Source organism: Crocodylus siamensis, chromosome 2 (genome assembly GCF_052110815.1).
Source record: "Crocodylus siamensis isolate JL-2025a chromosome 2, ASM5211081v1, whole genome shotgun sequence".
In the NCBI taxonomy this organism is placed as follows: Eukaryota; Metazoa; Chordata; order Crocodylia; family Crocodylidae; genus Crocodylus; species Crocodylus siamensis.
In genome coordinates, this window is record NC_143396.1 from 173,183,443 (window position 1) to 173,464,537 (window position 281,095).

The window sequence follows — 281,095 nt, forward strand, 5'->3', positions numbered from 1 at the left end:
GTGGTCCCGAACAACTGGAGAGGGCTAACGTGGTTCCCATCTTTAAGAAAGGGAAGAGAAACTACCCTGCCAACTATAGACTAGTCAGTCTGACTTTGGTCCTGGTACAAATCTTCAAAAAAACATTGTAAAGGAGGCCAAGCTTGTAACTGATGGGGTATTAAGAAACAACCAGGATGGCTTTGTCAAGGGGAGGTTATGTTTAACCAACCTGGTGTCCGTCTATGATCCAGCCGGTATGGGACATGTGATTAACATTGCCTACCTAGACTTCAGCAAGGCTTTTGATATTGTTTCCCATTAGCTTCACTCAAGTTGGAGGGTACTGGTCTAGACTGGTCTACAGTGTGCTAGGTTGGGACCTGGCTCAGAGGCTGATCCCAACAAGTTGTACTTGATAGGATGGCCTTATCCTGGAGGGCCGTCTTGAGTGGTGCTCCCCAGGGATCAGTGCTTGGGCCCATGGTTTTTAATATCTTTATCAATGACTTGGATGAGGGGGTGGAAAGCTCAATGATTAAGTCTGTGGATGACACAGACTTGATTAAGCTGTGGGGAAATGTGGGCACATCTGAGGACAGGGTAAGGATCCAGAATGGCCTTGACAAGCTGATCTTGTGAGTGCAACACAATCAGATGAGGTTCAATAGGGACAAGTGCCGGGTCCTTCATCTGGGAAGGAAGAACTCTCATCATAACTATGTGATGAGTGGTGGTCCCCTGGCTGACACTGTATCTGAAAGGGACTTGGGAGTGAAAAATCAACCAGAGGATGAACCTGAGCCATCAGTGCAATGAAGTCACCAGCAGGACCCAAGGGAAGTGATGCTCTCTCCTTCCTTGGGGGTCTTCAGGAGGAGACTGGATAGATATTTGGCTGGCGTGGTATGACCCCAGCACTTGTTCCTGCCCAGGGCAGGTGGTCAGACCTGATGATCTGTTTAGATCCCTCTGACCCTAAGCACTATGAAACTATGAAACTCTGGTGTGCACCAGCTGATGCGTTGCCAATAGATCCAAAGAGGTGCTCCTCCCCCTCTATTCAGTGTTGGTGGGACCACACCTGGAGTACTGTGTCCAGTTCTGGGCACTGCACTTCAAGAAGGATGTGGATAAGCTCAAAAGGGTACAGAGAAGGGCCACCCATATGATCAGAAGCCTGGAGGATAGGCCCTATGAGGATAGACTCCAGGAACTGGGTTTGTTCAGTCTGAGTAAGAGAAGACAGAGGTGACTTAGCCACCTACAAGTATGTCAGGGTGAACACTAAGATCTAGGGGACAACTTTTCAGAAAGGCACCTCTTGGGAGGATAAGGTCCAATGGTCACAAGCTTGTTGACGAAAAATTTAGCCTGGACATAAGGAAAAATGTCTTTTCTGTAAAGGTAACTAGAATCTGGAACACACTCCCAGCAGAGGTGGTGCAGTCACCATCCCTGGAGGTGTTCAAGAGGAGGCTGGACAAGCACCTTATTGAGTTTGTTTGAGCCCCATTACCTCCTGCCCATGACAGGAGACCAGACTGGATGATCTTACAGGTCCCTTCTGGTCCTACTATTCTATGATTCTATGATGAGTTGGCACAGTTGAGTAGGGAGTAAGGACACAGTTGGTTGTTCGATAGACAGCGCTGAACAAGCAGTGCAAGGCAGCTCATCAATAGAAAAATGCTGACACAAGGAAATAAAGGGGCGGCAGTAGAGTTTTGGTTAAGTAAGGAAGAATTTCTTTACTGTCCGAGCCCTCAAGGGCTGGAACAGTCTGTCATCAGAGGTGGTTCAAGCACCTACACTGAACACTTTCAAGAGCAAATTGGATGCTTATCTTGCTGGGATGCTATGATCCCCGCTGACTTCCTGCCCTTTGGGCGGGGGGCTGGACTCGATGATCTTCTGAGGTCCTGTCCAGCCATAATGTCTATGAAATCTATGAAAGTACCAGAGCAGCCAGTTGTACCAGGAGGAGGTTGAGGGGGGAGGATGAGGAACAATGCAGGTTTGGATGCCTGGAGAACCAACAAACCCATGTCACTGAACACTTAGTGTCCACACATAAGACAAATTGGTTTGCTGTGAAAACCAGTTCAAAAAAGACTCCTTGACTTTCCAGGACATTGAGACACGCAGGGATTCTTGCCCTCCAGCCCCCAAGTCTGAGAGCAATGCTGTCGCCTGCCTTTGTAGCCATTTTGAAACACCTCTTGGGGGGCATCCTTATGTCTGCACAGCGCCAAATTTGAAATGCTCTGAGATTCAGATCACTTCAAATGCTTGCCTGTCCGCACCCAAAGGGCTTCTCTGTCTGGCTGGGAGAGCCAGTGAAAAGACTGGAACACCAGAGGACTAGATTTGGCTGGGAAATACAGCCAAATACAGCCTTTTTTGGTTGTAACTTGTCCACAATTGATAGTTTATAACCTCTGGGACTACCAGTTCTTAGTTAGGATTCATCAGCAGGACTTTTAAATTTTTTAAATGTGGTTCTGCTCCAAAAAGTAGCTTTCACCTTCCTCATAGAGCCAATATTCTCCTTATTTGTTTCCAGGCTCTCCAGTCACCCGGGTTCAATGACAAAAGCAGGTCTCCCCTGTGCTTTAGCTCCTGATAACCTTGCAGAGCCAACAAGGCTGGGGGAGGTGCGGGGGGGGGGGACGAGCTGGATTCTACACCTTCTTATGCAGTACCACCCATGGAGGAGACTCTAAGGAGACAATATTTAAAGCTGCCTAAAATGATTTAGGTGTCTAAGTCCTGGTTTAAAAATCAATACGCAAACATTCATGTGGAACAGTTTCAAAAGGGGAGGGGGAGCTGCTGCTGCTCCAGACTGCACAGTAGCCCTTGTATTCGACATGTGCATGAGCCTGGAGCAATACACATGAGTTAAATCATCCCAATTTTAATCCTGAATGAAGCAGAATTAAGAGAGAAACAGCTCTGCTACAGGCTTATGCATGGTGCTTAGAGCATAACTACTGCTGTGTGGTCCGCCTCCCCTTTTGAAACTGCTCCAGGTGAATGTTTGTCCATGCAATTTGGGCATGAGATTTATGTTCCTAAGGGCACAATGCTTCTGGACATGGTACTTGGGTGACTAAGTCACTTAGATACTTTGGGAGAATACTACCCTTCCCTCTTATGAAAATGATGGGTAAGCATCACCCCAGCAGCTAAAAATATACATTTGTTTACAATTAGTGAAGAGGGCGAACCAGTCTCTGCTGCTGTATGAGAGCCTCCAATTCTCTGCTGCCTCTGTAATATTGGTATCTGACAGTTCCTTTAATAACAAGGATGTCACCTGCTGTGAGCAGTCTCATGCCCCAGCAGAAAGATGGAGTGTGCTAGGTGTGGGAAGAGGAGGGACTACTCTGCATAGGGTTAGGAGCCTGAAGGAAACCTCTCTGCCTCAGCAGTGCATGCACATAGTTTAAATCTTTGCTTTAGTGCAGCAGCTGGTAACCTTCTTGGATCTGGCTTCTCCATATATTCATTAGGAAAATGTAAATGACAGAATTAATATCAAGGGCCTTGCTGGGCAGGAAGCCCAGGGGAAACGTTATCCACTTGGCTGCAAGTTTGTCCATCTTATGGGCCTGGCATATTTCATCTTTATGGAGTAACTAACTATGTGTTGGAGAAATGAATGTTCTCCATGGATTTATTGTGTTGCATTGTAGTCTCACTACGGATCTTCTGTAGTCTGAGAATAGGAGGCTTGTAGTATAGCACCTTCATACTTGAAATATTCTAGAGTGCTTTGCTTAGTAATAGATTATATGTTAGCAGTGTAAGAGGCGAAGAGAAGTTGTTATCTACTCAGCAAAAGTTCAGACAACTTAGCTCCTAACACCTGGTATGAGAAGAAAGGAAAAGTTGGTCTGAATAGGAAAGCCATCTCCTATTCTTTCCAAAATGCCATGGGCTATTAGCCTTCCAGCTGGACAACTGTTATGGCTGGTAAGGTCCCACTTGCAGGGAACCCACAAGCAGTATCTTCCCTATCGCTGCACTGTAGCAGCAGCAGTCTCTACCTAAGCCAGGGGTGGGCAATTATTTTGGCTTGAGAGCCACTGTAGGAATATGGGTGAACTATTGTGTGCTCGGGGAGAGGGGGTGCTGACCCGGCCTGGCACTGGGAATGGATTGCAGCTCTGCCCTGGGTTGTCACCGCCCCACAATCCTGGGCCAGAGCCTGCCTGCCTGCTATCCACAGCCCCATCTCATCTGCCTGGCCAAGCATGCCCGGCCCACAGGGGCCATGGCCAGTCTCTGTGGAAACCCCATCCCAGTCCAGCAACTGGTGGGTGCAGGGTGGACAAGCCAGGGTTGCCCCGGCAGTGGGGCCAGGTCTGGTGGCGGCAGAGATGCTAGTGGCAGCAGCATGAAGGAGCTGCTGCTGAGGCTGTCGGGAAGCAGAGTCTGCCCCTGCCCCACCACATGCCCAGTGGTGGCGGGACCAGCCACACATTTCATGGCCACACCTGGGCCAGGCTGGGCTGAGTAGGGTTATCAGATGTCTGGGTTTTCCTGGACATGTCCTCTTTTTTGGCCCCCTGTGCTGCATCCAGGTGGGTTTTTTTAAATGCAGGCAAAATGTCTGGGATTTGCTCCCCAGTCTGTTTTCACGATGGCCACCTCTAGGTAGAACTACAGCTCTCGGAATACCTGGCGCCCACGATTGGGACCTGAGTTCCCCTTCAAGAGCCGAGTTTTCAGTTTATCATGGAAAAACATGGAAAATGCAATACCACTTCAGCGGATAGGGGCAGGAGGCGGGAGTTACCATGTTTTTCTGGGTGCTGGGGCTGCAGCAGGGCATGGGGCTGGAGGGAGGGGGTGGTGGGGAGCTGTGTAGCCCGGCCGGCTGGGAAACGCTGCCCAGGGTGGAGGGTGCACAGGCCTCCCTGCCCCACCACCACCACCCACAGGAGCCAGAGCTGCTGATGCAGCCACCGCACTCGCTCCAGCCGGGACAGGACAGGGGGTGAAGGGGAGGGGCACCCAGAGGGGAGTGGGGAATTTGGATCAGGACAGGGGGCCTGGCAGGGTCTTTTGAGGGGCAGGAGGCCATGGGCAGGGCCATCCCTAGGGGGGTGCAAATCAGGGCAACCACCCTGGGCCCTGCCATACAGGCCCCGCCGTGGCCGCCACATGGTGCCAGCTCTGCCACTGCCGTTCAGTGCCACTGGCTCTGGCTGCTTGCCACCCCCCTCCTCCCTCCCCAGCCCCTCACAGGTTGATATATCCCAGGCCTCGCACACCCCTAGGGATGGCTCTGGCTGTTGGTGGCATCTTAGGGGCACCAGCAGACCCCAGAGGGGAGTGAGGAATATGGATTGGGACTGAGGGGGACCGCCATGGCCAGGGGCAGAGCACTGGTATATCACTCAGGGCTGCTCGGTGTTAAAAAGCAGCGTGGGGGGAGGGGGACAGCCACAGCTGGACCCACATCCTGTTGAGCAAAGGGGGTGGAGGAGCTCTGATTTTCTCTTTAAAAAGAGTTTTTAAAATATAAGTATTTCAAATTTGTTTTATGATAATAATTGAGGCACTGGTAGGCTTCCAAACGTCTTTAAAATTATAAATAATTCAATAAAACATTATGTAAAATTGACAACAATATATATGTAGTGGCATTTCAATTTAATCACGGAAAAATATAGGTTTGGGATTTTTTAAATCAGTGAATTAAGGTTTTTTATCAGACAATTTGCAATTTTTAAATTGAACAAGAAAACCCGGCACTTATTGTAGTGATGGAGGAGATATTGCATAAGGCAGGAGCGCAGTCTGTCATCTGAGTGCAACTTCAGCATTTACTTAATGCTTTTGTTTCTCGTTAAATTTCTGAGGCAATAACACTTGTTATTTACTGTAACGGTTAGAAACGCCCCTGTCCCACAATCACCCCCTCTCCCTTCCCACCCCACTTCCCCCTGCTCCCTCCCTGGACAGGTGTCCTTTTTTTTTGGAACTGGAAATATGGTAACCCTAGGGCTGAAGGACCCACTGCAGGCCAGATAAAATCCCTTGGCAGGCTGGATCTGGCCTGCAGCCTGTATTTTGCCCACCCTTGATCTAAGTCCATACCTTGGAGTTGGGTCATAAAGCAAGCCCCTGAAGTGTAAGCTGCTGTGTCGTCACTGACTTCAGCGGTACTGTGCTAGCTTATACAATCTCAGAATCTGGACCAGAGCTTTCAGGCCTTCAGAGAAGCAGCCTGACCCCCTGCCCCACCTCGATAAAACATTACCAAGTCAGAACGGCAGCATCTTATGCGCAGCATTGAAAAAAAAACAGGAAAACGGGAACATGAGACCAGTAGGGCCCTCCCAAGCCAGCACATCCAATCCCCTGCATTCACAAGCCACCAAAATCACCACTTCAACCCCTCATGCATAACGCCAAGGCAGAAGACCAGGAACACAAAGAACACCCCGTAACATGCATTAGATAAAGGTGAGGGAGATGAGGACCAGTGCCCTGCCACAGCAACAACAGGGAGGCAGCTGGTTAATGGACGCTCAGAGGATCCTAGGAAAAAGACAGCGTACCACACTACAGAGGAAGGCAAAATCCCCCAGAGGTAAAATTATTTCCTGCCCCTAAATTTGACCGGCAATATATACCTCAGTGGAAAAAACAAACTCTCAGTAGAAACCTTTGAGTATTTATCAATAGTGGCAGGACCATCAGCACACGGCAAGTAAAACACCTGTCTCAGGCATGGCCAGTGCTCCAGAAGAAGGTGATCCCCACCCAGAAGCCAACAGTATTCATTCAGGGGAAAAATGTACCTACCTGGTCCCCACAACCTGGTAATCCCTTGCCTCAGGGATTACCAGGTTGTGGGGACCAGGTAGGTACATTACACCGGCCACAAATTCAAGAGAGGTCTCATCTGAGCTGAACTGCAGACCTACATGGGCCACAGCTTTAAACATTTTCTGAACAGGGTGGCAGCGGGCTGGACAACACAGAAACATTCCCTCTCCCCTGAACATCTAGCAGCATCTAGGAAGAATTTATTTCCTCCCTTACCTTTATACCCCTGGTTTATTTAGTCATCAGGAAAACCTCAGAAAGATTGAGCCAAAGAACCACAGGGTATATCTTATCCTCCCCCCTGACTTGCATTCACTCTGCAGGTTACAAGTAGGCACTGAACAGCAGAGCAAAACCAGCCTGCTCTTAGGTGTATTCCACTCTCTCTGGGTGTATCTACATGAGATGTTTATTGTGGAGCTGCCTAATTAGCTCCGCAGTAAAGTCTCAATGTCTATGCATGTGACCCTATTAGGCTACAGGAGACAAATTACCTGCCACAGATTAGTACTTGTAAATATAAGTACTATTGAATGGCAGAGTTCTTTAGCATGTGGCAAAGCATGTCTGGATGCTGACAGGGCTGGCTGGGGCATGAGGGCATTCCAGTGCGGGGGCTGCCTTCTACTTAGCCCCACACTGGAGCACCCTCATTTTCCAGCCAGCCCCTCTGCAGCACGTGCAGTAGAGGAGAGCAGCCTTGGGCTCGCAAGCTGGCCCCTCGGGCCCCCTGCCAGCCAGGACTGCTTTGACCCAGCTCAACTTGCTGCAGTCCCAGGCCCACATTCAAAGTTGGTGCCTGGGAGCAATAAACTGTGCCCCAATATGTGCTGGTGTTTATTGCTCCATGCTAATAGTCAGGGATCCTGGTTTTCTCTGATAAAAAAAATCCCCAATTTTCAGTTAAAAAAGTAACCCCAAATCCACATTTTATCATGATTAAAATGAAACACCATTATATATATATCTCAGTGTTTCATTTTAATCATAGAAAAATGTGGATTTGGGGTTAGTTTTTTAAAACTGAAAATTAGGGATTTTTTTTTTATCAGAGAAAACCAGGATCCCTGCTAATAGCACATATAGATGCACCCCCTGTCATTCACAGCAGCACTAACTATGCTGCAATTTCCATGCAGAGGCAGAAGCAATATCAGGTAAACTAGACTCGCAACCAGGAAGCAAGAATCTTTGGATAAGTCATATATGTACCTCTCTCTCATGTCCCAATGCTTTGCCACAATCTCAGACTTTTATTACTAGTGCCTCATTGTGCCAGGTGCTGCACAAACCTGTTAGCTTCTCAGGGGGTTGGAGAACAGATGAGTTGGATTTACAGATTTCTGGAGAGTGTTGGGGAGTGCTGGGTTATCCCAGAGTGCTGGGTTGCATGTTTAGTCACTGTATCACTGCATGTAGCAATAAAGGAGCCTTCATCTTCCTTCATCAAATAACAGTTAGACTCTATACAAATAGCTGTCAAGAAGAAGTCACTGTCACCTTCTTTTTATGTTCTGCCACTACAACTGGAGTTTTTTCAGGCATTGTGCATATAATTCAGCCTGGTCCACAGCTCGGGCAAGGTCTCCATATAAGTGCATGGTTCAGCCAGGAGCTGGAAGACCCAACGGCTGTTTCATGGCCTGCGTTTTACTGCAGCCATACGCATATAATTTCTTAGAGCAGTTCCACTTACACGTTAGCTTTTAACTAGTTGACTCTTATTCAAATGCAATTTCAATGCCTCCATATTGATCAAGCCTTCTCCAAGCCTGTGGGGAAGCATTTAGTGATGTCTATGTGCATTTTGATGTCCTCATTAAGTGTGCTGAGCTGTGTGTAGCATACTGATATTTCAGTCATGACACCATTGGTGATTTTTTTAAAGCAGTCTTGTTGGGGCTAGGAAGCCTTCTTGTGATCTCAGGTGGTTCATAGCTGCACTGCAGACCGAGAGCATGTGCCCGGTGTCTTCAACCTGCCATGATTGCCCCGTTTTGCTTGGGACCACCCTTGTGATTCCAGCAAACGTACTGATCACTCACATTTGTTGTGGGTAATCAAGATAAAGTGATTATCCTACAAACCAGTGACACTCATGACATTTTTCTATTTCTATTTCTGCTGCTATTGGAACCCACAGTTGGTTCCAGTCCAGTAATGGAGGAAGGTATCCAGCTTTTTCTGTCTGACCCAAGCTTGCCTGCTATTGAGGAACTTAGTACCAACTTTCATAATGTGGAAACTGGCTGGGCAAAAAGTGATTTTTGAAGGACAAGCCAGGAATAGCTCAGCTTGGATTCACTCTGCTGCTCAAAACAGAGTTCTAACATGCTGGACATCACTCGATGGAGATTCTGAATAGCCAGCTCATCTGCTGTCCACAGCTCATGTGGTGCTCCCAGTCTGGAAAGTGACCATACTGGGAGCAGCCAGGAGACCACTGCAGCAAAACTTGCAGCATCTTAAGCCTCTGGGTTGGAAGAGCTGTGGAGCTAGGCGTGAATATATGCATGTGTCTCAGCCATACAGAGAAATGCCTCATTTATTAAATGACTGTTATCTAGGACACTCAGTCCCCAGTGACACCCATGCTAGTGCTTGGGTGAATTTTCTATTAGCCCCAAAGTGGATTTCTTATTTTTTCCTTATTAAGTATGAGCCTTCTACACACATCCCAATGGCAGGGAGAAGTCAGCAGCTTTCCTTAAGCTTAGTAATCACATGCATTATACAGAGGCCTCTTTGCTCCATAGTTTAACTACCAGCATCAAAATACTTGGCTGGCCAACAGAATAAATCTCTGCTACCTGTCTAATTTAGGGAACCTTAACAACCTATCCCCCCTCCCTCCAAATGGTATCACGTGCCAGTGAATGTACTTTAAGCACATAACAGGAGAGATCATTTTGCATGTATACTGCATGTATCAGAGCTTGGAAGTCCCCAGGGCAAGAGCTGTCTCTTACTATGGGTTTGTATAGTGCCTAGCACAATGGGGCCCTGATCTTGTTTACTTCCAGAACCCCCTCCATATTAATTGATCATTATATCAGGTACTATCAGCTGTGAAGTGAGGCTGGGCCATTCTCTTTAGCATGGACATCATGAGAAAACTTATATACAACTGTCTCTAACTCTGAGAAGGTAACAAATCAACTGAAAACCACATTAATAAACCAAGCAGCCCGATGAACTAGGGGGGATGGTGGGATGCTCAGGCCTGTACATGCCTTTAACATGTCTTTCTCTCTCCTTGCTGCTGTGTAGAATGGGCCAGTCCCTCTGAGGTGCACATCAGAGCCCTGCTGGCTGAGAAAATGATGCCATCCTTGGATGACAACATTTGAAGATGGCCCGTGGTCCAGATGCTCTTCCCAAGTCTGCATGTGGGCGGCAAGCTGCTTATACATGACCATGGACCATCACACCCCTCCATGCTCCTGAGGTTGGCACCATGGGCGATTTGAGGTAGTAACCTGGAAGATAATTGCCTGCTCTAGTGAGCCTTGCTTGTCCTAAGGACAGCAGCGGCAGCAGCAGTGGCGCCAGTAAGCAGTGTGTGTGTGTGGGCAGCTGAATAAATGATTCACAGAGGCATTGGGGGGAGGGGGAAGAGGTGAATGTCTAGCCAGCCTGGCTGCTCACTCTTTCCTGTGTAATTGCAAAAGAGAAATACCCCTTCTTTGGACACTTTGGAATAATGATGCTATTTCCACAGTGCCTAGTACTCGACAATAAAAACAAACACAGACTGAAGGACCAACTGATCTCCCAGGGTAACCCAGGGTTAGACCAGCCTGACAACTGTATCTGGCCCCAAAGGATTTCAAACAGACAAGCCTAAAAAAAGGGTCAATTCAAATCATTTCGAAAATCAATGTGCTCATCCCAAAGGCTTTATGAATAAAAAGGCTTCAAGGGAACTAAATGCAGCTGTTAATATAGGAGGGAGCTACAAGCAGTGTCTTCACAGCTGCTGCAAGTCTCAGGTTCCAGCGGTCTCATCCCCTTAGTACAGGCAACAGGAAAGGGAGCAGTGTACTCACAAAAGCAACTAGGATCCAGCCCAGCTTGGTGTTTCACAATGAGACTTCTCACCCCCCCGTGGCAGGAACCAGTGACACAGACACAACCATCTGTGGGTTGAGGCCCTTCTGCTCACTCCTGCTTGCTGCTGCTCACACTGAAGGGTAAAAAATCTTAAGAGATACGTCATCAAACGGCATCCTGATCTATCAGAACCTGAAATACTGTTTATCTTCATGTTCCCTCAAAGATTTATAGGTTTCAAGGCCAGAAGGGACTGTTATCACCCACTGAACCTGGGTATCAGAAGTCAGAGTTTTTCATCCACTAATTCTTGCATTCAGTCCAGTAAGTTATGACAAAGCTACACCTTATCTTCAAGGAAGATACCTACCGTTTGAAAGGGGAAATTGTTTTTCAGCCTCCCTGTATATGCTTTCTTCCGCAGGCTCTACAAAGCATCCCATAAAATTACTGATGCTTATCCACTTGCACAGCGTGCCCTTGTTGCTCAGGAAATCACTTCAAGACATCAGTATGAATCATATAAAATTCCTTAGGCTTAATTTCCTCTCAGGCTTCTTGCTCTATTTTAGCATCTTTCAGTGCAATGCTTCCACCAAGGACTTCACTGAAAAATGATTAGACTGCACTAAGACCCTATCATAATACCTGGCTCTGAGTTTGGCTGCTGGGAAGTGACTCACCTCCATAGAGACAAGGTATTCTCTTGGGTGAAAGTGGCTATGCCTACAGAAGATGCTTACTGCACAGTAGCTCGTTACTACTGTGAAGTAGCATTGCAGGGTATGAATGGAAAGGAAAAAGTAGTGACCTGCATGCCAGAAGCAGCCAAAATAGCACAAACAGTGAGCTGGTTGTGATGGCTACTTGTCCCTGGGCTTCCAAAGGCCGGCTCAAAGGGAAAAGGCTCAGCAAAGTAGATGAGCCCTGCTACTGGCAGATCCCTGCAACCCCTTGGCTAGTTCCAGACCCCAAATAACCCCATGTTCCCTTTGGCAGTCTACAGCCCTTTTACAGCCAAGATATTTTGGGGGGAAGTTTCTTTAATCTTTATCCCACCTGCTCTATCAATATTCTAGCAGTATAGCAATCATGTCCATATGTGACAGACTGCTTTCATTGTCTTACCCTGCTACCCTTCAGGGAGTTTGCTTCTAAATCTTGTCTCTGTTAACAGTGGGCGCATGTACACAAATGCTCTGGGGTGGGTTTACTTTAGAGTAATTTACTCTAGAATAAATGTACCCTGTGCAGGCATCTACATGTACAGGGATGTGGGAGCAGATTTGCTGCTCATGGTAGCAGTCTGCTCCTGGCTCTGCCAGCCCTGCACCGCCCCCCCTGCAGCAGCCAGGAGGAACTCTAAGCTCCGCCTGGGTGGTAGCACAGGGTCTGGCAGGGAAGATAGGGTCAGGATAGAGCTGTCCCCTGGCGAGGTTCTGGGACATTGCTCCCTGCCCCCAGGAACTGCGTGCTGCAGGGAAGGCCCTGCCACTAGAGCCCAGGTGGGGACAATGTCCCTTTGCCCGCAGTCTGTGATTGCAATTGCAGGGCCAGTGATGGGAAATTCTCATCTCTCAGCCTGAGCTCTGGGGTCACAGGGCCTGGGATGGGAGAAGCTCAAACTGGGAGGTAAGAATCTCCCAGCCCCAGCTCAATTGCAGTTGTAATGCGGAGGCTGGGAGCTTCCTGCTGCCAGAACAGGGGGATATTGTCCCCACCCAGGCTCCAGTGGCAAAGCCGGGCAGCAGGCAGCTCCTATTTGCCTGGCAGCACATTTCCTCCTGGTCAGCTGTCTACATGTGCTGTACTGTGCAGTAAGTAATCAGGAGTAAATTTGCTACTTGTATTTACAGGTAGAAAATTTACTTGTGATTAGAACAAATTGCTGCACAGTAAGCATCTGCATATGTCGATGGTGACACTTACTGTGCAGTAATTAGCTCTAATCTTGAGTAAAGTGTCTTGTATAGATGTGCCCAGTTTCATGCTGCTGTACAGAATTCTGCCACAGGCAATCAGTAAGAGGCTCAGTACCTCTTGCAGTAGGGAAGGAAAAGGGGTGGCTCTTTAATGTTGGAGTAAATTAGAACTTAAAACTGCAACTTAAAATGCTCTGGTTGCATCTCAAATAGTTTATATTTTGTGCATGTGATTGCATGGTTCAGGAGAAGGCACCTACCTAACTCATGGTGAGACAAAGCAATTTTTGCAGTTTGGTCATAGCATAAAGAGTCGGTTTTGCAGTCTTTCTGTGGTGGCCCTGCCCCTTGGTGTTGATTGATGGAAAGGCCCCAGGAGGAGGAGGCAGCTGCCATCTTGACTGATGGCTACCTTTCATGTGGTTCCACCCTTAAGTGCTGATTGGCTGAGAGGCACAAGGAGGCAGCTGCCATCTTGACGGCTGCCTTTCAAGCTGCCCTGCCTCCTGGTCCCTTCCCCTCCTGGGTGCACTGCAAAGGTAAGCTGCAGGAACAGCGAGGACTGCTGGCTCCCGCTGGGGAGCCAGGATTTTATTTTTATTACGGTTGTTTTTTTGGTTGCTTTCCTGGGAAATCGTGGTCAATGCCATTTTTTGCAATGATTGGGGAGACTGCTGTTTTTCATAGTTTGCACAAAAATTGTAAAACTGCAATTTAAGTAGATGCTTATTTTTGATTACTTTCAATAGAGAAAGCAAGCATTTCCCTTCAGACTGCCTTCCCAATACCACCAGAATTCATGAATGCCGGGAATGTTTTAATGTGGTTGTGCACAGGATGATGAGAGCTGAGTGTCTCAGTACGTGGATAGTACACTCTATTCTGTCCCTAGGCTCTGTAAAGAAAACAAGTGCTTAACTTGATCCATGTATATTAATCTGAAATATCCCTCCTTGAATTCATTGCGCTCTAAGCCAAATTTGTTGTTTTCTAAGTTTTTAAAGTATCATCTCCCTGTTTGAATACGTGAGGTGCATTTTAATAGCAAACCAGCTTTTATGCTTGTGTCCCAGATCCTGATGATCTTCAGGGTCCTATGGATTTAACTGGTTATAGAAACTGGTTACCATTTTATGGGATAAAGCTCTGAAAAAAACCGCCCTCCTGCCTCTGCACAGTAGCCTTGGTATGATGCCATCTTGTCTTCTTTCACCTGACTTACATTTAAGCGAATACAATGGCTTCCTTAGTCTCAACCACATTCCAGCCCATTTAAAGTGGTTTGCAAATGGGTATTTGCAGCAGTTAAACACTCTCAGAGTGGGAAGACTTCTGATCTGTCTGCCTTCTCACATTGTTAGCAGATATGCCTCAGTTGGGTGACTTGGAAAATTTCATTTTCTTCCAACAAAAAAAAAATCTTCCTTGCTCTTCAGTATACAAAGGTGATTTCTGGGCTGGAGAACTGAAGCAGTTATACTATTTTTATTCTGCTGTTTTCTTAATGCTTTGAGTCACCTGGGGCTTTAAAATTACTCCCACACCATTGGTTACAAGGCTCTCATTCTATATCCTACAGACACTTATCATATTATTGTTGTATCACAATGGAACGTCACATTGAGAGCTTATTGCTTTAGGTGCTTTCATACCACTCTTTATTGCAATATACTGTGTATCCTCTCAGTATACATTTATTGCCCTGTCAATAAAGATAATTACTCCAAACAAAATGGTTCACCTTCCCCCTCTGCACCTAACAGTACTGCTTTTTCAGATGGTCTTGACAGATACTTATTTTCCAGCAGTCTACACATACAAAGCCATTGACACCTCCAAAAAAATATGTACGCCTCACTCAGGAAGAACCGAGTTTATAAAAGATAGTACATCAAAAATCTTCTATGGTTTCTCCAGTCCCATCCTGTGTTTTCAATGTTAATATCAATCCCCAAAGGGAAACAGGTTGGGATACATTACAACAAAGCCCTCATTTCTCCTGGTCTTTCTTTTTGCTCTTTCTCTGGTTGCTTAACTCATTCAGCTTTTTATCGAGGCGTCTCTGCAGGTGAGCTCTTTTGGTTGGGTCCAGAGACTTGTCTTTTGATCCACTCCCAGCGTAGAGAACCCCTTCTTTGCTGATCCTCTGCCGTGCATGCACTTTGGCTTTCTCCCCACACCCATGAACCTGTAGGAGACAGAACAATAATTTTGGCAACAGATACAGAAAAGACTTGGGATGTTATGGTACCTCGTGAAGGAACAGCATGGTTAGAGCCTGATGCTCTTCATTAAAGAATTTAAAAGCCTAACTTATTTCACAGACCATAAACATGCTCACCATTTATTTATAGTTCTTTTAGTACTGAAACAAAAAAAATACCAAGATCATTTTTTCCTGCTAAGATGCATGCAGCTAAATCACCCATGCAGACATCTTAAGTATTTCCTCTGCAGAGTCTAAACCTTGGAGAGATCTTCACTCCATCAGCTGAGCAGTTTTATATATATATATATATATAAAAAATATGGTTTCTCTCCTGGTAAATGATTAATCTGTTTTCTGTCTAGAACCTTTCAGTGTAGCAGAGAAAGGCAGAACAAGAGCTAATGCCTGGAAGATGAAGCCAAACAAATTAAAATTAGAAATAAAGGCACAAATATTCAGTACCATGAGTGATTATCCATTGAAACAGGCTCCCAAGAGAAGCAGTGGATTCTCCACTCCTGGTGTTTTCAACATAGGGCTGGGTGCCTCTTTGGAAGGCATGCTTCAAACAAATGCAAATTCTTGGCTCAGTACAGAGGAAACTGTATGAAATTTTACAGCCTATGATATACTGTCCTGAATGGCACCAGTGATCAACTCCAGTCTAAACAAATCTATGAAATGATGAAATCTAAGAGACAAGGTACCACAAGAACAAGTACTAAAACCATCCTCACAAGGAATCATAGAAAAACAAGACTGTACGCATGGGTGACTGGTGCCTTCTGAGTCTGGGGGGGGACACCAGATTACCAACAGGGGGGTGGGGTGGAGGAGCCCCCAGTGGCCAATCACCAAGCCCGGAACCGCCAGCAGCAAAACAGGAAGTGTACTTCCGTTGGCACTTCCAGTTTTGTGGCTGGTGCTCCCAAGGGGTGCACGTGCACCCCCTACACATCACCAATGGCTGTGAAAAACCTCAAGAGATCATCTAATTGAACGATGTTAGGGCAGAACCATCCCTGTCTAAACCATCACACCCAAGTGTTTGTCTAACCCACTCTTGAAAGTCCATACAACTGCTCTAGGTAGCTTGCTCCAATGCTTAACTACCCTCATAGTTAGAAAGCGCCTCATACTACGTTACCTAAATCTCTATGGTTGCAATTTTACCCCATTACTTCTTGACCTGTTACCCACAGACACAGAGAACAGTTGATCACCATCTTCTTCACGACAACCCTATTTTTGTATATGGAGATTTATCAAATCCCCCTGCCCCTTAATCTTCTCTTCCCTAGAATAAATCCTGCCTATTACTCCAACCTATTATTAATTCTAGCAGTCAGGATAATTAGAGTAAAAAATTATGGCTGGAATTTCCACAGGTGTTAGGCACCCATATCCAGATGACTTTCAAAGTTCCTAAATTCCTTGGGTCCATTACACTATGCTTGACAATTGTTACAAACCACTGTCAAGGATCCAGGCCCAGACAGTCACTAAGACCTGACGCACTAGGCCCAAATCGTCACTACGGCTGAGGTGCCAGGCCCCGACTGTCACTAATGGCAGAGGTGTCAGGCGCAGACCACTGCCAAGGCCTGAAGGGCTTAGTTCAGACTGCACCTTGGATCAAGATACCAGGACCAGGACACTGCAAAGGGCACTAGGGGGTAGTGTAATCCCCACGGGAGGTCAGACTGGATGATTCTTGTCTTCCCACCATTTGTTCTTTATACCATGGTTCTACCTTTGGATCTCTGCCTTGGTTTGTTGGAAACTCAATTTCTTTTGCTGGGAGTTAATGTCATGTTACCAAGCACCTTGTGCTTGCAATCAATTAACTCTCAGATCTCCTGGTCATTCCCATCTAACCAGTCTTGATACCCCTGGTAGAAGATTCAAGTGACTCTTATCAGGCACTGACGACAGTGGCCTTGAGGCCACCACATACGCTGCTGACATTCTCCGATTGTTGCTGACTGGAATTCACCAGTTTTTTGCTGATGCACTGGTGAAAGAGGTCTTGCTTGCTTGGGTCCTTGAGCCCTTCAGCATTGATCTTCCATCAGTATTGCTTCTCCTGCAACTGTTGTTTGGGAACCAGTGTGGTGGTGAGTCAGTGATCAGCCCAGCAATCATCATCTCCTAGCATAGTTCATGTAACGTGGACATCTTTGCAATCCCAGGCACAGATGATGACCCAGACAATCAGGTGCCAGTGCTCAGATTGTGGGTGTTGCCATGTCTTGTGCCTGTTTTTCTGCAGGACAGGGTGTTGGCGATGGTGAGTCCAGGTTCCGTGCATTTGGGCAAGAGGAGGATGATCCTGGAGTTGACCTTTCCTATTCCTTCTTTGCCGATGGTTCTGTTCCTGAGGTTAGAGTCCCTTCTGACTCCAGCACTGAAATTACTGAGAAGAATAAGTCTGTCTCCCTCTGAACGTCAGAAAGGACCTGCTCAATGTTGGTGTAGAATTCCTCATGGTTTCATTAGCAGTGCCAACGAGACATGCACTGATGACAGTGGCATATTGGCTCCCTGCCAGTTTAAGACAGAGAGTCATGAGGCACTCATTAATTCTGATAGGGAACTCACTGAGTTGGTTTATAAGTATATTTTTAATGACAAAACCAACCCAGTGAAGTCAGCATTTTCCTTCCTGTTTACCCTTCCAGAAAAAGGTATAGTTGTCCCCATGTTCTTTGCACTGCCCATCTCCTGCTTGCCAAATCTCATTCAGCGCAGCTACATCAATGTTGTGTCACCTGAGTTCTCAGGTGACTGCAGCGTGACGCTCTGGGTATTCACTATTAGGGATGTCCATGAGGGGCCTGATGTCCCAGATGCTGAAAATGATGAAGCGTCTTCACTGGTATTTTCAACTGTGGTAAAGGTGATCCCACTGGATGAGGTTACCCAGTCAGGAAGAAGCGGCAGCACAGGGTCTTGTAACAGTGCTGACTGACACTGACTGTTCCTTAGTCTACTGCAAAGTCAGAATCAATGCCAGTGACTGCCCTGATATCAGTTTATATCTCCACTGGAAATGATATCCAGGGGGAAAAGAAGCAGCCATTGCAACTTCCTGTTCAAAGATCTGAGATAGCAAGATGGGAGGTGATAATACAAGGACACATGGTCAGTTAAAGATTTCAAGGAAAAATAAAGGCAGCAAAATAAATGAGCTAATACTAGCTTCATAGGTGGAAGTATAGGAAGGGATTTCATAAATGTATCAGGGAGGAAAAAGTGCTTGGGAAAAAGTAGTTCCATGAGACAAAGTACTGCACTGGGACTCAGGAGACCTCCGTTCTATTTCTGAATCTGCTACTGGCCTTCTCCACACTTCAACCACTGTTAATTCCCATTTAATGGGACTGAGATTGTGCCATGTTACAAGAGATTTGAATTAAAGCATGTGCTTAACATTGGGCATGTGTTTGCTGAACTGAGGTCTTTATCAGGAATCAGATTGAACCCCTTAAGTAGACTGCTTGATCTCCACATGGATTTCAGCTAATGAGAGTCAAGGCTGCAAAATAGTATCAAAGGCAAGCCCTGACTATTTCAATTTAAAGTCTGACCTGATTGGAAAAAAAAACCAAACCCCTGCAATTACAGAAGCAATAAAAACAAACTGAAACAGCTTCTAGCCTTACAATTATTTCTTGTTTAATCCTTCATTACAATTCACCAGAGAGAGATGATTTTGCATGAAATAAAACACTGTCCGAACTAGGTTCTGAATGAGCATAAATACAAATATCCTTTGCCATGGAAACAGATATTACTTTCTCAGTAGAAAACCTACACTGACCATTTATAGAACTAAGTAGGTTTTTAAGAGGATATGAGAGAAGCCACTGGGTGAAGTTTTACAGCTAGCCCAGTCTAGACTAGACAATCATACTGTTCCCTCCTGGCCTTCAAAATCTATGCAATGAATAGCAGAAGCAGTTCATATACACCACAGTTCTTCAGCTCTGAAAAGACAACTTCAAATCCTGGTTCTTGCATGTGTGCAAAACCAAAGCGTATCAAACTGTCAGCCAATCTGGTCCAACTGGCAATCTACTCAGGAGAAGTCTCCTGACTTAGGGATGTTGGGACCGAAGAACGTTGGCACAACAACGTGGAAGACACCTAGAGAGAGACTGGCTGCTAACTGCTACAGCCAAATGCATCTCAGACACAACTTTGCATACAACAAGGCAAAATCTCCAACAAAAGAGAAGCCACCCTGCATCTGCCTACTGGAAGAAAGGAGCTGATTGCATGCATGGGAATAGGGAACAAGTAAGCATGAGCTTCTTGATGTTGGCCAATTCAGAACCTCAAGCAGATGTGTGGCCCAGGGTTAGGTGTTAAATCTCAAGATGAGGGTTTCACCTACCTCTAACATAAGGGATCAGTTTGACACCTACCTATAGGGTTAAATTACCCCACAGCTGCCTATTATGGGCTACTTGCACCTTCTTGTGAAACATTTGGGGTACCTATACACGAAATAGGAAGCTGCTCGGACATGGTGCAATTACAGTGTGTCAGAGCCGAGTCAATTGAGTCTGCTGGAGTATAGCAATTACTGCACTCCAGCCAGCCTCCATGTCTCGGGTATCAGTGTCCCCACACTTCAAAATGGCAGTGGGGGCGCTTTAATGAAAACTTGTTTGACAAGTTTTAGATAAACCTCTCCTGTCGCCACTTTGAAGTGTGGGGATTCTGATACAGGAGACGCTTTGGGTGCTTTAATTGGAGAAGCACTTGGAGCCAGACTGGGAGCCCAGACTGGGAATTCCTAGCTCAAAAAGGGATGGGCCCATAGAATGCAGCAGCATATGAGGAGCCATGAAAGCAAATTTGAGGAAGCCTGCTTGAAAAAAAAAACACCGTACAATGTCCATAAAACATATGCAAATGGGTTAAGAATTGTCTCACTGACAGATCTCAAAAAGTAGGACTGTATTTACTTGAATCCAAGACAACTTTGCATTTAAGATAACCACCATAATTAGATTGCATTCATAGAAAATTATACATTTGTTATAATTTTTCCATGAATAGAATCTAATTTTTGGAGGACTGTCTTAAATTAGTCTCCCGCCGCCCCTGCCCCATCCACCATAGTTATGTCAGGGAAAGCAGCAACATGGGACAAGACCCCAACCCCTTGTTTTCCTACCTGCCCCTCCACCCTTTCTCCCTACCATGTCTGACCCCTTACCACCTGTTCCCCCTGCCACTCATCCCCCGCTCTCCTACCACGTTCCCCATGCTGCCTGTCCCACCCTCAGTGCTGTCTGGTCTCCCTACTCCCTGCTTGCCCACTGCCTGTACTCCCTGCCACTTACCTTCTAGGATGCTCTGGCTTTGGGATAGACAGTGGCAGCAGTGGCCTTGGCCTAGCCCAGTCCAGCCAGGCAGTCAGAACAGCAGCAGCTCTGAGCCAGGCCAAGTTAGGGCTAGAGCTGGAACTGGAGCTGCAGATAATCAGGGCTGGTGTGTGTGTGGGAGGCAGGGAGCAGAAGGGGGGGCTCCAGGCCAGTAGTCAAATCTAAGATGAAGCTTTTTTACCCCATGCTGATGGGGGTGGGGAAGGGCAGTACCTTATCTTGGATTCAAGTAAATATGGTAATTACTGGAGAATCCCCATCACAGGGAGGCTGCTGTCAGTGCAGCTAGGCAATAATCAGCACTATACCTAACGTTGCAATGTTTCTAGGCATCATCCCAAAGTAGATATAAAATCACTACTGATATATTTTGCATATGACCAAGGATCAGCAGAGGGGCTAGCTAGGATGAGGACAAGGCAATCATATGGAGAGATCCAATTGCTTTCGTAAACTGGGCCCATCCTAATAAAACATGTTGTTGTTATAAAGCAAAGTCCAAGTTCATCTACACAGAACTATGACACACTGCCCAGATTTACAGAACAGGGAGGTGTTACTCAGGAAAGCGCTGAGTCCATAGGGATATGAGGGTTTATAATGGCAAAGAAGCTCAATGTGCACTCCTGCTGCAAAGCTGTGGCAAAAAGGGTTAATGTGATTCTTCAATACAGGAGAAAGAAGGAAGCCAAAACATTCATGTTCTACTGAAAAGACTGATGGATGACATAAGGCTGGTGACTTCATTGGAAGTCATGCCTACCTTGATATCATGAGAAATGGCACAGTGGCCAGATGAGTGTGGTGGCAGGGCTACAAAATAAAGTAGTTGCCAGAGCCTCAAAATAACATAGCTGCTTCGGCAGGATTTGCATGTGGAGAAATCAAGTAGACTTGCAGTAGCCTGCCCATGTGATAGAGGGGTTTCAAAAAGCATGCCCTCCACAAGCACTGTCAACTGACACGTTATGGATGCCTCATTCTTATTTCAGACAAGGTTCTTTGGGTGAATCTGGTATCTTTTATTAGATCAACTTAAACAGTTGGAAAAAAAATTTTAAAGCAAGCTTTTGGGTTTAAAAAAATCCTTTGTCAGGCTGAGGAAGTCTCTGCAGTTGGTGGGTGCTCTTCCTGGATGGAATAAAAAGTAAAGAAGCCAGAGGCTGGGCTGGAATGCATGCAAGACAGGCAGTCAGGGAAGGTGTAAGTTGAAGAGTCAGTGGGTAAGAGACAGGCTGGGTGGGATGAATGTAGCAGTTAAAAAGTGGAGAGGTACCCGGGAAGTCAGATGTCAGGCAGGTTAAAATGTGTCATAAATCCAATGTCTATATTTAGCCCATGATGTTTAGTATCCAGGAGGTTGATGAAGTGAAGTTCATAGGCTCGTCTCTGAGAAGTGTTTTGTAAGTTCTGTTTGAGGACTCAAGCTGAGAGACTGGAGAGTGGTTTTCTTGTGAGAAATGTACCCCCACAGGTAGTTGGGTGTTCTTGTCTTTGATAGATTTCTGGTGTGCATTCAGTCTCACACCAGAACCCCCTCTAACTTCTGTACATCCTTTTTAAACTGTGGAGCCCAAAAATGCACACACTACTCTACATGAGGCCTAACCAGTGCCAGAGTAGAGAAGCACTATTACCTCCTGTCTCTATCATCTATTGCTTTTGTTGATGCAGCCTAAAACCCCATTTGCCTTTTGTGCAGCTGTATCACACTGTAGACTCCTACTGAGTCTACGATCCTTTTCTGCAGAGCTTCCACCCAGCTATGTCTCACCTGTTTTCTTCTGGTTTTGATTCTTCTGCCCAAGAGGCAGCATCTTGCATTTGTTAGTACTGACCTTCAATCCTGTTGGCTCTAACCTAGCTTTTCAGTCTACCAGGATCCTTCTGGATTGTGCTCCTGTCCTCCAGTGTGTTTTCAATCCTTCCCAGCTTTGTGTCTTCTTCAGATTTGCTCAGGAAGCAATCTATTCCAACATCCAAGTCAGGAACAAACATGTTGAGCAGCTCCAGCCCCAAGGCAGACCCCTGCAGGGCTCCTGCCATTTTCACATAGCTACATTTATTATTGCCCCTTGCTTGCAGCTATTAAGCCAGTGCCTCTTCACCCTGTAGTTTTTTTCTAGCCTACATTTCTTCAACTTATTTTTTTTCTTTCTTCATTACAGCCAATGCCAAAAAGCATAAAGTATAACATTGGGTTTGGAGTGAAGGAACTGCACCACATTTTGTGGGAACCGAAGAGACTCCTGTTGCCCTAAACGACACATTGAGACAAGAAGACAGAAGGGAGAATGCATTTGTCCCAAAATTTCCGTAGGACAATTTCACAACTCAATGACCTGGTACAAGTTGGGACAATAGTATCAACAACCAACAAGTGAACCCCTGACCATGAGATGCATGCCACCCTCCCTCAGCTCCTCACAAGGGATGGCACCTATAACACAGGGAGTCTAGTCTGGCCTAGATGGTGGTTAGCAAATGGCCATCCGCTCCATCTGACTGGAGGGCCTCTGGTGGGGCTACTCATGGTGGGGTAGCACCTATACAATACCACAATGTTGCAACCTTTTGAATAGGGCAAGTATAGAGCACCTCGAAACCCTAGCCCCCACTCCTTGTAGTAAAGCTAAGGGACATCACTGTGCCAGAAACACACCTTTGCTGAGGTGTTAAGCAGTCAGCAGGCGCTCTAATCTGGTGCCCCCTGAGAGAAGCTACAACCATTGAGGCACTAAACATATGAATTCAATCTGGCCTTTGGACTCTGTCTCAATGGTCTAAAAGAGGGACGGTAGGTCAAGGGTGGCCTCCACTCCTCCATACTCTTGCCTAGGAGTACACGTCAAAGGTCTTGTGATGGTCACAGGACTCTATAAGTGTCATAAGGAACTGGGAGCAGCTACCAAGGTGTCCAAGCAGCTCTATTCAGGGGTGGCCTGCTTGCTTTTTTTGAGGAAGGCCCTAGAATAGGTGGAATCAAAACAGCCATGCCCCAACCCAATCTATCTTGGCCAAAATAAAATAAAGGACTTGTGTATTGGAATGTCCAGACTCTGACCCCTGGATTGAGTTTGGACTTATGGATAACAGCATTAAAAAACTGTGAGTTGGTTAGACTAGGAATCAATATTAGTGCGTCGTCAGAAACTTGGCTCTCAGATATGGGTTCTATCCGAGAGAATGATTACATTGTCATCTGGCATGGGAAACCAGTAGGAGAAAAGAGAGAGCAGGGAGTAGGCTTTGCTGTTAGAAACAGCTTACTGTGTTCCTATGAAAGCCCCATTGCTGTACCTATTCAATTCATGATGCTCAGAGTGCACACACAGAACGGCTTCATCACGTTGTTTCGTGTTTATGCGCCTATCCTTCAAGCCAGTGATGAACATTTTCTATCAACAACTTGAAGAAGACATTGTGAAAATTGACAGAAATCAGACCATTATAATACTCGGTGACTTCAGTGCAAGAGTTGGATATAGTTTTGAGAACTAGCCTGGTATTCCGGGCAAACACAGAATTGGTAGTATGAATGAAAATGCCCAGTGAGTGTTAGGACTCTGTGCAAGTCCAAAGCTTTGCATTACCAATACCTACTTTGCTGGGAAAAACCACAACAAAGGCATAATGGAAACTTCCAATATCAGGGCACTGGCACCAATGAGATCTAGTACTGACCAGGACTACCACCTGAAAGAAATCCTGTGTATGAGGTCTTATCACAGTGCTGACTGTGACACTAACCATGCCTTAGTCTGATTCAAAGTTAGTATCAATGCTAAGTTAGTGACTGCCCAGATATAAGTCTCTCTCTCCACTGGAAATAATGTCCAGGGGGAAAAGCAGCAGCTGAGATAGAAAAGTGGGACTCAATAATTCAAGGACACATGGGCAGTTAAAGATTTCAGGGAAAAGATAAAGGCAGCAAAATAAAATAGCTAATTCCAGCCTCATAGGTAGAGGCATAGGAAGAGATTTAATAAACATATCAGGGAAGAAAAAGTAGTTTCATGAGGCAAAGCACTGTGTTGAGACTCAGGAGATCTAAGTCCTATTTCAGAATCTGCTACTGGCCTTCACATGAACCTTGGCAAGTCACGGCTCTCCTTTCTGCCTCAGCTTCAGTACCTGTATCATGAAGACAGAGACATTCCTTCCTATATAAAGCACTACATAAGAGCTAGGTATTAATGAGAACAATAATGGATGAGTATGGAAATGAATTAATGTCTCAAAAGTAATTGAGATGGGATCAACAGCTCTGCTCATATGCCTAATGTTAGGCCCTTGCTTAATTATCTTGCTGGACTGAAGACTTTGGCACAACTGTACTATGCCTGGCTCTAGCTCTATGCTATCCCATTAACCTCAGGATTTTGAAAACAACCATCTGAAAAGCAATGAAAATGCTAAAAATGACTTCTGCAGCTGCCACATGGTTAGTTTCTACTTGCTCAGCTAATGTTAGCTATGTTATTACTTGGAGATAAAACACATTTTTTTTTGTAAATTAGATTAGACCATATTTTCACAACTTCCTTGATTCTCTAATAGATTTCCTCAGACTTGCTGAAAATGACAGTCTTTGTCCTGTTAGCCAGAACTCTGTGTGTTATTTGCAACATATAGCTGGGTGTTTTTATAGACCATCTTCTCCTGAAAGCATCACAAAATGCCCTGGCATGAGAGCGTGAGTGTTAACTGCTACGTGAAAATTAGAAGACTTTGAAGGTGAGGGCTTCAGAGAGGAAGTGATTCAGACACCCAGGGGGAGAAAAAGGTCTCCAAAGACTTGCCTTATTTAAGCAATGACACACTGTTAAGCTAACAGGTTTTGGACCAAGATGTTTTCAAAGGTCACCGTTTATTAATTCAACCCAAGGACAGGCACAGTCTTGCAGCCTGTTCACCTCTTATTTATAAAAGAATAAAAGTAATAAAACCAGAGATTATGAAAATTCCCTTTCCTTTCATATTTGAAAACAAAAATGATATTACAACTAAACCCTGACAGCAAACCAAAGCCTTTCTTGATTTGCGGCCTGGAGCATAAGATGAAAGGAGATATTTTCCCCGCAATCCTGGATTGAAAACAATTCAATCAACTTGAGACAGTCCAGAGGAGAGCCACGCACATGATCAGAGGTCAGGAAAACAGGTCTTATGATGATGGGCTGAGAGACATGGGACTCTTTAGCCTGGAAAAGCGTAGGCTCAGGGGTGATTTGATGGCCACCTATAAGTTTATCAGGGGTGACCACCAGGATCTGGGGGAATGTTTGTTCACCAGAGCGCCCCAAGGGATGACGAGGTCGAACGGTCACAAACTCCTGCAAGACCGTTTCAGGCTGGACATAAGGAAGAATTTCTTTACTGTCCGAGCCCCCAAGGTCTGGAACAGCCTGCCATCGGAGGTGGTTCAAGCACCTACATTGAACACCTTCAAGAGCAAATTGGATGCTTATCTTGCTGGGATCCTATGACCCCAGCTGACTTCCTGCCCTTTGGGCAGGGGGCTGGACTCGATGATCTCCCGAGGTCCCTTCCAGCCCTGATGTCTATGAAATCTATGAAACTCTATTCTAGTCAAACAGTTACAGATATAAAAAATGACAGACCCCCGCCAAAGCATTGTTTTAAGAAAAACAAGCATATTAGAAATAAGTGCTCTGTTCCTCCAGCTCTAGGGGCAATCCAGCCCCTCTGACCTCACTGCCAGCCCTGGATCATGGTTATGATTATGATCAATATGGTAGTTGTGCTAGAACAACCAAGCTGAGAGCACTGTTTGTTGAACCGTATGTAAGATACAGGATGCCTTATATCTTAGCCTGAGAAGCTTGCACTCTACATCAGTGATGCTCGACCAAGTTGCCACAAAATCCTTTTAGGGGTGCTGCATGATATTAACACCATTAGATGTTCAAACACCTACACATGAGTCAGAAGATAGGCCCCAAGATTTCAAATACAAATCCATCATATCAAACTATTCTGGCCTGTCACAGTCTAAGTTTTCGGTAACTGAAGATTTGTGCTTTTAATTTTCTCTACATAAGAAACAAGTGAAAGTTAAGGGCTGCTGTTTTCCAAGGAGTGCCTTGAGTCTAACAAGGGGTCTCTTGAATCTAAAAAGGTTGAGAACCACTGAATACACAAAACCAGATCAAGGGAAGGAAGAAAAGATGTGGTATTCACCCCTCGTGCAGATGGGGAACTGAAGCAGATTTGAAGGCTTTGATCCTATCAGGTGCTGAGTTTGGTGGTCCCAATCCAGAGACACATTAAAGAACAAGCATTTCTCTTTTGGGTCCAGAATGCTCAACCGCTGTGCAGAATCAAATCCCACTTGGCAAGCCCAAGGATACAGTAGGCCAACTGGGAACTGAACCAGCATTTCCAGATGCCTAAGTCTTAGGCACAAGACTGCTCTTTCCTGCTTTGCTCTGCTTGTGATCCAAGGGAAATCCAGAAATGCATGTCAGAGATCCGTAAAAGCCAAAAGCAAAGGGGAAAGTGATCGTCAGGAGGACTCTCACTTGGGTCCTAACAGATAAGGGCTGTTAGCAAAGCTTTTATTCTCTTTGCAATTCTTTGGAGCAAAAGGCCCCACAATGGAGCGGGCTGAGAGAAGGGGCTCATCTCAGGATTGGAGGTTTCCAGAAGCTGATAGTGCTGCTAGGGAAACCCTCCTCTGAATGCCCAATAGGAAAAGTCAGTTCCACGTTCCCGTACTACTGGAACTCAGCTTGAGTTAAGCTAGGTCAGGAGACCAAGCAGATGGTAAGCTCCCACAAATAGCCTTCCTGCACTCAGGCAACCCCTCCAGCTGCCCTGAAAGTGCACACAGAGCCCATACCTCTGGGATGTGATGGCTGAGGCAGTAGCGTTTGTTACAATGCAGGCAAAGCTGTCCCAAGGTGGTAATGCTGGCTTTACACTGGGGGAAACCACAGGTGTTGTCGGCTTTAACCACAGTAGAAATCAAGGTGTTGATGTCTTCTTCGGCTGTAGTGCTGTCTGCTTTTGCAGCAGTCTTACCTGGAAGATGAAGGGAAAAAAGTTTAACTTAGTAGTGCTCAATCTTTTTTCCTTGGCAGGCCACATGGGTAGTTCTTGGTCCGTCCATGGGCTGGATGCGGCCGCTGGCCCCAATCTGGTGCCTGGGATGGGTGTGGTGGGACACAATCTGGTGGGTACCTCCTCTGCCCTATGCTGTGCATTTGTCTGCTATGCATCACTGATCCCTGCCTCCGTAGCACCCAAGCCACCTGCTGCCACCCCCAGCCCTGCCTGCTCTGGGCCGAGGGCTGTTCTTTCACCCCACTACTGCAGCCCCCACGCTGCTGGCCACAAGCATCAGCAGCACTTGGTGGTGAAGGTAAGCAGAGGCTGAAGTAGGAGGCGGGGACTCTGTACCCTCAGTACAGAGCCATGTAACAAACGGTGGCCTGCCATTTGTAAAAGGCTGCCAAATTGAAATTTGGGGTCAAAGAATGAAGCCAACAGGTCTTAGCCACTTACACTCCGCTCACCAGCTAGGATCAGCAACAACAGAGGTTGAGGATGAAGTCTCCCTCAGTTCTAGCTTCTTGCCAACATTTTTCAAATATGTTTTAGTACCCCTTGCAGCAGAGGGATGCTAACAGTGCCCTCATCCCCTGCTTTGTCTGTTTCAGGTTAAGATGTCCCTGGAACAATCTTCAAGAGGTATGATAAAAGACCACCACCAACATGACAGGCTTTTCCAATAGAAATACTGAAGCTTCCTGTAGATAGGGCTGGGCAAATCTTAAGTGACAGTGAAGAGAAAGTCAGGATGGAGCCTACCTTTGGCTTCATTTTTGGGCTTCTTTCCTGCTGTCCCTGCCAGATTCACACTTGACTCCTGGGTTCTTCTTGCCCTCTCTTCCCACTTGGCTTTTTCCCGTTGCATCCTCTCCAGGTGCAGCATTTTCAGATCGACTTTCCCTGAGCTCATGCTGCTCCCTCCTGTCTGACCAGGGCTGGGGGCTTCTCTTGGGGGCTCTTCTGACTCAGAGGATGGAGCCTGCTCGTTGGCTTTGTTAGTCACTGTAGCAGAGACAGTGGCAGGGGGTCTCTTGCGGATACTGAGGTACCGCTGTCTCCCTTCGCCAGTGCTGGCATGCTGTAGCCCGTATTCTTCAGCCATCTGGTGGAGCAGCATCCTGTCGTGAGAATTTAAAGAAGGAGGGAAATCCAGCTGGGCCTTGCTGCTCTCCAGGAAATCCACTAGCATGGCCTTGAACTTGGCTGAATTGTCCTTTACCTCCATCCTCTTGTTCCCAGTGCCATTCACATTCTGTGCAGGACCTACGCTTGGTTTTGGGAGAATGGGTTTTCCTGGAGCTGGTTTGGCTTTCTGGCCATGGGAGTGAGGTTTTGGAGTGGACGATGGAACAGTTTTGGGTCCCTCCCCTTGCTCGGGGTGACCCTGAGAGTTCTCATGAGAGTAGTTTTCTGGAACAATGTCATCAAGGTACTCAAAGGCTGTCCGTGCTTCCCCATGCTCACTGAGGTAATCCACTAGTCGCTTCAGAAAGACCTGGTTGCTGACGGTTCGAGAGTCACAGACAACTGCCACGTGGCGTCGTGCACGGGTGATGGCCACGTTTATTCTCCGATCTTCAGCGAGGAAGCCCACCTCCCCTGCAAAACACAAAAGAAGGCAAAGGACCATCAGAGACAGCACTACTGTGCTGAACCAAAGGGTCCAAGCTACAGGCCAGAACCATAGATGATGTAAATCAGTTCAGCTCACTGGAACTACAGTCAATTGCTACAGCTGCTGATTTGGCCTCGGATAATGTATTGGCTTTGGAGTGAGGTAACAGAGAAAAGTGCTACTGTCACCTGTACATCGGACTAGGATTTACCAACTCCCAAGTTCCAGTTCTGGTTCTATGGCTGATTCACACTATAACCTCAGTCCAGTCCTTTCCCTTCTCTGCTTCAGTTTCAGCAACTGCAAAATGTGGTGAATAGGTTTATTGAGAGGACAAGTGCAGACAGAAGTTGAAGATAAGATGCATTATAAAAGGGCTACCACCTGGAGGCATGTCTATATTCCCCCAGCGCAGCCAGGGTAAAGATACAGGGAGGAGGGACATGGTAGGATGTCATTTCCTCAGACAGTAGTACATTCCTAGGCTTGGCAGGATTCAGTTTTTATTGGTAAACACTGATAAACATTGTTTTCACCTTACAGTCAGACTGACAAAAAAAAAATTCCATCATTAATAACAGAAATTTACAGAAAGGGGACATAAGAAAAATGATGGCTGATGGAGTGTGTGCCGACAGGGGGAGCAGTCCTACAGAACCATGCTAACTATAGCTTGAACTGCAATTCTCAGGAACCCCAGGGGACTGGGAACAAAGGAAGAAGAAGTAACAAAGCGGATGAGGGAGCTACAGGTGAGCAGAGCCAGGACTGATAGCAGCTCTGCCACTCAGCTGGTGGCAGTACTACAGTAGTTATGATTCAATTTAAATCGATAAAAATTGAAATAAAGGCTTAAAAATAAATAATCAGTATTATCCATCAACATTATTAAAAAATAAAAATCAAATTCTGCCAAGTCTACACATGACTTATTGTGGGGCTCACTCCACCAGCAGTAAGAGGTGCCAAATACAGAAGGGTCCATTTCAAGACTTTGTCCTATGTCTGTAAAAACCTATCTAGGACCTACGAGGTGTTCCTAGAAGTGCCACAGTGGGACTGTAGAGAGCACAGAGATGCTGGGGCTGCTCTACACTCACTGCCTTCCCAACCAGCTGCAGTGCAGCTCTGGGCACACGCCTAGCACCCCATCATGCCAGCTACACTCCTTCCATTGGGGAAGTAATATATAGGGAGGTGTGTAGCATCAGGGCTACACTCCCTACTACAGGGGCAGGCAGTTATTTCAGGCAAAGGGACACTTATTAAGTTTTGACAAGCCATCGAGGGCTGCATGACAGGCAGCCAGGGGCAGATAAATATTAATTTTCTAAATTTTAGGGGCCCTGTGGGCTGGATAGAATGGTCAGGTGGGCCACATCTGGCCCATGGGCTGCATTTTGCTCACCCCTGCCCTACTACCATACTGGGGCAGGCTTATGATGGGAGTGCTCAGGAGTGGGACATCACATAGCACCAGGCCAGGGCTCAGGTGAAGTGGCTGAACCCTGGAGACAGCTGTCAGCCACAGAAGTGGGAGCTGCAACTCCACATGCCAGCATACAGAGAAGAATCAAGCTCTCCCAGCAGCTGAGCAGCCTGAGCCAATAGGTACTAGACCAAGTTTCTCAAGCAGAGAAACATCCCCATCCCAACCTCCCAACAATCCCAATCTGAGTGTAGGCCAAGGGTTAAAAATAACCACCATGTAGGCAATCTGACAGGGTCTATTTCTGCTCTCCAGCTATTTTCTCAAGGAAGAATAATAACAGATAGCAAACACCAAGATGACTCAGCTCAGCAAGAGAAAAGGCTTGTGTGGGCGGGTACTGAGTTTCCAGCTTCTGGGCTAAATAAGAGATAACTGGAAAAATAAACAGTTAAAAGAAATCCAGGTGACAAGCTTCACCCAGCTTGTCCCAAAACAGTGATACAGAAGGGTTCAGACAGGGTCAGACTTGAATGAGTAAGCATGTGTGATCTCCTCTCTGTGGTCTTGGAGCCTAGGGGTTAATTCCCAATTCACAGAAGCTGGTAGAATGTAATGAGAGTCCAATCCAATCTCTCCTAACCACTGGACAAACTCTACACAATGGTACACAACTCTACACAGTTGGTTTGCCAATTGGATCTGAATGCATTTTTAGGATTTATAAAAGCAAGGGGCCACAGAACTGGGTGGAACCTCTGGAGTTTGGCTGGCCTTTGGCCTCTCTTGTGCAGATAAAAAGGTCTGTAATTTACAGAAGTAGGGCAAGTCTTTGTTCAATTAAACTTGGTTACCCATTGTGATGCAACTCTGCTTAAATTGCCAACAAGGCTGTCAATGGGGGAGGAGTGGGATGGGGAATTTTGGGATGCAGACACCTATCCTGAGAGCACCACTCATCTTGTGTCAGCCACTGAACAGATGTCAGAAGGCAGTGAGTCACCAGTTATTAATGGCTTTCAATCACTGTGCTATTCTTATTACCCAAGTCCCACCTTCCCTTCATCAAACTCTTTGTAAAGCTCACTTCTTATGTGAACTCTTCCCAATTTCTCCTCTTCACTGCTAATATTCCCAAACCATTGTGTGCAGTCTCGTCTTTTGTCATCTCAGCCTGCAAATCTCACATAGCAAGTGACAGGTCCTGTTTTGTGTTTGAAAGGTGTGATGTACATTAACAGTGCTGCAGAAACTCAGAAAGATGTTCCTTCTGGTTCTGCATGTGCCCTTCACTTGGTTTGGATAACACAAAACGTGAAACTTCCAATGCCTCCAAAATAGTGAAATACTTTATAATGAGCCTTCATTATGTGGATCAGCAGAAAGAGTCTGAGAAATCTCTGGCCTCAGGAAATTAACTTCATTCCAGTTGTTATGTCCCTCTGTGTTCAGTGACAGAAAAAACCATGATTTTCTGCCCTAGATTCTGTTCTGAAAACAACCATCTTTATGCATTACTTATAGGACTTGCTTTGGTTTCCATTTTCTCTGGGGATGTATCCAAAAGTAGCTCACTACAAACTCCTTGCTCTGTGGGGAATACTTGGGACTTCCACTAGTGGGGAAGATGCTGCTGGTATAAGTGCAATGGTACTAATCCCACATGGGTCAAGCCAAGCTCAGCTTTGTGAGGGCTTGAAGATGACGTACTAATCCCACATGGGTCAAGCCAAGCTCAGCTTTGTGAGGGCTTGAAGATGACCAACTTTTAAAAACAGTGCCAATTCTTTCTATTGGCCTTCTGGCATTTGAAGCTTCAGCATTCATGTTTTCAAGCTTTTTCTCTGAAAGTGAGAGGCCAACTAACCTACTTCTTTTAACTCAAATGAAAGCTTGGATACTCATATCATTACATGACTCCAATAAAATCACCAATGTTGAATGTTGGCAACACCCTGGGTGACATTTTACTTTGTTAAATGATTCCCTTTTCCTTACATGCCAAAACATCCTATTTCTCCAAAATTCTGTCTCACTAGAAATACATACCTTTCCTGTTGGATCTTACAAAGGACAGTATGACAGCCTCCTTCTCCCTTCCCTGGAAACCATCAACTGATTTAATTTCTAGCTCTGGATACTTGTGACACAGGTGCTCTCTTAGCATGTCTACCTGAAAAACAACGGCAAACATGTTATTAAGGTCACTTTCAAGATAAAAAGAATTGAAATGATATCTTCCTAAAAGACTACCTTCCCCTTAAATTCCTGCATGTCAGGACACACAACTGAGAAGGGAAGGATGATCACCCCATGGATTAGTTATAAAGAGTGCCCGAGCTCCAAGGGTCTAAAATACCATGGTGGTTAAGGAAATGGAGAGGATTAATTATTGCCCCCTGAAGATCTCGCATTTGAGATAGATTTGCCATTGTGTATCCACCCTACGCTCGGCTTAAGATGCCACGTCGGAGGAAGCTGAGATCTCACCTGAAGGTTGTAAGGAGCAATGACAGCGATGTCTTTTGCTTTAACACCAGCGTTCACCAGTGCTTGGACATGCAAGCCAACAAGGCGCATCTCCCCTAGAGTGAAAACAAAGTCAGCTGTGAATCAAGGGAAGGTGATTTCTGTCCAGAGAAGGCTGACAGGTAAAAGCCAAAAAATAAAAGGAAGTCAAATGAGAAAAGCCACATTTTCCATGCTGACTAAACTGGGGTCTTAAAGGGACACTCTGGATTTTGGACATTTTCCCTCAAGTGAGTTTTATAAGTGATGACACTACAGTGGACAGGAAACTCCAAGGTGTACTGAAAATGTCAGCCAAAAGGACATGCACATATTAAAACCAAGCTTTCCAGCTGCATAAATGGGCTAGTGCCATATTTAAATGTTAGAACCATCTAACAAATCATGGATAATATATGCCCCTTGTCTGAGGTCCAGGGTTTATTATAGCAACCCCAAACTGGTGCTTACAAAGAAGAGGTAGACTGAAAGAACCAGAGACAATTTTAATGAGCTCTATCCCATGATCCTCCTGGACATAGCTAAATGCTTTGTACAGCCAGAAAGCTCAGAATCCCCAGTGTCAAATGCTGGGCAGCATTTATTTCTAGATTTTCCAGCTCAGAAGCTATCTAACCATTAAAACTAATGATCACAGGATTTGGAATGTCATTTTGTTTTTTCTTGTCCTTCCACTCATTTCAAGACATAATCTTAAATGTTAGTGCTTTAGGTCTAACTAGAAGCAGGCCCCGTGTACCTCATCACTGTTAAATTGGCTAACTCTGCTCCTCTCCTCACTGTGACCTAGAATTTCAACTTTTGTTAAAAAAAGAAAAACAAAACAAAACCTCAAAGAACACTTCTAGCCCTCCGTTTCCTAAAGCTAGTCCATGAGCCACTTTTTTCCTGAGACTGTAGGCAGCCTGAGGAGAAAAATCACTCCATTCAGGTCAATTGCTTGTTGGCTTTGAAACCTCAAGATGCCAGTATATGAACACTTTCACTGCTATTTTAGCCAACATTCAACTAACGTGATAGTCCCACAGTACTTTCTCATGCCTTCTCCAGTGCTAGAAACATCAAAATAGAATCCTTTGATCACTTCTAGCACTGAATACGGATGTATTCTGCAGAACCCTGAAAATTATACATATAGGGACAGCAGAAAACAAAATAAATATCAAAGGAAACAAATCCAGGGATGCTGCACTGATTGTACTACCCACTCCAGAGGCAACCTTTATTTGTTTGCACCAAGCAGCTGGAGGATTTACATCCTAATGCACCAGAAAGCTATCTGAGATCTAGGCCCATGTTACTATGCAGTGCACTGGGCTTGTGCCTTAACGTGCATCCACAGCACATCCTTGGCACTGCCAGAGGAGTTTGCTCCCAGGTAAGTCCTGTCTGTCCACTCTTGCCAAACCTTCTCTAGGTATGCCCCACACAGACCTTCTCAAGCATGTTGGAGACCAAGGACCTAAAACTAGCACCAGGAAATGCAATGCAGTTGCAGGCTGGGAGCCTGAAATCTTGATTTTCAATATAATCAAAGTTTTAATTTGTTCTAGAAGTTTGCCAGATCCTGCAACAGCTTACACACATTTTTCACTTTTTGCACATCAGTTGCTACACATGTATGTAAGTGCTTGCAGGATCAGAGAGGAAAGTGGCAGGAGGCTAAAAGTGGAGAGACCACAGCCCAGTGATTGTGGTCCCCTAAGACTCTGGTTCAATGTCCCTGGATGCTATGGTAGGGAAAGAGCTAACTGCCTCCAGTTAGCTCTCTCTCTACTTCTAAAGTGGGGAAAAAAGCACCTCGCAGGAGTGCTTTACGGACAACTGCATTCAGGATTGTGAGGCACTTGCCTACTGAAGGAATGGGGGCCCTATCAGGAGGTGTCAGCTGGAAGAAGATAAAAAGCAGCTAAGCTGGTACAGTTCATGTTTTTGAGGTCTAGTATCTCCCAACCTTAGTGGAGAACCACTCCAGGACTCAGAGAGTATTTCCAAGCATTGGATCTGCACTGGTGAGCAGAAAGAAAACAGAATTCATCCCTGAAGTAAGCAGTCTAGTTGCTGAGTAGGCTGTGTTACCTTGTGGAAGATGCCAGGTAGAAAGGAAATCCAGGGAGACTTGTCGGGGTGATAGTGGGTGCATGGCAAGGAATCCACAGCATTGCTGGTCTCAGAGGAGAGACTGAAGGCCAACCAATTGCAGCACACCCTCTACTGACCAATAATAAAACTGACCAATAATAAAGGTAATTTTGGTCTTAAACAGCTTAAAATCTATTAGAGGATGCACCGTTATATTGACAGCCATAAAAGCATGTGATGTGGGAGGAAGGATCCTGGGTTTTGGTCTCTAGCTGGTTACTGTGCTCAGGTATCTTCACCCTGATACTATGCAGAAAAAGCTGGGAAGAGGAAGCCCCCCCCACATACAATGGTGCTCCCTTCTAGCCTCTCCTCCCTATTATTTATGCACCTTCTCGGCTTATCAAAAGAACCTGGCTGTCTTAACGTCCATGGTCTGATGAGCCCTACTGCACACAGGTAGACATAAAATTCACAGCCAGTATAATGCAGAGGGGTAACATTTCACAATTGATGCAAAACTAATCTGCAAACCTCCTTAGTGCTGTGGTCATTCTCCCTGATTACAGCTTGCCCACATCACTGTGGTGAGGTACTTGTCATCTCCCTAACCGCAGAGCTTTAGACATCTAATGTGTTACAGTAAAGAGCTGACAAAGAACCCCTGAGGCAACTGCAGCGACAACCCTTTCAACTAACAAGCAACACAAGGCATATAGAAGTTTGCTGTCTGAGATCTTCCATATCGAGAACTCGCTGTGTCGCTCATTGCTGCCAGGCGTGTTACAGTCTGCATGATAATATGCTTCCATTATCTGAGATGAGAGGCAGAAGCCTCCTTTAGCTCTAAAGAAAAGTAGCTGGTTGATCCAACATGGTCCCAATCCTTAGCACTGCCACCCCACAACACCTGTGTGTGTCAAACCCTGGGCCAGCAACATTGATCGACAGGGCACAGAGAAAGTGCTCACTCTTCCTGTTTCCAAATTCTTGCCATCTGACTGATCTACAGAGCTACACTACCACCACAGAGTTACAGCTGTCTCTTCAAGGGCTGCACTCATTGCAAATGCTGTAATCGAGAATGAGAAAGTAATTCAAATTATAGTTACTCTTTGGCTGTCAGGGCTGTGTGAAGCTTTGGGTGCTGATTCGATTCGGAGATCCAGTCCGATTCAGCAGCCGAATCTCTGAATCTGAATCAAATCAGGTCCAAATCGATTCGAAGCTCTCCAAATTGATTCAGAAAAGATTTGGAGAGCATCAAAGATTCAGGAAGTCCCCGCTCACTGCCGCAGGGAGCTGGACCTGAACTCTGTGCCAGTAAGTTGGGGGGGGGGAGACGACGATCACACACACGCGACCCCCCTGTCAAGCCCCATCCCCTGCTAAGACCCCAGCCCACCTGAGCACCCCCTGACCTCCGCTTGCTTTCCCAGCCCTCCCTCCCCCCCATGGCTGCCCTGACTGGCCCCAGCTCCTGGCTCTTTAAAAAAAAAAAAAAAAAAAAAGAAAAAAAAAGCTGCACACTCACTGGATGCTGCAGTGGCCATCAGGTCTTCTGGGGGCTTGTCGCAGAGCCCCCCACACAGTGGGGGACAACAGGGATTTCCCCCCCCAAGCCAGTGAATGTGGGGCTTTTTTGCTTTTTTTTTTTTTTTTTAAGAGCTGGGGTGGGTGGGGAAGCCATGGGAGGGAGGGGGGGAGCTGGGAGATGAGGCAGGGGATGGGGACTTGTGGCAGAGGCCCCCACACAGAACGAGGCAGTGGGGTTCAGCAGGGATTGCCCCCCCCCCCACTGGGCAGCAGCTTGGAAGTGGGGGCTTTTTTTTTTCTTCAAAGAGCTGGGACACTGGGGCTGGGAGAGCGGGTGGGGGATGGGGGCTTGTGACAGAGCCCCCCACACAGTGCGGGGCAGTGGGGATCACCCCCACTCCTGGCAGCATCCAGTGAATGCTGGGCTTTTTTTTAAGAGCTGGGCCAGGTGGGGCAGTCGTTGACAGGGCTGGGAGAGCGGGCAGGGGATGGGGCCTGTCTGATTTGGAGGTTTTGCTGATTTGGTGGCAGCTGAATCTTTGAATCAGATTTGACCAAATCCATTCAGGAATGTGATTTGAATCACCAACTCCGTGAATCAGCTGAATCCAAATTCCAAGTGAATACTAGCTGTTTCACACAGGCCTATTGACTGTAAGATCTTTGCAGTAGAGCCTGTCTCTTTGTTGCAGTTACCTACAGTGGTAGCCACAACAGGGCCCCAATCTCTGATTGGCAGAGGGATGAAGAAATGGATTCGGTATTCTGGAGTTGGGCTTGGGACAAAGAGCATGAAGCAGCAGCTGGAAACCTTTCCAGCTGTAGGCTGGACTGACCTACCTTGGGTCAGAGATGAGCAGCCACTAGTAGGACCTGCCGCAGCCAGTGCTTCTTGCACAGGTCCCTTTGTGGTCCCTATCTTGAAGAAGGGGAGGAAGGAGGACCCGGGTAATTATAGGCCAGTCAGTCTCACCTCTATTCTCAGCAACACCTTAGAAAAAATCATAAAGGACTGCATTTGCAGGGGGCCAGCAGGTAACACAATGTTAAGAGGCAACCAGCATGGGTTTACAGCAGGCAGATCCTGCCCGACAAAGCTGGTCTTTTTTTATGACCATGTCACAAAGTGCTTAGATGCAGGAGTGGAAGTAAATATTATTTACTTGGATTTTAACAAGGCTTTTGACACAGTGTCACACCCAATTCTTACAAGCAAACTGAGTAGCTGTGATGTGGATTTTTTCACAGGTGGGTGAAAAACTGGCTTATGGGATGCACCCAGAGAGTGGTGGTGAATGGGTTGGTTTCTCTCTGGAGGGATGTGGGCAGTGGTGTCCCCCAAGCCTCTGTCCTTGGACCAGTACTGTTTAATATCTTCATCAGCGATTTGGACGAAGGTGTTGAAAGTACCTTGCCCAAATTCACAGATGACACTAAACTATGGGGTATAGTAAACACACTGGAGGGCAGGGAGCGAATTCAGGCAGATTCGGACAGACTGGGGAAGTGGGCAGATGAGAATAGGATGCAATTTAACAAGGATAAATGCAAGGTGCTGCACCTGGAGAGAAAGAATCTCCAACACACCTGTAGAGTGGGGGGTACCATTCTGAGCATCACAACAGTGAAAGGAGATCTTGGAGTCCTGGTTGATGCAAAATGAACATGAGTCACCAGTGTGACGAGGTAATAAGCAAGGCTAACCACACTCTTTCTTGCATCAGCAGGTGCATCATGAGCAGGTCTAGGGAAGTGATAATTCCCCTCTATGCGGCATTGGTGAGGCCGCAGATGGAGTTCTGCATCCCGTTTTGAGTGCTGCATTTCAAGAGGGATGTGGATAACCTTGAGAGGGTTCAGAAGAGGGTTACACGTATGGTTGAGGGCCTGCAGGTAAGACTCTATGAAGATACACTGAGGGACCTGAATCTCTTCAGCCTCCGCAAGAGAAGGGTGAGCGGTGATCTTGTGGCTGCCTACAAACACATTGCGGGGGGGAGGTCCCCAGGGAATAGGCGATACTCTTCACCAGGGTGCCCCTCAGGTTTACCAGAAATAATGGACACAAACTGAAGGAGAATAGATTTAGACTGGACACAAGGAAGAAATTCTGTATGCTAAGGGTTGCCAAAATATGGAATGGGCTTCCAGGGGAGGTGGTGCTTTCCCTTACCTTGGAGGTGTTCAAAAGGAGATTAGACAGGCATCTAGCTAGGGTTACCTAACCCCAGCACTTTTTCCTGCCTGGAGCAGGGGGTCAGACCCAGTCATCTGCCAGGTCCCTTCTGACTGTAGAAATCTATGAATCACAGCATCATAGGGAGACAACCTGCAAGTGCAGACCCTGCCACAGGCTAGAGACAGAAGTTACACATTAAATGGTTTAAGTGACCAGAAACTGGTTTAAACCTCTAAAACAACATTAGTTCAGTGCACATAAACCAATTTCAAAATGGCCAAAACCAGTCTGAGATAAACCTGGTTGACTGTTGCATCAGACTTCACTGATTGAGCTCAAACCAGTTTTGCAACTTCTGTTCCGGATCCCTTCATGGTTTAACTTAAATCAGAGTCCCCCAGCATCCCAGCATGCTCTGCAGCCCTAGGCCAGGCTTTGCTCTCTGCTTCAGCAGAGCAGGGATGGCCTCGCCCCTCTGCTCTCTAGCTGGAGCAGGAGCAGGCAGGGGCCTGGCCAGATGCATGCCCCCCTCAGGTGAAGGGAGCAGGGAAGAGGTTTATTTCCCTTCCCTCCCCTATCCCACCAGCATCGACCTGCCAGGCATTTCTCTACTGACTGCTCTAGTGGTGGAGGTGTGGCTGGCTCTGGCACTAGCCTGGAGTGAACTGACCAGGGAGGGTGTTTAATTCTCCACTCCACTCCTTGTTGCTGCAGCAGCAGGGGCAGGGGTGTGGCCAGATGCTGGCCAGCATGGTCTCCTGAGGCAGAGGGGGCAGGGAGGGGGTTTATTCCCCACTCTGCCCCGGGGGACTGCAGCCAGGGCCTGCCAGCTCTGCCTGCTGTCGATTGCTCCCTGGGCAGGGTGGAATAAGCTCCTTCCCTGAACCCTCCACCAGATGCTGGAGGGAGGGGGGAAATAACCCCCCTCCCTGCCCCCTTGCCTAAGAGGGCTATGCCCCTGCCCCTGGAGTGGCGAGGGACTGTGGTGGGGCAGGAGCCCCTCTCATGGTTTCCCGGAGAGTGCAAGTCTCTTCCCAGTGGGGCAGTCAGAGCTGCTGCAGACTGTGTGGGGTGAGCAGCAGCGGTGCTAGGAAGGATTTGGGGGGCTATGACCACCCCTCTGAGCCCTGAAGCCATCGCTCGCCCCACGCAGCCTGTGGCAGCTCTGCCTGCTCTGCTCTACCCCGCCCCTGCCTACAGTGCAGTGCCCCACTGAGAAGAGGCTTGACCTCCCAGAAAACCACGAGAGGGGCTGCTGCCCCATCAGGGTTGTACCCCGCTTGCCACTCCAGCAGCAGGGCAGAGGCACAGCCAGAGGCCGGCTGGCATGGCCACTTTAGGTGAGGGGACAGAGAGGGGGGTTATTTTCCCCCTCCCTCCAGCATCTGGCACAGGGGGCAGGGAAGGAGCTTATCCCACTGCTCACCCTGTGCATGGAGCCATCAGAGGCAGCAGCAGTTGGGGCTGGCAGAGCCCAGCTGTGGTCCCCCAGAAGCAGAGGGGAGAATAAACTTCTTCCCTGCCCTCCTTGCCTCAGTGGGCCATACTGGCCTGCCTCTGGCTGTGCCCCCACTCCTGCTGCTGCAGCAGTGAGCGGGAAGTGCCAGGTGGACCCAGCCTGTATGGTGCTACTGGGACAGGAAGCGGAGAATTAAGCCCCCTCTCTGGCCAATTCACTTGAGGTTACTGCTGGGGCTGGGCATGGCCCCCAGCACCACTTCCCGGAAACTGAGGGCTACTCTAGTGGCCCTTCTGAGCCACTGCAGACATGTGCCTGAATTTCTCGAATGTCTGTTCACTTGCAAATTGGTTCAATCTAGGCAGGCTACACTAACCTGCAAAGACTGAATCAATTCAGGCTCCAGCTTTTTGAATGTCGGTCCCTAGCCTGAATGTCCTTGAAGCCCCATGGCCACAGGCTGGTTCCAGAATTCATAGGTTGCTGACCCCGGTCACAAGGCACTGTATGCTGGCAAGAGGGGGAGAGAAAAGAGGAACAAATAAACCGTTGGGAAGGCACACATACAGGGCTCTTCTCTTGTGGACTGGGTCTTGCAGCACTGACTCACTTAAAAGGCTAGCTACTGACAGGTGGTCATGGAAGTGAATCTCTCAGTACTGGCAAAAACAGTGCGATCCATTTCAGCTAGTGACCAGAAAATTGAGAGGTTGGCTACCACTGCTGTCTAGAAAAGCCCTTGCAGAAACACAGAAGGGAGGAAGCCTTGGTCTTTCTGCCTTTTACCGCTGGCCTTGAGCTACTTCACATACAAAAGGCAGAGGGAATGGTGGGGGGAGGAGAGGGGAGTAACTCCTTTTTAAGTAAATAGTATTAAAAGCTCTTCTAAAGCTCTTAGCAGTGCAGAATGAATTGATGCTCCCTAACAGGGCAATTGATGCCCTTACAGGGCAATTCAAGAATGTCTTTGAGGCCCAAACCCCACCCACAATACAAAAGAACTGCCCAGGCAAAAAGGCCAGACTAGGACTCTGTGGACCCAGCTCCTCACTAGGCAGGTTTGTCAGCACTGGAAAATAGTGGCCAGACCCATCTCTGAGTAACACACGCCTGCCTAACCATGTGCTGCAAGCTGAGCATGCAGCTTGCATCTCTGATCCACAGCATTTACTCTCTACAGGTTCAATCCTACATCTAGTTCCTGGGGCTCAGGCCCCTGGTGCCTAGTCCATGTGGGCACTAACGATGCCGCCAGGAGGAGCCCTGATCGCCTGATGGAGGACTACCATGCTCTGGGGTGCATGCTGAAGGAGATGGGCGCACAGGTGGTTTTCTCTTCTATCCTGCCATTGAGTGGACGAGGTAGACAGCATGAAACGTGCATCGCGGAGACCAACTGGCAGCTACAGGAATGGTGCTTCAAAGAGGGCTTTGGCTTCCTCAGCCACGACCGGCACATCACGACGAAAGACATGCTGGGATGGGACGGGCTCCACCTTTCCCCTAAAGTTAAGCGTGTGTTCTCTTCTAGGTTGGCAGACCTCCTCCGGTGGGCTTTCAACTAGGCTCGTCGGGGGAAGGGGAAGATGAGGGCAGAGGAAACATCAAACTGCCAGACCAAACAGCACCCACAACTACAGCCCAGCCCAGACCAATGAGCGAAGCAAACAAACAGGTAAGAGAGAGGGGCCAGGTTAATGCTGGGACTAGGGGGTCAGTACACACATCCACAGGAGGCCTCAAATGCCTCTAGACAAACGCTCGTAGTATGGGCAACAAGCAGGAGGAACTCACCCTCCTGCTGGCTGACACCAGCCCGGACATAGTGGGGACTGCGGAAACGTGGTGAGATGCAACGCATGATTGGGCGGTGAATGTCAAGGGCTATAGGCTGTACAGGAGGGACAGGATAGGAAAGAGAGGTGGGGGCGTGGCACTCTATATTAGGGAGGAATACACATCCTCGTTAATTAGCAAGGAGTCAGGGGAGGGGCACTCTTTGGGTTAGAGTACAAGGCAGTTGAGGGGAAAGAGACTTAACAGTGGGAGTCTACTACAGTCCTCCCAACCAGGGAGAAAAGCTTGACCAGGAATTCTTGGGTCAGCTCACAGAGGTAGTGAAGGCTAAGGATGTGGTAGTCATGGGGGACCTGAACTTCCCAGACATTTGCTGGGAAGAACAGTCAGCCAGGTATTAACGCTCACGTAGGCTCTTGGCCAGAGTGCAGGACCTCCATCTAACCCAGGAGGTGCACAGCCCCACCAGGGGAGACGTCTTGCTGGACCTGGTGCTGGCCACAGGTGATTACCTGGTGAGGGCGCTGCGGGTGCTCAACCACCTGGGCGACAGCGATCATCGCCTGCTGGAATTCACCATCCAGCGCAAGGTGGCAAAGGCATGCAGTAAGGCAGCGGCCCTAGATTTTAGGAGGGCAGACTTCAATGAGCTAAGGAGGATAGTTGGAGAATCGCTGAGGTCCCAGAGGGGAGGGGAGCCAGGTGTCCAAGGAGAGTGGTTGCTCCTTAAGGAGACGATCCTCCAAGCCCAAAGGAAGGTAATCCCAACGAGGATCAAAGGGAGCAGGAGAGCACACAAGCCTCCGTGGCTCACCAAAAGCATCTGGGAGTGTTTCCTTGCTAAAAAGGAGGCTTACACCCAATGGAAAGAAGGGGTCATCACCAGGGAGGACTATTCTGTAGTTGCTCGGGGATACAGGGGGGTAGTTAGGAAGGCCAAGGCAGAGATGGAACTGGGGCTAGCTTCCCAGATTAAGGACAATAAGTCCTTTTTTAAATACGTAGGGGGTAAAAAGAAGGTCCCGGGTAATGTGGGGCCCTTGCAGGACGCCATGGGAAACTTGGTCATCACACCAGACAGCAAAGCTAACATGTTTAACGATTTCTTTGCCTCCGTCTTCCTAAGTAGGGACCAGAACAGCCACCTCCCTGCTGGGCCCCCCTCAGGCCCCGGGGGAGGCACACCTGGGCCACGGGTTAGCGAGGATTTAGTTAGGGAGCTTCTGGAGGGGTTGGACATATTCAAGTCAGCCGGCCTGGATGATCTCCACCCTAGAGTTCTAAAGGAACTGGCCGAGGTCATTGCAAGTCCCCTGGCACAACTTTACGAGCACTCATGGTGCTCTGGTGAGGTACCAGAGGACTGGAAGAGGGCCAACGTGGTCCCCATCTTCAAAAAAGGCAGGAAGGAGGACCCGGGAAACTATAGGCCAGTTAGTCTTACCTCGATCCTAGGCAAGCTGTTTGAGAAAATTATGCTGGCACACATCCAGGAGGGGCCAGCAGGGGACTGCATGCTTAGGGGCAACCAACATGGGTTCATCAGTGGCAGGTCCTGTCAGACCAACCTAGTGGCCTTTTACGATCAGATCACCAAATCATTAGGTGCTGGGGTAGCAGTGGATATAGTCTTCCTGGACTTCCGGAAGGCTTTTGACACTGTCTCTCACCCCGTTCTCATTAAGAAACTGGGGGGCTGTGGTGTAGACACCCACACAGTCAAATGGGTCGCCAACTGGCTGGAGGGCCGCACCCAGAGGGTGGTGGTGGATGGGTCCTTCTCAGCCTGGAAGGACGTGGGCAGTAGGGTTCTGCAGGGCTCGGTCCTCGGGCCCGCACTGTTCAACATCTTCATCAGCAATTTGGATGAGGGGGTAAAAAGCACCCTGTTCAAATTTGCTGATGACACTAAGATGTGGGGGGACGTGGGCACACTGGAAGGATGCAACAGGCTACAATCAGACCTAGACAGGTTACAAGGGTGGGCGGACGAGAATAGGATGGGTTTCAACACAGACAAGTGCAAGGTGATGCACCTCGGGAGGAACAACCGGCACCATACCTACAGGTTAGGGAACTCCCCTCTTGTCAGCACGGAGGCGGAAAGGGATCTGGGGGTCATCACTGACTCCAAGATGAACATGGGCCGGCAGTGTGGAGAGGCAGTCAGGAAGGCCAACCGCACCTTGGCATGCATCCACAGATGCATCTTGAGCAGGTCCAAGGAGGTGATCCTCCCCCTCTATGCGACATTGGTCAGGTTGCAGCTGCAGTACTGCATCCAGTTCTGGGCGCTGCACTTCAAGAGGGATGTCGACAGCATGGAGAGGGTCCAGAGGAGGGCCACTCGTATGATCACGGGACAACAGGGCAGGCCCTATGAGGAGAGGCTACAGGACCTGAACCTGTTCAGCCTCCAAAAGAGAAGGCTGAGGGGGGATCTAGTGGCCTGTTATAAATTAGTCAGGGGGGATCTGCAGGCATTGGGGGAGTCCCTGTTCCCCTTAGCACTACCAGGAGTGACCAGGAATAACGGTCACAAGCTGGCAGAGGGTAGGTTTAGGCTAGATATCAGGAGGCGCTACTTCACGGTCAGGGTGGCTAGGGTCTGGAACCAGCTTCCAAGAGAAGTGGTGCAGGCTCCTACCCTGGGGGTGTTTAAGAGGAGGTTACATGAACATCTTGCTGGGGTCGTTTGACCCCAGCACTCTTTCCTGCCATGGCAGGGGATCGGACTAGGTGATCTGCTCAGGTCCCTTCCGACCCTAGAAAATATGAAACTATGAAACTATGAAATTCTACTGAGGTCAAAGGAACGACACTTGGGCGCACAGGTCTCCTTCCCTACAGGGATTCCTAATGGTAGGCCTGAGAGATGGGAGGGTCTAATGGCATATACTTCAAAGGAGAGCATGGGGAATGAAGGCAGGGCTAAGGGTGTTGCTTAGCTGATAGTTTCAGTGCAGTGGGTTATTTTTTTTAAATAAAGTTTTTCTTTTTTTTAATGACTCATTTTTTGGAAAATGACCCAAAACGATGCACAGTTTTTGAAGATGACCCAAGAGGGGAAGGAGGTAAAGCAAACTCATTTGTTAAGGAAATAATCATTTACTGGGCAACAATTACAGATCTGATGCCCCCTACACAGGAAGACTGACGAACACCTCCCATGCTCGGATACTATCTTTCATAGATTTCATAGACATCAGGGCTGGAATGGACCTCGGGAGATCACTGAGTCCAGCCCCCTGCCCAAAGGGCAGGAAGTCAGCTGGGGTCATAGGATCCCAGCAAGATAAGCATCCAATTTACTCTTGAAGGTGTTCAATGTAGGTGCTTGAACCACCTCCGCTGGCAGACTGTTCCAGACCTTGGGGGCTCGGACAGTAAAGAAATTCTTCCTTATGTCCAGCCTGAAACGGTCTTGCAGGAGTTTGTGACCGTTCGACCTCGTCATCCCTTGGGGCGCTCTGGTGAACAAATGTTCCCCCAGATCCTGGTGGTCACCCCGATAAACTTATAGGTGGCCATCAGATCACCCCTGAGCCTGCGCTTTTCCAGGCTAAAGAGTCCCATGGCTCTCAGCCTCTCATCGTAAGATCTGTTTTCCTGACTTCTGATCATGTGCGTGGCTCTCCTCTGGACTCTCTCAAGCTTCTCCACATCCTTTTTGAATTGTGGAGCCCAAAACTGGATGCAGTACTCCAGCTGCGGCCTCACCAAGGCCGAGTACAAGGGGAGAATGACATCCTGGATTTGCTCGAGAAGCATCTATGGATGCAAGCCAGCATTTTGGTCGCTTTATTAGCCGCAGCATTGCATTGCAGGCTCATGTTCATCTTGTGGTCAATGATGACCCCCAAGTCTCTTTCTTCTGTAGTGCTAACCAACGTAGCACTGCCGAGCCTATAAGGATGCTGCAGGTTTTTCCTCCCAAGGTGGAGAACCTTGCATTTTTCGGTGTTAAACACCATCAGGTTCTCGTCTGCCCATTTGCTGAGCTTGTCCAGGTCAGCCTGGATCACCCGCCTATCTTCTGGCGTGGATGCTTTGCCCCAAAGTTTGGTGTCATCGGCGAACTTGGCCAGTCCACTCCTGACTCCAATGTCCACATAATTAATGAAGATGTTGAACAGGATGGGTCCAAGGACAGAGCCTTGAGGGACCCCACTGGTCACAGGGCACCACGATGCCATCAATTACAACCCTCTAGGTCCAACCATGGAGCCAGTTTCCCAGCCAGCGGATCGTGGTGGAACCAAGGCCACAACTGGCCAGTTTGGCCAAGAGGTGATCATGGGATACCAGATCAAAAGCTTTTTTAAAGTCAAGATATATGACATCAATCTCTTCTCCCTTGTCCAGGTGATAGGTTACCTGGTCATAGAAGGACATGAGATTGGTCAAACAAGACCTACCCGCAACAAACCCGTGCTGGCTATCCCTTAGGATGTTAGCCTGGGCCAGTCCCTCAAGGATGGCCTCCTTAATAAACTTTTCTAAGATCTTCCCCAGGATAGAAGTCAGGCTAATGGGCCTGTAGTTAGCCGGATCCACTCTCCTCCCTTTCTTGAAGATCGGCACCACATTGGCCTTCTTCCAGTCTTCGGGCACTACACCAGAGTGCCAGGAGTTTTCAAAGATCCGTGCCAGGGGCTGGGCTATGACGCTCGCCAGCTGCTTGAGTACCCTGGGGTGCAGATTGTCAGGGCCGGCTGACTTGAAGGTATCCAGCTTCTCAAGGTGTTCCTTCATGAGGTCAGCATTGATGGAGGGTAGGGGATCCCCCTCACCCAGATTTCCCTGTCCCATAGCAGGCACGGGCATCCTGTGTGACTGATGAAAGACTGACGCAAAGTACCTATTTAATAGGTTGGCTTTTTCCTGGGCGTCAGTTGTCAGTTGCCCCATCTGGTTTAGCAGGGGTCCAACATTGCCCTTGCTTTTCCTCCGGCTCCCCACATATCTGAAAAAGGACTTTTTGTTGTCCTTGATGCCTGAAGCTAGTTGGAGTTCAGTTGCAGCCTTGGCTTTCCTGGTTTGCTCCCTGCAGCACTGGACCAGTGCAGAATAATTCTCCTTCGAGGTGAATCCCGTCCTCCATCCTTTGTAGGCTTTCCTTTTTAGCCACAGAAGGTCCGCTAGGTCCCTGGAGAGCCAGGAGGGCTGCTGTGCCTTCTTGCTGCCTTTCCTCCGTGTTGGAATAGATTTAGCTTGTGCATTGAGGATCGCTTCCTTGAGAAGCAGCCACTCTTCTCGAACTCCCATCTCCCCGGGGTCATGGTCCCTGAGGGCCTGACCGACAAGCCTCTTGAGCTTGTCAAAGTCGGCTTTTCTGAAGTCAAGGACTTCTGTGTTGCTGACTGACTTGCCAGCTTTACGGCGGATGGTGAAGGTGATCAGCTCGTGGTCGCTGTCACCCAACTTCCCATCGATCACTAGGTCGCCGATTAGGTCGTCCCCCATAGCCAGTACCAGGTCGAGCAGCGCTTTGCCTCTCATTGGCCCATAGACTTCTTGAGTCAGGTAGAGGTCATCCACACACGAGAGAAAGCTTTGCGCCTGCTCAGATTTTGCTGAGTGATCTTCCCACGAGATGTCCGGGTAATTGAAGTCACCCATGACAACCAAGGTCCTGGAGCAAGCGGCCTCAGTCAGTTCCCGGGCGAACTCCTGGTCAAGCTCAGGACTTTGAGTGGGAGGTCTGTAGTAGATTCCCACCGTTGTGTCCCCTGTGCCGTATTCCCCATGAATTTTTACCCAGAGGGTCTCTAACTGTCGATGGCGGTCGCCAACATCAGCTTGCAGGGACATGTAGCTTTCCTTCACATAGAGAGCTACACCCCCGCCCCTTTTGTCAACACAATCCCTCCTGTACAGGGTATAGCCCTCTATACCCGTGGTCCAGTCATGGGTGGAGTCCCACCAGGTCTCCGTTATCCCAATGACGTCATAATTCTTTGCACTGAGCAGGAGGACAAGCTCCTCCTGCTTGTTGCCCAGGCTCCTGGCATTAGTGTACAGGCAGGCAAGTGTGCCCTTGGGGGCTCTTGCCTTGCCCACAGATTGTGCCAGGGCTGGGGCAGGGGTGGGCTCCCTTAAGTGCCTTGGTCTGCTGGCTTTGCAAGGGTCGCTCAGCGGGCCAGCAGTGACAGTAGTCCCCCCATCCCCCAGCGGGCTTAGTTTAAAGCCCGGTGGAGCAGGTCAGCCAGCCTGGCTGAAAAGAGCCTCCTCCCCAGGGGGGAGAGGTGGAGGCCATCTCTTCCCAGCAGCTCGCTGCCTCTCTCGCCAAAGAGCGGGCTGTGGTCATGGAAGCCAAAGCCTTCCCGATGACACCAGCGCCGCAGTCTTTGGTTCACTGCGTGGATCCTCCTCTCCCTCCTAGGCCCATAGCCCGAGACTGGGAGGATCGATGAAAACACCACCTGAGCTCCCAGACCCCTAAGCCCCACTCCCAAATCCCTGTAGTGCCTCATGACCTGGCTGGGGGTGCTCCGAGCCGTGTCATTGGTGCCCACGTGAATAAGGAGCATGGGGTAGTAGTCTGTGGGCCGGAGGAGGTCTGGGATCCTCTCTGCAATGTCTCCGATGCGGCCCCCCCGGGAAGCAGCAGACTTCCCGGGCTAAGGGGTCGGGGCGGCAGATTGCCCCCTCAGTGCCCCGCAGGATGGAGTCTCCCACAACAAACACCTTTCGCTTTGTCTTGGGGAGAGCGGGGCCAGTAGCTGCAGTCGAGCCTGGGTTGCCTGCGGGAGCTGGCAACTGAGCAGGCTCTGCTGGGGCTGCAAGAGGTGCGAACCTGTTGCTAAGCTCCGGCAAGAGAGGGGCCTTGGTGCGGCGGGCCTTAGGGCCCTTGACCACCTTGGTCCATGCCCCTGACTGGGCAGAGCGGGAGGTCCCAGAGTCCTCCTTAGTCCTGGAGGGAGACGGTGCTCTACCCTGCGGCTCCCGGGGGAGAAGGGCCTGGCAGTAGGAGTCTATCTCCTGCTCGCAGTCCCTGATGGCACGCAGTCTCTGGACTGTGGCCTGGAGCTCCTCCAGCTGGCGCGCCAGAGACCCCAGTAGGGAGCAAACCCCGCAAGGGGAGGTGGCCATGCTCCCGGGCCCCAGAGCCTGAAAAAGGGACAGGCAGCCCCCGCAGCCAAGAGCCAGGGGCTCCGTCTGCGTGGAGCCCGGAACCATGGGCTCCATCTGGGTGGCCGTCTCTGAGGTGCCCAGTGGGGGGGCCGCAGAGCCCGAGGGGACCCTCGGGGTGCGGTGCGTGCCCATCCGTGTCATGCCTCTGGTAGGCTGGCTACGGCTGGGGCTGACTACTCTGGGGGGGTCGCAGGCAGGGTCTCGTGCCCTCCCACACCCTCTCCTGCGCGAACTCCGCGCTAACTCGAGCGCCTGTTTGCGGGGCTCCCTGGGGGGCTGGGCCAAGTAGGGGCCTGGGCGGGGGCTTGACCCGGCCCGGCTCCAGGCAGCCGCCTCCTCCCAGGGAAGGGGGAGTTAACCCCTTCCCACCACGAGCCCGCTTACCTCCGGCTGTGCTGGGAGTTGGCAGGGGGCTCTGCGGCTGCTGAGGGGCTGCTTGATATGCTTTGTCCAATATGAACCAGTATGGGCTACACTTTCTTTACCAAGCATCTGAGTATTTTTTGTTTCGGGTATGCTTAAGGTGTTTAATGAGTGAGAAGGAATGGCTGGGACGGAAGTAATGATTTCATGGATGAGGCACCTGAATGCTGCTCTGGAGAACTGGATTCTATCCCTGTCTCTGCCACAGAGCTTGTGTGTAATGCTGGCCAAATTCCTTAATTTCCCTAGTTTGTCTTTAGCTGCACATTTCTTATTTTCTAGGTGGCAAATGTGAAACAGATTTCCAGAAGTGTGGAGCACATACCACTCCAGATGTAGTCATCAGAAGTTGTGCTTCGGGCATGTAAAGTGTTACAAAGATGGTTGGCCTCAGTTTTCTCAAGCTGGGCACTGAAAATCAGCAGACACTGGAGAATTTTGGCCTTAATCTTTCTCTGCCTCAGTTCTTCGGGTGTAAGCTGAAGATAATACCAACCCCCGTCACCTTCCATAGCTGTTGTGAAGCTAAACTCATGGACATGTCCAAAGCACTCCGATATCACGGAGAGTGTTCTACAGCAAAGCCCAGGGGCAAATGAATAATTCAATGTTCAGTGCAGGGTTTGGACAGCAGGCAGTAAATAAGATTGGGATGCAGGTGTTGAATGAAGAGGGTTAAAAAAAAGAAAAAGAAAGAAACATCGAATAGCATTCAGTAAGCACCGTCTATTCTATGCCTGAAATGAGGTAAGGGGCTTTGGGAAAAAAAATTAACATGTGCTTATAAATATTGTGTCATCATATGCACAGGAGGTTGAATTCACACCACACAGAAACCATAATTCTGGCATTTCTTAACTCATGAATGCCTGACTTTACATAATCGTAATACTCCCATAATATCTTTCTTCCCATAAGATATCCAGAGAAAAAAGGATTTCCAACACAGATTTTAGACACATCTGTCACTGCCTCAGTCTCCATAACTATAAACATACTTTCACAGTTGTTCTTCTAGTGACATGTCTAATGTTGTGTACTTAGGCACTTCTGAACATTAAACCCCAAGGGATCTTAGAGTCTAACTCATTTTCAAAAGTGGCTTTGGCACTTGGGAGACAACGTATTACTGAAAATCAGGAAGATTTAGTTTTAACTTCTGTTACTTTTCTTCACCAGAGTTATATCAGCTAGAAGTGTATGTGTGGGCAGTGGTGGTGGGGGGGGGGGAACGACAGACAGAATCAAATGACACCGTTATGCCAGCAAAACCTCTGGTGCAGACACAGCTTTGTTTAGTTTCTGCCGCACAGTGGCAAAGGCTCTTGGTATAAAAAGCCATGGGGATCTTAAAATATAAGGCTACAGTTCAAAACATTACCCTGGGACTTTGGGAACTGATCTCTAAATGAAGACAACTGAATTAGAAAAGTTATCATCAAGTTCTAGGGGTGCACCAATAGAGATTTTGGGGGCTGATACCTCTAGTAAGTTCTGCTTTGTCTTGCAAACTGGTTGCCCAGCTATGAAAATGGCAACAGATGTTATCTTATGGCTGTTATAAGTGAGCACTTTCTTGTGCATCAAAGGGCCTACTTAAGCCTTATTCCATCAAAGTCAGCACGAATCTTTTCAGTAGTGCATCACACCCTATAGGGAAAAACAGCTTGTAGGCTAGGAGCAGAACTGGGGGGGCAAGAGACCATCATTTGGTTCCTGCTTCTGTCAGACTCCCGACATGACCTTGGGCAAGTTTAGTCCTCTGCTTTCCATCTAAAAAACGGGGCTAAAAAACATCCCCCTCAAACGCAGTGCATGTCCTTGTCTATGGAAGGGCTGCCTCTTACTGTGTCCTACCACAATGGGATGAATGGTTCAGCCTAGGACCTTCTAGGAGCTACCATAATAAAAATTATTATGTAACATCACTCCTATCAGATGGCTGCCAAGCTGGCAGTCCTGCTTGTCACTTCACTGAAGTTAACGTATTTTTATACATCAGCGTGTTTTGCAAACCGCTCCCAGTTATAAAACTCCCCCTGATGTACTGGGGCAGGTATACTTCAGAGGAAGCTTCGCATCTCATAGAACACAAAGACTATACACTAGCAAACCCTCCCAATTTCAAAGCACTCCAGCAAATGCAGAGAAACTAGAACAAATTAAGACCTAGTTAACTGGCATCCTTGAGCTGCATTATCCTGACTATCCATTCTCCCTCTAGTTACAAGAGCACAGAGAAGGTAGCTTCATCATTTTTAAATTCCGTTCTTTAGCTCATGGTTTATTACAACCGCTGTGAAGCCTGACATTAAACTCAATTTCCATAATGAAACCTATTTTTTAAAAGAGAACAAACAGCAGTAAAGTATTTGGTCTGAGGAAGGGAAAAAGATTCATGGACAAAATCTAAGGACTTCAGAAACTGATTCAGCATATGAAATAAATGAGGCTAACATTCTGTGATAGCCAACCATAATGGTATCTCTTTAAAATAAGGACTCGATCTATTCTACCTGCTTCAAAAGTCATCACCAACAACATTCATTCTGACTTGGACAATGTAGCTGCTAGAGTGGTCACATCTCCCAGGAAGCAGAAAGGGGCCCCCATGGACAGCGTGTCTTGACTGAAATCCTCTGTCTTAGAGAGTAAGGTACCCACAGAAGCCAATCTCCACGATATGCTACAAAGTGCCTTTCCTCTTGGCCTCCAAAAGGCAGTGAGCTACTGGATTTCTCAAGGAAATGCCCTCCAGACAGGTTTCCTGTATGCCCTGGGTAGGCTGCCAGAGATGTGTTATGGAACATGCCCCCATTCCCCACACATATGCATTGTGAAGCTGATGCCTTAATTTATGATCCAGGGGTAGGCAGTAGTACACTTGCAAAAATGCAGGAACCTCCTTTCTAAACACTTAGCTATACCTGTCAGGACACCTGCAGGGCAGAGGAGGAGACAACACCTGCCATTCTTTGCTCTGAAGGCATTACATGAATATGAGACCACCACCCCCACAAATTCTTATCTGTATTGGTGATGCATACCCACACCCTGGCCTTGAAGAGCCTTCCTCAGATGTAATTACCACTCTCTGACTGCTGCAACTACAATTTCCTTATTATTTTTCCTCCATCATCTACTCAGCGACTTTCCCTTGGCCTCCCATATCATCCTCTGATAACGAGATACCTGGTATTATTGCAGCTGGCCTCTAATCTGCTCTATGACTTAACAAGGTGAATGGCCAACAGGACTACAAGTTATGGGACTGGGGATCTGGGAAAACTTATTCCTATCTGCAAATCTAACATCCTATGAAGCCACAGTACCTTGGTTCCCTTTAGACTGCTCGTCTTCCACTTCAAGCTCAAATAAACCACAGCCAGCGGTATCTATGAGCAGTAATGGCATCCTAGTCTCTTCAGTAGAAGCAACTCCCGGCAGGTCCCTAATAGGTTGTTTGAAAAAAAGCAAGTTAACAGCACTGAAGCAACAAGGAACATTCTGCTTCTGCCCCCACCCCCAACACAGTGAATAAATTCAGTCCCAGGTGTAAGAGAGAGGAGCTGTTAATAGCACTTCCTATGGACAAGAGTGCAAAAGCAACAGCAAGGCCCACTCAGTGGGCTGAAGTCTCAGAGGCACTGTATGACGGCTAGTGCAAAAGAGCAATCACAGACTGGTACTCCAGATCTCCTATACTATAATCTCTACTCTGCTACTGACCTGCTATGTGGCCCTAGATAATACAGTTTATTCCCTGCTTTACTTTCTCCATCTTTGTTATAAAATGTCTCCCTGATGCCCCGCTTCTTACCTTAACACTGGGCCTCTTACATGTGTAATCACACGCCTGAATTGTTTGTTGCTTGCAGGCTCACGTTAAGAGTTTGTCGGTCTCAGCAGCTCCTGAATGAACCTATCTAACTCCTTGGCCAGAGTGTGTTGCATGTATTTGGACAGTGCCTGATCTACAGAAGATAGGGTGCTGTTACAACACGCAGTTTAAGAGCTGAGGCTGTATCGCATGCCACTGCCTGGATTTAATCCCTGGCATTGACCAAGACAGTGGCTGCCTTGCCTGCTTTGTAAAGGGAAAATGTCAACAATTTCCAAGATAGTGATTGTCCTGCAGGGTCAGAAATGTATGCCTGATATGAGCAGACACAAATACTGTGTGTAGGATCTACATTATAACATCCTGTTAAACCACCCCGACAGCCCCATAGAGGGCATAATGGCCATTTGATGGCTGGTCCTTCCCAGCCTTCAAAACTTTCTGATTCTGCAATACGACACACCATTTCCCCCCCTTTTTTAATGAATGGCAATCACTTTTAATGCTAGTCAAAGTATGGTGTGTGGGAGTTCATGTCTCACTTAAATAGATTCAGACAGTAACGACATACAGATCTAGGATTGTACCTGCAGCAGCTTTCAGTTTGTAGTGCTGCGAAGAGAAAGAAGTGTCCCTAAAAGCACTCTATCACAGTTATCAAATCATTGTGTCCTATTAGTTAAGGCAGAACACATGGTACAGGTAACCAAAGAGGAATTCAGTTCTCACAACATTTCTACATCTAAGGCAGCTACATCAGAAATTGCATTTTGATATCAAAGAAACTTGCTTGTTGCAGTCACAGGCTGCGAACAGACTGCAAGATAGATGCACTGCAGCTGGAAATCAATAGAAGGCTGGGCAGCTCTAAGGCAATTATATAGCAAGTCCGAATGCAGTGGCACTGCAGTGACATCTGATGGTGCAGTCACCACAAGAGCAAAATCAAGGTTATTCTGATGGCTGCTTGTTCCAGATGCCCCAAACCCAGATATTTCTGCTGGGTGGTGTGCCTGCATATAGGAGCAAGAAACCACTACTGTCCCAAAAGTTTACAACCCAAACAGAAGGGACAGACAATAGAGAATAGAAAGGAGGGGTTATCCCCATCTTATGGACAAGCGAACTGCCACTGGAGCCAGGATTTTGCTTAGAGAAGTAACGTGGCTTTCTCAGCATGTCTGAGGAAATCCATGCAAAGCTAGGAACTGAACTCAGGTTTTCCTGAGTCCCCAGACAAGGCCTTAAATCCCAGCCCCCTGCAGGCCAGCAGCTCCCCAGCTCTATAAGTGTGTTCTTGTACATTTATATTCCACCAGTTCACTTTACCTTCAGTAGAGTCTTTAAGGAGATTACTCACTTCATCAACAAAAGAAATCTCCACTCCTGACAAACTCATTCATCTCCTATCTGGAGACAATCCCTTTGTAGCATAAGCCTCTGGACGTACATAAACACAGACACAAGAGTCTACTCAGAAAAATCCTAGCTAAGGTTTTTCCTGGCTCATGAGTCAAACCCAGGCAGAAACACTAAGTAGGAGGACAGCCTGGTGGAAAACCTAATGCACAACCCTCATCCTGGTTTAAGTTTTTCTGCTGAAGGAAGCGGTTGGCAGGATCTGGCAGAGATTGTCTGCACACCCAACATGGCTCTGAAAGTGCTTGTTTCTTGCAAACATGCAAGAGGTTTGGGGCAATGGGAGAGGGTTTAGGGCCATCCTTGAGGGACTGGCCCAGGCTAACATTCTAAGGGATAGCCAGCACGGGTTTGTTGCGGGTCGGTCTTGTTTGACCAATCTCATTTCCTTCTATGACCAGGTGACCTATCATCTGGACAAGGGAGAAGAGATTGATGTCATATATCTTGACTTCAAAAAAGCTTTTGATCTGGTATCCCATGATCGCCTCTTGGCCAAACTGCCCAGTTGTGGCCTTGGCTCCACCACGATCCGCTGGCTGGGAAATTGGCTTCGTGGTCGGACCCAGAGGGTTGTGATTGATGGCAGTCACTCATCGTGGTGCCCTGTGACCAGTGGGGTCCCTCAAGGCTCTGTCCTTGGACCCATACTGTTCAACATCTTCATTAACGAAGTCAGGAGTGGACTGGCCAAGTTCGCCGATGACACCAAACTTTGGGGCAAAGCATCCACGCCAGAAGATAGGCGGGTGATCCAGGCTGACCTGGACAAGCTCAGCAAATGGGCAGACAAGAACCTCATGGTGTTTAACACCGAAAAATGCAAGGTTCTCCACCTTGGGAGGAAAAACCTGCAGCACCCTTATAGGCTCGGCAGTGCTACGTTGGTTAGCACTACAGAAGAAAGAGACTTGGGGGTCATCATTGACCACAAGATGAACATGAGCCTGCAACGCGATGCTGCGGCTAATAAAGCGACCAAAATGCTGGCTTGCATCCATAGATGCTTCTCGAGCAAATCCCGGGACATCACTCTCCCCTTGTACTCGGCCTTGGTGAGGCCGCAGCTGGAGTACTGCGTCCAGTTTTGGGCTCCACAATTCAAAAAGGATGTGGAGAAGCTTGAGAGAGTCCAGAGGAGAGCCACGCGCATGATCAGACGTCAGGAAAACAGATCTTACGATGACAGGCTGAGAGCCATGGGACTCTTTAGCCTGAAAAAGCGTAGGCTCAGGGATGATCTGATGGCCACCTATAAGTTTATCAGGGGTGACCACCAGGATCTGGGGGAATGTTTGTTCACCAGAGCCCCCAAGGGATGACAAGGTCGAACGGTCACAAACCCCTGCAAGACCGTTTCAGGCTGGACATAAGGAAGAATTTCTTTACTGTCCGAGCCCCCGAGGTCTGGAACAGTCTGCCAGCGGAGGTGGTTCAAGCACCTATACTGAACACCTTCAGGAGTAAATTGGATGCTTATCTTGCTGGGATCCTATGACCCCAGCTGACTTCCTGCCCTTTGGGCAGGGGGCTGGACTCAATGATCTCCCGAGGTCCCTTCCAGCCCTAATGTCTATGAAATTGCCATCCACAGTCCTTCTCCCCTCACCCCCCATCCCCTCCCAGGTTCTGAGCAAAGATACATCACCACCTCTCACTGAAATACTTCCTCTCCTCAGATCCGGAGGACAGATATATTCCTTTGCTAAACACAAACCTTAAACAGTTACCCAGCTTTTGGTGCACTCTCCATCCTTGGAAGTTTTTAAGACCCAGCTAGACAAAGCCTTGGCTGGGATGATCTAGTAGGGGATAATCCTGCTTCGAGCAGGGGGTTGGACTAGATTACCTCCTGGGGTCCCTTCCAATGCTCACTTTATATGTATTCTGTATCTGCCCTGCTCTCCCTCAAACTGGCATCTACTGAAAGGCTTGCCTCACACAGACAAGGTTATTAAAACAATTCTTTGAGTACTCCTAGCAGGCAAAGAATACACTTGCAGCCTCTTTCTGTTCCCAACAATCTCAAACTTGGGAACATTTGCTTCCGCAGAATCATCAGCTGATATATCTTTCAAGAGAGAAAAATCACCCTCTTCTGAGAGAGGAGAGGTTGCAGCAGCACATGTTGTTACCTTGGGGAAACAACCATCTGCGGTGTTTATTGAAAGGCTTACCTCTGGAGACAAAGGTGAAGTACCAGTGCTATAAGCCAGTCTGGGCTGCAATGAAAGTATCTTGCCCTGAAGTCAAGACAGTCACTGTAGCCAGCACCCCATGTCTGATGTAATCTGGTCTAATCTCCAGCATCTTGTTTACCAAAGAATTAGTGGAACATAGTAACGGTGGGCATAAAGTGCTTCTTGGGGACAGCCTGTGATTTTGATCCCACGTCTCTTGATACTTGGGACTTCCGATCTTGGAGCCATGTGATCAGGGGAGAATATTTTCAGTAAGTTTCTAGCCCATCTGATGGCAAAGAAAATCTTGATAATGTGGTCAAAATGTAGTCTTAAATCTCAGAATGCAGACGGCCAACAAAGGGAATCTAAAATGTGCTATATTTTAAAACTCTTATAGTTTTATGCCAATTTCATGCCTTCAGAGGCTGTGTCCATATGATTTCCCTCTAACCCCAGGATCATCACAAAATATGCCCCACCTACTCACACACACCAGAGACCCAGCCATTAGGTAGAGTAGACAGCTTGGAGCAGACCTGGGTGCCTGCTCCCCAGCACCACTCCTGAGCTCTTCTAAGAGACAGCCTAAGCATGACTCTTGGATGCACATCTGGAGCCACTCTGAATGACCTGTTCTGCCCAGCTGTCAATCTCTGGGGGGTTACTCTGCCTTGTCACTGTCTTCTCAGGGCCAGAAGAGTGGCTATGACATGTCAACAGGAATAGGCTTATTATTTGCAGCCAGTCAGTGGTGATGATACCACTCTCTGGCTTCAGAGACCTCTATGACAGTGGACAGGCATGGGAGCTTCCTCTTATTAGCCCAACTCTCTGGCTTTCTAAGAGTGCTATCACTTGCTGGTAAGACTCAAAAGAAGGTCTGGAAAGAACCGTTTGTTCCTTAAGAAACTCTAGGACCAAGAAGGGATGCCAGGAGTAGAGAAAGCCTATCCTTTTGATACAACCAACCCCATTTCACTAAAACTCCCCAAAATGTGCTGCATGGGTATGACTGTGAACTATCTTATTATGACAGTGCCTAACAACTCTAAGCCTGGATCAGGGCCCCATTATGATAGACACAGAACAACCCGACACAATACAACACAGTACAACTCTGGCAGTATCCTACAGGTAAGTAGTCAAACAACCAGAGAATAGGAGAAGAGTACTGATAAGTGAGCTGGCATAATTTACTGTACTTGCATAACACATCAGCCAATTTTGGAGCTCAGGTAGCTTTTAAAGGGGCTGCACTCCAAGTGGCACAGTCCCTTTCAAGAAGCTGGCATTCATTTCCCTGATCTCCAGGGTTCAGAACCTGGAGTGTGGGCACTCCTATGGCTCCCCTGCTGGGATGCCAGCCTGTCCATGCAAAGCCATCTCCCACCAAGACCTTTGCACAGGGAGGGCCACATTGAGCAGTGCTTTTGTTCTACTCTAGGCATTTCCTAACGGTTTAAGTTTCAGCCTTGCTCAGAAAGCCACTTCCATTCACTTTCCTCCACACAGAAACTGTTGCCTATGGTCTGGCTGGAAAGCTTTTCCCAGTAGCTTTCATGCATACCCACTGGTCCTATCATTTATGCTGTGTTTAAAGTAGCAACCGATAGCTAATTATTGCAGCATAAATATTTCAGGGTTCCTTTACTTTTTCTGTTTTGTTGCAACGTCTCTGACTCACAGCAGCAAGCCAAGCCTTCAGATCTTCTCCAACCTACGCCTGGCACCCAAGAAACAGTCACATCAGCTGACTTCACGTACTGCCTGCTATTGCTTGTATGTACCTGATGTGCTGGATGCAAAACAGGGAAGCCCACATGACCTCAGAATCATCTCTGCAAGCAGTCTTCAAACTGTGTGTAAAACTCCCAGCCAAAAAACTGAAGTGAGACTGAAAATTGTAAATTTGCATCAAGAAATTGAGGGAAATAGGAAATATTCCTGAAGGGAGGGGATTTGCCTATTTTTTTAATTCAATTCAATTTACTCTTAAAAAATAAGAAAAGCAAAAAAATAAAGACAAAGGATCAAGCATCCTAACAACCTAAAATCGACCTGAAGCATGAGTTTCAGTTGTTATGGAAAGACAGACTTTCTTCATGGCAAAGGTAATGGTATAGTGCAAGGGTGACCACTATCTGTCCCAAAGAGATATGTCATCCAGCTTGTGGGGCTTCCTACAGGTCCAGAAATTTGGCAGCATGGGAAGCAGTGGCAGTATTAATTGCTATATTAATTGCTAGTAATTGCAGAGCTGCAGCAAGTAATATTGCCACTACTTGCCATCCTGCCAAATTTCCAGACCTGTGTCAAGCCCTGTGGGCCAGATCCAGAGTGTGGAGGTGAGTCACCTGGCCCATGAAACTGGAAATTTGGTGGCAGGAGAAGTGGCAGTTCTGTGGCTCCAGGAGATGCAGCAATTAATGTTGCTGCCATCTAATTCCAACCCTGTGGGCCAGAGGACACAGCTCCACACTCTAGATTTGACTTATGAACCAGTCCCACGTTGCCCATCCAGCCCACAGGGCCCCATAGATTTAGTGGAACATTAACACTGTATTTTCATACTTTCAAATAGTTTGGTGTTTTTAATAAAGGGGTAGAGGCAAAGAAATGTAAGTGAGTTAAGAAGGGATGGAGACTTATTGTACATCGGCTGCTCTCTCCATGTGGCAACTCTCCATGTGTCTGTACATAATCCACAGTAAATGAAAACTACACTATAGTACCCTAAGCCTGTTTCACTGAGTCTGTGACGAGACCCTGCATTTGTCCTAGGAGAAAGAATTTTGTTCTGGGATTGTACAAGTGTATGTGTCCATTGTCCAAGTCCCCCCAGTGTATGCCAGGAAAAATGTACTAACACTTTCTCCCCAGGATATGCAGTTGTATGTCTGTACAGTTATTGAAGTTAAATCCAGTCACTGCAGGTCATTGTGCCTGTCAGGCTCTTGCTAGCCACCTCCTGGTGAAGGAGCAGCATTGCAGCTTGGTTGGGTGACACGTAAAGTAAATGTTTGTTGTGTCTGTTCTGATCTGGATCAAACCCTGGGACAATGAGTCCCTGGTCAAATGAGATGTTTGTTTTCAGACTGAGGGAAAACTACACGGTTTAGCTTCCAATTGGCAGAAGGTAAGTGCAAGCACACAAAGCAGCTCTTCCATTATAACTCACTATAATTTTTCATTTGCCCTTATCCAAAGGCACTGTCGCCATAAGGTAAAATCTGCTGCACCTGTAGCAGCTCCTACTGACTTCTAGCAGCTCCTTTTGTAGTCAATGGGACATGATATGGATACAACAGTTTTTAAAGTCAGGATACTCCCAAACACGTTGCCTGATTTGGTCCCCAAAGTCCCAGTAAATTCTATCTTTGCACACAACTGTACATGTGAAATTTCAGGGAGGGTGGTTTAGCTTTGAAAATGCTAACCAGGTAAATGGAAGGGGCATACTTTTGATGGTTAGGTTGCTTCATCTTCACCTGTGTAGCATCTCACAAGGTTTAGTCCAACTAGAAAAGTTTCCAATATCCCTCTCTATCTTGGGGGAAATGAAGGATGAAATCTTGTCCTTCCCCAGTCTTGCCAGGATGCAGGATAGCTAAATTAATCCAATCAACATTTACCTGAACTTGGAGAAAGTAAAAAGAAAAGCAAAATACCAGATTTAAGAATTTGTCATGATGCCGAGGGCCTGACTGGAGTGGCCTACAGCCCACAGCTTTCACATACTAACAGACAACAGCTTCCAAAAGCTGTTAGTCCTCTCCTGCTTCCCTGTAGGGTGCTTCTACTTAAAGACTGACACTGTCATTACTGCTTGGCCTAAAGTCTACCTAATTATCCACTAGGAAGCAGAGCTAGCCAAATCATATGGCACAGGCCACCAATAATTGTTAGATGGCCTCAAATTTCATAAAGGGACCTGGATTTGTACCAGAACCCTAAATACAAGTGTCCATAGGTCCCAAGCCATCCAGTTCCCTAGGAATACACAGAGAATATCTTGGGCTTTGGGCTGGTTATAGGGACTGCCAGTATGGCTTCCCACACCTGTTAGGGGCTCCAGCAGGACTGTTAGCAGATCTGATGGAAGGATTAGGGTTTAGGAGTTCTGCTGTACTTAAGTAAATCTAGTATGTTTATGGTAATTATAGGATGCTCTTTTTTCCATTTTTTTATTCTGTAATATTCCACTAATCATACTGCTTTTCTGCTGTCGTGTACATATTCTACACTGCGACTAACTCTGTTATTTGTAGGATCATGGCATCGCCCTTCTGTCTGATGTATGCATTCACTCCTCCTTTCAGAAAGATGTTCCCATCATTAAGATAAGAGCCACCATTTGTTATTTAGAAGTGCTACAACACTGAGGAATTTCAGGACTGCTTCATATCTGAAATAAGATATGCAGGCTCTCTCTGGGGAGTTGTGCTGACATCATCAGCACTGATGTTTTAAGGCCTGGACCCCAAAAACGCTTAATAAATAATTTTACTCACTTGAAGTTAACAGAGTTTCTCATGAAGGAGTAAAGTTACTTACATGCATTTGCAGAAGCATTGCGTGAAAGCGCTTTTGTGAGCTGATAATACAATGAGATGTAAAGCGCAATGCCTCTGCTGAAACCACAGAGAGAGAACCATTGATGTCTGTTGTGTGAACAGATACAGTGCTGGTAGCAAACCCTGTCTGTGTACTTATACAATAAGCAGCCGCATTAACTAGACAGCATGAGAAGGCAGGCCTTTTACATCTTCACCCGCAAAGATCAAAATAGTGAAATCTGACAAGTTCTTCCCATGTAAAACCACCACCTCTTTCAATTAGCTGCCTGCTTAATGGTTTTTCCTTGTTTTCATTTTTTGGAGAGGAGAGGTAGCAGTACTGTATTTTTTTGACATGCAACATGTACCTTTTTTCCCCTAAAATCAGCTAGAAAATAAGGTGAATGTTTCAAGCAAGGAAATACAGTAACAGTAGCTTCTGCACCAAAAGCCTAGAGCAGAGAAGTACACTGCACAAGCTGCACAGGGGACAGCAGAGTGAACATGTGGGGCTAGCTGCTGGCTACAGATATATTCTCTTCCCCCATGGTAGGGGCTTCTACTGTAGAAGCTGGTACTGACTTAGTAGGAGCCTCTTTTCCAGCACCTCCGGTTCAGCTCTATTGTATTTCTAAACCAGAGCCAAGCCCCAGATGCCAAGGCAGTGAGTCCTGCTGAATCAGTTGGGTAGACCCTGTGCTAAGTAAGATCAGGCCTTCAACTGATCTGGCAGGTGCTGCTAGCAGCCCACCCCGCTTGAGAAGAGAAGAGAAGAGAAGAGAAGAGAAGAGAGAAGAGAAGAGAAGAGAGAAGAGGAGAGAAGAGAAGAGAAGAGAAGAGAAGAGAAGAGAAGAGAAGAGAAGAGAAGAGAAGAGAGGGCAGTCAGTTTGGCTTATATCTGCAGCATAAGGGGCATCTTGTAGCTAAGGGGTTAACAGAGCAGCCACAATGTTTTGGTCGCCCGAGACTGTGGCTCCCTGTGTTTTCTCTCAGAAAATACCATACTTACCAGAATTTTTAAGGAAAGATTTTTTTTTCTTCATTCGGGCTTTCAAAAATAAGGTGCATATCTTATTCAGGGAGGGGGTGCATCTGAGAAAATGCAGTGTTTTGTGTGCATGTACCTGCAAACAATTTGTTAAATAAAATGGAAAAGCAAAAAGCCCAGTACACAAGAGCAATTTGAGGCACAGGACTTGCTGATAGACCTTAAAGCTCTGTTCCTGGAACCATATCCACACTCATCACAGAGTCCCTTTCATATCAGTTAAGAGCTCTGTACAAGGTCTGCCTGTGCAATCCTGGTTGAAGGACTGTAGCAGGGGATGTGCCTTTTATCTGGGATCTCTTGAGTGTATATTAACAACATTTTATAGAAACAGACACTGGCTGCCATGGTCCTCCTGCTTAACCTGTGACAGATTAGGGTGTTATGCCTTGTGTTGTGTCACGGTTAAAGGCAGTTTTGTGAAGAGTTTAGAGTACTGATTTGTACAGGATGGTTTTGTATAGGCATGCGTCAGGTAGAGGGTTGAAATAGTTGGCCTCTGGAGGCCTCTTCCAGTCCTACTTCTCTATGATTCTAGGACTGTAGCTCTAAGGTTTTTTTCTTTTGTTAGTTATTTAGGCATAGTACGTAATACACTGTGCTGGATCCTTAGCTAGCATAAGTCACTGTCATTGATGCCTGTGGAGCTATGCTGATTTATACCAGCTGATGGTGTGGCCCATGAATACAAACAATAAAGGTGAGGTGCACTTGGGTGTTCTATACAAGTAGCAAGCAGGTAAATGAGAAAGGAAAGTTACTGGTGAAAGGCCTTATCCAGAGAGTCTTTCCATAGACAGCAATGCATGCTGAATTGGACCCTTAGTGTCCTGGCATTGGTAACATTTTTCTTCATTCACAGCAACAACTCATTTTAATTGATGGCAGTTTCATACTTCATGCTATTTTTATACTATTCTCACACAGCATGTCATTGACACAAACATGAATATTATGGAGTGAGATAATCTCTCAAGTGATTTAAACCTAAAATGTGATCTACCATAAAGCTGTCATTCTCTGTTAGATATGTTTTCCAAATTCTAGATGCCACTTAAAAAAAAAAAAAGCCCGTAGTAATTTAAAGCACTCCATGTTCATGGCCCTACAGTATTTTATGCTTGCATGGCTCTGACCAAAGGAACATGAGCTACTGAGTTAACTTTATTCCCAGACATAATCTTAAAGTTTCCAGTTAGTACTGACTGTGGTGGATGTTGGTGAACACTTGATATAAATGAGGCAGTAGTCCATTCTGCTAAATTACAAAGGGAAAAGGGAAATCATCACAAACAACTGACCCAGCAGGCCTGAAATATATAAGCATAAATTGATCGTGTCACTCGGTATATCACCTTGTGAGCAGGACGATCTAGGCGTGGGGAGGTGGGGGGTGCACAGGGACTTTTCATCTTTGGAATGATTTTCAAAGCTGCTCATGTGCAAGTTTACTTTTCAGGTGACAGAGTTTGCAGTAAAGATTTTCAAAGCTGGTTCAACGTAGGTTTTATCATTCTCAAAGGAAATAAAGAAACCTCACTAACCCTACCTAACAATAACTTAGAAAAAAACCACAGGATTTCCCATTAATACCAGTGCTGAGCTCCTTCCAGGAACTCTGGCCTAATTAGACTGGAAAAAACCATTGCGGCAGTAATTGTCTCTTTTCAACATCTGTACAGCTCCTAGCACAATGGACAGCTCCCTGTGCCTGCTTCCATCCTGATGCTGATTGGACCTTCTAGATGGTAGCACAGAGTAAATATTTAGAATACTTACTACTGATTAAGTATTGGGAAAATAGTCAATCTTTCAAGTGACATCCTTACTGCATTAATGCAGAGACTGTGGTTAAGGTACTGGACTGGTGTTTAGGAGATCTCTGTTAAATTCCCTGCTCTGCGCTACAGAATTCCAGTGGGACCTTGGTTATTAAATTGTCCTCTACTTCTGTGCTCCCCCTCTGAAGGAAACAATAATACTTCCTTTTCCCAACCCTTTGTCTGTTTTGTCTGTTTAAATTGGTAGCTCTTCAGATAGAGACTGCATACTGTTATTATTTGTTGTTTAATATAAAGGGAGTACTTACAAGCCTCTATTCGGGACTAAGAATCTGGACAGGATCTGGGCCCAGCACTGGGCACTCTACAAACACAGGACAAAACGTGCTTGTATTGTATGTATACTGCCTTGCACAGTGAAGCCCCATTCTCTACTGGAGCCTAATGTGCTGTAAAGGAAACATAATAATTCACTGAGGGAGCGATCTTGCCTCTTCACTAAAATCAATCATAAAAACCTCCCTCAAGTCTGGGAAGCAGGATCAGCCCCAAAATGAAGACTCTGAAAGACTTGACAGGCAAGCTTAAAAAAACCCCCCGTTTTGAAAATCCATTTATAGATCTGTCTCAATAGGTGTGTAAGCTGGTAAATGTTCAGATCTCTCTGTTCTGAGCAGGAGTTTTGTTTCAGGTGGCTGTGCATGAGGCCTTCTCAGATTATAACGAGTTGCGGGAGGACTTCTCTCTCCCCTTTGCAAACAAAGCAGCGAACAGAACACAGTCCTATGGGCTTCCATTCCATAAGCAGCATGCGAGAAAACAAAATCAATGTTTGCAAAATGAAATCAAGACAAAATTGAATGGTTAAAACAAGAATCTACTGCAAACAAAGTAAAAATTGCAAGCTGGCATAAACATGAACTGACAAAGTCCCTTTCATACCGCAACTCTGTTAAAGGGGTGGAAGAGAATAAGGCAGATCACTTACTTCAGCAAATGATGAGCCACAGAAGGGTGAGCTGTAAGTCGGCCACCATACATTTCTGTGGAAGCCCACTGCATTATGGCTTGATGCATCCGATATTGTACAGTCAGCATCCTCACGATGCTCTCGCCATATTTCTGAATTAGACGCTCCATTAAACTGAGAGAAAGACCTTTGGCGGCAGCCCTGCATCAAAGGAACAATTAACAAGACACACTGAACAGCAGAAGAGAACAAGGCTGTATTTATTTCAAGCAAGGGTGTCAACCATACAGCCCACAAGCTGGATCTGGCCTGCGGAGGTGGACCATCTGGTCTGTGCGGCTTTTCGCTACAGCTGCCAGTAGCGAAGGAGTTAATGCTACAGCAGGGATCAGCAACATATGGCCCACAGGCCAGATCCAGCCCATGGGGCCACTGGGCCTAGTCATGCATATAACCATGCCCATGCCCACACTGGGGCTGGGCATCAAGGAGCTGCACTAAGGCTAGGAACTTTCCACTAGGAACTTTCCAGCTGTGCCTGCACCACTGCTGCTTCTCTCCATCTTCCCAATTCTGGTCTGACATAGGCTGAGTGGTTTCAGCAGTATGTCAGCAGCAGGGAGCTTTGTCAACACCATGCTAAAGCCAGGCATCTAGGGAGCTACGCCTATGAAGCTGCTGCTTCCCCCGGCCCCCTGCTTCCTGGCTACAGTACAGGTGCAGCTTCCAGTTGATGGGAAGTTACACCAGGGCTAAACAGCTGGAACCTGTGTTTGCACTGCTGCCACCTGCACTGCTGTGACATAGCCAGTGGGGGGAGAGGGAAGAAGCGGTAGCAGTGTAGCTGGAGTTTGCAGATACCTGGTCCCAGCTCAGCTTCCCACTGGCTGGAAGTTGCACCTATGCCACAGCTGGGGAGTAGGGGCACAGGGAGAAGCCCTTGTGCTGACCTACCAAAGCCACCTGGACTACACTGGGCCAAAGGCAGGTTGTTCCAGCCCATGGTTTGTAAAAGGCTGCTGGCCCCTGCACTAGACTGTGGACCTATCTTTAGATATGGTTTGGGGCCTTCTCTTTCCTACCACTTTAGGGGTATTAAGTAGAGGTGACTACTGCTGGTGAGAAGCTGAATCTGGACATGGGACATCCAGTCCACAAGAGGCCTTGCGGTTTGGATGAGGCCAATGGGGCCAAATACATTTGACAATTCTGGTTTAAAGATTGTGAAAGAGATGTCATCAGCTCAGCCACCACTTTTCCAGTCCCCCTCATTCTTAAGAGACTTCACTTCAGCTGGAGATTCACAACTCCAAACACAGTAGCATAAGTGGTAATGCCCTCCCAGCTTCCCAGGAGCACAGGCCCACACACTAGCTGTAGACAGCACTACATCTGAGTATGCCTGTTTTACACTCAGCCCCTGCTGAAAGAAAGCCCAAGTTGCTTTCATTGTTCTGATTGCTTATTCTAACTTCATTTTAAATCATCTTCACAAGATTATGCCACCTGCACCTATTTCAGTTTCTCTGATACGACAGTGGCCTCTGGGGAAAATGTATTTAGACTATAAACTCTCTGAGGTAGGAAAAGTCTATTTGTTCTGTATTAGTATTGCTCCCTGGACAGGATCCTGGTTCCTGACAGTGTTCCTAGGTATTACCCCAAAACAAAAAGGAAAAACTGTGTGGTGCTCAGTAAAGCTACCTCCCCAGTTATTAACTCCCACAACATGACTGCAATTAAATAAGGGACAGATAAGTACTGTGTTATTTCGTGAAACAGTAATATGCATTTTTGTTTGCCAGACTATCTAGTCTTTACATGTGAGAGACACAGCAAGATGGAAATTGCAGATGAATTAGCATTGAACAGTAGAAGCCTCAAGGTGGATTTAATTGGTGAGAAAAAAAGTCTGATCAGGCTCTCTTCCTTTTCTGGTCACATAATGGGGCACGAGAAGTTCTCTAAAGTTAAAGCTTCATAATTTGGAGCAAACAGAAGAAAAATATTTTTGTAGTCAACACTCAGGGGTCAGAGCTAGATCTTTAAAGAACTCACTAATTTTATGACCATTAACAATGTTTGCAGCCAAGCAACTAAGAAGTCTGGAAGGGAGAAGTGATGACATCCTAGTGACAGAACATATGTTGAGAGTTTGGAGGAGGCCAGAAGGTATCCCACCCATGTCATGGATTACACAGTTCACACTGCTTTGCTACATCCAACAAAATTAAGTCAAGGCAGATTCGTGCACTGCCCCACAATTCAAACATTGGATCTTAAAGTCTTGGATGGCCAAGCCCCAGCCAGGGGTATAACCACAGATGGGCGAGTAGGGCACAAGCCCCAGGTACTGCCTAAAGGGGATGCCAGAACAGAGCTAAGGGGGTCCCTCACACTCCCAGCCTCTGTCCCCTCCTCTTCCAACACCCTGAACCTTCCTTAAGTAGCTCTGGCAGCAGGAAGGGCAGAAAACCAGCAGTGGTGCACGGCCAGTGGTTCATTGCTGCTGGGGGAAGTGTCTTTTATTGCTGTTGAAAGATGGCAGCTTTTTGGCTGTTCAAGATGCATGTTGGTGGCAAAAAAGGTGACATCTCCCCCTGTAGCATCAAACCTCTGGCCACTACAGTATGTACTACCACAGCCCAAAGTGAAGTTCAGGCCAGTTGCACCCCTCCCCAGCAGGTATCAATCAGCTCCCTCTGTGGTCTGTCTCTTTTGGTGGGACTGCTGCTACTGACAAACATTCCAAGTGCAGCATGTCATCCTCAGCCCTCTGAAAGCTGTGATCTTAAAAGAGGTAAAAAACCAAAAAGGAACAGGAATGTCATGAACTTCAACCATTTATGAAAAACAGTAAGTGTGCATGCATGCACACAGACACACAGAGCAACCCCTTTGGACCAGTCAATAATTTTATTACCAGACCAATGTAGCTGACCGGCAAATTAAAAACAAAACTGTGGCACTAAGTATGAGTAAAGCCAAAGCCTTGTCCCGGGCAAGGAAAGCAACAGCTCTGTGATCAAGGGTTGATTTAAAAACATACTGATGTGGAGTGATTTTCCCATCCAGGATCACAACCGAATAACTCCCAGTTTGGTCCTTCATCTTTCCCTCAACAGTGCTAAAGTTGTGCAAGTTCAAAGTTTGGCCATGAAGGCAACTACGAGAAAAAGCAGTTAAGATTAAGAACAAAGAAAATTTAGGGCAGGTAAACCAGGGAAAGCAGAATCAAGTTGGACAGACTCTGGCCTAAACTGACTGTAGTTTCTGGACTCCACTCTCACGATCCAGGACCAGGCATTGAGGCACCTGCACGACGGTGAGGCCTACTGCAACCTGGGGATGCCCACTGGGCCAAGCAGACACTGGAAGAGACCATCCACGGGATCGTGCAGGACACCCACAAGCTGGACTCATCCCTGCTGGCCCCCTGGCAGAAGATAGACGCAGTGAACACCTTCCTCATTACCCATGTCGCGTTCGTCCTGAGAGGCTCGGCGGTCCCCAAGGCCACCCTCAAGAAGGTGGACACTGAGATCCGGTGACTGCTCAAGAAGTGGCTGCACCTGCCGCTATGGGCCAGCAACGAGGACCTGCACATTCCCTACCGGCAGGGAGGCGCCAACATCCCCTGCATAGGAGTCCTCTGCAACATCGCGGTGGTCACCCACGCCTTCCACCTCCTGACCTGCCCAGACACAATGGTAAGTATCATCACCACCAGTGCCCTCGAGGAGACCGCCCGCAAGAGGATCACGAGGCAGCCGACTGGACAAGACTTGGCCACTTTCCTCAGCAGCTCGCTGGAGGGCGAGTTCAACCGAGACAGCGGGGACTTTGCCTCGCTGTGGAACCAAGCCTGCAACGCCACACGCCGCCTCGGGAAACACATTGGCTGTGCCTGGACTTGGACCGAGGAGCGCCAGGAGCTGGTAGTCTCCCTGCAACCAGCCCCGCACACCGACCGCATCACCGTGACGCCCCGCACGAGGACCTTCCTGGAGAGGTTCCTGAAGGACGCTGTCTGAAACAAGTACGCTGGCGACCTGAGGGCCAAACCCAACCAGGGCAAGGTCTTTGATGTCACCTTGAAGTGGGATGCTAGCAACCACTTCATGCCCAGTGGACTGGCGCTTCCCCCACCGCACCCGCCTCAACTGCCTGCCTCTGAATGGGGCCGTGCACTTCAGCCACCGGGACAAGAGGTGTCGACGGTGCGGCTACACGGCAGAGACCCTCCCCACATGCTGTGCAGCTGCAAGCCGCACGCCAGAGCCTGACAGTTCTGCCACAATGCTGTCCAGGACCGCCTGGTGAGGGCTATCCTGGCCGCGGCAGGGGAGATCTCCGTGAACCATACCATCCCGGGCTGCGAGAGCCAGATGCGACCCGACATAGTCATCACCAGCGAAGAGGCCAACAACGTCGTGATCATGGACATCATCATCCCCTTCAAGAACCAGCGCCAAGCCTTCCCCGACGCCCAGGCTCGCAAGCGGGAGAAGTATGCCCTACAGGCCGACACCCTGAGGGGCCGCGGCTATGATGTGATGTTCAGCGTGCTCATCATGGGAACACTCGGAGCCTGGGACTCCAGCAACAAGAGAGTCCTGCATGCCACGTCTCCTGCCGCTACGCCAAGCTGATGCGCTGCCTCATGGTGTCCGACACCATCCATTGGTCCGGTGACATCTACATGGAACGCATCACGGGCCACCACCAGTACACCGACCCCACCAGACGAGCCGCTGCCGGACTGGACCTGGAGCAAACCGCCTGAACCACCGTGTCCCGTCCCCCCCCCGCCAGATGGATGTTCACTTCACTTTGAGAGGATTCTTTGACCATGGACAAACCCGCTCCACCCAAAGAGGACCCCCGCAATGAGACTCTATATGGACTGAGGCACTTCCTTCAAACCACTTCCTCCACCATTGCGGACCATTGTAACAGGTTTGTGTGCATCTATCTCCTTTCTCTCTCAGCGTCGCAAACCCCCTCCCTCCCCTTCCCCTTACCCCGGGGCTTAGTTGGCTAACACTGTACCTCCTGTAACCTAGTTGTGTTCCCCTCCTCACCCCCATCCCTCTATTGTTAGTCCCTTGCTTGGGCAATCTGTATTTCCCTATCAGCTTTGTCATTTTTTTGGATTCCCAATCCTAAACATTTATTAATTGCTTCAGGCCTGCTATTCATAGCTTCAATTAACTCCAAGAAAGAAAGTTGTTGGCATAATTATTACAAAATAAAAAAGAGATAATCCCCTCCCCGCTGCTGCAAATACAACGGTACCAAGGGACCACCTGAGACGAGACGTTTATTTGAAGAAAATGGTTTTAATTTTGATATATGAGTTATAAAAGCTTGTCTTGACTGGAAAATGTAATGGAATAAAGTTATTTCAGTATAAGCCAGGGGCAGGTAATTATTTGGGTCCATGGGCCACATAAGCAGTTCTGGGGAGCCGGTCAGAACCCCCCCCAGCCCCAACAGCCTGGAGCCCAAATGCCACCACCAACAGCAAACAGCCCCAGCCCACCCTCCCCTGCCTTTCTAGGCATTCCAGGTGGCGGTGGTGGTTCCTTCCAGCTGCCACCGCCACTGGCCCCAAACCCATGGTATTGGTGGGGGGACTCGTGCATAGCCCCGATCCTGGCCTGCCCTGTGCCCGCTCCAGTCTCGGCCCAATGGAGCGGACCTGCTGAAACCCGCATGTACAACCCTGATCCCAGCCTGCCCTGCACCTGCTCTGGACCTCCCAGCTATGCTGGGCAGTGATAGCAGCCACTGGGTCCAGGGGAAGAGTGCCCCCAACTCCCCATCACTCCTAACCCCTTCTTGCTGCAGCTGCCTGCACCCAGGCTGCCTTGCCGCTCCTCTCCACTGACATCACTGTTGCTGCCACCTCCAGACCACCCAGCAGGGCAGTGATGGCACTGGAGAGGAGCCGCAGGGCAGCCTGGGTGCAGGCTCTGAGCAGCTGCAGCAAGAAGGGCCAGGCAGCAGCCGGAAAGAGCTACGGCCTCCTGGGTCACTTAGAAAGGCAGCCCAGCTGCAGAGACACCCCAGCCCCACTGCATGCCCAGGGGGCAGCAGGATGTGCCATAGGCCAGATGGTGCCTGGGCCAGGCGGGACCAAGGGACCTCTGCAGGCCGGATGTGACCTGCAGGCCATATTTTGCCCACCCCTGGTAGAAACCTATGTGGATATCCTAATTACAGAATAAGCACCCCTAAACAAGAATATTAATATTGGAAAAAAGATTTCTTGGAATTTCCAAGGACTGATAAGCTCTCACTCACACACACACATACACACCCCAATGTTGTTGAAAGTTGCTAGTTTTAGAGTCCAGTTGACAGATGGACCTGATTCTCATTGACACTCAGATCCTTTTACTTTGCTATTGCCATGTAATAAGCTCCAATGTAAATTGGAATAAGACCCTGGAGTTATCCATGTAAAAGGCTTAGAAGCAGCAGTGTAAGATCTTTCACTCTGCCTTGCCAACCTACCATCCATCTACTCCAGTATGGTCATCTCTAGAGGTGAGAGCAGCTGTTTTTTTCCATTTGCATTCAGTCTCTGTACTCTCTGGTGGTGCTGCCAACTGGGGTAGTATAGCAGGGCACTGAGGTGCCTGCTACTTGTGGAGTAGTAATGAAGAGGTACAGGTGCAGGTTGCTATGGCAACCAGTGGGAGTCTGCTGATGGGAAGGGGCAGGGCTTGGCTCCTATATAACTCCCAGGCTAAGGCCAGGCAGGCAGTTCCCTGCCAGCAGCCATGGGGGAAGGAGCTCTCCCAGAGCAAGCAGAGGGAAGAGGCCAGAGCACCCCTGATGCAGTGGGAATAATGTTATAGCCGAGCAGCTTGAATTTATGTTACAGCCCAGGGGCTTGTGTTTTGTTTCTTGTTGTATAAAAGACCGGAGGTTTGGGAGAGGCTATTAGGGGTTGGAGGAGGCCTCATAGGTGGCCCTTGGCAGCGTGGGAAACCCAGCCCCGGAGAAGGGGGCAGCGAGAAGCCCCAGAGAAGGGGGCACAAACCCTGGCACCAGAGAGGCGTGATCTTAAAAGCTGGGGAGCTCTGGTGTGCCTGTGGTGCAGCTTTATTTTGGTATTGGTTTTTTTTGTGGCCTGGGAGGCTGCAGGCTCAGGGTCTTCCCCTGGTTTTTGGCTTGCGGCCCTCCGGCTGTGGGGTTGGTGCCTGGGCCTCTGGACCAGGCTCCAGATCGGAGTAGGAAAAGGGGCCCTGGGCCTTAAGACAATGGAAAAGGCTAGAGTCTTGGAGTCAAACCCTGTTTAGTAGGTTTAGATGGGGTGGCCTAGCTAGAGAAAATCAGAGGTTAGTCCCACATAGGGGAAAGGCCCCAACATACCCAATACAATAGGCAGCCTCCCACTTGCAAGAACATCATCCTAATTTCTATCAAGATGCAGCAGGCGAGTATAGGGTGGGACATAAGAACCCCAAAGAAAGATCCAAGGGTGCCCCACGCAAGGTGCAGAGGACTAGGAAGATGGCACTGGGAAGGGCGACCTGTTATAGTGGTGTATTGGCCAGGAAATTTCTCATGGTAATGTGTACCCTGAAACAATGGGTGACCCAAATGAAAGAAAGAACCCTTGGGTCTAAGAAGAAGACAGGAAAGACGGGACTGACTCACATCTTGGGTTTAAAGACACAACAACTGGAGTGGGAACTCATGTGCCAACTGGTCCAGGGTCTGCCGCAACAAGCAGAAAGACAGCAGGCATGGCTAGAGAATTTGGCGATGGACATACCAACAAACCAAGTTTCCTTCATAGGCATTTGTGGGTACTATGCCAGGGTTTACCCAGAGCCAGGAGAGGAACGGTCTGCACTGACTGTGGATGTTAGACTGGAGGGACAGAAAACGTGGGTGATGTTAGATTCTGGCTCATCACACACGATAGTGCAGAGAGACACCTTACCAGATCAGATCACCATCCAATGTTTGTGTGGGGAGGCACAAAGACAAGACCGAGTGTGGGTCACTCTGCAAGTGGGCGAGAAAGCACACTGAATGCTGGTCAGAGTGGTTGAACACTTACCCTACCGGATGTGACCGGCCGGAGCTTCTGACAGTCATAGCTCAGGCACACAGTTTGAGCGGGGCAAGGAAGAATGGCGGTACACTAGGGGGAAAACCTCTGAAGAAAATGCAAGGGTAGGAGAGGGCCCCAGTTGGAGACTACTTGGAATCAAGAAAAAAGAGTGCAATATAGCAAGGTCTGAGGTGATCCTTGGGGATGAGCCTACAATAGAGGCATTCACCGGGGAGTCTGAACTACAACTATCAGAGGAAGAAGCAGAATGGGAGGTGGATGTGGCGAATCTGAGGGAGAATGAACATTTCAGACTGGAACAGAGCAGAGAGGAAGGGTTTTGATATGCCTTACAGGAACACCTAGCCCAATGGAATGGGGAAGTGCTGAGACCAGAGTTGATGCGGACCACCCCGCGATTTGAGGTGAGGAATGATCTCCTATATAGAGTTGAACGAGGCAAACACAGGGAAGAGGAAGTGGTACAGTTGCTGGTGCCCCGGCGATACCAGAAGACCCTACTGAAAGTGGCACATGAGCTCCCTATGGGTGGACATTTGGGGTGAGACAAGACTAAGGCTCGCATTAGGGGAAGATTTTTTTTTGGCCCGGGTTAATACAGGAGGTAGTCAAATACTTTTTGGCACACAGGGCAGGATACGCAGTAAGCCCCAGTCATCCTCCAAGAGCACCATTAGTACCACTACCATTAATGGAAGTCCCCTTTGAGTGAGTGGCCGTGGATATTGTGGGGACACTAGTGAAAAGCACTGCCGGGCACCAGTTTATTTTGATCCTCCTGGACTATGCGACAAAGTATCCGGAGGCTGTATCTTTGTGGATGGTGTCCACACCCAACGTGGTGGAGCAATTACTGAAAATATTCTCCAGAGTGGGGCTCCCTAAAGAATTGCTGACAGACCAAGGGACTAACTTTACATCTCGGGTGTTCGAGGGAGTGAGTAAAACACTGGGAATCAAACACCTAAAGACCACAGTGTATCACGCCCAAACTGACGGACTAGTGGAGCGATTTAACAGGACCTTGAAACAGATGCCGAGAAAGTTTGTGGTAGAGAGTCCCCAGAAGTGGGACCAGATTCTACTGCCCTTGTTATCTGCAATAAGAGAGGCACCCTAGGCCTCAACTGGCATTTCCCCCTTCGAACTATTATACGGATGACAGCCAAGAGGAATTCTTGATTTGGTTAAAGAAAGCTGGGAAGAGCAACAAAGTAAAGACCAGAACCTAGTTCAACATGTGATACAACTGAGAGAACGCCTGGAATCAGCACGGAGGGAAGTCTTAGGAAATCTGAGGGAGGCCCAAGAGTGGCAAGCAACCTATTACAATCGAGGGGCTCGGGAGAGGAAGTTCGAATTGGGAGACCGCGTACTGGTTCTTTTGCCGGATCAGGAGAGGAAGTCGCTAGCATGATGGCAAGGCCCTTATGAAATAACACGCCAAATAGGCCTGTAGATTATAAGGTGTATCAGCCAGACAAGCAAAAGAAAAAACAGATATACTATGTTAACATGTTGAAGCCATGTCAAGAATGAGAGGGCCTGTATGTGGCCCTTCAACCAGATGGAGCAGAGCTAGGACCTTCTCTGAGGGAGAGGGAAGGGGGAAACGAAGTAGAAGTGGCTCCCCGACTCAGAAGAGCAGAGGCGGCAGGCAAGAGAATTAGTGAGGGAATATGGAGATGTGTTCCAAGAGGTTGCTGGGGAGGCTCCTGGTCCTGGGTACGACCTAAAACTGTACCCTGCCAGGAGTGGGTGGCCTGGTGGGGCTCCCAGTGGCGTGGGAGCCCCCAGGAAATGCCAGGCCAGTTACCACCCTGGCAAAAGGCAGGTTGGGGCACCTTAACCCCTAGCCCCCAACACTGGGTGGGTTACCCTTTTATGTGTAGGGCCCAGGGAGTGGACCCCTAGAGAGAATGAGGGGCTAGAGACTTGATACTAATCGAGAGAGTACCCTCAGCTGGCCCATGCTGGGGCCAAGACCAGACCGGTCAAAACGGCCAGGGGCCCACCGCGAGGGACGCCCAAGAGCCAAGGGCTCAGGGTTCTGACTGCCCTGGAGGTTGGCCAGGGCTGGTAGCCGAAGGTCCCAGGGGGAACACACCTGAGAGGGGAAAAATAGTATCAGGGAGCTACATAGCCTATATGAGGGTGGATGAGGCCGCCCGAGGAGAGGACTCTAGATTGGGGTTCAATCAGAAGGATTCTGGGGCCCAGTGTGGGGCCGGTGATAATGAGAACACCTAGATGCCATATGGGAGGCTTGGGCTGCAGTGTAGGGGAGGAATGGAGCAACAGATAGCGCCCCTTGGCATTGGGGCAGAAAATGGGCAGCCTCCTGCTTAATTACATCTATCAATGAATTATTAAGATCAAGGCGTGGTGGGCGAGAAACCGGGCTGTTGACCCAAGAACAGGTGAGCAGGCCACGCAGAGATCGGACCCGAGCAGGCCCTCTGTTACAGGCAGGCATCAGTGCTAATTGCAAAGCACACCCCTGTCCACTGCAAAATTGGAATCAGACCAACCAACTTTTTTCAGAGGTCATGAAAGAGTTGTCAAATGGGATTAACTACTATTTTCATTACAAACCCCTCAGGACACATTTCTAACCACAACCTTGATAAACCATAAATATCTGTTTCTGATAATGAAAAACAGGGCACTTCTTGACTTGTATGTAGCTCAGCTATGCTGAGGAAGCTTCTGGTCACTTAAGCCAAGTCAAGCAAATGAAGTCTGCGTCGCACAGGCTCATGGGATTTGCAGACCAGCTATGTAAAAATACCTCTGGATAAGTCACTGGCAGATTCAATTGGCTGCTATACACTAAGGGATTAAACTTTTCAAAGCAAAACTGGCTCTTTGCTGTAGTCAACAAATTCCTTACACATCTAATAAGTGAAATAAGGGCCGAGTCAAAAGCAGATCTCACAGAGTATCTGCAGTAAAACCTTTTGGTTTAATACTAAGCAATAAATGCTGCGAAGTATTTCTTCTAATGGTATCTCATAAAATGCAGGCAAGGCAATAAAACTTGCCATGAACATGTGAAATAAAACCCTTACATAAATTAGCAGCATAGTTTTCAAAGTACTGCATACCCACTGTTGGGACCCATAACAGATTATATGGTGAATAAATAATGAGAATATTAAGCTACTTAGAAATCTTTCACCTGTTAATGGAATCCTGTCTTATTTCATAGTCCAATTAGTTTTTCCAATTGTTGATTCCCATGCCAAAAAAAGGCATTAAATGGGGAGCTAAAATTTATGTATCAACTGCTTATCTGGACACAGTCTTGAAGACCTAGTTCTCTCAATGTACATGCAACAGATGCTAGGACAAGTTATACATTAAAATAACCAAAACAAAAATTGTCAGGTATGGAAATGCATGGCTACAAGTGCGCAAGCCACCTTAACCCAGCCCATGCTTCTTGCCGGCCTGGAATCATCTTGTTTTTCATGAGATAAGGACATTTTACAGACATTTTAAGAAAGCCTTTTTTTTTAAGATTCCACTTCACTTGTGCCTGTTCCCCGTGGAGTCACGGTTGTGGTTAGAAATGTGCAGACAATGTGGTTTCTAAAAATGAGGTTCCATTAAGTATCTCACACACTGCTGAAAGACCCTAAATTACTTAGTAACCTTGACCATGATCCTTCTGACCTCTATACATGAAGCAAAGCTTACATGAACCCTCTTGTCAGCACAGAGGCAGAAAAGGATCTTGGAGTCATCATTGACTCCAAGATGAACATTGGGCTTCACAATTCAAAAAGGATGTGGAGAAACTTGAGAGAGTCCAGAGGAGAGCCACGCGCATGATCAGAGGTCAGGAAAACAGATCTTACGATGACAGGTTGAGAGCCATGGGACTCTTTAGCCTGGAAAAGCACAGGCTCAGGGGTGATCTGATGGCCACCTATAAGTTTATCAGGGGTGACCACCAGGATCTGGGGGAACGTTTGTTCACCAGAGCGCCCCAAGGGATGACGAGGTCGAACGGTCACAAACTCCTGCAAGACCGTTTCAGGCTGGACATAAGGAAGAGTTTCTTTACTGTCCGAGCCCCCAAGGTCTGGAACAGTCTGCCAGTGGAGGTGGTTCAAGCACCTACATTGAACACCTTCAAGAGTAAATTGGATGCTTATCTTGCTGGGATCCTATGACCCCAGCTGACTTCCTGCCCTTTGGGCAGGGGGCTGGACTCGATGATCTCCCGAGGTCCCTTCCAGCCCTAATGTCTATGAAATCTATGAAATGTGGGGAGGCAGTCAGGAAAGCCAACTGTACCTTGTCATACATCCACAAATGCATCTCGAGAAGGTCCAGGGAGGTGATCCTCCCTCTCTATGCAGCACTGGTCAGGCTGCAGTTGGAGTACTGCATTCAGTTCTGGGCGCTGCACTTCAAGAGGGATGTGGACAGCGTGGAGAGGGTCCAGAGGAGGGCCACACGTATGATCAGGGGGCAGCAGGGCAGGCCCTACAAGGAGAGGCTACAGGACCTGAACCTGTTCAGCCTCCAGAAGAGAAGGCTGAGGGGGGATCTAGTGGCTTGTTATAAACTAGTCAGGGGGGATCAGCAGACATTGGGGGAGTCCCTGTTCCCCCGAGCACTACCAGGAGTGACCAGGAATAACTGTCACAAGCTGGCAGAGGGTAGATTTAGGCTAGATATCAGGAGGCGCTACTTCATGGTCAGGGCGGCTAGGATTTGGAACCAACTTCCAAGAGAAGTGGTGCAGGCTCCTACCCTGGGGTCTTTTAAGAGGAGGTTAGATGAACACCTTGCTGGGGTCGTTTGACCCCAGTACTCTTTCCTGCCATGGCAGGGGGTCAGACTAGATGATCTACTCAGGTCCCTTCCGACCCTAGAAACTATGAAAGAGAACATGAAAAATACCTTGACAGTCCATAGTCCCATCACTTCACTGACTGTAAATCCAGTTTAAATGGCATAGATTCATAGATTGTAAGGGCTGGAAGGGACCTCGCAAGATCATCTTGTCCAGCCCCGCCCCCCCACTAGGCAGGAAAGATAAGTGGGGGTCAGGTGACCCCAGCAAGGTGACCATCCAGTCTCCTCTTGAAGATTTCCAGGGTAGGCAATTGAGAATACACCACCTCTGGAGGGAGCCTATTCCACAGTCTGGACACCCTAATTGTGAAGTTTTTCCTAGTGTTAAGGCTGAAATGGCCTTCCAGGAGTTTACGGACATTACTCCTAGTTTCTCCCAAGGGTGTCCTGATGAACAGTTGTTTCCCGAGCCCCTGATGTATTCCCATGAAGTAGCAATAAACTGCTAACAAGTCCCCTCTGAGCCTTCTCTTTTTTAGGCCGAAGAGTCCCATCCCTCAGCCTTTCCTCATATGGTTTGCCATGCAAGTCTCTGATCATACGGGTGGTTCTTCTTTGGACTCTCTCAAGTTCTACCATCATGTCCTTGTTGAAGTATAGCACCCAGAACTGGATGCAGATCTGGGCATCTTTAATCTAAGAGAAAAACTAGAAAGAACAACCAGGTGTTTGGTCTTATAATATGTTGGGTTGCCTCATACAAGTAGGTCTGACTCACAAACCAAGTATCCACAGTGACAGAGATAATCCAATCATTATCTGTCATACTTTACAATGGATTGTTTCAAGTGGCAATACTTAGGCTGTAAACACCTTAGCTTTTCAGTTTATTGCCTGCAGCTCTCATACTGCATAGCATCTTCTTCTGAACCAAAGTGTGCTTGCCACAATTCACCTACAGTTTCATAGTAGCTAGAGTCGGAAGGGACCTAGGTAGATCATCTAGTCCGACCCCCTGCCTTAGCAGGAAAGAGCACCGGGGTCAGATGACCCCGGCAAGGTGCTCATCTAACTTCCTTTTAAAAATCCCCAGGCTAGGAGCCTGCACCACTTCCCCTGGAAGCTGGTTCCAGGCCCTAGCCACCCTGACTGTGAAGTAGCGCCTCCTAATATCTAATCTAAACTTACCCTCCGCCAGTTTGTGACCGTTATTCCTGGTCACTCCTGGCAGCGCACGGGGGAACAGGGACTCCCCCAATACCTGCTGATCCCCCCTGACCAGTTTGTAGCAGGCCACAAGGTCCCCCCTTAGCCTTCTCTTGTGGAGGCTAAACAGGTTCAGGTCCCGTAGCCTATCCTCATAAGGCCTGCCCTGCTGACCCCTGATCATACGAGTGGCCCTCCTCTGAACTCTTTCCATATTGTCCACGTCCCTCTTGAAGTGTGGCGCCCAGAACTGGACGCAGTACTCCAGCTGCGGCCTGACCAGTGCCGCATAGAGGGGGAGGATCACCTCCCTGGACCTGCTCGAGATGCATCTGTGGATGCATGACAGGGTACGGTTGGCCTTCTTGACTGCCTCCCCACACTGCCGGCCCATGTTCATCGTGGAGTCAATGACGACTCCAAGATCCTTTTCCGTCTCCGTGCTGGCAAGAGGAGAGTTCCCCAACCTGTAAGTGTGGTGCCGGTTCTTCCTCCCCATGTGCAACACCTTGCACTTATCAGTGTTAAACCCCATCTTATTCTCATCCGCCCACCGTTGCAACCTGTCAAGGTCAGCTTGTAGCCTATTGCACCCTTCTAGTGCACCCACGTCCCCCCACATCTTAGTGTCATCAGCAAACTTGAACAGGGTGCTTTCTACCCCCTCATCCAAGTCACTGATGAAGATGTTGAACAGTGCAGGCCCGAGGACCGAGCCCTGCGGAACCCCACTGCCCACATCCTTCCAGGTCGAGAAGAACCCATCCACTACCACCCTCTGGGTGCGGCCCTCCAACCAGTTGGCGACCCATTTGACCGTGTGGGCATCGACACCACAGTCTCCCAGCTTTTTGATGAGGACAGGGTGAGAGACAGTGTCGAAAGCCTTCCGGAAGTCCAAAAAGACTACATCCACAGCAACCCCTGCGTCTAATGATTTGGTGACCTGATCGTAAAAGGCCACCAGGTTGGTCTGACAAGACCTGCCACTGATAAACCCATGTTGGTTGCCCCTGAGCATGCATTCCCCCGCAAGGCCCTCCTGGATGTGTGCCAGGATAATTTTTTCAAAGAGCTTACCCGGGATTGAGGTCAGACTAACTGGCCTGTAATTTCCCGGGTCCTCTTTTTTTCCCTTTTTGAAGATAGGGACCACATTGGCCCTCTTCCAGTCCTCCGGCACCTCGCCAGAGCACCACGAGTGCTCATAGAGCCGTGCCAGGGGTCCTGCAATGACCTCAGCCAGTTCCTGTAGAACCCTAGGGTGAAGATCGTCCGGACCAGCGGACTTGAACACGTCCAGCTTCTCCAGAAGTACCCTAACTAACTCCTCGCTAACCCTTGGCCCAGGCGTGTCTCTCCCGGGGCCCGAGGGGGGCCCAGCAGGGAGGTGGCTGAACTGGTCCCTACTTAGGAAGACAGAGGCAAAGAAATCGTTAAATATGTTAGCTTTGTCATCTGGCGTGATGACTAAGTTGCCCATCGTGTCCTGCAGGGGCCCCACATTACCCGGGACCCTCTTTTTACCCCCTATGTATTTGAAGAAGGACTTCTTATTGTCCTTAATCCGGGAAGCTAGTCCTATCTCCAACTCTGCCTTGGCCCTCCTGACTGCCCCCCTACATCCTCGGGCGACTATAACATAGTCCTTCTTGGCGATGACCCCATCTCTCCATTGGGTATATGCCTCCCTTTTAGCAAGGAGACATTCCCGGATGCTCTTAGTGAGCCATGGGGGTTTATGTGCCCTCCTGCTCCCTTTGACCCTTGTTGGGATTACCTCCCTTTGGGCATGGAGGATCGTCTCCTTAAGGAGCAACCACTCACCTTCGACATCTGATTCCCTTCCCCTCTGGGTCCTCAGCGCTTCCCCAACTATCCTCCTTAGCTTGTTGAAGTCAGCCCTCCTAAAGTCTAGGGCTGTTGCCTTGCTGCAGCCCTTTGCCACCTTACGCTGGATGGTGAATTCCAGCAAGCGATGATCACTGTCTCCCAGGTGGCCCATCACCCGCAGCCCCCTCACCAGGTCATCACCCGTGGCCAGCACTAGGTCCAACAAGGCGTCTCCCCTGGTGGGACTGTGCACCTCCTGGGTTAGATGGAGGTCCTGTAGTCTGGCTAAGAACCGACATGAGCGATCAGACTTGGCTGACAGTTGTATATGCTGTTGTGACTGGTTAATCCTAACAACTCATGCAGCCCTTGAGCCAGTCAGTACTGAGTGTCCCTGGGTTAGAGGACTTTTTTTAGGGAAGTTCTGTTGAGAACTTCATTACAATATTTGGGAAGAGAAGGAATTAAATAGGAAGACAAAATGGCCTACAGGATATTAGACACACACTTGGTTAGCTCTGAGAAGAGAAGAGAGAATGGATAGACAAAAAGAAAAACCCATTGTTATCCCCCTATCTAATCCTGGCCTGTTGTCTTTAGCTTTCAAATAACCAATAACATCAATCAGGTTGACTTCAACTGTTGTCAGAGTGCTGGAGGAATGAAGCAGATCCTTGAGCTGCTAGTTATCACATCTCAGACCATAAGACACTCTGTGTCAATCAGAAGCCAAGAAAGTCTTTGGAGCACACATCTGGCCAATGCTGCTAAGTAAGCGTGCCGGGGCAGCTTTTGATTAACCTCCTAAGACAGTCCTACATAGACGATATTAGAGAAGCTAAGTTGGGAAGACACAAAGGCTAGGATAACTTTGGCAATGTCCTTATCTAAAACAACAGGCAATTGTTGCAACAAAGGCAGATGGGGAAAAAAGGGCTTCTGCAGACCCTGTCACTTGGAAGCTGGAGGTACTGGTCACCTTGTGGTTAAAATACAGACGAAAGGCCCTGACTGCTTATATTTTCTAAATAAATGACAACCTGGAATCATCAACAACCTGGAAGATGTCACAGAGTACACCTGCAGCAAGTTTGCAGATGTCACCAAGCTGGGAGGAGCAGTAGATAAGCTGGAGAGCAGGGATAGGATTTAGAGTGACCTAGACAAATTGGAGGATTGGGCTAAAAGAAATCTCATGAGGTTCAACAAGGACAACCGCAAAGTCTTGCACTTAGAACAGAACAATGTCATGTACTGCTAAAGGCTGGGGTCTGACTGACTGGGCAGCAGTTCTGCATGAAAAGGATCTGGGGGTTACAGTGGACAATACGCTGAATAGGAGTGAGCAGTGTGCCCTTGTTGCCAAGAAGGCTAATGGCATACTGGGCTGCACTGATAGGAGTGTTGCCAGTAGGTAAAGGGAAGTAATTATTCCCCTCTATTCAGCACTGGTGAGGCCACATCTGGAATACTGTGGTCAGTTTTAGGCTCCCCACTACAGAAAGGATGTGGACAAACTGAAGAGAATCCAGTGGGGGGCAATGAAAATGGTTTGGGGGCTAGGACCTTTGACTTATGAGGAGAGGCTGAGGGAACTGGGCTTATTTAGTTTACAGAAGAGAAGACTGATAGGGGATTTAATAGCAGCCTTTAACTACTTGAAGGGGTGTTAGGCAGAGGATGGAGCTAAACTGTTCTTAGTGGTGGCAGATGACCGAACAAGGAACAATGGTCTCAAGGGAAGGTTAGGCTATATATTAGGAAGAATTTTCTCATTAGGAGGGTAGTAAAACACTGGAACAGGTTACCCAGAGAAGTTGTGGACTCTCTATTTTTAGAGGTCTTTAAGACCCAGTTAGACAAAACCCTGGCTGGGATGATCTAGTTGGGGATGGTCCTACCTTGAGAAGGGGGCTGGACTAGATGACCTCCTGAGGTTCTTTCCGACCCTAGCTTTCTATGGTTCTCAGATCCTATGACACTCTTTGAAGGAAGATTAAAAGAAATATTAGTTGACTTCCAGCTCTTGTACATCTGATAATTATATACTGGCCCAACTCAATTGCCTCCTACAGTTTCAGTTGTTTCAACTATCCTTTGTTTCCTGGGCCTACTAACTACAGTGTGAACTTTATGGCACTCCATCTCATTCCAGGCAGCAGGGATGGGATGTAGACTATACAATCCTTTTATGTCCTTTCCTTGCGGATGAATCAGGAGAATGGAGATTCTGAAGCAATAGAAAGTGGATCACTACTTCCGCTGAATGCTGCTCTTATAGAAGCAAGCCCTTATCACCCAGACCTTGAAAGAAGCTCTGTGAAGTAACTAATGGTGATTTCCCTAGCCAAGGCACACTGCCACTGGATGGTGACTACCTCACCACAAGTATGATTCCAGCTCCCTTGTACCTTAATATATCATAAGCTGGTCATGAAGAGCCAACACTCCACATACAGCTATCAGGAATCATTACTACTTCCAGGAATAAATGGGCTTATTAAATTTACATTATGCATATATGTTACAAACTGAGAGAGGCTGCAAACACTCTGGAGGACAGAACTTCAATTAAAAATATCTTGCAAAACTGCAGTAATGGCTTGAAATAAATAGAATGAAATACACTAAGGACAAATATAATACTACATTTAGGTAGGAATACACAATTGCTCAATTACAAGACAAACAACAACAACTTACCAGGCAATTGTTCTATAGAAAGTTATCTGAAGCTCATAATAAAACACAAACTGAATGTGAGTTAATAACGCAACATTATTATGAAAAGAACAGTCATCAGAGTGGGATATAGAAGTATCATATGAAAGACACAGTCATCCTTCTACTCTACTCAGGACTGCAAACGCCTCAGACAAGTACTACGTCTAGCTTTGGGCACCACATTTCAAGAAACTCACGGACCAACCAGTGAAAGTCCAAAGAAGATCAATAAAAATGACCAGAGATCTTGAAAAAAGATGACTTGGAAGGAAAAACTGAAATAACTGGGTTTGTCTAGCTTAGAGAAGACAAGACTCAAGGAAGACATGATCTCAGTCTCCAGCTATGTAAAAGTTGTAGCAAAGCAGAAGGTATCAAACTGTTCTCCATATTCACTAGTGAATTCACCCAAAAAGAAATGGGTTCAAATTGCAGCAAGGGAGATCTGAAGTCACTCATTAGGAAAAAAATCTAGCTAAGGCTAGTTAAGCACTGGAAGAGGTTACTATTCACGGAATTTCCATCCTTGGGGGTTAAGAACAGGTTAGACAAACCTCAGACAGGAACTGATTGTGTACAGTTGATCCTGCCTTGGGACTAAACATCTTCTCAAGATCCTTTCTAATTCTATTCTCTACTTTCTAATTCTATTCTCTATAATTCTATTATTTTAAGTGTGATTCTCCTTTTTCTTCTGATGAAAGAATGGGGCTACACTCCATTTCCCCGGTCAGGTACTATGGGCTGTGAAATCCAAAATTGTTACAATGTTTTCATTCTCTTCATAGCTGTAAGAGGATGGAGGACAAGATCTGGGTTTGATTCCTAATTTAGCACCTTTCTTAGTGCAACATTGAGCATGGCCCTTTATCTCCCTGAGCTTCAGCTTTCTCATCTGTAATGGTTTTACATATATCAAGAGGGCTTAACTCTTTGGTTAATGCTATGTTGTGTGGAAGGCACTACAGACGTGCAAAATACTCACCATTTAATGTTACTGGTTTCAGGTGCCTGGCATTTTGCATTCTACTGCATCATTAAGATTGTTGCAATTTCTGAACTAAGTAGATGTCCCCTCTCCCCTAGTCATTTTACTTTTAAATCACTGAGGACATAAGCAATACAACTGCAATAAAAGGGGTGGTGGAGCTAATTAAATTGCTCTATGGTGGGTAGTCAAAGATTGTTAAAGTCAGATATTGGTTATTCACTGATTAAAATGGAAGAACATTTGCTTGGACTCCACAGACAAACATATCAAATCACTGAGCATGCAGGAGATGGCATCTCCCTCCACAGCTCCAGGAGGACTGTTGCTGGAATACAGTGCTGATTTCAGGGCATCGCAGCAGCAGAGAAATGTGGAGTGACTTACAACAAAGAATTAAAACAAACAGCAAAATATGTCTAACCTTATCTAAGCAACAATGCCCAGAGGAAGGAATATGATAATTATCTGCAAATATTTGGACAGTGGAGAAAACAAAGATGCAGGGGAATTAATTAGGGTAGTACACAAGGGCATGGCTAGAAGTAATGGATTGGAATAAAAATGAAAAGCAAATATAGCAATAAGCTGCCCAATGGGAACTGTCCATAGCCAAATGAAATCAAAGGACATCTTTAAATTGGCTTCACTGGGCTATGCAGCTGGCTCCCACTTTAGTCTCTCACAGGAGGTTGTGGGAATCACAATGCTAGATTGTTCATCGGGGCCTCAGAAGCATAGCAAGAAAGGATCTATGGGTCTGGGAGTCGCATTCTCCTTCCCTTCTCCCCAAGGCTATTGATGATATATTGTTGGCTTACCTTTCCAGTATGTTGCTAGCTACCTCCACAATGGATAAGCTCCACTAGCTGGTATGTTGTGGGCTTGGAAAAAGGTTCCAGTCATTCCATAATCTACTTGCTGCTCTGCATTTAGAGCACAGTTGGGGTAATACCTACAAGAATGAAGACAGAGATTCTGCCTGTCCCTTACACCATTGCAAAGTGTGTGTCAAAATTTGGCCTTAAAACTCAACTCAATAAAAACAATATATAATCCTGAGAGAGGAGGTATCCTAACAGGTGCACTGTTATCTACATGTCATATGCCATTCAGCAACTGGATGTCTCTTGTATTGTATAGGGTTGCATACTGGTCATGGTGCTTGGTAAGCAATAAAAACAGCACTGGAACATGAACTGTGTAGAAGGCTATTTGTTCATTCGTGTCTGTAACTCCAAGGATTATTTTTAAAACCCTTATTAAAGGCTTTATGATTTCAGTATTCTATTCAAAATGTCTGTTCTTCCATGAGAACAATGTAAACCATAGTTGTGGAAAACACGCCAACAATACTCTTAATCCTGAGACTTATTTGTAGTATAAATACAGGTGGCACTGTAAGGTATAACCAGAGTCATGATGTTATTAAGTCTGTATTTCTGCTCACATAACTGTTAAAATTTATACCAGAGGTTCAGATTTATAAAGACGAGAAAGAATTATTTTCTAGTGGTTTACCTGAAAAAAAATCAGGTGTTTTAAACAGATTTATTTCATCAGACCGTAAAATAGATAATACATTTGGAACATAATTATATTTTTGCATTTAATGAAGAGAGTTATCAATCCAGTCTCTGAGAAAGCTAACCCAATATAGCTACTATTGATATCTTTGTCCTTAACAAGAAATGCCAACAGGTTGGGAGACATGGGGGGAGACCGGGGGGACAGGGAAAGGGAGGGGCTGTGGGGCAGAAGCTTTTAACGTATAGCAACATACACTTTTAAAAGATCTATATTCAGCATTACACCACTTTCTGTCTGGTAAGAGTAACATACATAAGGCAATTGCTGCACTGTTTCTACATCTTGCCTTAGTAAATTGAAAAGATGCATTCAACACTCCATGGTCACATCCAGATGAGTGCAGCCGTGTGGCACGTGGTACCACAAATGTGTCACATCTGCGGTACAACATACCTCACATTCAGCTGTTCTCTGTGCTGCAAGGGAGCAGGGTGGGGGAGGGAGAGGGGAGGTTGACCCCTGGATGCCCATGGGTCAAAAAAACCCCAAAAACCCATGCAAAAAAGAAAAGGCAGAGCAACACACGTGGGGCAGCATGTGCCGCTCAAAACTGGAGCCTGACCACTTGGAGCCACACTCCAGCTGCCGTCCAGGCTCCGAGTATCAGGATCACTGTTGCTGCAGCCCCAAGAGGCCCCCAGGACCCCAGGTAAGGCTGCTGGGCCCAGCCCAATGCTGGCCCCAGCCTCCCCTACCGCACCCGGGATAACCCACCACATGCCGGAGGGCAACTGCTAGTTGTCCCCAGGAACCTAAAAGTCCACGCTCATGTGAACACGGTCCATAAAAATCAAACAATGTAATATGTCTCTTATCACAATCCTCAGGCATACAGTTTTGCTCATGGAGGATAGCTGTCACTACCTACATTTGTGTTGGTCACCAAAGAATGCCAGAGTAGTAAGTCATATCATGATTAGTTCAAAGCTTCATTTTCCTTCCTTATTCCTTCCCATAGGAACTGGGCCAAACTTAAAAGTTGTATGTTCTGCCCTTTCATCTCCCTGTTCTCCTACTGGCTTTTCTTCCCCTTGCATTCCACTACTTTGCTGTTATAGCTTGCACTCTGTCCTGAAGGCTGTGAGCTTCATGGCCTTTCTCATCTCCTCTTATAATGAGCTCCTGCTAACAAGAAAGACTTGCCTCCTGTTCTTACAAGCTTTACTCTTGAAGCTTACAGCTTCATAGCTCTGTGGTTTACTGATGTAGGGCTGGAGTGTTTTGAAGTCAACCTGCCCTGACTATGTGTACCCCAGAGTGACCTCAATAAGTCTGTCCTGGAAGTTAGAAAGAGAAACTGGATGACTGTGGCCAAATCACTAGCCAAATAGAACAGGAAGCAATTTTATAACCAACTTCAGATGGAAAGGGAAAGTTTTAGTCACAAGTAAATGAGACTCCCAACAGCAATGATGAGTGTAAAAGGACCAAAACCACAGACTCACATAACTAAGAAAGCATTTCTCATTAGAGGATAAAACAGTGGTCATTAGAACTTGGTTCAGCTCCTGGCTCTGTAATAGATATCTCATATGGTATGGAGGTAAACCAGGGATAGTTTTCCCTCCTCTCTTGCTGCCTCCTCTGTCTCATCTATTTAGATCGCAGTATCTTTGAGGCAGGGACTGTCTCTTACCCTATATATAAAAAGAACCTAGCACAACAGGGCCTTGATCTTGGCTGAGGCTACTCAGTGCTATTCTCTAATAAAAATAAGTGTAGAGGATTTTTTCTGGATCCTGCTGACATTTCAGACCACAGCTTCTCATCACTCCTCCAAATGGGCAGAAGGCCATTTTACTCCCTGGCACTGGTTACTGCTGGGTACAACTGTCTGCAAGATTGAGTTCACAGTGGTATCATGTCTGTATGGGTATTGGATTACAAGACTTACAGCATGTAACTGATGCCTTAACAATGAATTTGTTTAATACAGTAAAACTCCTTGGAGCGTAATTTATTGGTAACTCAGGCTGAGACATGTAAATCTGTTAACAATATTGATTCAGATGCACACATTCTCTCTGCTCTGCTTTATTTTAAATCTGTTACACCTAAAAGGCACATTGGGTGCTACAGTGTCCAAATACTGCTAAAGCTTCTAGCTCAGAAGACACAGGTGCCAATCCAGAAGAGGTTGGAGCTGATATAATAACTGATTTCACTGTAGTGTTTTTTACAAGGACTGTGTCAGTGTTGAAAACACCCACCACCCCCTCTGTTATTTTTGCAGAGACCTCTTGCTAATACACTAGGGCTTTACAAGAATATCAAAAGCAGGAAAACACTACAAAGCTCATTAAAACAAGTTAACAAACAGCTCAGCACCAACAAGACCTCCTGACAATTACAAAGCAAAATAGCACAACTAGTATCTGAAGGGAAAAGGCAGGGAGGAATGAACCATCATAACCTGGAAAGAAAGTTGGAAGGAGACAAACAGCAACAATCATGAGAGAACAACCAAAAGATTAGATGAAAACTCAAAGCCAAGAAAGAGAGATATTAAGATTAACAGGAAAGGGAGGAAATGTGTACATTTAAAAGGAGATTTGCAAAAAACTGGAGTTCTAAAGAGCTCCTATCTAATAGACAGAGCTGCACTGGAGAGTCATCAAACTGTATGAGAAGAAAACTAGTGTTAGATGAGATAAGACAGGGGCAGGCAATTATTTTGGGCGGAGGGCCGCTTACCCAGTTTTGGCAGGCTGTCAAGGGCCGCATGGGTAGCCCCACCCCTTGACAGCACTGCTATGAACTTGTCCCCACAACAGATACAACTTCACAGTAAAAGCAGCTCCATCACCCTGCCTTTTCATTATTTTTTGAGGCAGGATGGGCACAGTTGAGATGGGAACCATGAGAGTGGGTATAAAAGGACCCTTACCTGGTGAGCCCTGTAATCGGAAAGCATCTGAGAACTGCTACTCCAACAGAAGGGACAGTGTGGCTAGCACAGCCAAGGGCAGAAGATCTGGGTATAGCACTTGGCTCAGTCTGCCAAGCCAATCTCCTCACCTCTTTCTATGCTCATCTCCCTTCTGTTGATCTTATTTAGAGTGCAGACTCATCAGGGTGGGGACTTGTCTACTCCTCTAAGTAATACAAGCACAACAGTGGTCTCATCCCAGGTAGGCTCTGAAGTGCACATGTTGCTGAGGTAAGTGCAGCAGACAGTGCCTTTACTTGTTTCTTCTGATCATGGAGAACCAGTTTAGCTGGGTGGTTGAAACACTAACATTTCTGTCTTATCAAATGGAAGGTCTGGTTTCTGTACATACCTGCACTAGAACATTTATATGCTCACAACACCACTTGCCCTCCTGACATTTCTGGCACTGAATTTTACCCACGATAAACTGCCATTATAAATAACAGGATACCTTCAGGTCACAGTTACCAAGCAAAAGGCAAAACTAGAATACTCTCAAGCACTCATCAAGTACTGTAGTTACAGTTTCAGCTCTTGAATGATATTATCACTTGTTCCACAGATGTTCAGTACATGTAAATCAGCACTGTTTGACTGAAGTCAATGGAGCCATGCCAACTTACCCCACCAACGGATTTAGCTCACTCATCCAGAATAGTCCCCAGTCTTCAATGGTGCCTGGACAACAATACCGGTGAACAAGTGAGGTGCTGCAGGCAACGTCATACTCTGCTGTCCCCGTGAACCTTGGTTTTTATCTTTTTAATTTGCTCTAGTTGCTAATAGTGTCAGAGGGTCTTGCAGGCAACTTACTGCCCACAAGCCGTGGGTTGGGGAGTATGATCCAGAGCACAATGTGGTTGGTATGTTCCAAGCATTGTGCCTTTTGTTCAGATAGCATAGTAAAATAAATGATCAGATGAGGTATCAGGACTAGGCAGTACAAATTATTTACACAAATAAAGGTGCTATTTGAAAATTTACTGAAGGTCCTGGTCTACTGGGCACTGAAACAACTTTTACCAATTTGGTGGTATACCTGTGTAGCTCAGCATGTGAGCTAGCTCAGGGATTATAAAAACAGTATACCCAGCTTGGCCAGACACTTGGAGGATGTTTAGCTCTGCTTGGAAGCAGGATCAATTAGCTTGGGTGGAGTGCTATTTTAATGTAGCTATATACTGCTTCCAGGACCCAAGCTAGCGTGTGCACAGAGCTAGCTTAGGGATCTCTGCATAGCGCTGTAGACATATCCATAATCACAAGCTGATCTGCATTTTTCTGATCCTGACACAGCCAAATAATACTGAATTCCAGATATCACTTATATGTGAGACGGCTTTTCTGAGAGGCTTTCAAGCTAGTGTAGAACTTGCACAATGCTTTGCATTTTTACAGCAAAGTAGAAAGACCAAGTGGTGAATCTCCCAATCCTGTTAGCAAGCAGGTCCTCACTCAAGGAGTAGCACTGAAGTCAATGGGACCACCTCCAAAGAGGAATTGCTCATCACCAGAATGAGGGTGATGAGGGTTATTTAGCCCTAAACGAACGCTCCTTTTAATGCTCCTCTGACTGAGTTAAGTTGCCTTGTCTCCATTCGGCAGGTGGAGAAACAGAGGCTCAAAGAGGTTAAATTGGTTGCTGGCCACATCAAGTTGCCTATTAAGCAAACAGCAAAGTAGAGGCTAGAACACTGGTGTTCCAGCCAGGTTTTCCAATTGCTCACTAGCTGCTTTGGCCAATAACTGATTAAACAACTAGCACTGGTAGGCAAATCAGTTCATTCTCTGATATTCAGATGTGTGTCGTAAACAGCCCTCAAACTGATGTTAAAACTGGAACCTATTGCTCTGAGATTACGTAGACGATGTTACCTTATTTATATGATCTATTAGCAGCCTGTCCCAGTGGCTCTCTCCTCTGGATGGTTTCCTTTTATCTTAATTCTACAGCAGATTAGGGATTGGTACCTTGCTGGGTTTTTTGAATTGGTGGGGAAAGAGTGCAAACTTGTGATATCTAATCCTCTTGTCCGGTTATGCCATTTGAAGTTCCTGTTTCTTTCACATTTTGAGAAGGTACAGCAACTCGAGGCATTTTTTTGTTAAACTACAGGGACAGAGCCTGAACAGACATGGTCCGTCAGAGCTCCTTTGGAACCATGACAACATGTGCCAGCTCAAGAGTATCCCTGTGGTCTAATTGTTCCTAAAGCGTGTGCCTCATCTCGCTGTCATTTTATAATCGCCGCTATGTGCACGATCACTAGCACTGCTGTATCTCAATGGGCCAACTCTCACATTAATATTTTAAATAAATAAATGTGAGACCACAGTGATAGAATTTAATAAGGAAAAAGAAGTCTTGGAAGAAAGAGTGGGTGAGTCTGAACTCATCACCTGGAACCTGACATTCCAATCAGCCACAGAGGGAGAAAAGCCAAGCGAAGCCCGTAGGCAGAACAGAAAAACACAACGACCTTTTCATTTTTCTCTTGTCAAATTTATATTCTTTAATCTAAATTGTAATAATTTTATAAAAGATCATTTTTTCACTCAAATCAGATATTTCATTTACATGCTCTAAGTCCTCTGCTTTTTTGCCATTATATCGGCTGAAATTGTTCATACTTAGTTATTTAATAACTCTCCCAACTATGAACAGAATTTCAGATTTTACAGGGAGATTATTTTCCTCCTGGGCATTTTCCACATGATGCTTCTTATCTAGGATGACTCGAGGGCCTCACACAAACTCAAAGGCAAATGGCCTAAACCACCCCATAGGCCTGTGCAAGTGGCTAGTATTTGCTTTGGATTCGGCTGATTCAGGGGACAGTGATTCAATTCGGTGATTTGAATCACTGTCCTGATTCGATTCAGCCAAATCTCTGAATCAGCCAGGCCCACCCCTGCCCCTCTCTCAGCCTGGCAATGGCTGCCCCAGCTCTTGGCACTTGTAAAATAAAAAAAATAAAAAAAAAAAATACAAGCCCCGGATCACCGGGTGCTGATGGGCAGGGGGCAGTCCCTGCTGCCCCCTGCTGTATGGGGGGCTCTGCACGAGCCCCCAACACCCCCTCCCATTCACCCTCCCCTCCCCAGGCCAGCTCCAGCCCTTTAAGAAAAAAGAAAAAAACCACAAAAAAACCCTGGGACTCAATGCTCCTGATGGTGGAGGGTGATCCCTGCTGCCCCCACACTGCCCTGCCCCACATGGGGAGCTCTGCACAAGCCCCCAAAGCCCAGAGGCCCCTGCAGGAACAGTGAGTCCCAGAGCCTCTCTCAGCTTTTTTTTTCTTAAAGGGCCAGAGCTGGCCTGAGCGGAGCACCCATGGGGGGGCCAGGAGAGTGGGGGAGGGTCAGGGGGCTCATGCAGAGCCCCCATGCAGCATGGGGCAGTGGGGGGTAGCAGGGATTGCCCCCCCCCACCCGGCAGCACCCGGTGAGCACTGGGGCTTTTCTTTAAAAGTACTGAGCTAGGGTGGTGGGGGACAGTGGGGGGCCTGGCAGGAGTCCCCCCAAGGTTCCCTCCCCACCTCCCCTGCCCCTAGTACTTACCAGCTCCAGCCACTGGGGACTGCCTGAAACCTCAAATCTCTCTGAATCTTCGGAAAAGATTTGGAGAGCTTTGAAGCGATCTGGATCTTTAACACTGGTCCCTTGATTTGATTCAGATTCAGAGATTCAACCACCGAATCGGGCCGAATCTCCTTTAAATCAAATCACCACTCAAAGCTTCACACAGCCCCACTTTCCAATATGTTGACTTTCCACAAGTTGAGAAAGCAGAAATGCTTTGGCCAGGCTCTGTCAGGGTCTAAATGTGTGGGCAATGAGACACACACACCTAAGACACTCAGCTGCTTTTGAAACCCCTTCCTATTTGGATTTGAAAGCCTAGCAGTAGGGTACCCTTTTTGAAAAGGCTGGCCTGGAGGATCACGATAATTTCGTTAACCTACCAAAAGCCTAAATTACTTTTCAGTGTTGATACTGAAACTATTTTGTGTGGAAGCAGCAAGATTTTATGCTTCTGTGAGAAGAGATATGAATAAACATGACATACAGGCAAATATTTCTGCAGGTGCTTAACCAGAAGCCTGGGAACAGTGCCAGTGAAGGCAAGGGGACTACTCATGCGAGTAAAGTCATGTACCTGTTAAAGCACTTGCAGGATCAGGGCATTCATTTGCGATAGCATGGTTCTTGCCTATAGCAATCATGCAGAATTCAAATAAGAGATGCTACTCATCTGTGTCATTTGAACAATACAGCATTTATAATTCTCTTCATTATAAATTATAATATTAAGAGACACTAGCATAAATTGGCTTAGGTGGGAGTCAGGCATCTAACTTCTAGAAGCTATTTTGAAAAAACTAACTGAGCATCTAATTCAAGCTTAACCAGAGCAATGCAGAACCTTGAGGTACTGCAAGAGCCTTTTAAGGGTGCTGTAGGGTGCTGTTCAATATTAATACGAGTTAAGTGTGCAAACACCCTACATGATTCACCAGATAAAGTGCAGATTGAGAATAGGAATCCATAGTATAGAAAATATTCTGCTTCATTGTGGTCTTTTTGATTCTTTGGAACAAAAATAGCTCTGTTATTTTTCTGTAGTCAAAAAATGAGTGAAAGCTTGAAACTGACATTGTCTGAAGGGTGCTTTTAGTCTAAAAAGTATGAGAACCACTGACCTATCTGAATCCCAGGTGCCTAAAGATTTTTGTCAACTAAGCTGTTAATCCCTCTGGACCTCCACCTCTGTAAAACAGGAATGATGATAACTCTTTCCCCCCTTCTTTTGTTTATCTTGTTGATCTGGAGTATGAATGCTGTGGGGCAGGGGATTTCTAATACCATGAATATATATAAAACTTAACCCAATGGGTTCTTGATTTCAGATTGGGCTTTTAGGGTGCCTAAACATGCGCAGAGAAGCTGCTCCAATGGGCTGTAATTACAGCGCACTGGAGCTGACTCAATTAATCGAGTCAGCCAGAGTGTGGTAACTGTCGCGCTCCAGCAGACTCCAGTATCATGTGTATCAGCATCCCCACACTGAAAAATGGTGTTGAGGGGCACTTTAACTAAAGCTTGATTGATGACCTTTAGTTAAAGTACCCCCCCACTGCCACTTTTCAGTATGGGGGCGTGGATGTACATGACACTCTGGGTGCTTTAAGTAGAGAGGTTCAAGAACCTCTCTAATTAAAGTACCCCACCTCCCAGAGCACATCTATAAATGCCTCTAGACACAAATATTGTGCAAAGAATAATTAAGAGCTTATACATTTTAAATATAAGGCCAGCAATACCACTCCACTCTTTGTACGTGGTAAGACATTCCTATATCCAGCTGGTTACAGATAATGAAAATATCCATAGCTACTATCTCCATAAAAGCAAATCAAAATTTAGATGAAAAGATCAGCAAGAATAACACCACACAGTCTGAAGAACAGCCTGCAAGAAATCCATAGCAGGAAAGGATATTAAAAAGCCAGGGAGAACATATTGCTGCTGGTGCCTTAAGTCTCTCAGGGAAAGAGTCCATAAATTAGACATAATTTTTAATACCCCAGCAGTCCTTTATAATATAAATACTATACCCAATCAAAAAAAAATCTCTCACAATCAATAAATAAAATCCTTTGGAACCTGAATTTTCAGCTGACTGATGCAACGATGCAGGCAAGTGTGCTGTAGAATGTGTAAAGGAAAAATTCAGGCCCCTAATGGTGCAGAGCTAGGAGAATGGAGAGCAACATCTTATCACGTGTTGTAATGTCATGATTTATTTTATTAATGTTTATAGGTAATCTTATGGCATTGAAATCAGTTGAAAGATTCCCAATCATTGCAAGGGGCATTAGATTAGACCAATTCTAAGGATGGAGGGGAGCTAATTAGCTTCCCAAACCATTAAACACAGGAAGACAGGTCTGGAATTAGTCCGCTGGGCCATGGAGGTCAGGCCCTGCATCTGCAGACAGTCAAAAGAACATAAAAAATGCCCTGCTGGGTCAGAACATGGGTCAATCCATAGGCCAGGATCCTGTATCTCCCAGTGGCAGAGAGAAAATGCTACTGGGGGGGAAAGGGAAGAAGTATGGGGGAGGAAAGACTATTTATGCAGGGTCTATCCAAACTGATCTGTCCTCTGACCCTCTTTCCTTACCACTTCAAGCACTTAAAGGCCTAGGAAGTCCTAACCTGGAGGTTTTCACTGAAGGAATCCGATGTTCTCATGTTGTTTCACTGACCTCAGTGGGACACTGCTTATGCTGGAAGTTGCGCAGGTGCTTGAGTATTTTAATAAACTAGAACAGACTTAAACACATAAGTACTTCACTCAGCAAACACCTGATCCCTACATACCAAGAGTGTCAAACATATGGCCCTCAGGCTGGCCCTGGCGCATGCAGCCCTAGGATCTTGCCAGGTCTTAGACTGACCCTGTACTTGGGTCATGTTAGAGCTTGTGTTCAGGGCTGGTCTGGTAGGGCACCGCATGCAGCACGTGCCCCGGGCTGGTGCCCTGCGTCATGTGCAGCTGATGCAGCCAAATTATCCCTATACACCATGTGCAGCATGCAGCCCCACTCTCGGGCTTGTTCTGCATGCTGTACAGGGAGCCAACAAGAGTTGAACACTGTATGCGGCATCCCACCAGACCAGCTTAGTTTGCTAGTTCTAGTGTGCACAGATGGCCTAAGGCCAGATCCAGACTGATGCCAGAATTAGCACACAGGGCCAGTCCAGCAGGCCCTGCATGCAGCCCATGCCCCAGACCTTCTGCGCTGCGTGCAGCACCCATGGTGGCTGTCCACACAAACTAGACATTCATGCTATGTACCAAGCTAGTGCTTCCTATATAAACCAGGGGTCAGAAACCTACAGTCCATGGAGCCACTGGATCAGATCTGCAGACATGAAGCTTTAGCAGAATTCAGTGGCTGGGGGCTCCAGCAGCATTTGGCAGTGGGGACTTCTGCACCACAGCTGGAAAAGCAGAAGCAGTGGCAGCATCAGAATTATAATGCATGCCTTCTATGGCTTGAGCTGGGTCATTCTGGCCTGCAGCTGATAACTGTCTTAAACTACAATTCACCATTAAGCTATGTGTGTTCCTCTTTCCCTCCCTTAAAAAGCCTCCTGTCTGTCCACTGCTTGCTCACTATGTCAGCTCTGCACTTGAGCCATGCTGTAGTGGTATTCCATGCACATTCCCCTCTTCTTTCTAAGATCTCTTTCCAGTTCCTACATCTGACTGACTTGCTCTCCTTTACTTTTCTGGATCCTACAGGCATGTGTTTACTCTACACATCAGATAAAAGGACTAGAAGGACTAATGAGCTGAACTGCCAGATTTTTCTGTGGTGGTGAGGTTCCCACAGCAGCTGTATCTCTGCTCTTTTGCACACACTCTGTGGGTTACAACAGGGTCCTTGGAGCAGATGCTTCACCTACCTAGCTGTAAACAAAGCACACACAGCAGGCCAAGGACAATGATTCTCACTGTTAGGGGGCTGCCTTTGCTGGTTGCTCAAATAATGTACCCCTGTCCTCCAGAAAAGCTTTCCCCTACCAGCTGGACTTTTTAGAGTCTTCTGAAGTCTCCATTGTACGAGCCCTAGTTTTGATCAGAGGGTCACACCACACCTGGATGGCATTAGCAAGCTGCCCCTGCCACTCTGAACAAGCATCATTTACTCAGCAGCTCAATGCCAGGTTTAAACACCTTCTAAAAAGTTAGTTCAACAAAAGATCACCAGGCTCCAGTGCAAACTCATAGCTCTTGTCCTCATCTTACAAACCCTGTATTACCCAGTCATCCAGCATGTACAAAGCACAAGATGCTGCATCTCTTAAGATCATACAGAAGCGCAACACCTTTGCAGTGCATTGATTAGTCAGCCGAATGTAACATTAACTCACCTGGATGAAACAGCCTGCTGTCTGAATGAATCTTTAACTGGGGCCCTGCTTGAGGCAAGTCTATTGCATCTATGAATGTGTCATTAAAACCAGCCAGCGGAGTACACGAGTCAACCACTTCACGTTAATGAAACTCTTTCTTGTGTGAAACTTTACAACGTTTATCATGTCTGAATAATGAATGGGAGGTTTAGAAACTGTGAAAATGCTCCTTACTTGTGAGATATGATTGTTGGTGGTAGCTGCTTGTGATCCCCAGCCAGGATGCACTTTCTGGCTTTCAGCAGAGGTATCCAGCAGCTTGCTTCAAGAGCCTGGGCACATTCATCGATCACCACCAGATCAAAGTGATTTTCAGGAAGTAGCTTCAAGGGGCCATCAGGGGAAGCACCTAATTAAAAAAAGAATATAAGCTCAAACAAACTTATTTCTTTAAAGATCGTCATCACACACAAAACACACACAAATTAAACTGTGGTTCTTAAAAGTAGGTAAAATCTACAGTGAATTACAAGCTCAGTTCTCCAGTCCAGCAAAAAGAAAATGGACTTCTTTTTTTACCATCTTCTGATTATGCTTCTTGCTTTGGCATCTATGCCCAAAGGCATCCAAGCACCTTAAAAACAACAACAAAACACAGATGATAAATAGAACAATATGCTCCAATAAGACATCAAAGCAGAAGCAGAGTAAAAATACTAACGAACACCCTCTTTTCTTCTGCTCACTTAAACAAACAAAACTATTCACAACCAAAAGCAAAAGGGAAACAGACACGAGGTCTGCCTACATGTGCTCTGAGATACTTTGGTGCGAGGGGTGGGAAGGACCTATCTTTATCAGAAAAGACCTTATCTAATATATGTGTCCTCTCAACAATGCATCATAGAGCTGCTAGCAACACCAACTGCACTGATCCTGCACACCAACTTCTGAGAGCATCTATGATAGTGTGCAGTACAAGATGCTGTAAACAGCAATTTGGGCATGGAACTTTTCAGGTCTTTTTATTATGTGTGTTCACTGTTGAGAACAGGCTTCCCCACCCTAAGTCAGGCACTATCAGAGTCCAGTCACAAAAATAATTTGATGCCTTTATGGGCCATGGATCAGAGCTGCACATAAGAGGCACTGAAAATAATTGAGAAATAAATAATAAAAGAAGATGGAAGAGAGAGAACAGGGCAGAATTTGAGAGCCAGCTGTGGTAGACAAGTGCTTTGTTATTCAGAGCAACAACATTAGTTTTTGAAAGATCCTGTGCTATTGTAAAACTGATGAATGCCACTCTGATGAGATATGATTTAACTTTCTTATTATCCAGTCCTGTCTGTACAATCTGGGATCACACCAGGCACACTGGATTTATGCAATAGTTTGTCAGCATCAATAGAATTCATTTTTCTTAAGCAAAACTTTCTCAGTATATATGTATCCAGTACAGTTCTGTGGGATATGTAACTTGATAACAACAGTTGCAAAATTATCCAGATCCATGGCTCTCAATCTTTTTAAGCTCAAGAAAACCCTGGAAAACGCCAACTCTTAGCTTTCACTCGTTTTTTGACTACGGAAAAATAATGGATCAATCCTCAGTTGCAAAGAACTGAGACAACAGGTCAGAATATTTTGCCACTATGGATTCTAATCTGAAATCTCTGGGTTTATCTTGTGAACCACGTGTCTGCACACCTAACAGTGCTAATATTGAATGGATCCCCATGGTACCTTTAAAGGATTTCACAGAACTTCAGGGTACCATGGCATTCTGGTTGAGAATCACTGATGTCAATGAAGCCCACACAAAGCATAACTGTATAGGCAGATGCACCCTATTCCTAACTGGCTGCTCTAGTTGGACTAAGTCACTGAATTCCCATTAACTAAAGGTCACTTATGTCCCCCAGGAGGGCAGTGAGTCAGCTTTCCTCCTGTTTGGCTTAGCAACAGAGAGCAGTCTGCATGAATAAATCCTGCTGAGCTCATCCGGAAGGATGCCACACTGGTCTGGACCTCTGGTGGTATTGATGCTTCAGCCAAGATCTTTGTAAAAGTCACAGTTATGCTGGATTTCGTGCATTGATTTACTGGTTCTTTTTACAAAGGGGTTTTTGAGAAGGCCAAGTTCCTTCCATTTCACAACTGCTAACAAGCCAGCAGAGTTGTATGACTGCAGATGGAAAACTCTACTGCACTGGTAGGCATGGACTGGTAGATTTACTATAAAAGAAAAAGTCAGCACAATTTCCTTTATTTAGAGTTACAGCTAAAATGGAGTCACTGGGTGCATCCAGATGAGCGCACACACACCTCTTGCGGCAGTTTGGGATGCTGCAAGACATATGCTGGAAACAAAAAAACATTCCCCACACTGTAAATGGGCAGCGCAGGCTCAAAATCTGATACCAGGAGATCAAGGTATCAAAATAAAATATGGGGAAAAGAAGGGCAAACAGAGGCTTGAGTCCTCCACAGAGTCACTCTGGTAGCCAGCCAGAGCATCTCTATGGCTGCCCTTTGCCCTGATAATGCAGCATGTGCAGGGCAAGGAGCGCTACAGGCTGTAGCAACCCAGATGCAGGCCCAAGTAGGGATGGGCGGTGTAGGGGACTGGAGTTGGGGCTGTGTGGCTAGAGGGTAGGGGGGGAGGGAAACTGTGGGTGGGGGCTGCTTAGGAGGGACGGGTCCCCACCTGCCCCCACCTGCTGGGGCTGCAGCCCCCCCCCACGGCCCACAACTCACCTTCCCTGCAGTAGTGACCATGGGGCACTCAGGGCCTGCTGCAGCCAGAGCCCCCAGTGGGGCACAGCGCTTCCCCGGTGGCTAAGCCAGTGCTACCTGTGCCACTCGTCCCAGGGCTGGTGCAGCTCGGCGCAGGGCTGTGCTGCTTCAGCCAGCACTGGGGCCACTTACACCATCAGGCTGGGCCAGTTCCATGGTGGTGGGACCCGGCTCAGAGCACAGGGACTGCATGTCGGGCTGAGTCAGGTCCCGCTGGTGCTGGGCCCACTCACGCTGTCAGGGTGGACCTGTTCACGGCGGCAGGACCCAGCTTGGTGCAACACGTGGTCCCTGAGTGCAGAGTCGGGTCCTGCCACCATGGAACTGGATCGACCTGATGGCGCAAGCAGCCGCAATGCTGGCAGGACCTGGCTCGGTGCAAGACACAGTGCCTGCATGCTGAGCTGGGCCTGCTGCCATAGAACTGGCCCAGCCTGACAGCGCAAATGGCCCCAGTGCTGCCTGAAGCAGTACAGCCCTGGGTCGAGCTCTACCAGCCCCAGGACAAGCAGGACAGGCAGCACCGCCTCTGAGGCACCAGGGAAGTGCCGTGCCACTGGGAGCTCTGGCTGCAGCAGGCCCTGAGAGCCCATGGTCACTGCTGTGGAGAAGGTGAGTTGTGGGCCATTTTGGGGGGGGTGGGGAAGGGGGAGGAGTGGGCCAGTGCAGGGGCTGTAGCCCCAGGATGAGACCTGCTGGCAGGAACTATTGCTGCAGGGGCATTTGTCCCCACATCCTCATTAGTGAAGGGCTCGGGGAGGGGCTCTAATTATTCTATAATAAGAAAACCAAAAGCACACATCAAAATGTATAGATATTTAGAATTTATTTTATTATAATGATTGAGACACTGGTATGTATCCAAAATGCTCTAACATTGTAAATATATCAACAAAACATTGCCCAACTGATATCTCTCTCTCTCATTTTAATTGTGGAAGAACATGGATTTGGGGTTTTTTTAAAGAGTGAATTTGGGATTCTTTTATCAGGGATTTTGCAGTTTTAAATAGGGACCACCAGAATTCCTGCTAGTGAGGCAAGTGGCAGGACCCAGGCAGTGGAGCCTGCTCAGGGCTGGTACCCAGGACCCATCTGGAAGTGGCTGACCTCCTGGCCACTTGAGGCCAGAAGGACATGCTTTGACAGTTCAAAGCAGGCCAACACACTGACAACATCTTCTAGGCAATAGCTGCCCAGATAGCAGGGCGGCGGCACACATGACAGTAGTGCCACACAGAGGCCAACTATGCAGCTGCAGCCCACTGGCAGCTGGCCCAGAGGTGCAGATGCCTCTGCTGCACCTGTGCAGTCACCATCCGGGTCTGGCAGGCACGCAGCCTTGGGGCCACAAGCTGTCGCAGGTGGCAGCAGGTCACAGCCAGGCAGCAGCCCCCACTACCAGACTGCTGCAGTGGGTAGAGGGGGCAGGGGCCATTCCAAGTTAGGGCTGCTTCAGCAGTCCAGCTGGCACAAGGGCTAGTGTCCCCAGGTACCAAGTGGCCTGGGCCTCAGAAGCTCCTGAGGGCAAGCAGCCCTGAGCTTCTCACCAGGGCAGGTTTTTATACTAGCTAGCTCCCCCTGGCTGCAGATCAGGGAGGAGCTGGGTGGGGTTATTTTGCCCCAAGTGGCACAACTTGGTCCACAGCAAAGTTCATGTCCAGGCACATACGCCAAGGCAAAAATCCCTGGCTCAAATTTGGGCCGGCCCTATTTGAGCTGTTGCAAGCGCATGTGCCTGCATGTGTGGATGCGCCCACTGACTCCAAACAAATAAAGGAATTGGGGAGGGAGGAGGGATGGTGAGGGCAGAGGCTGGGTTTCATGGATATCCTGTGAAATTCTTCAATCTATTCACACTTTCCTTCAGCAAATAGTTCCTGAACAATCAATATTTACACATGGTATTTGTTGCCATATTGAGCTCTGCTGTAGGAAATCTCTTTGGCAAATGCTTATCTATAAGCACGTGAATAGTCCTGTTGATTTTGCTGGATGCTTTATGTGCTTAAAGACATCTTATGTGCCCACAGGCTTGGTATGTTCAATACTTAAGTTACTCTCATAAATTGTAAGGTATTATTTTTGTTTCTTGGTTGGATGATTATGGAGCTAATCAAATAAGTGCATAAATTGTGTTGGCCAGTCACATAAACGATCCAATCAGGAAACAGAAATGCCACTCGATTCAAAATACTGAGTAGCAGAGATCAAATTTCAGATAGCTAATGTTATTCTCTAGAAATACACATCAAAATAAATAACCAGTACAGCACAAAAAGCAAAATTTAAGAAGCAAAGGTAGAATCTAAAGCTCATTCTTGGATACTGTTCATATTAAAAACCCATTTTAATTGGAGCACTGGCATTACTGAAGTTGAAATGTCTCTGAAAAATGAGCCCACATGTAGGGCTGAAAACTGCTTTTGTGCTTACAAAAGAATCAAATATTTGTGAATCTCCTCCCTACAACTGTTTCATAGTTTCATAGTAGGTAGGGTGGGAAGGGAACTGAGCAGATCATCAAGTCCAACCCCCTGCCATGGGCAGGAAAGAATGCTGGGGTCAAATGACCCCGGCTAGGTGTCTATCTAGCCTCCTTTTGAACACCCCCAGGGTAGGAGCGGGCACCACTTCCCTTGGAAGTTGGCTCCAGATCCTAGCTGCCCTGACTGTGAAGTAGTGCCTCCTGATATCTAGCCTGAATCTACTCTCCCCATCAACTTATGGCCGTTATTCCTTGTTACTCCCGGTAGTGCTCGGGGGAACAGGGACTCTCCCATTGCCTGCTGGTCTGCTTTGGCCAGTTTATAGATGGCCACCAGATCCCCTCTCAGCCTTCTCTTGTGGAGGCTGAACAGGTTCAGGTCTCATAGCCTCCACTCCTAGGGCCTGCCCTGCTGCCCCCTGATCATGCGAGTGGCCCTCCTCTAGACCCTCTCCATGTTGTCCACATCCCTCCTGAAGTGCGGCGCCCAGAACTAGACGCAGTACTTCAACTGCAGCCTAACCAGTGTCGCATAGAAGGGGAGGATCACCTCCTTGGACCTGCTCGTGATGCATCTGTGGATGCATGACAAGGTGCAGTTAGCCTTCCTGACTGCGTCCCCACATCAGCAGCCCATGTTCATCTTGGAGCCTATAATGACTCCAAGATCCTTTTCTGCCTCTGTGCTGATGAGAAGGGAGTTCCCCAGCCTGTAGGTATGCTGCTGGTTCTTTCTCCCTAGGTGCGGTACCCTGCACTTGTCCGTATTGAATCAGTTTAAGTCAGTTTGTTCAGTTTTACTTGCAAATCTGTTCTGGGCACTCTTTTCCCGTTCCTATATCTAACTGAACTGGCTTCAATCCATCTGTAAGACTCATAGAAGAGCTCATGTCATTTACAGATCTGTAAAATGCAACATATAATTCTGTATAAACATTGCATTTATAAGGAGCTGATCCTCATAAAGGCCAGGACATTTCACAGGTTTGGCTGGCTGATTTATAAGCAGCAGAGGAGAATGCATGTGAAGAGGCCTTTGTAAAAATTACTTTTCACAGGATGTTTTTATTGCCTTGATAGCAGACCATTCTTGCTTTGGTACGTAGCACTCTGGTTACAAAGGGCAAGCATTATTATGGTATCATTATGGTTTATTAATTGTACTGCAGGAACACAACATGACCCCAGATGAGATCAAGATCCCATTGTAGAAGGCCTCAGACAAATACATCGTGAGACCCTGTCCCTGCCCCAAAAAGCTTACAAGATACATAATCAATACAGACAAAGTAGGTGTCAGGTCAGAGGACGGTTCAGTGCAATTGGTCTATCACTATTAAAAACACCATGAAAGAAGTTAACGTAGAGACATTGGGATTACGAATTCTTAGTCTGCAGGTCATAATCACAACAGGTGCCAGGGAATCACAACCATCCTTTCTTTCCTACACTGCTAAATGGTAGGAGAGGGGGCACAGACAGAATGGAAGACAGATGCCATATGGAAAAGCTAATAATTACAGAACTATGTTAAACATGCAAGACTTCCATCTATTCTGGGTTTATATGGGCATTATGAAGCATACAAACTCAACACACAGAGATCTACTCTGTTCAGTGCTGGTGAGACTTCACCTGCAGTACTACATCCAGTCTGGGGCACTACACTTTAAGAAAGATATGGACAAATTAGAAAGAGTCCAGGACAGCAACAAAAATTAACAGATCCCTAGAAAACATGGCATCTAGAATAAGGTTGGAAGAACTGAGATTATTTGAAGGACAGAAGAGTGAAAGGAGATTCGATAACAGTCTTCAAATTAGAAAAGGACTGTGATAAAAGAAAATTCAGATCAATTTTCCTCTATGTCCAGTGGGAGAGAGGCCAAAAAGTAACAGATTTAAATTGCAATGAGAAAGATTTAGGTTGGATATTAAGCAAAACTTTTAAACTACAAGGGTGGTTGAGCACTAAAAGAGGTAACCTACAGAAGTGGTGGATTCTTTGTGACTAGAAGTTTTTAAAGTGTAGGTTAAGCATGGCATGATCCTGTCTTCAGCAGAGGGCTGGACTAGATAACCTGAGTTTATGTTACCTCATCCATTTTGTAACTAGTAAAGTGATTCTAATAGCAAAGCAGGTAACCAGACGTAAGTATTTTGCATGTTTCTTATTCTATTACAGATTACCTGCAAGAAACCCTTCAAACCACATGAAGCTTCATCATGCACTACTACTTCAGACTGGTCATCTCTAACCACACCTCTTTTGACCTAATATTTGTGCAAAGGAGAAAACCATGTCTCTAACCTGTGTTTGTGGCAAGAACAACATCAGCCTTGGTAAGGACTGTAGTCATAGCAGTTTCTTCTCGCTCCTTCAGCTCCTTCCTCAAGGTCTTTATCTCATTTAGAAAATGGCTTCTCTCTCCCTTGTCTTGAGTCCTTTTGGTCTTGGCCTGCAACATGGAATTCAAAAATTAAAATTAAAAAAAACCCAGAGCCTCTGGTCCAGCAGACTTGATCCAACACACTTGCTTCCCTCAGAGCCTTTTAGTGGCCCATTTAATAATCAGAACAGCAGACACTAGCTTAAGTGCAGTTTGGCAGATTCTACTCAATAGCACTCCATTAAAAATAAGACTGCTCTGGGAACCAAATGTAAATGTTTTACTCTCTTGACTATTACGCGAGTAAGGCCTGCAGTACGGAATCTAGAACTTTATGACAACATAATCCATTACCCAATCTTGATCTGTTCAAGCTAGCACATTTGTGTGTCCTGAAAGGCATTTTTCCCCAGTGCAATGTAGCTTCCCATACAGAACGTGGCTCTATGGTTTTTGAAAAGAGACTGATAAACTCATACAATCAAAACCGACACAGAAAAATCAAGGCTGGACTGCTGATCAAACAGTCCAAATGCATTCTTCTGCATAATGATCCCTTCCAGAGATTAGTCAAGCACTTCTCAATACCACTCAGTCTTTTTCAGCTTTAACCAGCTGATGATTAAACTCACAGGTCTGAAGATACTACCAGCACAGCTCTTAACTGGGGACACAGATGATAAAGAGCAGGTAAAACCCTCATACCTCCCCTGCCCCTTTGCCCAGTGCTCCTCCAGGAAGGAAATGACTGTGGAGGGGAGACAGAAAAGGACAAGGAACAACAGTAAGCTTGACCTCATTCTCTCCCCTCCACTACTCTCCAATCACTAGCTGATGTAGTTGGCTTGGCAGACACAGAGGGAGCAATCTGAACAAGGCCAAATGGACAGCCGAGGCCTTACTCCTTTGCCAAAGTAAGAGGAAAACTGAAGAAGAGCTGAAAGGCTCCAAAAAGCAATTTCTCCTTGCTCAGCTTTTGGAGTGCTAAGGCCATGAGCTGACTCTTACTCAGGGCAGACAGTAAAGCTAGAAGCACCTTTTAAATAAAAATGCTAAATGATTGTACTTCTCTGCCTTAAGCAACAGCTCTACACTTTTTAATAATTGTATATGACCATGTGCAAATGATTCAGAACAATCTCTTTGAACAGAACATCAAGAGTTTGGGGGGGTTTTTTTAGTTATGAGGTTAAAAAAAAAGCCCATTGGTTCCCAGAACATCCACAGCTAAACTTTGGTGGTTGTGATAGACTGATGAAGCCACCTGCCATTGTAATTTATCTTGGAAAGGCACTAACCTCTTCCTCAGCAATTATGCTTTCCCAAATGGAAAACAACTTTGGGAATCGTTTATCTCCCTGGAGGCTAAAACTTATTAGAAGAGAAGCCTGGAAAGACTACAAAAATGCCATTCACCCATACTGCTCCAGTAAGAAGTTTGGTATGGAAGTGAGCAAGTGGATGGAGAGCTGGCTGTAACTAGTGATGCTAAATTCTCTTCCTCACAGAACTTCAGGAAGCAGACAGGATTTAGGAAAGTCTCAGGATCTAGTACATTGTGCTTTAACATTTGCTCTGGAAAGGGATCTGGTCAAACTAAAACAGCTAGTAAACTATCTAGTATAACTGCACCTAGATTTCTCCTAATGTCCTTAGGATGCAAAGAGCCAAGTGGATCTCAGCAGAGACCGCAGTCAAGAGCGCACCACAGAGCAAAGGCAACATCAAAAGCCTGGCAGCACAGCCCTAAGGTACCCTTTGGAGCACAGAGTAAGCTTGTAGGAAGACTGAATTCTCTTTACCATTATCCTTGTCTTTAAATCCTGCACATAAAATCCATGCACCTAAGGGGACCCATAAGAAGTCATTATTACTGCATTACCACAATCAGAGCCCCATGGCAATAAGCATTGTAGAGTAATACAGTCCTTGTCCCAGCAAGGTTACAGTCTAGAGGTAGACAAGGCAGAGAATGTATAGAGTGAACACAACAGTGATTTTCAAATATGGTGTTAATTCCATAATTATTCTGGAGAGAGGGGAGTTTGGGAGACGCAAAGGAAATGAGAAAAAGGAAAAAAATGAGTTGGTGAAAAGGACAAGGCAGAGGACAGAAAAAATAAGGGAGGAAGAATGAGGCAAGTCTGTAAAGCTATAATCAAGCCATGTATAACCTAGGGCAGTCAAACCTAGGTGATCTCACAAGCAAATGAGATGCAACTATTCATTTTGAAAAGAAGATCTTATGGAAAATCTTAGGTGCATAGATAGTATGATCACATAACACAAGAATGGCTCACAGGAAGCAGCAATGAGCTTTATCAATTATACAAAAACTTAACCCTGACAGGAAATCAGAGAACAACTGCTATAGCAGCTGGGGCACTTTGAAACAATGGAAACGATCTGGGCACCAGAGAAAGTGCTCCCCAGGGTACTGGAGGGAAGAAGGTCACCTAGAACAGTGGTTCTCAGCCTTTTGCATCTTATGTCCAACCAAACATTGTGTCAAAAAACCCTGGTCCCACCATGATAAAAACAAATCCCCACAAAACTGCACTATTTGAGATATCTGTTGATTCATCTATCTGAAGTGCAAACAACTTTGATTTTTTCAATCAGGCAATGAGTTGAAGTCCCACCTATGCAACCTTCAAGTCCCACTGGTTGAAAAACACTGACCTAGAAGATCAAGATGAAGATGACTAGGTGATGAAGTGTCAAACCTACAGAAATTAAATATGGATGATTGGAGGATGAAGGTACACAACAGCCAGGAATGGAGGAAGATAGTGGAGACAGCGAAGGCCCTCTAGGGCCTATAGTGCTCCTATTATTATTAGTAGTATTAGTAGTAGTAGCAGTAGTAGTAGTAGTATTGGAAGGATGAGAACATGAAGGGCAGGAGGAGGGATGCTGAAGTAAAGATGGTCTGAGGGAGGGAGCAGGAGACTGCCTCAATATGGTACCTTGTTCATTTTCAGCCAATACACGTTTGACCTTGTTCAGTATTTCCAAGTTTCCTGCTATGGTATATGAGTAGGGGCTAGGAAGCTACCTGAGTGCCTCTATGAGTGTTAAAGTATACTGTGAAAGCTACATAACATCATGCCACTGCTCATAAATTTACACTGCAGTAGCATGCAAAAGCCTCAGCCAAACCAAGACCCCATTTTGCCAGACACTTTCAAACAAATGCACAAAGATGGGTCCTGAAGAGAATTTCAGTTTTTTTTAAAGTAAATGAAAGGTGGCAGCATAAATCCACTAGGCGAAGGAAGAAGAGAACAAATCTGGAGGATTTCATAGGTATGTGACCCAGTCAATAAAAGCACAGGGTGTACTGAGCCTTTTGAGTCCGCATTTCAGAACTTGAGCAGGCATATGTCTTTTTAAATACCTCCCAATAGCAGTCACTCTGGAACACAGGCCATCAGCTGCTTGAGGTCCCCTTTTCAGGAGGAAGAAGAAAGGAAACCCAAGTACCCATGAATCCCTGTTTTTCTCTCAATTTTCCACCCTGCTATGGCAAATCGCAAGACCCAAAGTACACATCAGTCACTATCTCCCCATTTATTCAGCTCACCCCCAAGCAAAGCAGCAAATAACTTGCAAATTGGAAAGACATGAAATGGCTTAAGACATCATAAAAAAAAGCTTATTAGATGTGAAAACAACCCAAGTCCTTGTCAAGGCAAATACTAAGCAATCCATTCATTTTATGAGACTGTTCCCTGGCTGAGGATACTTATTAACCGTGGAGCTCAGTCCTGCTTCTGAGGTCAACCTGCAGAAACCTTAAGACTCCCAGGAAACCTGCCCACCAAGAAAGACTCCTTTATAGCTCCCAGATGCTTGTACTGTAAACATGTTCCAAGACAGCGGCAGGAATGCAGGATGATGCATAGCCTTGACTAAAGAACTTAAGTAAGCTGCTGCCTTAGCAATGGCTCCAGATGAAGGTTTATGGATTTGTAAGCCACATCCAGCCTGCACCAAAAAAAGCATTGCAATGTCTGCAGCCATACAATGTCTGAAGATGTTTCTGATTGCAGCAAAGACAGTTTGTTGACACCAAGAGCTTACTGGAAAAATCAGTATTTTATCAGAAGCCGGGAGCAGGGGGGAGTAACAGATCTAGAAAAAGGTTGTTGAGTAGGTCTTTTATTCCACAGATTTAGGGTAAAAAAGCAAAGACTTTAGGGAAGGATCTATCTTCGTACACAGCAAAGTATTTGCAGGCAGATGTAACAAGATGTATTGTGTGTGCTTAGAGAAGAAGATACTTCAGCTGAGGCAAATATCTTCCTTCATGGTGCGTTATTGCCATGGTGAAGGCATCCTGTGCAAGGCTGCTGTCAGGAAGGGAGGGAAAAATGCAATAACATCTACTGAACCTTCATGTCCTAATTCAAAATGTCAAACTAATTTAATAGTGTTAAAACTCATTTAAAAAATAGTTACGATTTTCAATAGCTCCCTTCAGTTTTTCTCCCAGGGGCTGGAGATGGGAGGAAATTTCAAGGCAATCAGATATCGAATGATGAAGTTATTTAATCATTTGAACATTTTGCTCTATTCCCACTGTAAAAGGTAGGACTAGAGAAAGGTGCCAGACCAACAACCTGGGAGAGGGAGGGAGGTGTTGGGGAAGATGGGAAAGGGAAGGTGGACTGCAACGCCTCCCATAGTCCTGTCCCTCCCTCCAGCTCCCCCTCTCCTGCTCCTACTTACCAGCTCCCTGCTGCAGCCACTGGGGACTGTCTGAATCATTGAAGCTCTCCGCATGTTTTCCAAAGATTCGGAGAGCTTTGAATCAATTCAGACCTTTTAATTGGTCCCCTGATTTGATTCAGAGATTTGGCCACCAAATCCGGCTGAATCTCCTCCGAATCGAATCACCAGCTGAAGCTTTGCACAGCCCTAGTTTAAACGTATAACAGAACACAAGCTCAGTGCACATAAGCCAGTTTAAAATGGCTGAAACTGGTTTAAGATAAACCTGGTGGAATGCAGTATCCAACTTAACTAATTTGGGTCAAACCAGTTTATGGAACTTCTGCCCCAGACCTCTTCCTGGTTCAAGTTAAATCAGAGTCCCTCAGCATGCTTTCCAGCCCTGGGCTGGGCTGTGTTGTCTACTCCAGAGAGCAGGTATGGTCCTGCCCCTCTGCTCCCTAGCTGGAGCAGTGAGGGTCAGCTGATGGGGGATGCAGCCCAGCCTACAGGGGAGGGACTGCCTCCCCCCAGGCAAACCCCAGCTAGGGTCTGGGCCCAGGGTGTAGGGTTAAGCACCCCTTTCCCTGCTCAAACTTACTGCTGGCTGCAACTGTGGACTACAAATCCAAGAGGCACCTGGAAGCAGGAAAAGGAAGTAATGAGCAACCCGGCAGAGTCCTGCTACTGTAATTCTGGACTGCAAATTCCAGAAACGGCAAAGGCAGCAGGGAAGAGGAAGTGAACACACAGCCAGAAAGCCGTGCTGTAGCGCCCGCCCCAGCTTCTGGCCTGAGGCACTGCAGACACAGGGCTACATTTCCTGAATCAAAGTGTCTGTTTACTTCTGTTTGAATGTAATCTGTGCAGCTTAAACTAACCTGCAAAGACTGAATTGACTCGGCCTCGGGTTTCTGACTGTCTGTACCTAGCCCCAGGGTCTCACCCTGCTTCCTCTCCTGCCACACCTTGATATTAAAAGTAATGAGGGGAGGCTGGGGAACCTAGGGTGCTCGCTCACTTTTAGTTCTTGTTCTCTGAGGCCCTACTTACATTAAGGGCTAATTTTGTGGTTTCCTTCTGCCCCTACAGCCATGCCCAGGTTTTGCAGGTATTACTGGTTAATCACTGTAATGGGACAACTTGCCCCCATACAATGTCAGGCCTCTAATCGTTTGCCAGGGTCTTGGCCTTCCCAACTTCCACCCCTTTTCTCTAGCTGGGCCCCCTAACTCAAGTTCCACTGTTCTTACCCCCACTTCCGGGCCCTTTTGGAAAGGACAGCTATAGTGTTCTTTTTGAACCATAGTAAATTGATTACACAAACAGTTTTCTAGAGTGTATTATATTTAACCTTTAGTAGGCCTTACAACAATCCCTCCCACGCAAGCAAAGGTAAACCCCAGGCTTAAGAATCTGTGCTATATACATTGCTTAAATGACCTGCAGCACAGGTCCAAACTCATCACCATATCTCACTTTCAGGGATCCTTACAGGCATGAAACCATGCTCATACAATTAATCCAAGTATCATTTTAAGCTATTTGCACTATAATTAATTTGCAATAAATCTAAGGCCTGTTTTTTTCTTCCATTTGCTCTTTAAAAAGACAGGTGAGTCTGATGCTTAATTGCACACTGGAGCTGCTGCCTACCTTCAAATCTCTCTCTTCAAATACCTGAAGAGCAATTATAAAGAGGATGAAAACAGACTTCTCTCTGTTGCTGTAAGGGACAGGTCTAGGAGCACTGGCCTCAAACTACAACAGAGGAAGTTTAGATTGGACTTTGTGACTACAAGACTGGTTAAAATTGGAATAGGCTACCTAGAGAAGCTGTGGAATCTCCATCCCTGGACATTTTCAAGAGCAGGGGAGACAAACACTTGACTGGGATGGTTTAATCTGGGATGACCATGGCTTGAGCAGGGGCTGGACTAGATGACTTTGTTAGGACCCTTCCAGCCCTACTTTCCTATGATCTCAAGTGAGCAGGAAGTAGAAAAGAAGTTATGATTGAGGTATAAAGTGCTTGACATGTTAACACAAATGCAGAGCACTGTTTGGCAATACAAGTATTATTGAGAAAGTGTTCATACTACAGAGAAAGTATGTTGTGAGCAAATGAGACACATACAAATGCCTGGTCAATATCCTTCCTGATGTCAGCTACGATCTGGGCATTATCTCCACGGGCCAAAACCGCATCCAGGGAATGTTGCTGGATGGACTCCAGGAGACGAGCCGGGTGACCCAAGCGCAGAATCCTCACTTTGTAAGCAGCAAGTCTCTCCACTAGATTATCTACTGCCACATTTGATGGGGCACAGCACAGGACCTGGAAGATCAAACAAAATGCTATAATTACTTTCAAAAGGACTGCAAAGCCTTTGGTTAAGAACATGTAAAGCACAGATAGTCTCAGTGGAGCATGGAGGAGGGGAAGAGAAGATTGATGAATACAAGTGAGAGGAAAAGCCACCATTTAAATTTCTGCAGCTTCAAAACATTGCTGGAAAGATGCCTGCTGCCATAAGACAAAAGGCAAGGTTTTAAATAATCACTGACCACTAACATCTCTATTTCAATTTAGGCCATGTCCACACTTCTAATTTTGTTCTGATTTAGATATCTGCAAGGCAAATATTATGGCAACAGTGACAGGGAGAGCTGCTATTTGTAGTTGGGTTCAACTGTTTATGGAAATCAGGGACATTCCTACTGCACAAAAAGAGTGAGTGTCCCAGGGCCCTGGCAAATGTTGCTTTTGTTGTGTGAAACTCATACATAGCCCATGACATCCCAGACATTAAGTGAAACATTAAACGATTTAACATCTGGCCAGTTAGAACATGATAGGGCATGGTACAGTCCTCTGTTATTCCGGAATGCACTGCACCATGCCCCCAAAACCAGCCCACAGAGGCAATGGTAAACCATGACTTCTTATCTTGGAGGATAACACCATACAGCAGTTCCATCTCTGCTAGAATGGGGTGGGGCACAAGGATAGTCATGAGCCATTCTGGTCTTGGAGAAAAGATCTGAGGAGTAAATGGACTGACCACACTGTAGATTTGCTCCCAGTGTGTGTGTGTGAGAGTGTATGTGTGTATGAGAGTGTGTGTGTGTGTGTGTGCGAGTGCGCGAGTGAGATTCTGCAGCTGGACAGTCAATCAGCACACTGAGTGCTTGTGGCAGGACGGCCTCCAGGGGTGCCGTGACCTCCCCCAGTGCCCTACCTACCTGTGCCAACTTGGGTCTTGAATGCACCCGCTGTCTCGCCCGCCACGTCTTTGATCTTATATTATTAATAGGAAGCTGCCTTCCTGCCCACTGTGGCACGGTGCCCACCTTACTATGCCAGGACTCTATGCCCTATACTCGCCCTCTCCTGGGACTACTCTATATGCGCGCACCCTCCTGGGGCCTTCTTCCTATGCTCGCCCTCTCCCGGAGCCTTGCTCACTATCCGTGCCCCCTCCCGGGGCCTGCTCAACATCCGCGCCCCCTCCCGGGGCCTCTCACCCACAGACAGGACCCCACTGGGGCCTGCTTAATGTCCACGCCCTCGCCCATTCTGGGGCCTTGCTCACGCCTCTCACGCTCTCCACCCGCACTGGGGCCTTGCTCGCGCCTCTCGCGCTTCCCCGCCCACACTGGGGCCTTGCTCGCGCTTCTCGCGCTCCTCGCCTGCACTCGGGCCTGTGCTTGCGCTCCTCGTGCTCCTCGCCCGCACTCGGGCCTGTGCTTGCGCTCCTCGTGCTCCTCGCCCGCACTCGGGCCTTCTATGCCCGCGCTTCTCACGCACCCGCCCGCACTGGGGCCTTCTAGGCCCGACTCGGGCTTCCCAAAGTTGGGGCTCAGGCAGCCTCAGCCTCACCTGGCCCCCGGACCCCTCCTTGGGTCCTGTGCCCGACTCGGGCTTCCCAAAGTTGGGGCTCAGGCAGCCTTAGCCTTACCTGGCCCCCAGACCTGCCTTCCTGGGCCTATGCCCCACCGGGCCTGTCCCGCTAGTCTCCCACACTGGGGTCGGGGTTGGGACACCCCACAACACAGTGCCCCTGCGGTGCTAGGAACCCCCCCTTCTACTGCCTTGAGGCCTCCTCCACCCCTATAGCCTCGCCCAGTCCTCCGGTCATAACAATAACCCAAAACCAAAATCTCCCTCTCCTGGGTTACAACACAACTTCCAACCACAACAGAAAACTCCCCCTTCTGGGTTCCAACACAACTTCCACGCACCATGGAAAACCCCCTCCCTCCGGGGCTCCAACGTCAGTTCCAGGCAAAACCTGGCTCACACTCTCACGTATCTCCTTATCAGGGTCTCCTCCACCCAGCACTGCCAAGCGGCTGCTCTCCAGGCACCAGGCTTCTCTAATGTTGTGCTCAGCTTGCTCACACAGAGCTCCCTCCTTTTCCCAGGCTGCCAGCAGGGGAACTGAACTCTGGCCTCAGCCTGCTCTGCTTATAAAGGCCAGGCCCTGCCCCCTGGCGGTCAGCTGACCCAATCAGTTGTCATGGTAACTGGCACCTGCTGCCCTGGTGAGTGGCAGCTAAGCCCCTCTTTCTACTACTCAGGGCTACTATTCCTACTATCAGTAGCAGGCACCCTAGTGTCCTGCTACACCTAATTACTATTATTCCTGCTACAGTGCTCCACACTCAGCTGTCCTTGGGAACTCCCAAAAGCAGGAGCCACCTCAGGGCAAACTGAGACATCAGCTCCTCAATAGGTTTGCTGCAGCAGCACAATCTCTTGCACCATGACTGTCCCTCCAGGGAAGAGGCCCCTGAACATCTGGCACAGCACAATGTACAATATTTCTGTTCCACAACAAATCTCTATGGTTCCCACTGCACAACGTAAAGAACACTTGTGGAGGGGCACACTCCCTACATACTTGCACACCACAAAGAGCAACTTTTAAATGTACCTGCAGCCTTGAGGACTGATTGCCTCTGGGAGCCAAAGCCTCTTCTCCATCTCAAAGCTTGGGCTCGCCAAAGATCACTAGCTCCTGCTCAGTATGACATCCCACTAACCTCTGGGCCCGATGCCTGTGACTACATGTTGCAAGAGAAAGGACAGAGCTGACTTACTGACTCCCAGAGAGGCTGCATTTTTGTCAAGAACAAATCTCCATTCCATATGGACTCATTCCATAAACTTCACAGCAGGCCAGATATATGGAGAAAACATCAAAAGATGCTCACATTTTACTCGACCCAGAAAACCAAAACATCCCCCCATGGGAAGGAAGGATGCATCTGTAGTGAAGGTGTGGATGAGGCATCAAAAGTTTTATGTTTATCACCCAACTCAACCACAAACTTCCCAGGTGACAGGGCCATAAGTCAATAGATCTCTTTGTGCCATAGTTCTTCACAAGTACGAGATGGAAAACAATACTTCTCATGTAGGAGCCAGAGAATAAACTCTAGGGGTTATGGAGGCTTTCAAACACTGTGCTGACTGGAGTTCGTTAAAGCAGAATCTTTCCCAGAAAATGTATGCACACAGCTCCAAGCATGGCAAAAACCTACAGCTACTGTATAGCTAATGATTTCAGTTAGAGTCTCTAGGGACTACTGTAATGGGAAGAAGAATCTATGTGTTGCTAGAATTCCCATCACTGTGAAGTCTAGACACCTTAATCCAAGGGTCAGAAACCTTTTAGCAATGACAGGTCACCCCTTGTGACCCAGCTGCCACCAGAGGTCACTGATCCCACCCCTCACCTAGTGATCCTCCCACCCCCGACACATCACCAGAGGGGGTGTAACCACAGTCCCCTTTTCAGGCTCATGGTCTCCCCAGTACCCCATGCTGTGGTAGGAGGGGTCAGTGTGGCCAGCAGCTTGTGAGTGAATGCAACCTGCGGCACTCCTCTACCACACTGCCACATTTTCTGCATGGCACCAAATCCCCACACTAGTGGCAATCAGCAACGGTATACAGGCCATCTCAGAAGCTGCACTGGAATGCAGTAGGATGGAGTTAATTTGAGCAGTGATAAGAAACTTCAGAGCGTACTTGATGAGTCAGCAGAACAAGCATGCCCGTAGCCACTCTGGCACCTGCACCCATCACTTACCTTCAGGCCCTGCTGCACAGCTTGGAGTATTATCTCCACCACCGTGGTGGTTTTGCCAGTGCCGGGTGGTCCGTGAATAATGGCAAGTTCTTTCTGTGCCAGGGAAAAGGACACCGCTTCCTGCTGAGAGATATCCAGCAATTCATTATAGAATTTTAATGGCCCTGAGGAAGCAAGAAGAGGATCACTGAGAACTAAGCCCCATGCCAGACATTTGCAGAAGACAGCAAAAATACATGGCTACACATAGAAGATGTTCTCAATAGCTGGCCTGAATCAGTTTGACAATGAGAACAGCATTTCTAGTGAGTGAAGCAAATAGCTTAGTAGCCTGAGGAGTGAAGAGCATAGATCAGGAACACTGAAACTCATCTTTTTTGCATTTACAATATGTTACATACATTTTCCTGTTCACCTGCTGTTATCCTGGGTTATGAGAATCCGAGCCAGTTTTTGATCACAGCTATTGTGTATTACAACTCAGCCATAATAAATTACATTTTAGAGAATCTTTTATTTAATGTAGGCCCAAACATTTTTTTAAAAGGGGAAAAAAATGATTTGATAATATTAAAAATTCAGTGAGAATGGGAGAGGAGGGGATTGAACCTCCCCCTCCCCCAATTTTAATCATTTCCTCTCTTGGTTCTTGGCCATGAATCCAGAGACAAAAGCTTTGTACTACTGCATGAAAAGTAGAAAATTTATGCTGGCTACAAGCAAAACAGATCAGTCTAGTTTCATTATACAATATGTGAAATGGCAGGTGGCGGGAGGTGGGGGAAGCCAGGCAAATGGCACAAAGAATGAAAAATAAAATTAGATGCTTATATCTATTTCCATTTTAATTACCTCCAGTGCTGCCAGCAACACAGCAAAGGGGAAAAGTAATATGTGGATTTCGTTGCAACTGTATCTTTTTCATTTTGAAAGAGGATTTTTCTGTTATTTCTCCAAGCAGTTTATTTCTCCATATCCCTCAGATTAGTTTAATTCAGACCCAAATTTATTCTCAGCCCGCATAATCCTGCTGCTAATCTTCTTTTTTATTACTGCAAGTTAATTACAGCAGAGGATGATACATTAAAGGGAGGTTTTCACTAAATAAGGTAAAGTGAAGTCCCTATAAAACAAGGAGGGCCCTATTCTTGGCCAAATATCATTCACTTGATGACTGTCATTTAGAGCCTGATCCAAAACTCACTGCAGTCACAGGAAGTTTTGCCATTGCCGCAATGGTTAGAGATCAGGTCCCGAGATGTTGGCAGCTGCATGACGTGCTATCCTTTGTCACACACCATGCCCACATGACAATGCAGTCTATGGTACTAGCCTTTAAAACTCTTGAGCTAATGGAAACTAACAGCAAAGGGGGCTCTCAAAAGGACTCATGGAAGAGGGACAGAAAATGGTTTGTTTTATTCTGCCTTTTTCCCCAGGTTAGAGAGTGCTCATAGTAACAAGCAGAACATCAGGTCTCTCCAGAAGAAAAGCAAAACCAGCTTCAAAAAGAGAAGTGTTCCCCACATAAAAGAACAGTTGGTATGTGGGAGTCATTGATATTTGTTGCTTTGGCATATGCTACCAGGAGCAGGCTTTCCGAATTGCATGCAGGCGAAAGGTGCTGTATGGACAGCTGTGAAAATCAGAATCCTCTGTGGAGTAGGCAAGAAAGCAGAGGAGGAAGACAGCAGTGCCAGCTACCTTTGCCACTCTGCCAGGGTATCTTTGTGTTTGCCTACAGCAGCCACTGTCAACAGTGGCAAAGCAGATTAGTCCCACATCCTATTCTGTCCTCAGCCTCACTTCTTTGACAGCTGAACAAGAAGCCAATTTGGAGAGGCTGCTGTGTGGGAAGGGACTGCCACGTCATTCCACTAAAAGCCACCAAGTAGTCACTGATCACTGAGATAGGGGGGACGAGCCCCACATCAGGACAGGCAGATCAGTGTCAGTGTGGTCTGGCCTGCAGACAGGGCTTGCCGCCTACATCACCTCACAACAGCTACCAGCAATATGAGCCTAGGATGGGGGACCCTCCAGCTGGGAAAAATACCCAGGAGGAATAAAGAGGAGAAAAGGAAAGTGGTAAAAGGAGAATCTCTCTTATAGCCATGGAAGAGCTACAAGCTGCTCTCAAAAGAGAGAGAAGCAGCAGTAAGGCTGTACCCTGAGGTGAAGTGAAGCTCAAGCTGCAGATGGCTTGTCCATCTGGCAATGAGATGACCAGCCAGATTTCTCTGAACTAAGGCGGCTATGGAGCAGTTCCATGGAGATTTTCCTGCTCTATGTTGAGTGTGAAAACCCAGTGAATGGGAGGACCTCTCTAATTCTCCCAAAGAACAAAGGGCAAAATGGATGCAGAGCAGAGGGTGTTAGTCTGTGACCATCTACAACAGACATTGTTCATCCCTCATTTGAGACTGGCACTTTTGTTGGTTCTTCAAATGATCAGACTGTGTTAAAAAAAAGGCTCCCTGCTGAGAAAATCCAGTCAACCAGCTCTTAGTTGACACCCCTCTCCCCTGGAGTAACCAAGTGCTGCTTTCTAATTCACCCCTTTCTTTGCCAATGCCACCCATACCCCAACTGATCATCATCCACCCATGCTCTGCTTGAACCACAGGCCAGAAAACGAATCAGTTACTCTTTAGAAAGTAAATTCTCTTCCCTTCTGCAGTTTCTTTTTGCTTGTCTTATTTCTCTTCCCTATTTGTCACGAAGGCTGTCAGTGAAGGCCCGCTGAAGAGACAAATACAGCTGAGCCTATCTGCTTCAGTATGCTCACAGACTGATCTTTGCCATCAGCCTTCTCATGGATCTGCTCAGATGATTTTCAGGATTCCCAGGGGCACTGACTGGCCTGAAATCAAACTGGGCAGCACGAGCTGGCACTGAGTCACACAGGCTTAGATTTTCCTTCCACTTACTCCCACCACCTGGAGTCCAAAGGGAAAGAGGAGGGAGTGTGCAGTGCATATTTATAATGCCTGCACTTGTGGGAGTGTCTTGAGGGGGAGCTAGGTTCCTATTCCTGCTGCAGCCTTGACTTAGAGAAGCCAAGACCCTTCCCAGCAATAGAGTCCAATTCAGTAGTGGAATGAGGGGTGGGAAACCAGAGCACCAGCCCCGGCTACCCATGTAGAGGGGGCACAAGAATGGCAGCTGCTGCCGCTGCTGCAATCGTCCAACCCCTGCCAGCACCCTTGCTAGCCAAGGCACAGGTCCTGCTAGTAATATCTTTGGTATGATTTAATGGGACAAGTTTGTAGACAAGTTATGCTTTAAGCTCATGGAGTAGGAGGGCATTCTTCCTGCCACTAGCTGCTGAGATGCCTTTAACTTCTAAAGGCGAAGCTATGAAACACACCAGTGAAGCAGCTACAGATAAGCTCAGACCTTATTAAAGACAATACAAGCAGGCTCCCCACTACAAGAAAGTGGTCAGATTTCAGGGTCTAGAGGCCACTCAAACCAAGCCCACTGGGAGACATTCATAGCTGTAGCAACATCAAGAAGACCCACACACACCAATCAACATCAGAATGGATCCCATTCAGCATCTCTAGGATAACCTGGCAGCACCTAGACAACTTAATATAAAATATAAAGCCAGTCAGGGGAAGTTTAACCTTGAAACAAGGTGCTTTCCATTTTATTTTTAAGTAGCAGTTACGCAGAACACACATGAGGAAGGGTGGTATTATTACAGGGGTGGGCAATTATTTCAGCTGGAGAGCCACTTAATGAGTTTGAGGGACCTGTCAAGGGCCATGTCCATCTTTCTTTTCCCTGTCGCTCTCTCTCTTTTCTTCTCTGTCTCTCTGATCTCCCTCTCCAACTTTCCGATCTCGCTCTCTTCTCTCTCTCCGTCACCTTCCCACTCCTTCCAGAACCCATCAGAGCTGTAGTTCACCACAGTGGATGGGTAGCACTGACAGCTGTGGATGCTGCTGGTAGGTTCAGGAGCTAGGATGCAGAACTTGCCAGCAACATCCACAGCTGACGCTGCCACCCTCCTGGTGTCATGAAAGCTCCTGCCTGCAGCTCCAACCCAGAGCCTGCTGGCAGCGTCAACTGTGGACCCAGAAAGGAGCTGCTGCCATGCCTGGTGGGCAGCAGAATCAGCTGTGGGCACAGCCAGCAGGTTCCAGAGCCCCGATGCAGAACCTACTGCCCATGTCACAGCTGACACTGCCACCTGCACCACACAGCAGTAGCTCCTGCCTGGGTCCATAGCTGATGCCATTGGCAGGTTCTGAACTGGGGCCCTGGACGGGAGCTTCCACTGCGCTGGAAGAGCGACAGCTCCTGAACCTACCAGCAGCACCCACAGCTGATGCCCCATGCTGAAGCAGTTCTGGCCAGCACAATGCGGTGGCTGGAGATGCTAGCTGCCCAGGGCCAGATCCAATTAGTTGGCGGCCACCTACCTGTGGGCCAGATCGAATCTGCTGGAAGGCCAGATCCAGCCCGCAAGCCATATTTTGTTCACCCCTGGATTAGCTGACAGAGACACGGCCTTCTGTTTCAATTTGCATGTCCTAGTTCTCCCTGAGTGTTTTGTTTCCTCTGCAGTCTTTCATGACCCTTCTGCAGCCACTATAGCTTAGCAGAGGATTGACTACACCAAGACTGTATGAATAAGGCAATGGAAAGAGACATGGAATTATGGTGATTAAGTGCAATAAAGTCCAGGTGTATATGGAGAATTACCAGGGGACAGAGCTTCAGGGGAAGTTCTGCTGTAAATCTCTGGAGGTTCTGCAATAAGCTGCCTGATGGCTTGGCTCTTACTGTGAATCATTGCTGCCATTTTAAATAATGTACTTTTACAGCAATAAAACTGAATTGGAACTTAAGCAGCACCTTTCATGCTCAAGATACCAGAAAACAACGAACTGTGGGTAGCACAGTACCTGAATAAGCAAATGCAGCAGCTGATGTGTATAGTGGCTCTCACAGCCTGAGTTGTAATTTTTTTTGTGGCCAGCCACAAACAAGACAGAAGCCAGGACAGTGGGGACTATAAGAGATGGTCAATATATTGTGCTTTCCTCTAGCACATAACTGCAAAGCAAGGTCTATGCTATGGACTTCTTTTCAAGGAAAGTTAGTGTGATACAAAGCAATTCCAGGATGAGAGGCTCCTCTGGGTGATACAAATAGTGCAATACTGACCTCTGGTGGATTACAAGAACTTTATATATTTTATATATGCCCCTGGCCTACATGCTAAAGCAGTGATGCTCAACTTCCCCAGCCCAATGGGCTGAATGAGTTGTATTGGGCTGGTCTACAGGATGGATCCCATGCACAGGGTCAGACCACGGCCTGACTCAGTGTGGAGCTGGCAAGTGGGGTGAGTCCACAAGCCCAATCTGGCACGCTGGTAAGACCCAATGCACCAGATCCGGCCACAGTGCAACTCAATGCATCAACTCAACCCTGCACACTGGCCAAACCCTGGCGTCACCCCATGTGGTGACCCGACCCCCTGTATCATGTCTGGAGTGACATGGAGTCTGGCCATGGAGCCATTCTGTGCTGGTGTAATCTGGTGCCTGGGCTATGTCATATAGACTGGGGGGCACCCCAAAGGTCCTGAAATTTGGTGACAGGGAAATGGTAGTAATATTAACTGCTGAAGCTCTGAGAGCAATTAACACTGCAACTATTCCCCTGTTGCAAAATTTCCAGACCTGTGGGAAGCCCCATGGGCTGGATGACATGGCTCTGGCCCACAGGGCAGAGGTTGATCAGCAGGATGCTAAAACATCCCATAGTCACATCAGCAACAGTAAACCTACACAGTAATGCCTTCAAACATCTACCTCTCAAGCCCAAGGCAGCAGCTGTTTAATAGCACAAATAAAGCTTGGGATTTATGAGGTTAGTTTTGTAAAATCCAAATTTGGACCACGGTTCCACAAGAGAGATCACAGCAGTTGTGACTACACTGGTTTTTAAAAGATGGATACCCAAGAAGGGCATGAAGGGACGTGAGACCTGGCTTCCTATTTGGTTTAACAACATCAGGGCATCATCAAGTTCAGCTTGCCATGCAGAGAATCCAGTCTGCCAAAACTTTCTTGAAACAGCAGGGTTGGGGGCTTCAGGAGACTGCTGCCAAGGGAGGGTTTTATTCTTTCCAGCAGTCCTATATGATGTGGGCATATGCTGATTAGGAAGTCACATTCCCTTTGAAGACTGTATGGGCTGTTGTATTGGCAGCCTGGTTGAACAAGCTTGTGTTTCTGTTATTTACTCTTGGTTGTGTTTTCAAGTGGGTTTTTTTGGATGCCCTGGGCTCAGATAGGTGGTACTTCAAGTGCATTTAAATAAAATAAAATTATTTTAGTGCATTTAAATAAAATAAAATTATTAAGTAGCACTCAGCAGGAAGGCAAGTGAACAACACTGTCACCATTTGAAACAGTGAGTTGATTTTCAGAGGGAGAATGTGATTAATCTCCCAATTTATAGGCAGCCACAAGATCACCTCTCAGCCTTCTCTTGCGAAGGCTGAAGAGATCTAGGTCCCTCAGTCTCTCCTCATGAGGCCTTGCCTGCAGGCCTCTGACCATATGAGTACCCTCCTCTGAACCCTCTCAAGATTCTCTGCATCCCTCTTGAAGTGCGGCGCCCAAAACTGGACGCAGTACTCCAACCACGGCCTGACCAGTGCCGCACAGAGGGGAAGCACCGCCTCCCTGAATTATTCATCGGGGAGGGCAGCAGGGAATAGGAGATGCTCTATTTACTAGGGCACCCCCTGGAGTAACTAGGAACAATGGCCACAAATTGACAGAGAGCAGATTTAGGTTGGACATTAGAAAGAACTTCTTCATAGTAAGGGTTGCCAGAATCTGGAATGGGCTCCCAAGGGAGGTGGTACTCTCTTCTACCTTGGACGATCTTCAACAGTAGACTGGACAAGCACCTAGCTGGGGTTGTTTGACTCAGCACTCTTTCCTGCCTGGGGCAGGGGGTCAGACTCGATGACCTACTGAGGTCCCTTCAGACCCTAACATCTATGAATCTATGAATCTACAGCTTGCCTAGCACACAAGGGACAAGAGAAGGGCTACTGGGCTGCTGAAAGTGCTGTGAGTCACCTCAAGAGTCACAATGTCAGAACTCTGTTGCACATGACCTCCTCCCAGTCTGGTGTCCCCTCACCCCTCCAATACCATGCCAGAGAATGCAAGCATCTGAAGAACCAGGAATATAGTTTCCATCAGCATCTGACTGCTCCTCAGAGCTCTGCCTTCTCACCAGCTCTGGCTACTTAGCTTTTGAGCCCTGACAGTCACAGCCAGAGCACCTCCCAAGCACCTAATATTAATGATAGTTAAAGGATTCTATATAGCAACTCAGGTGATGCAGGCCTGTTGCATGCAAAGCTCTTGGGAGAGGAAAACTGGCAGAGGGAGAAAAACTTCAAAATAAAAGCTAACCAGTACCTGGCTTGAGTAGCTGGAGTCATGGTGTGAAACATCCCGGCACCCAGGGTTCATAAACTGGGATTCATTCCTCCACTTAGAGTGAGGGACTTTCCAGTGACATTGAGCAGGGAGTGAATGGCAGCCAGAAACTACAAGACGGATGGGATTTCGTTAACCTACCATTGTTATTAGAGTTAGGTGTTTAGTGGCTATTTCCATGGTGGGATGCCAACCCCTGTTAACTGCATTAAGACCATGTTTTGATTCACTCAGATGGGTGCATTGTCCAATCCAATTGGCTGGGAAATGGATTAACCAGGCTTAGCTTGTGTAATACATGCAGCCACTGATACAGATCCGTAAAGCTGCAGAATCTAGCAGTCTGCAACTGGCTCTCTCTCGAGACAACAGAAGGGGTTGGGATCACACTGGGAATTAATCACAGTACAAGTCATTAAAAAAAAAAAAGAGAGACAAACAGTTAAAACCTACCGACTAGCTCATGTAGCACTAAGAATCGTCAAGGTGTTACAACTCTATGGGCTTATGCCCTTGCATAACTTTCAGAGAAACCCTGCCTGGCTGATCTTTCCTCCAGGCTCCATGGCTGTATGCCAGCAGCCAGCTTGGTGCAGAAGTCTGGTGTGTCACTGATGATGCACTTGCAGCAATAAGAAGCTTCCATTCTCTCTTTGACACTGTCCCTCAGTGCTGCCTGTAAACTCCACTATTTCACAGTTGCATTAAGATGCTGCAAACTTGGTACCTTCAGGGTATTCTAGCAATTCTTGGCATTCTGCCACCACTTCCAGCTCATTCCCAAAACACTGTGCCATGTTATCATCTTGGTTACTGTGATCTCCTACGCTTTAACCTCCTCACATCTCAATTCTTCCTCATTCCCTCTACACAAGTGTCTATGATCAAAACCCATCCTATGCTCCTGACCAGGGGTACCTTCTTCTTGATTTCCTTCCAGTCTTCCTCCTTGCCAGTAAATACAAGCTATTTCTCTCTCAAGCAACCCCAACTAGTTCCTCCTTTCCCAAACACCTTGCACACCTGATGCCCCACCTGAGCTTCTCACACATGCTCCTCATTGCTCTTGACCTACACCAAATTTTATTACATGAAGCATCTTCAGTGACTCTGATAATCATGCCTTCTGATTCAGAAGAGGCCATCTTGATCCTTATAGGAGATGCCATGCAACATAAAAACCAAGAGGAATGGGAAACAATGAGGCATTTCTCCAGTCTCATGCATCAGGTTGCAAAGGGTAGACTTACTGCATAAGTAAGTTATACATATAACAATAGATTTTATACATATGTACATTACATAACATCTATCATTATGCATATAATTTACTTTTACACTAAGCCTTCCCTTTATATTATTTTTTTATATATATATATATATATATATATATTTTAAATGGTTCACATAGTTGCAAAATTTCCTCCATATGCAGAAAAATATGTCCCCATCTCCTAACCAAAGGATCCTCAGGGGAACACAGTAGTGTAACTAGGACTGGGCAAGTGTTAAATCAGGCCTGGGTACCATCTTAGGATGACGCAAAAGGTCTTTTGGAGGTGCCATCTTAGGCAGGTGCAGCTGCCATCCAGGGTGCAAAATTTGCTAGTTATGCCTCTGGGAGAAAAAATAGGGATTGATGACCTAATGCTCACAGAAGATAAACCAAGAATCTCCTCAGCATTTGCATTTAACGTGCAAAGCCCCGACCCTTCCTCCTGGTTTGAGAAAGAATTTTCTGAGAACAAGTCTCCATGCTGGCCTTTGCCTTCTGCTTTCTCTTTGGGCCAGATCCAAAGCCCATTAAAATCAACACAAGTAGTTCCGCTAACTTCAAGGAACTTGAGATAGGGCCCCTTGAGCACAGCAACATCCACATCAGTGGAGGATTTGGCTTGCACACAGTTGTTCGTTTCTGCCTCACTGCCTCCCATCATGCTCCTTCCCTCCTCCAAGCTGGTTTTGAGATGGCACATTGTCAAATTCAGCCTCATCAGCGTGTCATTTCCATTATCAGCTCTGCTCCGTACTCTTTCCCCTCCTCTGTAAAAGATGTTATCTAGTCTCCTCTCAATGATATTGACAAACTGCACTGGGGGAAAACTGTTGGTTTCCATGCTTAGTCAAGAAACACTGAAGAGGCTGCATTTGGCAGTGATCTCAGAGTGCTGCTCAGAAAGTAAATCGAGAGACTGACTGAAACAGAAAAGAGCAGCTCTGTTGGAAGTGACTACACACCCTGGATGCATGCACTACTCTACAGTGAGTGAGTGCATGGTGCTCTTCTGACTGGTCCTGGAGCAGTGGCCCAACCAACAGAACCTCCCCCACCATGCCCTTTCCACTTACACCTTTGGGCACAGGAAGAATCCCCTGCCATGTCCACTGTCCAGGCCACTCCTGCCCTGCTCCAGCCACAACTGAGGGAAGCAGAATTGCAGAAAGCTGGGCTTGGCTGAGGACAGTGGCAGCAGCACAAAGGTTCCCCCCCCCGCCATACTAGCAGCCAGAGAACACCTGGAAGGACCAGCAGGGAGGAGGAACCCACCTGCTGCTGCTGACACTGTCCCCAGCTAAAACTGGCTCTTCTCTCCAACTCCACCAGGGCTGCACAGAGCAGCTCTGGAGCTTCCTGCCCCTGGGTCTGCCAGGAGCAGAGGCTCAGTGGTGGGGAGGTGTCAATAAGCATGGAAGGGAATCACAGATTCATAGAAAATTAGGGTTGGAAGGGACCTCAGGAGGTCATCTAGTCCAAACCCCTGCTCAAGGCAGGACCATCCCCAACTAGGTCATCCCAGCCAAACTTTGCCCAGGCAGGTCTTAAAAACCTCCAAGGATAGGGAGTCTACAACCTCTCTCGATAACCTGTTCCAGTGTTTTACTAATCTCCTAGTAAGAAAATGCTTCCTAATCTCTAACCTAAGATTCCCTAGATGCAACCTGAGACCATTGCTCCTTGTTCTGTCACCTGCCACCACTGAGAACAGTCTCACTGCATCCTCTTTCAACCCCACTTCAGGTAGTTGAAGGCTGCTATCAAATCCACTTTCAGTCTTCTCTAAACTAAAAAAACCAAAAAAACAGTTCCCTCAGCCTCTCCTCAGAAGTCACATGCTCCACTCCCCAAACCATCTTCATTACCCTCCACTGGACTCTCTCCAATTTGTCCACATCCTTTTGGTAGGGGGCTTAAAACTGAACACAGTACTCCAGCTGTGGCCTCACCAGTGCTGAATAGAGGAAAATAATCACTTCCCTTGACCTGCTGGCAGCACTTCTACCAGTGCAGCACAGTATGCCATTAGCCTTCTTGGCAACAAGGGCACACTGTTAACTTATATTTAGCTTATTGTCCACTGTGACATCCAGATCCTTTTCTGCAGAGCTGCTGCTTAGCCAGTCAGGCCTCAGCCTCTACTGGTGCATGGGATTGTTCTGTCCTAAATGGAGGACTTGGCATTTGTCCTTGTTGAACCTCATGAGATTTCTTTTGGTCCAATCCTCCAATTTATCTCCGTCACTCTGAATCCTAGCTCTACCCTCCAGTGTATCAGCTACTCCCTCCAGCTTGGTGTTATCTGCAAACTTTCAGAGGGTGCTCTCTATGCTATCTTCTAGGTTGCTGATGAAGATATTGAACTTAACCAGCCCCAAGACCAACCCCTGGGACACTCCACTTGATAACGGCTGTCAACTAGACTTCAAGACATTGATTACTACTCTGAGCCCAATTCTCCAGCCAGTTTTCTATCCACCTGACAGTCCATTCATCCAGCCCATATTTCCTCAGCTTGCCTATGAGAATGTTGTGGAAGACCTACCAAAAGCCTTGCAAAAATCCAGGTATAACACATCCACTGGTCTTCCTGTATCTACAGAGCCAGTCATCTCAACATAGAAGGCAATTAAATTGGTCAGGCATGACTTGCCCTTGGTGAATCCATGCTGACTGTTCCTAATCACCTTCTTCTCCTCCAAATTGTTAGAAATGGATTCCTTGAGGACCTGCTTCATGATTTTTCCAGGGACTGAGGCAAGGTTGACCAGTCTGTAGTTCCCTGGATCCTCCTTCTTTCCTTTCTTAAAGATGGGAACTATATTTGCTTTTTTCCAGTGATCCGGGACCTCTTCCAGTTGCCACAAGTTTTCAAAGATAATGGCCAGCGGCTCTTCAATCACATCCTCTAATTCCCTCAGCACCCTCAGGTGCACCATGTCTGGTCCCATAGACTTATATCTGTCCAGCTTTTCTAAATAGTCCCTAACCTGTTCTTTCACCACGGTTGGCTGCTCACCTCCTCCCCAAACTGTGCTCTCAGGTGCAGTAGTCTGGGAGCTGACCTTGCCTGTGAAGACTGAGGTGAAAAAGGCATTGAGCACTTCAGCCTTTTCTGCATCCTCTATCACTAGGTTGTCTCCCTGATTCACCAAAGAACCCATACTTTCCCTGATCTTCCTCTCGTTACTGACATACTTGTAAAAACCCTTCTTGTTACCCTTCATGTCCCTTGCTAACTTCAAGTCCAATTGTGTTCTGGCTTTCTTGACTTCATCCCTGCATGCTTGAGCAATACTCTTATACTCCTTCCTAGTTGTTTGTCCAAGTTTCCACTTCTTATACGCTTCCTTATAAGAAGAAAGCAGGTGCTGAGAGGGGTGGATTCTTACCTGCTTCAGGGACTTAAAGTCCACAGCTGCTGCTCCCACAGTGTAGGAAAGGGAGGTGCAACCACACCACTGCACCCCACTCTGGATCCACCCCTGGGCTTACATGAGAAGGAGGCTAACCCAGCATGGTATTGCGCACCATCGAATGCTTTGTGTCAACAGGAGTGGAGAGTGCACAGCACCTTGTAGGCTACATATAAAGGTCAGGTCATACTTATTCAGGTCCAGAACAGTGCTACATCTCCCTCCTTAAAAATGAACCACATATTAAGGAAATGCAAACAGACAATATGCTTTCCCCTGTGACCAAGGTTTGGAGTTCTAGGGTGATAGGCTGCAGCTAACATACTACAACTCCTGTCTAATGCAGCTGAATTTACATATTAATCAACCTACTCAATGCCTTGAAGAGACAAAAATTTCCATGGTCACTATTGCACATCTGTGCAATTGGGAAAGAATGATTTTTTTTAAAAAATTAGATAAGGTGGATTTGCAGAAAATGCAAAGTTAGAGTTGTTTAAAAAAAGAGAATTAAATTTTAATGAACTTATTTAATATAAATTTATGGCATCTGTTAGAGTCCCTGGATACCCAAATGGCTAGAAGGCAGCAACTGGAGAATGATTCATGGTAAGCAGAGTGCAGAGAATTATAGATGCATGGCTCACATTCATGTTAATTCTTCATTCCCAGCGTATTACACTGAAAAACTATGCCAAGCCTTACTGAAGAAGTATAAGAGTGTCTCTGTGGGGAAAAAGGGAAACTTTACCAGGTGTGAAATGCCCATGGACAAAGGAGTCAGGTGACCAGGATGATAGAAAATACAGCTGCCATGGCAGGCAGAGAACAGGAGGAGGCTGCAGCCGACAGGAGAACAGTCTATAGGACTTTGTTCAGCCTACAGAAGCAAGGGAGATCGGAGAAGCACACTTCCATCAGTTGATGTGCTATCAGTTGGTTAATACTCAATGGCTTGAGAATGGTGGGCTAGAACACTAATTTGGGACTCAAGAGATGCAGGTTCTGTTCCCAACCCAGCCACAGACTTCTCACGTGGCCCTGGGTAACTTACTTAACCTCCCCATACCGCCATTCCCCATCTGCAAAATACAGATAATACTACATCCCTATCATTTTAAGTATTACTGACTGTGAAGCATTCATATATTACAATGATAAGGGCCATTAAGTAGATGGACAGATTTGGTTTCTTAGTCATTTCTCGAAAGCAGTAAGCTCTGTAATTTCATTCCTCATCTTCCAAAGATCAGAGCTGAAGGTTATTCAATGTTTTGAAAGCAGTTTTGAGCAGCTACAGATAAAATCAAGTTATTAGGGATTTATTTTTTTTTAAGTGTTCAATGATGGAAATATAAAGCAACACACTGTATCTCTGACTTGACTGGACACAATCAGAAAAATTGAAAAATGCACACAGGAGCAATCCCAGGCTGTTTCAAAGCTGAATAGCTCTGAGTTCACTCAATTCCCATGCCGGCTGAGTTAATGGATTTTCAATACAGCTGCAGCCCTGGAAGTCTCTGACCTCCAGAGTTTACAGGGGGGAAAAATGGTAAAGTAAAACAAATCTGCCTCAAGTAAATTACCTTTCGGACTGCTGACCCATGTACAAACACATTTCACCAGAAAAGCATTCAGAGGTGCTGCAAATCTTGCTCAGTTTATATAAGTTGCCATGAAGATTAGCATCTCAGTATATAACAGACCAGCTCTTCAGCCTAGCTCCAAAGGGCAACAGCTCTTTACAGCAGCTGAGAGGCTAAGCCAGTAACCATAAATCAATACAAAATTTGGATGTGCAGTATTGCTAGCTATAGTTTCACAACCCATCAGAGAAATAACTCAAGACGCAATACCAATATCTAGCCCAGGTTGGCAGTAACAAACAGACTTCCCACAACCCTTTTGGAATCCTGCACGGAGCGAGTCAGAGTGTCCATCCAGTCCCTAGCACCCGTCTCACAAAACACATGGTCAGAATTAGCATGCACTCATAAAGCAGATAAGGACTCAATGACCCTGGATGCTGAGATTCCATGTCAGCCCTAGACATGGAGCCAGCAGGGCAGGAAAAGACTCAGTGGTAGGGCACCATGGGAAAATCAGTGTGTTATTACTGCTCATGCTGCTAGCAACCCTTGGCTTCCCAAACCATCAGCCCATCTCGTAATAGTTCCACCACTATTGCCTTTCACTTTCAGAATGAGAAGCAAAATGGAAATTCTTACTTGTTTCACTGGGTGGACTTGGATCAGAGGAAAAGAAGAGGACATCAATAAGATTGAATGCTGGACCAGAGTGATACTGGCTTAACGTATTTAAAGCTCTGCCAAAGAAAAGAATACAAAGGTTATGAATTTAATGGAATGTATCCAGAAACCCTGATGAGCAACAACAACATGCTCACCCTGCAGAAATTTCTTAGTATCTGTGCTGAGACCCAATACAAATTGAGACTTTTCCAGGGGCCCTAGGATGGTCGCTAGCAATCAGATGCACACTAGGGATGTAAATATTGTTTTAAATCACATTTGTTTTAACCTCCTCTAATTATATCAGTTAAAGGATTGACCAATAACACAGCAGCTCTGACATAGCAGCCCACTCCAGGCTTCAGGGGCCCTTTGACTGGTTGGGGAGGGGAAGGCAAGCTCAGCCAGACAAAGCAGCCCAGGTGAAGCCCTGTGCTGGGAGGGAGGGAGCACCTGTGAGAGCAGCTAATTGATCAATCTGATGAGTCCTTGGGCTACGCCCTGTCTTCCTCTTAGACTCTGGGTACTAGCTCCCCTCGCCCCCACCTTGCCTTCTGATTGAGGCACTCCACAGCTTCCCTTCCATGCCAGACTGCACTGGCCCCAAGCTAAAGCATAACCAGTAAGATAACCAGTTATTGCTGCATTTATCGGTTAAACGATCGATTAATCATTTAACCTCTCATATCCCTAGGTACACAACCTGGTTTTCAAGGTGAGAGCTATCCTTTTGGACCTTTCTAAAATTGTGCTGTACTGCACTATTTTCCAGGGAGGGGAAAATTGACAGCACATTAGCTCCCAGGCCTGACACATGGATGAACATCACATTCCAGAACAAATGGTTTTCAACCTTGATAGATGCAGAACACCCCTCAGAAAGCACCAGCTCTTGGCCTCTTCTTATTTCATGACAATGGAAAAATGCGCTCTAAGGAGAATAACTCGCAACATGCAGCTTGCCAACCTGAAATCTGCCTTTATACAACAAAGACAATCCAGCAGAGAAATAGACTGCATCTTTGAAAGCAACATCCAAACACCCCACAGCAACCTTCCACAATATAAAAAGAAACCCCGCTATGACCAATCACCTCAGGTGGTCACCTACCACCCTATGCTTGAACCAATAAGAAGAATCAGTGAACAATACAGCCTATACTTAATAAAGATCAGACTTTAAGAGAAATATTCCCAGCTCATCATCAGAAGCAAACTTCCTACTGTTCAAGACATCAAATGGAACACTTCCCTTAACAATAACCTGGTCAGCACATCACCACTGCTACAGCAATCAACACCCCAACACCATACCCGCTAGAATCCATGAATCCTACACTTGCTTATCCAAAAATGCTTCTCTCTCATCTAGTGCACCAAATGCCTTGAAGGAAATTATGTGGGTGAAATCAGATTAAAACTACCTACCAGCCTGAATGATCACAGGAACAAGATTAAAGATAGATACATAAACACGTGTAGAAGAACACTTTCTGCAGAACAACCACTCACTTCATGTCCTCGCTATCCTCATGCTTAAGGGAAATTACAAAACACCTTCAACATACAAGGCTGGAAACAAAAATTCATAAGCTGTCTAGATATTAATAACCAAAGGGTGACCACTGATACTGAGTTCATGGCACACTACAATCTACCTGCCTCCGTGAAATTTTTCTCTACGCTATAGGTGTTAACAACCTCCTTCCCTTTTGAAAGGTCTTGATCTTCCACCAATTACATTATCCTTCCTCCTCCGGCTTGCTTGTAGGCCTGCCTCTGGGAATTTTTACATTCCCCAAGTTCACAGTTGCGCAAACTGCTATCAATCTTTCTCTGTGACTGCTTTTCCCTCAGACTGTATTTGAAAGATTATCTAAGTCTACCCCAACAATACAGTTGGTCCAATAAAATATACCACCCACAGAAAATCTTTGTATTTCACCTATTCTCTGGACCATCATGGATAAAATATCACCCTAGCACAACTAAAAAACAGTAGAGCAATTCTGCTATTGCAAAGAACTCAGAAAGACCACAACAGATTTCTGATACTGTGAATTCCTATCTGAAGTCTCTGGGTTAATCTCATGAATCACAAGTAGGTGTTTCCATACATAACACCACCAATATTACACAGCCCCCTGCTGTACACTGGTTGAGAATCACTGTTCTACAAACATGATTGTGCTGCAAGTAGGTGTCAAAGCACTTGGGCTCCCTAAAAAGATACCTCACAAGATACAACCCACTTATTTTGTGTGATGTTATCCACAGATACTATGTTAGATAATGTTTTAAACAGGAAAAGAATATAACCACAGAGTTAAATGACAATGAAAAGTAAAAAATTAAAAGATACAGCAGGAGGAGGCAAGAGTGGGTTCTCAGAGGAGCTCTCAAGCCACAGTGAAGAGACAATGAGATGGAGACATGCTGGGAGGCAGTTCCTAGTGGCAGGACCTATAGAAAAGCCTAGTCTGATCTACAGAAGCAAGATTTTATAAAAGGACTAAGAGGAGTGTGGTAGGAAAAGAAAAGATTTGTGGGGTAAAAATGTGGCAGGTTCCTGAAGGGTTTCCTAAAAACAGAACAGTTTTAAACTTGATCCTCAACTGAGTGGGGAGCCATTAGAGTTATTACAGGTAACTGTAGGCTACGTGTTGAAGCCCTTACTTTTTCAGCCTCTTGTAGGTGACATCATTGGCCAGTTTTAGCAGGCGATAAGAACTCTCCCGGTCCAAGCTTAACAGGCCATCCTGAGATTCCTCAAAGGCAATGGTAACCAACTTGGGGGTTACGTGGGTCACAATTCCAGTTGAGAGCAGATCACCCTGATCAGTGGGCTCATAAAGACCCACAATGTCACCTGGAAGAATGAAACAGAGGAGACAACAAAACTCAGCATTTGACTAGGGAAAAGCCAACGAAGACAGAGCCCAGTAAGAAGCCCTTCTGAGCCATCCACAGACCATTCCCTCAGCAAGTATAAAGTGACATATTCCACTGAAGTCAGCAGACCCGTATTAATTCATATCTACAGAGGACATTTATAATTAGAGGTGCAGCGATATATCAGTTGCCTATCAGATCAGCACCAATAAAAGGGAAATGACATTGGTTATTGGCTTCTTTTGGCCGTTGTAGCCAATAATGTAAACCGATAATTATGCTTTCTGGCCAGGGCCCTGGACACCTGGGTTCCCTCTCCCCCATGGGGCCAGGGGCCCTGGATGACTGGATTCCCTCAGGAAATGGCAGGTTTTCCCTTGCAGGCAGGCAGCATTCTAGCCTGCAAGCTGTCCTGCTTGGGGTTGCCAGGAGCAGGACGCAGGGGACCCACGTGCATGCAAGTGGCTACACACATGCATGTGGCCAAGAATATAGCCAGACAGTGAGGTCAAGAAAATCTATATTGGTGCACCCCTATTTATAATTTGTGTCAAACCCTTAAAGAAAGGATGTATCCTCCTCTTAGATGACAGAGATCAATGGATCAGTTATACACCCCTTCCCTTTCCTTTGCTTTGCACCTCCTAAAACATCAATTTGTTTAGGGATACAGCCTAAAAGTATTCAGACACCAGTAATCCCCACACTCAATGCATTAAACTTCAGCTCGTGCCAGCTTTTCTGCCACAGATGGGCAATGAAGTGCTCTTACAGAGACAGCACTTGGGGAGATGAGGTTTCAAGGGGCTTTTTGAAAGCTCTCACTTCCCTGAACTTCAGACAATCCATTTCAGATGCTCTTTTCTCTACAATACGCGAGAGGACATGACATTGTGCTCTTTCCAAGAGACTGCTCAGATGTACGTCAGCTATTTGGGCTGAGAAACAAACAAGAGTGACCCAATTTCAAATGGATTAGGAGCTCAGAGCAGCCCAGTTTTTGTATTACCTTCAAGATGGGTCTCTGCTGATCACACTATTGGGCTTAATTATGAAATGGTGGTTTCATGAAGATCTGCAAATTCAACATACTATTAAAGGCCAGGTCATATTCCACCTATTAGCCATGTAAATGGTGCTTAAGAGAAATCTTATTCTACCCTTAAGAGCAATCTTATTCTACCTCCATCAAGTTTCTAAAAAAATCAATATTTCATCATCTTAGTCTTGCAACTAAGCAACAAAAAGCAATGAGAAGGAGAAAGGAACTATCTATTTTTTACATAAACTGTTTTCCAAAGAGCTGGGCAGGATGGAATAAGATCACACTTAGGTGCCTAAGTCCACTTAGATGCCTAACAGGTGGAACAGAATATGGCTACCAGCGTTTTTTCACTGTATTTCCCTCCATTGCTTAGTTTTTTAAAAACATAATAAAGGATATTATAAAATACATTATTAACTTTCCCCTCAATTCCCTTTTTATCAACACAAATGTTACATACCAGGCCCAAAGCTGTTATAGGGCAACTCCACATCTGACTCATACTTTCTCGGCTGAAAAGTTACAAGCAGTCGTCCATACAACCCAGTTCTTTGACTGGCCACTTGCAGTTTCAGCAAGCAGACCCCCCTGCGCTGAAGTTCTTTCAAGGAGATGTTTTCTCGCCACGTCCTGGAAAACAAAAACAGACACCCCAGTCATTGGCAAGGGAGCAGCTCTTCTAAATTTCAAATACTGAAAAAGGGGGCTGGGAGAAGGGAAGATGATGGTGATAAAGACACCAGAAAAGAAATACAGCAAAACTCCTGTTTAAACACTGTTTGTAAACCAGCCCTTGGAATCAGCCTGTTTGGGAGTTGAGGCTATAGGACTAATAGGAAGCTATTTTTAGAAAACCCACTGCAGTAATCTGCATTTGGGATTGTCCAGACCAAGGACTTTAAGTATAGCCCTGAGAAGAAAGACTTGTGTAAGGTACATCGCTCCTGAAGGCAAAGAGCCTGAAAAGACACCTCCTTAAGGTACAAGACATGCACAGTGGGGTAGCATGGACTTGTCTATACATGAACATGCACCTCTTTAATGATAGCATAGTTAAGACATGTCAATACCCCTAGGCTGTCAAAAGAAAGGTGCTTTTAGTGGTGGGCATGCCCATCTTCGCCCAGTTCCTCGGGCTTGGAGTATTGCCAAAGCGATCGGTGGGTCAAACTCACCAATCAGAGACCACCGGGGGAGGAGCCTTGGTAGTCCACCCCGCCCCTACATCGGGGTGAGGCAAGGAGCAAACCTAACTGAAGACTGTGCTCTACTACTCCCCCCTTTTCCCCCTCCCAATTAGCCAGTTTTCAACCTTGGGGCAGAGCCCCAAAAGGGTATATAAGGAGTTGCGTGTACAGCATGCAGGGGAGACAACGTGGAACGGAGAAGAAAGAAGAAGTCGGGGTTGAGGAAGAGCTGGGGAAGAGGTACCCAGGGGGCACTTCCAGTTGCCCAGAAGAGCCTGAAGACTCCACCGTTGGATGGGAGCGGCAGGCGGCCACATCCCCAACCCCTCGCTGCAAAAGCATGGCGAGCCGGTACAGGCATTGTTGTACAGAGGGTCCAAGGGACTGGGACCCTGGGAACCACTCAAGACAGCTTGGGTCTCCAACTCCAGCAAGGCTGGATAGTGCCGGTGTTGCTGCACAGAGTGTCTGAGAGAAAGAGGGACCTTAGGAGCTGCTTGAGGTGGCTCAGGTCTCCAACCCCAGCACAAGGTCAGCACTGGAGCACACGCCACTGCACGGTGAGTCATTGTTGGGTCGAGGGCCCTTGAAGGGGGCAGGGGGTGGTTTGGGCCCCATTCCCCACTGTCAGACGTGAGGGCCCGTGGGCAGTGCAGGCTTGAACTGGAGCCCCGGCCCTCGACATGCACAAGGTGGCCCAGGCCTGTAACATGCTGAGAAGGCTGAGCTGTCTGGGCGTGCGAACAAGCCATGCACCCCACGCAGGGACTGAGGCAGTGCACCTACTGCAGGAGCAGCTTGTCTAGCTGGGGACAAAACACCGGGAACCCTTGCTGGACCCCTACTCACCAGGAAGCATGAGATCTTGGGCAAAGGGGTTTCCCACTAGGGAGGGACACAGTGGAAGGGGTTAGGCTAGAGAGACAGACTCCTCTAGAGAAGTGGGTATTTGGGGTTACCATGCCTTATATTTTGGAGTGTTTATTAATTGCTTGTTGTGTTTTCTGTTCTGGAGAGTTTATTAACTGTTTACTGTGCTTTATATTTTGGGGGTGCTTACCTATCAATTGCTGGGACATGAGGCTTCATGGGTGAAGTTTCTCTTGTGTATCTTGGGGACTGCTATACTTACCTGTTCTGTTATTTGTTGACTTGCTGTATTATATGTAAATATTTATCTTTATCACCCATCCAGTTTATTCTATCCCCTCCCCTTTTATTCTGCATCTGAATAAACCATGTATATAGTTAAAATATTGTGTCCTGGTCTTCCTCTATAGAGACACTGGAGAAGGGGAAGGTCCAAGCAACCTGCAGTTTCCAGCTCCAGCATGTACACCCTGCTGACCATTCCCTTCTACTGGAAACCAGGGTACACACTCTGGTACACCCAGGGTTAAACTATTTTAATAAAATGTATGCCTGTGTATGCCTGTGAGGGATGGAAACAAGCTAAACTAGCACAAGGTACCTTGATATAAAAGTAACTGCCTACAGACTGAAGGTACCTCCTATGCTTGCACATTATAGAGGGAAATTCTCCTTGTGGAACATTGCCTGAGCTGCTCAGGTATAGATGAGCCCCCAGACTGTCATCTTTTTGGGGGGTAGAGACTGACCTTCATTTGTGTGTCTATACAGCATGCACTGTAGTGCATAAAAAGGGAGCGGGAGGAAGAAGGAGAGTGTTTCCAATGGTATAATTAACTCCCATAATGGCAGACGCCAAGGTAGAGGTACTATAAAAAGACATGCAGAGAGCAATAAATCTCACCCAGTGTAGGCAGCAGAGGGGTACGGTGATAGAGTGATCCCTACATGACAGAGACTAGAAACATATGCTGCCCTTGTCACATCAGAAAATGTTTAATGGCAGCACAAAACACAAGCAAACAGTCGTTCTTGCCTCTTACATGCCCCAAATGCCCAAAAATGTGAGTGTGATGGTTCCTTTTAATAGTTTGTGCAGCTTTATCAGAGTGCATGTATATTCAGATATGCTGTGATCCCTGCAGCCCAGGGCTGCCCACAGTCTCCTGCTGCTCTGAAGAGGCATTTCTGCGGCACACACTTCATGCTGCAGAACAAGAGAATCACATGGGGTTTTCTGTTCCATGCTTGCAGACATGCACCCCAAGTCAGGACCAGGGCCAGGGACCTAGGGTTGTTGTCCTGCAGGATTGGGCCCCTGAAGTCCCAGGTGTGACAGTGGCCCAATCCTGCACAACTGTCCCAAGCAACATTCATACCTGACAATCAGTTGGATCATCTGTGCCAGGCCACATCCCAGCACAGCTCATACTGTGATAAATTGACATCTGTTTGTAGCCAGGATTAACAGACACCAAGCTTACATCAAGTCCAGAAATACGCACAAGCCTCCAATAGCACACTTCAACCTCCCTGGCCATTCTCTGAAACCATGAAAGCTGACATGGAAATACTCCTAGATAATCACAGAACTCAGGGTAGACACACACCTTAGAGGCTAACTGAATCATAGATGCATACACTCAGGATAGCTTTTAAAAACAAAAAAACTGAGTGGAATGTGAGATTGTGTAACAAAAAGTCACCTGTAGTATTTTTACACATGCAAGCACTGCAGCGCTGCAATGCTTGCAGTTGTATTAGTGGCAAAATGCCCGTTAGTGCTGAGAACATGGCAGCAGCGCACTTTTGAACTAAAACAACTTGGAGATGCATTAGTTCAAAAACATACCGCTGCCATTTTCTGTGTGGTAACGCACATTTTGCTGCTCATACACCTGCACGTGGTACAGGGCAGTTCGCCTCAGCTCACTCTGAATCAAGTCTGCTCTGAAGCAGTGGATCTCCGGTGCGTCATGGGAAAAAAATGGTATGTGTATAAATGCCTTTAATCAAGTAGCCTAAAAACGGACTATGGATTCTTATCCCATTATCTGAATTAACATCCCTGGCCCTGTGGATTTACTCCTGCGTCATTCACTCCAAAACCTTTGCCTCTCTCAGCACTGCCCTTTCTCTCCCCTTTTCTGTTTGTTGTAGTCAGTGAGCAGAGGGAGGCAGCTGGCCGTGTCAGGCCCTTGTCACAAGGGACAGTTTGCACATGCTTTACCTAAGATCATAGTCAGCATTACCGTACCGTATTAAAAGTCAAACCATCAGATTCTGAGCAGTTGCACAGTAATGCTGACTACAGTTGAGATGCCAGTGCGGTGAGGGGCTGGGACCAACAATCAGCTGAAGGTCAGTCCCAGCCGCTGCACCACACTAGAGTCTTGAACTCATATTATCTCTACGGAGCAATTCCACCATAGCTGAACAACTTAACAATAATGATAGGAAAGCAGGGCTGGAAGGAACCTCACAAGGTCATTTAATCCAGCCCCCTGCTCAAGGCAGGATCTTCCTTGATTAAACCATCCCAGCCAAGTGTCTTTCTAACCTGCTCTTGAAAACTCCCAGCAATGGAGATTCCACCATTTCTCTAGGCAGCCTGTTCCAGTTCTTGACCACCCAAGTCAGAAAGTTCCTCCTTATCTCCAAACTCTGCTGAAGCTTGAGGCTGTTGCTCCTAGTCCTGTCCCTATGGTCAAAAAGAACAGGCCATCTCCATCCTCACCCTGCAGGTATTTGAAGACCGTAATCAAACTCGCCTTGGCCTGCTCTTCCTCTGACTAAATAACTCCAAAGTCTTCCGGCCTTCCCTTATAGGTCTTGCCTCCCAGGCCCCTGATCATTTGTATGTCCAGGCTGTAAGGCTCTCTTCTGCCTTCACCAGAACCTCCTCCTGAGCACTTCTGCCTGCACCTTCTCTTTTATACACTCCCTATCCATGGCCCTACCAAGCCCTGGGACCTCCTGGTTGACCTCCTGGCCCTGGCCAACCCAGCCACCTACCACAGCAGGAAGCAAGCTCTGGCCAGGAGTGGGGGGGACCCTGCGAGCATGGGACTGCCTTCCTCTCACTCCTCTGCTCACATCTCCAGGCAGTTTCACTGGGCGGTATCCACAGGCTCCTTCATCTCCTTCAGGGGGCCATGGACACTGGCCATCGTGCTCTGCTCAGTCTCCTGCCAACCCTCATTTCGAACCCCTGACCTCTCTCTCCCATGTTAGGAGACCTCACTCCCAACCCTGTTTCCTTTCTTACTTGACCCTAAATTTATCTGATGCATCCCCAGGGGACTCTTCTTATTAACGGAGGCTTACAGCTCTGCTCAGCCCCCCATCCTAAGAGACGCCAACATCTTAAGGGATAGCCAGCACGGGTTTGTTGCGGGTAGGTCTTGCTTGACCAATTTCATTTCCTTTATGACCAGGTGACCTATCACCTGAACAAGGGAGAAGAGATTGATGTCATATAAAGCCTTTGATCTGGTATCCCACGATCACCTCTTGGCAAAACTGGCCAACTGTGACCTTGGGTCCACCACAATCCGCTGGCTGGGAAATTGGCTCCGTGGTCGGACCCAGAGGGTAGCAACTGATAGAAGTCAATTGTCATGGTGCCCTGTGACCAGTGGGGTCCCTCAAGGCTCTGCCCTTGGACCCATCCTGTTCAACATCTTCATTAATGATGTGGACATTGGAGTCAGGAGTGGACTGGCCAAGTTCGTCAATGACACCAAACTTTGGGGCAAAGCATCCACACCTGAAGACAGGTGGGTGATCCAGGCTGACCTGGACAGGCTCAGCAAATGGGCGGATGAGAACCTGATGGTGTTTAACACTGAAAAATGCAAGGTTCTCCACCTTGGGAGGAAAAACCTGCAGCATCCTTATAGGCTTGGCAGCGCTACGCTGGCTAGCACTAGGGAAGAGAGAGACTTGGGGGGTCATCATTGACCACAAGATGAACATGAGCCTGCAATGCGATGCTGTGGCTACTAAAGCGACCAAAACGCTGGCTTGTATCTATAGATGCTTCTCAAGCAAATCCCAGAACGTCATTCTCCCCTTGTACTCGGCCTTGGTGAGGCCGCAGCTGGAGTACTGCATCCAGTTTTGGGCTCCTCAATTCAAGAAGGATGTGGAGAAGTTTGAGAGAGTCCAGAGAAGAGTCACACGCATGATCAGAGGTCAAGAAAACAGACCTTAAAACAACAGGCTGAGAGCCATGGGGCTCTTTAGCCTGGAAAAGCGCAGGCTCGGGGTGATCTGATGGCCACCTATAAGTTTATCAGGGGTGACCACCAGGATCTGGGGGAACATTTGTTCACCAGAGCGCCCCAAGGGATGACGAGGTCCAACGGTCACAAACTCCTGCAAGATCGTTTCAGGCTGGACATAAGGAAGAATTTCTTTACTGTCCAAGCCCCCAAGGTCTGGAACAGTCTGCCAGCGGAGGTGGTTCAAGCACCTACATTGAACACCCTCAAGAGCAAATTGGATGCTTATCTTGCTGGGATCCTATGACCCCAGCTGACTTCCTGCCCTTTGGGCAAGGGGCTGGACTCCATGATCTTCTGAGGTCCCTTCCAGCCCTAATCTATGAAATCCCTTTGGCACATTGTGTAGGCGGGATCCTTTGTGCTTTGTACTGGGCTATTTCCAGAGGGGGGAGGTGCCCTCAGGGTGGAGGGGGCCTGAGCTAGCTGCGTCACATAGGCGCCCCCGGGACGGGGGAGAGGGAACCCCAGAACTGACTTCGTCACAAAGGCGCCCCAAGGCGGGCAACCCTCGGGCTGACTACGTCATAAAGACACCCCGAATGGGGCAGGGGGTAGGGGGAACCCCCAGGCTAACTGCGTCAAAAAGGCGCCCCGTGACGCCGTCAGCCTATCAGCCGCGCCCATGCCTCCCCCTCGCCCGCGCTGGTGGCTGCGGAGACGAGGATCCGCTGCGCTGCCCCGCCCGTACCTGGCCTCGCCGATCTCGGCCTCCCGCTCCTCCTGCAGGAGCTGCAGCTGCCGCACAGCGAAGCCCCGCACCGGCATCGCAAGCTCCCGCCTCCTCCTCGGCCCCCGGGCCCGCGGGGCCTCGTTTCCCGCCGGGCCCAGTCCGTTGCTGCTCCCTTCCCCCCGTTACAGCGCGACTTCCGGTTCTGCTAGTTCCGGTTGCAGCGGCTATGGCGGTGGTGGCCTGTTGGCGACTGCTGGGCCCGGTGCGGCTGCGCGCGACAGGTGAGGCCCGGCCGGATCCCCCGCTCGGGGCAGGGGGTGGGTCTCGGCTTGTAAATGGAAAGGGTGGGGGACCTTTGTTGGCAGCAAGACAGGCCGCTCCGTTTGAGTGGCAAGTACCTGGAATGAGCCCATTTTGGGGTGTGTTTGCTCAGCACTTCACATGCCCTCGGAGGGAGGTTGGGTTTGGACCTCTGTACAGTCTTGGAGTGAAAGGGCGCATCTGAAGAGCCTAGAGAGGTGTCACCCAGGAATCTTCCCTGTCGAATGGGAGGATGAAGTTGGCGCTACGAGTGTTGAGTCGGCGATCCTTAAGCACCAGCATTGCTTGGCTGGACACTGCATGCGAGTGCCCAACTCCTGGCTGCCAAAACCAGCTCTGTACTCGCAGCTTAATTGTGTCTTCAGATCTCAAGGTGGGCAAAAGAAATGCTACAAGGATGCATTGAAGGCAGATTCCAAGGAAGAGGGTGATGACCTCAAGAGCTGGGAGAAGTTGGCTCATAACTGCCTTAATGGTACCTCAACCTCAAGCAAGCATCAGCCTGTTTTGAAGTAAAGTTGTCTTGCCCTTGAAACAGAAGAGAGCAGAGGAAGGAAGAGGAGAGGTATCCCAGGCTGCAGCCTGTGGAGAGACCTGCAACTTCTGTGAACAGGCCTGTTGCTCAAGGATTGGACTCAAGCCACCTTAAGATCCACCAATGAGCCATGGTAGAGATCATCCTCAAACCAAGCAATTGTCGCTGCTGAAAATAAAAGGCTTTTTTCCCTGGGAAATCAGTCCTCCCTTTTTAGCCCGGACCTTCCAAATGTCAAATGATACCATCATATTCCTGAGTCTGCAGTTGCAACTCCCATACCTTGACGTTAAATTTACTCTGTCCTGGCTAGCCAGAATGAAACTAACAATGTTCTAGGTGATTGCGTGTTAGTAAGAACGTGTCTGTTTCAGACAGCTGCTGCTGCTGTTGCTGCTGCTGTTTTGGGAAGGTAGAAGAGAGGCCCTGGAGTGTATTTTCTAGAGTGGAGGTGACAGGCTTATCCAGCCCCACAGGTCAGATAAACATTGCTAAGCCTGTGACTGGACTGAACTGAGCCCCTGTGTAGTACCCACAGCACCAAGTCCAGCCCATGCATCACGTACATGTGCATCAGCCCTCAGGCCTAGCATGGAGTACATGCTGTCCACAGCATTTGGGCTGCACCCAGCATTACAGGCAGCACAGGGGCTTGATCTGAGGTGCTATATGCAGCCTGTACCCCAGCCCTCCTGTGCCGCATGCAGCACTAGGTCTAACCCATGCACCTCAAGCAGCATACTCCCCACACCAGCCCCTGGGGCCACATTCACAGCAAGCCCTAGAGCCATTGTGTGCTGCATGTGGTGCAATGGGGCTGGATTGGATACCAGACAAAACACTTGGCTCTGGGCTGTGTGCGGTGCCCTGAACTGACCCCCTTTGCTGCCTGCAGCACAGGGTCAAGCCCACAAGCAGTGCATACCTTGTGCTGGTCCCCTTTACTGTGCCATGCACAAAGCCAGTCCTGCAGCATATGCAGTATGGACCAGCCCCAAGGCTCACTGTGCATGTGGCGCACAGGGCCAGCATGAGGCGCACACTGCCAGCAGTCTGCAAGCTGGAACTGGTTCTGCATGCAGCACAAGGGGGTCAGGGCACGGGCTGTATGCAGTGCCCCATGCCAACCCCCTGTGTTGTGTGTGGCATGCCCAGTGCTGGGTTGTACAGCACATGGGGGCAGGGACCAGTGCATGTGGTTGGTCCAGTGACCCACAAATCAAATATAGCCCATAAGCCATACATTTCACATCCCTGTTCTAGAGGAAAAGACATAGAAGTTGAGGCTGGCAAGGAAAAGGGTAATGTCTCAGAGCTGCCAGGAAGCCAGGAGGAGAGAAAAGAAGAGCCAAGAAGATGTGGAGCTTGACATTTTTTTTGAAACCCACAAGTCTGATATAAATATGGAGCCCCCATAGCAAGACCCTGGGGCAGAAGTTTTGCAGGAACCCCTTCAAATGAGTGTGTGAGAGTTCCACATTGGAGCATTTGTGGTATGATAATTAAAACTCTGCAAGGGCAACTTGGTGCCAGCGTGCTCCCCATCTGAATAAGCTGGCTGTCCTACAGGCTTTAATGCAGATTAAGATTTAATATGTGCTGCCAGTTGGTTATAACAGCAATAAAAAGCAGAGTGCACAAACTAGATGCATTAAAATATATTCAATTTTAACAGCACTTTCCAGACCCTTAATTGCACTCCAAAAAAGAGAGGCAGAGGAAGCTCTGCAGTTCCTGCAAATCAGCTGTTTAAAGGAGCTGTGCAAACTAGTGCACTGATAGAGATTTTGGGAGCTGAAAGCGTTAGCAAGTTTTTAAGGAGACATATTAGCTGACACCGATCCAATTTCCGATACGCGGCCCGGCAGCTTGAAGAGCAGTGTCTGGCTGGTAAGTCTGTTGTGGTAGAAGGGGCGGGGGAAGGAAAGGGGCATGGCGTGGGGAGGCAGATTGAACACCCTGCAGTGATGGAGGGAGTGGGGCTGGGTCAAGGGCTGCCTGGCCGGGGCAAGAGCAGGGCAAGGCATGAGACAGAGCCACAGCTTGTCCTGGAGGTGTGAGGAGGAGGGGGCAGCTGCTCTACATACCCTGGGAGGGCACGGGGATGGGGGGAGGGGTGTGCCCTTAGGTCTGCGCAGGGCAAGGGCGTGCTGGAGCTGAGGCTGCGCCGGGCTGCACTCAGGGCAGGTGCCGGGAGAAGAAATATGGTGGGGGGCTGCAGCCACCCCAAAATTTGCTGTAGCCCTCCCAACCCCCCCACCCCCCATGCTGCCACCCACCCCACCCCAAACACAGCCTAGACCAGCCCCTGCTGGGAAGATCCCGGTGCAGCCCCAGCCTGCAGTGCATCCCACCCCACCCCATACCGTTCCGGGGGTGCACACCTCCCCATGCCCTCCCAGGGTGCACACTGTGGCAGGAGCACCCCCCCACTCCCTGTGCCCCCCAGATGAGCTGCAGCTCTGTCCCACACCCTGCCCTACCCCAGCTGGGCAGTGCCTGCCCCAGCCCCACTCCCTGCCTCACTGTGGGGACCTCTATCTGCCCCCACAATGCCCCTTCCCTCCCCCTTCTCCTTCCACCACAACAGACTTACCAGCTGGACACAGCTGTCCAAGCTGCCAGGCTATGCTCCTCACTCCTGCATGCTGTGCTGCATCTGCACACATGCATGGAGCATTTATTGGCCAAATTATCAGCCGCACCAGGCAAAAAAAGCAATTTCCAATAGTCACTTTTCTTTGTATAGGTGCAGATCCGATATCGGACCCACGTATCGGTGCATCTCTAGTGCAAATACTCTTTGTTAAGAAGAGGGTTTTGGAGAAGGCTTCATTTTCTGCTAATGAAGTTGCATTGGTGCTTTTCATCTTTGCTAGCCTGATTTGCCCTGGTTAGTCCTGTTCCCCCTACAGTAATGTGCTGGTCCCATTTCGTTTGTAATAAACATTCAAGCACTGTCACTAAAAAGAAAAAAGCAATGAAAAGTATAAAAGCAATGAAAACTAAGGCTGTGCAAAATTTCGCCAGCTGTTTCATTTCCATGCTGTTTCGACTTGTTTTGAGCTTGAAACAGCAAAATTGAATCAAAATGAAATGCTTCAAAATAGCCTTGAAATGAAACAAGGGCAGTTAAAATGTTTTGAAAGTTTCAAAATGTTTCACGTTTCGAAGCTGGGCTTGCTTGCAGCTAAAGAGAATTTAAGGAGAGGGAGGGGGAAGAGGGGGAAGGACTGCTCTGATACTGACTGTGTAGCTGGCCAGTGGCTGTGATCCTTCCCTGAGGTCCCTTCCAATCCCAGTGCTCTGGGGGAGGGATGAAAAAAAAAGCGTAAAAAGTATTGTTTCAACTGAGCTTTCTCTGTGCCTTCACACTTAAAAGTGACACGAGTTTTGCTCTGAACAGTTTGAGGTGCCATTTCCTAGAAACCCCTGCACCTGTCTCCTTGAAACATGGTAGGCATCTTGGCCTCAGAAAGGGCTACTATCCCTGCAAGTTTCAGGTGAACCAGGCAAGAAATGACAAAGTTATAGGAGGTTCCATGCTTCCCCATTATAGCCTATGGGCCAAATGTCAAAACAGCTAACAGTTTTGATGAAACAAAACGAAACAGTGCTTTTGAAATTAAATGAAACACTGCCCCGGCGAAACAGAAGTTGGAATGAAACAGTGCTGTTTCACACAGCCCTAAGAAAACCCATTAGAAAGTGACCCTTCCGTAAGGGGAATTTCATCAGCCTCTCCAGATGTTCACTCACATTGATTGTAATCCCTCCAGTCTGCTGTCTTTGCTGTTGCAGTTGCTCATTGTCCAGCATTAACTACCCATAGCCATACCCATCCTGAATAAGCCATTAAAATCACCACCTTCACCTTTTCCGTTGTGTTTAATCTCTTCCATGGAAAAAGCCCAGGATGCTGTTTGTCTGTGATAAGGGGAAGATAATTTGTGCAGGCAGAAAAAGGATTAAAACCAGTGGTCCCTTGCTCTAGAAAAGTTCCATCGAGCTCACCATGCCATTGTACACACCCTGGGTTTCCATATGTTTCACTACACTATTGAAGGGACTGTCTGGAGGTTATTGAGGTTGTGTGCTACTCTCTTCTTATTTCTGGGCGAACCAGAGGATATAAAAAGCTAGGAGAACCTTGTTTTATGTACAGATGTTCAGTAATAACTTGTCATTGCCTTAAAAGGTTGAGACATACCTAGGTAGAGGAGGATACGCTTAACAATAGCCGTTAGAATAATACTGTATTATTATGAGCATGCAATGCTGTGCGTCTAAACCACTGGAACCATCCCTCTGTGGTTTACAGAAGAGAGATGATTTACAACCATATGAATGGCTAACCTAGTATTTGAGATCTTGGAACTGAATGTCTCACTTACTGGGAGTATCTTCCATACATGGTAGATGTCGGGCCCATTTTCTCTTCTGTTCTGCTGGGTTTTTGTACATCATAGACAAGTTTCTGATTCATTATGTATGTTGGTGGCCCCCTCTAAATATTTTTTATGGGAAGTAAAAGAATGGGAGAAATTCTGTTGTGTTGGACACTAAGACTTTTCCTACTGGTGCCAACTGAGAGGACTCATACTTCCTTATTAAATAAACACAGATTGTCCATCCCAATGTCATTACTTAATTCTCTTTGGTCTCTCTCTTTCAGGATCTATGTTATGGTCTGCAGTTCGAAGCCACAGTTCCCAGAGTAGTTCACAACAGCAAGGGTGAGGTCAAAATTTTGCTTTACTTCACTTTTCCCTCAGAGGTATTAACCCTCCCTTGATTTTTCCTTATTTGTTCCTTTTTCCTTTCTGTGAGCCAGTAAAGAAGTAACTCCATGAACAGACTGAATGTAGCTCCAGTAAATGCCTCTCCTTGTTTTAGCCATAAGGGGTCACTAAAGAAATAGAAAATTAATCTGTTCTGGTTTCTGGATTATAGCACCTAGTAATTCTGTTTCCAGACAGAATTCTGTATTTGCAAAGAGCAGAGATGAAGCACTTGCTCCTCAGTATCCTGAGAGCTTCAGGATGAGGGTGTGATCCCTGTCCCTGTATTGCATCTTGTGGTATGGCCATTAAATCATGGAGCCAGCCCCAAAAGGGCAGGGCACTGGAGAACATTTTTGGTAACATTTGGTTTTGAAAGGGCACATAGAAGTTGCCAAGTTGATTGATTCAACACAATTGCCACACTATTAATTTTGCCCTGTTTACTCAGTGTGAACCTGTCTCTTAGAATTTAAAATACTTTTTGTGACTTTCATCTTTTTCTTGACTCTAGAAAGTGCTGATCAGAGCCCTCAGGGAATTCTTTGCTCCCTGCTTATAGCAGAAATGGTGTTTACTGTAGTCATATAGCAGAAACCACTGCTCTTCTGTCTGTCCCATCTATAACATACTCACTGTTCCAAAGAGAAAACAATACTGAACCAAAGACAGTCTTTTCTGTATCATAGCTTAATTCTTTAAAGGAAATCACTGTTTTAAGAATGGAGGAGCCTTTTAACACATATCTCTCCAGATGTAGGCATTGTGCTACTATTGGAGTAACTTTAAACACTGAGTTGATCAGAATCTCAAGGTTAAGTTATTTGTGGGAGAAGGTGAGCTTGCTGCCACATGCTGCAGAAAATTTAGCTGCTCTAAGGAGTAGAGTTAGGAGATCTTCATTGTTCTGTCATTAACCATAGCACTGTGATCTTAGGTTAATACTTGATCTTTCTGTGCCCCCGTTTCTCTATCTGTGAAAGGAGGCAGAATGTTTAGTGAGTTACTGTGAAGACCTTTGTGAAAAACTTTGCTTATGTGCAAAGTATCACTCCTAAAAAATAATAGGGGTTTTTCCCCTTTTGTTCCATTGTAGAGACTTTATAAAAGCTCAGCATGCAAAGGTATTAACTGGTGCTACTTCATTCTGCCCCACCTGATACTAAAATTCATAAAAGGTTTCTAACACCAACAAAGTTTGAGAGAATTGTTTCCACTTGGAGTCGTAACTAACAGGGCATAGGAGTTTTCTGCCCTACTTTTTATCTTCTAACGAAAATTCTCTGAAAATTAGACGTATTTGAGCAGAACTTGCCCAGCTCTAATGTGTATGGTTAAAAAGGTGTTTTTAATAGTGTGATCCTTGTGTTTTCTTTGCCATCTATCCATTAGCCAAACAAACCAGCCAGTGTAGTTTGCTGCCTGTTAGTTGAACATTGTCCTTCTGCTCTTAAGGGAGTCCTCAACATTGGAGCAAAGGCTCCCACACAGTGACAATCTTGAGTGTAGCAGAGAATATCCACTCATGCAGCTGTCAAGAAAACATTGATGGGTGCTGGCTGAAATGTGCCTGGTAGCTCTGTTCTTCACTTTTATGGCAGTAGTACAAGACCTATTGCCTTTCATCTCCTCCCCAGGATCTTCACTTAATTGCAGCTGTCAGTGGATTAGTGTTTTTGGCATTTCTAGTAGGTAAGGTTCCAGCATCAAAGTGCAGAAAATAAAATGGGACCTTGGTAAAGGTCTGTTCAACACAGAAATTGGCAACTCAGTGCTAGACAGTTTCAGCCCTGACAGTGGCTCCTGTGAATTGTGTATCACAGTGCTGAATGCCCTTAGTGGAAGCCATTCTATAATACCCACTGTCATCTCTGTAGTACTCTGTTCTTCCCATCAGTCAGATCCTCAAGGAGATTCTTCAGGAAGGAGCATGAAGACTCAGCATATAGAAGCGCTTCTCCAAGGAACAATCAGGGGTATTCAGAAAGAAGCTTCCTTTTGTCAATAGCAAGCCATGCTTAACCAACATGGTTTCCTTCTGTGACAAGGTGACAGGCTTTGTGGATGGGAAAAGAATAGTGGATGTGATATACCTCAGCTTTAATAAGGCTTTTGACACTGTCTCCCATTAGTCTCATAAATACACTAAGGAAATAGCCTAAATAAAACTACTGTAAAACTAGTACATAACTTGTTGAATTATTATGCTCAAAAAGTAGTCATCACTCAGTAGCTCATTTTGTACCTGGGATGAGATATCAGTCTGGGTTCTGGAGGGGTCTGTTCTGCTCAGCCTTTTCAGTAATGACTTGGAGGATGGTTTTGAATGAATACTTAGTAAATTTGCCAATGACCCCAAGCTTGAAAGGATAGTAGACACTTTGAAGGGTACAACTTGAATTCAAATTGACCTTATAAATTGGAGAAATGGTCTGAAATGAATTGGATTAAATTAGCTAAGGACAAATGTAAAAGCCTACAATTAGAACAGATTAATCATGCACAAAAAAAAATTTGAGGAACAACTGGCTAGGCTGCAGTTCTGTGGCAAAGGACCTGGGAGTCGTATTGGATGGCAAGCTGAATGATTTAAAAATGCAGTGTTGTAAAAAAACAAAAAAAGCCACTAGCATATTGGGATATATTACTAGGACTGCTGCATGCAAATCATAAGAAGTGACTCATCCAGTCTGTTCAGCAGTCACTAGTGAGGCCTCACTGAGAATATTTTGCTTGGGCACTGCATTTTGGTAAAAACATGGACAAACTGGAAAGAGTCCTGAGGAGAGCAATCAAAATGATTAGCAATGTAGGAAATGTAACAGACAAGGAAAACTTAGAAGAACTGGGATTATTTAGTCTGAAGAATGGGGAGTTGATTGAATAAAGAGTTGATAACTATCTTCACATACAAAATACATTGTTGATCAACTGTTCTCTGTGTCCACAGTGGAGAGGACAAGAAGGAATGGGCTTCATTTGCAACAAGGAATAGTTATGTTGGATGTTAGGAAGAACTTTCTAGCTAGGAGCATAGTTAAGCACTGGGACAGGTTGTTTAGAGAGGTTGTGGAATTACTGTCACTGCAGGTTCTTATGTACAGCTTAGGCAAACTTTTGCCTGGGATGGTTTAGACATAGATGAAGTGTTCCTGCCTTGAGCAAAGGGTGGGACTGTACCTCCTACAGTCCTGCTTCCACGATTCAGTGAATTTTGCACCATAATTACATTAAAGCCCAGGAAACATGTTGAGGATTTAAGTTGCGGCATTTAACAAAATTTGCTGCTTATCACTTCATAAACTGAGTCTGTCCTAAAGCACAAAACTGCCAAATCTTTGAGGTGGTTCTGTTATATTCAGTTGTTTAAGAAACACAACCCACCCCACCTTTGGCAAACGCCAAGCTTGTGTGGAAGTAAGAAGCAAACTCACAGAGGCTTTTGCATTAAATCAGATCTCTCAGTTCAAGCGCTGAATTAAAATAGTTCCCAAGTGAGATGTTAGCAGCCATTAGTATCTTCATTCAAGGAGTGCAGCTGGAAGCTTGAAAGGAAAAGCAGCTTCATGAGCTCCTATAGAGAAGCCAGCTGTGGTTCTCAAGGTCTTCACTAAACTATCAATTTAGCTGAAAAGAGCTTTAAAAATAGTTAGGCTGGAAAGGAAGAAGTAACATGCATGACTCATTAATATTCAGTCCCTTGAGGCTGATTTAAGGAAGCTAATTAGATCATATGTCCCTCTAAGGCACTTTGGGTGCTTGTCTCAATTCCTCCGCAACATTGCTAAAACCAGTGCCACACTGGGCAGAGTGTGAGTCTAGACATGGGGTGGCTAACCTGCAGCAGTGTGCCACAAATAGCATGGGCTGCAGTTTCATATGGTGAGCCAGGTGTCAAAGCCCTAATTTGGTGTCTGCCACAGGTCCAAGGAAAGGTTAATCTTGGCTTTTGGCAGCAACACCTCTGCTTTCACTGGTGTCCTTACCCTGCTCCTGTGGTTGAAGGCTGGAGCCCCTTGCCTCTGTTCTGGTGCCATAGGGCACAAACTTTATCAGGTATGCCTCTGGGAGGAAGGGCATGACTTGTGACACACCTGCAAAAAAGGGGTAGCTACCACTGACGTAGACCAAGCTTGAAGTAGCCACTAGCCTCTCAACAGAGGCTTGTTTCCTCTTCCATGGAAATCAATGGCAAATTCCAGTTGAATGAAATGAGGCAGGCCTCACATAATCTGCACACCACACTGGTACAAAGTACTGGTGGCCACTGGCACTTTCTGCTACTGCTCCCTACTGTATCTGGTGCCAGTGAAGCTGCAGTGGTGTCAGCAACAGTGGCAAGTTAAAGCTTAGTTCAACAAAGGCCCCATGATTTTAAGTTACCGAGTGAATCTCCAGCGCATCCTCAAACTGCTTATTCTACACTGGCATTTTTGCAAATGTAGGTTTGTTGCACTGTAACATTAACAGCCCAAGCTATTTTGTGTGTTGGGGTGGGAGGACACTGGGCAGACACAAACAAACCATTCATCCCCTTTCTGTCAAAGTTGTCTGGGATTCTCTACACTTGACCATGTACCTCAATAGCCTGGAGCAGTGGGGCAGCAGCTGCTTCTATTTTGGTGAAATGCTTTTCCCTTATTTGCAAGCCTAGCTGTGGAGCAAGACAAAGCGGTTTCAGCATGTGGTTAAGCAGTCTCTTGAGACGGGCTGCAGCTTCAGCACTTTTGAAAGCACCAGCAGCTTCGCCAGTCACTGCAGCGCTATGCTGTATTTCATTGCTTGGCCTCTTACTATTGTCATTGTGGGGGAGCTGCACAATCACCGGGTTGGGATTGAGCAAAGGGCACAGGGAGGAAGAATTTTGCCACATCAGGAGTCCTCTTACTTGTAGTTAGTTTTATTCTGCCTGTTATGGGAAGAGGCCATTATTCTTGCCTCATCTAAATGGACATGCCCCAATGGTCATTGAGAGCATTGGAATGACAAGAAGTAGTCACAGCATCTTCTTACTTAGGTCCTGACCCAAAGTCCTTCGAAATCTGTGGCCTGAGCAGGATGGTTGAGAGGTGAAGGCATTGGACTTATGTCTCCACGTGTGTTTGAACCCCACTGCCGGTAGACCTCTGCTTTTCCTCCTCACGGCCTTACTCAGCCACATAGAGAGAAGACAGGACTGAACAGACCAGAGGTCCCTGAGCATGAGGGGCCCTTGACCAAGTCAGAAGGTGTCTGAACTCTGGGAAATACTGTAAAGGAGATAAAAGTTGGAAACATTTGAGGTCCATCTGTGGGGGAAGGGAGTACAGAAGAGCTGGTTGTTTTTTAAAGAAACCTCACTGAGGGCACAGGAACAAACCATGCTGATGTGCAGGAAGATGAGAAAGTATGGCAGAAGACCAGCTTGGCTTAGCAGAGAACTTTTTAGTAAACTAAATCACAAAAAAGAAGCTTATAAGAAGTGGAAATATGGGCAAACAACTAGGGAGGGGTATTAAGCGTATTGCTTGAGCATGCAGGGAAGAAGTCAGGAAGGCCAGAGTGCCATTGGGGTTGCAGCTAGCAAGGGAGAAGAAGGGTTTCTATAAGTATGTCAGTAACGAGAGGAAGATCAGGGAAAGTGTGGGTTCTTTGCTGAATCAGGGAGACAACCTAGTGATAGAGGATGCAGAAAAGGCTGAAGTGCTCAATGCCCTTTTCACCTCTGTCTTCATAGGCAAGGTCAGGTCCCAGACTACTGCACCAAGCAGCATAGTTTGGGGAGGAGGTGAGCAGCCAACAGTGGTGAAAGAACAGGTTAGGGACTATTTTAAAAAGCTGGACAGGTATAAGTCCATGGGGCCAGACGTGATGCACCCAAGGGTGCTGAGGGATTTGACTGATGTGTTTGCAGAGCCACTGGCCATTATCTTTGAAAACTCGTGGCAATTGGAAGAGGTCCCAAATCACTGGAAAAAGCAAATATAGTTCCCATCTTTAAGAAAGGAAAGAAGGAGGATCCAGGGAACTACAGACCAGTCAGCCTTGTCTCAGTCCTGGAAAAATCATGGAGCAGGTCCTCGAAGAATCCATTTCTAAACATTTGGAGGAGAAGATGGATGGATTCACTGAAGGCAAGTCATGCCTGACCAACCTGGTTACTTTCTATGACGAGATGACTGGCTCTGTGGATACAGGGAGAGCAACGGACATGATATACCTTGACTTTAGCAAGACTTTTGATACGGGCTCCCATAACATTTTCACAGGCAAGCTAAGGAAGTACAGGTTGGATGAATGGACAGTAACATGGATAGAAAACTGGCTGGATCATCAGGCTCAGAGGCTCTATGAGCGTGTCTACACGTCGCCCTACAGTGACATAGCAACGTGCTGTGTCACCATATGGCACGCTATGGCGATGTAGCATCCATGTGTGTCCACATGTAATCACCAGCTACGTCACCATAACAGCAGACTCCTCAGGTATAGCGCATTGCTACAGCGATATAGCATATAGGGGCAAAATCTACCTGTACACTGCACTCATGGCGCAGTAACCACCCATACTCCACCATGCTTTAATACTTCCAAAAAGAAGTACTAAAGTGTGGTACCATAGCAACGTCACCATACGGTGCCGTGTAGACACCCTATGTCTAGTTGGCAGCTGATATCAAGTGAAGTGCCCCAGGGGTTGTCCTGGGGCTGGTTATGTTCAATATCTTCATCAGCAACCTGGAAGATGGGATGGGGTGCACCCTTAGCAAGTTTGTGGATGACACCAAGCTGGGGGGGAGTAGTAGATACATTGGAGGGTAGGGCTGGGATTCAGATAGACCTAGACAAATTGGAGTATTGGACCAAAAGAAATCTCATGAGGTTCAACAAGGACAAATGCAAAGTCCTGCACTTAAGACGGAACAGTCCCATGCACCAGTACAGGCTGGGGACCAACTGGCTGTGCAGCAGCTCTGCAGAAAAGGAACTGTGGGTTACAGTGGACAGTAAGCTGAATATGAGCCAACAGAGTGCCCTAGTTGCCAAGAAGGCTAATGGCATACTGTGCTGCATTGGTAGGAGTGTTGCCAGTAGATAGAGGGAAATGATTCTTCTCCTCTCTTTAGCACTGGTGAGACCACATCTGGAGTATCATTTCCAGTCTTGGGCCCCCCACTACAGAAAGGATGTGGACAAATTGGAGAGATTCCAGCGGAAGGCAGTGAAAATGCTTTGGAGGACTGGGGAGCATGACTTCTGAGGAGAGGCTGAGGGAACTGGGCTTATTTAGTCTGGAGAAAAGAAGACTGAGGTGCAGATTTAATAGCAAGATTCAAAAGAGGATGGAGCTAGACTGTTCTCAGTGGTGACATGACAGGACAAGGAGTAAGGGTCTCAGGTTGCAGCAAGGGAAGTTTAGGTTAGACATTAGGAAAACTTTTCTCATGAGGAAAGTAGTAAAGAATTGGAACAGGATACCCAGAGGAGTTTTGGAGTCTCCATCCTTGGAAATAGGGGTGCACGAATAAAGATGTTTTTGGCTGATACTGATGGCCATGTATACCTCTGTGATAGCCAATATTCAGCCCAAGAGATTGGAGACCAGCGTCCAGCCAGTAAATCTGTAGAGAGGAGGGGATGGGGGAAGGGAGGGCCATGGCATGGGCAGATCAAGGCCCCCACGGTGACATTTATCAGTGACATTATCAGGTACACCATCCAAAAAAAGCCAGTTGCCCATAACATCAATTTCCCTTTTGTTGGTGCCAATCTGATATGATCCAATATACTGGTGCATCTCTACTGGGAAGTTTTTAAGATCTGGCAAGAGAAGGCCCTGGCTGGGATATGCTGTAGGTGAGGATGGCTCTGCTTGGAGCAGGAGGTTTGAGTAGATGACCTCCTGAGGTCCCTTCCTACCCTAATTTTCTATGATTCTACACTACCGTGTGTGTTAAGACTCATAGCTCCTTTGCAGCAGCAAGTCCCCTTTCTGCCTGCAGAGAAACACCATCTCTGACTGAAATAAGGCTGCCAGTTACTGCAGCCCCTTGCAGGTTGGCAGTCTTCTACCCTGCAAGGAGCTGCTTGGTGCTAAGGGGAGCTGGTGGAGGGCAATTGGAGTCAGGGGATGCCGTGTGTGTGCACATGCAGCCAGGAAGGGTGGTGGGAGCAGCCCCAGCAACTGAATATAGGTAAATTGAAGAGCCAGGGCTTGGACTGTCTGAAGGGGCTGCGTGTGGAGCAAGGGTGTGTGGGGGAGTCTTTGTGCCTGCAGGTGCCTGCAAGCACTGGGGGAAGCAGTCCAGGTGCTAGGACTGCAGCGGGGCAGGGGTCTGAGGCAGCGCTCAATTCTACTGCAAGCCCAGCTCAGCATTGTTCCCAGCAGGCCCCACCTGGAAGCACCTGCCCCTCCAGTGGGGGAAGGAAGCGGGGGGAGAGGGTCCTTTGGGGGCAGTGGGGAGCTGCGTGGCTGGAAGCGCATGCAGCGATTGGGGCACCACATGCTGCCCCATGGCATCAGCTGAGGCGCAGTGGGGAGGACCAGAAACACGGCTCTGGCTTGGCTGATGCTATGGGCAGCTGGAGGAGGGCAAGGGGCTCCAAGCAGTCTCAGTCCTGGCTGTGGTGGCTCCCACTCTTGCAGGCAGTGGCAAAGCAAGGCCTTAGCGCAGGCTGGAAGAAGAAGGAGGCTGGGGATCTCACACCATGCTAGGCAGCCTGGCCATGGTCATTGTCTCCACTTGGCACTTAAGACCACACGCAGCCACCCCTGCCCCTGAGAGTGCAGCTACCCCGCCCCTGCAAGCGCAGCCATGCAGCTGCCCCCTGGCCCTGAAGGGCCCCCTTCCCCTGCTGGAGTCCTATGAGTCCGTGCTGGAGCGGGGGGCGGGGGCAGGGGCAGGGGCCGGTGTGTTGGGAGTGAGGGGCATCGGCAGGGTTTGGGGGCTGTAGGTTGGAAATGCAGGGCACTAGCAGCGCAAGGGGGCTGTGGGTTGGGAGTGAGGGGCACCAGCAGGGCCAGAGGGCTGTGGGTTGGGAGTGAGGGGCACTAACAGTGCTGAGGGGCTGTGAGTCGGGAGTGAGGGGCAATGGGATGGGCATGGGCAAGGCACTAGCATATCAGGACTGCTCAGCTCTCAAAGTAGTGGGGGTGGACAGCTGCAGCTGGACCTGTGTCCTGGTGAGTAAAGGGGGCAGGGGGAGCATTGATTTTTTTCCATGAAAAAAACCCAACCAAAATCAAATGCCAAAATATATAGGTATTTAGATTTAATTTTGTTATAATTGTAGTAGGGCACTAAGGTGCCTGCTACTTTGAGAGCAGAGATAAGGACCCAGGTGCAGGTTGTCGGGCCAACCAGTTAATGAGAGGGTAAGGACTTACACCTGCCTGGTCAGCTGACCAGAAGGACCACAGCCTGGTGCCTATATATATATATAAACCACAAGTCTGAGGCCAGTGTGCGGGGACTGCTGGCTGCCAAGGGAGAGAGAACGCTACCTATGTGAGTAAAAAGGAGAAGCCGGACTGCACAAGCAGGCTGATGTTAGGGAAGAGATGGAGTACCCGTTGGGTGGCTCGAAGGATGTTACTGCTAAGCGGCTAAAATTTAAGTTATAGCCCAGGGGCTTTTATGCTTTGTGTTTGTGGTTTACACCAGAGGACCGGGTGAGGCTATGTGGGGTTGGAGGAGGCCTCATAGGGGCTCTACAGTAGCGTGGAGACCCCAGCACCAGAGAGGGCGCCACATCCGGGGGTGTACTGACCCCAGCCCCGAGGCAAAGGGGAGCAGAGAATTGGAGGCCAGGTAAGGCTGAGGCTGCCTGAGCCCAGCAGGGGGTCGAGACCCCAAGGAGGAGAGTTGGGGCCAGGCACACCTGAGCCCCAAAGCTGTGGTAACCCCAGAGCAGAGGGCAGTGTGATAAGTGCCCCAGAGCAAAAAGGCAAAAAGGGGCGGCGGTTGACGAGCGCCAGAGGACACGGTTGCGAGACAAGGGCCGCGGAGAGCCCGAGTGCCAGAGAGGGCGCAGAGGGTGAGACTGACTGAGCAACATCCAGTACATCTGCAAGGCTTGGGGTGTGGTAAAGGGGTGGTTGGAGCCACACATAGCCCATAAGGCTGGGGTGCCCAGGAACCCCCATTAGCAGAGCCGGGCTAATGTACAGGAGGAGAACCGTGTCCAGGAGAACTGAAGAGGCAGCCTCCCTAATTACATAATTGACATCAAAGAAGTGGCGGGTGAGACTGAGGGTGCATCATAGACCAACTGAACATGCGTTAGGGGAGATCATGGTAACCCCTAGGGAGCTACTCCTGTTACAATAATGATTGAGGGCACTGGTATGCTTCCAAATTATATTAAAATCATAAATATATCAAAACATTGTGTTCAACTGATGCATCGATATATAGATTTAGTGACATTTCATTTTAGTCACAGAAAAAGTGCAGCTTTTGGGAGGTTTTATCAGAGAAATTTGGATTTTTTTAATTGGAGGATTTGGGATTTTTAAACAGAAAAATCAGGATTCCTGGTGATGATATGTCCTTTTGTTTGCTGATTCTTACACTCTTGTTGACAGACTTGTTGTCAAAACGTCATTGTCTTCACCTCCATGGCCTGTGTTCAAACTGCCAGATCCAGTAGAAGAGACAAAGTACCATACAGGTAAAGATCTCCACTTGCAGAGCCAAAAAAGAATCAAATAGAAGCATAGAAAAGTAGGACTGGATGGGATCTCGCAAGGCCATGTAGTCCAGCTCCCTGCTCAAGATGGGATTGTCCCTGACTAAATACTGCATGTGCAAATGTTGATACTGTTGTGGGACCCAATTATAAGCCAATCCAGTATATATCTAGAGTGTGATTTTTTTCTGCTCTTTTGAGAGGGAAAAAAGGTAGACTTCACATCAGAACAGTGCAATGTGTAAGACAGATGCTCCTTAGAACAGGAATGTAACTAGACACAGTGGCTGGATAGCCCTTACCGTTACACCTTTGTACCATGGTAGCACATAGGAGTCCTACAGCTATCCCTTGAAGGGAAACATCATTAGCATATATTGCACGTTACAGAAAATGCAGTGACAGAAGAGTGCATTTCTCTTTGCAATGACCTTTTAGATAATGGGTGTTTTGCCTCTTTCTCAGACTGGCACCTGATTTAGGCCCTCATCCTCCCATCTTTCAAATTGGAGAGAGCAAAAAAAGTGACCTTACAGAAGAGACTGAGGAAAGGGAGACATCTGAGAGGGGAATGGCAGAGGGAGGACCCACATGCCTTTGAGTGGCATGAACTGTTACTTATGGCTGTCGGGAGCAATGGAGGAAAAGGAGATGTTGTGCTGTCCATTGGAGACAGTTAGCAGGCTGATTCACTCCCTAATGGATGGACAATATACCAATAAATAACCATGCAAGTAAACTCCTAATTGAAACAGAGGCAATGGCTCCAGCCCTCCTTTCCTGGCTTACTGTTTTGTAGCTCTGTTCCCACAACATTTTGCACATTTGGTTATTGCTAATTAATGTGGTTTGTCCCTAAAATATTTTCTACACTCTAGGCCAGAGGTGCTCCACCCTGGGCTTGTAGGCTAACTCCAGCTTGCAGCACCATGTCATCCAGCCTGCAAGGCTCCCAACAAATTCAGAAATTTGGTGGCAGGCAAGCACTGGCATAACTCCCTTGCTGCTAAATTTCCAGACTCATGGGGAGCCCCAGACCCCGCACCCTGGGATCCAGTGCCAGATCCCAGCTTTCAGGACCAGGTGGGGGCAACCTCAAGGCCCAATCCCAATGTGGGGGACTGTGGGAAAGGGGTCTGTGCCAAGTCTCTGAGACACGATCCTGTCACATAGGGGTAGTGTTGTGCCCCTGGGGCTTAGTCCCCAATGAGAGGGGGCAGTGCTAGGGCTCAGTTCCAGAATGCAAGGGTAGCAGGGCGTGATGGCAACCCCTGGGGCCCAATCCCAGCACGTGGGGCAGGGAAAGGGTAGTGCCAGGCTCCAGGGCCCAATTCTGGCATGTGGGGCTCCAATCAGCCTGTGGACTGGCCCCTGGCCACCATCTGGCCCATGGGACCAAAAGATCGAGCACCACTACTATAAGTCTTAATTTTTTACTGTCCAAACAGTGGAAGTACACTTTAAACCTGCTCGCTAAAACTGATCTGATCTTCCCTTCATTCTGATTCAGCCAAGACCTTTTGCCCATAATGATTGCCATGTTTCGTGGCCTTCCAGGTACTTTGTGTCAATGTACACAACAGTTCTCAAGGCTGCTTGAGAAACGGCTCGCTTGCCCTCTCCAGCATCTTCTCAGAATAGCATCACATTATGACTGCATTCATAACTGCAAGGGCATTTGATTTCTGTGCTCTGCTCATTACCTGCCTGACCTTACTGTGCCCAGAAGTGACCATAGGTGCTCTATGTAAGATCAGTCTGCTTAGCACTAAAGAGCAAATAACTGCTTACAAGGAAATGCCAGCATGGCTTGATGTCACTTTCCTTTCTTTGGAAAAAAACAAAGCCTAAAAATGCAGTAATTTAATAGAAGATAAAATTATAGGCCAAAATGTTCAGACTTGGGTGTCAGAAGTTCAACTTCTAAATTTAAGTATCTTGAATTTCAGACTTTGTTAGTAACCTTAAATCCCTATAGGTTCAATGGGAACTACAAGCCCTTGGCATTATTGGAAGTCAGCCTGCTTTTATTTAGACACGCGAGTGTGAATTTAGGAGTTTAACTTTCAGGCACTGAAATTTTAAAATGTTGGCAAGAAGGTTATTGATACTAGTTGAATAAATAGATTAGTAGCTTCAAGCCTGTAATCTTCACGGTATCATGCTACACATAATGAAGAGGAGAAGGGGATCATGTTCTCTAAAGTAGGGGTGGGCAAAATGTGGCCTGTGGGCCAGATGTGACCTGCCAGGTCATTCTATCTGGCCCACAGGGCCCCTAAAAAATTTATCAAATTAATATTTGTCTGCCCCTGGTTGCCTGTCACACAGCCCTCGATGGCTTGCCAAAAGTCAGTAAGCGACCTTCCACCCAAAATAATTGCACGTCCCTGCTTTAAAGGCTCCAGCATTATCCTCTGCATCAGGATACAAGATCTGTGTGAGCAGGTCCTAAGCCACAGATTTCGCATTCTACCAGTAAAGTTACTCAAGCTCCAAGGTTAATCACAGTGAAAGTGGCAACAACTATTGTGGTTGAGGTTGCAAAATGATTTTCTAAACCCCTGTTTTCAGTTGCTCCTGATCGCATGACTTCCACTTTGGGGATGAAGAGTTCCATACTCTTATCTCTTCAAAATAGATATTTTTTTGGGCTTGAATTCTGAGCAAAGCTGGTTTTAGCTATTTTTGAGCACAATGGGAGTAGAGGGAATATTATAGCAGAAAAAGTATTTTTGATGAGTGGCTTGAGAGCTAAATGGCATGAGGTTAGAACGCTGAAATTTGACAAGGAAATATGCCTCATTAAGCAATGCATTGTCCGTGTTTGTGTAATAGTGGTGTTTGATTGGACTGAGTTATGACCTTAGAAAAGTTGTTCACTGTGTGTGCGCCATAATTTGCGCCCAGTACTGTGCTAAGCTCATAGCATGCACAACAAGAGCACAAAGATATAATATCTCCAGGAAGCATACAATAAGGAGCTGAAGCAGGGTCCTTCTGGCATGTAAAAGAATCTCAAGCTTGAGCTGGCCAAGAACCCTGGCACCCCTTGCTCTACCTCTTCTGTGCCCTTTGTCTGGTTCTCAGGGCTCTTCTTCACCCCTTGGGATAGAAAAAAAGCAGAGCAGGGCACTCTCTTATGGAATACCTTCATCTCCAGGATAGGACATTCCACTGACATCCAGCCAGTTGTTCCAGCAGAAGGAAAGCTGCATATTTGTCAGTTGCTCTGTGTCAGTATAAACCTGGTACATGTTCAATGCTTGTATGGGTACAGTCAGTCTTTCAAGGAAGGAGGCATGTTCCTTCTTTATGAAACATCATCATCTTACGGCCCATGTCTGAAGCCCTCAGCAGGGATCCTAATAAGATGGGGAGGGATGGGTAGAACATGTGGGCAGGTTTTCATGCTGCCTTGCCTACTGATGTTCCCTACTACAGTTTATCCCCAGTGCACTCACTGCCTCACCATTTGTTAACAGAGGTCGTACAAAGGGTGAATGAAATGATTGCCACTGGGCAGTATGGAAGGCTCTTTGCTGTGGTTCATTTGGCCAGCAAACAGTGGAAGGTCACCAGTGAAGACTTGATTCTAATGGAAAACTTTCTCCCGGCTGAATGTGGAGACAGAATCCGACTTGAAAAGGTAAAGTCCCTTCCTGCATCCGAGATTACATGCAGTAACTTAGAGATCTCTCTTCCCCAGTGTCAGTGATGCCACAGTGTAAAAGAAGAAATACGTTCCAGGAGCAGCTGTTGGTGCTTGGAGTACTGGGGCTAGCTAAGGCTTCAGACTCTTGACTAAGCAGTGTAAGTCTGGTATCAGGCAGGCCCATGGTTCACATATGTGTTAGTTGCTACTTAGGTTTGGAAGGAACCTTGTGAATCACTGAATGAAATTCCCTGCAATCCAGCCATCCTGTATTTAATATCTTCATCAGCAATTTGGACAAGGGTGTGGAGAGCACACTCCCCAGGTTTGCAGATGATACCAAGTTATGGGGCAAAGTTAACACACCGGAGGGCAGGGAGCAGATACAGGCTGACCTGGACAGGTTGGATCAATGGGCAGAACGAAATAGGATACAATTCAACAAAGTTAAATGTAAGGTACTCCACCTAGGAAGGAGGAATTCCCCAGCACACCTATAGATTGGGGGATGACCTCCTCAGCAGCTCAGAGCCTGAGAGAGATCTTGGAGTCATAGTTGACTCCAAGATGAACATGAGCTGGCAGTGTAACAAGGCCATCAACAAAGTCAATCGCACCTTGTTGAGTATTAGCAGATGCATGACCAACAGATCGAGGGAGGTGATGTTCCCCCTCTGTGCGGCATTGGTCAGGCCACAGTTGGAGTACTGTGTCCAGTTTTGGGCGCTGCACTTCAAGAGGGACACGGAGAATCTGGAGAGGGTCCAGAGGAGGGCCACTTGCATGATTAGTGGCTTCCATGAAAGACCCTATGAGGGGTGGTTGAGAGATCTGGATCTCTTCGGCCTTCACAAGACACAGCTGAGGGGAGACCTTGTAGCCGCCTATAAGTTTATCAAGGGAGGACAACAGGAAATTGGTGATGCACTATTTACCAGAGTGCCCCAGGGAGTAACTAGGAATAATGAGTGCAAACTAGTGGAGAGTAGATTTACGTTAGACATTAGGAAGAAATTTATTACCGTAAGGGTGGCCAAAATCTGGAATGGGTTTTCAAGAGAGGTAGTACTATCACCTAACTTGGAGGTCTTCAAGAGGAGGCTCAATAGTCACCTTGCTGGGGTCATCTGACCTCGGTCCTCTTGTCTGCCAAGGGCAGGGCGTTGGACACGGTGATCCATTGTGATCCCTTCCAACTCTACAATCTATGAGTCTGTGTCTCACAATCCTTTTCATAAAATAATGTAGCTCCATCATAACACTAGGCAACTTTTTTGCCCTACTGCTCCTGTTGGGAGGCTGTTCCAACATATTATTACTCTGATAGCTAGAAGCCATCTTCTGATTTCTAACCCAAATTTCTTTATTTGCCCCCAATGTGTTCTTATGCCTCTTAGCTGAAATAGTTCTTCTCCCTCCGTGATGTATTCAGAGTGCAGTCATATCCCCTCTGTCTTTTTTTTTTCTGATCAAATAAAGAAGAGACTCTTCTAGTATCTTCTCATGTACCCCTTTCTTGCAAATAGCACATTTTTTCCCCAAGAAAATCAATTGCTGGAAATTGGTGTGTACATTACAAGTAAGAAAATACAGTAATGATAATTTCGGTCTCTGCTGGGGAAAATAAAAATAATGCTACAGTGCTACACTTCTGCAGTTTGCACCAGCTCTTGGTCCGTGCACCAGAAGCAGTGCCAGACAGGTGCCAGCATCAGCTATGGTGTGGCCAGCAGATTCCAGGTGGGGACTGGGACATCTGCATCAACGTATCAGCTTCAGTCCTGGGTAGTCGCCCCACTCATCACTGAGAATTTGTGGACAGCATCTGCAGCTGATGTGAGCACCACCCCCTCCCCAGCACTGCTTCCAGCACATAAGCTGGTGTAAGCTGCGGACAGGTCCGGGACATTGTGGATTGGGGCATGCTGTAGCTGCGAGGGCAGGGAGGAGAGAGAGAGATGGGGCATGCTATTGCTGTGGGGATGGTTCAGGCAGGTAGAAGAAACAGATGTGGCCCATGAGAGAACACCAAACTCACTATGTGGCCCTCCAGCCAAAATAATTGCCCACCCCTGCTTTAGAAGCTCATGATTAGGGCCCAGGAGCAAGCAGCAGGGCCAATGGGGCCCCCTTCTGCTAATCGGTGGCAGGGGGAACTCCAAGATTAAACAAGCTGCTGTGCCACAAGCTAGGCCTAGGATTTAAACCAGGCCCTACTCATAATCATCCTGTGATCAGCTTGTGATTGCCAGTTCTGCTCTTCCTCATTCTCCTGCTCAATTTCAAATGAGGAGCTCCCAGCTTGTAATAAAGTTCTTGGTGTTAGGTTCTAAATGCATGACCTTGCACTTTGTACTGTTCCATTTTATCCCATTTCTGTTACTCAAGTCCCCAAAGTCAAGTCTGCCTACTTAGGGTGCATACATCCAGCACTCCGGAACACTACATGGCTTTTGTACGTCAGTGAAAATCCTGTTGGTGTCTGGAGGATGCCCAGCTGCCCACAATGGACTCATTGCACAGTCTCACCACTAGATGGCAGGCTAGCCAGTACTAGGCTATGTTGAGCAAAGGGCTACTGGGGGGTGAAATTCACTGCAGACATATCTGTACACTGGTGTTACTTGCACTAGCCTATTGCTACTCTTGACTTCCCAAGAAGTGCTTTACCCCAGAGTGAAGTGACTGATGCTAGCATAGGTTTCTATGTCCATTCCACATTTACGTCAGTATAAATGAGATTACACCAGTGTGTGTCATGTTCCCATTGTTACAGTGATATTACAGGCCTTGTAGTTCCCAACCCCTTTGTCCCCTGGTATACCAGATGCTTTGTTTGGGGAGGATATACAACTTCATTTCCCACCCACACAGCCCTTGCAATTGGCAAAAGTCAGGAATTCACGTTTAATCTCCTAGTCTGCTGCTGTTTTAGTTCCTGCTATAGGCGAGTATCCTCTTTGGGAGAAGGTCTCTCTTTTATCCTTAGGGAAAAGCTGTTGACCACCTGGTCATTGGACAAATGATCCATCTACTCATCTGAGCCAGTGTAACAGAGAGCCAGAGGCTCCTGTTACTTTAATGGTGAAGGGGAAGCACGGAGAGCCCCAGGAGGGGGAAAACTGCCTACTGTGAATGTCTAAGGAACAGATACCTGGGGATTTATTTACCTGCTACAAGTACTTACTGCTGAACCAGCTGCACGGCAGTAGAGCACTGGGCTAGTCCCCTGCATGGGAGGCAAGATGTTGTTACAGCAAAATCCAGCAGCAGTCCATTTCCCTGGGGTTGATCTGGCAAACTAAATCAGGCAGCATCTGTGGTAACTTGGGGAGTCCCATGATCAGACTGAAGCATGATTTGCAGCTAGAGCGTTCAGTCAGCCTCTGGGAGCTCCTGAGGGAAGAGCTCCAGGGCAGGAGAGCTACAGAGAAGCTCCTGGCTGATGCCTGGACTACCCTGGGTGAAGTGCGAGTAGAAGTGCTGCTGTCTTGCAGGGGAACAGGACTCAGGGTAGGGGGAGCTGACAGATACAGCAAGGAGCTGAGGCTTGCAGCTTAGACTCCGTTGTGGAGATTTATGTTCTAGCCAGAGGGCGTATTTTGGACCAGATTCTGAACTGGTGGTTTGTGGAAGGGTCTGTGAGGTGTGGTTTGGAGCTCCCATTAGTGCCCTAGGGGCACGTGATTGCCTTGAGCCATGTGGGGCCAGGCTCATGGTGTAGTCAGAGCCCAGGGAAGGGCAGAGCCTGGGCCAGAGGGCCCAGAGCCCAGGGAGGGGGCAGAGTGTGGGAAGAGCAGGGCTTGGGGGCCAGAGAATCCAAGGGGGAAGATAAGGGTCTGGAGCCCAAGGAGCCAGACTTAGTGTGGTAGGTCTGAGCCACAGGGGTGCAACCAGAGTAGTGGGGCAGAAGCTGGGAAGGCCAAAGCCCAAAAAAGGAATAAAGGTCTGTGGTGGCCTGCTGGATTTGGGACAAGTGCCCCACCTGATTGGTGACCCAAAAGTTTCTGTGAGGCATGGGCATGGTATAAGGGGCACAAGTGGAGTCGCACAACGAACCCTTAAGGCCACAGGTGCCCTGGGTCCACAGATGGGCCAAGAAGGCCCACTCATCTCAGGGCAAAAATTGAATCCAGCAGGGTCAGGGAAGGACCTGCTGGTGGCTGGAAGTGACAAGGGCTCAATCTAGGACCGGTGGGCAGCCTCCCTCCCTTAATATCTTAATAAGATCAAGGTGTGGTGAGGAACCAAAGGAGAGCATCTTAAAGAGAGAGCTAGGCAGGAGCCATATGGCCACCTGGGGGGGAGCCATGGCCACCCTGGGAGCCTACTCCTGTTACAGCCACCTACATCCTGTCTGCTGCAATTACTTCATACTTTCATAAATCCTGACTTCTTGACAATTAGCCAGGGAAACTCCATTCACCCATGTGAGTGAGATTGGGAGTGGATGATTGGGAGTGGATGTCCTTTGAGGTCCTTCCAACCTTGTGGCTCCATGGGAGGCAGCAGAACTGACCAGGCAAGGCCTGTGGCTTGGGTAGTATTTAAGATCATGGGAAGGGCTGGCGGCAGCCAAGGGCATCTTGTAAAAATAAATAAATAAATAAAATCCTGGATTATGGGAATTTACAGTTCATTGCCCTCTCCTGCCAACAGTAGTCCATTATGAGCTTTCACACCACAAATCTGTTTCCATGGGAAATGTTTATGCTGCTCATCCTTATCAGTTCCATCCTAACCACAAGCCAGTGCTACAGTTCTTTGTCCCAGCCTTGCATTAGCAGAAATGCAACAGACAGAGGCCAACTTTTCCAAGCTGGCATTGTAAATATGAGGAAAGATCTCCTGAGACATCAATTTCAGCCAGGTCTTGAATATTACCCTTGTCCTCTTTAGCTCCACAAAAACCTTTTCTCTAATTCCCAATACTAGCAAGATCTGCCTTTTCCTTTGATTTTATTTGCCCTCATGTTGATGGTGATGGTTCAGTTTATACCAAGGGGAAATGGGTAAATTGATCTGCGTATTTCAGATATCCTGCCTGTGTTGGAAAGCAGTGTGCTTTACTTAAAATGTTCTTAAGGACTAAATACCGTGGTTATTGGTATTCCTATGGTGCCCCCAAAATATTTGTCCTGGAACCGATCAGCTAACATTAGTTGACAGTACTGTAAGTCCGGGGTAACATTAGAGTTGGCCCCTAAAACAGTCAATCCCTCTAGGTGAAGAAGGTGTTTAGGGGATAAGTGTAAGCCCATGGGTGTGTATTTCCCTCCTAATCCACATCTAATGCTAAAAAGAACTTTTAGAGACTGTTTAACCCAAGGCTTATGTTAAATTTTAGGAAAGAAGGCTGCATTAGGTTCATCTTCAGTCACTGTAGACAACCATTTACCGGTAGAATAAATACATCTGGGGAGCCAGTTTTTTTACAAATCTGTTGCTTTAAAGTCCAGTTTCAAGGCACCCTTTCTAGTGACTGGTGTATCTTTGTGCAAAAAATGAAGTTTTGGCTTGAGAGCACAGAGTCTCAATCAGGGTGAAGAAAGTGAGGAATTTACATTTAATCTCCCAGTAAATCTCCCTATAATCCAGTCAGGTTTTTACTGCCAAAAGGTTGTCAAAGGCAAAACTCAAAAACTGTAATAATCATTGGTTTATAGCTTTTAACTGCTGCTGTACACTTAATGGGACAGGGAAATCAGCTGTAAAAAGCCTTTGAATTTCATTTACTTCCTAATCGGTTGAAGTCCTGTGTGACATAAGCACCTCTTTTCTGACTTGGGCAGATCATTTGAATTGCTATAAACCAAAGGGTTATTATGTGACGTGACTCTGCCCCAGTCATTATTCTTCTGAGGGTTCAGGAAGAATAAGGAAGATATTTCTCATTCCCCTGATACCTAGTGTTCACAGACCTTGGTGTTAAGGTCCTAGTGTCTTCCTTTCTCTTTCTTTTCCATGATGGCACATATGCAGACAAGATCGTATGTGTTGTGAAAAGTGTTCTTAAAATATGCATTGATAAAATACAGATAGACATCCTCTGGGAGGCTGTTTGTTGAATGGGCCTGTTTTTTGGCTGTTAGATCTTTTCTATGGCATCCTGAGATTTGAGACTTAAAAAAGAAATGGAAATTTTAACACACCCAAGTGCTTCTGGGATAAATGTAAAGTTTTGCTGATGTTGTTTCTAATTACATTGTGTCTAGCAAGTGACTCAAGTGCATAATTTAATTTCTCTAGGTTTTGCTGGTTGGTGCTGATGACTTCACACTAATTGGAAAGCCACTTCTGGGGTAAGGCGTGTGGTTTAAATATCGTACATCTAAGTCAGTTGACAGTCTCCGATGAACTGTTTGCAGGCCTTGGCCCTACCAGGTCTATCTGTTTATACTGAGACATTGCTGAGGGAGTTGTGTGTTTCTAACTTCCTTTAGTAGTACTGTGAGGTAGGGGACTTTGGAGGTATGCATCTACATACGTGTCACAGACTTGATCCACTAACACACCAGAATATCTAAGTGTTGCCCAAACTGTCCAGTACTAATGAGGTGAGAAGATGAATCTCATTCTCTCTCTGGCCTGCTGGGTGGAGGAGTTGGCAAGGTCTCTTTTACTCTGACAGACACTTAGCCTTCCCAGTGGAGAGAAAGGGTGTCCAGTGGCCAATGTGTGGTATCCCTGCCTCTGTCATAGCCTTCCTGCCTGGTCTTTGTTCAGCTCTCTGCCTCACTTTCTTCCTGGGGGTTGTAATGCTTTCCTACCTGCCAGGGCATTCATTGGTGTCTCTGAAATAATTTGTGATCTCCAGAGAAGTTAAAAGAGAGTTGGACTCTCATCATCATTAATTGTGCTAAAGATGAGAAAGGAACTATTGGGTGATTGCATTAGCACATTTTCATATCACTTTTTTAATCTAAATCATGTATGTCCCTGTAGGGACTTCACAGGGAAGCAGCACTCTGGGACGGGGGTGGAAAACTCATTCCATGGAGAAGGCTAAATCCCATTTTTAATGATGGTCTGTGGGCTGGAGTATGAAGCTGTGTTCCATCCTCAGCCCACGGCAAAACTCCCACTGATGCCAAGAGAGAGTTGCACAAAAAGCAAGGGCAAAAATATTGGTTCCTGTATGCCATAACCAGTTTTAGCTGTTCATTGCCTGATTGTTATATTCCACAATATGCTTCCCTGTAAAGTAACTCTTCCTTCTTTCTTCATCATCCTTTCTTTCCACAGTTCATGTCTTTGGGGATGGGTAAACAAATCACAGTACATTGATAGAAGGCAGGGATTTATGCATCAGCTGCTTTATAGTAACTGTCTGTGTGCCCACTCTTTCCCTGCTGTAAGTGAAAACTAACACACATGATCTTTCATGGTGGGCAATGCTGCCCCAGTCTAGCTTCCACTTAGAGTAGCATAAAAGTGAGCAACTGACAGTTACTACAGGGTAGCTGTCCCCACCTGCCATTAACTTGGTTTATTTATATCTTTGGTGCCTCTCCTCCTTTTATGTCTCTGTACTTCCCTCCTTGCAGTAACTGTCAATTTTTATGCCCAAGGAGCTTCTTTCCTGTTCCCTTCCCCATGGATTTCACTCCTAGCTCTGCCACTACAGATTGAGTGACAGCACATACAGAATTGATGTTGCCTGTCAATGTTTGTCTGGGAGGTAACCCTCCAGGAACATTTAATGTAGAGTGAAAGGAGCTCTCACCCTGCAGAACCATTAGTGGAGACTCAGGCAGGTAACATGGCATTGTTTCATGTTCATTTCACAGCTGGGCAATTTTCTTCCTAACCACAACCTTGTCTACACTAGGCGTTACTGATAAACTGCTCACTCTGTTGCTAACACAGTTTCAGTTGCATTGGTGCAAACAACATTAGGATCTGTACAGGAGACAAGGATCCTGTGGCAACCAATGTATTTATTATCAAGTTGATTGGGCCTGAAACAGCAGGAGACTTGCCTACTGTAGGACTCCCAGCATAGCTGCTGCCAGAGGAGCTGAGCCAGCTCTCACATTTGTGGCGGATTTTTTGCAACATGTCATTACATGTCAAAGCTTCACTTTTCTTTTTTAAATGAAAGCTTATTGCAGCCCCTGGATAGGTTATATATACCACCTCAGGCAGGCTCTGTCTTGGACCCCTCTTCAAGAAACTCTACTATAAGAATACCAGTCTTCTTGTGCAACTTCCTAAACTAATTAGCAGCCAGTGCAGCAGTATTTTGCTGAGCTGGGTTTGCCAGTGCATTTGGGTACAGTCCTTTCCTGGAGATGCTGGGGGGAAAGGAAAAAGCCACATTTTATCAGCCTTTTCACTGAAAGGGGAGAAACTTTTCCCAGGGAATTGCCAGCAGTAAAACTGTGTGTTTAACAGAGTTAGGTTAAACTGTGTTAAAGGTGATGGAAGAGAAGAGGCGCAAAGAGGTGAGATATAGAAGTGAAGTGGGGCGTGGTTCCCCTTCTTCCCTGACGGGATTTTTGGGAAACATATGACTGCATGAGCCCCTCACCTACTGTTCCCATATGAGACAGCAGTGAATAATGGTGTAGGTCTGATTAGCACCAGTGTGGACTTGAAAGTGTTGGTCATAACTCCCAGCTTACCCATAAGCCCCAAGCTTTTTAGAAGAAAAAAATAACTTGGATTAATACAAAGGCTTTTTGATTTCTGTTGGGTTAAAAATAAACACAGGATCCAATGCCTGTGCCACTGTTTATATACCATACTGTCCAATAGTGCTAAGTTCCCTGGGTAGAATGGGAGATGGGTAGAAACTTGTTCAGCTTTTAACAGATGGATGTGTTTCAGTTTTCAGTAGAAATCAGACACTCCTGAGATGGCACCTCTTTAAAAACAATAAACTAAAATGTGTTTTTGTGCCAAGAGGTAATAGCCTCTTTCTTTGTCTGTCCCCACCCAGGAATGACCTGATGTGTTTTTATAGAGCCACGTACATAGCCAGTATCTCTAGGTAAATGGGTTATTACATAGCATATCACATTTACCCAAAGATCCTTGCCTGTTTTATTACATAGCGCACAGTTTTAATTTCTCTAGTCTTATACTGTATTTACTCAAATCCAAGATGAGGTTTTTTTCCCCAGTCAAAATGGGGCAGTGGGGGTGGATCTAAATGGCAAGGGGCACAGGTACCAGGTGAGGGGAAGGGATGAGGATCTGGTCCCTTGCCCCCTGCTGAGCCTTGCCTGCCACAGTAGGGGGGACAGGGGGAATTTAAGATGACCATCCAATAATTAGATTCTATATGTGGAAAATTATAACAAGTTTATACTTTTCCATTTATAGAATCTAATTATGCAGGGGGGTCATCTTAAATTCAAAATCATCTTGGATTCAGGTAAATACAGTAATTTGTACTCTATTGTACACTTTGAAGATAAAACTGAAAAGGAGCAAGACCCAGAAATTTCCCAGAAACCTCCATTAGCTAGGTGGCACACTGCTCCATGGACTGTAGGCATATTGAGAACCTCCACATTAAACTCTGCTTCCTGTGTGGCTTGCTGCTTAGCTCATGGATATTTTGGCCGTAAGCTGTTTCTCTTCCCCTCTAAAAATTTAACCTCTTGTACATAGTACATCCCCAAAATGGAAATGTTAATGTAGATGGTAAATCTCAAAACCTTTGCCCTTTAATTATCTTAATGGAATTCTTCCACTCCCCACCCCTTCTTAATTGCAGACAGAATTATTTGTCAAGAAAATGGTCTTTAATGTTTCCTGGCAGAGAAGGAAGATCAGTGATGAGTGTTTAATGGCATTTTGCAGCAGAGCAACTCCACAGCTCCATCACTGGTATTCATTAGAAACAGAGCTACCCAAAGCATTAGATGAGGCCAGAAGTTACCAAGGGACTTGGCCCCTGTGATCCTTAGCCTTGCCTAACTTCTAGGGACCTGGATCACTGTACTTTGAATAGTGAGAGGGGGGTGCCTGAGAATGAGATTTCCAACAGCTTACAAGCTGAGACAGCCAGTAGCAGAGCTGAAATCCTCAGCTTCCTTCTCATGAAGCCTTGAGCTTGGTGTCTGTGTGAAACCTGGATTTACAGACTCAAATTCCTTCCTGCCCTTGTGTGTTTAAGCCGTTCCTTTAGGGTCAAAGGACTAGCCTCCTATTTTCTTCTAGAATACAGCCAGAGGTAGTGATGGTGGTGCCCACCCTACACGCAATAACCTAGTGGTTAGAGCTTCTGCCTAGGAAGCGGAACACCTGGGTTCTAGGTGTTCCTTGAACTAAGAAGACTCAAACCTTTCACCTTCCAGGTAAATACACTGACTGACTGGCAGAGAGGCAAGGCCAAAGCAGGGATATTCTCCTTTCCTGTTGAAGCTAGGCCAGTGTATAGCAAGACAGCAAGATTTATGGAGCCAGAAAGAGAGTTAGCAAAAGGGAGCTTGACTCTAGCCTCTTTGACCCGGAATGGAAGAGGGAGGACCCTCTTCCCAGGGACTTACCAAGTTTCAGCATACTGGCGGGAGGACACCACAGTCAAAACTCCCATCTTCAGTGGTGGCCAGTGCTTTGGAGGAAGGCAGAAAAAACCCACCATAAGCCCATAAACCACTTATGAGAGGAGAAACATTCCTTTCCAAATCCCTGGGATGGAAGCAGAGCAGCCCTGCTGTACAGGGTGGAGTCAGCACTCGGGTAGTCCAAGCCTTGCACACCCTATCCTGTGTTTCTGTCATGAAAAGCTGTTTTGGCAGTGTTGAGACAGATTGGCACACTCAGCGCCTGATGCTGTAGCTGTTCCTGTGGGACAGGGACTTGTAGGAAAGCTGCATGATTTTTGTGTAATTCTTCCAGAAAACCTGCCCATTAATAATAGTTACACAGTGCCTTTTTCTTTTTAAGGAAAGATCTTGTCCGTGTAGAAGCCACAGTTATTGAGAAGACAGAATCTTGGCCAAAAATTAACATGAAGTTTTGGAAGAGGCACAGTTATCGAAAGAAAAAAGGTAAGATGAACACAGAACTCTCCCATTCTGTTCCCCAGGAATACAGGGAATACTGCAGCTCAGCACCTCGAGCCCCAAGTATGGACAAAGCAGCACCCACACCTACCACAGACTTGGCCCAGAATCCTCCCAACAGCACCCTGGCAGCTTTAAGCAAAGTGGTCTTTTTTCGGTTCTCCAGTGCCTGACACATATTGCCTGTATTGTCCAAAAAAAGCTTTAAAATACAGCTTCCAGCACAAGGAAGTGCTGCCTTTCTCCTTTCTCAGCCCCAAATCTTGCATACATATCAACAGATGTTAGCAAGTCTCAGCAACATCTTGAGGCAGGCCTCAATTACCATGTAAATGAGGCAGCTCTGGAGTGACAGCTTCTTCCTGAGTACCAGCCTGGGAAAAAACAATAAGAAAGAGAGAGATGCTGGGTAGAACTAGAACGTGGATTAGCCTGACACTCTAAAGAATTACCCACTTTTGCTGGTGCTTTTCCTCAGGCTTTGTGTACACTAGCAAGCTTTGCTGATGCAACTGTATACCAGAAGGCTCTACCAGCAGTGTCATAATGGGAATGTGGTTATACCAGCAAAATTCTGCTTCTGCCAACATACTTCATTCCAGCTCCTTCAAGCAGTATCAACTATTCCAGTAAGAGCACAGTTTTGCCAGGGTAACTTTTGCTGGCACAGCTATGTCCAAGAATCGTATCTCCTCACACCCCTAATCAGGCTGTACCAGTCAAAGCCTTCACACATAGGCATAATATTAATGTATAATATGTTCAAGTGGTGTGATCTCATTTTCTTTTTTTTTGTTCTTTTCCAGTTGTCATACAGCCACAGACGGTTCTCCGGATAAACTCCATAGAAATTTTCCCTTGTTTGTCATGATCAGCTGTTGGTCTAATTGTGGCTAGGTTTATTTTTACTGCTTTAGGCAGCTATGGAAGTAAAACCTCTTGTGATTGGAAAGTCCTGAGCTTATCCTGTTATAGTCTGTAATGGAAACCTATTTGTACTTTCCTTTAAAACAAATGAAATCTTTTTTGTTAAAGTATTATTTTAGCCTGGACAGTGTGTGTTTGTAACAAATTTCTTTTGAAATTCAGGCTCCATTGATGATTGACCAGATGTTTAATTCCAATACAGTCTCTGCTGAACTCTCACACGAGATACCACGTTATTGGAAATGGAAATCAAGCCCTTATTTCAACCTCTAAAATGGGGATGATCCAATGGTTGGAAAAGAGAAAAGCCTATGTAACCCCAGCCTTGCTGCTTTCCTTGGGTTCTGGTTATATGGCATGTCAGTAATCCCACTGATTTGAAGGGGATTGCTATTGTGCTTGGGTATCCACACAATCAAGTATTTTGTTGGATTGGGATGCTAATGCATGAACGTAAGTGAATACTACAATGGGGATAGTAGACATTCAACAGATAGGTGTAGAGCATGGTCCTCCTGACAGTCCTTGCGGCTGTTCCATGCTATAGAAATCCCATGCCAGTTTAGCATATAATGGTTCCTTCAGTTCTGTAGGCTCAGGGACTATCAATACATGGTACATAACAAACCTGGGACAGAAGAGAGAGATGACTGGTGACTAGAAGCCTCTGTGCGAGTTTGCCGATGTTTACCAATCAGCGTGTTAATGAATAGCAAAAGGGTGGTAGCTGAGGAACTAATCTGCTTATAGGTCAGACAAAAAGCCTTATTATTTTTAAAAAGCCATTCAGAATCCCAACCCATTAGCAGCAACATGTATGTGTGTATATGTACACACAGCATTAGGAAGACAAATCTCTAGGATATTTACAAATGTCTTTTGGTTCTTCTGCAAAAGAGATAAATAATGGAAGGATATGTTGGAAAATGGTTTTTTTAGTTATAGCTTTGAATGGATGCTGGGGATAAGGTTTCAGTTCCAGCCTTTCCACAGGCTTACTTTTTGATCTTGGGTAAGTCATGTAATCTTTTTGTCTCAGTTCTCCATCTATCATGGTGGGACAGTGTTCTTACAACCCTTTTTCTGTTCAAGGACTGTCTCTTGGAGATCATAGAGCCAACAGTGCCCAGCACAAAGCAGCTCTGATTTCATCTCAAGGAGCTGCTGGAATATAACCAGTAATAACAAAATGGAATGTTTTTCTATCCCCTTCCCCATCTGAGATGTATTCATATTATAAATGGTGTTGCTCTGATGTCACTTCATGGCTCTTATGGTTTCCATGGCTGTTTGTGGAGTGACAGGTCTTTGAGTTATTGACATAAACACTTGCAAACTGAAGGAGTTGGCATAAGAATCATGGAGATGGCCCATGTTGTTCATGCACTCTTGTTTTGCCTCTGCACCATGCTTTCAAGCTCTTTAGAACAGCTCACATTCTCATTTGGAGCTCAGCTGCAAATGTTTTACCTAAACCCTTCTCAGGAATGAGACATACGGAGCAGCATTTGGTACTCAGAGAGAGAGCAAGTGATCTGCTAAAAAGCAGAGGCTATGTTTTTCCTAGCACATTCATCACATTCTCAGGGATGCTGTCAGATTCTCTGCTGCTGCCATCTAAAGTAACAAATGGACATAGTCCACTACATCTTATGTGGGAACCCCATTCAAAGCTGTGAAAACTAAGCCCAGGTTAGGGCTGCTCCCTGTCTTATTTGTAAAACCATTTGGTTCTCCCCATCCCTTGCCAGAAAGAGTGCTGACATCCAATGTATATATCTCTGCTTTCAGTTCTTCCAAGCTAAGTAAGGTTGTGTCAAGGCAGTACTGTACTTATTTAGGAGCTCCCAGAAGATCACTTCAGTGCTGCTGGAAACCGTATTGGTGATTCAGTGTGTGTTGGTTGTCCTTTGTGGTACTGGAGGGGAGGGGATGTGCTGCTGCATGCAACCATTCAGATAAAATGTAAAAGAGAAGTCTGGCCACCTGTTATTGTAGACCTCCAAGTGTCTGGGAAGAAATGTGACAAGTCCTAACTTCACCAGTTGCATCCTGCTTCCATTGAGCTCCTTCAGTTGGAAAAGAAATTACTGACTTGCAGACTTGTATAGTGCTTGCACATGCTGTGCAAATAAAATCTCATAATGTGTAGGTCAGTTTTTAGAGCAGACCAGAAAAACTTCAATTGGAAAACAGAACGTGCTTCATAACATGTTGATTTCACCAGTTTATTTTGGACCAAAAAAAAGAGGGGGGCGGAATTTGAACAACATCAAAACATCCTGGCATTTCCATCATTGATGAAATCCAAACAAAGCATTTAGATGTGTTGAAACAACATAGTTCAGATAAGCCAAAATGGAACTATTCAGAACTTTCTTTGGTGAAGAATTCAGTAATACCTGAGTTTTGTTCCAAATAATTACAGGAAAATTTTGAGATGTGGTTCATGAGAGACTTTCTTTTTTCCCCTCTGTTTTCCAGCCTTGGGGTCGAGAATGATGGGTGCTGTATTTTGATTTTTAGCGGTTTGAGGTGGCAATACTGCAAATGACTTGCAGAGTTGAGCTAGTCAAGAATTTCTCAGTGGCACGTTTCTGGTTTGTTTATTCTGCATCCCCCCAAAAAAGCCCAACTTGTTTTTGTTTATTTTTGTTAAAACTAACCCATTTCCACAACATTTTAACAGGGAAAGTTTCACAGGTGTATGATAATTTCTAAGATAGGTGGAGACAAATCTATAGAAGAACAGCCAAACGCTCGGTGGTTGGGGCATTCACTTGCATCATGGGAGGCTCAGGCTCAAGCCCTGGCTAACCACAGAGATACAGAGTCAATTTCTGCTGTTGGAGCTCTTTCACTTAGTATAAATAATTAAATATCCACTGAGTGAAAGAAACTGACTCCAGAGGTGGTGGTTAGGGTGGTCCAGTTTGAATGGTTCAATGGACCTTTAATGGTACTCGGACAGACCAGGGATTTGAACTGGGTCGCTTAGATTGGTCCCCCTCCCCTAGTTTTTTGCAAAATATTTCAATAGGACTCAGTTCCATTCCACACCAGAGTTGAAATCTTGGGATTTTTCACTGGAAGGAAATGTTTTCCAGCCAGTCAAGTTGCTTCAAGGCTTTTTATTAAATTCTTAAGAAATGTGAATACTTCTTTGCCAACTCTGCCGTGAACATCAGAGGTAGTAATACCGTAGCTCTCTGTAGTATTTGAGTGCTAGAAACTCAGTAGGGTTAGGAGCCATCCCTGCACTCCTTCACTTCCTGATTCCATGAACCCTAAACCCCTTTTCCCCTCTCACCCCACTTCCCTTTCAGTCACTGCTCTGGAAACCTGAAGGGAAGCCTCTTTGCTAGCACTAATGAAGTGTTAGCCATGCTTGGGAAGTGGCTTACAAGAAACCCAGGAACCGTTGGCCTGAGAGAGTGTCAGCCTCTCGAGATTTCATCCATAGTCTGTCCAAGAGTAAAGACATATGGCACTTATATTGTTTATGATGTTTTCTTTGCAGCCAGATATACATATTGTAGAGATTCTTATTTTGATTAGTATTTTTTGTCATTCTAAAAACTAATACTGGGGGGAAGGAGGGTTAGCCCCTCAATGGCACCCTTTGGTATTGTTTGTCAGCTGCTTGATGGCAATTGTTCTGGCGTTTAATATCCTGGCAATAATAATAGACTCATAAAGATGTAAAGGGCTCATCTAGTCCCTCCCCTGAGGTGCCTAGAGCAGGATTGCTGCCTGCAGCATACCTCCACCGCACTGTCTGGACTAGTTTCAAATTACTCTAGCAGTGTGACTTCCATCACTTCCCTTAGCACAGTACCCCTTATGTCGAGACACTTCACTGTTAAAAAAAATTCTCAGGATGCTTGGACTGCCTATTGTGAGGAGTCATTATTTGTCTAGCGTAGTGAAGCCCAGTAAACATGCTAAGTATAATTATCCTCTCCTCCTTTGCCATGTATAACCATCTCTTGTGACTTGGGGACCAGCAGGAAAATGCAGCACCCCTCTCAGATATTTGGAATGGTTTAACATTTGGACTCCCCAATATGTAGTATGCACTGCAGCATTATGCAGACTCAATGGAAGGGCAGTTTCAAAGGCTTATAGAACTTGCAGGCCTAGCTTTGAGGAGGGAGGGGTGCTAAGAAATGGCTGCTGTCGTGACCCTTGAGTATTCTTTTCTGTCAGCTTTTGAAAATGTGTCCTTGCACTCTTATTTGAAGCCAGATTGATTTTCTCAGCATGATGCAAACACTTTCTGGCTGCAAATAGAAAATATGCGCTAGAATTCAGAAACAGGCAGGCTGTAACACCAAGAAATTGTGTTGGTTTGATTTCCCTTTATTCTGCAGGGGGGAATAAAGGGGGAATAAACACACCCCATAAAAAACAGGCACAAGGAATAGATTGCCAGTGAGTATCTATTCAGTTAAGACCATGATACAGAAGCCTTGCAACACTTATCATGTGGGAACATGATGATACATTTCACCTGCATTATCATCTAATAATATGATACAGAAAATAGTGTGATTGTGACCAGTGTTTCTGTCCCAGCAACTACTGCTTAAATTCTAAAATGCAGTGCTTGTCCCACTGAAGTGAATGGGAGTTTTGTTGTTGACTTCAGTGGGAACAGAAGCAAGCCTGCAGACATGCCAAGAAGGGGCAAGTCCAAATCTCCCTGAAGTGAAGGAGAGCACTTGGTATTTGCATACTATTATTTCTATAGCAACCAAAAATGTGTCAGGTGTTTATTGACAGTGGCTCCATTTCATCTAGAGGAAAAAAAAATTGCTAAGTCCCCAAACCACATTTGCTGAATGTAATGTATTATCTCATGGTTATTTACGGTGATGGCAATGTTAGCAACATATAGTGTGTCACAGTAGTGATCTTACACAAGTAGGTAGCGTGACTCTATGACATGCCAGTTGGGGAATCTCTTGTTTCTTATCTTGTGAGTCATTTGTTCTTGTAAGCTGCTCTGAGCATTTCTGGATAGGGACAGATATAAATTTAAATAATAGCAGTAGTAATAGGGTGAAATTTCTTCAAAGTGCTTGAGTGACTTAGGAACCCAAGTCCCGGTCTTCAAATGTGACCTAACATTTTTGGAAAAAGTTAGCCTTTCTCCTGAGTTGGCTCAAATTTGCACCACTTCTATTAGAGCTGCAGCAAGCACACATGCTTGCATGTGTGGATGCACCCTATAAGATCAACTATTATGTTCCTCAGTACTACAAGAGGTCAATATGACTGATGTTCCAAAGTGTTTCAGTTTCCTTTGAAAATGGGACTTGGGTTCTGAAGTCACTTCAGCACCTTTAAAAAATTGTTCTTAAGATCTGTGATTACATTCCTCTACTTCCTAATCACTTTGTTGGGTGACGAAGATTTGATTTAATTAAAAAAAAGGTCAACAAAGTTCAAATCCAAATGGTCACAAAATAGCTACTGACCCGTTAGGATTTACTTTGCATCATGTGGGAATTACATGCTCTGAGACCACTGCCTTAGTTGATTTTTTGCTTCATCTGCTTGTGATGCAATTCGCATGTGAATGCAGCCTATGTCCAAATGTAAGCACAGCTTCACAGACTTCCAGTCAGAAGGTGGACTATCCCACTTGCAGGTGTTTCATTAGAAGGTAAAGTATGTTTGGTGAGGGAAAATTTTCAGTGGGTCTTGTTGCAAGTTGTTGCTGCTCTGGTTAACCTGCATGGTGGTTTACGTTACAACTGCCAATCATTATACCTCGTGTGATAATTATAGTAGAGTGGAACTATGAGGATCTGAGCAAATTGAGACCCATTTCTGTACTGTACGTATACTTGATATGAGACAGCCCTGCCTCAAAGACCTTAACATCTAAACAGATCTTGGGATCATAGGAAAGTAGGCCAGGAAGGAATCTGACATGGTCTTCTAGTCCAGCCCTTTGCTCAAGACAGTAGCTTCCCTGACTAAACCATCCCAACCAAGTACCTGTCTACTCTGCTCTTGAAAACTTCCAAGGGTGGAGATTCCACAGCTTCTCCAGGCAGCCTGTTCCAGTGCTTGACCACCCTCAGAGTCAAGAATTTCCTCCTCATCTCCAACCTAAATTTCCTCTGCTGCAGCTTGAGACTGTTACTCCTAGTCCTGTTCCCTATAGCTACAGAGAAAAGCCCATCTCCATTCTCTCTATAAACACCTTGAAGGTATTTGAAGACTGTTATCATGCCCCCCAATATTCTTCTCTTTTCCAGACTAAATAACCCTAGTTCTTTCAGCCTTTCCTAATAGGTCTTGTCTATATATGCTCAAGAGGTCCTGGGTAGAGGGCCATGCCCCCTGCTACAACAGAAAGCAAAAACTTCCACAGTCGGTACCAATCTGACCCTGGAGTAAAATTCCTTTTTGACCCCAAATAATGAGATTAATACTGTTTTGTCAGTGCTACTCCTGAATGGACAGTGAGGAATATAAACCTGCCTGTTTCTGACCTGCTCTTCCTGGAGGAGTCAGGAAAACCTACCCCTGACGTGGGCAGCTTATTTGGTAGCTGTGCCCATGTTGAAATTCTGGCACCTTTATCTGATGCAATTGGTGCTGGCCACTGTCAGAGAAGGTAGTGGGGAGGGAAATGGACAGGGTGGCCCAGTGCTGTGATGCAGTCTGACAATTCCTCTATAAAAGGCGATAATTTGGAAGCAAACAGAGAAGGCTTCTGCTGAGTGCTCCCTGTGCTGGGGTAGAGCAAGAGGTGCTGTGACTCTCCTGGTTGGCACTTAATTGTGCTGTGGTTATGTGGAATGGAGAATGCTAGCAGACCTTGCCAGGCCTATTGACTTCAAGGAGGAAGAAAACAAATTTGCACAAGCTCTGAGCCAGGCTTTTGCCAAGGTGGATGAAAACAGGAATGTGAATGGAAGGGGCAGAGACTGAAAACCAGCTCTCTGGGGCTGTAGTTTCTCCTTGATTCTGACAAAGCTGATGTTCTGGTCTTCATTCACAATGCCAGGCTCCTGCTTCACGCAGTGAATAAGCAAAATTATCAGTTTTCATCCTTGCCTCTTCTGAGCCCAGATCCACGGATCCCCACCCTCTTCAGTCAAAGGGATCTTTCTAGTCCCAGCCAAAACATCAACTTATTCTGTGTTGAGGAGGGGGAGGTGTTGTTTGGTTAGTTGGTTTTTTGTGGTTTTTTTAATTGAAACAGGAGCAAGATAATTAGAATCATAGAAAATGATGGAAGGGACCTCAGGATCATCTCATCAAATGGTCATTTAGCTAGATACAGATGTTGCAGCCAGTTTGTTTGCAGTTGCACAGGGCAGCTCTCAGGCACACAACAAGAGTGCTTTTAGATCCTTGACTGGACTCAGTGAGAGGAGCATGTTGACCAGGTTCCCTTGAAAGCTGGAGGCTATTGTCCCATACATTGCTGCTGAGTGTGTAAATGCCATGGTGTTGGCAAGTGAGAGGGAACAAGCACTGGGGCAGCCAAGAAAGCAATCTAAGCTCCTCATGGAGAAAGGGGCACAATATGTCCTGCTACTGCCTCACGCAGGCCAGGTCCACATTAAACTACAACTAGCCACTGTGTGACAAACCCCTGGTGTGGGCACAGCTATGCCAACAGATGACAGCTTCTTTCATTCAGGGAGATAGTGTACCTTCTGCTAACCCATGCTGCTTCTCAATGCAGTGGCTCTGCTACAGCAGTGAAAGGACACAGCTGGGCACCCAGGGCAAACTAGAAATACAATCATAGAAAATGAGGGCTGGAAGGGACCTCAGGAGGTCATCTAGTCCAACCCCCTGCTCAAAGCAGGACCATCCCCAACTAAATCATCCAGCCAAGGCTTTGTCTAGCTGGGTCTTGAAAACCTCCAAGGATGGAGCTTCTACCACAGCTCTGGGTAACCTGTTCCAGTGTTTTACTACCCTCATAGTCAGAAAGTTTTCCCTAATATCTCACCTAAACTTCCCTTGCTGTAACTTGAGACTTCAGCCATTTTCAAACTGATTTATGTGCACTGAACATCTGTTCTGTTAGAGGTTTAAACCAGTTTCTGATCACTTAAACCAGTTTGCATGTAATGTCTGTCCCTAGCCTAGGAGAAGGAACAGTACAGCCTGCCCTCAGCCTAAAGCAGTGGTGTTCAATCTCCAGCCTGTAAAGCTGTCATCCAGCCTGTGGGGCTTCAAACAGGTCCAGAAACCTGGTGGTGGGGGAGCCGTGGCAGCATTGCCATGGTTTCCAGAGTATTTTCCTGCCCCTCCAGCCTTGGCAAGATACCAACTACTTTTTTATTAGTTTCTTATTAGATAAAAACATATGTAACCCTTCTGCCAGGCACCAGTCAGCAGCAGATTCAAATTTGGGGGTACTCAGTGAATTTGTACTGAGGCTTAAGCCCCCACCCAGAAACCTGGGATCACTAAATTCATCTGGGTTGTCCCACATAAACAAAACCCCCTCCTCAGAAGCAGTGTAAACACAAAAGGACAGATTTTTTAAATAGAAAACACAAGCATGGAAAACAAGGGAAAACACCACATGCAGTTTAAAATATTACCAACTAGTATTTTAAACTACTGGGTGTAAGCTATAGGTTGCACCCTCTTGGGGAGGCTTCACTTATGCCCAGGCAGTCTGGGACTTCGGGCCTCCCCAGTGGGTAGTTCTGGGGTCCTGCATATACCTGCCCTTTAGCAATACGCTTGACAGGAGGACCCACACCAGAGAGTCTTAGGAGCTGCTCCTTGGGGTTTGATGCATCTTGGGGAGAGACTAGAGAGTGTAGATCTTTCTGAGACACAAGGGGCCCCTTGTTGCTCCCTGGGTAGCTATAGGGCACTGATCTCCATTTCTACATGATGGCTTTGGGGGGGGTGACTTGGGGCTTCAGTCAGCTTACTGTACCCACAAAATTCCTAGTTGCACCCCCACCTCTGCTGGTGCAGCAAACTGCAAGAGAAGTCGAAGAAGGGGAGCCAGCCCTATTCTGGCCCAGACCTGAACATATAGCAAGGCTCAGCTATCCAACAAGGCTGAGAGACAACAGCTGTAAAACAATAAAAGGGGGACCCAAGCCTATTTGCACTGAAGCCTGGACCAAACAAGAAACCATGCCAGGTCTCACCCTGGCCCAAACCATGCCAGGTTTTTAATCCTGGCCTAAATCTGCTGACAAAACCACCAGGCTCCAACCCTGGTCAGTGTGTGCCAGGGATTAATACCCACACAGTATTATCCCACTTAAAACCCAGGAAAACAAAAGGGAAAGAAGAGGGACGGACAAGGAGTCTCAAACCATAAGACCAACTTTCTCTCCCTGTACCTGAGGTCTTCCCTTCACATAGCTTCAGCTTATTTCTCCAGTGAAGAAGGGTGGGGGAAATCTCCCCCCACAATGGGGGGCAGTTTCTCCAGCTCCTAATTCAGCTTTTCTGCTTTCAACAGCCCCAGGAAAAATAGCAGCGCCTCAGTTGAGAAGTTCTTATATACCTGATGTAACATTACCCAAGATTTTCCAATCAGGGCTTGCCCTGAATCCAGTTTTTCCTCCTCATAAAAGAACACTGCCCCGGTAGCCAGTCAGGTTAGGGGATCTGATATCCCCTGCTTACCTGACAAGGAGCCAGGTTTCTTGTTTACAGTAAAAAGCAAGGTATATCCCTAGACAAAAGACCCAACAAAGGGGGCTATGCAAAGCATCAGATTACTCGAGCAAAGAGGAGACAAGACACACAAAGCATAAGTACATAAAGCACAGCAGAAAAAATAGTATATATATACAGTCATACTTAACTAAAACCATATACACAACACCATACTTTGCAGTACAACAGTGCCTGTACATTTTGTGTGGGTTACACATGTTAAAAAGTAGCCAGCAGCAACAATGACTAAAGGAGGATCTTGTCACCCTCCTGGGCACAGCAAGACTGGGCTAGTTGAATTTTTCCTTGGGGGTCTTCTGGTATTCTTCCTTGGACTCAATATTCAATATATGTCAGGTTGTTCAGAACAGCACCACAAAGGCCCTGACCATGTATGGCTATTAAGGATCCCACAACTCTTTGAAGAAGTAGGGATGTTAATCCCCGGGTTCAGCTAAATGACAGTTTGGTAACTTATGTTTTCCTGCAGTTTTAGCTGGATGCAGTGTTATTTCTCAATTCCCATCCCCAAAGATGTAGCATGTTGATGCTGTAGTGGTTACAAAGGTTTAGCTGTGCAAGACAGCAATTTGGAATAGAACGAACAGCCTTCAGGTCCAAGAAAATGTCCCCACCAAATACTTCACTATGTCTTAACCAATGGAGAATCCCTGTTCATTGTTGTTAGCCATAAAGCATTTCTCCTCTTTGTAGGTGGGCAACAGACCGTAACTGGATCATACGCACACTATACCCAGAGCAGCACAGCATACACGTGCGCTGGCCAGTAAATTATGCTCTGGTCTGTCAAACAGCTGCCAAGTTTTACCCCTGAGGTAGTTGCTCTATGCAATGGGGAAAACATGTAAAGTCCATACATCTTCTTTAGGAGAAAGTTTGTTACATTTTAAAGTAAGACGCAATTGTTTGTTATCATTATGTGTTTTATTTTACTACCGGATCTGCTGAAGAAATGCAGAAAAGCATAACCAAAGAGAAACACTGCACATTTGTAGAGCACCTCCCTTTAGATACAGACATATTGCTCAGCTCATTTAAAAGGTAGAAGGCAGGCTAGAGGTACACCTTACAAACTAAATCAGAAATGCATAAGCTTTTGTGAGCCAAGCTCACTTCATCAGATGCTGTGAACGGACAGAGGGGACTGGAGGGAGCAATAAATCAATAAGCCCATAGGGACGTAAAGGCTAATCCAGATAACAGGATAAGAATCTGTAGTCCATGTTTAGACTCTGCTTAACTCAATCCAGTCTGTGGTTGATTTCTTTTTCCACAATTTTGCTTTCAAGTCAATTCTTAAAGCTCTTGTTGTTGAAGAACAGCTAGTCTGAGGCCAGTGATGCAATGCCCAGGAAAGCTGAAGTGTTTTGCCACAGGTTTTTGTGTATTTCTAGTGTCCATTCATTGTGCCATGCAGGGATTGCCCTATCTGTCCAATGTGGACAGCAAGAGGGTTTTGTGAGCAGGCAATGATGTATGTGACATCGGTAGAGGAGTCAGTGAATGTACCTTGGATGTTATAATTTAGTTTATGATGCAGTCTGTGTTGATGAGGGGTAAACCTGATAAGGTAATAGGTGGCTAACCAAGGAAAAAAATGGTTATGGCTAAGTAGCTTACCCAGAGAGAGAGAGTTCAGGAGCCCTAGCTAGTTTGATCCCTAGGGCACGCTGCCTGCCATGAGTGGGCACAGGCTTTTTAATGTCACAAATGAAAATATTTCCCCAAGTGCTAAGCAGTGCTGAACAGTGTTTTGTCAACTTGTGTGTGCACAGCACATTCCCTGCTGTCGGGGTGGAAGATGCATTTCACTAAACGCTGGCTTTCTGTTTCTCACTCTGGCCTGCGGGGATAAGCAAAATATGAACAGTTATTAAATACTCTCTGGCACATTTGCAAAAAAAGGCAGAAAGGGCAGAATTGAGAGAGAAATTACAGTTAGCCAGTATACCAAGTTCGATAAGGGAAAAGAAAGCAGCCCTCCTTTGTAAACATAATCCATGTTGCTCTGCTACATGCAGCCCGGCAGTGCTTCATAGCCTTACATGGCAACAGAAAGACCATATTAGAAAAAAAGAGCGGAGGTAGAATTATGAAATCTTATTAGCTTCATTTGTAAATGTCACATGATCGTGATCTCTCAGCCTGGGTTGCTCCCACTTCCCCTTGCTTTTATTCTGTCTACGAAGTTCTTAATGCTTGTGTTGGAGTCATGCCTGGGTGTCCCACATGAGATCAGAATCCTGGGGTGCCAGGGGCTCTGTGCCCACCTAGTGAGAGACAACCACTGCCCTCTTGACTTCATGGCCAAAATAGATGAAATAAAGGGTGGGAGACCAGAATAGCTTGATTTCTGTTTTACTGATAGGAAACCAAGGTGCAGGGTGGGATTAAGTGTCACGTTCAAGGTCAGTTGGAGAGTTTCTGGCAGAGCCAGGAATTAAATACATATTTCCTGACTCAGCACAGCAGCCAATTATAAATTACCCTTCCTGTGTGCATATAGAAACATTCGCCCATATCCTTTTTTTTAACTGTTAATAGACTTACCAAGGTTGGAGCTGGAAGGGGTCACTTGATATGTCCAGCCTGGGTCCCAGTATCAAGTAGAAAGAAGTGTACACTAATCTTTCCACAAACTTCTGGCAATTGGGTCTTATCTACAGGGGAGAAAAAGGCCATTCTGGTCTTTTCCCCTCATGGGCAGGACCTTCCTTTACTGTGTAGTCTCACCAGGGAAACCCAGTCTAACAGTGCTTCAGATGGAGGGCAGCTGGTAAAGCAGATGGTGACAGTAATGGTGGAAATGGAAGAGTTGCACTTGTAATTCAGGGAGGTTAGAGGAGTGGCAGTCAGGTCTGGTGCAGGGGTGTGAAACTCAGCCTGTGCTCCAGGCTGGATCTGGACCATGAAGCTCCTCATGAGCAAGATCCAACACAGATGTAGAGCAGTGGTACAGATGGTGGTGGGGCAGCAAGATCAGCAGCAGCTGCAGTGGGGGTGATGGGTGCTGTGTCAGGGACGGTGGGCCTGGCAGCAATAGGGCAAGTAGCTCTGGGCCAAGCAGCCTTAGGGCAGGCAGGGCTGTGTGAGTCAGCCTTCCATCACCCTCTTGCTGCCATTGCCCATGTCCACCAGGGTCTGTGGTCCCTGGATTCTGCAACAGCCCACCTCCCTCAGTCATGACCCCCAGCTTCTAATAGCTCAGAGGAAGCAGCTTCACAGGCTGGATCCAGCTTGTAGGCTATATATTTGACAACCCTGAGTTAGCGGGGAGAGCACAAAGTTGGTTTGGAAGACTGGGGTTTCTAATCTTACCTCTGCTACTAACCTGCTGCATGACCATAGACAAGTCGCTTGCCCTTTCACCCTATGTCTGTCTTCTCCCCTGAGACTAGGGGAAGGGACTGTCTCCCACTGCCTATTTTTATATATGAGGCACTTTGACCTTGGTTGGGGTACCTGGGCCCTGAGAATAGGGAGTCAGCCATATCAGCGAATATTCTTTATCTGGTGTCATCTCAGGGAGTTTAGTCTGATACTGGATGGCGCCATCTCATGCAGGGGAAAAAAAGTGACATTTTCACATTCCTGCTTCTAGCTTGTCAGCCCTTCATGGGCCGCAATAGCCGGCTAAAACAAACGAGGCCTCATTGTATAAAGCAGAATATTGCCTAAGAAGGAAGCAGTGGAGGCCAGTGACTCAGATCAACAGGCTGGATTCAGACCAAGGGTCTAATATAACAGGAGACAGGACATGTGCCCGCAGCCATGCGACTGAGATCAGCATAAGCCAACATCTTTCTCTGGACAAACATCAACAAATGTGACTGCTCCCCCTGTCACCTGCATGGTACGGAGAAGTTGCAACCAATGGCCCATCTACTCTAGTATCCTCTCTGACAATTATATTTTTTAGATGCTTCAGAGGAGGCATTAAAATAAGTTAATTTAAAAGTAGCATATGTCATCCTGCAATGGAGATGCATTACCTGGGCTCAACAGTGAATCAGTTTTTTGTCCCAGAGCCTCAAGGTCATGAGCCCTTGTAATATTAATTCATTGTTCAGCTGCTGTTATTCTACTACCTCTCACCTAGGTGTCCTTTCTTGGTGTTGGGGAGCCACATGTAGAAGTGCCACAGTTCCTGCTAAAATATGTATCAAAAACATGCAGGAGGCCGACTTCTGTTTTCAGATCCAAAGGTGTAAAAGTGATGTCAGATGCTATTCCAGTTTTACGAAGGAATGAAATTTGGCCCATGTTTTGCATGAGGTGCACACTGTGACACCAAATGGTGAGCCATGGCAATGGCAACACAGAAGGAGTAGACCAAGGGAATGTCTCAGGTCCAATCCTTTGTGGTGTCCTGACTCTGCAAACCTGGAACATGAGACATTTAGGGGAGGAAGAACACTCAAAGGATTTTCCCACACATTCTCTTCATCAGTTCTGCATGGTGCAGGGCTGGCTACAGCAGCATATTTCACTTTTGGTACTCTGCAGCAGTACTAATAAACAGTGCCGTACCTAGACTCCTGGCAGCCCTGGACAAACGTTTATTATTGGGGCCCCCTTTGCCAGAGATAATGATATTTTTTGTTGCAAAAGTCTTTATCATGTCTGTGGTAACAATGTCTTTAAATAGTTTGTTCTCAATTGATAACATTGCCCCCCATAGATGCGCAATATTAAAACTTTTTTTTTGCAATTGTAATTTTTTTTTTTCATTTTCGGACCCCCTTTCTGTCTGGACCTTGGGCACCTGCCTGGTTTGCCTATGCCTGTGCCTGGGTATGCTAATAAAGGAGATTTTGGAAACCACTGTAACCAGATGTATAAATAAAACCGATAAAAGCCAACATCTCAGCAGGATGCTAATGCCAATACGGATAGGAGCGACACCCAGACTAAGTAGGTCTGGCAAGCTATTTGCCTTACCAGTTTTTCCTGAACAACTTCCTCTTCTGTCTTATTATGTTCTTTACAACGTTTGACAAGCAGTCTGAAACCTAGCAGCCAGCCCAAAGTGGGTATTTCCTCTGTAAGTTTGGTGTTCTCTCTTTTTATACCATTTTGTATAACATTTGTTTCATCCCTATCTTCAGGGTGGTCATTGTCCTATGAGGCCAAATAGACTTGTTCCCTGACAGCTGGCATACAGTTTTGATATCCTATTCCCTAGTTCAAGGTGAGTCTTTCCCAAGCAGGTGGCACATCGTGCTACAGTCTTTGCTTCCAGCAATGCTTACTTCCAACAAATGCTGCAGATTATAAATACAGGACTGATTTAATGTTACCTTGAACTTTACCCAAGCAAGCCCATATTTTTCTATCAGTTTGAGAGAGACCGTCTCTAAGAAATGAAGGAATACTACCGAAAAGATCCCAGAACCTTAATCCACCAGATCTTTTGCTGAGCTGGCCTGTTTCACCCAGTTTCACTCACACAGCTGGTGCTGTGCCAGTATCAGGCGTTGCCCTGTCAGTCCAGTTTCTGAGCAGAGAGAGGTGGTTAGCCCTGTACATCGGCAGGCAGGCAGAAGGCAGAGTGGGGCGGCAGCTTTAGAAGGGTGGTTGTACACGTGGGGAAGGCTGCCCTGTCACCCTGAAATTAAGAGATTAGCTGGTTCAGACAGCCGTATGCCTTCATTGGCAACAGGAGGCTACTTCAGATGCTACTTTATAGGGCATCTGCCCCCCCACACACTGGGATCTGGGGAGCCTGGAGGGGCAACAGACCCTCCCCATGCACCGGGGGCCGGGGTGCAGGGCAAAGGGGGGGCAGGCACTCTCACACACCAGAGGGGTAGGGATCTGGGGATCCTGGGGTGCAGGCAACAGGTGCCCCCCCATACCCCAGCAGAGCTGGGATCTGGGGAGCAGGGGCAGCTGCCACCCTCATACACGAGGGGGGCAAGGATCCAGGCAGCACGGGGTACAGGGCAGCGGGCTCCCCCACATACAGGAGCGGGGATTTGGGCAGCCTGGCGTGCAGGGGTCCCGCGAGGCGCCGGGCGCCGCCCCTGGCGCTGGGCGGAGCCGCCTCACAGCGAGCGCGGGCGCGGGCGGCGGCGGCGGCGGCGGCAGGTGCCAGCATGAGCTTCCCGCGGCCGCTGCGGCGCTCCGTGAGCCTCAGCCCGGCGCGCACCCTGCGCCTCGTGGTGCTGGGACAGGGCGCCGTGGGCAAGACAGGTAGGGACCCCGCCCGGGGCGGGGGGGAAACTTCCCTGCTTCACCCCAGGTTTGTCCCGCAGCTGCGAACAGCCGGGGGGCGCAGAAGGCAGGCAGGATGCCCCTCTGGCTTTCACCCCCCAACCCTTCACAGACGGCCTAGCTGTTCTCCCCAGCCGGCCTCCCCCCCCGCACCACTCCTCAGCCTGCTCTGAACTGGGCGTAGGAAGTTGGGAGGACTTTTTATTTCTTTTCTTTGTTCTTTTAAAGAAACCTCTCCTGGCTGACCTCTCCTTTCCACATTTCACATGGGACAGCCAAATGTTACCCCCTCCCCCACACACACACACTCTGGGGTTTCATCTTTGTAAAGACCATGGGGGTTCCCGGGCACACATCTGATCTGAAAACTTCACCCGGTTGCTGAACGGTTGGAGATGGCTGGAATGGCAGTCCAAAAAGGAGCCAAGCTGCCAGCTTACCCATATGATCTGCAGGCTCCTAAAATAAGCATGTGAAAAGGGGTTGTGGAATGGGGGGGGAGGAAGGAGGGGGTTGCTGTGGACGGGCACTAAACAGAAGGGGCCTGATTTGGAGAGGTGCTCTGCTTCCAGGGGCTCTGGTTGGAGCTGCAGGGTGCTTTGTGCTTCTGCAGTCATGTCCAAAGGATTTTTTGGCATGTGTAATAATGGCCCTTTGCAGAAATGCTGGCTGTAAATCAGCCGGGTTTAGAAGGACCAAGCACAGCATGGTGGGTCAGTGGTGCACATCTTGTAATTATAGGGAAGTTGCCTTTAAAAAAGAATCTATAAGCCACATCAAAGTTTAATCTCCATCAAGAACCTTGCATTTCCGGGCTCTCATAAATTAAAATAAGCCACAAATATCATGGAGTTATAAACTATTCTGAGGATTTATTTTTTGTTTTGTTTGTTTTAAGTGCAGCCGGTTCCACTGTATGTTTCCTTTTGAAATGTGGGAAGTTTTGTGACTCCAAAGCAGTGTGATCTCACGGAGAGATCAGTGGACCAGGAGTCAAGAAGTCTGGGTCCTAGTCCTAGTTCTGCCACTGATCTGCCATGAGACCTTAGTCAAATTACTTCCTCTTTCCCCATCCACCCTGAGTCTGTTCTGTCTCTTAGACTGTACGTTTTTGGAGCATTTGCCATCTCTGCTATTTGTATATATGGCACTGGAGGGTTAGAGGCTGTAGGTGCTGCTGTAATACAGATAATAATGAGGATGCAAGTCTGTGTCCGTACAGGTTTGCATTGTCTATATTAATGGGGATCGGTGGTATTGGCAAATAAAATGCAAGTTTCCACACAGAGGTCTTGGGAACAGCTGTGTGGTCACCTAGGACTGGAGGACATGATGTTCTCTAATGAACACTCTTCCCAATTCACTTGCCCAATTCACAAAGGGAGTAGTCTTAAAATACGCTATAGAGATGGCACCTCTCGCTAGCTTGCAGCCAGTGCAGAGGCTTTGCTTTGGCTTCCGAGACTCTGTTAACATTGTGCGTTTCCATGTACAGCATCCAGTGAGCTTATTTCTTTGTTGACTAGTGAATTACTGTCTTTCAAGCTAAGGGAAAAGTCAATTTTCAACCTGAGTTGTTTAAAAGGGAAGTGTAAGAGGCATGTGGCATTAATCTATGTGTTTCAATTTGACTTCAAAAAGTCATAATTTGATTGCAGTGTGAAACCATGCAAAGATTGCAGTGGCCAAGATTTGGGGGTCCTTGAAAGAGAAATATACAATCTACCCTAGACAAAAAAACACCCCCACCCTAGTTCTAACATCTCAGTCCTTCTCCAGACAGAGACATTAATCCACAAAACCAAAATGGCTCTGTGCCAGTTCCTGTAAAACCTCAGCTTCCACCACTAAATAAAAATTCACCTCCCAAACCACAGGCTTTGCAGCACGTCTCAACTACATTATTTCAGACCAAAACACCACATTCAAGCAATCCTCTCCCTCCCTGTGGGGAAATGTCCTGACAGCAGCTCCTGGCCTGAACTGCAATTGCAGCTGACAGCTACCCACCTGAGTGCAGCTCTAACGTGGGTGCATTAAATGTCAAAGACTCTAAACCTGCAAGCTGTACAAGGTGGACAGTCTCTTGGGGCTCCAGGCAGGTGGGAGAACCCACCTGCACCCAGCTGCTTGCAGGATAGGGACCTACATGTGCTATTCAGCCCACTTCCAACTGACTAATTGAAAGTAGAGAGAGCAGATGGAGCAGTGAATTACAGACATGTGAACTGAGTTTCATGCCGCAGAACATTGGTTGGAACATAAGCCAGTATCTAGGCAATCTCATAACCTCCTGTATGAACATATGTGCTTCCCCAATGTACTTTGGTAGCTCTCCGGTTGTAAAATATGAGAAGCACTGCTGAGAGAGGGCAACAAGCTTTGATGAACCAGACGCCTGGGAATTGCAGCCACCTCTAATTATAATTAAAAGGAGCTGTTCCTGTTTTCTAGGACCAATTGAAACTGAGGTTGAAAAGAATGATTTCCTTCTATAAAATTCCTTCATTATTTTTTTTTTTCACAGGGAAGGGAGATATTTCTAAAAGATCAAAGTAGACTATTGCACTCAGAGAAGTTTAAAAAGCCTTGTCTGCCCTGGAGACTGGTTCTAGTTACAGATGCCAGTGGTTAGCCACCTGTGTGCCTGTCTTAGTGCAAGCTTACAGTACAGGCAGGCAAAACTGGTGTAGCTGGGCCCAGCTTCGAACAGAGGCAAACTGCGATGATGCCTGAATATGGGCTTTGCCTGTTACCCATTGTGGCTTCAGATCAGTTCAGCTACAGCCCTGGCTGACATCCCCAGTGTCAATAAGGCCTCCCACCTGGTGTCCTTTCCCTTAGGCTCTGCTATTGCTGTAACGTGTCTCTGTCATCCTACAAGCTGATACTCAGATCCAGCTTGCTTGCGCAAGGTTGGTTAGTTTGATAATACAGATCTCAAGAGCGAACGTTTTACTGGGGAGCATCACTGGAGAGCGTGAACTTGCAGGCTACTAGGTCCTGGCTTCACATCTTCCTCAAGGAGAAAGGGGGTGAGTCTGAGGGGGCACATTTGAGGTGTTACTGCACAAAAAACATCAAAAAGCAGTGAAGTTCTGCAGCCAATGAATGGAAGGAAGGTGAGGAGAGGCAAAGACTGGGGTTCATAATGGACTGAAGGGTAAATTTTGGTTACATCCTTATTTCCCACTTGGGATGATGCTCTTGTTCACTAACAGTCAAGCTTCACAATCTTCAGACACTAGCAGAGCACCACAGATCAGTGAACATCCCAGGGTTTGCTGACATATAAATTGTCATCTGTTACAAACCAGCCTTTCTGTGGCTTAACACCACACACAGGGCAGTAAGTGATGTGAGTTATGGATATTTGTATTGTGGCAGAGGGATAGAATGGACCCCAACCAAGATCTGAGCCCATTTGTGCTAGTTGCTGTTCTAAAACACCCTGTGCCCTGACGACTTTACATCTTAAATAGACATAAACTGGTTATTACTGGTTTATAGATAGTGCTGAGAGAGAGGTTTGAGTGATTGGCCCCACCCCCTAGAAGCGTGCAGAATTGCTGAGACTGAATTCATATCTCTGGAGTCTAGTGCTTCAACTGCAAGACCAGCCTTTCTATCATGATTAGAGTTAGTCACTTCCATAGGTTTCTCGTGTCCCACTTCCCAGAGAATTGTGTGAGCGCAAGAAAACTGGAGAGAAAGCTATTTTCACATCCGAGCTGATCAAAATATGAGAGCTAGCCAGGTGCTAGAGATGAGGATAAAGGATTTAGCTTTGTAAAATCCTCACAGCTTCAGCTAAAGTATATGTAATAGTGGCTCCTTTTACTTTAGAGGGACTGTCAGGCTAGAAATCAGACTTTTAATGGCCTGACTGAAAGTGGAAAGTGAAATAAAGGTGCATCTGTCTAGCACAAGGCTTGAGATACTGTATCTCTGCACAGAACGGCCTTGCAGTTGATTAGCTTGCCCTTATAGGTCACCTTTGGAGACCTACAGGGCATGTTCCCCACAAATCTCTTCCTGGTGCAGTCGCCATTAAAACTAAGAGAGACAGTTGAGGGTGCATCTTCAGAAAGAAAATGATCCATGACTTGAAAACAGCATAACTCTTGGTCCTCTGCTGAGACCCAACTTGAAATCCTCAATGAGCATCCTTGAAATATTGTGAGGATAGAACCATTGTCGTTGCCATCACAGAGCCGTGCAGGAGCTAAGTACTGCTGTTGTGGAATATATTAGCATCAAAAGTCCAGGCTCAGGCCCGTCAGAAGTTTGGACGTGCATTGAATTACATGAATCACTGGTAGAAGCTTATAAATTCAGCATCTCCCAGTCCCAGCACTTGCCTTTCCTCCAGGATCTTCGGCCCTCTTCTTTTGACTTTAGCCAGTGTAACCCCTGTAATGCTTAACATGAAGACTTTGTTTATAAAGAGGAGTTAAATAATAGATTGTATAAGCACATTACACTGATAAGTAGCATGTGTTACCAGAGGGCTGTAAGCACATCAGTAGGTGGTGGAAGAAACCACTTACAACTGTCAGTCTGGGGAACCTGTTGGTGTTCTGAAACAATCCATTAGCCATTTATCAAAACATACATTAATCATTTATAAATACAACCTTAATGCAGTTAACCAGATCCCCTTTGGAAATGCTCCTTTCTGCAAGATTGCTTACATTCAAGATGGAAAAAGGTCTTTGCATGAGTCCCTGAATGCACTCCTGCCTCTCCGCCCTCATCCCCTTCTTTCTGCTGGCAGCTGCCATCATATTCTTGCATCTTAGCCAATTTTTAAGCAGTTTAATTGGTTCTTCTCCTCACGCAGTACCAGGCATCCCAGCTTAGGGAGGCCGCCTGCTGCATGACACATAATCAGGTGCTTTCTAGAAAACAAGTTTATTGACTTGTCCGACTGTCTCCTGCTTTCTTGGACAAATCGATCACAACTTTACAGATGTGGAGAAATACCTGCGGCAGGATCTTGAGCATCACTGTTGGGCAGTTTTATTAAATTACAGGAGATGCCAAGGTATTTTGGTACCTCATCAACATCCATAGTGTTCGATGGGAAGCCTGCAAAGTGAAACTCAAGGTCTGTAAGACTCCATGGACTTTCCCCTCATATAATCAAGGCAGGAGCTGATGGATCCACCCTGATTTAAAAACAAAAAGACCCCATAGATAAATTAACTTAGGAGCCTAGTTATAGGAGCCAGCCTAGGGCTTCAGAGCAGGAGAGGTTAACAGCTGGGACTGGCTGTAGAAGGTGACTAGAGTTGGAGAAGCAGTGAGGTCAGAGACTGCAGTCACAAATTAATCTCTTCCATCATAGCTATCTTCATTGTACTGATATAATTCCCATCTATATTAAACACACATGTATTATGTACTAGGGAAGACTAGCCAGATTTTGTGGGCTACTCCAATTGTATTGCACGCATCTAACTTATAGTGGCTCATCCCAGATAGCACATGTGTACATATGGTCATATGTGTCTACCCAGCTGTGGGCATATATGCACACCTGTCTAATCCAGTATGATATTTTTGTCGAAAAATTAGGTATCTGCAAACATTTGCTTATGACTAACTTTGACAAACTGGTGCGCAATTTTGTGTGTAATCAAATGGTGACTCTGCATGAATTTTTCACAAAGCTTTGGCATTGATCTTCATTGGATACTTTTTTTTAAAAGCTCATCCTGTCTGTGGTATGTTTGTTCTTTCTTCTCTTTTCTATTTCTGTGCTTTTACCTGATTTCCATTGTGCAGAACTGAGGTGTGATCCTTCATCTCTATCCCATGTCTTTCAGTGGCGTTTTCTCTCTCTTTTTCTCCCTTGTGTCCCCCTTTCCTTTCTTCCTTTCCCTATGTAGTGTTCTGCCATCCATCACAGCTAAGTTCTCATGAGTTCCATCTTCAGTTCTGTACGTACTCATTTCTCTCTCCTCTTTCCCTTAGTTCATTCACAATGCATTTCTTCCTCTGTCTTTCCCTTCTCTCTCAATTCCCACATGTCTCTTGAGTGTCTGGCCCACCCATAACTGACATAGAAATAACTGACCTTCCCCTTCACCCACTGTTAGGCCCTCACATGCCTACCTATCATCCCTGTAAGCCACCAGGAATCTTATGTCTTTTCTATATGAGGAAATTGCTCTTGTGTGCTTTAAGATGCAGTTATAAAACCAGTTAAGTGGAATCAGTGCAAAAGGCTCTGATTTTTGTTTTAAACCGGGCTTGTTTGGGTTTAGTCATTGGGACTAAGTTTAAGCTTACACAGCAATGAGCCATGGTTAAACTGCACAAGACTGTATGTGGAGGAGGGAAAAGCCAGTTTGGCTTACAGTCATCTTTACTGATTTAAGCTAAACCACAGAGAAACTTTTGGGTCTGGATAAGGCCAGAATGAAAAGGAATAGTCTGGCATCCAGTTCTGTAAAAGTGCTCCATAGAGACGGATTCCTGTGCTCACGCAAAGACCCGTTGAAGTCACTGGGGCTCAGACAGGTGTAGGTATTGCCAACTTCAGCCATTCAGAAGTCGAAAACCAAGACTGAAAAAAATGAGATGCTAAAAATGGTGGGTCCTGTTTTTCCTTCTGGGTTTTGAGCCTATAGAATCCTCCTTTTCAAGATCTTTTTCACAATCACAAGGGCTAGAAACTTCATAGATTCATAGATGCTAGGATTGGAAGGGACCTCAACAGATCAAGTCTGACCCCCTGCCTAGGCAGGAAAGAATGCTGGGGTCAGATGACCCCAGCCAGATGCCTGTCCAGCCTTCTCTTAAAGACCCCCAAGGCAGGGGAGAGCATTCCAGATTTTGGCCACTCTTACCCTGGAGTTTTTCCTGATATCTAGCCTAAATCTGCTGTCAGTTAGTGACCATTGTTCTTTGTTACCCCAAGAGGCGCCCTGGGAAACTGGTTAATTTTTAATTAAAGCTGAGCTGTTCTAATCACATAGGTCCAGAAGCTGGAGCTTTAAGAAAGACATGGAATATTGTGCAACTTGAAATGACATTATATGGGTTGGCATCCTTGTTTTGGCTAACATGGATATCCTTGCTGAATAATGGCCTGTGTTTCTAAAAACAATACATGGATATTTATTTTGATAACATTCCTGGGAAGAGTCCCATGGAATTTGAGGGACTTTTTTCATTTCTATAGAACTGTAAAAACAACCTCTGGAATTTTCCTTCTGGGCTATAATTCTGCATTTAGTTCTGTAGGAAACAACAATATTTGGTAAGGCTTCGGCAGTCATCTAACTCTCTAGGTTTTTAGAGGAGGCACTTTGTGCCCCAAAACTTGTCAAACAACCCTCCTAACTATATAGTTGGTTCAGTAAAAGATACCACCAAAAAAAGCCTTTTTTGGTATCTATTTAGAGTTGTTGCTCTAGATATCCACCCTCTTAAGTTTTATGAGGCTTTTCCAATATGGAAGATGTTTAATATATTTGGCTCAGGTCATGGATAAATATAAATTCCTAATTTTGTATGTAACTTTACAGCCCATCCGTGCCTCACTACATGGCCCTACTAATATCACTGAGGTTACATGCAGATTCAGGAGTCTACTAATAGAGAGCTGTCTTCCTGATAGTGGCTATAATAAGGATAGAAAATTGCATCAGCTTCCTCCCTTACACCTCTGTACTCCTGACACCTTTTTTTAAAAAACACTATGAGTTAACTCTACCATCTGTGAATTAAAAATTAATGTATTCCTCACAGCTGGGTTGTAATGAATCTCTCTGTACAAAGTGAACACCAGTTTACTTAATGAAAAGCCCATTGCAATGCTCATGTCTCATTATGGGTCCAAAGGAAACTCTTTGTTCTTCCAGCCCCTTCGGCAGTGCCTGCCGCATCCCTGTCAGCTGGACTGTTCCTGCCATCAGCTTGGGAGGATGTAGCTTTATGCCTTAAGCCTGTACCATTGCAGAGAATGGGAATATAGCCACGGAATAGTATGGGAGCAAGATCATGCCCTCTATTCCCCCTCCTTGGTTGTGCTCTAAGCCCTGACAAGGTAGAGTTAAGACTTTTGAAAATCCTTTTTGTGTTTGCACAGTTGTTTTGGAGGCCCATTGTTCTTTCAAGTGCAGTGACACAGAGCCTTATTACTGTAGCTGTCCCATCCTGGGCAAGTTATCCAGCCCTGTTCCCCAGTGGCTGGAATATGCAGTTTCTGTTTGGCCCAGGCCTTAACCACAAGTCCCCACCCCGCTCCTCTGTGGCTGCCCGCCAAACCACTTGGGCGCCTTGACCTTGGTGCCCTGGTAATTATCCCTTCCCAGACAGAGAGTGTTTGTCTGCAGTGTCCCACTTTGCTCTCTGTGTCCCCTGTCTATGGCCATCTGTGTGACTGTATGCTGTACTTCAAATAGTACGTTAATAATAGCTTTGCTTAGTGCTGACTTTCCCATTGACTGTAAAGAACATAATTACAGTGATTTCCTCGATACAGGCATGTGCCTTCATACCTTTAATCTTGGGGACAGATACTCAGCTGGTATAAATTGTCTTGGCTCTACTAACACTGATGAAGCTGTGACATATTCCACCACCTGCATGTTCTTCCCCCGTGCCCTCCCCCATATTTTCCCATGGCACTACTGCCATCATCACCTCATGAACGTCTTAATTTTTCTTACAGGGCAGCTAAGTTCTTGCATGTCATATGGAATATAAACCCATGGAGGCTGCTCTTCTCCCAGGCCCCTTAAAATGATTTCCAATTCCTTGTATAAGCCAAGTATATACAATGCCGAAGAACAGAAACAGTAAATGTAGCTGTGCTGCTCCATTAGGGTGTCGAAGTCATGGGTGACACTAAGGAAATGACTTGAGTATCTGGCTTCCCCTACTCTCATGAGCCCTGAGCTCATCTTGTTGCATCCTTGGTAAGGCACTTTTGGGATGTCACAGTAGCTATCTGCTGGCTGTTTCCCCAAAATGCTTCCTTTTCCCAGTATGTTGTATTTGTCCTCCACTGCTCCCATGACCATGGAGGTCCCATCAGAGGAAGCCTTTCAGAGTGGGATTCTAGAGCAGCAAAAAGACCTCCCCAGCATATTCTAGACCAGAACTATATGGGACCTTGTGGCATCTACGTAGACCAGGGGTATCAAACTCATCCAGCATGCACAGCTGGTCTGCAGGTCAGACCGGACCCACAGACTGGCCCTGTATTCTGGTTCTGCTCTGGCTGCCCCAGAGGCCCTGTGCATGCAGCACAGTCCTGGAGCTGCACATGTCCACACTGCGGGCATTGTGTGGGGCCATCCAGCTCACTCTGCCCACAGGCAGCACCAGGGGACAGATGATATGGCTCTCTAGGCTGGATTCAGCCCCTGGGCTATCTTTGATACCCCTGGTGTAGACCATCAACCATGCTGTATATGTGCAGGAAAGCTGCTGTTTCCTCACCTTGATGCCTGGGCTTGATATATTAACCTAATGCTTCTTTTAATGAGAGACATGGCCTTCCCTTTAGATGTGATCTGTGATTAGCTGGCTCCTTCCTCCCTCATTTATTGGAGCTTTCCTCCCTGTGATGTGACATCCTGCTCCTTGGAGATTTGTATTTAAAGTCATAACTGCCTGCCTTTCCCTCCCCTTCGGACCCATCCTTTCCAAGCCAGCTAGATTGTCCTCCTAGCTTGCTGGGGAAGCAGTTTGTGAATTTCAGCATGTTCTTTTCCCTGTGTTTTTTGGTCATCCCTCCCACTCAGGGAAAACAGGCAAGCTACACCTCCATCAGTTTGCATGGGAGCCCTGGTAGGACCATGATGTTCCCTTTTGAAATTGTACCCCATATGTATGTGAGGGTTGGATTCCTCCTGTGCTATTACCAGCTCTCTGTCTGCTTCTATACCAAGGGTGGGAAATTATTTGGGCCAGATGAGCTGTCATGGACCAGATCAGCACTTCTCCCTGCCCACCACTGCAACAACTCACCAAAACTCCCTTTGTAGGATAGGTGGCAGGTGGGCAGGGAGTAGTGTTTGGGAGCAAGATAGGAGGTTCAGGGGATGCACATGAGTGTTTGTGGGGGGAGGGGCTGCCTTAGCAGTAGGTCCTGGGAGCCAGCCAGGGGTGAGGGGAGGGAGGTGGGGGCAGGGGACACATGCAGCAGAGCTCACCTGGGCGATGCAGTCCATGGCTGCCCCCATGGCACTCAATGTGGGTCTGAGTCCTAGTCATTCCCACCCAGAGCAGCCCACGTCTGCTGGCCCAGCCCTAGCCAGCATGCACAGCTTCCAGAGGAGCTACAGCTGCCTGGGTGCTATTCCACTCCTGTTGCCTCCAGTGGCTGCTCCTCCTCCTGGTCCTGCTATGGCACTCTGGGCCAGGAGGAAGCTTCAGCCAGGTGGCTCCTGCCCCAGTGCACAGGGCTTTGGTTCCAGCTCCCAGCCACCTTTCATCCATGTAGCTGCCCATTCCTGGCAGGCAGAGTGGGTGGAAGGCAGCTAGGAGCTGGAGCCAGAGCCCTGCACACAGGGCAAGAGCTGCCCAGCTGAAGCTTCCTTCCAGCTCAAGCGGCACAGCAGGAGGGGGAGCAGCCTCTGGAGGCAAGGGGAATGGAGCAGCATCTAGGAGGCTGCAGCTGCACTGGGAACAGCCCCTGCAGAAGCTGTGCATGCTGGCCAGGGCTGGGCTGGTGGGTATGGGCTGGAGTGCAGCATGGGCTACCTTGGGCTGGACTCAGCCCTATGCGGAGCGCCGCTGGAGAAGCCACGGGTGGGATTGAATCAACTGAAGGGTGCCTCCCTGTAGGCTGGATCCAATTAGTTGGCAGGCTGGGTCTAATCTGTAAGCTGTATTTTGCCCACCCCTGTTCTAGCCCCTCTGTTCTAGGCAGTGATACTTAAGCATTCATTCCAGTGAAGAGTGAGTGGCTGAAGGCTGTTCCATGCGCTTGGTCAAGGTCCAAGCGGGCAGGACAAAAATACCCTTAAATAATAGATGCCTGTTGAGCCTTCATGTTCAGTTTCCCTTTGCATGCCCTGGGAACTTGTCTGCCCTCTTGAGGTTATATCTTCCATCGGAGGATGAAGACCATGGACAGGGCTGGGAGCCCTGGAGTATCTTGCACTCCTGTGGCCCCTTCTGTATGTTCTGTGACTGAAGGTAAAGGTCAAGTCCCCAGAACTTCAAACCAGCATTAAAGCCACCCTCATTGCTCTTCCCAGAAAGCTTATGGACTGTAGGTAGCTAGGTCTCAAGACTCTATGTAAGCTGGCAAGTGAATATCTGTTTCTCTTGACTGTTGGAGATGCCGTTGTCTAGGAATCTTTAGGTGGCTTTCACTCCCTCCAGAGATTTGCTCTGTCACCTGATAACCCATCATAGCAAGCTGCAAAAAGACTTTGACTCAGTTTCCAGCTTGCTGTATTGTTTACCTGCCTCCAACCTGCCATTTCACTTAGGAGGGCTTTGCTCAGAGATGCTCCCTTTCCAGGACTGCCTTGGAATTAATGTCTTTCTTGTTCAGAGCAAACAGACTAGAAGACAGGACAAAAGTAAGTACTTTGCCATGGCAGAAAGAGGAGAAAAGGGCATCCAGGCTGTCTGGAGGGACCTAACAGCTAGGGCTTAAGCAGGAGGCTCTACCCTTGGTTCAGTCTAGAGTTAAACTGGATACCATATGTTAGGCCTCCTGACCTCCTATATTTGTCTTGAGATCTATTAATTGAATAACAGACATTTAATTACTTGCATTCCACTGCTGTGGCTGTTCCTAACTAGGTAGTCATTTGAGAAAAAAGGCTGCTGACTTATTTGAGCTTTGTTTTTGCTTCTGGGTCTACATAGAATACAAAAAGAAGAGACATTTTCACAACTAGCATTCATTTGGTTATAGTAAGCTTCCCCTGAGGGACCAGGGCCTGGGACCCTTAAAAGGGTTAAGCTAAAACAACATTTGACTGTCCTTGGCTTCCCTGAGCTGTGGATACAAGTTCCCAGACATAAATGCAGCATGTGTACAGTGTGTTTGCTGTCATAGACATCTCACTTCTCACAGGGAGGAAAAGAGCTTTGGGCTATTTTTCTAGCCCTCATTTCATGATGATTTTTTTTTCTTTTAAAAATGTCATAGCCAAGTATAAACAGGACCAAACTTGGAACTGCTTTTTCCCTCCTTTGTTTGCTAAACCCACATTATTATGGCAAATACAGATATTGCAAAGGCATCTCATTCTAAACTGAGCCTTTGATCAATTTGATTTGTATATGTGGCGTTCTACCACTTGATTTCGCTGTCTTTCTTTTCCTTTTCCATGTCCTTGTAATGATGTATTTAGCAGAATTTACTCACTTTCTGACATTTACATATACAGCGTTAAATGCACAGTACTGAAATGTGTTCTGATGGTACAGTTCTATCACTGCACTGTTATAGGTCAAGAGCGCACCCTGACAAAGAATCTCATGATAATCTTGAGGCTGTACTAGGGAACCTATGGCTCCTGTTACTAAGAGAGAGAAAATGGAGTCAAACTGAGCCTAGGCAATCAAGAGTGGGCCTGCCTGTAAAGGGATAAGCAGCCAGAGATCCTTAAATGAGGCATGCCTATTGCTGCAATAGGAGAGTAACCTGGGGAAGTAGAAAAAGAACTACGGCAGTATTAGTTCTGCTGCTATAGGTAGGGACCTACCTAAATCACAGTGCAAGTTTGTAGTGCAGGAGTACCTTTAATCTTGCTCTTTGTGTTGTGCTTCCCCCTCCCCCCTGCTGCTGAGTGGCCCAGAGGCAATTAATGCCATGGTTTTTTATCTCTCAGCCACTCGGTAGCAGGAAAGGGGGTTGCATGGTGAAAAGAGCAAGATTAAAGGTGCCACGATTGGCCGTCCTGAAGGCTGTTAAGCCAAGCATGTTAGAGAGCATCTGCAGACCACCCAGGGAGCTGCATGACTGGAAGGGGGCAGGACTCTAGTAGCATATAAGCCCAGGCCAGACCCAGAGTGAACAGCCCAGTGGCTGAAGGGAAAGGAACTCTGCAGGGGGTTGATGATGTCTGAGTGAGATCCTGTTATGCCAGGGGTTTTCAACCTTTTTGGGTCAGTGTATCCCCAGCAGCTGGTCAGGAAGGAGTACTTCCTGGTTCCCCGCCACATCAACCAGTTGCCAAGTGTGTGTGTGTGGGGGGGGTCCCCCAATGGCCAATCGGCAGAAGTGTCCCCTGGTTGAAAGCCCCTGTGCTACACCTTTTGAGTCACAGGTAGGGAACTGGGAACTGACAAGGGATTAGAACCACTATGGATGACAATTGTATTACAGAGCCAGTAAGTTTAAAGGATTAGGTTATAGCCATACTTATGTATGTTAGAGTTCAACCAGCGGTTTGGGTGGGACTAGAAAGGGGTGAGAAGAGGTCCCAGTGGCACGGTACCTGAGTGGTATGTGGCTGTTTTCAATCCTGCCAGAGGGCAGTGGCTTGCTTGCAGCAACAGAGAGATAAAAGCCTGGGAGAGACAAAACAAGGATCAAAGACGCATGGCCCATGAGGGGCAGGTACAGGGCTAGTGAGTTCACAGGCCAAAAAGGGGCAGAGATTGGGGGCCAGAGGGTCCACAGCCCAGGCAGGGCAGAGATAAGAGCCAAAGAGGGCGAGTAAAGGTCTGGAGCCTAAGGAGCAAGACCTGGTGCAGTGTGGGTCCAGGCCAGGAGCAGGCAATTATTTTGGGCAGAGGGCCACTTACTGAGTTTTGGCAAACCATCGAGGGCTGCACGACTGGCATCCAGGGCAGATAAATATTATTTTTCTAAATTTTTAGGGGCCCCGTGGGCTGAATAGAATGACCTGGCAGACCACAGCCAGCCCACGGGCCACATTTTGCTCACCCCTGGTCTAGGCCAAAGAGACAAGCCAGAGCAGTGGGGCAAAAGCCAGGAAGGCCAAGGCCCCAACAAGGGATTAAGAGGCCTATGATGGTCTAGTGGTGTGAGGGAAGGTATCCACCTAAGGGATGACTGGAAACACCTGCAAGGCTGTAGGGGAGATTTGGAAGCTGTGATTAGCCCATAAGGTAGCGGGTGCTTTTGGGAGGCATGTATGGGTCAAGAGGGCCCATATAGTGGGAAGGATTGAGTATGAGTAGTGGGGTCCAAGAAGGATGTGTGAGTAAAGGAGATAGATTGTGGCTTGTCGTAAGACCCTTGGGCAGCCTCCCTTTACAAGTTTTATTAACAAGATCAAGGTGTGGCAGGAAAGAGCAAATGGAGGGACTTTAGAGTTGGAGCAGAGCAGGAGCTGAGTCGCCACCAGGAGACGTGACCGCTGCCCTTGGAGTGCCAGTCTTGCTACAAGGCCTAGGAAGTAGTTGCACTCAAATTGCTGCGGTTATTCACCAGATGTAAAGTTAAGCATGTACCTAAGTCTTTGCAGGGTCAGGGCCGTAAGACACCAATTATTAATAGCACACATGAGGAAAAGCCTGTTTTATTTATCAGCATTTCAGAGCAGTCCCTAGAATAACATTTGAATGATTCTGTGCTGTACACTCTGATTTCTTTGCTGAGCTATAATATTCAGTCCAGAAATTGCTATGTGAAATGCCTTGCCTTATGTTATGCAAGAGGTCAGATTAGATTGATCGTCATGGTATGTTCTGGTCATAAAAATTTATGGCTGAACTCCTGGCCCTGCTGAAACCAGGGGGAGTTATGCCATTGACTTTCACAGAGCCAGGGTCTGCGAATGTCCATAAACGCGCGCGTGTGTGTGTATGTGTGTGTGTGTGTATATATAAGGATTGTCTCACGTGGCATTCAGAGCTGGACTGACACCCACCAAATTGTCATGGACACCTCCAAAGTACTGGCTTGTGGTTTTATGACTTGTCATTCTAGAGAACTGCGCCATGCCCTAGAGGGACTTTTTAAGGTATTTTATGGGCCTGTGCAAAGCGGCTAGTATTTGCTTCGGATTCAGATTCAGCCAATTCAGGGGCCAGTGATTTGATTCGTTAATTCAACTCACTGTCCTGAATCAATTTAGCTGCATCTGGTTCAGAGATTCAACAGCAGCTGAATCGAATCCAGCTGCAGCTCCCCGCTGCAGCCACTGGGGACTGCCAGTAAAGATTCAGAGAGCTTCAAATCAATTCGGACCTTTTAATTGGTCCCCTGATTCTATTCAGATTCTGCCACCAAATCAGGCCGAATCTCCTCTGAATCGAATCAGCACCTGAAGCTTTGCACAGCCCTAGTATTTTGCATCTTCCTGTAGCAGCTCAAAGTTTGCAGCTCCTTCCCATTTGGAGGACTAACAGAAATCTACACACCCAGAAGAGCTGAACAAGAGTTAGGTCATTAAGTAGTAAAAAATACCCAACATCCTCCTCAGCATCACCTATGAAAGATGATTTTAAAATATACAGTGTGCTCACAGACTAGGAAACAGGAATGTGAAGCACTGATGGAGCCACCAAAGCCACACATCTTAGTGTTATGCCTGCTGCTAAGGCACTCAACAAATTCCACTGTCCTGTCTTAAGTTGACTTTTATAGGGCACAGTTTGATTTTCTTTTATCATTGCATTTGGGGTCACTTAAGATATTTTTGCACAAATGGAAGCAGTAAGAAAAGTGCTATGAGGCAGGATGAGCCAAGTCTACCACAACATATTCTTCCCACTGAAATCAGTAAATCAGGGCACAGTTTAAGTCATATCTGTCTTGAGGTGCCTATGCACCATCAAGGCCATGAGGGGAGCATTACAGTCATGGAGTCTGCCCCTCTGCCTGGCACAGCCCATAGGAGTCTACCTCATGGTTTCTACAAGGATCCCAACCATACATGAGGGACACATCCAGTTCCTTCTTTGAAGATTTGTATTTGTAAAGCAGCTCCTTGATACAAAAAGTGTTGGATTATGCAGACCCAGTTTCTCATTCCCCCTCCTGTCCCCTGACCAAATCAGGAGAACAGACTGTTGGCCACATTCCAGATCTGTGTGTTGGAAGCAGCCCAGCTAGGTCTAAGTTCATGATCAAGTACTTCACTAACTGGAGCCAAGCAGAGAACCTGGCAAGGCTATCTCTGCCACCTCTCTGACAACCAGCAAGTCAGGGAGTTGGATTTGCAGAGGAAGAATGACAAAGCATTACTATGCTTTCCAATCTACTTCTAAGGCTGGTGTGCTTGGGTTGTCCAGACTTTACACCCCAAGCTGCCACATTATCATGCCCTTCCTTGCCCCTTATCTCTTCCGGTGTCAGTGTTGCGTGGTGTTAGGACAGAGACTCGAATTGTTTCTGGTTGTGTATTACTTCTGTCCAAGCTTTGAAATAGCTTCTCTGACCACTTCTCAATTTAACTATTTCTTTGGACCAGACCCAGCTGCTAATTGTTATACTTCTTGCTCCCAATTTCTTTCATCAGGTCTGTGCTCAGGAGTGTGCAAAAAAAGGAATTATTTTTTATCAGTGTTTTATTGCGTTTTCGTGGTTAATTGCAACTCTTCTTTGTTTTTGTTTCCTGTCATACAGCTTTAACAGTAAGATTCATCACCAAAAGATTCATTGGAGACTATGACCCTACTCTAGGTAAGTGAAGTATTTATTATTCAACTACTGCTGCTATTATTGTGATTTATATTATGATAGCCTGGGTAAACTCCATTATGCCAGACACTGTATGGGAATTGCTGAGTTATCCTGAAGGCATCTGGGGACAAGGCTGGCTTTCTTATGGGGAAGTAAGGCATTTAGTCCCTCAATTAAAACATGTCTAGCAATATCCAGGGCCTCCATTGTTTGCCTGATGCTCAATTTGAGCACCTACTTTCTGAATATCAGGCCTTTTTAAAGGAACCCCAAGTTGGATATGGAAAATCATGAGCCAATAAAAATGCAGGTTGCTCTTTCCAAGCCATGTTATTTGCTGGGCCATGGCGCTGGGCTTGGAAGGGTGGGGATGCTAGAAATTCTTCTGTTTTCTGCACTTCATGTAGGAAGTAGCTACTGCCTCATGGAAAAGAAATGTTCTGGTTTCAAAACAGCTCAGCTCAGCTTTTTCCTTACCCGTCCTATGTTTTCTTTATTTTGCTTCCCTTGTTTGCTTTGACTGGAGAAAGTTTTCACAAAGACAGGATCCCTTTTCCCGCGGGAATTCCTTTCCTGTCTGCTGCTTATTTCTTTCACGAGGAGCTGCTTACTGTGGCCTGATAAAGTATGTAACTTGCACCACAAACACCTGATACAGAATCAGGGAAAATTAGGGTTCAAAGGGACCTCAGAAAGTCATCTAGTTTAACCTCCTGCTCAAAGCCAGACCATCCCCAACTAGATGATCCCAGCCAAGGCTTTGTAAAGCCAGGTCTTGAAAACCTCCAAGGATGGAGAGTCCACCACCTCTCTAAGTAACCTGTTCCAATGTTCTACTGTCCTCCCAGTGAGGAAATTTTTCCTAATATCTAGCCTAAACTTCCCTTGCTGCAACTTGAGACCATTGCTCCTTGTTCTATCATCTGCCACCACTAAGAACAGTCCAGCTTCATCCTCCTTGGACACTTCACAGAATACACAGGGTTCCTTTCCCCAGAGAGCTTGCAGTCCAAATGAGATGAGACGAGACCACATGCTCAGAAGAAGGAAGTAATAGGGCTAAGAGAAAAAACATTTACACAGGTGGGTTTGGAGGAAGAGAGCAGGGAGCTGAGGAGGTGAAGATAGGGCATAAGTAGCTGAAGGTTTGAGGCTGGGAGACAAGAGACAAAGGGATCTATGGAAAATTTGGCAAGAGCACAGGGGAAGGTAGGGAATAGGACCTGGGGCATGAGTGAGGATGGGACTATATCAGGATTGAGGGTGGGAGTCATAAGTGTGAGCATGGTGAAAGTCAAGAGTGTAAAGGTTAAACTTTATATGAAAGCCAAGGCAGGAGTCCAAGAACAGGAGCAGGTGGTTTTTGATAGCAAAAAGATCAGCTGCTAGAAGGCATTCTCTGACATGGCTGCAGGGAACTGGAGTTGATGACCAAGAAAGTCCCTTCATGTTCTCTAATGACTTCAGTAGCTGTGTTTGAACAGGTTTGAGAGGTCAGACGAAAAGAGTACACTCTATAGGTAGGGACAAAGGCTAAAACACCTTTGATGTTACTGCCAGAAAACCACACCAAGACGTGAAGAATTATGCCCTGCCTTGGCAGGACTTCAGAGAACTCCTGCAACTTCCTGTTCCAAGACAGGTTGGGAGGTGTTATCCCAAAGTGAATCAGAGGCAGGAATGGAGACCAGAGCCAAGATTTTCAGAACAAGGTAGGATCTTACCTCAAAGTCAAGGTAAAGGTCTCCCTGAGTCTAATGACTTGTTGAGCTAGCGTTGTTTAAGCACAGCACTTGCTATGCTGTGCTCACACAAGGGAGTGATGTGGCTCTCAATATATATGGTCACTTCACAGCTTGAATGACCAGGTGTCCAAGTTGCAGTAAGGTGAGAATTATGTTGCAGCCGTGATGGTCTAGGGAATATGTGAGAAGCGAGGTTTGTTTGGCATTATCTTTTATTGGGTCAACTGGTTGAGAGAGTAGTTAGAAGAGATATGGGAAGAGTTGAGAGAGATGTTAGAAAAGCTTTTAGGCAGAAAATGTCTTTCCTCAGGTCTGGAAGAGAGACAGGTAGAACCTAAGCTAAATACCAGGTAGAATAATTACTTTTGCTTTACTACCCTGTTCCCCTTCTTTTAGTGATTATTTTCACTTAATGGGAGTTAAACACAATTCATTGATCTACCTGGCATTTAGCTTGGGCTGCATCTGCTTCTTTCCCAAACCTGAGGAAATGCACTTGGTGCCCAAAAGCTTGTCTAACATCTCTCCAAATGAAGTAGTTGGCCCAATAAAAGATGTCACCAAGAAAACCTTCCAGGTGTCCCTATATAGCCAGGTTGATTGGGGACAGTTTTTAGCACAAACCTAGAACAGGGCCCAAACCTGTATCTGTAGCAAGATGCCTTAATCCAGGGGCGGGCAATTATTTTGGGCAGAGGGCCACTTACCAAGTTTTGGCAAGCTATCAAGGTCTGCATAAGTAGCCCTGCCCCTTGACAGGTGCCCTGCCCTGGTTGCCATCTTGGGACTGTAAGTCCCACCCCCTAACCCCTGACCTTTGCCACTAGAAGTCCCTTGCCCCCAGGAGTACTCCCTTCAGCAAGGGGTTTTGCCATCTCAGAACCAGAAAAATACCAAATTATATTGTAAAAAGCACACATCTACAAGATTCATTAATTTGATTTCAGAAAATATTTTTGTCCTGATTTACATGCTTTTGTGTAGTGTACATAGAGGTGATTATATATAATAGCTTAAAATGAAGTCTTACTCTTGTATATTGTGGGGGGTGGGTATAGATTTGTGGGGGGCTGTGGGTGTGTGGGTATGTGGGGTGTAGGGGTGGATGGGTGTGGGAGGTGTGGGGTGAGGGAGCATTTGGATGTGTGTATAGATATATGGGGTTTGTGCAAGGAAGGGTGGCTGGGCTGTGTGAGGGGGGTATAGGTGTGGAAGTCTGCTTGGATGGCAATGTGAGGGAGGGGTATGGGTGCATCTGTATGGTGGGGTGTGCGTATGGGACTCACCCTATGAACACACATATACACAGTCCCTCCCTACATGTGTGCGCGCGTGCGCACATGCACACACACACTCCCCCATACCAGCGCAACGCCATGCTCCTTGGTCTAGTGATGCAGCTTGGAGCCACGTGGTGCTAGAGCAGCGTGGGGGCAGGAAGGCAGGGAGTGGTGTGGGACTGGGTTGCTGCTTCCTGCTGATGACTTCCCTTGGGTCCTACTGCCCCTGGCTCCTGTCATCTTTGACAGGCAGCCAGGAGCAGATAAATATTAATTTTCTAAATGTTTTAGGGGCCCCATGGGTTGTATTTTGCCTGCCCCTGCCTTAACCAGTCTGCCACCATGTCCTGCCAGACTGGTGGCCTGACTTTCAGAAGTACCAGCTTCCCAGCAACTTGAATTCCTGATTTCATCCTGAGATATGTTCCCTAGACTGCTGTCTCCTTGTCTACATAACAGTAACAAATGAACTCTGGAGTGGCAAGAATTTTGTTCGTGCAAATATCACTATTGAAATAAAGGGGAAGGTCACTTTTGTACAGCACTGTCTCTGCAAAACTGTTGCAAAGCAGAGTGTTGTGGTGTTTATATCTTGGATATATTAGAGAAATTTCAAGCATTTCACTACATATTTGATGTCAAAAGAACTATGCAGATCTATGCATCAAGGCAACTTTTATCTCTTGTTTAGAAAAGCAAGATCCGTTCTTTCAGATGTATGTGACCTGAACTAAAAGACAGGCAAGCTGAAGGCAGTGGGTGAGGAACAGGGCTGACAAACAGAACTGAAAGAATTGCTTTTAAAAATAGCTTGAAAGGTCTCATAGCTTTTAGCTCCCTCTCTGTTGGCATTTAACACCCCTGCAATGGAGTCATTCTCTCCTGATCCTTTTCATTTCTAGCATATGTCACACTGTGATCATTCCTGTGATTCCCAACCTCATGTTTCCAATGGAACAAAGGCCAACATGGCCTGGGTTTGGTTTTGATCTTCATTTCCTTGTTCAAGTCCTTGCCTCACTGGCCTCTTTTTGTAGAGTCATTCTTTCTCAGATGGGCAGGAGGGTGGAGAGAGACAAAGCCAGTCATGTACCCAGTTTGGGACAGACATGGTTTCATCCATCTGAGTCTTAATTTTGAAAGCACTGCAGGAATCTCTCATGGATGTTCCAGCTTTCCATTTGCTAAATTAAACTACAGAAACAGTTGGAGGCACATTGTACATGATACAGCAGTCCACAGATTCCTGCTGGAAACTTTAAGACAGACCCTGAGTGCTACAGTCAGTATGTAACCATATCACGGTGAATGCAGATCAGCTTCTTAAACCAGTGCTAGATTTAGAGTGTGGACAACACCAACGGGTCTTAGACTGCATAGTTTCTGACACTGAGAGTATTTACAGATGTGGAAACACTGTCTCCCCAACCCCCAACCAAAACAAAACAAAACAAAACGAAACAAAAAACTCAGCCCTTTACTTTCATCTTGGCTATTAGATAAAAGTGCCCAAAAGCTCTGCTGAAGCATGCAAGCTATATAGATGCTGGGGAGCAGGGTCAAACAGACATGGTTCCTTTTCTGGTAAAGCGCTGGATTTTTTTCCCCCACATCTATCAGCACCGTGACTGATTTACACCGCTAGATCTCTCCAGTAGAGATCTAGGCCTTCTTGGGTGGGAGGCAGAGGGAGGGAAGAGGTCTGGGGGGACCTAGGGAAAAGCCATTGCTTTTGGCTCTGGTATCTCTTTGCCTCCATACCTATTGCTGGGGAGATTTGTCTTTTTTTTTGTTCACATGTTTTCTCCATGTGCCCCAGGGCACTTGGTCCTATAGTGATATCACTGCCCTTATTTAGGGGCATTATGATTGGTTACCATGGAATTAGATGTGACAACAGACCTGTAGCCTTTTGGCTTACCTGCAGGATAGGGTGGGATTTGAAAACACACATTTTGTTGACAAGCAGAAAAAAGCTGTCAAGAAAAACGTGCCAAAAACATGCAACAGGAACAGATCTATGCATTACAAGAGATGAGAGCACCTGGAATTCCCCTCTTCCCACCCTGCACACCAGCTCCATTATTACCTTCCTGATCTTAAAGCAAGAGAACGATGCCCTCGGGTGAAGATGAACTAAGGAGACTTGTCAGAATCTGTCTGATGACTTCGATACGGGTACAGTGTATATGTGGGGGAATCAGGGCCGCCTAGCACTTCACTGCAACTGCCTGCATGACCCTTTCACCATAGGTGAGAGTGCTATATTCTGACATAGGGTCTCAACCTGGTTTCCTTTGAAATCAGTGGCAAAGCTCCCATTAGCTTCAGTGCAGTCAGGGATGGGATGGGTTGTGAATTTGACTTTTCACTCTAAAAGCATCCAGTTACCATTCTGTCAGTGATCAGGACATGCCAGGGTCTGATCTGCCGTGCTGTCAGTACTTTCTTATGTAGCATGATCTAAGCCAACCTTGTGCTGGCTGACGTCCACACTTACTCTGTGCAGGGATCAGGAGACATTTCATGTGCCTTTTTTTGTTCTTCTGCAGAGATGATTTACAGACACACAGCTGTCATCGATGGGGACGTGGTGCATTTTGAGATTCTCGACACGGCAGGACAGGTACAGTTATGGTTCCTTCATCCACGGATGCTGGAAAAGACTAACTGGAAAGAATTCCCAAAGAGGCAGCATCCTTTTTTCAGTCCATGTTCTTGCCATTGGCCCCAGTACGTGGATTCCAGTGTAGGCCATGCCTCAAAAAGAGTGTGGGTGCACATCTGTCTTCTGAGCCTTGACACATGTTGCTTCAAGCAAGCAAGCAGTGGTGGAGGGCAGGGATGCTTTGGGTGGACCAGCTGAGGAGGCCTTGAGAGAGGATAGTGAAGGCAACACTTATGCTTGATTCTAAGGCTGTGTTTTACAGGGCTAGCCTGAAATCTTCTCTCAGAATTAAATTTCATCAGAAAATGTCAATTAATTGAGCCCACAATGCCTCAGGTTTTCATCAGTCCCAGATTAGTGTTCTAACAGAACCCACCCCTAATCCCTGGCAAGCTGCTCCCAGAGTCTCTTGCCCGGGGAAACATCCGCCCAGTGGGTCTGCCCCAGAGCTGAGACTCCTGAATGGACTTGATCCTTGGCCCTAGCCACTTAGCCTTGGAGCTGGATTTAGAGTATGCGGCTCTGGGCCAAACAGCCATGCCAGAGCTTCCAGGCTCTCTGCCGTGGAGGTGGGAGCCTGAAAGCCCAGAGGGCCCTGGCTGCAAAAGAGGTTCAGCTCCTGACACTGCAGGAGGAAGATCTGAAAGTCTGAGAACCATAAAAGGAGCCATAGCTCTCAGAGCATCTAGACTTCTTGCTGCAGATCTGAGATTCAGAGCCTGAGAGCCACAGGATGGGCACCGAGGGTCTGTGGCTCTGGGGAAGCTCCCAGACAGGACTACCTGGGAGCTGCATACAACTGAGGGCCCCTAGCTGCTCCATGAAATCACCTTTCTTGCTCTCAGCTGGTGGTGAAATGGATGAGCATGTCAACTCTAAGGAGCTGCTCTACTTTGGTCTTTCCAGAGTAAAATACTCTCAGTTTCTAGTCCATGGGGAATGCTGAGTATTTTTGGTGTTCTGTCTGATTCGCAACAAAACCGAATCTAAAAAAGGACAGTTTCTTATGAACTGGAAATCAAGTGCCATCCAGACCCTCAGCTCTGGGGCAGATCCACTGTGAACTGGAAACTCTGCCTTCCCATCAGCTCTGGTCCTCCATATAGGGACTTGAATGAGAAGCTAAGAATCGGTGTCTAAGGATGGGATGAGAATGTTCTGGGAATGCCACTTTGCCTTTGCACTTTTTAATTTAATCAGACCACCCTTGGTAGGACTTCAGCCATGTCATTTGAAGTTGCCCATTTAGTCTCTCTCTCTTCTTTTGCTGTATACAATGCAATACCACTCTGTCTGCAGCACTGGGAAATATCCAAGACCCAATGGACAAGGCCTTTGGAGTAAGAGATTTAGTATTGCACTTCAGGTAGCCAGAGGTCTAGACTGACCTAGGTGTATGGTTTATCCATGTATTTATTTATATGTTTGCATAGTTAAATTAAAACCAGTGGAGCTACTTTAATCCAGTCTCTTGAGCTGTTTCAGTTTCTAACCAATCCCTGTGGACGACACATTGCACCCCACAGAGCATATGCAAAGGCATCATCCCTGTGCCAAAGACATCACAGTTGTCTTCTGACCAAAATCAAAGCATCAGGAGAATGAGAAGTTCAGTGTAAGGAACAGAGCACTCTTGGAGGAGGTGTTGCTGAAGGAGATGGCTCATTGCCCAGCAAGGGACAGGAGGTTGCTCTGAGAACAGGGTGAGACTCAGGAGAAGGGACAAATCTAGAGGTGGAGGAAGAGAAGACCAAGGAAGGAGCAACACTGGGGGTGTACAGGGAGCAAGTATAAGAAGAAAGGGGCAGAAGCAAATAATGCAGGACTTCAAGCGGGGGAAGATGAGGAGCTTTTACCTTGTGCAGCAAAAGACAGAAGTAAATTGCAGGGGTTGGAGAAGAGGAAGACAAGGTCGTTGAAGCAGTGAGTGAGGGAGGTTGTCTTGGACCTGATCTACCATGTGCTGAAGTCCAACCATGCCTGTTCAGTGACTTCAGTGTGGTTAGATCAAGTCCATTTCCAGCTGTGTGCAGAATAAATGAAAGATGAAGAAAACACTAAACTGAAGGACAACGTGGGGAGCCAAGCTGGAGGAGATACAGAGTTCTTGTCAGGAGCACACAAAAGCCGGTAAAAGTAGTAGTAGCAGGTATGTTTTGCTTTCAATAATCAGGCTGCCCATTTTCAGCGTGACTATGTTCATTATTTCCTGACACAACACTGATGGGCTTTCTGGCAGCATTAATGGCACTACAGCCTTCAGCCAGTCATGTTTTACAAGCTAAGCAGGTATACCAAACCCTGCAACCCCAGGAACTAGCACAGGGAGCTGGCAAGGGAAGAGCCTACTTTTATATAGGGGATGCTGGGGATTAGTCACAAGCCAGTGGGCTAAGGAGAGGGGGACAGACACAAGTAAATAAACATTACCATTAAGGCACATACACTTAGGAACTGGGTAACAGGAAGTAAATAGTGACACTGTGAGGAAATCGGTAGAAACCAGTAGTTATTGGTAGAAAACAGTAACACTGTGATGTATACACATGAGAACTTTAAGCCTTCCCATAATTCCAGAGGACTCCAAATCAGTCTCTGGTCCTATAAAATACTTAATTGCCATCTGCTTGGGCTCCACGTCTGAGTCCCTCTGCTACAGCTCACAGTCCTAGCCCCTCCACTCTTTCCAACCCTCTGGCCATGGGTCTGCTGTGGTTCCCATGCTCCGATGATACTCCTTCCATTTCTTCCTGCCCTCCTGCCACTTTCTGGGAGTTGTAGTGCACATTGGAGTTCATTCCACCAGTCCCCTGAAGGCTTCTTGGCATTGTAGTTCATGTTACAACATTACAGTACATGTTGTTCAGCATCACAGTACATTACACGGGATCATGCTTGTCAGTTCTTGGATAGACAGTGTGCCCTAAACATGCTCCATGGAGTGGCAGTAGTGATCCCTTGGCCCTAAGCTAGTACTGATACCCCTTCATAGTGTGAGGGTTTGCTGTTTCTAAAGGAGCTGCCTGCTTGATGGGAGGAACATGTGTTCTCTTTGACAAGAGACAGTTGTCAGTAGTGATCTTGGGGTACTATGAAATTAGGGGTGCCACCCCTGTAACTGGGCCATAGTTTGACTGAGACCATCCCATTGTGGATCCACAGTTTCTACCTGCAGTTTCATTGGATGGAGCATTCAGCTTCTGCCCTGTGTTGCTGCGTTGGGTTGCCTTGTTGGTAGCCAGCCACTGTGTTCCATCCCAGGTGCCTCTCAGTGGGACATGAAACAACCTGTCTACATCCCTTGATATTAACTGTCAGGTCCTCAATGGGTGCCAGTAGATGTAATCCAAAGCCAACAGCCTGCGCTGCTCCAGAGGCCTGATCCCACACTGTTGGGAGTTTTACTGGTGACCCAAATAGGAACAGGAGCAAGCTGTAGCCAAGTGTCTGAACTAGTGCTTTTTGCTCCTTGCATGTAAAGGTGCCAAGCAGGGATGGTGATGCTGTGCTTTCTACTTTCCCCTGCCCCAGGAAGAAGACTCCTTGCAGATTGAGGAGAAGATCAAGTGGGGTGACGGTTTTGCTGTGGTGTACTCAGTGACTGACAGGTGCAGCTTTGATGAGGTTATGAGGCTCTGCTTCCTCATCAACCACATCCATGCAAGCCCTAAGCGGAGCAGTGGGAGTGACCAGCCGCCTGTGGTAATTGTTGGCAACAAAAAGGACTTGCAGTTTGACAGGATGGTATCCTCTGAGGATGGCGAGAACCTCTCCAAAGCCCTGAAATATCCATTCTATGAGATCTCCACCAGAGACAGCTACGAAGAGACAGTGATGGTGTTCAACACATTGTACCATGAGCTGATGAGACAGGGGCACTTCTCTCCCGGCTCCTTCAAGAGGAAGACAGTGTCCAAGCTGATGGAGAAGATTCCCAGGATGCATGCTAACTCCACCCTCAACTCGGGTGGCAGAAGCCTGAGCTTCAACTCCTTCAGGGACTACATACCAGAGTGAGCTGCCTTTGTGCAGGCAGGGGGGTGGAAGTGAATGATGAACAGAAGCAGCCTGAACAAGCGATGGACAGGCTGCAGTGCTGCTGGCCTTGCCAGCCTTGAGAGCCCGTGTGTAGTAGCTAGGGTGGGTCACTATAGCTGCCTGTATTCCAGGAAGTTCACGGTGCTAGTCTAAGCTGGCTTCATAGAGGGGAATGGGCAAGAAGGTGGGTGATGAGGTTGGTGCATTAGCTTTGTACATTGAAAGCCTTAGAGGGGACGCTTATGTCCTGGGTTAGAGGGAGCAGTGCAAATGTGTTTGAGAGGGTGTCCTCTTCCTCCTCATTATCCACGTTTTGCTTATGTCACAAACTGTCACCGTACATTATGCTGTTGGCAGGCTCTGCTCCAGGTGGAACTGGGATTGGGACTGAAGGTTAAGATTGTGTGTTAGAGCCATGTGGGAGCCCAGGCCTTGGTTACCAGGCGGTATCGCAGAGCAGAATGGAGGGGCCCTAGTTGGAAGCTTTCCTGACAGACCTCCTCATTCTGCTTGGCCACTGATCCCTATGAGCATTTATAGACGTGCTCTGGGGGGGGTGCTTTAATTAATGCAGCTCCAAGATTCACACTATTTAAAAGTGCCCAGAATGTCACATGTATCAGCATCCCTGCACTGAAAAATGGTAGCAGGGCACTTTGAACTAAAGCTTGATGAACAAGCTTCAGTGAAAAGCACCTGGCCACCATTTTTCAGTGCAGAGACGCTGATGCACGTGACGATGGAGTGCGGTAATTACCACGCTCCTGCACACTGTGTTAATCAACTCTACTCTAACGCGCTGGAATTACAGCATGTTGGAGGAGCCTCCCTGGACATATAAAGGAACCCCATTTCTCCCGAACAAAACCATTCACAACCTGCACCCTGTTGTGGATGTCTTTTACCAGGGCAGACCCATAGGGTATCAGACTGCATCTGCTGTCTTCAGTAACAGTCAACACTAGGTGGCTTTTCTAGAAAGTGCTGAATGCCCCTGGCAAAGGGCAAACTCCTTTAAATATGTCACTGTGTAACGTTTGACACCCCCCCCCCACTCCCTATTCACTTACCCCCACCCCAGCCATCAGACTCAAGGACAAAGTTCTCATTGACTTCAGCAGGACAAAATCAAGCCCTTGATGCTAAAGAGATTTCAAGCACTTACCCTTCATGGTGGTCCAGCTGCCATTACCCTTTCTACTCAGTGTGACTCTTGGAGGTGTGCACACAAGCACTCAGTCCTGTAAGTTTCATGCCACCCAGAGCTTACACCATCTGTAGAGTGAGACACAGCTTCCATGGGACTACAGTAGTGTGCATGGAGGGCATCACATTGTGCCCACAGCTGCTGAAATTGTGTGACTGCTGTGAGGACAGAACCTTAGTTGTGACAATCAAAAATGTTCTCAGTTGTGTTTCTCCATCGTGGTCATCAAAGTTGCTATCAAAGAGCCATGTTTACTGCTCTGGGCAGTAGTAGAGGTGTAGGTGAATAGGGTAGATCAGGGGGTGGGAGTTAAAATGGTTGTCCCAAATGAGTCCGCACACAAAATATGCCTTCCCCCTTCGTTCTTCTCAGAGCACCAGAATAGTTAGTTAGACTGCTGGTTCTGGGCTTTATTAATTGTCTCCTCCTAAGGAGAAAATGAATCCAACTGAGGAGTAAAGCAAGGGAAAGAGTGCCAAATGCCAGCTCCATCAAGCACTGGCCAGGGTTGCGCACAGCTTGAAATCTAGTCCATTTCAAGTTAGGAGTTAAAGGCAGCACCAGGGAGGACCCTGCCACCGAGTTCCTCGTGCCATTTGTGTTTCTGAAGTCACATTCTTCTGTTTTAAATTATTTTCTCTCCCATATCCCAGTGTGAACAATCCACAGGAACCAGGAAGAGCCACCTACACATGCAGGGAACCAACAAGACTGACAGTACACCCAGTCCCAGTGCAAAAGAAACCAAAACCTCCAGTTCCCTCAAATCTTGTTGACTGAGAGTGATCTTGGGGGTTAGTTGAAACACTTGTGACAAATGGGATTTTTGGAGTTGGCCAGGTCTATCCAGAGAGCTGCGAGATGGCGATCCAGTGACCACTTGTGATAGGGCCTGGCACCACACACTGCAGGTACTACAGATGCACAGAAGAAAAGGGACTGGATGGCTCATGAGATTGGAGCCCTTTGCTTACATGTGGAAGAGTTGATACTACTGCTAGCCTAGTTTAGTACTAGTCCAGCATCTCTAGTTGATGGAGAGAGAAGTCAGTCCAGTGGTGAGGAGGCAAGCATAAGAGACACAGGTTCACTTCTGGTTAGATACTCACTGCATAACCTTGGGCAGGTCATTTACCCCCTTTCCTTGGCCTGTGAAAATCAGGATAAGAACCCGGGGTGCAACAATGACAATTAAGGATTGTGAAGTGCCCAGGTTCCCCAGTAATAGGGTCAATATCCCATCCCTGGAATACTAGCCACTAATTCCTAATTATTTAATCTCTGTGTCTGCTTTCCCTATGTTTCTGCTGGTTTACATTTAAATTGTTTAAACTGAGAAAACTTGTTTACAGCAACTTTACTGTTTTGGGGTTTTTTTTTAAATGCCAGTTATTCCGAGGCTCTGTAAAACCATTTTTGGGGGCTGAAATCACTTGACAAAATCCCCTCTAAATAGCACAGTAAGTAACAATTTAGGCAAGGCAAAAATGTCAGATGTTGCTGTCCCAGCTTAGCTGGAAAGCACCAACTATATTTTAATGGTGTGTAGGTGGTAGGGTTTGGGGGGTTTTTTTAGCTGTTACACTCGTGGCTGAAGCTGTGCATCTTGTGTTATTTGCTGCTATCTGTCTCCCATTGGGTCCCCCCACTCCCAGGTAAGGGCCATCCAGGCTTCCTCCATGTTCCACCCAAATCTAGAACTGATCTTCAGTTTACACATTACTCCAGCCTGAACAACATAGTTTTAGAAGCGCTGCATGCTTATCTCTCCAAATGGAGGGTCACTAAGGGACTCTGTCAATTCAACTGGCTTACTGATAACATGGTCATTCCCTGCTGAAATTTCCTAGTAGCCAGGATGTGTATATTGCCTCCCAATCTCTGTAGAACAGATTGGGTTACCAGGTATGTAAATCAAGGGGCATTTATAGATTTGCCCTGGGAGGTGGGAAGGCAGGTGCTTTAATTAGCGAGCCATGCTAATTTTAAGCACCATTCCTCATGTGTATCAGCGTCCTTGCACTGAATAAATGGCAGTGGGGCACTTTGAACTAAAGCTCCTCAAACAAGGTTTTATTCAGTGCCCTGCTGCCATTTTTCAGTGTGGAGATTCTGATACATGTGACACTGGAGGCTGCTAGAGTACATTAATTTCTGCACTCTGACACACTCTGCTCTGACGTGCTAGATTTACAGTGCATCGCAGCAGCCTCCTCACATGTGTGCAAGTGCCCGAGGGGACTGTTTCTTGTGACACACTCTGATACCTCTGCTAACAAGTGCTTGTTAATCGCACTTGTCTGTCCTAGAGGGCCAGTGAGTTGTTATATTCTCTGTGGGATTTCTTCCACCTTAAAGGCATGGTTTTATGAGGTAACTGAATAATGATCAGAACAGTAGGGCTACAGACAAACATCACATTTGTCCCAGGAGAATCAATTTTCTCCCTGGAAAAGTTGCAGTTGTTCAGACATCCATTTCTTTTGTCACAGGACAGACCCTGAAAAGGTTCATGTGGGAAGATCCACTAACAGTTTGTCCCAGGACATCACAAAGTATGTACTGGGTTTGTATTGTTGGATCAATAGCAGAAAAGTGGCAGTGCATTCAGCTGCTTACTAAAACCTGATTGGAAGGGCATTGTATATACATGCCAATCCTGTGACTTTTCCATTACAGGACAAACACAGGCACAACTGGTCCCAGGACAAATGCAACATCAGTTCATAGATTTCATAGACATTAGCGCTGGAAGGGACCTCGGAAGATTATTGGGTCCAGCCCCCTGCCCCAGGGGCAGGAAGTCAACTAGGGTAAAAGGATCCCAGCAAGATAAGCATCCAAATGTTTCTTGAAAGAGTCCAGAGTAGGTGCTTGCACCACCTCTGGAGGGAGTCAATTCCAGGCCTTGGGGGCTTGGACCGTAGAAGTTTTTCCTTATGTCCAGCCTAAAATGGTCTTGGAGGAGTTTGTGACCATTAGACCTTGTCATCCCATGGAGTGGTCTGGTGAACAGACATTTCCCCAGATCCTGATGCACACCCCTAATATAGGCTGCCACCAGGTCCCCCCTCTGAGCCTGCACTTTTCCAGGCTGAAGAATCCTGTGGCTCTCAGTCTCTCTTCATAAGACCTGTTCTCCTGCCCTCTGATCGTGCATGTGGCTCTCCTCTGGACTCTTTCAAGCTTCTCCACGTCCTTCCTAAATTATGGAGCCCAGAATTGGAAGCACTACTCTAACTGCGGCCTCACCAAAGCTGAGCACAGTGGGAGGGTGACATCCTGGGTCTTGCTAAAGATGCAAGCCAGAGTCTTGTTTGCATTGCCAGCTGTAGTATCGCATTGGTGGCTCATGTTCATCTTGTGGTCAAGCATGACCCCCAAGTCCCTTTTGGCCATGGGGCTAGTGAGTGTAGCACCAATAGGGCATAGGCTAGTATGACCTATTGAAGAGGAAGGAGTACCACCTATAAACACCATGTGTAAAAGGAAATGAAACATCTGGGCTTGAAATTCTCAATGTGGATCTGGAAGATTGCTCAAGGTAGAATCTGAAGATGATATCCATAAATGCTAATTCTTATTAGTGATTAATTCTCTTCCCCTCCCTACCCTCCTTTCAATGTGGTAAATAAAGGTAAGTTATCACCAGAACAGAATCTGCTTTTACAAGCCGGGTTGTGTTCTTCAGGGTCACTGACTCGATACACAGAATTTATTATCCTGAGAAACACTTGTCCTTCAGTCAGAACAACCTCATTAGAAAGCAGAAAGCTGTCAAATTGTACCTGGTTTGCAGCAGTCTCTCCTCCACTGTTCACACCTGGGAGCTTTCCTAACCTACCCATGGCTCTTTTAAAGCGTAGCAGTCAGAGCTGGAAAAGTTCCTACTGAGTGGGTTCTTCCTTCCCATCTCCTCCTCCCATTACTCTCCTCCCATTACTGCTGAATTGCTCCTTAAAGCAGATAATTTTGCCTCTTTGGATGAATTTTGCAAGATTTGTGGTGTAAATAACATGACTTGTATTACATTCAGTGACAACATAGGAGCCTGTTAAACTGTACAGTAGCTGCATTCCATTACAATAAAAGTCAGTGTGGGCAATATTGTGTGCTTTGTTAGAACTTTATTGTTCACCCATATTTTATCTTCACTAAGGGAAAAGGCTTATTTTGTCTCAGCAGTAAGTATTCAGTATTCTTTGTTGTCCCTATCCAGCACTGATCTGATATAGTTGCTTTCTGAATGCGTATAATAGAATGCAGGAGACTTACTGCAGAATTATGATAGAGCCCAAGTAGATATCTCTCTTTGCCTTCGCTTCCTGCATCTGGCAAAAGATGGGAAGGTGTGAAATTTCTGTCCCACTTTCCCACGCACAGGAAATCACTTTGTTTGGGATATTCCTACCTACTCTTAATGTAAGACTGTGAATATTTCAGAGATTGAAATCCACCCTCAGTCCCTGGAGTGGAACATTTAGCAGGGTAATCATGAATTCTTCAATGCTGTGTGTGACAAAACAGATGACCCAGTCCGGGGAGGCTCCTGTTCTTTTCTCTTTGAGTGCTGGTGAAACAGGCTGGCTTCTGTAGCTATTCTTTTTGGGGGAAGGGGGAGAGAGACCTTTTGAACTCTGGCTTTCTAAGACTGCCAAGAAAGGGGGTCACAGTCACAAGCACAGTATCACATACAATTAGACGCATCTGTCCTAGATCTGACCACTAGTGTGTCTTGTCCAGGGGGATACCAGATTACCCTAAGAATCTGATCTAGTACAGCAGATTTATGCCCCATTGGATAGGGAAGCTGTTACTACTCTCCAGTGTCTTTAACCTTACACTTAATGCAGAGGGAACAGATTTGCAGGAAGATTCAGGGCAGCTTTCAGTGCACGTGAATGGATTTCAGATTGTGGATCCTTTCACAAAGTCATGCTCGGTGTGTATACCTGTCAAGGGAGCCTCTCATTGAAGTAAGCCTCTCCTGTGGTGTCTCCAGTGCTCTAGATAAAAAAGACCTCTGTAAAAATTGAAAGGTGATGTTCTGCAGAGGACAGCGTGACACCTGAGCCATGAGGGAGTCAGTCCTGACTGCACCTCAGCAAAGTCAGATCTTGCATTAAACACCTACAGTGAAGACACCACTATATCCATCAGTAAATCATGCTGATAAATCAACACTAAGTAGCACAGGCAAAGGAAGGTCTCATCTCACCACAGCTCTGCCATGAAGTAGTACCTTCTGCTCCTCCATGCTGTCTGCATGGCTGAGCCTAACTTGGCAATGTTAGCCCTTGGCATGCTGGAGCCTGAAAAGCAGTTGCCTGTCTCTTCCCAGCTCTGAAAAACTCTTTCTCCCAACACAGCCACCACTTTCCATGCCTGATGCCCCATAAGATGTACCCAGTAGCCTTGTCCAAACCTCAAGCTGGCTGCCTTCTTAGCATAGCAGCCCTATCTCCAAGAGAGGTTTATATTAGTGCCTAAGAACAACCTTGCTCCTTCCTTGGAAAGGAAAAGTCAAAGGTCTACCTGAGCCTATGGGCCCACAGGCTAGCATGATTAAAACACACACCATTTCTATAGTGAAAGCCACAAAGGGAGTACTGTGGCCAGCTGCACCTCCATCTGCTTTTGACTTCCCTGTCTACATCTGCTGGTGCCCATTTAAAGCTGGGTGGACTGCTGGTAGCCTTTGACACAAGCCAAGAGCAAAGTTCAAACTGAAACTCAGCCTTCTAGAGCTGTAACAATATGCCTTACTGCAGGAGTAGCCAGTCCATGGCACACGTGACATGGGCAGCTGCTGTGTGTGACATGCAAGCTCCAGGCACTCAGCAAAGGGAGGTGCTGGAATGGAGGCAGCAGGGTTTGAGCCTCTAGCAAGGCAAGATGCTGCTGCCACAGGACATGTCCAGTGTCACCACCAAGAGCCAGGTTAACTCTTCCCTGGTCCTGCAGCCACTGCCAAATTCAGGGCTTTGGATCCTTGCTTGGCCTATAAAACTGGTAGTTGTGGGGCAGGGAAGGGCTCCTGGCAGTGACACCTTACACCTCCCTGCAGCAGCATCCTTCCCCCTCTCTGACCTACAGACTCAAACCCTCTTTCCCCCCACCCCTCCCTTCCTGGACCCTGGGGTATAAACTCTTATTTGGTATGCATCTGGTGGACAGGGATCAGGGTGGCACTCAAAAAGGCAGGGCTTAACTTGTGGCACACCTGCCAAACAGGTTAGCCACCACTCTTTCTTGCTCTGCCTCCATGCCTCACCTCCTTCCTCACAGCCCCTCTGTGTGCTGTCTCCCCCCAGACTGGAGTTGGTATCAAGTGCAGATGAAACCCAAGTTGGGTTCAGGCTAAAGATGATGATGCAGGGAAGCGAAATCTGGAATTGTTCTCAAGGTTTCTCAGCCTCTCAGCAACTAAAAATCCCCCTGGTCAGCCCTAGCCTCTGGAAAATTACTCCATTCCCAGCTGCATCTGGAAAGCTGTTCAGTGCTTTAAACTTTATCAGTAGGGAGGGAGAGGAGAACCCAGGCTCAGGAGCTGGGCAAAAGTCCACCTTGTCTAGTGTTGTGCCAGGAGGCTGCCAGCAAGGTGCCATGAGCAGAGATGGAGCCTGCCTCTGACCCCAAGCCTGCTCGTCTCCCCGACTCTGCCACCCAGGAACTGCTGCTTTGTTCCACCTCAGTAGTTGTCATGTGTAGCGGCGTCACGTGCCTTCACGCTCCTGCTGATGGGAAAGGGCAACTTAAACTGTGTGCGTTAGTCAGAAAAGCCCCAGCATAAGGTGCCGGTGATAGCTGACTGCTCTCCCCATCCCCAGCACCCTCTTCTGCAGGCTCTGGGGGCAGGGTTCAGACAGGCCTCCTGGCCGCTCGTTTTAGTCTTTCCTCCATTAATCTTTCTGAAATCATCTTCAGGCTTAGCGGGGGTGGGAGTTGGATGAAGCTGAGATTTTCCATCCCTCCCTGCAGCCACAGCCTGGGGTTTTATGTATGCACCGCTCCGGAACTAGTGACCCTGCTTGTCAAACTTTTCAGGGACAGAAGCATGCAGTTGGGAGTGTTTAATGTTCCCTTATCTGTCTTCCTGGCCTATGAGGCCCTTCTGCAAAACTAACCTCTCTCAGCATCAGTTCAAACCAAGCTCCACCTAGACAGAGGAACAGATGCTCCCATCCAGAGCCCACGGGTACCCAGAGACGGAAAGTTTCGGGGCAAATCTCACTGCTAACCCCAGTTGGGGCTCTTGCCCTGTAGGGCAATTCCTATTTGAACTGCTCATTTCTCCAAGGGGCATTCTTCACTGTCTGCATGAAGGGGGGAGAGGGGGGCTCCTGCTGATGAATGATACAGCTACAATAGGTGGAATCAGCTGCTGACTCTCTGAGGTACGGATCTCCTCCCAGCACTGCCTGCTTTCCTGGCTTGCCTGTGCAGACCCAGCAGAGAAGAGGCCATGGCACCATAACTCCTTTCTTACCTTTCTCTAACTCAGCAGAGACCCCCTCCCTCCACACACACACAACATCCTAGCCATTGCTTTTAGTGTTAGGCCAGTGTTTGCCTGCTGCTGTGTCTTCTCCAGCATACCCTATAAAGGGAAGGGGAATACCAAATGCAACTTCCAAATTATTGCTCTCTGGAAAGGCCTCGTTTCACCGATTAGCAAAGACAGGGTTAAAACCTATCTTTTCCTCTCCCTCTTTCCATCTTTTTAAAGAAGCCAGAAACTGGATAACCACAAATACTGATTGTAGCCCTAGAGAGGTCCTTCAAGTAGGAAAAGAGAGGTCATGACCCAGCTGAGGCCCACCATACAATGTCATTGAGTTTAGCTAAGTCCAGTGGACAATTTCCCCTGGAAATGGTTTTGTACAGAATTGGACAAGCAGGGAATATCCTCCTCCCCACCCCCCTGCCAAAGGAAAGAGACAATCCCATGATGCTCCTAGTGGCTTGAACTCTGCAAAGTAGACATTGGGCTTTGTGATCTGACAGCCAAAATGGATATTTATTAGGGCTGTGCAAAGCTTCGGATCATGATTCAGATTTGGAGATGATCTGTATGATTCAGAGGCTGAATCTACAAATCTGAACTGAATCACAGGAAACTTTAGGCTTTCTGAATCGATTCAGAAAAGATTCGGCGATTCCGCCATAGGGCATAATGGGGAATCAATGAACTATTGATACCTTTGTTGTCTCTTGGCTGATTTGGATGAAACTTGAAGGGATGGTAGCCTCTGTTGAGAGCATGACACGTACCAAGTTTCAAAGTGATAGGTGCAGGAATTTCTAGGAAACTTCAACCCAAATTTCTGAAAGCAAAACTCATGTCACATGTATGTGTTAAGTCACAGTAGTGTGAAAACTGCAGGGATGGTAGCCCCTGTGGAGGCCACAAAGCCTGCCAAGTTTCAAAGAGATAGGTGGAGGCGTTTGGGGGAAACTGTACCTTAAGATGTGGACAAGTAAAACTCATGACATGGGTGACACTGTGTGTGTTAAGGCGCAGCGGGGTGACAGCTGCAAGGACAGTGGCCCCTGTGGAGGCCATGAAGCTTTCCAGCTGTCAAGGAGATCGGTACAGGGATTCTGGGGCCCTGCACCTCTAGCTGCTGACAGTCAAAACTCATGTCATGGGTGCTTGTGCAACTGTGTCGGTCTTGAGGTTTGGGGGGTGTTGAAGCTACTACAAGCCTGGCTGCTAAGCTACTGTGTTACCAGTCAGTCATGATTCACTCAGGGACCACCTCAATACACAGTAGCTAGCTAGTAGCTACTAGATAATGAGTTACTGAGCCAGGATTAACACCTACAAAACCACAGGCTAAGGAGAGGAAATAATCAATACAGAGCCAAACTGCTTCTGCTCCAAGACAATCAGTTGCACAAGCACCCATGTCACGAGTTTTGCCTGTCAGTAGCCAGAGGTGCAGGGCCCCAGAACCCAGAAGCCCTGCACCCATCTTCTTGACAGCTGCCAGGCTTCGTGGCCTCAGCAGGGGCTAGCAGGCCTGCAGCTTTCACCCTACTATGCCTTAATGCACACAGTGTCACCCATGTCATGAGTTTTGCTTGTCCACATCTTAAGGTACAGTTTCCCCCAAACCCCTTCACTGATCTCCTTGAAACTTTGCAGGCTGTATGGCCTCACCAGGGGCTACTGTCCCTGCAAGTTTTCTCCAAACTGGACAAAAAACAACAAAGTTATCGATATTTAATTGATTCCCTATTATACCCTATGACCGAATCTCTGAATTGAACCGCTGGCATCAGAATCGGCCAATCTGAACCAGAATCAGATAGTTCCTTATTCACACAGGCCCAATATTTATCATCCTTTTCTTTTTTGCTTTTCTTTAAATTGTTTTCAAGGGCCAAAACAGTTCCAAATTCTGCTAGGCAAAGCCTAATCATTCAAGTTTGAAATTTCAATTGAATAGAGCTCAATCATTCAAATCTCTCTGTGTATGTGGATCTACCACTGGATAAGTAGCCTCCCTTCTAGACCCACCAGTCTGAGACTTCAGACACTCCTCAAATCTATGGCAGGCATCCTATGTACAAGACCCCAGCCTGGGAGCATTAGGGTTTAGATGCCCCCAAGTCTTGCTCCTAGCCAAAAGGCCAAGAAGAAAGCCATGGGGGAAGTGTGAACACAGTCCCCATTGCCACAAAATTGCGCAGTTGAGTTTCCTGCATTTGGGGAAACTGTCAGAGGTTGACCTGCCCAGAGTGCAAGGGACAGACCTCACCCTGGGAAAACCACCTTGTTGATCACAGCAAACCCATCTACACATGCACTAATGAGCTTTTCCTAATGTACATTAAATTTAGTACCTCCACTGTGAGGTACTAAATAAATGCACATTAGGCTGCTCTAATGCACAGTACTGAAAGTGCACCTTTTTAAACTGACGCTTAATGCACAGTAGTTGATTTTACTGTGCATTAGTGTAATTGCATGGCTTTTTACATGATGCTTTAATTTGCACAGTAAAATAGGCTACTGCTCACTAAAGCACATGTATAGATGTACCCAGTATCACCCTATTGCCCTCTTTCCCAGGACCAACCTATTACAGACAGGTTGGAAAAGAGTGGCTTCAGGCCCTGAAGCTGCTGTGCTTTCATTTTGCACACCACTTTCTAGCACTGGTGACCTTTGCCAAGGTGAGGCAAACACAAACCCATCTTCCAGAAGAGACCCAAATGGCTGACGCAAGGAGTGGCTGGACAGCCAGAGTAAGTCATTAATCAGCTTTGTTCTGTGCTAAAGTCTCCATCAAAGGAGATAATGTGGGCCAGATCAAAACAGCACTGGGAACAAAAGTTCAAGAGCCAGAAGCATTCCATTCCCTCACTCCTCATGCTTTTGTGTCTTTCCACTCTAATTGCAGTTGGCATCTAAATAGGATTGACCTTCCTGGACTCTCCCAGCCCTTCTCCCCAACCCCCGCCCCCCCCACCACATTAGAGCTCCCTTCTGCTCACACAAGCTGGTCCCTCTGGTGGTAATTCCCTCACTTGATGGCCTCTGACTCCCACTGCATGTCCCAAGTCAAAACAGGCAAGACCTTCCGGGCGTTTATTGTTCAAACATTTCTCACAGCCTAGCATGGTCTAAACTAACAATGTGGTATTTCGTCCCCTGCCTTTGTGCAGGAGGAAACAGCAGCCTCAGAACTGTCTGTGCTGTGATATGTAAGAGAATTCCTCCACAACAAGTGTGGATATCAGGGAATGGACAGAGGGGAATTCAGAGCATGGGCAACTGGTGCCTCCTGACTCTGGTGGGGGGGAACCAGCGGCCGATCACCGACTGGGCGTGCCGGTTGCTGACTTGGAGGTGTTCTCCTGCAGTCGATCACCAACCCCAGAAGTGCCAGCCACAAAACCGGAAATGCCGCTGGCACTTCTCAGGGGGAGCACCAGCCAGTGCTCCCCACTCCCCAGCCGGCGAGGGCCAATCTCAGGGTGGGCATGTGCCCCTCTGAGTCCCCCCTATGCATTGCCTCTCTCTGACTTTTCATTCTTTACAAGAGAGTGAGAACAATGGAGAAAAGTGGGGAAAAGCTGTTTGGTGCTGCCACTCATCTCTTATTGCACTTCAGCTCTGAGCCCTCTGAGCAGTGAGCTAGCCAGCTATAAGCAAACATCCTTCCTCACCATTACCACAGGGTCAGTGTTTGATGCCCAGAAGGGCATCTGAGTTCTATGCTTAGTCTTGCTCTTTCATTTAGACATATAATACAATCTGGGGGTGCCTTACAGAGGCACTTTGCCTAGCTACTCCCATGGGAAAACACTTCACACTGCACAACATCAACTCCTTGTAGTTGGTTCAGTGCTAACACACAGGTGAGCATGCTGTTGAAGTCCTACCTTGGTGCCTGAATTTCAGAAGGCATGGGACGTCAGAGCCCCCAGCACCACAATCCTAGTTCTCAAGCCCAGGCTGTAGCAGCTCATGCTTTTAACCCTGAAAGCCCCCTGCTTGATCCCCATGAGTTGGCCAAGTGGTGACTGTCACAAAAACAGCCCCATTTAAAAGGTTGGAAATAGCCACAGTCACAAAAGTGATCACCTAAATGGTTACTGTGGATGCTCTTGTGAAGACGTCTAGGAATGGGATTCAGTTCCCACCTCTGTCCTAGCCTCACTGTGTCCTTGGGCAAGTCACTTAGTCTTTCTGTGCCCTTGTCTGTAAAATGGAAATAACATTTCTTCCATCTCCTTAGTCAAGGGGCTCTCAGGCAAAGACTGTACCTCTCATTCTCTCTCTCTGCGCAGTCCCTTGCATAGAGGCCCCCAGCTGCTGCCATAATATGATTAAATACAGATAGTGAAGAAAAGATGGACCAGTTGGGAGCAGAGATCAAGGAAATAGATGAAGCTGAGATGAGACAAATGTGGAAGTTCTCTACTTTTCCACACCTCCAGGAGGAAAGCAACCCTCAGTCCTCAGCGGTCGTTGTCCTAAATTGACCTCTGCATTTTTTCATATTGAAAGGAATTCAAAAATAGATTTTAGTTAAAAGCTTGGAACATTCATTGCCCTTATTAAAGCTTTCAGGCACCTTCCAAAGGTCAGAGGGTTATTTGTCTTGCTTATATACTATAATTAGAAAGAAATGGTATTTCACAGATTCACAGAAGTTTAGGGCTAGAAGGGACCTCATGAGATCATTGGGTCCAGCCCCTCTGCTCTGGGCAGGAAAGACTGCTGAGATCAAATAACGCCAGCGAGGTGTGCATCCAGGCTCCTTTTGAAGATCTCCAGGGTAGGCGCCTGTGCCCCCTCCCCCTCCACTGGAAGTCTATTCCAGAGTCTAGTCACATGCCTACCCCCTGATGCTCATCCCTGATATATTTGTAAGCTGCCACCAAATCCCCCCAAAGTCTTATCTTTTCCAGGCTGAACAGTCCCATATCTATCGGCCTTTCCTCATATGGCTTGCTCTTCAGGCCTCTAATCATACAAGTGGCTTTTCTCTGGACTCTTTCAAGCTTCCTTCTTGAAGTGTGGCACCCAGAACTGGATGCAGTACTCCAGCTGTGGCCTCATCAATGCCGAGTAGAGCAGGAGAATAACTTCCTTAGTTTTGCTTGATATACGTTGGTTGATGCATGCCAGCATATTGTTTGCTCTGCTAATTGTAGCATCACACTGGTGGTTCATATTCATTTTATGGTCAATTATGACCCCCAGGTCCCTTTCAGATTTGATGCTAGCTCACCACCGAGCCTGTAAGTTCGTTGTGGATTTTTACTCCCTAAATGGAGCACTTTACACTTCTCAGTGTTGAACAGCATCTGGTTCTGGTCCACCCATCTAACTAATCTGTCCAGGTCTGCCTGGATTGTCAGCCTACCTTGATGTCTGGCCGCACTTCCCCACAGCTTAGTGTCATTGGCGAACCTTGCCAGTGTGTTTTGCACCCTCATATCCAGATCATTAATTAAGATGTTGAAAAGCACTGGTTTAAGTACCAAACCCTGGGGGACCCCCAATGGCTATCTTCCACCAGGTCAACACAGATCCCCACAGCCAGTTTCCCACCCATCTGACTGTTGAAATGTTGAGCCCATAGTCCCCCAGTTTTACCTTAAGAGCTTCATGGGACACCAAGTCAAAGGCCTTCTTAAAGTCCAAGTAAATGACATCAACTTCATCTCCCTTATCCAGGTGGTGAGTAACCTGGTTGTAGAAGGAGATGAGGTTAGTCAGATGTGACCTACCTGCGACAAAGCCATGCTGGCTGTCATTCAGAATTTTGCTTTCTACTACCTTATTGCAAATGGACTCCTTGAGAAATTTTTCTAGGATTTTTCCTGTGATTGAGGTCAGGCTGATTAGCCTGTAGTTCCCCGAGTCCTCTCTCAAATGGCCACCCACTTTATTTCCTCATGAAAATAGATCTAAAGCTGCAGCTGGGGCCCATATCAAACATGGGGGAAAGCATGGGGGAGCCCCAGAACTCCTCCCCTTCTTGAAGATGGGCACAACATTGACCCTCTTCCAGTCTTCTGGGACCTCTCCTGAGCACCACAAATTCTCAAAAAGGTTCACCAGCAGTCCTGCGATGACTTTGGCTAGTTAATTCATTACTCTTGTGTGCATTGAGCAGTGGTCCCACATTTCCACTGGTTTTCCTCCTGTTACCTATGTGCCTATAGAAGAACTTTTTATTGTCCTTGATTTTGGTTGCTAACCTGAATTCAGTCACCGCCTTTGGGGAGATTATCCTTAGGGGCAACCAACACAGGTTCATTAGAGGCAGGTCCTGTCAGACCAACCTGGTGGCCTTCTACGACCAGGTCACCAAATCCTTGGGCAGAGTCTTCCTGGACTTTCAGAGGGCCTTTGACACTGTCTCTCACCTTCTCATTAAAAAACTGGGGGACGTGGTGTCGACACCTACTCAGTCAGATGGGTCACTAACTAGCTAGAGAGCCGCACCCAAAGAGTGGTTGGTGGGCGAAGGGTCTTATTTGACTTGGAGGGATGTGGGCATTGGAGTTCCCCAGGGCTTGGTCCTCGGGCCCACACTGTTTAACATCTTCATCAGTGACTGGGACGAGGGAGGAAAAGGTACCCTGTTCAAATTTGCTGATGACTCTAAGATGTGGGGGGATGTGGGCATGCTAGAAGGGAGGAATAGGCTGCAATCAGACCTAGACAGGTTACAGGGGTGCGCGGATGAGAACAGGATGGGTTTCAACACCGATAAGTGCAAGGTGATGCACCTGGAGAGGAAAAACCAGAACCATACCTACAGGCTGGGAAACTCCCTTCTCAGCAGTGCAGAGGCAGAAAAGGATCTTGGAGTCATCATTGATGCCAAGATGAACATGGGCCAGCAGTGTGGGGATGTAGTCAGGAAGGCCAACCGCTCCTTGTCATGCATCCACAGATGCATCTCAAGCAGGTCCAAGGAGGTGATCCTCCCCCTCTATGGGACACTGGTCAGGCCGCAGCTGGAGTACTGCGTCCAGTTCTGGGCGCCACACTTCAAGAGGGATGTCGACAGCATGGAGAGGGTCCAGAGGAGGGCCGCTTGCATGATCACGGGGCAGCAGGGCAGGCCCTACGACGAGAGGCTACGGGACCTGAACCTGTTCAGCCTCCACAAGAGAAGGCTGAGGGGGGATCTAGTGGCCTGTTACAAACTAGTCAGAGGGGACCAGCAGACACTGGGGTCCTGCTCCCCCGAGCACTACCAGGAGCAATGAAAAATAACGGTCACAAGATGGCAGAGGGTAGATTCAGACTAATCAAGAGACACTACTTCACTGTCAGGGCAGCTAGGAGCTGGAACCAACTTCCAAGCAAAGTGGCACTGGCTTCCACCCTTGGGATCTTTAAGAGGAGGCTAGAAGAACACCTTGCTGGGGTCATTTGACCCCAGTGCTCTTTCCTGCCATGGCAGGGGGTTAGACTAGATGATCTGCTCAGGTCTCTTCCAACCCTACCAACTATGAAACTATTAAAGCCAGCACATGATGCCAGCCTGTCTAAAACTAGGCTATACATAGGCCAGCCCCAGCCCATATTCACCTACCATCTACACGGTAAAACCCTAAACTTGTTTTTCCTGCCCCCACACCCCCCTCAGCAGCTATCCAGCCAAACCCCAGGAGCTCAGTTAGAATGAGCATCATCCTATGCTGCTTTTCCTTGCAGCTTGCCAGCAGGCCTGGCACATTGCAAGCACAGGGAGTCCACCAGCAACAATCCCACAGTTCCCTATTCCTGACTTCCAGCCTTTCTACACCTGTATTTTGTCTCTGCTACCTATAATCAGTGCCAAGCATGGGACAAACAAGTAGTGGACAGTCTGATTTCTAGATGGGTCCCCTTTGATGGACAGAAGGGACAAGGTGCAGGGGGGAAGAGTGGCTCATACCAACTGAGGTGGATCCAAAACAGCAGTATAGCTGTATATCTCTCTTCACTCCCCCAAAGCTGATAGGAAGTCTCAAAGGATTCCCTGAAGGCAGTTGTGCTGAACCTCAGCTGTGATTAGTCAGCTGCCTCCCAGCTGAATGCTTTTATTCAAACCTTTTGAAAGTTATGCATCACAAGAGAGTAGCGTTTAGTTCCACCTGTGGCTGATTTGCTACTTTTCAGGTGCTGTATAAGGGCTAGAAGTCATAGTTTGAAGAGTGTTTGGTTTTCATGAACGTGAATACATATTTATCTGGGTTGGAGAACTTTGGGCAGCAGGTAAGTGTTTGTATCAGGGGGAAGAAACCGGGTATTGGGTGACTTCTGGACAGATGGCCTGTGGAGCGAGGGTTGCAGATACCAGATAGGTTTCTGAGGGTCTTGGAAACAGTGAGAAGGATAATGGAAACAACTGTAGGGAAACTATATTAATGTGTCTAAGATCTGTTGTTTTTTTTTTACCAGCAAATTGTGCCTGAAATGGATCCTTAAGTGGCTGCTGAGCTAGTCTGCTAGCTGCACAGCCTCAGATCTTTCACAGCTTTTTGGTGTGCATCCACTTCTCTTTCCTGCCCACTCCCTTTAGGCTCTAAGTGGTAGATCTGCTGAAAACTGACATCCGGGAATAATTGGGCCTCCTCTGCTGTTTACTGGAAAGGCACACATGCTGGGGACAAGTGCACCCTAGTATTATGCAAAATGTGCTTTCAGCCAAGAGAACTCTCTGTTCTTCCTGGAGCAGCCTGATCTGTGGGTAGGTTGTCATGTCTATGAATATTGCCTCTCCCTTGCCAGCACAGGCTAATACTTGTCAGCAGTCCCATCTCTGCCTTGATTTGCAGAATGAAACCCTGGGATGTTGCACATACTGGTAACTATAGATGGCAAATCTCTGGCATCCACCTGAAGCTTAATGAATGATGTTCTTTGCCAGTGGTAATTTTATGTAGATTACTTACTGAGAAGTAAATACTTTTTCTGCCTCCAAACTATGACAAAAACTCTGTGTTAGACCAATAGCCCCCTGTCAAGGAGCACCCTGGATTCAACCTTCCCTCCCATTGGCCGGAGTGGGCCACAGCATCAAGTGAAGATCTTTGTAGCACACTCTTTGCAGTGACTTGTGTGTAATCTGGGGGCACTCACCCTGTCCTTTAGCTCTAAGGAGGTTCCCACAAGGATGGCAACTGAGTCCCCTACATCTGCATTTTCTCTATTTGACATTGCAGTCTCCATTGTGGAGATGACCTGAAAACCACAGAGGAATGATAGCCTGGAGACTTGTGGTGCAGGGAACTTCTGCTTATGTATAGATCTTCAGAGATTCAAAACCAGGGTGCCACAGCACCCCAGGGTGCCATAAGATCCTTTTTAAGGGTGCCATGGGGTGCTGTACAATACTAGCCCTGGTAGGTGTGCCAACTCTAGCAGTGATTCACAAGAATAACTCAAACTTCAAACAGGAATTCACAGTGTCAAAAACATTCTGAATTTCTGTGGTTTTTCTGAGTTTTTTGCAACGGAAGAATTCCTTCATTATTTTTTTGTAGTCAAGAAAAGAGTGAAAGCTAAGAGATGGCATTTTCCAAGGGCAGCCTTGAGTCTAAAATGGTTAAGAACCACCAGTAAAGACCAAAGAATTAAACACACAAAAAGAAATAAAAAGAAATATTTTCCATTAACTACAAGGGGAGACATTTTCAAAGACCTGACCAGCACTCATTCATTTTTCTACTCCTGACATATCACAAGGGTTCTGGATAGGGTGGCCACCATAGCGGACATTTTGATTTTTCTGCTACTCTGTCTTCTATTGATATGAAAACTTATGCCTTTATGCCCTCTGTTTATTTTAGGCAAAATCAAATGATAACACTGCTTCTCAAAAATAGAGGATGCCAAATAAAGGATGCTTTTCAAGAGAAAAATAGAAGACATAAAGGCTTCCAGTTTTGTATCAATGATGGCCATCCTAGTTCTGGCAGATACTTTTCATAAAACGCAATACATATTCGTGCATATTAAAATCTTCCAGCTGCCTTGCACTGGTCTCTTCATTGTATTAGCAGCTGAGGTGTTCCGGAAGAAAATGCAATAAAATGTTGAAGGCATATAAGGTACTAAGGTCTATATAAGGAACTTTTTGTTCTAAGGAAAAATGGCAGAAGAACTAGACTAGAGCCTCTGAGGAATTTTAAATGACAAGTAAACAGACAGAAATGTAAATTCCAAGCTGAAGTATGAACATACCTGGGAGAAAAAGCATGTGAGCATAGGGCAGTGTTGGTGTACTGCTAAAAAAGGCTAAAGAGCCAGACTCGGATCAGTGTTTAGAATGGCTAAAGTACCAAATGGCCCTAACGGAGCCTGAGGTTGTCACTGGCAGACAGCTTGCAAACAAAAATAATCCTGCTGGATTAGAAAATCATGTTGGACTAATGGTGGGGGGAGGCTGTGAGTGAGCATATAAAGGAATACATAAAAGCTAAACAAAACGTCTAAAAAATATCCTTGGGGTCATGGAAAATGCAATCATCTCATGGTAATGACACTATGTATCTACAATGGGATGTTGGCTGTTAGTGGCTTTAGGGGCCTTTCCCCCTCGTACATAGAAGGCAAAACAAAATGATAATACTCCTTCTCAAAAGCAGCTATAGAGCTGGACTTTATTTTCCTAGAAGGCCAATGATAACTCCAGCACACAGAAGTAAAAACCAGCTAACAGAGGCAACAAAGCTTCCTGCAGCACTGCAGGTTAAATAATCAGTGCTGTTTGACTTCTAAGCTCTCAGAAGCCACGTACATGCCTTAGGGGCCACACAGGGCAAGCCACAGGCCCTTCAGACTGCACACCACGTGGACTCCCTCCCACACTGTATCACTCAGCCCTGGCCTCACTTAGCTCCCATTGCTGTGCTGCCCTGCGGTGCCCTCTGGGATGGGACAGGAAATGGGAACTGGAGGATGGAGGGGAACCCAGGGACTCCATCTGTTGTCCCAGTTGGATCAAGGGTGGAGGTGAGAGCCCAGGGGATGCCATCTTAACCCCATGCATGCTGCATTCAGCCCATGGACTGCCAGTTGGACAGCCCTGGGTTAGATTCTAGGTTAAACTAAGTCTAGGGTCCTGATTATGTGCTTCCCCAGAGCCTCCTAGTTTGTCAGCAACTCCTTAAACTGCAAAGTGATAGCACTTTTCCCTCCACATCAAACTCCACCTCAGTAAATTCCATAAATATCAACATCTAGCTATCTATCTAAATCTCCGTTTTATCTGTATCTATACATTGCAACCATTTTTATTAATTTTTCAGGGGCTACACCCTGAGCAAAAACCAGAAAGATAATAAAATTCTCCTAGCAGTCAAAGACAGACAGGCTCATTATCGCTCCTTAACACTCTATTAAATATGTCATTGCTTTCTACATCTCCTTTATTATAGCTTTTCCCCGCTAGGTCCAGTAATGATATAGTTGTACTGCGTGCCCTTAGCAGAAAACCCTAGTAGAGAAAGGGAATGTGATTTAGTTCAAGTGCTCTCTCTCAGTTGAGTCTCAGTAGATCAAATTTAGTATTTAACTGGCATGTTTGAAATGACTGCACTGGGGTCATCAGAGTAGCAGTTTGACAGGTAGCAGAGCAAAGTGGCACCAGTTTTGTGGATGTTGGTTTTTGTTTTTGTTTTTGTCTAGTGCTCTCTTCAGCATGTGCATAAATGCTCTTCCAATCCTCCAAGGCTGGATGATTTAGTTGCTGACTTAATGTTTCCCTTAAATTTTTGCCATAGAAATATCTGAGACCCCTATGAAGTTAATTGTGGACCATTAGCTGAAATAAACCCCTTAGGCTACCCATATCGGGTAAACATAGTTTCAAACATTTCATTGGCTTTTGAAGCCGACACTAGGGTCATTTTTACCACTTCTGCATCAACCAAATCCTGCTGTCCCAGCAAAATCAAAATCAGTGCTGGGGCTTCTTAATCCATTCCCAGTGATGAGATACTGCTTTTCCTACCATGTTGTGTTAGTTATTACAGGAGCTACACTGACTCCCCTACATTTCTGGCCACTAAAAAATGCCTACTGGCCATCCCTTTAACTTGTATTACTTACTGATGCTGTCCATGTACTTACCTAGTACTTTTCTCTGTAAATTTATTTGCTATTGTTACTTTTTGTCCCCACAGTAAACAACCAGGTGGCACTCTGGCCCAGATAATTCAGATGCCTGCCAGGACATCTTGGGTCCATTTCCCATTGGTGCCCTGGTGGAGTGGCCTTGTGCATGCAGTCACATACCACTTGCCCTTTGAGGCCAGTGCAGATTCATTTCTGTCTGCCTTAGCTATCCAAGAGGGCCTCAGAAAAAGAGGTCTGACAATCATTGGAAGATGGACCAGTGGTTAGAGTTCTTGCTTGTGAAGTAAGAGATCCTTGTTCTGCTCCTTGTTTTCTGACAGATGCCCAGGTTGGCTGTTGGTTTAGGAAGTCCTGCATCTCTGTAGGGATTTGGAGTAGATGATCCTTGAGGTCCTTTCTAGACCTTGGATTCTATGAACCATTCTCAACAGGTAACTCCAGTTTTCTAAGACATGGAGGCTGTAGTTTCATTGCATAGTTCATTGTGTGCTACCACAGTAATTTACTGAGCACTAATAGGTTGGCCACCTAGGAAAGAGACTCTTAGCATGGAATTTCCTTCTTTATGCTCCCCTTTGCCCTGACAGGTAACCAGGACAGTGCATTTGCATTGGCATGTCTTTGTGATGGTTTATAATAAACATCTCACTGGTAAACTTCTAGGATCAAAGCCATCTGCAGACTGACTGTTACCAGTAAAGGAAAGCTAGCCCTTAGCCTCAGTATTTTTACCAGTGCTTTCACGATCTATGAAGAGGGTACACTTTTTCTTTCCTCCCTTCCCTTCTAGGTACTTTGTTGAATCAACTAAAAAAAAAAAAGATGCCCCCAAAAGCCTCTATTTTCATTCATGAGTCATTTATCTCAGTCTCTGACAATATTTTAGAAAGAAATACCAGAAAATTTTCACCCCATCTTTACATGTGTGTGAAGTGGCAGCCCCAGCTCCTATAGCAGAGCTCTGAGTGGTTCACGTGACTGATTAGTTCCAGTTCACTGGGATATGCTAACTTTTTTGTTAACATTTTTCTGAATCTTTATTTCCCTTTTCTGCCCAACCTCATTTAATATTTTTTTCTTCTAAACAGGATGCGTACAGACTAATTAATGTTGGAAAAAATTGGAACAAGTCTTCCATGATAGTTTAATGTGGTCAGACATTCTGTGGTGCCTGTACATTTTCAGTAGCTTTTGCCATCCCTTTTGAGGGGTGCTTACGTGTCTGCATTGATATGCTCTTAGGAGCTATTAATTTGTCAACTGAAAATCTTTAAAGAAAATTCTGTGTAGAACCTCCTTCAGATCCATAAATGTTCCATGACATTCTTCCTTACTAACATGTCAGCCAAAACACAGACAATCCCCCTCCAATATTTGAGCCATAATTGTTTGAAACTCAGCAGGTGCACTAGCTAGCCATGGAGGATTCATTCATACTCAAATAGCTCCTCGTGGATACTCTCGCTATCAGAATTTTTTTTTAATCTGGCTTCAGCACCACCTACCGGTTAGCTTTGGAGTAGGGTTTGTTTGGGAAATATATCACTTGCCTGCTGTTTTGGGTAGATAAATCTTGTGCTCCAGGATTTTAATCCACTCCCAGCCAGGAGTTTATGGTGACTTTCTACCTACCACAAATGCTTATGATACCGTTGGTCTTTGGTATACGCAGCAGCTCCTTCACTGAAATCCGCAAGGTGAAATTGTGCCTTCCTTGCGCTATTCATCCACTTGCTGCAACAGCTTTTAGACAAGCTCATCTGGCCACTGTTTAGGATGTTAGGAATGGCTTTGTTGGCCATAAGCAGCTTTATTGCTCTGCTTCTTCTGTACTAAATCCAGCTTTGTAATGCTTTTATTTTTCTCCACTCTGGTACACTACCTGCCACAAAATCTCCAGTTCGGTTTCATCTTGTATGGTCTGTTTCTGCTTGTCAGTGGGTGGGCTTTCTCCATCTGTTACAATTACCTCTAATTGTAAATGGGTCTTTATAGTTACAGTAACACAGAGACTACCTAATGCTCCAATCTACCCTTCTCTTGCAGTTTTGTAAGAGCACATTTGTTTTCCTGAATAGCATGGGCAACTGGTCCCCCCTGGCTCTGGGTGGGCCACCAGTGGACAATCACCGACCAAGGGGGGAGTGGGGAGTGTCCCCCAGTGGCTGATCTCTGACCCTGGAAGCATTGTTGGCGCTCCCCACTCCCCGGCCTGTGAGGGCCAATTTCAGGGGGGGCATGTGTCCCCTCTTCCCCCCCCACCCCTCCATGTCTCCCCTACACGTTGCCTATGCTGAATAGTACCTCAGCAAATTTTTTTGTGTGCTCCCTCAGAAACCAGATGCAGCCATTCCTCTAGCTAATTTCTCATTGTTCACATTGCCATTAGCATAATAATATGGAGTGCAGTATGTTAAGTCACCACATAGTTCTTGTTGAAAAGGTTGAACTCCCTCATCAGTTTTGCATGGGATTCCTCTGTAGTCATGGGACTAGTTCAGTGGTTCATATTTGTATGCACAAATGGCTTTTTCTTAGCATATCCTTGGGTGCATTTTGATGCATTATGGCAAGCCCAGGAGGCCTAGATGTTTTTGCCAGATGTCTTGTTTGTTAAAGGAACTCAGCTCCTGCTGATGTCCCTAAACATAGGGCCACATTGTTGCTCATCTAGTTTGTTGGTTCCACCTCTCCATGGACTGAGATCTTGTAGTGGTAGTGAGGCTTGCATGTCCCAGTGATCCTCAGAGCTATATTGCCTGGAGCCTCACACTTCTGGAAGGGTTACCCCTGATGAACAGGCCAGAGGGGAGGTTCCAGACAAACCACAATCCAACCCCAAGTCCTCTACGGCAGATCGGGTGGAAGATGTCAGGATCTCAACAGCTGTAAAAATGGAAAAAGGCTGCAGCAAGATGGGGGTTCTCCTGTTGATCAAGATTCTCCCTTTCCACTGGGCCCAGATCTCTCCCTTGTCAAGACTGTGTGGTTGCTGTTTCCACACATCAGCTTCCTCATGTTAAACAGGCACATAAAGGCTTCTGTGACAGGAAACAGCACATTGTTTGGTCCAGTAGCATAATGAAATTGGGGGAGAAGGGGGAAGCAGCAGGTGCTGACCCAGGAGCTGGAGGAGGGAGTGGAAAAAATAGAAGTGGCTGCGTTGTCAGATCCCATTGGCAGCACAGCCAGTGATGTTGTCCCATGCGTCTCTACCCCCTGGGCGGCTCAGGCGTCATGTTACACCTCTGGCTTGTTCTGTCCTGTGTTATCTCCTGGCTAGGTCTTTCTTCCCAGTTCTGGCACAGCAAAGCCAGTTCATTTTCAAATCTTGGTGCATTTTAATTTGTGGACTCAAAACAGCAGCGCTCTCTTCATGGCTCCCTCTAGTGGTCATTTTCTCCTGTACACCAGTTTCTCTCCTATGTGTCAGGTCTGGGTGTCTGAAACGCTTTAAAAAAAAAAAAAAGCAAACAACCCCCCCCCCCCCAAAAAAAAAAAAAAAAAAGTGACAGAAAGAACAGGCAGCAGTTAGTTTATTCTTAGGATTGCCAAAAGCTAGGAGATACTAGCTTCTGTCTTTTGAGATGCAGCTTGCATTCCTCTGTTAAAAATGCAGATATGCACATAATATTCTTCTTTTCTTTTATTTAATTTGTTTTCTGTATTCCATCTTGCCAGTTCTTCTACAAAATGTAGGACTTTAAACACTGCAAATATGGTTGTTTATCTATAATACGTGTGTGTGTGTGTGTGTGTGTGTGTGTGTGCGCAAGAACTATTTTCCTATTTTTTATGTATCATTCATATGTACATATAAAGTCTCAGAGTATTTATTGCAAAACCATCTTGTTCTCCACTAAATTTGAAACTACTGATATTTATCTCATGTAGCCTTTACCTTTTCTCTTAAGTTGCTTCTCTGGCTTTTATTCTTGTATGTTGGCATGCTGGTTCTGCAGTCTAAGGAAATGGGGTGCCACCTAAGTTGTGCCGCAGTGCTAATCAGTTAGAACTTGGACCCTCAAAGACAACTTCCTCCTTGGCCTTAAGTAACTATGGAACAACCCTGTCAAAATACATTTGGGATAGATTTTTGAAGCCCCTCCTCCATTACTTATGCAGGAGGCAGAGACTGAGATGGTCTTAAAACATGAGAAAATCAAAAGCTCATTTTAGGAGGGAAGATGTAAATAGGCTTGTAAGAGGTGAAAGGTTCCCTTTTGATACTAAGAACAAACAGGGTGTCCAAGTAGAATGACTGAGTGAAACAGGTTTGACTCAGTTAGGGATTCATAGATGCTAGCACAGGAAGGGACCTCAACAGATCATCGAGTCTGACCCCCTGCCTAGGCAGGAAAGAGTGCTGGTGTCAGATGACCCCAGCTAGATGCCTGTCCAGCCTTCTCTTAAAGACCCCCAAGGCAGGGAAGAGCACCACCTCCCTTGGAAGCCCATTCCAAATTTTGGCCACCCTTAGCGTGAAGAAGTTTTTTCCTGATATCCAGCTTAAATCTCCTCTCTCTGACCATTGTTCCTTGTTACCCCAAGAGGTGCTCTGGTGAACAGAGCATCTCTGATCCCTTGCTGCGTCCCCCCAATGAATTTGTAGGAGGCCACAAGATCCCCTCACAGCCTTCTCTTGCGGAGACTGAAGAGGTCCAGGTCCCTCAGTCTCTCCTCATAGGGCTTGTCCTGTAAGCACTTAACCATACAAGCGGCCCTCCTCTGGACCCTCTCGAGTCTATCAATGTCCTTCTTGAAGTACTGTGCCCAAAACAAAGATAAGCTCAACAAAGATGATCCTATTTAGGATTTTATTTTAACATTGTTCAACTAGCTGCCAACTCATGTAATAGGGTTTTTTTTAGATTATCTCTGAATAGAACATGCCAATGACTGAAATAAGCTCTTTTGCTGTATCTCATGTATTAAGTGGTATTGTTGTCATCTTGGTTGGCCAAATGCTCAAGGCTGTGTTGTGTAGTGGGCATTTGAGTGGTTGACAGCCAGAATCATCCCTGTCCATGTCCTTTCTAATTTACATGTCCAACCGAGTTCCAATCACTGCAGGTCTGCCCTCAGTTCTCCCGAGTCATTTCTCTCCAGTGCATGAGTCCTGTAATACAGGGAAAGATGGATTATCTCTTGCATGCAACATCTTTTGTTGAATCCCATAACTGGTTGAGATTCTAAAACCCAAGTAAAAAAGGTGACTATACTGGATGATCAGACAAGTCTTTTCTGGACAATGGAGTTGGAAAACCCACGGGGCATGGCCAGATCAGCGTGAGCATGGGATCCCAGGCCCCAGCCTCTCCTACCCCATGTGGGGCAACTTGCTGTGCACCAGAGAGCACATTCAAAGACATCCCCAGGGGACACCTAGCAGCAGCACAAATATGTGCCACTGCTATTTGTCCTCAGGGAATGCATGTACCCACTCATGGGGATGCACCCATGGTTACCATCACTATCATTTAAGAGGAGCTAGAAACGTGGAGTAGCATTGCCTTCTCCCTCTCTCCCTTAAAAAAATAAAGGTAAACAATAGGCACCAATCTCATAGTAGAAAGAACCAAGCAAACAAGCTTCAGTTTTTCAACAAAAACCTAGGACATGGGGCTACTGATCTCTCACGCCCATTTTAGTAAAGTGAGAAAGCTAATTTGGGGAAGGATATTACCAGCCTTCTGCCATTTCCCTCTCTACTCTATGCTCTCACACTTCTTTATGCACAGTGGTCTAATATTCAAATTCCTGTCCAGTGTTAGGAGCATGAAGTGAAGAACACCATTATCACCAAAGCCAACAAGGTCATCCCACATATCTTCTGGTGCCTAGACACTTCTTTACACTCATACAGCACAGCCACACTCCATGAGATAAGCACTCACCCTTACACCAAAACGGGAAGAATTGAAACATTGATTTGGGTCTCTGACAGCTGCACTGATAAAATGGGGAGATGAAAAATATTAGGGGTAATTGTCAATGTCTTATTTGAAACACAGTTTTGCCATCCTTTAGTCAGAAGTCAGTGTGTGTGGGGGGGTGTTTGAGATGACATATGATTAATCCCTAATGAGTGAATAGAGTTTGTCAGATTTTTTTTCCACTATTAGTGTCTTGAGCTTTCAGAATACTGGTTCATCTGCCTGAATGTTCACGAAATGTGGTTGATAAGGTGCTTTGGGTAGATGTGATATGTTTTATTAGACCAACTAAATAGTTGGGAAAATTGTTCTTTGCAAGCTTTTGGGCATAAACACTCTTCTTCAGGCATAGGGAGAGTTTGCTGGTGTAATGTGTCAAGAAATGTGGCTTAAATTCACTGAACTTGTTTATACCAACTGCAGTGGCTGGGACCTAAATATAGACAATGCAGGCTTGCTGTGGTTTCAAGTTCCCAGTATTAACTGCAGGTATTCATACATATGGTATATATATGGCCGGTGTGTGCCTGAGGATCAAAAGAGGAGTGCTTAGCAAAACCTGCCCTCTTTCAGCTCACTGACGCTAAGTGATATCCCTCCTTTCCAACACAATTTTTCCTTTTTTCTGGCAGCCTGTTCTGTTTGCCTTCCAATTGTGTTGGAGATGAAAGGCAGCGAAGAAGACACCCTAGTCCCCAAGGGTTATGCACAATTGCATAAGCTGTTCTTCATGCTGATTGGCATCTCCACAGTGCTGAGTTAGCAGGAGACACAAATACCCCAACTGGTTACCTGTCCACTTCTCACAAGAATGAGGCAAGAAGGGTCAGGCAGGCACAAAAAGGAGAGATGGCAGGAAGGTCCTTACTAGCTGATGTGGAGAATGGGGGCAGCAGGCTCACCTACAGGCAAACCCCATGACCATTAACTCAAATTGAACTTACACCTCTGTGCACCACAAATACGGAGATGTACACCCAAAACTCAGAGGAAACTTTCAGAAGGTGCCAGGGCTCAGGTCCTGTCGCCGGTGTTGTCTTGCTTGAGAAGGTCTGACATGCTGCATCCAGTGGAGGGCAGAGCTTTGTAGGCACACGCTATCAAAGCACTAAGTATTATCTTCTATAATGGGATGGCTTGGACACTGGTTCTCTGAGTTTCTTTGATGTAGCCATGTGCTAACCCCCAGTCCCAGCTGTCCTTGCAAGTAAAACAGTACAGAAAGCCTGCTGGTGGTACTGACTGAAGGTTGGAAAGGATTGGTGTGGAAAGGCAGCAACAGTATTGAGCATGGAAGAGTGGGAAGAAAACCGATTTCCGTCTTCCAAAATTTTAACCAAATTCTAAGCATGACTGAAAGTCCAACTTCTCTCCTGATTCAGTCAGAAAAAGGGCTCCTGTTAGGAAATAGGCTGCCTGCTCTTGTAGGGGACTGGGATTTGACTTGTGGGTCCTTTCAAGTGCTTGGTTCAGAACCAGTGATCTAAATGGCTCCCAAACTTGGTGAATCCAGTCTCTTTGGAAATAGTTGACCAAGGGCAAGTTCAACTTTTATTAGGACTCTATCAGACATTTAATTTTAAGTTCCTGGATGTTCCATGATCACTTCAAAACACAATATAGTCCTGATCATGATAGGAGTTTACCTAGCCACAATGCCTTAAGACAACTCTAGAATCATATGCTTAGAAGGGATTTCTACTCTACCTCGCTTAGACAGGTAGAAGATGACCTGTTCCTAACCTATCCCATATACATGTTTATCCAGCCTCTTGAAAAACTTCCAGTGGTGGAGATGCCACAAGTTCCTTTAGAAGAACCTCAACCAGACGTATTATTATTGCCATGTTATTGTGTTGTTGTTTTGTGGTTTTTGGTTTTTTGTTGTGGGGGGGAGGAAGGATAAGACTGGGATGCAAGCGGGGCACATCCAGAGGGGGTACAAAGTCACAGTTGCACCTCCCTTTTGGATCCTGTCATAGGAGCAGCAGCTAGATCCTCTTTAAAAAAATCCTGGATCTGACTAGGGATACAAGCAAATGCCTTAACTATTGGCCCATCCTTCATCCGCCTCTTGGTCACAATAAATAAATAAATAAATAAATAAATAAGTTTTCAACAGTGGTGTACAAATATCTCCTCCCTGCAGTGAGGCTGAAGTTTGAAGCCCAAACCTTGGACCATTCAGCTGCAACATCAACCTGCCAAAATGTGGAGGGAGGGAAGTGCCCTTTTTACTGCCTGGCCTTACACACAGCAGGTGGGGATTACAAACTTAGCCTGTCATCACTCAGTGCTCACCAGGCCCTCATCTCTGATAGTGGGCATTTGAAAAATAATTGGAGGATAGGAGCAATACCTGTGCTACTGGTGTATAGTAGCTAAAAGGATTTTTTCAGAATGGTGTCGTTTTGGGTTAAATCACTTGAAAGTGGTGAAATTAATGTCAGAGCCATGCTCCCTTATGGACCCAGGTAGCTGAAACTGCAAGAGTCTCCGCCAGTCATGAGCAGAGATGCATGGAAGGGGTTCTGCTGGATATTTTAATAGAAGGTTTTAAGGTGGGGAATGAGGAAGGGGAGAGAGAAGCAGTATGAAATATCACAGAACTGAAGAGAGAAGGCTTAGAAAGCCAAGGGCACAGCTGGAATAAGCACTGGGAGCATAGTCCTGAAGAAAGTCTAGAGAGTTTTTGGGCTGAGTGCTAGCAAGGAAAGTTTCTCTGCTCACAGCACCAAGCTTTGATTCCCAGGGTGCTTCCCAGTGTGTTTGGGGAAACAAAACTCTAAATCATTCACATCAAAGATACTTGGCTCCATCACCCAATTTCTCCTCTTAACTGAAGCAACCACTATGACCCTGAATTTTGGCTTTGTGCTTGGGTTAAAAAGCAAAACCAGTACCCTTTCTGCCACAGTGCATGCTCATGTCCAGAGTAGTGAGAGCTCTAATAGGTGTGTGTATGTCTAATTCACTGCTGCCATGACTCCACTGACTTCCATGACGCTATATGGATGATAAATTTGGCCTTTCCTCTGTAGAGGTCAAACTGATTCCTTGTGTAACTTCGTGGAAGTTACTGGAGTTGCACTGTGGTGCAACAAGAAAGCATCTAGTGATGACAAAAAGCATCTTGTGGAAACCCTCAGATTTGGTATCAAATGAAAGTAGTGTAACGAGGTGCAAGGAAAGGTGATTCTCTCTCTGCCTGAAGAAGGGTGTTTGTATTCGAAAGCTGCAAAGAACAATTTTTCCAACTACTGTATTTCGTTGGTCCAATAAAAGAGAGCACATTTACCCACAGAACCTCGTCTGCCTAGAACTTTACAGAGACTCAGTTTTAAAAAAAAAGGTATGCTTGACAAGATTGCATTCAATGGTTTCAGTGATGAAGGGGTTCGCAGCCTGCCCCTATGGCCTGGCATCTTTCCAGGAGGAAACCTCGTTTAGCAAAGAGCACAGGGCAGCGTCTATGCCTGCCAGGGTCCAGCAGATGGTGGTGTTGACACAGAAGGTTAAGAGACTGCCCTGCCTAAGCCTGGCTTTGCTTTGCAGTCTCCTTCCTTTCTTTAACTTTAGCCAGGAGAAGAGCTGACTGTACGCAGAGGAGGGGATAAAAAGATAACTGACATGAAGGAGATGCCACTTCAGAAGGACTGTTTTGATTTCTAGCTCCTCTTGTGTTTAAACTCAGCTCCCTACATGGGTCAGAATGAGTACTGCTGCTGGGTCTTCTGGTAGGAAAAGGCCTTGTGCCTAGGGCCACAGAAGGTAGTAGTGACATCAGTGGTTAGCAGTTTCCATCTGGAGATCCTGAAGACTAGATCCTGTCAAGACTATGTTGCCTTCCTTTGTAAATGATACTGCAACATTATGGCCTTTCTCATCTGCTAATGGGGAATGAACTTAGGTACGTAGGGAAGCCAAGGACAATGACAGCTTGCAAACTTTTCCTTGTTTGCTTCACCTATTCCAGGGAGAGAGAAAAATACATGGCAAACTGGATTAAGGGCTTTCCAGTGAGGGGAGACCACATGTATTGTGCAGATTAGCTGGAGCTTCGTGGCTGACAGTGGATTGTATGAAGCAATGATCTCTGAGATGTTCAGATTTTTGCCACAGTCAGCTATATTTTTCTGCTATATGTTAGCATCTTGGGTCAAAGTCCAATGAAAATCCAGTCCTGTCAGCTGGGCTCAGTCATTGTCATGTGTTGACACACTAAACATATAAGAGCCTGACTGCAGTTGCTCTGACTAGGGAAAATTCCTCATCCCAAAGTAACAAATGCTTCTTAATGTGTGAATATTAACATGAAAGTATACTGGGCCACAGAGATCGAGCCTTTTGATAATCACAATGGACAGGGCTTCCTTTTTCCACCTGTAGTTGCTGGCTTTGTATTACTGAAGTTAACGGGAGTTAACTGATTTTTCTCAAGTCATGATATCTAATCATTAGCAAGGGTGTATGGCAGGTAGCATTCAAATGAATGTTCTTAAATGTATTTTCTGAAACATGCAGGCTAGGGACAGAAATTACACATAAACCAGTATAGCGACTGGAAACTGATTCAAATCTGTAACACAATAGAAGTTCAGTGCACATAAATTGCTTTCAAAATGACCAAAACTTGTTTAAGATAAACCTGGGTGGCTGTGGTATCAGACATAAGTGATTTAGGCTAAATCAGTTTATTGAACTTCTGTCCCAGATCCCCTCCAGGTTCAAGTTAACTCTCAGTCACCCAGCATAAGACACTTTGCACCTCCTGCCACCCTGCCCCCCCCCAGAGTGGATGGGCTAGCTATGGCCCAAGCTGTTTGCTCCAGCCAAGCAGGAGGCATGCTCTAGCACCCCCAAGCTTCTAGCTTGGGCCACTACAAGCATATGGCTGCATTTCCAGAATCAAAAGTGAATGTCTGTTAACTTGCTTATTAGTTCAATCTATGCAGTTTAGTTAAAGATTGAATCCACTCAGCCTCAAGCTTTTTGACTGTACTTAGCAACAAAGCAGCAAAACCCAATGCAATTTGAATGTAAGCTCCCATGTTGTTACTTAGCTGGACAAGTGACACAGCCATTAATATAAAAAATAGTTAATGTCTATGATATTACTGTAGGGAATCCAGTGGTGCCTGTATTGACAGCATAAAGCACTGAAGACTCCTATACTGACTTGCTTCCTACTTGCTTTTAGAGTTTTTTGCAATCTGTGGTAGTGACAATTATACTCAAGCACCCAAACCCCCAAGAGCCCCGTCGGCCCCCAAGAGGAGAGAATGGGGAACACCACAGGACCAGCAGGATTTATTTGCAAAGGAGAGTGAGCCCAGACATGTGAGAGTGACCCATCATGGCACCGACCAGCCACTTTTTAAGTACTCTGTTGATCTGCCTGGGCAGCACATAGCTAATGATGTCAGCCCTATGCACCGCTGTGGGAAGTTTAAAAGGCACTGAGAGTGCTGAAGACCAGAAGGGCAGTAACCCTATGCTAGGAAGAGAGAGCCCAGGTATGGGGGGGACGCCAAGGGATGTCACAGCAGTGGGGCACCCAAGCTGCTGGGTCCCCACTGGGATAGGGATAAGAGGAAGCAAGGCTCTCATTGGATTCCTTCCATTCTCTTTTTTGGGGTTGTTTTTTCCTCCTGGAGAAGGGGGGAACTAGGAAGGGTTATACCCTGCAGGACTAGTCTCATTTTTTTTTCTGGGAAAATCCTTTTGTTGCTCTTTTTTGTTGTTGTTCCTTGCTGCTTGTGATTTTGTTTGAGACCTGCTGGGTGAAGTAGAATGAAGCACTCTCCAGTGAGGGAAGGCCTAGAGTCCCTAACTCAGGGATCAGGATTGGGAGCTGTTGGTGGCAAACAACGTCAGGCACACCCATGCCACAACCTGAGATGGCTTGGCAGAGGATTCCACGTCAGAGCTACAGGTAGCGCAAGGTGAACAGAGCCATAGAGTCAGAGCTGTGATTGTGGACCACATTGCACTGTCATCTATGGCTGGCAAGTGGATGAGGTGTAGGGGAGGCAGAGTCCCAAGTCAGCTGCAGCCATACCATGATTACCCCTATGTGGGCCCACTACATACAACTCTGAACCCCTTCCTTTCAAAGTATCATTAAAATGTGGCAGGAGAGCTGGGGGAAGGGCCCTTCCTAGGGTATTCATGTGGTCATTCACCAGTCAAGCTGCAGCATGACACAAACCATTCGGTCCCAAATGTGAAAGATTTTTCACCAGGCCACTGTAGGCTGTGGGCCACAAGCAGTTGCTGGGCACTGTAGCCTGGTGGGGCTTTCCCCACAAAGTTGCGTAAAATGCTGAGTGAGATGACAATCTCCTTCTCATCTTACAGGATGCAGAAGACATCGGCATCTCCTGGTGTGTTCTCCCCACTTGAATCCTCTCAAAATATAGGGACAAAGTTGGTACAAGATAATATTGGCCCTTCTGGGGTTGACCTTCACGGTTGCTGTACAGATTCCTCAGTCTAGCAGCTCCTATTCTTACATTCCCATTCAAGGAGATGATGTGTAAAGATTTCATTCCACTTTTTGTTAGCTCTTTAGGGCCAGAGGTATTGCACCTAGTTTGCTACTGCTGTGAACAGGTGCATGTGTTGCCTTCAGCAGAATTCTGTCCATTTATACCAGCAGTGGATACAGACCACTGAGAACAACAGTCTTCAGGCAGCCAAGAGCAACTTATAAATTTGATTGATACAAATTTCTGCCGGTAGCATCAGGCCCAAAATCACAGCAGATGAGCTAACCTAGCAATCAGCTGACTAGTCCAGCCAGGGTGCTGATTGGGATGGTCCTAGTGGCTAGTGCAACTCTTTCATCCCAGCTTGAACATGCAACACAGACCTTAAAATACTCCAACAAGGCACATGAGACTACAAAGTAAGGAAATAACTGGTGATCATGCAGACAGATCATTAAGCCTGAGATTTGGGGAGAAATGTAGTGTTTGCCAGTAGTTGTGAAAAAGCAGAGGATTGTGAGAGAGAGGGAAATTTGGCAAATAACAAGTGATGTAGTTTGTAATAAGTATGTTTTTCTGTGAGATGTGTGGACATGAGTTTGGTAAGTGATGCATCATAAAGATGAAGTCTGGGTTCTTCTATTGGATGGAAGACAGATGAGTGTTGTTCAAGAGTTCCTTTGATATAACATGCAGCCTTCCTACCTTTCCACCTGGAAAATGCTGGGGAATCCATCCCTGATGCTGTGGTACAGGGTATATCATGGCATCCATATCCCATGAATTGATATATGTCCTGGAACATAACTAAGAGGCCTGCCATGACAAATCAAAAGCAAGCCATTGAGAAGTTCTCAAGGACAATGCAATGCATCCATCTTTTCCACAAGACCTATTTTTCTCTTTATAGACCCAGGGACTTTCAGAAGAGGAAAGTATCACTCTGTAGTTCTGGATTCAGGTAGCAGTCTTCTTCAGGTGGGCCACCAAATCAACCTTTCAAAGCAACTAGCTGTATATAACATTAAAAGAAATGGTCCCTCTGGCTGCTCTCACAGGGTTGCCCTGAATTAACCATTTAGTAACTACCATTTTGCTATACCTTCATAAATCTAGTTGTTCCACGAGGTCTCTGATTCCCATGCAAAAGATCCCCCCTTTTTTGGCTCATTTAGTATGTGGTTAAGTTTGAATGATAGACTGAGGTGACTTTCTATCTCCCATTTGGAAGTCTCTAGACATTGTTCCTGATCAAAGATCCCTCATGTACTGGAATACTGCAGAAGGCTACACCATTGAGGGACTGAATGGAGACTGGATGGATAGACTGATCAGTCCATAAAGCCCTGTCAGGTTAGGAATGCAGCAGGTTTGGAGACAGGAGTCAGACACTTCCCTTGCTCTCCTTCTCCACACCCATACCCTTTTTGCTAACTTCCAATGTTATTAAAAGCAGGTTGTCTGTACAATGCCACTTTTATCTTTAAAAAATTATAGGTGGGTTTACTAAGCTAGTTAAAACTCATGCCTAGTTCCTGGAGAGAGGCAGGGGTAGCAAATGGTTCCTTAGGAGCAGGTATTATTTTTAGCAGGAACAACTCAAAAAATAGATATGGCTTTAAATAGATGTGACAAAACTAAAGGGACAAATCAGCTAAAAAGGAAAGCCTACAAAGGATGGAGGACAGGATTCACCTCCAAGGAGGATTATTCTGCACTGGTCCGGTCCTTCAGGAAGCAAACCAGGAAAGCCAAGGCTGCAACTGAACTCCAACTAGCTTCAAGCATCAAGGGCAACAAAAAGTCCTTTTTCAGATATGTGGGGAGCAGGAGGAAAAGCAAGGGCAACGTTGGACCCCTGCTAAACCAGATGGGGCAACTGACAGCTGACGCCCAGGGAAAAGCCAACCTATTAAATAGGTACTTTGCGTCAGTCTTTCATTAGTCCCATGGGATGCCCATGCCTGCTATGGGACAGGGAGATCCAGGTGATGGGGATCCCCTACCCTCCATAAATGCTGACCTCATGAAGGAACACCTTGAGAAGCTGGATACCTTCAAGTCAGCTGGCCCTGACAATCTGCACCCCAGGGTACTCAAGGAGCTGGTGAGCGTCATAGCCCAGCCCCTGGCACGGATCTTTGAAAACTCCTGGCGCTCTGGTGTAGTGCCCGAAGACTGGAAGAAGGCCAATGTGGTGCCGATCTTCAAGAAAGGGAGGAGAGTGGATCTGGCTAACTACAGGCCCATTAGCCTGACTTCTATCCTGGGGAAGATCTTAGAAAAGTTTATTAAGGAGGCCATCCTTGATGGACTGGCCCAGGCTAACATCCTAAGGGATAGCCAGCACGGGTTTGTTGCGGGTAGGTCTTGTTTGACCAATCTCATTTCCTTCTATGACCAGGTGACCTATCACCTGGACGAGGGAGAAGAGATTGATGTCATATATCTTGACTTCAGAAAAGCTTTTGATCTGGTATCCCATGATCACCTCTTGGCCAAACTGCCCAGTTGTGGCCTTGGCTCCACCACGATCCGCTGGCTGGGAAATTGGCTTCGTGGTCGGACCCAGAGGGTTGTAATTGATGGCAGTCACTCATCGTGGTGCCCTGTGACCAGTGGGGTCCCTCAAGACTCTGTCCTTGGACCCATCCTGTTCAACATCTTCATTAATGATGTGGACATTGGAGTCAGGAGTGGACTGGCCAAGTTCGCCGATGACACCAAACTTTGGGGCAAAGCATCCACGTCAGAAGATAGGCAGGTGATCCAGGCTGACCTGGACAAGCTCAGCAAATGGGCAGACGAGAACCTGATGGTGTTTAACACCAAAAAATGCAAGGTTCTCCACCTTGGGAGGAAAAACCTGCAGCATCCTTATAGGCTCAGCAGTCCTACGTTGGATAGCACTACAAAAGAAAGAGACTTGGGGGTCATCATTGACCACAAGATGAACATGAGCCTGCAATGCAATGCTGCGGCTAGTAAAGCGACCAAAACGCTGGCTTGCATCCATAGATGCTTCTTGAGCAAATCCCGGGACATCATTCTCCCCTTGTACTCGGCCTTGGTGAGGCTGCAGCTGGAGTACTGCGTCCAGTTTTGGGCTCCACAATTCAAAAAGGATGTGGAGAAGCTTGAGAGAGTCCAGAGGAGAGCCACGCGCATGATCAGAGGTCAGGAAAACAGATCTTACGATGATAGGCTGAGAGCCATGGGACTCTTTAGCCTGGAAAAGCGCAGGCTCAGGGCTGATCTGATGGCCACCTATAAGTTTATCAGGGGTGACCACCAGGATCTGGGGGAACGTTTGTTCACCAGAGCGTCCCAAGGGATGACTAGGTCGAACGGTCACAAACTCCTGCAAGATCGTTTCAGGCTGGACATAAGGAAGAATTTCTTTACTGTTCGAGCCCCCAAGATCTGGAACAACCTGCCATCGGAGGTGGTTCAAGCACCTACATTGAACACCTTCAAGAGTAAATTGGATGCTTATCTTGCTGGGATCCTATGACCCCAGCTGACTTCCTGCCCTTTGGGCAGGGGGCTGGACTCGATGATCTCCCGAGGTCCCTTCCAGCCCTGATGTCTATGAAATCTATGAAATCACTCCCCTGTTCTGCAGGCTTTGGGTGTTGCCCTTTAAGCAATTAAGGTTAGTTAACCTAAAGTAACCCCCAAGCCTCAATTCTTCAGACCAGCTTTCTCTAGTCTACCAGTTCTAATCCCGGTCCTAGTAACTTTCACTCCCTACACTTCTCTTTCTTACCTTAACTTTTCCCCAGGTATCCCAAGTACACCAAGCACATACATACATACACATCCCAACACCCAAATTAGGTACTCACTTGTGTATATGAATTAGTGATCCGTGTATGTGTATTGGGTGTGCAGGTATTTATAACTGATTCTGGTCTAATTTCTTTTGGTCTGTATAGTGTGTGTAGGTGCTTGACTTGGTGATAGGCAAGCATTTGCCTAGGCTGGTAATTTTGAATGTGTTTGTACCTGGATTGGTAGTGTGCCTGGGCTGGATTGGTAGCGTGCGTGTGCATGCCTGGTGGGGGTGCATGCATTTAGAGTGTGCATATGCGCCTAGCGTGTGTTTATGCACCTAATTGATTTTTGTGTGTGCATGTACAATTGTACACCATGCCGTCTTGTCTAACAGTGCAATATTGAGATCCTGAGGGTTGGCCTGGCCCTACAGGGCAACACTCCCATCAGGTACTTTGAGGATTTGGGTCGTATGTACACACCATATTTTACTCTTGAGAGGAATAAGTGTAGACAGTGTAACTTCATATTGACCAGGAGCTCAACAGGGAATTCTGTGGGGTCTGATTCTGGGGGGTATTCCTACATTGTAACCTTGGGTATTAAAAGCTGTTTTTAGTAAAATAAGTGACTGCCTTTTTAACTGGAATGTATGGGCAAAGCTCAGTTGATTTCAGTGATACTACATTGCTGTATAAAGATGCTAGGAGTACTCAGTTGATATTCAGGATAAACTAAAGCACAGTATCCATTTGCCTTGCTCCTGGATAAATGGAGGACAAGTGGTGTCAGGGACGTTGATCAGGCAGACCAGCCTGGGCCAAGTACCTCAGCAATACACCTGTAGCAAGCCTCAACTAACCAACTCTGCCCCAGTTTAGGAACAGTGAGCATCAGTCCCGAGACACTAGATCCCAAGCCAACACCAGGGGCAAGAAACCAAACCTCAACCCTCTATCAGGAGAGCCAGAGACTCTAGACCAGCGGTTCTCAAACTGTGAGTTGTGATGCCAAATGGGGTCATGAGGCTGGAAGGCTGTGGGTTGGGATGGCCCATGCTGAAGAAATGGGGTCATGCTGAGGAAATGGGGCCATAAATAGGTTCATGCTGAGGAAAAGTTTGGGAAGTGCTGCTCTAGACCCTGACACTTGAGAGACATGACAAGCTAGACAACATGTTGGAAATAAGCCCCCATGGCTAAATGTCCTGGATGGGTGTAATACACCTATGAGGGGCCTAAAATTCATCCACATCCATCATGTTTTTGTTCCTGTCCATTCATGATCCAGGGGCTGGTTGCTACATAGTGTAAGGCTATCTCCTTTCTTCCCCAAGGTCAAGTACCGTTTTTCCTCATTGCTTTTGGAGGCAAGCTGATCAGCTGAGGTAGTTTCCCTCTCATATTTCCTTATGTTTGGGGCATTGGACTAGAAAGTAGTTCCCTTTCAGACTCTCCTCTGCTGCACTATCTATGCAGCTGCTCCTGTGACTCGTTTCATACTGCTGCATTGACAGGTGCAGATTCCCCAAAACTTGGATATCTGTGGATGTAAGTATAAATAATGATATCCAGATTTAATATATTGCATCATTTGCATCTACTCCTGGAGTTCCAGCTTTGACTGATACATAGAGATGTCCATTGATATTTGTTCCAAGAACTTGAGAGTGCTTTAGGGACAGGTATTAGTGGGAGATGACAGCTTGTAGATAAAATAACTTGCAGCTAAAAATAAGTCTACCTCTAGCTCTTTTATAGTCAATAGGCACATATAGTATTGAGTAATTATATGAGATGCTTACATGAAAATGTAACATGAAATATTCCTGGGTTGCTTAAGGGAATGGCCACTATAGGAAATTTAGCATCAGTAAATGGTGACCAAACTAGGTATGTGGGCAGATTTCAAATAGTTTGTGGGGAAATTATCTGCCGTTGATGCTTTTTTTTTTTTTTTCTTTTCTAAAAAGATAAAGAAGAAAGATGGCTTGCACTTCAGAGTTCAGCCACTAGTCCCTAGCCCACGGTCTGTTCCCTTGTACCCTTCATATGTCTTTATTTGTCCTAACCATGGGGGCTATTTACTATTTACTGGATCCTGAAGAAAAATTTTTGTGGATGTGTTTTCCAAATCTTTATCAAAGTCCTTTCTGCTGTGATGCACCCCTTCTTAGCATTTTGCTGGTGGGTAATCCACAATATGTGTGCCACAAGTGGCATGGACAGCTTTTGTGAGTGGCATGTAGCAGACTGGGGAGGGAACAAGGAACACAGCAGCAGGTAGGACAAGAAGCAAAGGGCAGAGAGCAGAAAGCAGAGCAACAGATAAGGAAGGGGATCAGAGTGGCACTCGGGGAGGGTTTGGGGCTTGCCTTGTGGCACACTTGCCAAAAAGATTGTCCCCCACTGTTGTAGTGAATGAGAATGTTAGGAATATTCCTGAAAAGAGCAATTATAATTAAGCATTGGAAAATACATGGAAAAAGTATATGCTGCAACAGATGCAAAATCTTAGTCCTAAACACAAGTTTTGTCTGTCTGCAATAACTTTCTCTCCTCCACTGGGAATAAGAGCAGCCTTGTAAGACCACAAGAAAACAATTTTCTTCAATTCCCTTCTTCCCCTGAGTTTCCCATTGCAGTATGTCTTTAAAATCTGGGAATAAATAAACCAGCTTTGGAGAGCTGCTTGTGTCTTATATTGGCTTTGGAGTATCAATGTCAACCCACCTACAGATTTCTTTGGAGAGACCATCCTGTCCATCTTCTCCAGGAGTTGCAAGGATGCCTTTGAATACAGCAGCCAATTGTTCTCCAGTAAAATTGTGTGACTTTCTGAACCCAGAGCAGTTGCTTGTAAAGTGATATAGAATATTCTACAGCAGCAGGGCAGCACTTCGAAATGCTGTTACTATTTATATGATCTTTAGACATTTTCTGTTACTTTGAGTCCTGCTGTTTTGTTTTATAGCTGTTATAAATAATTGCTAGGCTGTCTGGAGGCTTCCAAGGTTATCTCCCTTTCCCAAGGCCAAGCAACTCATCACCTCTGAATGGGAGTGCCCCATGGTGGGGCTTTTGCTATGCAGGCAGGGATGGCAGACTACACCAATTAATGAGTAGGAGCTCATTCCCTTGTAGAAGTCAGTCAGAAACCATGATGTGTTGGGTCATCTAATCACATCCCACCCAGCAGTAGTGCAGGACTATTTTTCATAGGTTATTTTCCTTGATTGTGACTCAGGGAAGATCCTTTTCTCCTCCTTCCCCTTTGCAAAGAGACAAAGATGGGACAGTCTTTCCCTGTCCCTCTGAGCTCATCCTTTAGTGAAGGTCACCTTCACATCCTGCTAATATCCCCAGGGACTAGTCCAGGAAAGGACAACAGGTTTCCCTCACTTTATGTGGGTTCTGTATGTGCAAATTCACTCTTATGCCCTTTTTTATACCAAAAAATTATTATATGCAAGGTAAATTCACTCTTATGCGATTGGTGTGGTGGAAGCCTGCAGTCAGCTGCTTTGTGTGGTGCGTTGTGGGAATGATGTGCACCAAAATACAGTCTCCTGTGTGGATCTGTGCTCATCACTCGTTGTCTGCGAGACATGTTTCTGTAGTTGCTATCCCCATTACAGTGACATTCACCACCACCCTGTGTTGTGTGTACTGTCTGCTATTGATGAGTACCAAAACTGTCCTGTAAAAGTGGTAGAAATGGGTCTGGGGGGCGGTACAGTGGAGGTCTTGGAACATATCTCTGTGTGTTACATTGTAAAGTGGGTTCCCCCTTTGTGAATTCGACTTGCACACTGGTTTCCAGGAATGCATGTATAGCATATAAAGAGGAAAACCTATAATCTGATTCCAGGTCCTAAATACAGATCTGCCAGCTCTCTAGGTTTCTCCCCTCTGTGGGCTTTCAGATGCTTCCTTGGGTCTTAGAGAGAACCTGTCTGTCCGTGAGGTTATGTGATAAGTTCAATGTACCCTTTAGAGGGGAATAGAGAAGTGGGATGGAAAACCAGCAACTGCTGTATCAGGCCAAAGAAAGATGTTACAGGGTGGACGAGGTACACAGAGATTCTTCTGAGTGATGGAGAAAGGGCAGTTTTTGGCAGCTGTGAGCAGCAGAAGGGTGAGAGCTGTAAGGCAGTGCTTCCCAAACTCTTCCTCAGCATGACCCACCCCATTTTTGACCCAATTTCCTCAGCATGAACTCTCACTCCCAACCTGCAGCCCCCCCCCAGGTGACCTTCACTTCTGACCCACAGCCTCCTGGCCCTGCCAGTGACCCTTACTCCTGACCTGCAGCACCCTCCAGCTGCACCTGAGCCCTGGCTGCCACCCAAGTGGAGCATGGAGCCTGGTGATGGGGATGGTCAAAGTGAAGCCTGTGGGGTAGGGGAGGATACGGGCTACCTGCTGTGGTGTTTGGCTCCCTGCCCTGCTGCCCTCTACCCAGGGGCTCGCGGCCCAGCAGGGGGGCGTGCTGAAGGAGATAGGTGCACAGGTGGTTTTCTCTTCTGTCCTACCAGTGAGCAGACATGGAAGACAGCATGAGACGTGCATCGCAGAAACCAACTGGCAGCTTCGGGAATGGTGTCTTGAGGCAGGCTTTGGCTTCATTGACAACGACCTGCACATCACAACGAGAGACATGCTTGGATGGGATGGGCTCCACCTTTCCCCTAAAGGTAAGAGTGCATTTTCTTCTAGGTTGGAAGATCTCCTCCATTGGGCTTTATACTAGGCTTGTTGTGGGAAGGGGAAGACGAGGGCGGAGGAAGACTTGGACTGCCAAACCAAGCAACACCCACAAGTATAGCCCAGCCTAGACCGACAAGCAGAACATATACACAAGTAAGCAACAGGGGCCAGGGCAATGCTGAGATTAGGAGGCCTCAAATGCCTCTACACAAACTCTCATAGTATGGGAAACAAGCAAGAGGAACTTACCCTCCTGCTAGCTGGCACCAACCCAGATATAGTGGGGCTCGCTGAAACGTGGTGGGACCCAACGCATGACTGGGTGGTGAATATCAAGGGCTATAGGCTGTACAGGAGGGACAGGACAGGGAGGAAAGGCGGGGGTGTGGCGCTCTACATTAAGGAGGAATACACATCCTCATCAATTAGTACAGAGTCAGAGGAGGGGCACTCTGAAGCGCTCTGGGTTAGAACACAAGGCAGTCAAGGGGAAAGAGACTTAACGGTGGGGGTCTACTACAGACCTCCCAACCAAGGGGAAGAGCTAGACCAGGAATTCTTAAGTCAGCTCATGGAGGTAGTTAGGTCAAAGGACGTGGTTGTCATGGGGGACCTGAACTTTATCGACATCTGCTGGGAAAAGCAGTCAGCCAGGTCTGACCGCTCATGTAGCTTCCTAGCCAGAATGCAGGACCTCCATCTCACCCAGGAGGTGCACAGCCCCACCAGGGGAGATGTCTTGCTGGACCTGGTGCTGGCCACAGGAGACAACCTGGTGAGCGGGCTGCGGGTGCTCGACCACCTGGGCGACATTGATCACTGCCTGCTGGAATTCACCATCCAGCACAAGGTGGCAAAGGCCTGCAGCAAGGCAGCAGCCCTAGATTTCAGGAGGGTGGACTTCAATGACCCAAGGAGAACAGTTGGGGAAGCACTGAGGTCCCAGAGGGGAGGGGAGCCAGGTGTCCAAGAAGAGTGGTTGCTCCTTAAGGAGACGATCCTCCAAGCCCAAAGGGAGGTAATCCCAGCACAGATCAAAGGGGGCAGGAGGGTGCAAAAGCCCCCATGGCTCACCAAAAGCATCCAGGAGTGTCTCCTAGCTAAAAGGGAGGTGCACACCCAATGGAAGGGAAGAGCAATCACCAGGGAGGACTATACTGCGGTTGCTCGGGGATGCAGGGGGGCAGTCAGGAAGGCCAAGGCGGAGATGGAACTGGGACTAGCTACCCGGATCAAAGACAACAAGAAGTCCTTTTTTAAATACATAGGGGGCAAAAAGAAGGTATTGGGTAACATGGGGCCCCACTAGGAAATGTGGTCGTTACACCAGACGACAAAGCTAACCTATTTAATGACTTCTTTGCCTCCATTTTCCTGAGCAGGGACCAGATCAGCCCCCCTACTAGGCCCTCAGACCGCAGGGAAGGTGCACCTTGGCCAAGGGTTAGTGAGGAACTAGTTAGGGAACTTCTGGAGGGATTGGATGTATTCAAATCAGCTGGTCCGGACAATCTCCACCCTAGAGTGCTGAGGGAATTAGCTGAAGTCATTGCGGAAGCCCTGGCACAGCTTTACGAGCACTCATGGTGCTCTGGTATGGTGCCAGAGGACTGGAAGAGAGCCATTGTGGTTCCTGTCTTCAAAAAAGGGAGAAAGGAGGATCCAGGAAACTATAGGCCAGTTAGTCTTACCGCAATCCTGGGTAAGCTTTTTGACAGAATTATCATAGCGCATGTCTGCGAGGGGCCAGCAGGGGAGATTATGCTTAGGGGCAACCAACACGGGTTCATTAGAGGCAGGTCCTGTCAGACCAACCTGGTGGCCTTCTACAACCAGGTCACCAAATCCTTAGATGCAGGGGTAGCAGTGGACATAATCTTCCTGGACTTTCAGAAGGCCTTTGACACTGTCTCTTACACCATTCTCAGTAAGAAACTGGGGGACTGTGGTGTCGACACCCACACAGTCAAATGGGTCGCCAACTGGCTGGAGGGCCGCACCCAGAGAGTGGTGATGGATGGGTCATTTTCGACCTGGAGGGATGTGGGCAGTGGGGTCCCACAGGTCTCGGTCCTCGGGCCCGCGCTGTTCAACATCTTAATCAGTGACTTGGACAAGGGGGTAAAAAGTACCGTTCAAATTTGCTGATGACACTAAGATATGGGGAGAAGTGGGCACACTAGAAAGGAGGAATAGGCTGCAATCGGACCTAGACAGGTTACAGGGGTGGGCGGATGAGAACAGGATGGGATTCAACACTGACAAGTGCAAGGTGCTGCACCTGGGGAGGAAGAACCAGCACCATACCTACAGGCTGGGGAACTCCCTTCTCATCAGTGCAGAGGCAGAAAAGGATCTTGGAGTCATCATGGATGCCAAGATGAACATGGGCCGGCAGTGTGGGGAGGCAGTCAGGAAGGCCAACCGCACTTTGTCATGCATCCACAGATGCATCTCAAGGAGATCCAAGGAGGTGATCCTCCCCCTCTATGTAGCACTGGTCAGGCCGCAGCTGGAGTACTGTGTCCAGTTCTGGGCGCTGCACTTCAGGAGGGATGTGGACAACATAGAGAGGGTCCAGAGGAGGCCACTTGCATGATCAGGGGGCAGCAGGTTGGGCCTTTGAGGAGAGGCTCTGGGACCTGAACCTGTTCAGCCTCTACAAGAGAAGGCTGAGGGGGGACCTAGTGGCCTGTTACAAACTAGTCAGAGGGAACCAGCAGGCATTGGGGGAGTCCCTGTTCCCCCGAGCACTAACAGGAGTGACAAGAAATAACAGTCACAAGCTGGCAGAGGGTAAGACATCAGGAGGCGCGACTTCACAATCAGGGCAGCTAGGATCTGGAACCAACTTCCAAGAGAAGTAGTGCTGGCTCCTACCCTGGGGGTCTTTAAGAGGAGGCTAGATGAACACTTTGCTGGGGTTGTTTGACCCCAGTACTCTTTTCTGCCATGGCAGGGGGTCAGACTTGATGATCTGCTCAGGTCCCTTCCAACCCTACTAGCTATGAAACTAGGTGGGACCTGGCATGGGAAGGAGTGCCACATTGCCATGGTTGCCAAGCTGAAGCACCCCCTACCTGCCTGACAGGAGTGGGGACACAACCCCGCATCACCACCACTGCTGTGCCTCACCATGGTCCCTCCTGCACCGGGTCCCACTCTCTGGGCCATGGAGGTGGCTCTGGCCTGGAGCTGGTCTGGCTTGGCTGCCCATGCCCTGCTGTAGGTGCAGAAATCATTGAGAAGCACATGCCCCCCCTACCACATTAACTTGATGCCCCACTCCTCCATGTCACCTGTGCCCTTCCCAACCCCCAGTGCCACCTATGCCCCCCTTCCACCCCCATAGACCTACCTGGAGGAAGCTGCAGGAGCCACTGCTGTTTGGTTGCCACATGCATATGTGTGTGCACATGTATGTAGCAGCCCCTTGCAGGCTGCAACATGCAAGGGGAAACCCAAACCCACATTTTCCCATGTTTTTTCTCCATTAAAGGAGGAAATCTGTGTTATCCCACAGAGAATGGAACACCAGGATCCCTGTTTATTGCAACCCCATCTGCTGATGTTGTGATCCCATTTGGGATAGTGACACACAGTTTGGGAGCTGCTGCTATAAGGCCTTGAGTTGTGATCTTCCAGAAAGGCATTGTGTTTTCTTTTTGGGTTGTGAGAAGTCTTGAATGGCTTGTAACTTCATAGCTGTCTTCTGTGTTGTAGGTAACATTTGGTATAAAACTGTCTTTAAAAAAGAGAGAGAGAGAGAGAGAGAGAGAGAGACGCCATCTAGCTCAATAATCAATGACCCATAACAGATGACAAGTACTGCCCTAGGCCACTGGTTCTCACTGGGGTGCCACAAGAGCCTTTCAGGGGTGCTATGGTGCAGGCATTGCTGCCCCACCCCCAGCAGAAACCACCCTATGTGCCCCATGCAAAGCCAGATCAGGATGCAGGTACAGCAGGAGCAGGTGCTCTCCTCATCTTTAGATTTATCTTATAAACCAGTAAGAAAATTGTATGGCTTCGAACAAGGCATGCAGTGAAGAACCACATGGCCATGGAGATGGTGGCATGATTCCAGTTGAGAATCGCTGAGGTAAGTGGAGGCAGCACATCAATGGTTCTCAACTGGGGGGATGCTATGTTTAGAAAAATGTTACATAGCCGCGTGCTGCTACATTCAGGTATGGAGAATTGCTTTGAATCGACAAATGTTGTGAATCACTGCCCTAGGCCAACTGCACAGTACCATAGCATGGAGAAAGACAGGCTGCTCCCTGATCTTCCTGTACATGTCTGATCTCCACTACCCCAGAAGCCCTGCAGGCATGGGTGGATATAGGATTTTGAAAGCGGGGGTGTTGATGGTATGGTGCAGTAGCATCACGTATAACAAAACACACAATTTTTCTCCATTAGAAAGTAGAAGCGTCACAAATAAGTTAAGGGCCTAGAGCTATATTATGACATTTAAAATTGAAGCAAAAAAAGAACTTTATTGGAATGTGCATTCATTTGCTGTATAAAAATGCAAAAATAATCAAAAGATACTGTGTCATTAGTTCTATAGTAATTATAGTTAAATGTATGTCTCTTTCAGAATCATAAAACAAAATCAAGTCTCTTGAGCATCTTGACAGTGCATTCAATGCTTCATGGAAAGTTTTTTCCACTCCTGAGCTAATGTTTACCTGAGTTAACATTTCCACACCTGAGTTAATGTTTCTAACTAGAATTTAAAAAGTGTGCAGGGCTTTGAAATGGGAATTACTTTACTAGGAGCAGCTAACAGACGGCAGCATTGCAAAAGAAAGGATAGCTTGAGTAGTGGAACCATTAAAGATTATAAAAAAGGAAAGATGGTCATTAATGCCTTTGTAGTGAAGAGTTTCGAAGGAATTGGGTAGACTACAATGAGCCATTAAGTCAACTGACTCCCTCGCTGTTGCCTGAACAGATGTACTGCTGCCTCCATCAGGCAGTTTGTTTTAAACTTTGGATGGATCAGGAATCAAATGCAGCACTGCATGCCCCTGCCCTCACCATTGGATCTGCCCCTGCCTGCAGCAGAAGGCATTTCAGGCCTTGTAATTGTGTTCTGTCAAGCATTCTACTTGACGCTTATTCAGCTGTACAGTCAGTGTCCAATTGTGGGACTGAATTTTACTATGAGAAACCCTAAGACATTTTGATGCATGTTTGCTTGTTACTTATTTATTTCTAGTACAACTTGACGAAGCACAGGGACAACATGTTTTCATTTGACTTGCAGTGAGTCACTGGGCAGAGTGAACATAAAGCAACTGAAATAGGAAGCATCAGCAAAGTCCCATCCCTCCAAAAGGAGACGGGCTTTAGCATGAATTCAGTTACTCCTACCATCCTCCCTGTGCATCCTTCCTAGACTTAGACTTCCTTCCAGAACACTTGTAAATGCCCATCGCATTTCTCCCTCTCCCCCTCTGCTTTAGTTTTAATGTCTCCCCTGAGGCACTCATGCAGAAAACACTAACATTGCAAGTGTTTGGAGAGAGTGAAAGGGCAGCCTTCCAGCTCAGAAATTACCCTCAAGTACCCAAAGTCTCAAATGACCTTTAAAAACCAACAAGGATCTACCTCCTTTGCATATGCTATGGGAATGGGCTTTATGAGCCAGCAGCTCTGAGCTATTTGAAGTACCCCTTGTAATAATTGTTCATATGCTACTGTATACTTACACCATGCTAGCCTGAGGCACTACTAAGAGAGAACTGGACCTGTTTTGCTCAGCCTAGCAGCCTGAAAGGTCATGGACAAGCTTGGGGGAGGGCACGAATAAGCTGTGAAATATTAGGGCATTTTTAATTACACTTAGGCTTTTCTAAGCCTCCTGCCAGTGTCATCTTTCTCCAGTGTTTGCAGGCGGTACCACTGCCAGCTGCATGGGAATCTAACAGCAGGGGCTGTCCACCAGCTAAAGTGTGTTGGATTCTAAAATGATTATCAAGAGTGTCATCATCAAATTAATTATCAGAGGCCAGATAATTAGCTGGTATACACTGCCAGTGCTCCACTGATACAAGATGGGGATCTTCATACTCTACGGGGCTTTCATTTGTTTTGTTTTTTTACGAAGTATTACAGCAAGGCACAGATTCAGTTGAATGTCAGCATCACTGATGATGTCCCTTACTAGCAGGATGCCTGCCAGTAGCCAGCCCCTCCAGAATGTGTGATCATAATTAAATATAGTTTTAATTACACAACGTGGCCGATTCCTTTCCCTGCCAATGTGCTTGACTGGTGGGTGATGATTCCCTACAGGGAAAAAAAAACATGTCATGGAGCAAATTAGATTAAGGGAGGCAACAGCAGGAAAGGGCAAAACATAGGTGCCTGTTAGAGAGTACATAGCATGCACATCTCCTATGTAAAAGGCTGCTAGAGCAGCATCTCCTTGTTCTAAGGAGACAGTGGCTGCTGTCTCTAGAGAGAGGCAGAAATCTGAGAAATGTTAAAGCTGACGACAAGAGGCCAAGTGGTGTTAATTTGGATGGGCACTGGGTGTTGGTAACTGAGCAGAGCATAGGAGTGGAGCAGTCACTTGAATTTGAGCCTGTCCCTGTGCTTGTCTCTGTCTGTCTTGAGGAGAAGAATCCTAGAAAAATAGGCTTGCAAGGAGCCTCAGGAGGTCACATATAAGTGCTGGTAAGAAAGAACATGACGTGCATTGATGCTTATTTTCTTTATTTTTAAAGTGGGTTCTGTGTTGCTTGAAAGTGCCAGACTGATTAACGGAAAGGACAGCAGCAGCAAAATCACCCTGCACAGAGTCCCACCAACATGCACAGTGACCTGGAAGGGATCTTTGACAGGAAGAAGAAGGAAACTCTGTCTCCATGGCTCATTCATTCATTCCATGGCCTTTCTCCAGAGCCTGTCAGATATGCCAGTGACAGCAGGCTTCATCTTCATGAATGTTTATGCCATAGGGAAAATAGTTGCTCATTGTTACAGCAAAGTAGATCCTGCAGAGTGCAAACCCCTTCCCCAACACATAAGCAGCATGACTTTACCCCTGATGTAAGCTGAAAGGGCTTCGTGCTGTGGACCTGTTTAGCAACTGGACTGGGACCACACGTTAGGCTTTTGGTGTGTAGAATCGAGTGACTTTTGCTTCAGTATGTTTTAAACTAGCAACATGGAGTCAAAGGCTTTCTGCATCCTTACCAACTCTCTTAGTCATCCATTCCTCTCAAAAGAGCATTTAATCAACTTCCAGTGTTCAGAGGGTTGGTATGCTCTTCTGGCTACATCTTTGGCTGATATAATGAAGAAACTGGGGGACTGTGGTGTAGACACCCACACAGTCAAATGGGTTGCCAACTGGCTGGTGGGCCGCACCCAGAGGGTGGTAGTGGATGGGTCCTTCTCAACCTGGAAGGACGTGGGCAGTGGGGTTCTGCAGGGCTCGGTCCGCGGGCCCGCGCTGTTCAACATCTTCATCAGTGATTTGGATGAGGGGGTAAAAAGCACCCTGTTCAAATTTGCTGATGACACTAAGATGTGGGGGGACGTGGGCACATTGGAAGGATGCAACAGGCTACAATCAGACCTCGACAGGTTACAAGGGTGGGCGGATGAGAATAGGATGGGTTTCAACACAGACAAGTGCAAGGTGATGCACCTGGGGAGGAACAACCGGCACCATACCTACAGGTTGGGGAACTCCCCTCTTGTCAGCACAGAGGCGGAAAGGGATCTGGGGGTCATCACTGACTCCAAGATGAACATGGGCCGGCAGTGTGGGGAGGCAGTCAGGAAGGCCAACCGCACCTTGGCATGCATCCACAGATGCATCTCGAGCAGGTCCAAGGAGGTGATCCTCCCCCTCTGTGCGGCACTGGTCAGGCCGCAGCTGCAGTACTGCGTCCAATTCTGGGCGCCGCACTTCAAGAGGGAAGTCGACAGCATGGAGAGGGTCCAGAGGAGGGCCACTCATATGATCAGGGGACAGCAGGGCAGGCCCTATGAGGAGAGGCTGCGGGACCTGAACCTGTTCAGCCTCTAAAAGAGAAGGCTGGGGGGGATCTTGTGGCCTGTTATAAACTAGTCAGGGGGGATCAGCAGGCATTGGGAGAGTCACTGTTTCCCGGAGCACCACCAGGAGTGACCAGGAATAACGGTCACAAGCTGGCAGAGGGTAGATTTAGGTTAGATATCAGGAGGCGCGACTTCACGGTCAGGGCGGCTAGGGTCTGGAACCAGCTTCCAAGAGAAGTGGTGCTGGCTCCTACCCTGAGGGTGTTTAAGAGGAGGTTGGATGAACATCTTGCTGGGGTCATTTGACCCCAGTACTCTTTCCTGCCATGGCAGGGGGTCGGACTAGATGATCTGCTCAGGTCCCTTCCGACCCTACAAACTATGAAACTATGAAAATGTTATTGAAGTCAGTGAAATGAAGACTATTTATATCCAGTGAGAATCTAGCTCCCAAGGTCCTCCCAAGCCTGTATGATGCATTGGGACAATGTAGTTAAGGCATGCCTGTCTCCATAGCTAGTGGCACTCCATGGAGTGATGTGTCTGTTATAACATCCAGCCATCTTTTGGCTTCCCTAGCTGAAGGGACCAGATAGTAATTTACAGCTGGGTTGATCAGGAGTAGCCTTTGTTGCAAGTCCTGAAGGAGGTTTGAACTTGTCAATTTGGATCTGCAGTCAAACACCTTTACTCCGCTGACATCATACCCCCAGGAATCTGACCTGTTATGGCTTTGAAATCTTTTCAATGAATTAAATATCTTGGGGAAAAAATGTCTAATCTATGTTAGATGAACATGAAAACTGTATAAGCTGTAGGAAAACTAACTCAGCCTAATGGTTCTGCTGGCATGAAAGGGGAGAGTCAGGAATTGGGCAAGAAAGACAATGAGGAAAACAGACAAAAGTCACTAGCAGCAGGCTGTCAGTTTTTCTTGTTGTTTGCTCTTATAGTTTTTACAGCATCTCCTGCAAGGTACAAAATGAAACCACCCAGTGCAGCATAAGAAGTAGTATATGGGGTGAAAAGCATATGAGCTGAAAGGGAATGATAAGGTGAGGAGGGTCACCCAGATGGGGGACTGGAGTGACGGGAGGGTGTACTGGCCAAACCTATAGGGAAACAGGAGGTACAAGGAATGGAGCTCTCAGCAACTGATGGGTAGGAATTGCTGCTAACGGGTGAGCTCATTCCCAGCACCAAGAAACCATGAAAGAAGGTACTTGTTGACAGAGGCCACACACAGGGGCAGCTCTGATTTTTTTGGTTACCACTGCTGCCACTGGCACAATTGTGCAGCTGTAGTAGCAACTGGTTTTTTTTCTGTCCCTTTCCTCCAGTACCTGCCCCAGTTGCCCCACCCTAGTTATTAGGCCTGTGCAAAGCAGCTAATATTCACTTCGGATTTGGATTTGGCTGATTTGGGGGACAGTGATTTGATTCAGTGATTCAGATCACTGTCCTGATTTGATTCGGCCAAATCTGAGTCAGAGATTCGTCAGCAGCCGAATCTCTGAATCAGCCAGGCCAGGCCAGGCCCACTCCTCATCCCTGTCCCAGCCCAGCAATGGCTGCCCCCGGAGGGGGCTGGGGGAATGGGGGGGTTAGGGGGGCTAGCAGGAGTTCCCCCATGGTCCCCCTCCCCCCGCAGCCACTCCCCCCCCCCAGGACTTACTAGCTTGGAGTCAGGTGCAGCTCCCTGCTGCAGCCACCAGGGATTGCCCAAATCATCAAAGCGCTCCAATTCTTTTCCAAAGGTTTGGAGAGCTTTGAATCAGTTTGGACCTTTAAATTGGTCCCCTGATTTGATTCAGATTCAGAGATTCAGCCACCGAATTTGGTTGACTCTCCGAATCAAATCACCACCCAAAGCTTCACACAGCCCTACTAGTTATACCATTAGTTTTGGTTCATTAGAAGCCCTGCACCAAGGAGCACGGCAGTCATTCAGCATCAGTAACTAGTAATCAAGAAAGAAAACACTACTTAGCTCAATGATAGGAAAGGAGCAAGATATAAACCCAACTGTACTGGGCTTTCTTCAGAGGCAACTGATTCTTCTTTTCTTTTTTCTCACAGGTTTCAGATACAAATATAACAAAATGGGAAACTACAATGCTCAGCATGGTCACCACCATCAGGTTAATGGGTTAAACCATAATGTTGAGGTGATCATGTTAGGAAATATGTTATCAGCAGTCAAGCAGGATAATACTAATAAAAACCTCACCATGTTTTTAATACAGTCCAGAGGGAGCAAGAGTTAAAGGGTGGTCCTATTACTTTTTGTGTCAAGAATTCCAGAGATGCCACTTGTTAATTATAAAGTCCTGGAACTGCCTGAAAAGTCTTATGGGAACTACTTCTAGGATTTGGAATAATTTGAACCTCAGTGAGTATCAGTGTTTTTAACACTGTCTGTTAGTGAAGGGATCAGATTTTTCCCAATGTCATATAAGACCTTCTGGGAGGTATTTTTTTCCAAAAGTACCCAAGTACCTTAGAAACCCAAGTTGTACTGTAAGGCTAGGGACAGAAGTTACACATACACCAGTTTAAGAGATCAGAAACTGGTTTAAATCTGTAATAGAACATAAGCTCAGTGCACATAAACCAGTTTCAAAATGGCTGAAACTCATTTAAGATAAACCTTGTTGAATGTAGTATCAGACTTAACTGATTTGGGTCAAACCGGATTATGCAATGTCTGTCCCAGACCCTTTCCTAGTTTAACTTAAATCACAGTCCCCCAGCATCCCAGATGCTTTCCAGCCCTGGACTGGGCTGTGCTGTCTGCTCCAGAGGAGCAGGGTTGCCCCCACCTCTCTCCTTCCTGGCCAGAGCACTATCACTGCTCTGGCTGGCTGAGGGACTGCAATGGCTACCAGGCTTCTCCCTGCTCCCCCCAGCCCTGGCTGCTTAAGCAGGGGCCCCAGTGCAGAGACTCAGCATCTGGCCATGCCCTCCCATGCTAGCTACTGCTGAGAGGTGTCTGTGTGGGTCTCCAATTTCACTAGAAAAAAGGGCAGACAGCTAGTGGCTTGCAAATGCACCCTGAAGATAAGAAGAGCTTGAAACTAATGAGAAAGATGTTTTCTTTTGTAGGGCTTGATTGGCTGATAAACTTTGTTCTGGCAAACTCCTTGCTGGCTACAATCTGTCAGTCTTGAAGAGGGGACAAAGAAAGGTGTTTGAAATGACCTGGTTTGCAGACAGTTTGAAGAAGCAGGGAGAGGGAGATTGAAAAGCTCAGTATCATCAACAGATGCAGGGTCTAGCAACACTCCCCACCCCTTGAGCACTGAGTGGGGAAAAGCGTGGGACTGCAGGAAGGGTGGAGGTTTACACCCATCCCTAATGAGAGCATCCTGCTAGGGCCTGGCCAGATCTCCCCCCTCAGCTTAGCACTGTAGAAAGGAAGGGAGGGCTGCTTTAGTGTCCCCCCCCCAGCTTGTAGCTTGAGCCACTGCAGGCATCTGCCTGCATTTCTGGAATGAAAAGAAAATGTCTACCCATCTCCAAATTGGTTCAAGCTTTGCAGGTTAGACTAACCTGCAGAGAGTGAATCAATTCAGGCTCAGGGTTTTTGAATGTCTGTCCCTAGCATAAGTCAACAAGATGCTTGTGATATCAGGTATTTTGGGTAACCCCACCCTTCTTTTTTCTTAGCAAGAATCCCTTGATGAATGTGGGTTATTTGATTATCTAAAGAACAGATCAATCACTAAAGATTGGCAATCTGAGATCTCCAAACCATCTCAAAGAATTATTGGTAGTGAAGGCCCTTCTCCTTAGACAGTGGTCCAGGTCTGTAATTCCTCCATTTCCATTCTATTAGGCCCCTGAACACACCCCTGCTCATTTGGTCAACTTCCTGTTCCTAAGGATCATCCAAATATGTTTTTGTTAGTGAGCAGGACTCTGTGTGTGCAAAAAGGCATAGCCTGAGGAGTTGGAAAGCATCAAACAAAATGGAAAAACCAGGATATCAAATTGTGTTCTTTCTTTATGGAAACCCTCTTTTGGCTGGCTGTTGGACAGATGAAAAATACTTTCAAACACATGCAAAGTAAGCATGTGTGTGTGTAGGGACAGGGGAGAGGAGGTGATTTTTTTTTCCAGGATAAACACAGGATGAGGAGTTGAAGGAAAAGGTCGGGCTTGCTTTGAAAAACAGGAGAAATGCACCAAATGTTTTTCCTTCAGTCAGGTCAAGGAAAAGCCACTTTTCTTGGCTGCAGAAGGTAAACACTCAGGCTCATTTGAGGAAGACTAAACAAGGTGAAATGCTGTTTCAAGCTGTTAGTTCTTAGAAGCTGGATCACCCGGTGATTTATGATGGACAAGAAACTTGTTAAAACTCTTACTCAGAAAGCAGGCAATTTACAAGGTGGCAGGGAGGAGTTTCAGCTCAGGCCCACACGGCAGGTGTGTATTGTTCTGCCAAAGACAGCTCATTAGGAAGCATGGACAGAGAGGTTGCAATGTGGCTTAGGGGGTTTACTCTCTTAATATGTTAAAATTGATGGGGCTAGGGATAGGCATTACACACAAACTGGTTTAAGTGATCAGAAACTGGTTTAAAACTGTAACAGAACAGAACAGTCAGTGGGCATAAACTAGTATCAAAATGGCTGAAACCGGTTTGAGATAAACCTGGTTGAATTGTAGTATCAGACTTAACTGATTTGTGTCTACCTGGTTTATGCAATGTCTGTCCCAGACCCCTTGCTGGTTTAAGTTAAACCAGAGTCTCCCAGCATCCCAGCATGCTCTCTGGGCTGGGCGGGGCTCTCTGCTCCAGCCTAGCCAGGCTGGCCCCGCCCCTCTCTTCCCCAGCCCAGTCAGGGACAGGAAGGGGCAGGGGTCTGGTCAGGGAGGGGTTTAATTCCCCACCTCTCTATCCCACCGGCAGAGACCCGAGCCAGGTCTGCAGGTTTTCCCCACTCACTGGTGCAGCAGTGGCACCATGGCCCCTGAGACAGAAGGGGGCAAGGAGGAGAGTTAGTCTCCCTACTACCCCCACTGGCAAGCGGGTCTGCCTGCCCCCCCTTCTGCACTCCCTGCTCTGCCCCAGGGACCCTGCCGGGCTGTGCTCCTGTCCTGCTGCTGCAGTGGGAGGAGGCAGGGCCCTTGTTGCGGGCAGCAGCCCCTCATACTTCGGGGGAGTGCGAGCCCTTTCCCGGCAGAAGCACTGCACTGCGGGGCCGGTAGAGCTGCGGTGGGCTGTGCACAGCAGCACTGGGGTACAGAGTGGGCCAGAGCCCTGCAAGCCCTCCACAGCAGCTCTGCTGTTCCCACAGAGCGGCCCCCACCAGGAAGTGGCTCGTGCTTCAGGAAGCCGTGGCGGGCTGCTGACTGTCACAGTCATTCATGGCTCACTGCTACAACTGCTGGGTGGGAGTGGGGCCTGGCCCCTGCTGCTCGGTCTGTGCTGGGGAAAATACCCTCCCAGCAAGAGGGGGCTTTTTCAGTCGCTGGCCCCAAGCACAGGCCAAGCGGTGGGGGCTGGGCCCTGCCCCTGCCCAGCAGCTGGAGCAGTGAGATGTGAGTAACCATGACAGGCAGCAGCCCATCACGGCTTCCTGGAGCATGAGCTCCTTCCCGGCAGGGGCCACTCTGTGGGGCTGGCAGAGCTGCTGCTGAGCACAGCAGCACTGTGGGGGGCTTGCAGGGCTCTGGCCCGCTCCAGACCCCAGTGCTGGCGTGCACAGCCCGCCACAGCTCTGCCAGCCCTGCAGCGCAGCACCCCTGCTGGGAAGGGGCTCATATCCCCCACATTATGACAGGGTTGCTGCCCCCAACAAGGGCCCTGCCCCTCCTGCTGCAGCAATGAGGTGAGGGCATGGCCAGACTCTGGCTGGCAGGGCCCCTTGGGGTGGGGGGGAAGGGACAGGGGTTATTCCTCCTCCCTCTGTTGTAGGGGCCTATTCCCGGACAGGGAGTGCAGCAGCAATGGCAGGCAGACCCAGCTGCCAGTGGGGATAGTGGGGAGACTATCCTCCCTGCCCTCCTCTGCCTCAGGGGCCGTAGTGCCCACTGCTGCAGCAGTGAGTGGGGAGCGCCCTGCAGACTCGGTGCTGGTCCCTGCCGGTGGGATAGAGCGGGGGTGAATTAAACCCCTCCCTGACCAGTTGAGCCTGGACTGGCCATGTCCCCCCAGCACAGCTTCCCTGCAGCCAAGGGCATGTCTAGCACCCCCTAGCTCCTGGCCTGAGCAACTGCCAGGATGTGCCCACACTGCCTCAGTCCAGAGTGAATGGTTGTCCTGTTACAAACCAGTTCAGCCTAGGCAGGTTAGACTAACCTGCAATGGTTGAATCAATTCAGAGTCTGCCTTTTTGAATGTCTGTCCCTAGCCTAGGAGTCAGGTATCTAAACCCTCTAGTTGGCACTGAAAATATCTCAGCCACAATCTTCAGAAAAGTGAAGTGTGTTAAATTCTTGCTAAAAGCCCCTTATGCACCCTGAGGATTCAGGATGAGAGAACCAACTATTCTACCAAGAACAAAGATTTGGGAGTGTACAATATGAGAACAATCTAAAAGAGATGAGAGATATTTTCTTTCCAGGCCAAGCCTGGACATACAGAACAATTATTAAAACAATAACATGAAAACCACCTTCCCAGGCTAGATAAATATTGATCTGCCCCTCAGGACAGTACATTTCTCTGTGCCTGCCTTTTGAAAGATAGTTCAGATTATTTTAGCCAGCATGTCTGCCTCCCAGTTAAAATGACTGATTATTAAAGGATATTGTACTTCTCACAGGCAGCTCATCCATGTAGAATTACTTCCCCAGACCCACACCCACAATCACAGCAGTCCATCTTGTTGCCCAAGTTTTTCTCCCTATTATACATTTAACCACACTTGATCAACTATAGTTTTGACAGTCTCATCATTCCCCTTACCACCTGGCAAAGCAGGTCATTGCCTCTGAAAGCTCATGCCTCTCTGAGTTAGTTTCTAAGGTGCCACCCTTCCTGCCTTCTCCCGGTCCATGTAGGGAACAGTTCAGGAACTTGGAAACCTCACCTAGGAAGCTTAATTCCCTGGATATTCAGCATTAATATCATCCTAATACTATTTCATCCTAGTTCTGTCTTTTCACAGTAATTAGCTCCTCTACTCCCTTGCTGTTTATGCCCTTCCCATTTTTCAGCAGATAACCTCTCTCTTTCATTTGGATTTCATGGATTTCATTTGCCTGGAGCAGATCTGCTGAATGCTATTTACTTCATGCTGTAGCACTTCAGCTCAATAATCATACGTGGTCTGAAGCCGGAAAGCCAAAATGTAATGAATTATGAGAATCCAGTTCCAATGAGGAATAAAGAACAAGTTCATTATAAAAACATTTAGACATCAGCCTATTGCTCAGATATCACCAGCAAAGGCACTTCCCTTCTCCCTGACCAAGGTGCACTTCTGCACACCATTCACAAGCACAGCCCCTGGCACCCATACGTAGGTGGCATCTACATGTCAGCTCTTCAGCATACACTTATCGTCATGCACTTACCTTTCCACACCAACAGGCAAGCAATCCTCTTAACTCTCAGCAGTCAAAGAAGCCGTGATGGCTGAATTAGATCCAGTTAGAAGAAAAGAAAAAATAACTTTATGAAAAATGTTGATGCTTCAAAGTCACCTGTGTATTGAAACGGAATGATTTCTTGGATTTTCTTGGATCTACCAGTTGTCTTTAAATTAAGATGCCTTTGGTTTTTTCTCCTCTGTGTCTTCCCCATTTTTGTTGTTTATGTCTCTCAATGCAACTGAATGATTTCCAAGAAGGTGCCTTCATTTTTCTTTCTACTTCTCACAGTATTATTTTAACCTTTGAAAACATCCTCAATATTTGAAAAGTTAGAGCAGAAAAGAAGAAAGGCTAAAACAAATTTAAATAAATGTGGGAATACTGTTCTACTGAATTAAGGAACAGAAAGGGGAGAAAAAATACAGAAATTCAGAGGTTTCCAGTCCAGTAATAACTGGGAAGCAGATTTTCCCCAAAAGTTTTCAATTCAAAGAATGTTTGAGGAAAAAAAAGTGTTAAAAAAATCCTTTCAGGTTCACTCCTGAAAATTACTTTTGAACTTGAATATTCCACAATTTCAGCTCCCAGCCATCCCAAATCTTCAAAATTGGAAGTACAGCTCCATCAAGACACCTACAAGTCAGTTGCAGATATCATGTACAGTCATTTCAAATATAATATTGAAATGCATTTCCTCTCTTTCAAATGCCAAGCACCCAGTACAAAATTGATATCCCTTGCAAGAGCTTCTAGTATTACAGGCACCTAAGGCCCTATGCCTTATGCATATTTTTAAATTGACTGTCATGAATAGTGTCACTGAGTTCAGCTGAATAAATGTTAAGGGATTGGGGTGTTGCTGTCGCCAGGATGGTCCAGGACATATGCAAAAAGCAAGGGGTTTTTTTTTTGTGGGAGGAGGGCAGGGCTAGCAATGTCTTTTATTGGACCAAATGCAAACATGTGCAGTATTGAGGCAGATGATAGTATGTAGAAGCATTCTGTTTAAAGTGTTATCAGCCATTTTTAGAGAAATGGAGAATGCTGAATATGGTGCTTAGCAGTGAATTAAAGGGGGAAAGCAATAGGATATAAAAGTGCACAATCCTTTCTAGAGCTGGATACAAAGCCTAGCCTTGCTACCTGTATTCTACCCACTTTGTGGAATATATGTGACCAAAGGAAGTATGAAGTCTGGAATAGCCTTAGTACGTGCGGTAGGTTTAATTCAAGAATGCCCTGCCAACCCAAGCCCTGCCAATCCAAACCCTGCTCTGAATTTCTCACTCTGAAGTATAGCTCCTGATATTCCAAGCTAGAAACTCAAGCCAATCTCCTATTCAACAATGACAGAATTTCACTGAGCATGGTCAGCTGAAAATGAAAATTGCTGCAGAAGTTAGTAAAGGCAGAATGGCTTATAAGGCAAGTCCATAAAAGCCAGGCTTCATTGAAGTCCCTCTGGATTAAAAGACAAGTCTTTCTTTTTATCAGTGCTCAAGTTTAGTACTGTGAAATGTAACATCTTTGATCAACCTGTCTGCCATTTTTCACCATTTTCTTGTATCAGGGCTGACCAGGATGACAGACCATGACCAATGGATCCCAGAGATTGATGCCATGTTGCATTCTGCAGCAAATGGGGTTCTTCTTCCATGGCTAGCAGAGCTGTCTCCTGGGTCAGATAGTATTCTGCTGTCTTTTTTCCTCTGAAAAGTTATGGATTGTCCAAATGCAGAATAGAAGAAAAAAAATTGCTTCAAGGCAAGAAAATCCTACCCAGTCCTACCACAGTCCTCATGAATGAGTGCCACATTTAACTAGCAGTTGGCAGGTGGCAAGCTGGAGCTGCCTAAGCAAGGTGGAATCTGGAAGATCTTGTTTGCTCCGTACCTGGCCTGACCATTGACAAGCTTTCCCCCTCAAACAGACGGAACAGGTGCACAGCTTGAGGATCACATCTGGTGAAGGTTGGAGCTCAGGTATTGTCAATAGCCAACGTCTTTTCTTTTTGGTCTCTGGCTCTTCCCGCATTGGATCTCTATCTATGTGGCCCTAATGCTCGCTTATTAATACTTAAAAACTAACTGTGTACCACTCATGTCTCTTGTGAGGCCTGGCTGAATGAATGCTCAAGGACATCCACCCATAGGTCTGGCTGACACGCTTGCTCCAATAGCAGCATTTGCTACCTGTTATCCAGCCAGAATGTTTTAATATGTTTACTGGTAGCATACTGCAGTCTTAGATAATGCAGGACCTGCCTATGTCAAGGACTGTCTGTTGCTCTGTATACTTCTGTACCAACTAAAATTTGCAAACTGCTATCAGCGAACATGGTAAGGCCTCTTCAATCAACAGCCAGCCAACATAGAGTTGTCTTTCCTATGATGCGTGTGATCCTGCAGCATTTTACAGAGTAGAGCTCACATTTGGTGATTGTGGGGAATGTGTCTTTGTCACTTATGGGGTGGGAACTTGTGTCTCTGATATTCAATGTGCAGATTATCTGGGATACATTATTTTTTCTCTTTAATATTGACTTGAGTCCAGGTGTTGAGACAGCACTGGGCATAGCAGCAATCAAGGTTTCTTTGGGTGCTGACAGATGTGCAGCTCCCTGCTGTAACTCATTGTGCTTCATAGAAAGCGCCATGAATTACAGCAACCAACACCCCCCACCAACCCCTGACCAAGCAGACATTTGCTGTTGGCTTGAGGTGGGGTAGGATGGGGAATGAATTTCACTTTGGAATGAATCCAGGAGGAGCTGCATATCTGCAGCTTGTCTCCCCTAAGTCTGCCTGCCCCCCAGCTCCAGTGCACTCTGCATGATGGGGGCAGAAGAAGGGAGGGAGTTCCAGGCTGGGGTTTGGCTGATATGCTTGTAAGCAGCTATCAGGTCACCTATTAGTATTCTCTTACTCAGGCTGAACAAACCCAGTTTGTGAGTGGCCCTTCTCTGTACTCTTTCAAACTTATCCATGTCCTTCTTGAAGTGTGGTGCCCAGAACTGGACACAGTACTCTATCTGTGGTCTCACCAACACTGAATAGAGGGGGAGGAGCACCTCTCTGGACCTATTGCCAACGTATCAGCTGATGCACACTAGAGTTCTATTTGCCCTGTTGGTGACTTCATCACACTGCTGGTTCATATTCATCCTCTGGACAATTGTCACCCCCGGTCCCTTTCAGATGCGGTGTCAGCCAGTGGACCACCACACATCGTGTAGGTATGGTGGAGGTTCTTCCTATCCAGAGGAAGGACCCAGCACTTATCCCTACTGAACCTCATCTGATTGCATTCTGCCCATAAGACCAGCCTGTCAAGGTCATCCTGGATCCTTGCCCTATCCTCAGATGTGCCCACATTTCCCCACAGCTTGGTGTCATCCACAAATTTAATCACTGAGTTTTCCACTCCCTCATCTAGGTCATTGATAAAGATGTTAAAGAGTACAGACCCAAGCACTGATCCCTGGGGGACACCACTGGAGACAGCCCTTGAGGATGAGGCCATCCCATCAATTAAGACTTTCTGGGATCAACCTCTGAGCCAGTTGCTAACCCATCTCATTGTTGACTGGTCTAGGCCAGTACTCTCCATCTTGAGAGGATCTCATGGGAAACTGTATCAAAGGTCTTGCTGAAGTCTAGACAGATGATGTCAACCTCATGTCCCATGTCCAGCCAGTTAGTTACCTGGTCATGAAAAGATACCAGGTTTGTTAGGCATGTCCTACCCTCGACAAAGCCATGTTGGTTGTTTCTCAGTACTCCACCTGCTACAAGCTTGTGGTTGATAGTTTCCTTGACAATTTTTTTCAAAGATTTTTCCCAGAATCAAAGTCAGACTGACCCATCTATAGTTAGCAGTGACATCCCTCTTCCCTTTTTAAAGATGGGCACCTTGTTAGCCTTCTTTTAGTCATTTGGGACCACTCCTGAGTTCCATGACTCTTCGAACAGTCTTGCCAGAGGTGCTGCTATGAGTTCAGCCAGTTCTTTCAGGGGTCTTGGGTCATCTGGCCCAGCCAACTTGAAAATGTCCAGATGGTCTAAGAGTACCTTCACTTGTTCAGGACTGATTTTATGTGGACTGCTGTCATTGCTGTATTCTCTGGGCCTCTGGACAGATGATGAGTTCCTATTTGGTTTCAAGGACACGGATACGAAGTAAGTATTTAGGAGCTCAGGCTTTTCATGAGGATCAACTGTGGGCTTCCTCTCCATTTTCAGTAGAGTTCCCACAGTGGAGCTTGATTTCTTCTTGCTCCCAATGTACCTATAGAAGGCCTTTTTGTTGTCTTTTATTTCAGATGCCATCTTGATCTCCATGCATGCCTTGGCTTTTCTTGTCTCATGCCTGCAGACCCTGGCCATATGAGTGTACTCTTTTTTGGATGTTTAGTCTTTTTTCCATTGCATGTACACCTCTTTTTTCTTTTTGAGAAGTTCCCTAATGTTCCTGCTGAGCCAAGCAGGTCTTTTGGCCCCTTTCCCTCTTTTGGACTGCGTGGGGATGGCCTCTTTCTGAGCAGTGAGAATTGCCTCCATAAGGAAGTGCCACCATTCCTGAACTCCTGGATCATCCTGTTGCTGGTTGAGAAGGGCCTTTCTAACTAGACTCCTGAGTTTACTAAAGTCTGCTGTTCCAAAGTCTAGAATTATTGTTCTGCTGGCAGAATTCCCAGCCTTTTGGTAGGTGGTGAATCTGATCAGATTGTGATCACTGTCGCCCAGAGTACCTCCAATGTTCAGGTCTTCTACCATGTCTTCCCCTTTGGTCAACACCAAGTCTAGAGTGGCTTTCCCCCTGGTCAGTCCTTCCACTGCCTGAGTCAAGAACAGGTCGAATACAGCTGCCAAGAAGTTGGTTGACCTACTAGAGTTGGCTGAATGGTCCTCCCAACAGATTATCCCTTAGGAGTGTCCAAAATCCCCATCCCCAGGTAAACTACTTATGTAACATAAGCCTGAGACCATGAACAAAGCCAAGAGTGAAGATGATTACTACTGAACAGAGCCTTAATGACATGGGCAGAACAGTGGCAACTTTCATTTGCTGCCTTTTTTTTTTGCCTCCCCTTCCGCCCTCCCCCCCCACCAAGTCAGTGCCCAGGCCAGTAGCTCCAGTTGCCTGGACCAAGTGGCCCTACCTTAGTTACACCATTGCTGTGGAGAAATTTACCCCAGATTTTACTCTGTGGTAAGGAGTCAGCACCTTACCAGATCTCCCCTGGCTGGCTGGATGCAGTAGAGATTATGGCTTCTTGTCACTAAGTGGAGACAAATGCAGTTCTTGGCCAGCCGATGGAGGGAGAGCTGCATTGTTTTGAACAACAACTTTGCTCTGGAATAAAATTTACCTAGGACTAAAATTAACTAATGGAGTGGACACACAAATGGTATAATTTACATCCGTGTATAGTTAGACCTCATTTTCCAAAGGGTAACTCTGTTCTGGAGGGGATTGACTGATACTAGTGTAAGATTGTGAGTCCAACTCACTTTTATCCCAGATTAAAGTTATATAGCTTTGGAGTAGACACGCTGTGTGTCTACACAGTATGATTTCTGTTTGTTTGTTTGTTTGTTTGACTAGTTGGTATGTCACTGTAGAAGATAATCACAGCCTAACACTGAAAAGAATAGAGAATGGCTTAGACTCTGTGCCATGACCAGATGACCTTCTGTGGCCATTCTCTCCTGGGTAAGAGGAGGACCTCTTTATAAAAAGTTAGGCCTTAAAACACCAATTCGCAAGCTGGAGTTCACAGTCCCAAATGGATGCTGTGGCACTTAGCAAATAGGGTGGCTAATCGGGTGCCACAGCAAAGGATTGGCAGCCATTGGGTTAAAGTCTGTATTAGCATGTTGAACATGACCTTATCCTTTAGGGCCGGATCCTGCCACACATGTATAGCATGTGAGCAGTATGTTGTTCCAGCACCACCCTACACTGAGGTCAACAGGGCTTCATCTAAGCATGGCAGGCTGCCTGCCTACGTACCATAAATTGTAGGATTGGAGCCTTAGATTAGATATCAGTATGCAATTATAATTATATCTCTGTATCACAATGCACCGATGTAATTATATCTTGGTATCACAACACAGTTAAGCTGGTTTTACCCCTCATCTCTTGATTAGAGCTGTGTGAGGGCTGCAGGAAAACATTCCCACCAGTGTTCATTTGGATTTTTAAATGAGCTTGTTTTGATGGCATTAGTGCCTCTGTGCATTTTGCTTGCAGGATTGTTCTCCAAGACAGCCACGGCCATGGAACATTTGCACCTCTTGGATTCCCAAGTGTGAGTGTCTACCCTGAGAACATGCCAAGAGTTGTCTACATGCCAAGTTGCACGTTGCCAGTCCAGGTACACTTGACATTTGACCTGGATCCAGTCCAAATAGCACATGGTCTGAATAGCAAATAATGAATCTTGATACATTATAGTTTTAAATTTCCTGCTAATTTACCTGGCTTCTATTGTGTGTAACAGAGGCTATTCAGAGGTTCATAAGAATCTGTGCAAGGGAACAGATTGGACAGAGATACCTCTCACACCATCCTAAGCTTTGCAAGCTGTGATATGCTGCATCCTTGCAGTATGTGGTTAATAAAATCAGCCAGTTATTTAAATCTATAACTTGTACCCAATACAGCGATGCCATTTATACCTTGTAAGGATCTGACTTGCTGAGTTCAGAATACTGTCACAGGGTGGTGTGATGTTTTATGAAGGCATTGAGTAGGAGCACTTCAGAAAAGATATGTTAACTCTGAGACACAAGCACATTTTATTTCTGATGCAGCTAAACAAGATTAACTCTGTAACTTTCATGTGGAGTTGATTTGGTTAGCTGGATGCGAGTATCTCAATGTGAAAACACACCTCTTTTTTTCCAGTGAAGGCGTGTCCTGAATTTGGGATCAGTGCATGTCTTGTAATGTAGCAAGGCTATCTGACTTACTTGACTTCTCTGGTATATCTCCGGTGTTCTATGTACCTTCCAGAATGTAACATTGAATTCTACACTACAATAATCTAATTAATCCATTTTCCAGAGGCATCAGAGTAATGGACTCCCTCCAAAAACATAAAAGCGCTCTAACGAATTGTATCCTATAAAGAGTTACTTCATTTATATCCTCCTCCAGTCACTTCCTTATTATCTAAGAACTCCCCCCTTCCCCTCCAAATTCCTTACTATGACCCTGATTCAGGAAGCCCATAAAGCTAAGCCTATAATCCCAGTGAAATCAGTAGTACTGTGTATCTGAAAAAAATTATGCAAGTGTTTTGCTTGACTTAGTCCTACAACTGCTTATGAGACCAGATACATTGCAGCCTGCCTGGAAGATAATTAATCCAGTCTCTAGGCACAGCAAGCAGTGAAATGAATTCAAGAGATCCCATCGTGCCCTAACAAGCACTCGCATTTGTCTGAATCAGGTGGCCTCAAATGAAGTTCTCCACTGTGGCAGCAATAGTTTTCTGATCCCCTTGGACTATGAAGGCTCAAACCATTTGGGATTTTGTAGGATAAAACCTCTACTTGGAACTCAACCAGGAAATGGACTGGAAACTGGCCACCTCTCATTACTGGCTGCCTGATTTCCCTGGGCTGGCAAGTTCTTACATGAAAAGGTAACACTTGGTTCTGTTAATATTTCTCTTTTAGGAGGCCACATGTAATCGTACTCCCTGTGAAATCAATGCAAGGGACAGCTAAATTGGTCCACAGCCTGTTCCTTGGGAATCCCTCAAGTTCCCAGAAGCTATAGCAGATCAGTCCCCATTCTGGTGGTGGAGCTGGGGCCCATTAGTACCCATTGCTCCCCTCCTTCCCTCACCTCTATGATTTGTGTTCATGGCTTCTTCTGGGACAGAGACTCAAAGCACTGTCTCCCCTTGTAGTGGTCATCACTCAACCAGAGACCAAAATGCCTTTGAGAAGAATAGATTTCTTTTCCCATCTGCCTCATATCTGGTCCCTGAGTTCAAAGGCTCTGCGAAGAAAACAGAAGTAGGATTCTGGGCCTGCTAGTGAATGGGAGATTTAATAACTAGTATGTTTCGCTGGTATTTCCTGGTCCTGCTCACCTGAACTGGGTTAGGCTCCCAAGGGTTAATACCCCTGCATGACATGGGCCCTTGTCTACATCCACCTGGTCAGCAA

At 46.8% G+C, this 281,095-nt stretch overlaps 3 protein-coding genes across 6 annotated transcripts; 2 read left to right on the forward strand and 1 right to left on the reverse strand.

The window, feature by feature from the left end:
- Positions 1-12,262: 12,262 nt before the first annotated feature.
- On the reverse strand, positions 12,263-141,607 carry IGHMBP2 (immunoglobulin mu DNA binding protein 2). The gene is made up of 15 exons (XM_090032338.1): positions 141,484-141,607; positions 134,910-135,079; positions 133,189-133,381; positions 130,489-130,586; positions 116,079-116,242; positions 112,115-112,315; positions 105,183-105,330; positions 97,819-97,993; positions 65,491-65,673; positions 53,007-53,125; positions 33,023-33,117; positions 32,582-32,705; positions 28,248-29,087; positions 27,277-27,458; positions 12,263-14,991 (listed from the first exon to the last, which is right to left on the reverse strand). Exons 1-15 carry the CDS (start codon positions 141,558-141,560, stop codon positions 14,794-14,796), a joined length of 2,967 nt encoding a protein of 988 aa, XP_089888464.1. The 5' UTR covers positions 141,561-141,607; the 3' UTR covers positions 12,263-14,793.
- MRPL21 (mitochondrial ribosomal protein L21) lies at positions 141,605-173,486 on the forward strand. The gene is made up of 7 exons (XM_090032339.1): positions 141,605-141,746; positions 146,997-147,057; positions 157,670-157,755; positions 161,259-161,422; positions 167,678-167,730; positions 172,331-172,434; positions 173,256-173,486. The coding sequence occupies exons 1-7, from the start codon at positions 141,692-141,694 to the stop codon at positions 173,318-173,320; spliced, it is 588 nt and encodes a 195-aa protein (XP_089888465.1). The 5' UTR covers positions 141,605-141,691; the 3' UTR covers positions 173,321-173,486.
- A 15,634-nt stretch (positions 173,487-189,120) lies between these two features.
- LOC149871346 (ras-related and estrogen-regulated growth inhibitor-like) lies at positions 189,121-218,185 on the forward strand. 4 transcript variants are annotated; one of them, XM_090032343.1, is made up of 6 exons: positions 189,201-189,267; positions 205,817-205,873; positions 207,434-207,585; positions 211,451-211,524; positions 215,098-215,579; positions 217,465-218,185. In XM_090032343.1, exons 4-6 carry the CDS (start codon positions 211,453-211,455, stop codon positions 217,589-217,591), a joined length of 681 nt encoding a protein of 226 aa, XP_089888469.1. In that variant the 5' UTR covers positions 189,201-189,267; positions 205,817-205,873; positions 207,434-207,585; positions 211,451-211,452; the 3' UTR covers positions 217,592-218,185. The 4 variants fall into 4 exon arrangements, with proteins under 4 accessions (XP_089888466.1, XP_089888467.1, XP_089888469.1 ...); XM_090032340.1 differs by lacking the exon at positions 207,434-207,585 and having other exon boundaries at positions 189,121-189,267; XM_090032342.1 differs by lacking the exons at positions 189,201-189,267; positions 207,434-207,585 and adding an exon at positions 197,285-197,347.
- The last annotated feature ends 62,910 nt before the right edge of the window (positions 218,186-281,095 follow it).

Bases quoted from the DNA above. Each gene is read 5' to 3' on its own strand.
- IGHMBP2 (XM_090032338.1), bottom strand. From the start codon at position 141,560: ATGCCGGTGCGGGGCTTCGCTGTGCGGCAGCTGCAGCTCCTGCAGGAG. The intron at 130,587-133,188 runs GTAAGGGCTTCA...TTTCTTTGGCAG, and splicing joins ACCTACAAGAGGCTGAAAAA to AGCTTTAAATACGTTAAGCC. The intron at 116,243-130,488 runs GTAAGAATTTCC...TTGCTTCCTCAG, and splicing joins AAGTCCACCCAGTGAAACAA to GGCCATTAAAATTCTATAAT.
- MRPL21 (XM_090032339.1), top strand. From the start codon at position 141,692: ATGGCGGTGGTGGCCTGTTGGCGACTGCTGGGCCCGGTGCGGCTGCGC. The intron at 147,058-157,669 runs GTGAGGTCAAAA...TCTTGTTGACAG, and splicing joins AGTAGTTCACAACAGCAAGG to ACTTGTTGTCAAAACGTCAT. The intron at 167,731-172,330 runs GTAAGGCGTGTG...TTTCTTTTTAAG, and splicing joins ATTGGAAAGCCACTTCTGGG to GAAAGATCTTGTCCGTGTAG.
- LOC149871346 (XM_090032340.1), top strand. From the start codon at position 189,171: ATGAGCTTCCCGCGGCCGCTGCGGCGCTCCGTGAGCCTCAGCCCGGCG. The intron at 205,874-211,450 runs GTAAGTGAAGTA...GTTCTTCTGCAG, and splicing joins AGACTATGACCCTACTCTAG to AGATGATTTACAGACACACA. The intron at 215,580-217,464 runs GTGAGCTGCCTT...CCCATATCCCAG, and splicing joins TTCAGGGACTACATACCAGA to TGTGAACAATCCACAGGAAC.